The sequence below is a fragment of the Gambusia affinis genome, linkage group LG02, assembly GCF_019740435.1.
Source record: "Gambusia affinis linkage group LG02, SWU_Gaff_1.0, whole genome shotgun sequence".
Taxonomy (NCBI): Eukaryota; Metazoa; Chordata; class Actinopteri; order Cyprinodontiformes; family Poeciliidae; genus Gambusia; species Gambusia affinis.
Genome location: NC_057869.1, coordinates 11,398,100 through 11,686,457, shown reverse-complemented (window position 1 = coordinate 11,686,457; position 288,358 = coordinate 11,398,100). Strand labels below are relative to the sequence as shown.

General features: G+C 37.6%; 7 protein-coding genes and 3 long non-coding RNA genes across 25 annotated transcripts in view; 8 read left to right on the top strand and 2 right to left on the bottom strand.

The window, feature by feature from the left end:
- Positions 1-30,987, top strand: part of cnsta (consortin, connexin sorting protein a) — a 32,848-nt gene extending 1,861 nt beyond the window's left edge. Inside the window, exons 2-13 of one of the 2 annotated variants that reach the window (XM_044096144.1) lie at positions 2,504-2,566; positions 2,865-3,245; positions 6,037-6,650; positions 8,715-8,745; positions 10,706-10,792; positions 10,944-11,025; positions 23,571-23,592; positions 23,789-23,855; positions 24,457-25,007; positions 25,908-26,051; positions 27,276-27,429; positions 28,348-30,987. In XM_044096144.1, the coding sequence (XP_043952079.1) occupies positions 2,557-2,566; positions 2,865-3,245; positions 6,037-6,650; positions 8,715-8,745; positions 10,706-10,792; positions 10,944-11,025; positions 23,571-23,592; positions 23,789-23,855; positions 24,457-25,007; positions 25,908-26,051; positions 27,276-27,429; positions 28,348-28,556 (2,352 nt within the window). In that variant the 5' untranslated portion in view covers positions 2,504-2,556 and the 3' untranslated portion in view covers positions 28,557-30,987. The remainder of the gene's footprint in view (positions 1-2,503; positions 2,567-2,864; positions 3,246-6,036; positions 6,651-8,714; positions 8,746-10,705; positions 10,793-10,943; positions 11,026-23,570; positions 23,593-23,788; positions 23,856-24,456; positions 25,008-25,907; positions 26,052-27,275; positions 27,430-28,347) is intronic. The other variant, XM_044096153.1, reaches the window with a different exon arrangement.
- A 1,002-nt stretch (positions 30,988-31,989) lies between these two features.
- On the top strand, positions 31,990-106,534 carry smyd3 (SET and MYND domain containing 3). 5 transcript variants are annotated; one of them, XM_044096106.1, is made up of 14 exons: positions 46,168-46,306; positions 46,558-46,658; positions 47,724-47,924; positions 49,808-49,871; positions 51,268-51,375; positions 51,613-51,670; positions 52,560-52,717; positions 86,840-86,907; positions 94,535-94,637; positions 95,165-95,275; positions 98,244-98,331; positions 98,757-98,931; positions 105,458-105,566; positions 105,999-106,534. In XM_044096106.1, the coding sequence occupies exons 4-14, from the start codon at positions 49,842-49,844 to the stop codon at positions 106,113-106,115; spliced, it is 1,125 nt and encodes a 374-aa protein (XP_043952041.1). In that variant the 5' UTR covers positions 46,168-46,306; positions 46,558-46,658; positions 47,724-47,924; positions 49,808-49,841; the 3' UTR covers positions 106,116-106,534. The 5 variants fall into 5 exon arrangements, with proteins under 5 accessions (XP_043952030.1, XP_043952041.1, XP_043952050.1 ...); XM_044096115.1 differs by lacking the exon at positions 47,724-47,924; XM_044096095.1 differs by lacking the exons at positions 46,168-46,306; positions 46,558-46,658; positions 47,724-47,924 and adding an exon at positions 31,990-32,201.
- Positions 106,535-113,017: 6,483 nt separating this feature from the next.
- kif26ba (kinesin family member 26Ba) lies at positions 113,018-211,991 on the bottom strand. 4 transcript variants are annotated; one of them, XM_044096057.1, is made up of 28 exons: positions 211,142-211,991; positions 207,503-207,895; positions 181,652-182,335; positions 171,410-171,591; positions 166,221-166,431; positions 151,635-151,850; positions 150,772-150,865; positions 145,398-145,543; positions 144,010-144,126; positions 142,474-142,660; positions 137,975-138,161; positions 132,513-132,684; positions 131,136-131,474; positions 129,667-129,831; positions 129,317-129,434; positions 128,044-128,236; positions 127,843-127,944; positions 127,600-127,727; positions 126,095-126,274; positions 125,868-126,004; positions 124,274-124,934; positions 123,265-124,181; positions 122,385-122,617; positions 122,112-122,246; positions 121,817-122,031; positions 118,597-118,862; positions 117,210-117,360; positions 113,018-115,760 (listed from the first exon to the last, which is right to left on the bottom strand). In XM_044096057.1, the coding sequence occupies exons 1-28, from the start codon at positions 211,193-211,195 to the stop codon at positions 115,612-115,614; spliced, it is 6,732 nt and encodes a 2,243-aa protein (XP_043951992.1). In that variant the 5' UTR covers positions 211,196-211,991; the 3' UTR covers positions 113,018-115,611. The 4 variants fall into 4 exon arrangements, with proteins under 4 accessions (XP_043951992.1, XP_043951983.1, XP_043951964.1 ...); XM_044096048.1 differs by having other exon boundaries at positions 125,703-126,004; positions 131,136-131,471; XM_044096029.1 differs by having other exon boundaries at positions 125,703-126,004; positions 211,142-211,990.
- Positions 131,296-138,032, top strand: LOC122819375. 2 transcript variants are annotated; one of them, XR_006368595.1, is made up of 3 exons: positions 131,296-131,405; positions 132,549-132,724; positions 137,903-138,032. It is a non-coding gene; the product is annotated as an uncharacterized LOC122819375 (long non-coding RNA). The 2 variants fall into 2 exon arrangements; XR_006368593.1 differs by lacking the exon at positions 137,903-138,032 and having other exon boundaries at positions 132,549-134,100.
- LOC122819392 lies at positions 142,597-150,773 on the top strand. Its single transcript, XR_006368606.1, has 3 exons — positions 142,597-142,723; positions 146,608-146,682; positions 150,647-150,773. It is a non-coding gene; the product is annotated as an uncharacterized LOC122819392 (long non-coding RNA).
- LOC122819384 lies at positions 152,236-208,825 on the top strand. Of its 2 annotated transcripts, none has more exons than XR_006368603.1 (4): positions 152,236-152,928; positions 153,363-153,446; positions 157,784-157,819; positions 207,607-208,825. It is a non-coding gene; the product is annotated as an uncharacterized LOC122819384 (long non-coding RNA). The 2 variants fall into 2 exon arrangements; XR_006368605.1 differs by lacking the exon at positions 153,363-153,446 and adding an exon at positions 187,583-187,720 and having other exon boundaries at positions 207,607-207,737.
- Positions 211,992-213,937: 1,946 nt separating the features above from the next.
- si:dkey-127k13.1 (PWWP domain-containing DNA repair factor 3A) lies at positions 213,938-223,238 on the top strand. Of its 2 annotated transcripts, none has more exons than XM_044096018.1 (14): positions 213,938-214,144; positions 214,606-214,740; positions 214,851-215,149; positions 216,069-216,315; positions 216,558-216,677; positions 216,774-216,844; positions 218,576-218,658; positions 218,800-218,860; positions 218,931-219,006; positions 219,415-219,465; positions 219,540-219,781; positions 221,742-221,963; positions 222,043-222,131; positions 222,239-223,238. In XM_044096018.1, exons 2-14 carry the CDS (start codon positions 214,734-214,736, stop codon positions 222,336-222,338), a joined length of 1,668 nt encoding a protein of 555 aa, XP_043951953.1. In that variant the 5' UTR covers positions 213,938-214,144; positions 214,606-214,733; the 3' UTR covers positions 222,339-223,238. The 2 variants fall into 2 exon arrangements, with proteins under 2 accessions (XP_043951953.1, XP_043951947.1); XM_044096012.1 differs by having other exon boundaries at positions 216,537-216,677.
- A 530-nt stretch (positions 223,239-223,768) lies between these two features.
- Positions 223,769-249,627, top strand: ahctf1 (AT hook containing transcription factor 1). 3 transcript variants are annotated; one of them, XM_044095992.1, is made up of 40 exons: positions 223,769-224,057; positions 226,561-226,687; positions 227,605-227,758; positions 228,026-228,128; positions 228,344-228,524; positions 228,878-229,085; positions 229,928-230,044; positions 230,175-230,259; positions 230,343-230,493; positions 230,658-230,790; positions 231,365-231,546; positions 231,716-231,777; positions 231,895-232,023; positions 233,081-233,171; positions 233,379-233,468; positions 233,791-233,931; positions 234,301-234,405; positions 234,620-234,716; positions 234,848-234,971; positions 235,074-235,130; positions 235,270-235,416; positions 236,363-236,553; positions 236,628-236,772; positions 237,442-237,573; positions 237,696-237,843; positions 238,486-238,636; positions 238,717-238,824; positions 241,150-241,294; positions 242,070-242,282; positions 242,366-243,020; positions 243,282-243,440; positions 243,517-243,622; positions 244,318-244,442; positions 244,523-244,797; positions 244,897-246,552; positions 246,635-246,908; positions 247,878-248,045; positions 248,124-248,212; positions 249,130-249,209; positions 249,325-249,627. In XM_044095992.1, exons 2-40 carry the CDS (start codon positions 226,567-226,569, stop codon positions 249,521-249,523), a joined length of 7,497 nt encoding a protein of 2,498 aa, XP_043951927.1. In that variant the 5' UTR covers positions 223,769-224,057; positions 226,561-226,566; the 3' UTR covers positions 249,524-249,627. The 3 variants fall into 3 exon arrangements, with proteins under 3 accessions (XP_043951927.1, XP_043951936.1, XP_043951920.1); XM_044096001.1 differs by having other exon boundaries at positions 244,517-244,797; positions 246,665-246,908; XM_044095985.1 differs by having other exon boundaries at positions 244,517-244,797.
- A 1,205-nt stretch (positions 249,628-250,832) lies between these two features.
- Positions 250,833-267,739, top strand: kif28 (kinesin family member 28). 2 transcript variants are annotated; one of them, XM_044095949.1, is made up of 28 exons: positions 250,833-251,278; positions 252,853-253,044; positions 253,136-253,186; positions 253,262-253,414; positions 253,571-253,606; positions 253,704-253,823; positions 254,766-254,873; positions 255,111-255,265; positions 256,113-256,224; positions 257,263-257,330; positions 257,415-257,557; positions 257,636-257,757; positions 258,002-258,092; positions 258,463-258,523; positions 258,678-258,801; positions 258,891-259,026; positions 259,106-259,224; positions 259,351-259,458; positions 259,545-259,637; positions 260,474-260,614; positions 260,678-260,748; positions 260,822-260,956; positions 261,075-261,241; positions 261,956-262,050; positions 262,946-263,078; positions 263,164-263,297; positions 263,385-263,569; positions 267,652-267,739. In XM_044095949.1, exons 1-27 carry the CDS (start codon positions 251,204-251,206, stop codon positions 263,541-263,543), a joined length of 3,102 nt encoding a protein of 1,033 aa, XP_043951884.1. In that variant the 5' UTR covers positions 250,833-251,203; the 3' UTR covers positions 263,544-263,569; positions 267,652-267,739. The 2 variants fall into 2 exon arrangements, with proteins under 2 accessions (XP_043951884.1, XP_043951875.1); XM_044095940.1 differs by lacking the exon at positions 267,652-267,739 and having other exon boundaries at positions 250,834-251,278; positions 263,385-263,717.
- On the bottom strand, positions 263,633-287,346 carry LOC122819318 (frizzled-3-like). 2 transcript variants are annotated; one of them, XM_044095972.1, is made up of 10 exons: positions 287,327-287,346; positions 273,863-274,059; positions 272,385-272,687; positions 271,720-271,882; positions 271,293-271,592; positions 270,856-271,107; positions 267,629-267,777; positions 266,410-266,521; positions 265,847-266,010; positions 263,633-265,767 (listed from the first exon to the last, which is right to left on the bottom strand). In XM_044095972.1, exons 2-10 carry the CDS (start codon positions 274,045-274,047, stop codon positions 265,548-265,550), a joined length of 1,848 nt encoding a protein of 615 aa, XP_043951907.1. In that variant the 5' UTR covers positions 274,048-274,059; positions 287,327-287,346; the 3' UTR covers positions 263,633-265,547. The 2 variants fall into 2 exon arrangements, with proteins under 2 accessions (XP_043951907.1, XP_043951898.1); XM_044095963.1 differs by lacking the exon at positions 287,327-287,346 and having other exon boundaries at positions 266,410-266,524.
- Positions 287,347-288,358: the final 1,012 nt, after the last annotated feature.

Sequence of the window (288,358 nt, the reverse complement as noted above, 5' to 3'; positions counted from 1 at the left end):
CTAAATTGATATTTCAGCATATTCTCTTTTTTTAGCTACTGCTAATGTATCCATAGTTTAAAAAAACTCTCCTCCTCTTAGTCTTTAACTTATGAGCACTGTATCATTTTAAAATGTGAGTTAAGCTCTTGCAAATGACAAAACTTTTGACATGAATATATTTTGAAAGTTTAGCTAACTTACCTAATTTTAAGAATATTTAAATGTAATTCATCAGACTTTTTTTTTGCTTTCCTAAATTCATGTTTTTCTGTTTCTCCTGGTGGTACACCCTCTCCACCAAGTTAATGTTACATGTTAATTTAGTTTTTATTAGGTTAGGTTTAGCATCAGATTGGGATATTTATCCTCTTTTACCTCCGTGTTTGTCCATTTGGCTGAAAGCCACTGTCTGCTTGTGTCCTCTTGTGTCGTGTATTATTCATGGCCCCCTGTTGGGTGAGGACACTGATTATAAAGAAGAGCGGATGGATGTTTGGAGACAGATGTCTCTGTGGGAGAGGATCGTTTGACGATCAGATCCTGCGTAACAGAGAAACTCCTAAAATGGGTCAGAATAGCCTCTGTGATTGTGATCTTGAGGTTGCTGGAGGGTAAGACTTAAATGTCAGAGTTGTTTGTCTCGGTATGTTTGTTGGATCATTCACAGACTGGAGCCATGTTAAGTTTGTCCGTTTCTTTTAAAAGGTGAGGAAAAGCAAACAGTCGTTTCATTCCTAGGGTGTTGTCTCTTGTTAAAATATAATCTGCTTATGAAACATAGGTGGTCACAGCGCGCGTTATGTGCGCTCAGCTCCCTGTAGATGGAATAAGCTGCAGAAAACTGGGCCAGCTCTGTTCCTCTGAGATCGGCTGTAATTAACCTGGATCTGTGTGTTGGGTGAGATTGTGGATTGTTTTCATGTTGAGCCTCCTCCTAAACGTGATTTTAATTTATGTCTTTATCTAAAAGTTGATTTTTAAGAGATGGCCTCAGCAGTACCAGTCTGCAGTCTGGGTTTGGACCAGTTGCTGAAAGGCAGCTCTAGGGGTTGGTGAAAGCTTAAAGTGGTTAATCTGGTTGTGCCAGTCTCGACTGTTGCTGAGTCAACTGTAAACAGAAGCAAGGCAGTAAAAGTGATGAAAAAAACTGTGCTATTGCATAATACTGATTTACCTGTTCGCTAACTTGTATTCAATTCAAAATACTTTTATTGATCACAAAGGGAAATTAAATGTTGTCAAATTCTTCATTTATTGTGGTTGATGATAGATGCAGCACAGATCTCCTGTAGCAGTCTATGTTACAGTGAATTTGAAGAAGCCTCTGACTGAACACAGTGATTTTCTAAGACGGTCTCCTGAAGTAGATGTTCAGAATTTTCTTGATTTTGTGTAATCCAGGTTTATTTATTTATTTATTCCAGATTTTCAACTAAGGAACATTTCCCCATAGAGTTTCCAGGATTGTGGTGTAGTCCAGAAAATATAATAAATCATTTTCTATTTCTGGATGAATGAGAAGATGAAAAACATTTTTAATGAAAATATGGTTGAGTCCGATTCCTTTTTCCATTAGATTTAATTATTTTAAAATCATGTTCTTTATTGGTATTTAACCAGTCAAATCTTTGTTTTTAAAATTTTTAATCATAATTAACAGTCATAATCCATTTTGGGTTATTAAGTTTTATTAATTTATATATTTTAAACTGAATTGGTTAAAGTTAAGCATAATGTTCCCTAAAATGTGAATTTTTTCCACACTGCTGAATTGAATTGAATTAAACTTGAGAAAAATGTTTCATAATTTAATGTCCAGTAAATGTAAAAACTGACAGAACAAAAAAGCTAAAATTTTTATTTCCCTTGTCTTAAAAACAAAAGTTGCTTACAGTACAAAAAAGAAAATAATGATAATTTACCACACATGAAATAAGACAAAACTAACTTGCAAGTTGTCAGCAAGAAATATGAGTTTGTTTTAAGTAAATAATTCCTTAATATTGATGAAAAAGTACTAGTTTCGCTGCCAGGTTATTTCACTTACAGCTACCACTTTTTCATACATATTAGGAAATTATTTACTTAACATAAGCTCTTAGAAATTGGTGAAGAATTACTTGTAAGTTAGTTTTGTCTTATTTAAAATGTACTAAGATATTTGCATTTGAAATTAGACTAAAATACTTGGTAAGATTTAGTGTTTTGCAGTGTGTGATTCATCTGAGCGTAATTGTTTTTCTTGTGCTGCAGAGTGTATGTTTGACAGTAAAAACTGATCTTCACCAGTTGAAAGTTATAATCAGCTGGAAGAAAGCTGCAGTCATGCAGGTTTAAGACAAAAGAAAAGAGTTGGACTGTAACTTCATGTTGATAATCTCTTCTGGCTCTAAGGACAGCGTGGGAATGATGCAATACTTGTTCCACATGCTGTTTTCCCTCTTTTCCGTCTAAATCGACTCAAACCCTGTCGGCCATGTTGAAGTCGGGTTGTTTAGTCTTGTTTTTGTCGTCTCTGCAGGCCTGAAGAGAGGCTTCCCTGACTGCGGTCATTGGTCCTCACTGCAGAAGCCAATGGATCATGGTGGTTACTTTTTACTTCTCCTTACAAGATATATGGTTGAATAAAAGCTCAGAACCATTGTAGAGTAGTAATTATATGTGATCTAGAGAGAAAATAGCAGCTGAGAACAGGGGAGGTTGTTTTGGCACCATTTTAGCGATGCTGTGGTTGCTGTTGTCTCAAGTTGCAACAGACGGTCTTTAAATAATGTATAAAGAAAAATGAGTCCCTTTCTTTCTGTCAAATCAGACTTCTTTCTTCTTTAAATGTATTTCTATTCTTTCCTGTAACCCAGCTGATTCAATCTTTTTCTCCTCAGGTCTGTTTGAGATGGAGGGCAACGCGATGTCACAAGTTCACGTTGACGGCTTTGATCTCTGTGACAACTTGTCAAACTCGGAGGCCCTCACCGCCCAAACGCAAAACCTCAATGAGACGCTGGCACAAACGCTCCCTCTTCCCCAAATCGATGAAGGAGGAACATGCAGCCTCGTCCAGAAACACTCTCTGGACAACAATGAGAAGGCGGAGGAAACGGGGGTAGGGGGATACTCACTAGGAAGCAGAGACGTGGACGAGGAGGAAGATGTGGATGAAGTGATGAAGGAAGAAGAGGAGGAGGAATCTGAGGCGTCAAGTTCTTTGATATGCTGCCAATCTCCAGACAATTTGATGACTGATTCCTCTTATTCGGAGACAGGTACTGCGCAAACATTCATGCTGATCGTTGTTTTGAATCTATCTGCGTCTTTTTAAGTTTTTTAAATAACAATGGTCAACAGCCAAAAAATTGTCTGGGGGTTTTCAATTTACATTAATCCAAGTTTGTAACATTTAATTAATACACTCCAGGGTTTGCCACAGTGTATTATAAGCCTGGCGGGTCACCAGACTTTACTTGTGTCCCCAACCTCTCTTAGCATTGTTTATTTATTTATTTATTACCTTTTTTATAGTTGGTGTTTAGGTATTAATTTACCAATAGCACACAACTATCAAGTGATAATATCAAAGTTCCTGCTAATTTTAAGCACTTTTAAACTCAAATACATGGCGTCCGGCTGGCTGACCACCCTAACGCCCTCAGCATCGGACGTAGAAGGTTTTCTGGAGGAAACCCTGCACTCTGTTAGAAAACAAATTTTGTCCTCTAAAACTGAAAAAAATGAACTGATGTCACAAAAATGTAATCGATTTAGTCAAAATATCTGATTTCTATAAATCAAATTAGAAGAAAACCTGACCAGAATGAGAAAATATGTTATTTTTGGATTCAGCAGTGCACAATTGTCCTAATTCAGTTGAAAAAAAAACCCCAGACAACTTCCAAAAAATATTTTTTGTAACCCAGTGTAATCGTTACAGACAAGCAATTATTGATACAAGTAGAAAACACAAACCAGCAGATGGTTAATAAATCATAAAATGGGAAGCAGCAGGTTGAAAGTGTAAGAAAAAGGTTTTGCAGAAATAGCTTTGAAATCATGTAAAGAAAAATAAAACCTGAAACATTACTTCAGCTTTGAACATGCAGGATTCCTTCTGCATTCCCTCATGCTATCTGACACTCCCACATATCTGCTGCTGTGGGGAGCTCTGCACATTTACACATTCTGAGACGCAGTGGCAATCACTCACCAGAGCAAAGCCGTCATAACCCAGTGAGTTTTTGTGTTTTTACATTAAAGAACTGCAGGAGGAGTTATGTTTAACCTTAAAACCTGACACTAAGTGGCTCACCAGTATTAGCTTCACCAGGGTGTCAGTCACATCTGGATAAAACTGGTTTAGGAGTAAATTAGGGTGAGCTTCATTAACCTTTGACAAAATATCTTAATATTAATATTTTTCATTATTATATTGAATAATTCATTAAATATATTCAACTACTGAAATAATTCACACCTAAATTACACTGAATGCATTGCAGCTTTTATTTTGGTATTTAAAGTACATTAAATCAGGAAATCTTTAGAAAAAGCAACTGACAAAATGTGCTTGTACACCTACAACTTCAACATTTATTAACAAAAACTGAGCAGTTTTTCTATAATACTATTTTAAAATATCTGTCACCATTCAGTACTTCATAAAATGTGCTTTTTTGAAAGTGCAACTTGGACACTGCTTTCTTGCAGCAAGCAGGTTCAGGGTTCAAATCTCAACCTATATTCTTTCTGCATGTTATGTGGCGCGATTAATAATCTATAATACATACAACACAGAGAAACCAAACGAGAATGCACGATATAAAACTGTTAATCTACTTATTATTATCTAAACAGTAGATTTGGCAGCTTATTCTGTTGAGGAAAGAAAGTAAGGTGCAGAAGTTCATTGGACTCTATTACATGTGGTGCAGTGCACTATATGTACAATATGCTCCTATCAACCACACATCCCCGATGATCTGCACTTGACTCTGTCAACAAGCAATAAATTAGAGGCGGAATATGTTAAACAAAAACTAAAAGCAGGAGACGTTGTATGGTCTAAAAACAAAAGCAGTAAAATTTTGTTTTAAATAATATGTCGGGTATACTTCTGGCTCAGTGCTATAATTAAAGTTAATTAGTTGGGTCTAAACTCCAAAAATAGTACCAAAATGTATGAAACCTGTAGTACTGACATCCTCCAGCAGAGGGCAGAAAACAAGAATAGGAATCAACACGGCAAGTTTTTAAAGATAGTACCCATTTACTGAAGACAATAAGGAAACCTTGGCTTTTCAGGAGTTAATTTTTGCATTGGGTATGTGAAGTTAGAGGAAATGTACGTCTTCTGACTGTAACGGAAACACAATAAGGCCTATAACACATTTTGCTGGATGATAAGTTGACCCAGAAGTTTTTTGATCAATGAAAATATTGTTGTTTTGAGAACGTTTTCAAGTGACGTAATAAAATGCATCAGTTTAATAATGCAAGCACACCCTGTCAAAGATCAATAAACTTTAATTTCTAACAAACGTTTAATTCTGGAAAATAAATAAATAAAACGCCTGAAAAAATAAAATGGATCCATTGACACAAAGCACCAGATTGAAGACTTTTGTCATCCAGTCTTTGGAGAAAGCAAGAGAGAGACGAGAAAATTTAATTTATCAACCTTATTTTGATTCATGCAATTAATTAAAACAAAAGTGCCTGTCTCTTAAAATTAATCTTTCTTTGCTAACACTCTTAAGCACATATGTAGGTAAATCAGCACTGATCTCATTATAATCATAACATTGAACCTTGACAACACCTTTACTGTGGTGCTGGGCTCTACACAAATGTTAATTTTTTATTCCTTCTATCTAAAGTACAATAACTAACAACATTTTTGTTAACCATTCCACTTTAAAGGTTCAATATTGGTTGCCTTTGTAATGTTTTTGTTGCGTTTAGTTGTTGTATTCTCTCTGCTTCCTGCTTTGACCGTGTTAAGCTCTAGTTTCTTGTATCTGTGTCTTCTGTGGTGACGTCTACCTGTGTTTTCCTCTGCAGGCAGTCTGTTGGAAACCCCATTTCCCTTCAGTCCCGGGACTAGTCCAGAACCTGCATCCCCTGTCATCCCAGTCATCAGTCCAGAAACTTTACATCCCATTAATTCACTGGAACTGAGTCAAAGTGGAGAGGAAGTCGTTTCCTGTTCCACCAGCTCTGGGTTGGACTCAGCCGTAGGAGAGTCGGCCATCTGCAGTCAAGCGGCTACATTTTCCACAGAGTCGGTGGGTTTAACCTCAGACACTCAGCTTGACGGCTCTTCTGGGACCAGATGCAACACAGTCGCCTTTGATGCAACATTAAAAGACTCCTGTCCAGAACAGCTTACCTCTTCCAAGGATCCCGTCTCCAACTGTGGGCCTGCTTTGACTGGAGTGACCAGCAGCTCAAGTACTGGACCGGTCACCAACAGAGAGCCCTATGCCTTCACCACAGGGAGTCATACCACAGCCATGTCCTCAAATCAGGAACAGTTTACCTCCAGTCCACTCGCTGATTATTCTTCAGTCTCGACCTCGTCAACAGGGTCTGCTTTAAGCCCAACTCTCCTGGCGTCTCTGGAACAGATGGCAGAAAGAGATGATGATGCCCACCTTCCTCAGTACCTTCACCAGGTAATCTTTTGTCTTTCATCTGCTCTATGTTAATTGTGACCTATTTTGCAAAATTCATATGTAGCACGTTTTTTATGCCTCCATTTGCGCCTCAGCTGCATCTGAGAAACGACCCAAACTCTTAAAAAACACCCAGACATTTTTATGGCAATATGTTGATGTTTTTTGGTGACTGGAAGATGAGACGTTTTAAAAACCTCCAGATTGGTAAGTTACTTTCGATGGGCATTGCGCCATTACCTAGCCCAGCCCCGTTGCTTAGCAACACAAGCTGAGCTCCAGCATGTTTGGTCAGCTGGTTTTACCGCTGCATGCCCTGTACAATGGCTCCTGGAAAAGACAAATGTTTTGTTGTGAACTTCTCATCCAGAAACTACTTGCTGCATTCTTTTTGGTTGAGCAGGAGGCTTCACTTCTGCTTTTCAAAGATGTACGGTTGTATAAATACGCATCTGTTTGCAGCTATTTTTTTGAATTTGGGGCATGGCCAGCAGCTGCTTCTTTGGATTTAAAGTGACAGAGGCCCTAAAATGAGCTCCTTCTGAAAGGATCTCAGAATAGGCAGTACTGAGCAGACTGAAATCTCATTATCCAAGAATGATTTTGTGTGAAAAAGGTAATGAGCATGTTTTGCAAAGCCCGTGGATCTCTAGTAACTTATTGAAGGAAGCGTATTAGGTGGCCTTTAGACACTTTGAACTGGGCATTCCCATCACGCCTGGCGGGCATTTCCCATTTAAAGGCGTCTTTCCAGGGTGTTATGCTGGCTTTCTGCCAGCCTCATCTATTCAAACCGATGCTTTCACACGAGCATTTAAAGGTGAAAGCATCCAGTCGACCTCAGGGCGGCACTTTGCACCCTGAGGCCAGGGTGTTTCTGCTGGCATGTTCAGGAGCCAGATGCACACTTCATTAAAACTCAGACTTGGTGCTCACCCTCAGGTTCTCTGTGTTAGTTTCACTGTCGCTCGCGGAGCTGCGTGAATGAACTCGTATGTTCTGAGGCAGGTTAATGTTTGTCAGTTTGACAGCGAACACCTGACCTGCACTGGCTTTCAGATTAAATAAGAGCCTCGGCGCAATGGAGGAAGACACCTGACAAGAAGGCAGCACAACGTTTGAGTTGAGCTTGTTGTCACATCCTGGCTGCGACGTCATTTGGTCACTGAGAATTAAAAAAATAAGTTTAATTAATGCTTTTTGTTCCTGAAGAATGTAAAATTCTACTCTAATTGATATTCTTATTATTTGTGCATGCTGTTATTTTAGTTTAGTTGTGCAACTAATCAGTTGACACACATTTTTGGATTATTCTTAACCAACTTAAACAGTTATCATTCAGTCAGGTTTTAGATCTGCATCATGATATAACTACAAACACACAATAAGTTGGCTGTAAACTTTCTCCCTTTTAGCTGGAATTGTACGTATGCATCATCCCATATACTAAAAAAGTTTTCATTTTACCGCTGTCAAAAAACTCAAACTGTGGGATTTAGATGCAGCAGTTTATTAATGTGGTATGAACTGAATTTAAATGCTTTAAAAAAACTAACCAGGCAGAACAGAAAGCAGCCTGAAGCAGTTTCTGGTCCTAGTAGGCTACCTAAAAAGCCAAGCAGTTGTCACCGCCCTCACTTCATTTGACATGCGATAGCCGTATGCTTCCTCCTCCTCCTCTTCCTCGCTCTTCGCTCTCACACACGCTGCTCTTGTTCTGAGATCAGCTGGGCGACATGAACGCCCTGCTCGCTGAAAAGAGGTACAGAGTATTACACGGTCTCTCGTTTTTCTCTGTAATTATTCATCCGTCTTATTTACAATTCATTCTCTGGAAAACAAAATAACGCTGTTCCTGCTACATCGTGATTTTTATTTCTTAGATAGTAGTTAGCTCAGTTTTCTGTAGTGCTCTTATCTTGTATCTCACTGCCTTTCTTTGTCTCTGTTTTTACCTCTTGACGTTTTTCCACGTCGGTGGTCTTTTGTGAAAATGTGTTCTGGTCTCTGTGACGGCTGATCAGATAAAAACATTTTTAAACTTTGACCTCTCTTTCCCTTCAGATCGCTGAGGCCTTCGTCCTTCAGAAAGACTGTATCCTTGTAATGTGTACATGCTTTTGTTTTACTGTATTCATTTAAGTATTTCAGTATTACTATACCAGATAAAAAATGAGCAGAATAATAATTTTGTTGCTATTTATTTAAGTTATGGGTAAACCTGTCACAATAAGCAATAAATCAATTAATCACATGATAAATTGGACAACAATCTTTAAAGAGATGCTTCATTTTAATATTGCTGAATAGCTGCCATTTTTGAAAAATACTGCACACATTTTAACACCCTGTATGCAGCCAGTTTCCACTATCTGCCACTTTTACCTGTTTTACCTGTTTTCCCTGTCTAAGCTCAAAGACTGCTGTTTCTAAGACGCAGTTTTGGTTACTGTGACTTTATGATCAGTTTTAATTATTTTTGATTTGGTTTCTGTTTATTTATTTTGGATATGGAAATGTTTTCTAGTTCTAGTGTTAAATATTCTTTAAAATATATATATTTTTTCTTTGACTGGTCATATTTGCATTAATAAGCCATTAATTATTATTATTATTATTATTATTATTATTATTATTATTATTATTATTATTATTATTATTATTATTATTATTATATTAGTTGAAAATGACAATATTATCACTTATCTCAATAATTTCTGGGACAATTTATTGTTCGGCTCTATAAAGCCTAATTCTACAATATACATGATGCTCGAAGGCTAAGAAAGAATAACATTTAATGACAGGAAAGAATGATGGAAGAAGTGTATTCACAGCGTTTACCGTAATCAGAGGGAAAGCCAGTGGGTGTGAACACATGAATGCATGAGAGAAAAGCTTATCCAAGCTTAGCTGCAATAGTCAGAGCGTAAGTTAGTGAGAGAAAGCATTGAGCTGTGTCAAAGAAGGCTTGTGCTTTGGCTGCTCATATCCATAAACATGAGACTTCAGGCCCCGTCATCTGTTCTCCTGCCTTTGTGTTTCTTCTTCCTCACACCCGGTCACCCCGCTGTACGACTTAAAACTACTCTGCAGCCTCTCACACGCTGCAGAGGTTTTCGTTATGTGTTGACGACAGTATTTGCAAAAGTTGGAAACAGCTAGCTTAGAAACCGACCCATGCGTCCTCCCTGCTGATGTGTTGATCAAATTACCGACTTTAACCGATTTCACACGAGTCATAAACGGTGTTTCCCTTTACACAGAAGAACTCTTAAAAACGTACAAAAGACGAGATGCTAACCAGTTTTCTCCACATATGCTAGGCTACATAACGGTGGGGCGTTGTTTCCATAGTTACCAATGTTTAGACACGTACCTTTTCCATAATGCGATATCTTTCTAATCATACTTACTTATAAGGTTTATGAACATTATTGTTTTTGCCTTATAAAAAGTGTTCGCTGGAAATCCGCGATTGTTAAACCGAGGGCTGGCTCTCAGGATTGACAGCTGCTATCCGTCGCCGCCATATTTCCTCATTGCAATAAAATGACAAGTTTGATTTCTATCCTTGTCTGTTTGTGCAGCCGACCTCGCAGCATCCCTGTGATCATTTTTAAAGTGAAATCAACTAAATCAAAGCAATATTATGCCAGGCTTTACAGGAGTGCATAAGTTGTTTTGACGTCCGTCATGGCGGAGCGGGCGGTGTCCTGGAGAGCGTGATGTCACGTGCTAAAGGTCAATCTTCCATAATCGCGCCACTGTTATGTGATTTCTTAACATCGTGCAGCTCTAGTTTCTCCTGAATTCTCTTTAGGTTATCTTGTTTGTGTTGTTGGTATTCCTCTACAGGCAGCAGGGTACCAGCTACATGGAAAAAAGGAAGCAATTGAAAACAATAAGCACAATAAAGTCTGGATTATTACAACCAAAATACAAAGAATTAATGTTAATTCAAGCTTTATGTCAGATTTTTTATCATGGAAGGATGTAGCAGGTCATTCTGTTTTTGGTTCATGTGTGTTTAATTCTTGACTTTAGCTTCTCAGACCAGCGAGGGTTGTTGTTTATCCAACTAGAGCAACTTTACCACCAGAGAGTGTTGGAAAACCTCAATGCACTTCAACAGCAGTGGGGTAACGCACAGCACACTTCTCTCATATATATATAAACCAGCATCATTTTCAAAGTAACATGTTCAGTGTTGATTTAGTGCAAATCACTTACCATGTGCTCAAATGTTAAATCTAGAATGTCAGACTTTCATTTGAACACTTTCCATTGCAGGGAGTCACTGTGGAGAAGCGTCCCCTGAGCTGGCAGCCACACACCTGGACTCTCTGAAACACATCTGCCAGACACACTGCAGGTAAGCCTGCATGTTAATATGGATTCATTACATGAAATGTTGAGTCAAGCTCTCCAAAGTGCAAGAAATTTGCCCTGCCAGCAAAAGCAGTTGATACATATTGATTTTTTTATGATTCACATAAATAAATAAATGTTCTTTAAATAAAAACGTTTGGATAAACATAAAGTTTTTCTCTTTTTTTTTTATTAGACATACTTTTTTCTTTAATCTTATTTGTTTATAGAGTACAATAATAAACAAAAATAGCTTTACTTTAACCTAACTGGGTTAAGTATGAATTTTTAGGAAAATATTGACCTTATTCTGATCTTTTAATAAAAATACAAAATACTTTTTGTTTTCTAAGATTTTTACTGCAAACACATTCAGTTTTATAATTTTGGTAAAAAGTCTGGACACCACAGATTAATATATTCTCTATTAACACTGTAAAGTTTGCAGAATGAGCAGAAGATGTATTGAAGAGTTTTGTGAAAAGGGAAATCATTTCAAGACACCATTTGAAATTAATGACATTTTCTTTTCCCTGATTTTATTATTTTTGTCCTTTTTAAAATACCAAAATTTCCATTTGACTTCATATTTTGGTCTGTCTGATGATGTAATGTTTAAATATTAAATGATTGATACTTTCATCAGTTATTCATTACTTTTTACCAAATACTTTTTTACTCTTACTTGAGTAATTTCATGGATGGCTACTTTTTACTTTTACTTGAGTAAAAATATGTCAAAGTAGTTGTAGTCTTACCTAAGTAAATTTTTTGGGTCCTCTGCGTATCACAGTTGTGTAAAATCTGTGATGTGATGTGAGTCTATTTGAGTGACAAATACAAAAATGTGATGAGTAATGAAGTGATGGGTAAACCATATGTCCCTTGGTCTGTGCTGCTGCTGCACTTTCAGACATTTGAGCCACTGCACTGCTAAGGTTTCACACACACACACACACACACACACACATACGGGTTTTGGTGGTTTAGAGGGACAATTTTTTCAAACCAGTTTTTTGCAACACTAAACAGTCACCCCTTTCCACTTGTGCTAGAAAGACGTAGTAAGTTGTCAAAAATCTTGTTTGAGCTACACAACATAGATCTCACTTGAAAACTTCAATACACACATCAGAACTCAAAATACAAGAACCTGATGCAATGCTGTATTAGAAGGACAGACGATAATGAGGTGCTTGGCTCCGCCCATGATACCAACAGTAATTGTCAGGGCCAATTTTATTTATCAGGACCACAGCATACACAAACATGAAATATATATGTATTAAGTCCAAACATGGAAATATGGAATATGGCTACACAGAAAGTGGACTTTATTTACAGCACCTTCACTAAGAACTAGAGCAACAATTCTGTTTATGAACATAAAGGAAAATCTGTGAATGGCAAAGTTAAATGAATTACGGGTCTATTGTTAAATCAAAAAGATAATGCTGGCATTCTATTATAGTGGCCAGTTGTCCTTTCTTGATGTGTTCGCCAAAGTGCCTCATGACCGCAGCAATCTCCAGGGAGATCATGGATGCTTTTTTGCTCTCCTAGCACTTTGCATAGATGCTAGAAAAAAGAAATAATTCATTAGTGAAAACCAACTCCAATTGTTAATTTTTCTTGGTTATAAATTATGTAATGCCTGTTTTCAAATAAGCATTCATAAAGAACATACATTAGTGGGAGAAGCTACAGAAATGAGCATGTAGGTTGCATCGATGAAAATTAATTTCTGCAAATGCCAAACAGGTTAACACTTGGTATGGTTGCTTGGTATGTATGATTAATTATTTGAGGGAATTCTAGAATTTTTTTTTTTTTTTCATAATTTAAAATTGCATTTGTTTGACAAACAGGCCTCAGCAGCTGGTGAAGAACCATCCAAAGCCAAAAGACTTGTTCCTCCTTCTAATCCTGGTGCCTAGTCTTCTTTCCAGTGAAGGAGATCCCACTCTGAACCATCTCACTGGCTCCACCAAAATACAGGTTCTGTACAGGTGCAGCATCAGCAAAGGGCCGTTTATTGAGATCTCTGGTTTCCTAAAACCAGAGATTAATCAAATTTAAGATGTTAAATTTGGTTAATATCTTAAAATTAACCAAATTTAAAGATATACTCTGATTACTTTGCTTATTAGTTTTGTGGTGCTTTGATATTTTGAAAAAAATATAAATATGTGAATGTATTTCAGATTAAGATTGGGATAGAGAAAGTAGTATAAACAGTCCCATTACTGATCACCAAATTAGATTTTCTAGCATCTGAACATTGGCTGTGTGAAAGTTTATCATTTTAATACAAGGCACAGTTAAATGGTATGTGTGTGGTAATTTAAGCCAGATGACATATTGGATAATGTCTGCTCAAAATATCATGCATAAAGAAGAACATGGTCACCCTATTGCCTTTCAGTGGTGTAGATCATTACTTTTGACCATGCTTCAGTTGTGCTTTTGAGCTTAACTAGCTTGGTGTTTCAAGACTTGTGTAGGTGTGGTGATTTACCAGAATTTTTATTTGTGTTCCTTTTCTCGGGGCTCTATGTCCTTCTGTTTTAGTTTTCTGTTGAGCTCTTTCCCCTTACCATCTGTGTTTACTTTGTGCTGAAAAGAACATATAAAAAATATGGGGTTAATCAACTGAAAAGTAAAGAACACTTGCTTAAGGTGAGTCTCTTCCCAATGTAGAAAACAGTTCTCCATATTCCTGCACATTACATGTTGAATATTACACAAGACCTGTGTGTCTGTGCACTTCTACATGTAACTTTAAATTTTTTGTAACTTCAAAACTCAGTCCTCTATATACCTGCATCTTACATGATGAATATTACACAAGACCTGTTTGTTTGAACAGTAGTTAATACCATTTTAATGACTTTATTTAGAAAATAAGTTGGTCTTTGGAGACCAATAGTACCTCAGGAGGGTTGGTTGAACAGGATCCGCATGTTTCCACATCACCAGCCTGACACAATTCATCTTTGGAAATCTGAAATGTAAAGAACACTCATTGAATCCAAGTTTGTTCCCAATGTAGAAAACAGTCCTCCTTATTCAGGGACCTTACATTTTGAGTATTACACAGGACCTCGTGTATTGGCGATTCTACATGTCACTTTCATTCTTTCAAAACTATGTCCTCCTTATTCTGGCACCTTACATGATGAGTATTACACAGGACCTTTGTGTATGGGCGATTTTACATGTAACTTTCATTCTTTTGTACTTGTAATTTCAAACCTCTGTCCTCCCTTTTAATGCAGCTTTACATATCAAGTTCTAGACAATACCTGTGTGTTTGAACAGTACTTAATAACATTTCAATGACTTAGTTTTAGAAAATATGTTGGTTGTTGGACACCAAAATTACCTCTGGAGGGTTGGTTGAACAGGATCCGCATGTTTCCACATCACCAGCCTGACACAATTCATCTTTGGAAATCTGAAATGTAAAGAACACTCATTGAATGTGAGTTTGTTCCCAATGTAGAAAACAGTCCTCCTTATTCAGGGACCTTACATTTTAGTATTACACAGGACCTGTGTGTATAGGCGTTTCTACATGTCACTTTCATTCGTCTGTATTTGTAATTTTAAAGCTATGTCCTCCTTATTCTGGCACCTTACATGATGAGTATTACACAGGACCTTTGTGTATGGCGTTTTTACATGTAACTTTCATTCTTTTGTACTTGTAATTTCAAACCTCTGTCCTCCCTTTTAATGCAGCTTTACATATCAAGTTCTAGACAATACCTGTGTGTTTGAACAGTACTTAATAACATTTCAATGACTTAGTTTTAGAAAATATGTTGGTTGTTGGACACCAAAATTACCTCTGGAGGGTTGGTTGAACAGGATCCGCATGTTTCCACATCACCAGCCTGACACAATTCATCTTTGGAAATCTGAAATGTAAAGAACACTCATTGAATGTGAGTTTGTTCCCAATGTAGAAAACAGTCCTCCTTATTCAGGGACCTTACATTTTTAGTACTACACAGGACCTGTGTGTATAGGCGTTTCTACATGTCACTTTCATTCGTCTGTATTTGTAATTTTAAAGCTATGTCCTCCTTATTCTGGCACCTTACATGATGAGTATTACACAGGACCTTTGTGTATGGGCGTTTTTACATGTAACTTTCATTCTTTTGTACTTGTAATTTCAAACCTCTGTCCTCCCTTTTAATGCAGCTTTACATATCAAGTTCTAGACAATACCTGTGTGTTTGAACAGTACTTAATAACATTTCAATGACTTAGTTTTAGAAAATATGTTGGTCGTTGGACACCAAAATTACCTCTGGAGGGTTGGTTGAACAGGATCTGCATGTTTCCACATCACCAGCCTGACACAATTCATCTTTGGAAATCTGAAATGTAAAGAACACTCATTGAATCCAAGTTTGTTCCCAATGTAGAAAACAGTCCTCCTTATTCAGGGACCTTACATTTTGAGTATTACACAGGACCTGTGTATATAGGCGTTTCTACATGTCACTTTCATTCTTGTAAAACTATGTCCTCCTTATTCTGGCACCTTACATGATGAGTATTACACAGGACCTCTTGTGTATGGGCGTTTGCTTACATGTAACTTTCATTCTTTTGTACTTGTAATTTCAAACCTCTGTCCTCCCTTTTAATGCAGCTTTACATATCAAGTACTAGACAATACCTGTGTGTTTGAACAGTACTTAATATCATTTCAATGACTTAGTTTTAGATAATATGTTGGTCGTTGGACACCAAAATTACCTCTGGAGGGTTGGTTGAACAGGATCCGCATGTTTCCACATCACCAGCCTGACACAATTCATCTTTGGAAATCTGAAATGAAGAGATGTGTACTGAATGAGTTCATAGAAAAATAAAATCCACCTATTTAATGAACCTGTCCAGCTGATTGTTAAACAGACATTTTATGTATTGACACTGCAAAATATGTCTCCTGCTATAAAATGTTCATTAATATAAGGTCAAAATATATTAATTTACATATGACAGTTTCTAGCATTTTGGATAGCGCTGAACAAGTTGAAATAGTGGTCTGGTTAAGTCTTTCTCCAAAATCTGGTTTTTAGGCACTCTGCTAATCACTTCTTGTTTTCAACTATAATGAAACTCTGTACTACAACTTGACATTTCCTTCAAAAATATTTTCAATGCTAGTAGAATGACTTGTGATAGTATTTTCACGCTTACTAGTACCCTTCTTCTCCATAGCCAGTCAGAATCAACAATTATAAGTCATTTCTTCCCTGGACCAATATCTTTGAGTGCAAACAAACAGAGATGACGTCTTCCATCCACCCTTGTAACTTTCATTTTGTTGTTTGTGTTCATCTCTTCATCATTTACCAGCCTCCCCAATGATCCATGTTCTCTGGCAGCATCAACACTAAAATATTAAGTATGCTATAAGAATAATTATACCATGCAACGGAAATGATTTTGCATATTTGATGTTTGCATGTCAGAAGAATATTCCTCCTCCAACTAAAACTACTTTTACTGATGAAGCTGAAAATGTTTACATCACTTTGATTAAATATAAAATAAAAACAACATTAAAACAGTCACATACCAAAGCTGTTGTCCATTGAACTTGAAATCAAACATAAAAGCCTGGAGTGCATCATGGTAAATTTTCAATCGGTTTTCTTGTTCCTTCCTACTTATGACTTCCCTCTGCACTCAATAAGGAAATCTCCTTTTGAAAGCACTGGCAGCTGAACACACCCGACCTGCAGGTAAACATAATGAGTAAGGTTGAATAAACTTTAAACAATGCATATCTTTCAAATAGTAGCAAATGAGATTATTAAAATTTTTCAAAATCAGTTAATTGATCTAATTTGAGGTCTTTCTGTGTTACTTGAACATTTGTTTGTCAGCTGAGTGGTGCTTCTAAATGTCACTCATTCTTTTATACTTGGAATTTCAAAACACAGTCCTCCTTTATACATATATATATATATATATATGTATATATATATATATATATATATATATATATATATATATATATATATATATATATATATATATATATATGATCTATGCTAATGTGCAGTATAAAAATAGTTTAAAAGTCAAAAGCAAGACAAAAGTAAACAAAAACAATCCTTTAATAAACTCTGGAATCCTGTACGAAAAAAGTCACAACTCACCTTTTAAATGAATTGATGTATTTTACATCAAATCCTCTTTATCTTCACCCAAGGAGAATAATAGCTGGCATCATGTTTGGGATTTCTTTTTGCTCTCTGAGACCTTGTTGCTGACATCTCCTGCAAAGATCAGAGTAATTTGTTGTTGAGTAACAACATGATGCTGTACATCAGGAGTGTCAAACTCCAGGCATCGAGGGCAGTGTACTGCAACTTTTAGATGTTCCTCTGGTCCAAAACACCTGAATTATATGACTGAATTAGCTTCTAAGGGCAGTCAAGTTGATGACCTGCTGATGACCACCTCATTTGATCCAGCCATGTGGCATCACAGACACATCTAAAAGTTATTGTATACAAGCCCTCAAGACCTTGAGTTTGACACCTCTGCTGTACACAATATGATTTGATTTTATTGTATGAAAAACCTGTACTGAAGTACACAGTATTACATAATTGACTTTCTATTGACAGGTTCTCAAAACCTTCAAATATTAAAACATTATCTTAATAGTAATGATTATTACAAAGGATAATTTGTGCCTGTGAAAGAATATCACTCACTGATGCACAGAAAATGTCCAAATACAGTTTTGTCTAATTCTGGAGTGAGCCACCTTCCCTTTAAACTCTGGTACACTGACTAAGATGGTTGGTGATAACTAGCTAAACTGAAGCAAATCAGATGCTTTGGTGCATCCAAACATCAAGTAACCTACAACATTCTTCAGAATTACAAATCAATATGTACTTAAATGTCTTAAGAGATTCTGTATGAGTCTTACCTCTTCTTCCACGCAAAAGAAGTTCAATTAATACTAATGGCTTGCACCTGGCCTTGATGGACTGTACCATGTTGATAGAGTAGGAGGGTACAACAAAAGGAGAAATCCATTTTGTTTCTGAAGCACACAAGGTCAGATTTTTTTTCAGAAACAAGAAAACAAATTTATTTGAGTTATATTTTGTAACTTTCATTCAATATTTCAAAGTTAAATAGTTTATCATACATCTTTCTTTAATTAGGAAACAACAGTAAGATGGTATCTCTCACCAGCAATGTTTAATCTTTTATCAGGAAGGTCACTTCTTTTAATCATTTCTGTTCAATCAATTATTTAAGTTTACTTCTATAGCACATTTCAACACATATATATATATATATATATATATATATATATATATACACTAGATCACTTTATGATATAAAGTGTTAAAAACACTTTAAATCATAAAAACAAAACTGTTGTCTAATGGCAGACAACACCAGCAGAAAAAGGTTGTCTTATGTACCTGCCTACAGACAAATTAGACTACCTAGACAATCTGCATGTATGCAGAGTAGTGACATTGAGATAATGACAAAATATCAATCTAAAGTTTTGTGCTAACAGTAACATAAGTAATCATAATATTTTTGGCACTTTAAATATTTTTAAATAAATGCTTTTTATATTTATATTTGTAATTCTGTATTACTCCATGAGTGGTTATCCCTTCTTTCAAATTCAAAAATACTTTATTGATCCTAAAAAGGAAATTAAATTTTAAAAAAGCTTGGGTCCTCTACCACAGGCCTTGGAGTGTGAGTGGTCTTCACAGTATATTAACAGTTCCCAAAGGTGTGCTTCTCTGTATCAAGAGGTCTGATGATGTATTGTTTGAGCCACTCTTCCAGTTTAGGGTCATTACCCCAAGGGTTTCAGTGACCACAGGCACCATTGTTGCCCACACCTCCACACTCTTTTAACCTTTTGTATGGCATGCATTATTAATTCATCTTTAATATTGGGGCTGATTGGGCCCTAATGATTCCAAAACAAAGAGTTATCTTTTTACATGATATGTGGACATAATTCTTCTCAGAAAAATATTTATTCCTTTTAAATCACCATGTTTAGCACCATGGTAAATCTCTACAGTTGCCAACTTTTGTAAACTTACACCACAACAATAAACACTGAACATCTTGGGTCTAGCCTGTAATATGTCATAATCTTCCACTACCACTAAGTCATAAAATAATGACCTAACATATGGACACCCAATCCCATGTAGAGCTAAATTTATTATTGTGGGCTAGACAGCCCAAAATAAGTCATCCACTTATGTGGATTGGCCTCTATTGCTACGGTACTAGGCACCTGCTTGTGTGCCACCATAAATACCACCTCTGTGCTGTGTTTCAGTCTAAGCCTTTTTGTCCATTGGTAGTATTGTTTGCTCGCTATTGTAAAACACCCTGTTGTTATGATTATGCATCATAACAAAATAGCAAAGTATAAAAAATATTTACAAAAATCAGTCCAAATACACAGTATCAAAACAAGAAGGAACTTTTGTCCAAACAAAAGCTATATTTCCCCCAGAAAGGCAGGAATGAAAGTTTAAAAAGTTAAATTCTCAATGAAAGAACAGGGCTACTCCAATGTGCTACAACCTTGAGAGGCACAATTTTCCATTCATCATCAGTAGCATTTGAATTCTTATATCAGTGGACTGAGTTTCCTCCCTTTTCCATCTTATCATTCCAGCATGGTATTTGATAACTGTCAATGCATAGCTGTTGATTGCTGGACCTTGTTTCTCTCATTGGACTTGCCTTACTTATTGTAGGTACAGTAGTTTGCAAAAGTATCCATAGCCCTTGAACTTTTCCATATTTTCTGACATTACAACCGCAAACATATTTTTACAGAATTTTATGGGAAAGACAAACACAAAGTGGCATATAGTTGTGGAGTAGAAACAAAACTATACATGATTCAAAACATTTTCTGCAAATAAAGGCTGAAAAATGCAGTGTACAAAATCTTCAGCCCCCTTTCCCTAAGTGCGACTAATTGCCTTCAGAAGTTGCCTGATGACTGCTAATGACTAAATAGTCCACCTGTGTGTAATCTAATCTCAGTATAAGTTCAACTCCTCTAAGACTGCCTCAAAGGTTAGTTAAGAGAATATTGGGAAGCAAACAGCATCACAAAGTCCAAGGGACACACCAGACAACTCAGGGACAAAGTTGTGGAGAAGCTTAAAGCAGGCTTAGGTTATAAACAGGTTCCACGAATCATCTGGAAATGGAAAGAGAATGGCACAGCTGTGAACCTACCAAGACAAGGCCATCCACCTAAACATAAAAAAGTCCCATTTGCAATTTGCCAGAAGCCATGGTGGGATACAGCAAAAACAATAAGACGAGACCAAAATTGAACTTTTGGCAAAATGCAAAGCATTACTTGTGGTGGAGAATGGACACTGCACATCACTCTGAACACACCTTCCCCACTGACAAACATTTCTTTTCTTCATTCTTGATTGTAAGATGGATTGAGCCAAATACAGGTCAATCTTGGAAGAAAACCTGCCGGAGTCTGCAAACGACTTGAGGCTGGTGCGGAGGTTCATTTTCCAGCAAGACAATGACCCTAAACATTAAGCCAGATCTACAATGGAATGGTTTAAAAAACATTCATGTTAGAGTGGCAAGGTCAAAGTCTAGACATAAATTCAACAGAGAATCTTTGGCAAGATCTGAAAACTGCTGTCAAGTCAAGTTTATTTGTATAGCACATTTCAGCTGGAAGGCAGTTGAAAGTGCTTTACATCAAAGAAACACAGAACTAAGAAGTCATACAAGTAACATACACTGTGTTCCAAATTATTATGTAATTGATATCTTCTCAGATTTTATTAAATGGTCAATGGAAATGATGGTCAGTATGATTGTCAAGTCAAGAACTACTACAGTATAAATAAAATTTTACTGAACAAAGCTCCCAAGGAGAACAGTATTTTTTCAAAAAGAAACTCAAAATGCACTGTTCCAAATTAATATGCACAGCAGATTTTCTAAACATTTTATGGATTATAAAGAACTGCAAACAGTTCTCTGAACTAATCAATATTTGAATGTGCAGCATCACAAGTACTAAAATCAAAACCTAATTCAATCAAAAACCTCTTAATAGACTGAGTTACGTGTTCACATAGGACCCCTTCTTTGATATCACCATCACAATTCTTGCATTCATTGAACTTGTGAGCTTGTGGATAGTTTCTGCTTGAATTTCATTGCAGGATGTCAGAATACCTTCCCAGAGTTGCTGTTTTGATATCAACTGCATCCCACCCTTAGATCTTCTGTTTGAGGAAACTCCAAAGGTTCTCAGTAGGGTTGAGGTCAGAGATCAGAGGAGGATGGTGACCTCACCATGAGTTTTTCCCCTTTCATGCCTATACACAGTGGCCTTGCAGCATAAGATGATGCATTGTCATGCATGGAGATGATTTTGGTATGGAAGGTATGGCTCTTCTTTCTGAACCATGAAAGAAAGTGATCAGTCAGAAAGTCCATATACTTTGCTGAGGTCATTTTCAAGCCTTCAGGGACTCTGAAGGGGCTGACCAGCTCTCTCCACATGATTTCAGCCTCCACTACCTCCTTGTTGATGTCACAGCTGTTTTGGAATTTGGTGGCCATCCATCATCAATCCACTACTGCGAACATCTGGACTATCCAGGGTTGCACATCAGTCATCAGTGAACTAATCTGTTTGAAAATCAATCTTCATGTACAGTTGGGCCCACTGCCACGGTTCTGCTTGTGAGCTCTGGTTAGGAGCTGCCAAATAGTAGGTTCATGCACTGCAAGCCTCTGGAGGACCCTTCACCTTGTGGTTCCAGCTTCAAGTAACTGCTTGCTGCTATGTAAGGGCATTTTAACAGCTGCTCTCTTAATTTGATGAATTTGTCTAATAGAAACCTTCCTCATTCTGCCTTTATCTATACAAACCCATCTTTGTTCTAAATCAGCCACAAATCTCTTCACAGTACAATAATGCTTCAGTTTCAGTTAAAATATTTGATGTTTTCATATCTTGTCATATAGCACTACACTATCTGATGATTTTGGTCAGCAAAGAGATCCTTTCTCTTTCCCATATTGCTTGAAAGCTGTGGCCTGCTTAATAATGTGGAACATCCTTCTTAAGTAGATTTCCTTTAATTAAGCTCACCAGACAAACTAATCCGAAATTAATTATAGTGATTAAAAGAGCCCTGACACACAATACCATCTATAAATTTAATAGCACAACAAAAATGTAATCTTTATAACAGTTAAATCCAATTTGCATAATAATTTAGAACATGGTGTGCATTCACCTTAAGAAAGAAAAACAAAGAAATTAAATTCAAAGTAAAATCAAAATTAAAATCATATACATCAAATATAATGATACATGTACCTTTGATTAAGATTCAGAAACAATTGTAAATAGTTGTGTTTTTGCCTTGATTTAAAGGAATTCATTGTTTCAGCTGTTTTCAAGCTTTATTCAAGATTTGTGGTGCATTGAAGCTAAATTCTGCTTCAAAATGCTTGGTTCTGGTTCTATGGATGCAGAGCAAGCCAGAATCAACAAAATGTTAGCAGTGGAGTGTATAAATAGTTTGGTGAAAAAATGGCTCTCTTATGGTTTATATTTCTTTTAATCCATGCACTTATGTCACACATTTATTAGTCATAATATTTTAAATAAACAATATTTGACCAAAATATATATTCATTTCTGTATCTTATAGCACAGAATAATCATATTGCCAACTCATCCCCAGTGTAAATTGCAAGACGTGAATTAGAAGGACACTGTAATAATTAGCAGGACCTTCCGGTAAACAACCAATCAGATTAAGACCTTGTGTGAATATTCATGAGGTCCTGCTATTACACAAACCTGCCATAGGGGGCACTGTGGTGATACACAGATTATACACAAAATCAGGTTTATGTGTATTAAGCGGACATCTCGTTTTTTTTGCATTTTTGGGGTTAATAGACCAATAGAAACCTTTCTACGTTTTTAGATTTTTCTCTGTTTTAGCAGGACACCGCTCCTGTCCTGCTAATTCAAAATGTCCTTCTAGTGTGGTGTGTATTCTGACGAAATGTCCTGCTAAATCACATATACCAACGCACACACACACACACACAAACCGAGTCGTGTCTCCTTACCTTCGGAGGACATTTCCTTAATTTCCACTCTTTTTCTGGACACTGTGATCCAAATTCTCCCTCCAGTTTATGCCTCTATATAGTTACATGTAGTTTAAACTGTTTTCAGTGGTTTAAATGAACTTTTTTTACTCCATGATGTTACTGTGAGCCCCCAGACCTCCCATCACATTTTAGAAACACACACACACTGCCAGCACACACACAGGTTTTATTAGCCAGGGAAATGTGTTCAGGCTAATATTAGATTGGGAGAACAGAGACGGGTCACACATCTTCTTTCACTAAAACCAAGACGGACCTTCTGTCCGCTCAGCCCTCTGATTCTCTCTCTCCTGTTTACAGACCGAGGACACGAGATGCTGAGGTAAGACATTTTCAGTTTGCTTTGTTTCTGTCTCTCTACGTGTTTCACAAAGTTACACGTCTCTGTTGACCACCTCACAAGTTACTAATAGTTATTCATTTTTGTGTCTACCTTTCTTTGTTTTGTCAGAGACTCTAAATTTAAATGTATGTAGATGCTTTAATATAACTTAACAAATATGTGAATATATGTTCAGGTTGCTCTTTTGGACAATTTGAGCCTTCAGTTTGGCAGAGGGGTTTCCCGCCCTTCATGTATCTCCAGTAAGTGCTTACATTTTAAGAATTGTCTCATTTGTATACTTACTTATTTGTAGTTTTTTTTAAAATTATTATTATGAGATGCTCATACTGATTGGAGTTTGTCACATTTTGTGAGAAGTGGAAACTATAAATGTACTTTATATGAAACACAAAGCAGCGCATCATTGTGAAAAATAAAATAAATCACATTCAGTGTCACCCATTTGTGCATAGAATAAATCACTTTTCATACCATAGGTAAGTGTAGATATTTAGTTTGGTGAATAATAGTTACTGCATTGGTAATAAATAACTTCTTATAGATTTTCTTAGCTGGCAGAGTGAAGCTTTAACGGCTTCCTGAGGTCAGAGGTTCAAACTGATGGAAAAGAGGACGGAGGGTATTTGTTAAAATATTCTTTTATGTATGTGCATAATTTACCTCTGTTTCACAGTTTAACAGTGTACAGACATTAAATATAAATAAATAAACTTTAGAGGACACTATGTTTACAAATATTTACACACAGCATTGTTTTGTTGAAATATGAACATGTGCTTTTAAATGATCTTAAGTACAGTATTATTTGTAGATGGATAACTTTCCTGTTTTTTCCTGCAGCCCATCAGGTTAAAGGAGGGATGGAGCAGAGAGACGAGGATTCGTCCTGTCCTCCTGCGCTTTCCGACAATTTGATTAAAAGGCTCAGTTCACCTGAAACGGACCGGAAATCCCCGAATGGAAACTCACAGAGGACGTCTTATGGTTCCGATCAGATTCGAAGGCAAGCTGACTGCAGAGAGGCGGAGGGAGGGGGAGAGCGCGCCGCTTCGGCTCGGGGAAACGGGCTGCACCCCTCCACAGCTGAAGGAATGGATCGCTCCAGCCCCGCAGAGCAGCTGGAGGAAGATTTAGGTCCGGCTCGGGAAGCAGAGGCGAAGGAGGAGGAAGAGGAGGAGGAGGAGGACGGGAGTGTGGTGGAGGAGGCAGCAGAGGCTCTGGAGATGGAAGACGAGGGGATGGAAGACGAGGGGACGGAGGACGACGGCGAGGAGAAGCAGAGCGAGCCGGACGCTCGTTTGAGTCAGGAAGCTCCCACAGTGGAGACTCTGGTCAGTGGGGCAGATCTGCAGCTGCACAGCGAGAAGCTACACCTTTACCAGGACACTCAGGTACATCATTTATTCTTCCATATATGGTCATGAAACAAACTAAAGTTAATGCACTTTTCAGTTTAGTATGTGGTTAGGGTGTGGATCCCTGCTGTGTTGGTAGTGTGTGTATTTTATGCACACCCTAAATGTTTTGTGCTGCTGCTAGCAACCATTTCTCCTGAAACAAGAGATGAATCTCTGAGGTGTTTTATTGACGTTGTTACAACTAATTGCTGTTTTAGAAACCTTTTAGTAAAACACTGTAATACTGTCAATAATAATATATTTTCACTGTTAAAACAACTCAGTTAAAGTAAGCAATAGGCCTCAGTCTTTTTTTATTTTAATTTTTTTATTTTATTTATTTAGACAGATTTCCATCACATTCATTAATCACAGTAGGGCTGTTGTAAACAATTATTTTAGTACTCGAATATTCTATAAATTTTTCTTACAGTTAATTGAGTAATCAAATAAAAAATGTATCAAATAAAATCCATTTATTCTACCATAACTAGTATTACTATCGGATATCAACATTTTCCTCAGTTTTTTACATTTGAACATCCCTAACAATTTCTTTTCTGTAGTTTAGAAAACTAACCAGTACCAATAACAGCTCACTTTTTAAGTTAACCTGGACAAAAATGATTCAAAAAGTAGAAATTATATTAAATTTATGGTGTGGCTTAATTATTACTGCTCTTACTATGTTGCTCATTTAACAAATTAACTTTTTTGAGTCTGAATACTCTAGTTAGTGGTTAATCAAGTGCTAGTTGACGATAATTTAAATAAGCAATTCATCAGGATTAATTTGATTCATTGTTTCAGCCCTAATAAGCAGGTAGAGTTAAAAAAATATCTGAATAAAATGGTGCAAAATAGAAAATCTATAAGTTACCATGATGAATGCAGGAGGACTCTGAGGCGCTCCTTTCCCAGGAGGCCAATCTGGAGCAGCAAGAACAATATCCAGAGGAGAGGGAGGAAGAGGAAGACTACGACTTCATCAGGAGGGCTCCTTCCCTGGACGAAATGGCGAAGCTCATCACGGTGGAGGTGGTGACTGTTTTTCTGTCATTTTAAAAAAATTATTTTTTTTGGTATGATTCTCTCAAAACATAGCAGAAGATTGAGGTGAAAATTATGTTAGTATGTTTTAAAGGTTCTTCCTGGATCTGTTCCTCCTCCATTAGATGGGACCTGTCATACAAAATTCACATTTTGCACGTTTTTGTCATTCCATTTGGACCTCAAGTGCTGCTGAAAACAGCACAAGTTGAAGAAAAAACTCACCCAGCTGGTTTTGGCAACAAGTTCATGTTTTGTTGGTGTCTGGAAAATTAGATGTTTCAAAAACCTTCTGAATGTAACATCATAAATCAGCAGGCACTAGCGAAGTCCAGCCTGTTACCTAGCAACCCCAGCAAAGTTCTGCCCATCACCCAGCAACCCAAGCAGCACTCCATCCTGTTTGGTCAGCTGGTTTTACTGCTGCTTGCGCTGTGCAATGACCGCTAGAAAAAACTTGTTTTGTGGTTGACTTACCATTCAGAAAGCAGAGCGAGCCGAATACTTGTTGGTTGTGCAGACGGCTCCACTTCTGCTTTTCAAAGATGTTTGGTTGTAGAGACCAGTATCTCATTACTCAACAATTTTTTTGCGCACAAAAAAATGTAATAAACATGTTTTTCATTGCCCGTAGACCTAAACTAACCTTTTCAAGGAAGCATAATGAATCACGTTTAAATTATTCCAGATTTTCTAACTCTAATCTAGCATGTGTTTTAGATATAAAGCAGTTAGATTAACGTTTTCAGGCAGTTGCTTTATTTAAAGAGACCATTCTTAAAGTGCAGGACTAAAATGTGTCTTTTTAAACAATTTTATTTGATCTTTTTTTCCTGTTTTAGTTTTAGGTTTGATATCTCAGGTTCTCACTGCTCTCTAAATGGGTTGAAAATGGTTTTAAATTGCTGACTGGTGTCATTATTACATAATGTGAGCCACAGTTGGACTGACTGAGATGCTCTGGTGTGATCAGGTCAAAGCTCACCTGTCATCAAAGTCCTCTTACTTGTAAGCCATAACTGGTTTCACAGGAAAGTTGATCCGGTTCATCAAGAGGTCCATATTCCAGAACCGGGCCGTGGGCTGTGTGATGCAGAGTCATTTAATTATCAAGTTTTAAGGAGTTGGAATCCTTTCTGTTCTTTTGTTTATGCCTGTTAGCGTCTCCTCTGTAAAATGTCTCATCTTTTTGTCTGTTGCGATGCGTCTCAGATGTCCCCCGCCGCTGGACTTGTCTCCATCTTGAAGAAGCAAAGTGTGTATGTGGACAGCCTGACTACGTCTGCTGACCCAGAACCCACACCGGAGAAACCCACCGCCAAGCGACGCGTCCGCTTCAAAGTTCCCGATGATACCTATGACCATGGTACGTTACTCGATTTATTTCCTTAAAATCACTAATAAAGGAAAACGACATTGTGAATTATCATTAAGTGGAAGCAGATGTTACTTTGGTATTCAGCAAAATCAACAAATGGCCGACTTTCTTGTGCTAACATTTTTGTTTTTACAAATGTTGGGTTTAAGTGACTAACTCCCACCTGCAGGTGGCAGTATGTCTTCCTTTTGCTCCACTGCTGCCTCTGCCTCACTTGAGGTCAAGTTAAAGTCCGTGATCGATGTGGAGAGTAAGAAAAAGTCACTTTTAACATCGTACATAAGTGCAGATATTGAAGATATTTCTAAATTAGCACAACAAAACCTGCAATTTTTCATTGTCAAAAAATCACAAAAGCAATTCTGTGGGAACTGATCAATGTGAAAAGATGTTTCATGTTATTTAATTTGACAAATAACTTGTTGAATTCAGAGACAACTATTTATCAATATTTCAACAGTTAAACAGGTTTTATTAGATGATAAATTGTCCCAGAAGTTATTGCGGTAAACAATAATATTGTTTTGAGACCATTTTCAGGTAATACGTTCTGAAAGATCAATAAATTTTAGATTCTCATTTTAAATATCCAAAATAAAGAAACTAAACAAACAACAAATGAAATGAATTATGAAGTTTCTGTTAATAAAATTTTAAAAATGGGTCTATTTGAGACCAAAACACCAGACTGAAGAGTTTTAACATCGGCTTTTGGTAGAAAGAAAAAAAAAACAAAAGAAATTATGAATTTGTTTTAATTTACCATGCAATTAATTGATTTATTGCTTAAGTTTTATCAATTATTTCTGACATATGATAGTTTGACCCCCCCAGCTGCAGAGTGATGGTCAACAACTGGCCTCTATCTGCATGTGATTTGATTTCATTGTTTGTTTTTCTGTGTAGAAGTTGGCGGCGGAGACTCCTGTCTGCTGCTCTTCCTCCTCTGTCTGGTTACCGTCGTCATCAGTGTCGGCGGCACCGCCCTCTACTGCGCTCTGGGGGACGCCCAGTCCTCCGTCTGCCAGGACTTCTCCAGAAACGCAGACTTTTACTTCGGCCAGATCCGTCGGGGGATAACCCGGCTGCAGCACTGGTATTCCTCCGGGTTGTAGCAGAAATCCTCTGACGGGTGTTGAGGTAACGTTCCTCGTGAAGAGCTTACTGCCATTTATTGAGTCGTCTCCTTCGGATGCATTTGGTGTTTTCAAACGCCCAATGTCGACGCTCTGCGAACTCAATTCCAGTGCACTTTTTAAAACCATGTTTCAGATGCCCGGTCACGGAGAAATCTGAAGAAAAACTAAAATACTTAACTTGTGACGTCTTAATTTTTGTAAGACAGAAAATCTGTCAGCTTTCTTACTTTTGTCCGTCAAAATTAAACAAAGTCTTATGTGCACAAATGTTGCTGAGAGAAGTTTAATACCTCAGCTTCAAACGAATTTACTAACGGATGCGTAAAACAATGTCTGACTTAATCTCATTAAGTGTTTTGTAATTGGTGCAACAAAAGGTGTTGCTTTTACTGTAGATTTTTTTTAAAAAGACAGAAAATGTAACTTGAGAGATAAAACTTTGCATCTGTCTGCTACTTTGAATGAAATCACTTTGTCCTAAGTGTATCTTAAAAATACAAAGGAATGTTTGGAGCTTAATTATGAACTTTGCTTTGAGACATCTTTAAAAATCATTGCGAAATGTTATTATTTACCATCCGTGAATTGCTAATGGCGTACAATCATGTTATGTTTGTTCCACGTTGGTGAAACGAAAAACAAAAAATGGTGTGAAATAACTTATTTTAACTTTTTCGTTGCGTTTGCAATGAGCAGCTCCCTGTTGTTTTAACTCTCTGTGAGTTTCACTGAGCAGGATCTGGTTTCGTGTAGCATATTTAAAACGTAGAGAAAACGGTGCACATCTATCAAATGATTGTTTATCATGTTGCACATGAGAACGGTACTTTTTAAGAAAAATATTTTTGAAGATTTTGCAATATTTCTACAGGCATTTCTTCCTGTTAGGAGTTGACATCGTCAGACAGCCGTTTGTTTGCACAGACCACTTCAACAGAAAACTCATGAACTACTTAAGTGTTTGTGTCAAAATATGAAATGTTTTATCGATGAGAAACAAACAAAAAATATTGTTAATGTTATTTACTTGGTGTAAATAATCAATGCAGGACCACATGAAGCTCTATCTGCCTGTGTGTTTGTTCTTTCAGGGAATTCTGGGAATTAATCTGCTAAAACATCCGGTTTGTTCTGGTAGATTTTCCCAAAAATAATTTTAGGAAATCAGAATGACTTTCCACCACTTGGTCTTCCATATATAACACAGATTTTGTTCTTTATTTATTGTCTTTGTAAACCTTGGTTTTGTCTCATTGAGGTGATTACGTAGTCTAAAAACCTCTTTCGATTCGATTCTAAGGCGTAAATTCGTTTTTGCAATGAATTGCATTTCTTTCTTTGGTTTAGTGGAGGATAAATTAATAAAAAAATACCCGTGGAAATCCTCAAATATCAGACGTGTGGACAAACAACTGTAAAAGAAGGAATATAAATATTTCTCTAATCTTTACTTAAAGGGCTCATATCGTCTATTACTTAACTTTTGTTTTCAGGGTCATTTCCAAGTTTAAAACAAATTCAGTGAAGTTTATTCAAAAATTTTACTCAAGTAGAGATACTTCATTCTGAAATTACTCAAGTAAAAGTAAAGAGTACAGCAGAGTAAAAATACTCTTTAACATACTTTTTTCCTAAAAAAAGTTACTTATGTAAATGTAAGTAGTTTCTACCAACGTTAGTGACTTTACATCATCATCCATATTTGGTGACGCCTTCCTGTTTTAGGCTCTTGTTGTTTTAAATTTATTTGCCCGCTTTGAAAAGCCACGGAAAGGCCAAATTGAATTTATATTCTTTAAATCTATTTTCAGTCTCTAAACTATGATGACATTTTCCCTTTAAGAACAAAACAGTGTTATGTTTGTCTCCGTAAAGCCTGATCATTTGTTTAACGAGGATTTCACGAGTTGTTGATGCATTGATGTTTTCATTTGCACATGTCAGCTGCTGGTTCAGATGACAATCACAAAAACACGACTTTTATTTAACCTTTCAGATGATTTGTAATTATTTATGATACAAGGGAAATAGTTTTAAATGGTTTTAAAAAGGCAGACCCATCCTGTGGTTAGGGTTTGAGCTGGCCTAGTTTGTTTTATATTTTTGTGTTTTTGGCTGATTTGTTTCTTCTGTCCTATTTTTCCTTACATATGTTTGATTTAAACCCTGTGAGTTTCTACCAATGCTGTCTTTATCATCTGCATGGAAATTGTTAAATTATTCAAGTGTTTTTGCTTCATCTAAAAGTATTGTACCTGTTTTTATTTCTTTTTTTAAGTGCATCACCGCTCTGACGAACAATTTTCATGCATCATTTTATAAACTGACTTTTGTCCTGAGTTGTAAATTTGGTTTTATAAAACAAGTTTTCTTTATCATGTCTCATTAAAATCTGTTTTCTTTGGGAGCCTGTGTTGCATTTTTTCTAAAAAAGTTTATTGTGCAGCAAAGAAGAGTTTTTAGCAACTTAGATCCCGTCTAGAAATAATAATATGCTGTTCACAAAACATAACAGGATCTCATTGCAGTGATCTCAGACACAATGAATGAATTAATATTTATCAAATTACTCAAAGGAATTTAAGTTGTATTCTTCATTGATGTGCTTCCTGATTCTTCCTTCAATGCGTTTCATGGCATTATGTGAAAAAAATATTTAAATAAGAGTGAAAATAGGTGTAAAAACATTGCTAAGTCATAATCAGGAGAAACGTTTATTTCTTTCATCGGAGTGGCAGAAATGGGCTTTCCTATTAAAGCAATAGTGATCAAAATTAACAAAAATATGCACCTACATGTACCATTTTGTGTTTAATAAATAGAAAATACAACTACAAATACAAATAAGTTATTAAAATAACTTATTTTAAGTTATTAAAATAAAATCTGTATGAATATTTTTATTTTCAATGTATTTTTTTATGTTATTGAACAAAAAATTAAAATAAATATGCATTTATATTTATAAAATTAAATAAAAGTTCTATCTATTTAAATTATATTCATATAAATGTGTTATATTTTTAGTATAATTTATATATTACAAACATGAATTATATTTATGTAATTATAAATATGTAAATATACATATATATTTATAAATATATTTAAAAATTGTATGTAACTTATTACATATAAGTTATATAAATAATTTATATGTATAATTTGTATATAAATTATGTACAAAGAGCAACACATCAAATGTAATGACAATATAAAAGAATCAGTAGCGAGACAATCAAGATAAGTTTAAGCAATTAAAGATACATATTGTAAATAAACGAGACATTAGTATAAAATAAATTTCAGCAAAAAATAAGAAAAAAAACACTAAACTAAACACTAAATAAATGACGTTTTTTTTTTACGTATAGTTTATGTGTACGCACACGTGACGTAATGACGTCGCTCTCATCACGGATGTAAACAGAGCTCGTCGCACATGGAGCAAAAAGCGGAGATGCTGCCGATTGTGGAGCGGTTTGTCTGTCCGGGAAAGGGGAACGGTCTCCGGGCCACAGCCAGGATCAGCCGGGGTCAGCTGGTGACCTCCGCCGAGCCGCTGGCGTCCTGTGTGTCCGGCAAACGGGCCAGAGAGGTCTGCCACCACTGCTTCACCCGGTAAGACCGGTTCGAGTCCAAACTGGGAGGGTCAGTCTCACAATGCGAGTTACTCTGTTCGGTATTTTACCTAACAGAAGCTGTAAACACAATCAGATTTTTGTGTTTTTCAAAGTGTATTTTTGTTTATTTTGTTGTAAACTGGATCTTAGGTGTGTGTGTGTGTGTGTGTGTGTGTGTGTGTGTGTGTGTGTGTGTGTGTGTGTGTGTGTGTGTGTGTGTGTACTCCAACAAACCTGCTTTTTAAAAAGTTGCTTTGCGTCCTCTGCACAATTAATGTTTTCATTTAAATCAGGTGTTGAATTATTTTACCCGGATTAAAACCTAAAGTGCTTTCTCAGTGGGTCACCAGGTGGCGCTCTTGCTCTTTGCTGAAATGTAACATTGTCGACTCGTTTGTTGTAAAGCAGCGAGTCTCTAATGAAGGATTTTTGCAAAGCTGGTATTACTTAAGTCTCCGTGTTTCCGTGTTTCATGAATGATTAATGCTCTCAAAAATGTTATTAAATAAACAACCAGGGTATTCTGTTATCTGCGATAGATTAGTAATTACTACCGAGCTAGATGATGTTGAGCGCAATGTGGAAATTCTGGAACTTTCTTGTTTTATCTTGAAATTTTCAGAGATAGATCTAAATAATTTCAGAGTTTTTTGGTGGAAAGTCTCTCTTTTTCTATTTACAATGGACCTAGTACGCCTGAACACAATAACAGAAGAGAAAATTGAGTTACTAAAGGAGTTTGAAAAGTTGAAAATCTGCTACAAAAAAAAGAAAATTTGAGATTAATTTCAGAAATGTTCTAGAAGAAACAAGAACATTTCTGAGTTGGAACAGTTGAAAATTTTCTTAAAAAACAACAACCTCAGTTTAATATCAGAAAACTTCTAGAAAAAACATGGAGTTTAAAAAGCCGAAAATTGTATTTTGTAATTTTTATTTTTATTTTCTAGCTGTTCCTTGTTTTATTTTTTGAAAATGTGAGTTTTTGGTGGAAAATCTTTATCTACAGTATATGCTGTCATAGTTCAGTCCTGTCAGCCTTTAACTTTAAAACCTTTAAAGGCTTTCATTATTAATTTTATTCATATTCTGGTATTTTCACATTTTTAGAGTAAATTGCATAACAGGAAATGAGAGGTGATTAAACTCCATGAGAAATGTACCAAGGATGCTTCATCTGCCTCCTTTGTATTTTTTTTCTTCTGCTTTGTCTCACTTTTCTCAGTATTGAAATTTGTCCATCTGGATTCTTAATTGCTTCTTTTCAACCCCTTCAAACCCACTTCATCTCTGAGGTAAAGTTATTTATCCAGGACAGAGAAGACTGTTCTGATTTCTCCCTTGGAGCGTCACATGAAGAAGTGGCTAAATTACTGAGGCTTTAGTACTGCACATGTAATATAGTCACAGAAGGAATCAAAAGGTAATTATCATGCCTATTTTAAGCTCCTTTCAGAATGAGATGTTTTAGGGCGTCTTGTCACTTTAAATCCGAGTAAGCTGCTGCTGGCCACGCCCCCCCAACTCAATGTTTACGTTCGCACATAAAAAGCTCTGCAAAGACCTGGACGATTATACAACTGTACATCTTTGAAAAGCAGAAGTAGGGCCTTCTGCACAACCAACCAGGATGCAGCGCATACAGTGGCAAAACCAGCTGACCAAACATGCTGGTGCTCAGCTTGTTTTGCTAGGTGATGGGTGGAAGTCTGCTTTGGTTGCTAGGTAACAGGCCTGGGGTTGCTAGGTGAGAGGCAGTGCCTGCTGATTTGTGACGTTACATTCAGAAGGTTTTCGAAACGGCTTGTTTTCCAGACACCAAAAAAATTGTTTTTAAGAGTTGGGTTGTTTTTAGAAATAGTAGGGACCCAAATGGAAACATGATAATGTTCAAAATATGAATATTACATAATAGTTCCCCTCTAAGGTCATGAAGTGATTCTTTAAATTCTTCATTTGGATTTTTTTGGTGGAGAGCATAATTTAGGGTTTCACAAGTTATCGCTAGATGTTATTTTTTTAAATACTATGTTAACTTTCAGCAGGTGATATGCCATGTAGACCTTTGAAAAAGCCACACTTATGCATACTTATGCAGAGTGACAATGTAGCTTTTATTAATCCTGCAGTGCTTATGAAAAACAAGGAAGAGAATCTGCTAATGGAGACGAGTCGGCCAGTCGGCTGACTGGGGCAGAACCAGTTACAGCCAGAAGCCTCCACCGTAACCTGACATGTAGTCAATATCTAAAAAATATGCAGCTTATAAGATGGAATTACAACAAAAGGAATCAATAAAAGAAAAAATTACACAACTTATAGTTTCCACGCTTTAGGCAATCAGCAGTTTATGTGTGTGTTGTGGTGTGGGGTTTGGTGAGGGTCAAAGGTCAAAGCTATAATGGTATTTGTGAGGTATTGAATAAATGTTATGGCTACATTTTGCTGCAGCAGACACTCATCACAGCCGAGGTTCCGATAGCTTTATTGATTTATTTTCTGAAGACCTTCAAGTTGTCTTGATGTCCCACAAGCTGCTGGACGGCGCGAGGCGGCGTGCGCATGAACGCAGCGTGTGGTCTCACACGTGTGGCGCGCATTTTTCCAGTTTTACTAAAACACAATTAGCTTCACAGCAAGACAGAGTGTTAAAAAAACGCATCTCTGAGCGTGTGATTGTTTGTTTGGCCATATCACTGGGAGAACAGAGTCTGTTTCTGTGTTTGTTTGTCCAGGAAATGAGCATCAAAGCTGGAGTTAATTACAGGCCTTGAAGGCTGCAGGTCCGTAATGAGTGATAAAAGCCGAGGGAATAAACTCAGACGCACAAAACTTAACAGAATCAACAACAAAACAAACTGCTTTGATGTTCTCACACTCGCAGCAAAGGTCGTGTAGGTCAGGAGAAAAATGCTAACAACATGAAGAAGTCAGGATTTTTATTCTTCGCTGGTAAAAATGGAAACATGTTCAAAGTGAAGCGTTATTCTGGATATTTTATTAATATTTAAACATCTATGTAGCAAAGTCTAAAAAACTCATCCAAGATACACCTCGGCCTGTCGCAATAAAAAATTTTGCTGGCAAATGACGATGCTGCAATAAATTATAATAAATTCTAATATTGTTGTTGTCAGATCATTTTGAAGTAATATATTGATGATGAAATAATAACGCCTTTAAACTTTAATTTCATAAAAAACTCAACATTGGAAGATATTTAAAAATCCAAACTAAAAGATGAGAAACAAAACAATAAATAAAACAGAAATAAAACCCAAGAGGAACCATAAATAAAATAAGTCACAAAATTATACTTAAAAATATATTATCAGGCTCGTTTTACTAAATGATTAATTGCTTATTGTGACAGGGTTAGCTAAAGCAAATTTTTTTGTTCAAGATCTTTGTTCAAGAGAATAAAATCATGACAGAAAAAAAAGCAAAACGGAGAATATCTAAAATTTCAAAAGGCAAACGAAGCTTACAGCTCAGATTTGAGTTAAAAAGTGAAAAAACATTTTAAGGTATTTTATCTATTAAAAAATATGCCATAAATGGTCACGTGAAGAAGTCTGAAGAAACGAGCTGTAGCTTGCACACGTAACAAACCAGCACTCACACAGGGGATTTAAAAGCACAGCCTGCTTTTAAACATCCACAGTCGTGAATTCCAGTTTCTGACAAAAATTTTAATTTGAAGCCCAAAAATTGTTACAGCATTACTAGTTCACACAATAGTTCATTTTTAAGACTGTCTTCAAAGTCGCAAGACTCTGAAGGCACATTAGTTTTTTAAGCATATGTATATATGGCTGAATATAAACGTACAGGGAATATATATATATACATATATATATAACTGCTCCTTAAACAAAGCTAGCAAAGCCAAAGGGACGTTCATCTCGGCTGAATTCCTTAAAGACAGATGCTGAGCGGCGGTACAACCGCAGTTTGACAGTTTTTGTTTTGCCTGCCTTGAAACTGATGAAAGAAGTTTTAGAAATGGATGAAAGTAGTGGAGGAGCCACTGTTGGAGAGATAACAGAGAAAACAGACAGATTATAGCCCAGATATTTAATGCTTTTCAGCCTGTGTGTGTTGGGGTGTGCATGCATGGGGTAGGGGCCACACGTCTTCCATCAAGTCTTTAAATTTGACACCAATCTCTCACTCAGCGTCTCTTTGGACCCTGTGCAAACACACACCGCAGATAAAAACAAACATCTAAAAGCTCTTGTCTTATTTATAGAGCAAAGCATTTGATTGAAAGCTAGATGACACCAGTTTCCTTGGGTCTTTGTTATTTTTAAAGAACACAGACAGACATATTGACAGGCAGTCTAACTTGAGATGCTTGTTCTAATTTCAGCCGTGTGCTGATGCCTTTTAGCTGGAGGCTGAAGAACAAAGAAGAGAAACATTCACAGTAGGCGAGTGTTATCAGCAAACTATGACAGCGCCAATCATAGATGTAAAATGTTAAAACATGGGAGTTCTCTTTAGGTTCTTAAACTGTTGGGGAAAATGATTGTGTAACACAACCCAAAGCCCAGATCATAACACCGCCTCCAATTTGTGAACAGAAGCTGGAAGGTATTCTAGCATTCCTCTGTTGCCTTTGATAAAAGACAACAAGCCATTTCTCCAGCTAGCGCTAGACTTGGAGGTTTGTTTTGATTGTTTTTACCCAGAATGCCCTTCGTTATAGTTTGCTTCCTTCTTTTGGAGCGGTTTCCAGTCTGCTTACATTGACATATGCGTTTGAACCACACTAGAGTTCACTTCCACCAAATCAAGACCTGGTTTTTAGACGGAACAGAGGTCGCTTTTCTGATTGGCATTGGAGTTCAGTTGTGCATTCACACCTTTCCAAACGAACTGGACTAAACAAGGAAGTGGACTAAACAAGGCTGGTGTGAATTCACCCAAACTTTCCCTTTCTTAAAATTTAACATGGGCTCTTCAAGCGGCTGTTCCTCGGCTCTGCCTCATTTCCACTGAGCGTTACGCTATTTCTTAGTCTGGTGTATTCAGAGTGTTTTCACTCCCAGTTGGACTCTTACTGGGCCGGCGGGGTTAAACCAAAATGCCTAAAATGGTGTCATACTATTGCTACGACAGACTGGACGCTCTATTCTGATGCTTGTTGCAAGCAGTGATGTTTTTCTGCCATTGTGTGTAGGCCTGTTACGATAACACATTTTGCTGGACGATAAATTGTCCCAGACGTTTTTGTAAGAAATGATAATAATGTCGTTTTGAGACCATTTTCAAGTAAATGTATGGTAATGGTTGTGTGGCCAATTATGTTGAATTTTTGTAAATTGTAAGTTCTGTCATTTTAATTTTTGTTGGGCAGTTAGATTATACCTAAGTTAGTTTAGAAACAAAATCTGTAATTCTATATTTGGAATTGTTTATATTACTTATGTAACTTTTAAACCCTCCTTTAATTAATTTAAGTGATTAGAAACACACTGGGTGTTTGGTGGAGACTCTTCTGTTCGGTAAATTTGGTAAAAGGCCGCGACAAATGGTGTAATAATGCAAGTTCACATTCTCAAAGATCATTAAACTTTAACAAACATTTAAGACTGGAACTGGAAAACTTTTTAAATATCCAAAATAAATTAACAAAATAACAGAAACAACAAAGTAAGTGAAGTATGAAATGTCTGTAAGCAAAATTGACCTTAAAGAAGGGACTAGTTGAGACCAATTCAACACACTGAATACTTTTGACATTCAGTTTTTGGTAGAAAAACAGAAAAGAGAAAATTATGCAAATGGAAATTATTGAGCTTTTCAATTGATGATTTGATTAATTGATTTATAGCCAGTGACGCCAGTCGCTCTGCCCTAATCGTACCAGGTGTATGAGCCGCTTTCACAATGAAAACAGACAAAATGGCGTCCCGACTCTTGCCATGCCTCTCAGTGGAAACAAGACATTAGGTCCAGTTTAAGATGATTGTTGACAGGTAAAGGTAAGCAGGGGAGAAAACTGCATGAAAAAGGTTCACATGTGGTGAAGATCACCTTCTCTGCTTCACATGGGCTCAGGGTGACAATTTTCTCACTTTGCTCTCCTGAGCTGGCAGGATGGAAACCTTCTCGGTTTCAAATTTGACTAACACACACACAGATACTCATCCACATGCACACACACACACACACACACACACACACACACACACACACACACACACACACACACACACACACGCACGCCCACGCCCACACACACACGGATACTCATCCACATGCACACACACACACGCACACAGACCCACACACACACACACACACACGCAGTCTTACATGCAGCTTTTCTGCATAATGTGTAAAAGCAACGCCCTGAATCCGACTCGTTTCCAAACATCCGGTGTGTTTTTTCCCAAAGCCGTCCCAGCAGACAGACTGATAAGAAAGTGTGTGAATCCGGTTATATGGGCAGCATACAGATGACTGCTTTACATGACAACCCAAGAGGAGTGGATGAGAGCAGGCGTCCTCCTTTCACCTCTACTCAATTTATTTCCCCATCTGCTTCTTCCAACATCTGTCTTTCTACCTTCCATCTAACTCCTTTCACTTTCTCTTCCAGCGTCTTGTTTCTCATTGTTCAAATGTGTTTCTGTCTCTCCTTCCTCTTGCTTTCTTCCTCCTCACACAGATTGTTTTTCTGTATCCTACCAACATCTATCCCGCTCCTCCCAAACTGCGTTGTTTTCTTTATCTCCTGCTGCTTCACACCCAGGTGCCTGGAAAAAAATTGCAGACAGCTGTATCGTTTGTAAACCGAGTTATCTGCTGCACGCAGGGAATCCACCTCCACATGTGTGTGTTAGTAATCATCTAAAACGCACATCTGTTGGCAGAAATTAAATCTTGGTCCTCAGGAGGGTGAACATAAAAGTTGCCTGCCAAGCTTCGGCCTCGTGTGGCACAGTTAATAAAAATCTGTTTTTTTTCCCCCCTATTAGAGGAGTGGAGTCAAGAAAAAGAAAAGAGTTCAGTGAGGATTTATTATTGGTGTTGTACATTTAGAACATTTGTTATTGGTTAGAATCATGCACAGTGGCCAAAATTCAACACCAATGAGGATTTGACTGTGTCTAATCCGCATGTGTCAAACTCGAGGCCCGTGGGCCAAATCTGGCCCACCACAGCTTGTTATGTGGCCCTCTAGATTCTAGTCTAAACAGTAAATGTGCTTAAATATTATGTTTTCACTCAAATCGCTGCAGTTTTTATCAGTCAGTCCCTCCAGTTTCTTGAGAATTATTGTGGAAATTCACTCAAAATTAACAAATCTCCGCACTTTTTTTCACTTGTGCATAATTTGGAGTTTATTGCAAATTTTTACTCTAAAATTGTCAAAAACATTCTTACTTGTCCTAAACAGCTGCCTCAACCTTAATTGATATCAGATTAAAGTCCATGATCTATACAGCGAGTAATAAAAAGTCACATTTACCGTCATTAAGAAGCGCTAATATTTCCAGATTAGGAGCACAAAAACTTTGATTTTTATTGCAAAATATCACAAAACCGTGGAGAGACTGAAAAGATGTCCAATATTATTATTTAACTTTAAGAATTAATTGATATTTTAACAGTTTGTGAACAGCTTTTATCAATACATTCTGGTACAACCGACCCGTTAATCCAGATCATAATCAAATCATGATCTGGATTTGGCCCAAAATGAGTTTGACCGCCTGCTCTAATCGTTGTCATATGAATTTATTCTCTAAAAGGTTTCAGTTCTTGTCTTGTTGACCAGTCTGGGTTCATCCTGCAGCCACATACTGATGGTTACTGACTGTGTGTGTGTCTTGATGTTCATTGGCTCCTTCGGCAGCCCTCCTGTGCCTTTGCTTCAGAGCTCAGGATCTTTTATGACTTCTTGTTTGCATTTCAGTGAGAATATCACACAGCCATGCTTCTTTCATTAGGCTTCATTCTGGTCGTTGGAAATTCAGCTGCCAGGTATTTCACTGAGATCAAACCACATCTTCTCCTGGTTATTCCCTTTATCCTGGCTCTTCTCATGCTTCACAGTAGCTTTAAAATGCCTTGTGATGACCTTCAATAAACAGCAGTATAGAGTTGTACAACTCATCTGCCTGGAATATTTAAATTATGCATAGTAAGAATGTGAGATATGAAATTCATATCCCGATATCTAGTGTGATGCGTTATACAACTCTAGAAGAACATTAAGAAACCACTTAAAATGACTAGTTTCTCTGTTTTAAATGAACATTGTTCTATTATTATATGAAGTACTGACAACATGTCTCTGAAATGCCAAGCAAAAATTTAAAATGAGAAATGGTCAAAATCTGCAAATCAGACCTCAAATAGTGCAAAGAAAACAAGTTAATGTTGAGAAAGAACAACAGTAATGTTTTAACCAGGGAAGAGTTCAGAAATCAATATTTGGTGGAATAAAAATGAGGTTCAGTGCAGAGCTTTGCATCACGATATGCTGATGATATGCAGGAATGTTTTAAAGACATTTCTATTTTTAAAACTTAAAAGCAGAAATGTAAAAATACTAATTGAATGGCTTACAAATTGTTTTGCTAACAGCGACCTTAGTATCCATTTTATTTGTTGTTTTGGATATTTAAGATGTCTTCCAGTTCCAGCATTAAATGTTTGCTAGAAATGAAAGATTGTTGATCTTTGAGAGGGTATGCTTGAATTATTAAACCATTTATTGCAATTTACCAGTTATAATAAACAGTATTTGTTATTGCAACAGACCTAGCTCCAGCTTATTCCTTCAGACCCCATGCTGTGTGTATCATTTCATAATGAAACCATGAGGAGACTCGTTCCATATGATTCCCCTCAGGTTGAAGATGACTCAAGATGCAGCTGGTTTCTTTCTGGCCGTCTGTCTGTCACACACAGTTTGCATATCCTATGCAAACTGAGGACTTTGTATTGATTTCTATTCATTTTAGGAAATGCATGTATCAACAATAACCATTACTGGTCTATTTCTAACCTTAACCAAAACGTAATTCACACCATACCTCTAAATCTAACTAGTAGAGCACAGTAGCAAATCAAAGAAGTGAAGTTTGCTGATAAATACTCTGAAACTGGCCATCCAGTTACAGTATATAGAAGTATCCTCGAACTTAGTATCTCTTTCTGTCTTCACAAGGATTTTTCATTGACCTCCTTTCATTTCTCATTAATGTCTACAGCCTTATCCCAAACCCTTATCCTAAGTCAATGTTTCTCAAACTTACCCCATTTAACAAACTGATAACCTAACTTGAAATTTCCTCTGTAATAATAATATTTTAACATATACAACCTGTAATAAAAATACTGTTCTCTGAACTCATATCTTTGTTCCTAGGATGTTAAGGGTGGCGCTGTTTGTGACTGGCCACATAGAAACCATGAACACGTCAACTAGGGACGTTTTGAGTTATTTATAGATTCTGAAAGTATGTATTAGAAAAGACAAATAGATTGAGCGACGTTGGCAGAAACAAACATTTTCTTTCAGCCGGTAGATAGCCAAGATAAATTATTTTATTTTAGGTGTTAAGATGCAGATAGTCAGCGTGGGGCGCAGCGCTGCTCACCGCCTCGTCACCATCTTTTGTTCTGCAACTCACCCTGAGAAACTTTTCTCTAGTATTTTCAGGCGTTCTTTTTAGTGAACTGGTTTTAAGCCATTTACCCATTATTATTTTTAAATGCAATCCTTTGGTAAGCTAACTGTAGCGATAGACTTTTAGTTAATGTCAAAGCAAATTAGTGGATGTCTACATGCAATATCACATGGACCACTGGGGGGCGCCTGCAGACCATCTATTCCTGACCTTAACCAAAACTTAATCCACACCATACCTCTAAGTCAGTGGTGTCCAAAGTCGGTCCTGAAACATGCAGGATTCTGGCCCTTCAGAACCGACTTTGGACACCACTGCTCTAAGACTAACTAGCAGAGCACAGTAATACTCACAGCAAATGTTTGAAGACTGGGAAAAGGTCCTGACTTTCCACAAATAGCCTCTTTTTGTTGGTAATTATTGTGAAAGTGGTCCTCTACAGTTCAATTTCCAGTTTACGATTAATCCACATCTTGATTTGTCTCCGTAAGCCATGGTCTGTGGTGTCATACCCACGACCAACAGTAGGTGGCAGTGGGGACTCTTTTGGAATGATTACTCTCACTTATGATTTCTTACACTCTTTTACTTTATACATCCCAACAGTTGTGACGATCCCAAAGAAGCTCTTTATCTTGTAAACTGAATATTACTTGGACTTGCTTCCTCTGGTTTGAATATTTCCTGCTGCAGGAAACTGAAGAGTTGAGCCAAGCAGCCCAGCAACAACCAAATATGTGGTCAAAAACAATCAAGAAAGAAAATGTATCTCATTTATGCACCGTTTTAGAGTGAAATGTTCTGTGCTGTAGTGGGAAGAGTTCACTCTGTGACTGTTGAGATGCATGAAGTTGTAGCTGGAACAGAATCTCCTGCAGCTTTTACTCATGGGGAATCAATTACCATGCTGCACACACCAACAGGGATCTGCTGAGGTAGGCCTAATTAGATGTCTCACAGCAAAGACTTAACAAAACTGACCACACACACACACACACACACACACACACACACACACACACACACACACACACGTAAGAACACATATCTGTTAACTTGCATATTAATGGAGCAACCAGCATCTTCTGCCAGTTCCTCCAGTTCTGATGAGGGACAGCTTCTATTTATATTGATCCTGTTCTTCTAGTTCTTCTGTTTCTATCTTTATGTATTTTTTCTGGACCTTCCATACAAATTAACTTCTGCTTTAGGCTTTGATCGTAAAATAAAAATATCTGTTTATTTAATTTTCTTTGCAAAAGGAGGGATAACAAAGGAGTTTTATCTTCTCAATAGCTGTAAGTAGAACTGCACGATTTTAGGAAAACATACAGAAAACGTATCGCTGATATTGCAACAGCATAAGGTTTGTGCTAAATAAACTATTAAAAATGGTTGATGTCTTTATGGCAAACATTATACTTTCTTTTAATGAGCAGTCCATTGTATTAATGGGGAAAAACTCCCAAAACATCTATTTATACCTTCATTTGGCCAGAATTTAAAACTTTGTAGTTGTGCAATAGTTCAGTCTTCAATGTTTTTGGATTTTTCTGTCAAATGTGACTCCAAATTATTTGCAGAAAAAAATGCAAAATGTTTTATTATACTCAAAAGAAAATGCTTCCTGTATTTCAAATGGACTTACAGACTCAAGTTCAATCAACATCTACAAATCTGACCAATTTCTCAAAAAGTCAACACTATTTTACTGCTAATTTTACTTTCTAAAACTCCTCATGTAGAGTTCAAAATATAAAACTTGTCAGAGCTCTTTGTGTTAAAGGAATGAGGTAGGTGGATTTAAATAAATGACGCTGCTGATAATAAACTTTTATTATCAGGAAGACAAAAAATCATTATCATTTAAATTTGTCATAAGGTTAAACTTTAAATAATGGCGTTTGTAAATGCAAAAAATCTACTTTTAGGCTCAGATTATCCCATGTTCTGGTTTTAAATAATATTTTCTATGAAAGGCGTCAATAAATGTAAAATGTTTTTTAATTTTTGTCTGGTTAATGAGTCGCCACGTCTAGTTTATCAGCTACCAAAGATTAGGGTTTTTGTTGTTTACTTGTTGATGGGAGGAAATAAACCAAGTCAAAGCAAGAGAGAATATTTTTCATGCTTAACACAAAATGGAAAAAAAAAATCCACATAATGTAAATCAGTTTTATTTCAACTAAATAAATACTTTAAATTTACAAAACTGTGGATTTCAACTATTTCCAAACAGGCCTTTTTAAGTCTACTTTCTTCCTTACAATTAGACAATAGTGGAGTTTCTCCCACATTTTCATAGAGTACTGATGAATATGTATAATCCAACCAACAGATACAAAAACAAGGAAATTTATTTAAATTTATGCTAACCAGAACAACAAAACGTTGCTCTTGAGATGCCTTTGAGATGACAAATGCCTCTGCTTAACCAACAGATTATACAGATGTTGGCTGTCGGGGATCTGATCACTGATTTAAAATAGACAAATAAAAGCTGTGAAATATCAGGAAATGAGCAACCTAATGAGTACACAGGGAAAGCAGCAAAAGAGGAAAACAGCTCGACATTGAGAGGAAGAGAAGGAAGGCATTAATTCAGTGTTCTGTATGCTACTAATGAAACCTTTCTAATGTTATTCATGGGATTTCCTGCTGTGCCTACAATCCAAGCATGGACCTGCCATCCCTTCACACAACATCTGACTGAGAAGAAATGATGAAGAAGGAAGAGGAGTTCACTCAAAATACCTGGCTGAAGACCAGGCAGGGGTAGAATTGACAGCTCAGCGTGAAAATAATCAATTTTTTAAGAAACAAATAGAGTTGTGTTGCAGAATACCAACAAATTGAGGCTTGGGAAGTCCGTTTCTCATATCTTGAATATTGCTTTTTCTGCTTGTTTTGTTGGATTTGTCCCTCTTGTTATTGCGGACGTCTATATTTGGATGGTTAAATCAGTGTTCATAAACATGGCGTACTGCATAAAGCTGCACACGCTGCTGGACTCTAGTTGTGTGCTGCCCGCAAGACAAAGACGGGCCATCGCTGTGTGTTTGACTCATGAAATAGAAAGTCCAGAACGTGTGTGATTCTTCCTGAACCAGATTTGTATTAAACATTCAAGCGAAAGACTCTTGGCTGGACTGCTGAGCCAGAGGATAAAAACAAGGTTTTTATTATTGGGGTTGTGACAGTAAAATATTTCAGATGGTATTGAAATCAGATTCAGAATATATTTTCCTGCTGTTTCATTCTCACGTGGGGTATGGAGAGCCAAATGTGTTTTAGTGCCATGAATTTCTTCAAGAAGAGGAATTGTAAAATTCTGTATATTCAAGATACAATCCTTTAGGCCTGCTGGAAAACAGAGATTTTGGGATCATGATAATTTATCTGTATCTGGTAACCATATGTTGGCATTTTGTCTCCTTCTGCTTCCATTTTGTATCCATGTACTTTAAGCTGGTCAGGTTAATTATCTTTTATTATGGAATTGGATTAAAATATAAAATTGTTCAATTGTTGTTTATTACTTTTTAGAAATTGTGGAGTACTCAGTACCTTCGATCAACATTTAGCTACTTTTAAAAACTGACGTACTTATTACTTTAGATCAACATTTAGCTTTATACTTTTAATATCTGAGCAAGACCCTGAGGAACTCCTGCTAGTTTAGAAATTTAGAACAAATTTAGAAAGTAGCAACTACTTAACAACCCAGAACAAAAACCAAACATGGGGAACCAGCATCTAGTTTTATACCTATTAATAGAAACAAACATGGAGAACCAACATTTAGTTTTATATTTTACAAATCTAGAACTCAACCTAGTAAAACAGGAACCAACATGTAGTTTTATACATATTCTAATAGAGCCAAACATGGAGAATGAACATCTAGTTTTATCATAATAAGAATCCAGAGAAACCCATAATTCATAAATTATGGACTACTTCTTCTTAGTAGCCCATGTCCAACCAACATGTAGTTTTATACTTTTTATCTTTTTGTCTTTCTTTTGGTTTTGTTGTTTTGTTTGTATATCCTTCTAATTCATGTAAAGCACTTTGAACTGCCTTCTTGTGAAGATGTGCTATATAAATAAAATCACCTTATCATTTAATTTATTTTTGCACTACTTTTCTGAAAGATCTCATTTTGCTGACAGAACAAGCTGTGCTCAGGTTGCCAGGTAACGGGGCTGGGCCTTCCTGTGGTTGCTAGGTAACGGGGGAGTGCCAGTTGAGTGTGACTTAGCATTTAGAAGGTTTTAAAGTTGTTTTAAAAACATTAACTTATTGCCAAAAAATTACTGGGTGTATTTTTTTTTTTGAGTTCTTGGGCTAGAACAAGCAGTAGCAACCTGAATGGAAACATAAAAACATGCAAAGTATGAGTTTTTTATAACGTAAAGGAACAACATCCAGAGGAACAACATTACTGGTAATGTTTAGTCTCAGAAATATCTGTGGAGCTGAAAATGGATCTCTTGTTTGTTGTGTGTGGTTCTTGTGGGTTACCGCTTCGGGTTTATGAGATGCATGAGATTGATCTATCCGTGTTTGGGTCTGACTTTCTGTGATCTGTTGTTATGGCTCCGCATCAAACTACAGGCATGTGTTTCTTAAACTGTGGGTGGCTTCCCTGTTTCTGTTCAATCTCAATGTGCCATGAATAGCTCTGTTTTCATGAAGGGTGACACAAATTTGCCAGGATCAGGATCCAAGCTGGACAAGGTTGCTGCAAATCAGGCCCAGCGGCAACAATGGAGTGGAGGAAAACTAGGAGACAGATGGTGAGGAAATGGGTTAAATGCAGAACAGTAAAAGGAGAGAAGAGTGTTTTGGAAACTTGCGCACGGCGGCTGCCACCTCCGGCCAAACACAACAGTCCAGTCTGGTCCCACACTGATAGAGACACACTTAACTCCTGTTGGAGGCAACAGCCTTCGGTTACAGCTGAACCGTGTGTGTGCACACACTCGTATTAAATCCCTTCATTTTGCTTCAAGGATCTAATAATGTCCTCTGCAGCATTTACAGCGGCGCCCACTCTAATAAAAAGTGCCATACTTTGTCCGATAAGCCGCGGGCTAATGTATTAACATCCATCACAACATGTTCTCCATTACTCCGTTTTGTGTGTGCATGCTCATATTAACATCCATTGTCCGATCTAATTACTGGTATTCCATAATTTTCTTCCATTTTACCCAGATGTAATAAACCATAACGACGTGGGGCTTTTTTTTTTTTTTTTTTTCGCACTGCATGCACAAATCTAATAAAAGTGAGGTTTTCAGCAAACCTGAAAGCTCACTGGACTTTTCAGGTGCTTAAAATTTTAATTTTAATCAACCAAATGGGATATTTATCAACAGAAGTACCTTTAAAGTGTGGATATCTTTTTTTATTTATCTTTTAAATTTTTTTTAAAGTGATATCTTGCATTGATATATGAAATTTGGGATCTTTTGTTGTGATAAAGCAGCTTGTGGTGGAAGGTTTGGAGTAGTTGAACTCTTTAAAACGACAGAAACCATCTGTAGAATTAAATCGTATTAAAAAGAAAACATCATAATGTGATCTACTGGAAATATTTTGTGTGCGTCCCGTTACATCTGGTGTTAAAATAGCATTTCAGACAAAAACATCATATTGTCTGTTATCAGATAAACACACTTTGCGGCTTCAGATCCTGATATTGCCTAGTCAAAGCCTGGACTTCTTTGAGATGCTGTGGGATGACATCTAGAGGGGCAGTATTCTGTAAAATTAACTTTTTTGTGCTTTCTATCATGTTATACTGTTATTACGTAGTTAAAACCATGCCTGAATGTTGCTTTGATTCCTTCATGCAGGTTTTCTTCCATGAGGAATCGTTGAATCTCCCGTTGAAACCATTAGGGTTCCTAAACGAAGTCTGCTGAGCTCATCATACAAACAACTTCTCAGTCCAATGCACCTGAGAACGATCATAAGCTGCCGTGATGAAGTGTGTTGGAAAGAGTAGGAGCTCCTTAACGAGACACAGACCCAATTTCAAGGCATTCATTAACAAAGTAATTTTTTAAAAGTTATGTTTAATATATGCAGCATTTTGGACTTAACGTAGTTACTCGATTGTGCTGTAAAATGGCACTTTATTCCTGGACAAATTATTCCTCCTCTTTAAAAAGGCTGTTCAGCTCAAAAAGCCTCTAATGTAGCTGAATTAAAACACTTGTGCAAAGAACAGCTGGTCAAACTCTCCTCCACTGCCATGTAAGAGCCTCATCACCAGTTACTACAAAACACTTGATGGTTGCTGCTGCTGCCAAGTGTGGCACAACCAGTTAGCATTAGGGAGTGATTCATTTTTCATAAAGGCTTATGGTTTACAAAGCTTTCCTCCCTTAATGAAACACATCTTCATTTGGCTTTTTGTATTTAACTATTGTGTTGTTTTCTGATCTAAAAACGTGTAAAATTAACCTTTTTGTTTTGATTATTGTAGTTGTAAATAAATCTTACTGTTAAATTTTGCCTACATTCATACATACATATGCTGGTGTGATTTCTTTTTGAATCCATTAGTTTGTGTTTTTCTTCCGTAGAGAAAAGTTAATGTCTCTTTGTTTGGTCATCTTGCTTATCCCAGATGTTTGTTTGCATTTTGTTGCCTCTGTGCACAAATATTTTTATGATTATTTAAACGGATTTCCTTATTAGTAAAAATGTTTCTTTATCTACAATTCTGTATTTTAAAAAATAAAATGGGAGTGGATAGTCAGTGTTTTGAGGAAATTGTCGATTTCACTACAGATTCAACTCTTTTGAACGACAAACTCAACTTCTGATGATCTGAGCGATGCTGCTGTTTTACAAGTTCATATGATGTGAGAAAAGTGTTTCCATTGCAGTTTTGTGAAATACTCAAATGTTGATATGGCTGGAAGAAAACCACGTTAGCACAAAAACTTTTTTTTAATTTTTATTTATTTTTTCTTAAAATTGCTCTCAATTTTAAGGTAATTGAAAAGGCAGCTACTGTGTTGGTAACTCAATTGTTGGCATACTCTTGTGTTTAAAAGCAACACTATGAGCAGGGAAACTGGACTGGAACAGTAATTTTATGGATCTGAAACTCAATCAGTCATTCTGTAAAATTAGATACTGCAGCCTCTCTAACTGTGTCGATTATTTTCTGGGCTCATATTAACCTATGCACAGACACAATGATACACGCTGAAAGGGGTTCCTGTGATTCATATCTGTGTGTGTGTGTGTGTGTGTGTGTGTGTGTGTGCGTGTGTGTGTGTGTGTGTGTGTGTTTAAGCAATGGACTCCACTGTCTGTAATTGGCTGCAGGGAGCGACGGATTCGGCTCCTGCTTGTTATCAGACTGAAGCCAAACTGTCTCACCCAGACAGAAGCAGCAGACGTTACATTTGCACATAAACACCACCAGTGGAGGCGCAGCTGTCACACATCATCACTGTGTGAGATGTTCAGACATTAACCATGGGCAGAGGGCACCTGAATGCATCATCGTAGAGATTTTCATAGTAATAGATAGAGAGATCTGATAGTTACAGATTAGTCAAATTAGTGGAACAAATGTAAAAGATTTGCATGTTACTTGAAAAACGTCAAGACGGTGATTGAACTTTACTTGGGAGATATTAGTGCATAGATAGCAAGTTACCATTGCACATTTAACACTAAATGTAATAAAAACCTGGCAGGAATAATCTAATAATCCAGTTCCACTGCAGGTCAGTTGAGTCATTAACTCTGAAAAAATATTCTTAAAATTATTCTTGCCCTGGCCTACACAATTCTGGTTGCAAATAAATTGACTTTTTGTAAATTTATCTCATTCATAAAAGCGTACGTGAAGAGTTTTTTTTTCCTGAAAGTGTCTGTGAGCCAATAAATTATTATTTTTTTCTCTCCTGTCTAGACAAGAGACCTTGTTGAGATGTTCTCAGTGCAAGATGGCTCGCTACTGCAATACAGCTTGCCAGGTAGGAGAGTCTTTGTGTTTGTTCACTTGCATTATTCCTGATGTTAGGAACACAGTTAGGTTCAAAAATTAAAATATACGTCCAAATGAAGCTTGTTTGCCCGATTAGAAGTGCCTCGTATCCATATTTCTTTATTAAAATGTTTTATTTGTCGGATGTAATCGCTAATCCTGAATCAATCTTGTTCATTTCCCATTCAATGATCTTTGCCACACATAAAAGAATGAAGAAAATAAGGATTAAGATTTATTTTTAATTATGCAAACTTTTACTGATGAACCAAAGATTTGTGTTAATCCTCACAAAACATGGTGAGGCTTAACTAATGAGTATTTAAGAGGAAAAAACACATAGAACAACCAAAGATGGACAGAACTAATTCATCTACAAATTATTTATCAAAGGATGGAGAATTTATTATGAAAGTATTAATTTTAAAACCTGAAATGACTGATTAAAATCTAAGGTTAATAAAAATTTACATCTGTAGAATCAGGATTTCTTAGAGGGATTATCAGTCCAAGTCAGTTTGGTAGAATAATTTATTTTCTCACGCTGTGATAAACAGTTGTAGCACGTTGACAACACGCTGGCTAATGTTAAAACTGCAAAATAAATGTGGGTAACCATGGCAACAAGTGAGCCTTTAAAGACCGCCCAGCTCTTTCTGCAGTCGAGTCCCGCGTGGATCAGCTGTGTTTACAAACAAATAATTCCTCTATAGTTTTGAGTTGTTATACCTACTTTGACTCAAAGGGAGAAATGAAAAAGCAGGATGAATTTGAAGCCTGAGGAACGATTTAAAGTGTCAGCTTTCCACACCAGAACCAAATGAATGCCTAACTTTGGTCCAAAATGGCTGCTCTGCCGCTTCCCTCCCAGGTCCTGCTGGGATCCTTAGATTTACGTTCACACACCGTGTTTTGCCTTAAAGGATGAACAAGATTACAAAGCAAACGATCAGTTTCGTTACGATTGATTTCGAAGTTAGAGCTGTCTTGTCATACAGCCACAGACAAAAATAAAATGTTCTTTTTTTTTTTTTCCAGCACTACTTTTAAATTGAGATTAAAAAATGATCTACATGTTCTCAACCTGTAATCAAAGACTGCACTAATTCATTCATGAACGATCGACATGTTTCTGTCAACTATGGATTATTTCAAAGCTTTTTGAATTTCTCTGCCAAATTTGCGAACACAGGCTGTCAGACAAAACTTCAATGTAAATAAGAGGTTGTTCTAACTAAATCTAAAGTCCTGAAAATACATTTTGCATGGCATTGAGAAAAGCCCTTTTTGTGGGTGAAAGGTTAAAACTGAACTGTGTAAAGTAATAGAAAGATGCCTTTGTGTGCATTTTATCCAGCAGTGTATTAAATGACCCTGTTCTGCAGAAACAAGCGTGGTCTGGCCATAAGAGAGAGTGTCGGTGTCTTCGCCGTCTCCTGCCCAGACTCCCTACTGACTCAGTCCGTCTGGCTGCCAGACTCATGTTTGCTCTGGTAAGTTTCTAGAAATTATCCTTGTTATTCTCACTCAGAAAACATGTGGAAACAAGATTCTATCTTTATTTATTTTAAGCATGTAGCGTTCTGAAGTTTCAGTTTTTGAAATCCATTTGTTCCTAGAAATAAATTAAAACTGCAATCTAGCTACACTGGAAAGTGGTGTTACACTAGAAGTATACAAATACGTGTAAAACAAAAATGACATTAACTATACTCTCCTTTGCTATTCAGTTGAATACTCCTAAGACTGTCGGTACTGAGCTCTACACTTTAGAAGAACATGAATCACGTAAGTATCTAATGCAAAACTTTGTTTTTATAGTTTATTTGCTACTGTTGTGACAGTTTGTTGGGTTCTGGTCATTTCGCCATTTGCCATTTCTTGTATTTCTTTTTGCATTTCAACTTTTTCAGCTACAAAATGGAGCCGACTTTAACTGGACGTTTTGTACCAATGATGCATGAGTTCATATCATTCAGGGAAATGCTTTATGACCTCTTTGACAACAAATGAATTAATTAAAGAAATCTTTTTTTTAACCTAAAAATAGCTTACACTAAGGAAATGATCTGTCAGCCAAAATGTGGTCATAGTTATTATTTGAGAGATTTTGATTGAGCTTCTAATTGTATGTAGTTAATTTTAGTGAGATTAAAAATTGGTTGTAATAGACAGAGATAATATAAACTTATAAATGTTTAAATAAAAGTTGGGGCTGGACGATATGAGTTTTTCATATCAGTCGAGATTAATAATTACTGATTAGTTTTTTATTTTAAATATTTGAATTACTGTCAATCTGGTGACAAGAGGTTTCTATTTTGTCCACAGTTTTCACTCCAAGTCGTTGTTTTTTTATATTTACAAAAAAACACAAATGTCACAGTGGTCAGACATTAAACTGCTCCTGCGGCAGTTACTTTGCAGGTTGTTGCTAGGTAACCAAAGAACGAGTGAGCTAGTTGTTGCTAGGTAACCAAAGAGAGAGTGAGTTGATTCCACGACTTCTGTGGCCATGAAAACTAAAATCTTTCCTCTGCCTACATCCCCCAGAATGCTTCAATAAAATTATTGAATATTTTATCACACCTATTATCGGTGTTGATCGATATTGATCACGATACTCGTTGTTACTGATTTATTGTCCTGCCCTAATAAAAGTTTTACATTCTTGCAGACTTGAATTCGATGTCTGAGCAGAAGAAGCAAGGGCTTTCTCAGCTGGCGTCCATGTTGGAACTGTATGTACAGCAGGAAGAAGATTCTGACCTGACACAGGAAGTGACATCAGCACTGCCCCCTTCCTGCAGGGATCCACTTAGCCTCATTGCAAAGGTTGGTGAAGTGAATATAAAACCTATTCTGCTTTCTGTAGCACATGATAAATACACATAGAAGTGTGTGTTTCATCCCACAATTGGAGAAATGCACAACCTGCCTTCATTAGTTTGAGCCTCCACTCCTCAGTTATCTGTTCCACGCTCTGCTTCTGTAGTCGTATTGTTCTGTTTGTGTATTCCCACAACAGATCGGGTCTTGTTCAGTCAAAACACAAACCACCTTCACGAGGTTCTAAACTGCAGCGTGAAAGGATGCTTGTCTGCAATTTGTTCCCTCTGTATTACCTGTGGGCCTTTGCTTTTTGTCATTCTAATAAGTGTGGCTGTATTTTGTCTGTCTGTTTGCTGCTAGTGCACAAAAATTGGAAATTGGGGTTTTGAGAGTAAAAATACCCTGCAGAATTACTTTCTCTTAAGTATCTCAGCATTTTTTTCTTGTTTATTCTGGAGATAAAATTGTAAATTTAGCATAAGCCCCCAGACATAAGTTTATTTAATTAAAGCTGTTCTCTGAGTTATTAAATTTATAAATCTCTCATTATTGATTTTAGTAGTAAATGCAAAGATAATGGGCACCTTTGAGCAACAGGTGCTCTACAAGTACATATAAGTAGTTGTCTAAGAAATGACCCAACTAAATTACATGAGTAAAAACGTATTTGGTGAAAAGGCTACTAAATTACTGAGTAAATTACCAAAATGTTAATCATTTAATATTTTAAAATTACAGACGGACCAAAATATAAACTTTTGGTCCTACTTATATTCTTTTACAAAAGAATATAAATTTTTGTCTGGAACAGAAATTTTAATTTTGGTCTATTAAAGGTCAAGATGAAAATTATCCATGTAAATAACGTAATTACAAAATAACAAAATTAGGCAAAGGAGCAATTTTCCAAATCAATTTATTTCAGTATATGAAACTTTGAAAATCTGGTGATTTTTATTGTTTAAACAAGCTTGTTCTTTATTAATGAAGAACTCACAGTGGTTAAACATCCAGAAGTTTAGAGTGATACTTCATTGTGCGATTACTCAAGTAAAAGTGGAAACTACAGTGTAGTGAAAAGTATTTTTTTAATTACTAAAGTGTAACTGAGTAAATGTAACTGGCTAAGTTTAATGTAGATTGTTGACATAGAAATTCTTACACAGTTGCATAAAGATGCTTCTGTTTCTGAGATTGGCTTCATGTAAATATGTTGGCATTTAATTCCGATAGATTTTGATTTTTACACATAAAGTATTTGTGCTTTTATCAAAGTTGCATCTTGATATGTGACACAGAAAGGCTTTGCTTTGATTATATTTCTGTTTGACTTCTTAAGTGAAAAGTGTCTCTACTGCTGCAGAAATTTGACTGACAAAACTTTTACAAAATTTTTCTGTATTTTTGTTTGCATTTGGAAAGACTAATTCAAATTGTGTAATTCATAGATTGCCAACAGGGGGCACTGTTACAGCACGGACATGTGCTTTGAAAAGAAGTCGTTAAATTTATTCCCTGATATTTCATTTAAGCATGTCTCTGTCTGTGGACTACTTTCTGGCTTTTTTCATGCATCTTTTTTTATTATTTTTTCCTCTCCACACTCTGGCCTGTTTGTTTGGCTGCCTCCTTTCCTCTTCTCATGTTTTCTCTCTTTACATTACAAATGAGGACTTTAGTATTATCTACTTGGAGTCCTCAGGAAGCTTAACAAAATAGGCCATTACTGTATGATGCTCATGTTTGTGACTGTGTGTGTGTTGGAGGCTGCTCCTGTTTTTTGGAAAGAAAAACCATTCTTTGTACCATGACCTCCTCTCTAGTCCAAATAGTCTTACATAAACAAATAAAATGTATGGATTCACCCTAACTTACAAAATAAAGCTACACCATTACTGTTTTGAATGCATCCAAAGGGAATACACATTTAGATAGCTGGTTTATGTAAAATGAACAGAAAAATAATAATTCTCACGTTCTTTAGGGAATAGTTTGTTCATTCAGCGCTGATTGTGCAGCATTTCAGTCTCTGACCACCGTCTGTAAAAATCTGCCTGTGTTTAGCTTTGTCATTGGAGTTGATGTGCATCTATAAGTCATGCAGACAGATTGCTGCGGCATGCATTTGTGCTCATTCACACTGCTATGTGGTAATATACTGTGACAGATGAGATCTGTCCTACGCACATGGTAATGCTTCCCCCAGGCAGCCCCCGTCTCCCAGGAGTGAACACATGTGCTGTGGATCGGATTTTAACGTCCGACCGCAAACGGTTCTGTGTTCATGCCTGCATGCAAGCCTTCAGGCATCAGAGTAGCATCCCTGAGTTTACATGGACTTTCCTTTGCTGCACAAATTTCTTATTAAAGGGACGGTGTTATGTAAGATGGGCTGTCTTGAGCTTGAGGTCATGGTATAATGTTATTACAGCATCAAATACATGCCTGGAGTTTTGCCTTGATTCTTTCATGCATGATTGGGAAATACTTGAATCTCCATGGCAACCGTTGGAGCTCTGCAAAATGCCTGTGTGGACCTAGCCCCGCCTTCGAGACACAGCTCCTCCTCAGAGCTGCAGTTCCCTCTCCCCCACTCAGCTCCTACAGACTAGCCAGCAGCAATTAGGAAACACCTGATAGAGCTGCACATCTGCTCAGCTCGTTATGTTTATAAACTTTACCTCTTATGGTTATGTTTGTATTAATAATATTTAACACCTTAGATGGAGTGGCATACATTTACATTTAAATCTCCATATACGTACATTTATGAATAAAATGCATTGTCGTCTTTTCTCTTGCGTTTGCAACTCTGCATTTTTGAATGGCGAGCTTTGAACTGGCTAACCCTCTGCAGGAGAAAGGCTATCAGGTCAAAAATACAGGTAATGCGATTAATCTGCATTATGTAATTTTAACGTGTTTAACATTTTAGATTAACTACATGCTGCAACGCGTTAATGTTGGCAGTCCTGATATAAATACACAACTACACCAGTTCTCACCAGCGGCCCAGGACTGAATAAATTTGGTTTTATTTAGACTCACATGTCCTGGTTGTAATAATTTTCTCTCTTTTTGTTTTGGTTGGTTGTAATAAAGTTTGTGCATGTCTGTAGTAGTAAGTTGTGTTTGCTTGTAGGAGGTTCTGTGAGTAATTTATTGTCACGCCTTTCTTTTATTTTTCTCTGCGGTTAGTTGAGAAACTAAACGGAAAGAAGACTCCTTCAAATGCGTTTATATCAAACGGAGAAGTTGGTGATCTTCCAGTTTTTCATGGCTGAAAGTAAATATTGTTCTTTAAAATTGATGTGCAAAAAGTGTAATTTAAAAAAAGGTTTGAAACTAAAGTTTTTTTTAGCAAAGGGATTTAAAAGTAAAAAAATTACATGTTAATTTTGCTAAATAATGTAAAAAAAATAAAAAGAGTGTAGACATCGTTCTTTCCACCCACACCACCTTGATTATGTTTGTTTGTTAGTTTGGACTCATTAACATAATCCATGTGTGAATGTGTCGGTATGTTAAGCCTTATCTATGCTGCATTTTCTGTATCTGTGAGCCTGGCTGGCAGATTCATGGGCACAGCCTAATTAGCTTAGGCTCTGCAGAATCATGCACACAGCAGAGCGGCTCGGCTTACTGTAATGACTTTGACTTCATCATGAATGCAGACACAGAAAGTGTAATGTGAGGGGAAAATAAAAACCATTTGCTTAATTGACAAAGATTGGCTGTGTGTGGGTGGGTGTGGTGGGAGAGGTGTTCTGGGAGAAGTGGGGAAAAAAAAGAAACTGAGTGGGTAGGAAAAATGAGTGACATGAGGGAAAGGGAAGGAGAAGAGCAGATGGAGGAAAAAGGAGATGAAAATTAAGAAATTGGTAGAGATGGAAGCAGTTGAGGGCAAATTAATAGGATTGACACACTGGTGTGTTAAAGGGCATTTATCATTTTTATAGCTTTTCTTTTTCAATTGTGTTGATGCCCGTGGCTTAAGTTATTCATGTTGATTTCCACAAATCAAATCAAATTTGAAAAAGTGCAAATAGAAGCTGAAATTGGCTGACAACTCAATCGAAAGTTGTTAGAAAGTGAAATTTTGCCTTTGTAATGCCTAAGTTGCATTTGTGCATTTTTCTGTATTATTTTCACCCATAAATAAAGTCTCCAGTTTGTTTTTTGTTCATGAAATGATGATTTATATGGTGATTTTACCCCCCCCCCCAGTGAGGTAGAGGAAATCGGAGCCATTTAAGAGCAGTGGTTTGGAATCCTTGTAAACCGGCACCCTACCCATGAATATAAAAGCGTTATGTGGCATGGCTGCTTCGCCTATAATTTACCACAGTGGCAAATGGCTTATGACGAAAACTAAAATCTTATTCAGCTTAATGTTGTCATCTCTGTTGTGGTTCGTCCTCCGTCTCAGGCACAGAGATGAAGCATCATGCTAAACATGCAGCAGGATTCTAAGCGAAGAGCCGTTATTGGTTTAATATTATCTGTGGGCATCAGCGGAAATTGTCTGAGGCTGTTTTCATACCTTGTAGTCCGGTAGATTTGGTGCAATATGGGAGAAAAGTTCCGACATTTATTACATTTTTAGTTGGTGCAGTTTGCTTTCACACTGCTGCGAGTCAAACGATACAAACCCTTTGAAAAACCTGTACCTCTCCTCACCTGTGGTGGCGCTGCACTAACAACCACTGAAGGAAATTACACAAAAATCTCAGAAGAAGAAGAAGAGTGCAGCTTCCTTCTTTAAGAAATATAGACAAAAATGGAGTAGCGTCAGATTTTAGCAGTTGTAGGATTTCTCTTTTGTTGTTGGTAAAAGACCACGAGCCATTTCCTCCGCTAGTTTTGGACTCACGCAGTTGTTTTGGCTGTATTTACCCAGAATTCCCTGTACTGTAGTCCACTTCCTCTTATTGCAGAGGTATCCAGTCCACTTGGTGTTCACATTTAGATGAACTAGAGTTCACTGTTTTGGCAAACAAACTGGAGTTGATTAAAACAAACTAAAAAGAGCTGGTGTGAATGCAGCCTAATGGTCATAGTAAAAGAAGAAGCATTGTCGAACCAGAAACTTTATGCTCACAAACACCTACGATACTCACCTCAGTGGTCTGTTTCCTCTTATTTGGGTTGATTTATCTCCCTAAAACAAAGGTCCTAATTTTTAAAAATATATAATCTTGGAGCAAAGAGTACTCCCAACATAGAGACCGTTGTTGATTGGTGTGGCCCAGTGCCTACTCTTCATTTCCCATCTCATCCATGGAAATCCTCCACATTTTGCACAAAGGGAAAATGCAAAGCTGAATAAATTTTGATGTTTTGTATTATTCAGAGGTGATTTTTGAAGCAGATATAAAAATGTAAGTGTTCTGTGGATGTGAACTGAACAGCTCTTAGTTCCAGATGAAGCTGCCACCGTCTGTTGACTCATCCTGTGCTCTCTTAAGCTTCACTGTCTTCATTCTTCTTTAGTGACTTTGATGGATTTGCTACTTTGAAGAAGGGTGATGGATTACTAAAAAGTTGCTGTTTGTTTATTTTACCCAGTGCCCCATTGTGCTCCTAAAGGAAACTCACAAATTAACCTGTCACATTGAGAAGATGACCTGTTAAAAGACCTGTTTGCTGCTGGGCTGAGACCCTTTAAACATAATAAAACAGTGGATTATTGACCCCCTCCTGGCCTCATGCCTGACATTTGACGCCTCTGTGATGAAATATATTTTTAGTACAACACTGGACAAGACTCACTGGTTTTATTTCTTGTATCTGGTTCTGTATTCAAGTCAAAACTGGAGCCCACACTCAATGCAGAGTACTTTAATTTGGTATCTAGACATGATCATGTTTTGCCTTATTAACCTAAATGATGTCTGCATGTAAACAGCCGAGAGGCTCGTCTCGGAGTCATAGTTCAAGCATTGAGTCACTGCAAACAAAGCAGCTATGATCAGAATAATTTTGACAGTTTGTCAGAAAATGTCTAAATATATCTTCTTCTGTAAAGTAATCATTTTTATGATTCAAGTGGGTTACAACAGTCTTTAGTTTAGCACTTCACAGCACATTAAGTGACATTTGGAGAAGTTGTATGAAATCTGTTCTTATCTGGACAGAAATATAAATATTATTAGAAACGTTAAGTGAAAATAATATTTGCAATCAATGGAAAAATCAATATCAACATATCAGACAGGAGTCAGTATTTGAAGGTTACATAACAGTAGAACATAAAAGAAATTCAAAAATATGTTAAATTTACTACTGTCATATTTCAATAGATGCAACCATCTCTGATCGCTGCTGTAGCGTCTCAATCCAAAAGAAATTCAATAAAATAAAACACAAAATAGACTTAAATACCTCAGAAATCGGCACATGAAGACATTCAGGATTGTAGTGAAACACATCCAGATGAATTATCCACAAACGAACAAAACCTGCTTAAAAAGAACTGCAAGTGTCCAATTTGGCTGAACTAAATCAATTTTGCCAGCATGAGATATCCACTCATTGCAAATGCTTGAGGTCAGTTTTCACCAAGCGAAAATTGTTTTAGGATCTAAAAAAAAATTCAAATGTCGACCAAAGTTGCAGCATTTGTTGCATTTTCAGTTTGTGCAGTTCACTTTCTCTCTGCACCGTCAAACATTTGAAAAACCTGTTCTCCTTCCTTGCCTGTGGTGGCGCTACACCAAGAACCACTGAAGGAAATGACACAAAAACCTCAGGAGAAGTAGTCCTTCTTCACAAAATGTAAACGGAAAAGGAGTGGGGTTTCAGCAATTATAGGATTTCTCTTTTGTCTTTGGTAAAAAAAAAAAACAGGATATATTTCTCCTGCTAGCATTTGTCTCGTATGTTTGTTTTGGTTGTATTTACCCAGAATGCCCTGCACTGTAGTTCACTTCCTGCTTTTGGAGCGGTCTCCGGTCCGCTTGGTGTTGATATATGAATTTGAACTGCGTCAGAGTTTACTTCAGCCGACCACAGTTTGCTTTATATGTGCTGTGCTTTCATGTTGCTTGATAAAATTGTCCTACTTTACTCATGTTGACTGAAGTTGGTCAGTGTGAGGAAGAGAGGCACAGTGATGAAATGTAATGAAGTTATATCCCAGCTGTACACATCTAGCCGCGGCCCCACATATATGATACCAAAAACCCAGGGACATTATTTAATCTTTTCATAACAGTTCCCCGGCCATTTGGGAAACGGACTCAACATGCTTCAGTTGGCAGGTTTAAGACTCACATATGAACCATTTCTTTGATTTTACAGCTAATGTGTTGATGTTTTCCCCAGATAAGAAATCTTGAGAAAATGTCCGCCTCCTCTCAGCATCATGTCAGGAGGAATCATCTAAAGCACTGATGCAGGTTCAGACCTTCAGGGTCTTATTTTGAGTTAGTTTAATACAAGTTTCAGATCAATATCCTTATTTCCAGTCTCAAAACTATTATTTTTGAATTAGTTTAGAGATGTGATCTGATTTTATGTGATATTGCTATGAGAATATTTACTAAATTATGAGACACATGAACCTTATGATTAGTAGTTCACTGAAACACCAATTAGTCAATGTATTACTTATTCATATTTTTATTATGCAGTTAATTAGTGAATTAGTCTGGTAGCAAGTAGGGTTGTAGTGATACAATAATCTTACAATGCGATATGATATACGATATTCTGAGCACGATACGATATGTATCACGATATTTGACAAACGATACGATTCAGTGCACTTTTACAATTTTCTGAAAGATTTTAGAAGGACAGAGTTACTTTTGTGACATTTTGTGTTCCATAAACTTGGATTTAATTAACTGAACACTGATTAAAAGCACCAACTACACAATACCTGACTCTGATTGGACAGAGTCTAGCAGTCTACAGCTGGACAAAAGGAATCAAAGATGCAGTGAGAAAATTAGTTTCTGTCATTTAATTCATGTGGATTTGAGATAAAACTCAAAGTTTCAGCAGTGATCCAGGAGGCTGATAATCTCTCAATATTTTGGACATACTGTGGTTGCATTTTTTGCCATTTTTTATCATAAAACTAATCAATATAAATTAGTTGGATGTGGACATAGATGTAGATAATGAACTAAAGATGATGATGAAATAGAGTGCAGCCGATTACGTCCTTTGACATGATTTTTTTATTGTTTTTCTCTTGAACTTAAGACAAATTTAAGACTACTTTCTTAGATTTTACTGCTGAAGAAACCCATGACAATGCTTGTTTAAAATTTACCACAGAACATTTGAAGAAACCTTTCATTCAATTCAAAATTCAAATTCAAAAATACGTTATTAGTTCCAATGGAAAATTAAGTTTCATGACACTGGAGCAATATACTTTGGTCAGATGAGATTAAAATATAACTCTTCAGATCATATTTCTCTCATCATGGTTTGAGTATTAACATATTGAAGGAAAAAGTAGTGGAGGACTTTTCTAGATATATTTCAGAAAGAACGAAAATAAAGCTGAAAGTATGGTCCAGTTATTCACCAACTTAACTGGTTGAAAATCAACCAGACATTAAAGTAAAATACAAAATCTTTGAGATTTCATGACAGTTTGCGTGTCAGAAAAGGTCAGAATGACACCTGATTAACACAGGTGACTCATTTCAAAACGAACAAAAAAAAAAGCTGTTATTGGAAAAATGTCACTAATTATTCTTTGTGTCATCCACTTGATTACACACAATTGAAGTCAAGGAGAGGGTTGACTTAGTTTTTATTGGTGCAAATTTCATTTTAGTACAGCTGTGATTACTCAGCTGGTTTAGATGTTAAATAATGGTTTTCCCCATCCTAGAAATTTAGGATACAGAGCTCAGAGAGTTGCAATAAAATCTTTGAAAAAGTTTAAATTAACTATAAACTCTAACAGACTTTATCAGACTAGATGGTTTTAAATTAATAAATGTTAAGAGTTTGGTTCGCCACAGTCAGAGTTCGGTTCGCCACCGTCAGAGTTCGGTTCGCCGCCGTCAGTGTTCGGTTCGCCGCCGTCAGAGTTCGGTTCGCCACCGTCAGAGTTCGGTTCGCCACCGTCAGAGTTCGGTTCGCCACCGTCAGAGTTCGGTTCGCCACCGTCAGAGTTCGGTTCGCCACCGTCAGAGTTCGGTTCGCCACCGTCAGAGTTCGGTTCGCCGCCGTCAGAGTTCGGTTCGCCACCGTCAGAGTTTGGTTCGCCAGTCAGTGGTCGCCTCAGAAATGCTAAACAGATCCTGCGACAGCCAGTGTTTGGTTCATTAAGTTTGTTGAAAATGTATTTTTTTCCGATGTGTACATGGCCCAGGTGCTGTGTTACTGCAGCATGTAAAGCTTCAAAGAAAAAATGCTTCATCAGTCCTGTTATTTTCATCCTGAATATAAATGAGGTTCCTCAGGGTTCTTTCTCTCATCTGTTTCTCATCTCTGTTTTACTGAAAACCAAGCCAGGCACAACACCCTCAGCTCTTGTTTCAGGGACAGAGAGAAACACCCTTTGCGACTTTCAATCTCTTTTGTGAAATTTGAGCTCTTTCCACCTTCTAATGTGCTAATGTGCTCCAAAAACTTTGAAATCCCAAAGCCTATTTCCTGCACCTCATTAAGAAGGGAATTATTTTGGGAGTTAGCGCCCAGCAAATAATCAATGCATATTTCATTTGTGTGGCTGCCTTACTGCACCTGACTGGAAAAGGAAGAACTGGTTTTGTAATAAAATTTGGGGGATTAACGCCGTGTTTACCATTACATCAGAAAGGTATCTAATGGATGGCACACACATTAGCATGACTCTGTTTAAAAGAAACATCACAGTAACAATTTACAGAGTATTATTATTATTATTATTATTATTATTATTATTATTATTATTATTATTATTATTATTATTATTATTATTTCATGATTATTGTTTTAGAGTTAATCTATCATTTTTTGAGCGATATGACTGAAAAGCATATCACGATTTAAGGGTTTCATATCCGTCGGTATTGATAATTATGTTCAACTGATAATTATGTTCAGCTGCACCCACAACAGGGTTGAGTTTTCACTGTACATACTAATGCATGTACAGTGTTTTACCTATTAAAATAGGTGAAACACTGGGTCCCTTTAAAAAAAAAAACCCCAAAGAAAAACAATATATTATAGTAATTTTCTGCATGTTGGATACAGTCCAACATACAGACATAATGTCCTGATAATGGCTTCAGGACATTATCCCAGTTGAATGATGTCTGTTTTTGCCTCTTCAAGAGACTAAAGGGGAATTTTGGATATAATGAGCCCCTCCCTGGAAACACCCCCAGGAGGAGATGAAGAGACCGTGAAGCAGTGGGAGGAGTAAATGACAGGGAGAGGAAGGACAAACACAGCACCACTGCAGTCCCATTGGGCCAGTGTATCTAAAACTATGTAATTACAATCAGGCGCTCCTTTAATTGACTCCATTTGGAAAACCCCTGAGCATAAAATGTGTGTTAAAGGAAGAAAAACCCCCCTTATTAATTGCTGCAATGAAAAATTATTTAGCAATCGTGTTTTTAGGTCTGTTTTGAGATGTGCTGCTGCTGCAACGTTCACCTCATTTTTAGTCGCTGTCCTGCTGTTACTGTGATATTTAGTTCAACCTGACTATGCATATCTCCCCTTTTCTAAAGGTCACTTGTGGCATTTTAATGGCTGATGAAATCACATGAAATTTTCCTCTCGTTGCGCCGGGTGGCTCCTTACTTCAGAACCTGTTGTGGATTTCATCCGTGCCTAAACGCTGCCATGCTGTCTCTGCTCTCATCAAAGGTAACACATTTGTTGCCAGTTTTAGCTAGAAAGAAAGAGGCCTTCGGGAGGAAACTTGTAATAACTGAGCGATGGTTCAAATGGCTTCAGATGAGAGAGAAGTAGCTTCGTGGGACTCATTGTTCTGTTACGACAGCAGATTAGTGATTTAGTGATTAAAGAAGGCAATAGGTGATGGTTGATGAATGGTCAGCTCTGCAGGCAAAGTGTTTGGCTGTGCATCAGCTCCATAGACCTGCTTGTTACGTCGAGTTCAGACTCACTCTGGTCTTATGAATGTCATTTAGCTGAAGGCTGTATGTAATCCAATTTTAACACGTGGCAATGATGTCTCATAATGACGGTCAGGCTGATATTGACCGACCTTATAGAGTGTAAGGGGCTTGACGGATGGGGGAAAGGTGTTGTGTTCGCTGTTTTAATACTGGATGGCTCCTTCAGCCACCTTCATTCTCTCTCTCTTTCTTTTTTTCTCTTTTTCTGAGAGAGTACGGCTATCCCTGCAAGTCAAGGACATCTCCCATTTTCACAGGTGAAGGAGCACAGACTGCACTATCCATGAGGAAAACAGGACTGAGGATCAAGTGTGGCTGGGGTTTGGCCTGTCACGATAACAGGTTCCGCTGGATGATAAATTGTCCCAGACGTTATTGCAGTAAATGGTGATATTGTTGTTTTGAGACCATTTTTAGGTTATAGAATGATTATGCAAGGACCCATTTTCAAAGGTCAATAAACGTTAGATTCTAATGAACATGTAACACTGGAACTGGAAGACATTTTTAATATCAAAATAAATAAAACCACAAATAAAATGAATACTGAAGTCTTTGTAAACAAAATTGTCATTCATAAAAAGGTGCTAGATGAGACCAAAGCACCAGATTGGAGATAAAAGTGGAAATTATTGAGCTTGTTTTAATTTATCATGATATTGATAATGAGTTCTTGCTTATTGGGGTTAGTAACTTCCATAAAAACATGTTTCTTACATATTTGTTAAACTGTCACCATGTCGTAACAGTTTGGTATGAATCTGACAACCTGCTGAAAAATCAAGCTCCTTCTCCCAATGCTACTACAGCCATCTGAAGAAATGCACCACTCTGTCAGAAACAACCAATCAGAGACAGGAAGAAGGACAAAACGCTGTTGATCATGCTTGTGTAGGTGCTGCTAAATATGCTAATTTATTACAATTTATTGGCCGTCAATGGTGGCCATGTTAACTAGCTTTAGCCTTCATGCGACACTTTGTTGAGGTGAACTGGCTGTAGCTAGCAGAGAACAAGGGGGAGAGTGTGAGCAGCGTGTACATTAAGGTGATTGACAGCACAAAGATCCTCTTCTCAGATTATTTTTTATAGCATATTTAAAATATTAAGGGAGAAAAAATGCAGTTTGGGATGCTGAAACACTTTACAAATGAGGAACTGTGTCTTTATATTAATGTATAAAGTTTGGATTAAAGCCTGACACCAAAATTAGGAAGGATAAAATAGTCAAGTTGACTATAACAGCCCTCTTGCCCATATCTTGAGGTGTGTGATTTAATTTTTTAAATCACAAAGCATCCAATCCAGGAGCGCCGTTTATTTTCCTTTCCACTGATTGGCTGCACCCACAACAGGGTTGAGTTTCCACTGTACATACTAATGCATGTACAAAATATACCAAAATAAGGTATATTTTATGTTTCACCTATTAAAATAGGCACTTGTAAGCATTTTTTGACATTTTTTTTTTGACATTTGTGGGTTTTAGTTAATGGAGAGAGATTATTAAAGATGCTGAATAACTGAGATAATGAGGATATTCCAGCTGCCTGAATTAAAAGTATCAAAGAATGTTAAATATCGCATACTGGAAAGAGAAAAAAAACGCTTAAAAGTGCATGACTTACAAAAATGTGACGCTTTAATTAACCGGTGACAAGACTCAATGCAGTTGAAAAGGAAATAGTGTTAAAAACATTACAAACCCTGTAATTTATGCAAAACTCTTAAAATGTCTAAACATTTCTCTTGCTCTTTCTGTCTGCTGGTGGGTACGACTCCCCAGTTAGCTGACATTTGAGCGCTTCAAGGTCTTTTGATCTTTGATTTCACATCACAATCTCTCCTCATCATGCCCTCCACCCCCCATTTTCCTTTTACTCCCTCATCCTTTCATCATCCCGTGGCTGTACCACTGAATTGGCCGATAACTCAGAAGAGATGGGCGATGAACTGAGACAGCGCAGAGGACCGGGAGATAGAGGGGGAGGAGGAACCAGAAAGAGGAAAAGAGGATTAGGAAACCCTTTGCAAACCACAGATGATTTGTTTAAGAAATCAGAAGTGATGTAAGACGGAGAAAACGGTTAACAGCAGCAGAATAGAGTAAGAATGAACTCAAATTTATTTATTAAGGAACTTATCAAGCAGGTTGCGTTGTTCTTTCATTTAGTTTGTTTCGGCTTGTTCAGATACTTAACAGGCGGGAAGCAGCATTAAAATCATGTCTGCAGTTCCACTTTAGATATCAAAACTGGTTTGTATTTCCACAGTGATGTTAATGAATGAAAAGATTCTAATTCATAAGGTTAGCATGTTTGTTTACATTGGACTCATTTTGCATTTGATGCTTTGACTGGTTATCATTGCCACATTTTTTAGGGTTTTCTGTTGATATTCTGAAAATCATAAAAAATCTATTGGGGATGCAGCGATACAAAAATTCTGGCCGATATCGATATACAATATTAATGTTGCTGCTATGGCTGATAACCGATATTTACAAATATTTCAGTATCATTTCAACATGAAAACAAATAAATCTCTGTTGTTCATATTGACCCAGTTTTGATTATTGGATCGGTACTAATATGTAAAAAGATTAAGATTGGCCGATACCGATGTTGGTGCCGATATATCCTTCTTCCCTAAAAACTACGTTTTCCAAATGTAAAATTGGAAGCAGTGTAAAATATTAATAAAATGTTTTGTTTTTTGAGTTGATAGAAATTAATGTGGAATTAGTTTTACTTTGCTAAGCTTTTATTTTTGTTTCTCTGTTATATCCTGTTCCCAACATACTGTCTGTTCATGTCAACTCCACAAATTCACAGTGTTACTAGATGATCTTTTCTTCTTTTTAAACCAGTATTTGTCAATCTAACTCACTGTTTCGTCTAGTAAACTGAAATTTGCTGAACTTTGATGGATAAAACGATGTCATGTTGACTGTAATACAACTCAGATTAATTTTACTTAAACTCAATCTTGCAAAACATCTGGTGATAAATGACAGTAAACGCAGTGTTACTGGTGTTATATTTGTCATATATTAGTCATTTAAATGTGATTCTTAACCTGTCATCTTGTTGAATCACTTCGCTCTCCAAATGTAGCCCTCACCCTTTCTGGACTTATCTCCTCCTTCGTTTTGGCTCTTTTCCTCCATTTTCCTCTCACTGGAGGTCACCAGTAACAGGAAATCTATAAATCAATATCACAGAAATATGCAGAGTAAATTGCATCGACATCCAGGGGAAAAAACATGGAGTATAAGTAATCTACCTCCTGATCTTGTACAGGTGGTATTTGTCTTCCAACACATTACAGGATCAGGAGTTTTTCTGAACTGTGATACAACATGAGAAGTAGTAATTTACCTGCCTGTTTATTATAGTTTAAAGTGAAATAACACCAGCAGGGCTGCTGTGGTGATGGATTTGTGTTGCATGCAGGCTGTCAGAGAGTTTGATGGCGACATTAGGTAGAAAGAAGCAGAAAACGGAGACAGTCGTCTGCAAAGCTTTGTTTTCCACAGCTGCGTCTGAAGGGTTATTTGTCAGGCCGCTGTGAGCTGGAGGTATTGACCAACCCGCCCTGCAGGATGGACCCAGTCATATTTCCATCATGTTGTAGGGAGCTACTGGTGGAAACTGCCCCCCAGTCAGCCACCTGCTGGGGTTCTGCCCTCAGACTTGTTTGTTTTTGTTCATTATTTATTAGTTTTTTTCTTTCTTTCTCTTTCCACTTTCATTTTTCTGACTTTTTTTGTCCTCCCTCATCTCTCACTCTAATGATGCTCTCTGCAGCTGCCTCAGGTGACCTATAGAGTCAGAAAATAATAAAGAAAACAGCTTTCCTGAAAGCACTCCTTTGGTTTGTAGAAGCACGGCAGCATACGTAGTAAAACACGGTCTGAAAAGGCTAGTTGTTGGTCATACATGCATAAAATAAAATAAAAATAAAAATATTTTGTACTTGTCTAATGACTGAAACATTTAATACTATCATACTGCTGAACTAGTGTGGCACATAAATGTCATCAGGTTTATTTTTCAGCTCAGTGCAGCTGAAAACGCATCTTAAATCACCAAATGCAAACCAAGGCAGTTCAAATTTTACATGATAAAAACAGTCACCAATTATGAAAGAAGTAATTTTACATTTTGTAAAATGCCATCATCATGAATCGTCTTTAAACATACTAGTTGTTATCAATCAAAGGCAACTCTAAGGAGGTGGGTTTTTATCCCTGATTTAAGGAAACTGTGTTTCGTTTTGCAGTTTTCTTGGAGTTTATTAATCAAAGTGGTGTGCAAACAAAATGCAGCGTCTGTGTTTAGCATCAAAACAAGATAACAGTGTGATGGGATCTTTCCTGAAGTGGAAAGCGAGCAACAATGTAATGTTTTATTTCCCCAGTTATTATCTCACATTTTCTGCTAGTTTTTAGAAAGTTAGAGATGCTGAAATTTTGTGTCGTGTCGAACTTTGCACAATCTTCTTTGAGTTATGATGGGAGCAGTTTGATCTTTGAAATATAAACAAATAAATTAATTCAAGAAACTTGTTACTCATCTCTGTCATATTAGTTCTCCAAAAGAAACATTGTCCTAGTTTATATTTTTATATTTTACCATTCAATTCATCTAGCAGTCTTATAATAAGGCATTAATTACAAGGGGTGAACCGATTTCTTTTTCCTTTTTTTTTTTGGTGCCAAGTTTCTTAATTTTGGGAGATTGATGATTAGCTGATTTTTACACAAGGATTTGATCTTATCTACCTTGGCAAAGGTCTAGAAATCAGTCACTGTCCTCTGATTTTCTGTGACAAAGGTTTGACTGACAGACCTCCCCACTAGAACAAGTCTACACATTTACAGTTAACAATAGTTACCCCCCCCCCTGTTGCCAATTCAGCAACTTTCTTGCTGCATCGAGCAACTTTTCAGACAAAAAAGTGGTATCAGCCAAAATCGGAATTAGCAGGTTAGGCTTTTTGAAAGACCGGTAATCGGCGATCTGTCAGAAAACTGCAATTGGTGCAACCCTATTAATTATGCTAATACATTGAAAGCTTAGCTTAGCATAGCATGGATGTTTTCTTCCTCTGCTTGTTCTCTGTTTTTATCAGTTCCTCTCCTTCCTTTCCTGTTCTCATCTTTTTGGTTGTTTTCTCTCTTCTCTGCCTCTGGGTCTCTTGGTTTGTTCCTGAGACAAAAATATCAACCAAGGAGTTTCACTAATTAACCATCTCTAGTGTGTGTGTTTTGAGCTGACACGATTCTCTATTTTTTCCCAGGGTGACAATCAGAAAGAGTTTAGATTTCTTTTTTTTCTTTTTTTTTGTTGCGTGTGTTCTATGCTGATTAATAAATAAGCTACGATAAATAAGAGAATATTTGAATATATGCATAATAAGAGAGAGAACACACATAGTGAATGAGTAATGAACCGCTATTTAGGCATTTATTTATGAGCCACATTCTTGTATGATTTAGTTGACAACGTTTAGCTGTCAGTTTTCAACCTTCTCTCGTTTAATTGTGAAAAAGTCGGCCAGGATTTCGGCATAAAACGACAATTAGAAATGTGCAGGTGGAAACAATTACAGCATTATTTGTCTCATGTGGAGAGAGATGTGCATCAGTTCTACAGTAGTTTGTAATTTCAATTATTATTCTAAATGATGCAAAACTTAAACTTGTTTTCTTCACTTGTGGTATCTTGGACTTGATGCAAATCTCATTGGTTTTATTCACCCATTAATGGGCATCAATACTGGGCACATTATCTGCACACAGCAAGCAGCTATTTGCTGTGTGCAGATATATTGATGTTCTTATCGGAGTGCACAGCCTCTCTGCCTCCTGTGCTTTTGTTGTGCAGCTCTGCATACACCAGCATGCAGCAGGATGTCTCTATCAGAGCTTTACTCCACTGGGAAAAAAGCAGAACTTCACAAATTCATTCTGAGTCCAGTTTGTCTTGTTTTATCGGAGATAGCTGGCGTTAGAAGTTATTTTTATCTTGGGTGTTGCTTTCAGTGTTCACTGTTTATTTTCTAGTTGGCTGCTTTCCTCAGATCATTTTTACTCTGTTAAGTCTTTAATCACACTCATTTGGTTATTAAATAAAACTGAGAACACTGCAGCAGATTTTGACCCTAAAATTGTGAAGTAAGGCGAGTCGCTTCAAGTATGATGCGAAACATTTTGCCATAGCCAAACTGTTGTAGCAAGATATAGTTAAGTCTCTCTGAAGATTTAATTATAAATAGCGCAGGATAATCTGTTATTTTTATTTTTCAAACTGCAAACAGACTTAGATTCACATGTCTCAACATGTGAAAGTATGTTTTTTTAAAGTAATGTTTCCATTTGTTATGAGCTTACTGAAAAAAGATGTAAAACTGGATCTGTCTTAATGCCTGACAGTCATTAACTGTGTTGGATACTTTGATTTTATACAGCTGAACATTTTGTAGGAGAAAATGGACAAAACTGGGAAAATATAAAAATGCTGGCTCTAAAGTTGCAAATTATTTTGATAATTAACAAATATCTACTTTACAATTAGAAAGAATGAGAGCATTTGTAATATTTTTCATTGCCACATTTAAAGTTTTTATAATATATACCACCCAAAGTTATTAGTGAGTTTGTGATTGAGAAGTAATTTTTAATTTTTATTTTTTAGTTTTCCCGTATTTTTGTTTAAACTTGAGTAGTTTTCTTGTGAAGGATTTGGGCTGCAGACATTTGTTGTCGAGTTACTTTAAATTTGTGTATCTGCAGAATACAAATATACAGTAAGTTAAAAAAAAGGATCTTAACTGTGTTTTTTGTCATGAATTACCTCGTTAAGTTATCATTAAGAAATTTATTGTTTTTTGCTGCTATCTTTATTTTATGAAGGCTTTTAACAACAACATGCATCCCTGACTTTCATCATAATAGCTTTTCCTCCCGCTGCTGTTCACATGCTGTGCACATGCAACATGTTTGTTGCATGTGCACAATTCTGTGCACTGAGTAGATGAATGAGTATAATTTCCATTCATTCTGCTACCACTTTATCACCGCAGTTTGCACACACACATATTGTTTATACATTCACAGATAGCCTCAGGGCTCCTCTTCATCACTAAAAGGAACAAACAGGGTTTTAAATCAGAGGTGAGATTACCTTACATCTCTCTACATGTTGCTAAATCCACATGGGCAGCTACTGGTTTATATTTATACATATGTAACCCTTCTGTTCGTCTCAGGTCCAATAGGTTGACTTCATGACAGACACACTCAGATTCACTGTATTTATTCTAACAAAAGAGAAAATCAAGTTGGTGGTTAACATCAGTCCATCAGCTTTTGTCCCTATACATTAAATAAAACAAAATAAATAACCCTAAAACTACAAAGCAATAGCTCCCAATGAGCAGTTAGCAGCAGTCAACAGTTATAAAATTAAACGTGACTAAAATGGGCAACATTAATTATAGTAATAATAATGGTTAAAAAGATATATAAAACATAGCAAGCTTACTCATGAAACACTGTATCTTATTAAATTGGTATAAAATGTATGTTAAAATATAGTATTTGTGAAGAAAACAGAGCTGATCCTAAGTTACAAACAGCAACAGAAAAAACGGGGGGAGGAGCTGTCAGTTACTGGTTGCTATGGTAACCACCAACTGCCAAAGGCAGCATAACAGAATTTAAAACACCAATAAATGTCTACAAAAAACAACTTGTTGACTAAATAAAATACATTCAAAGAATAAATAAACAAATTTTGACAAATTTCACATTGATTAATATTGTTAAAATAAAACCCTGTTACACATACATGTATATTTATTGATAGATAGATAGATCTATCTTTATTGTCATTGTCACAAGAATAACGAAAATAAAAACTGTCTCACAATTTACACACAATGTAAGAAATAAATAGCAAATAATACATATATATATATATATATATATATATATATATATATATATATATATATATATATATATATATATATATATATATATGACATGTATGGTTAGCACCCACAAACATATGCCGAGTTATTCTGAAATCACAGTGAATGAAAAAATTCTGTGTTCAAATACCTTCTAGGATTTGTTCAATTATTGAAAGAAATATCTCACTTAAACCAGCGAGTTAAACCAGACCTAGAAAGTGTTGAAGTGGTTTTCAGCATTTACCAGTATTTTTAAATAAATATAAACAAAGGAAAATGAGAATGTGGAAGAGTATTTCATATTTCCAGATTTTATGCCTTATCTCAGCAATTAGCCTGCCCATCAATATAATATCTGACATGGATTCACTGTGAATATAAGCATTTTAAATCTTAAAACTAACATTCACATAGTTTTATGATTGCTACCATTTTATTCACAAAATTAATGTTTTATTTACTCCTAAGGAGAATTTAGAGACCAATTAACAAACAGTTATGATTTTAGACTGTGGCATGAAGCCGGAGCGCCCAGAGAGAAACCTGCAAACAGGAAACTTGTCAAATCTTTTTACCCTTTCAACCCATAAATTTTTGTGTCTCTGGTCGTGAATGTTTAAGTAACTGAACATGTTCTTTCTCAGTCACTTAAACTTCTCCAGCCTCAAAATGCTTGCTAGTTTTATCATCTTGGATATTTTCTTCAACCAAATTAGACATTTCTAGCTCCTCTCCGAAAGCGCCTTTATCGTCTTGGGGAGGAGGGGCTGAAGAAACTGTCACACTATGTGGTTTCCTGGAGTTACTCTTAATTTGTTCGCTTTTGGCAGACATACATGAAGCCCCTTCTGTACATGTCTTCCCTGCAGCGGCTGTCTGCAGTGAAGACATGTTCATCAACAGCCTTCAGTGTCTGCTCTCCATGCCTTAAGTAGGTGTAAAACTGGCCTGGGTCGGAACCACAGCAGATGACGGAGGACAGGTGGTACTTCTCTGTTCCACATTCTCCAGGTACATCGATGCTTGGCTTGGGAATGACTTTGTGTTTCTTGATACACCTGGCCAACTGTGGCAGAAAAAAGACCAGGATATTGTTGTCGGTGAGGCAGTGTTTGTGATTTAGCTTTGATCCGCAGCCTGAACAAATAGGTTTGACTTCCAAATCCACCCAACAGATAAAAAGAGATCTAGCGATGTGGACAATGGGAGTACAACGAGGGGGCCGTTACTCAAAAGCTCTAAGGAGTCCATTTCACATGTCGTACAACTGCCTGCACTGTACAACTCCCTATCCGTACTGCCACCAAAAGAGTCGAGCCAGACCAGCACAGATTCCAACAAACACAAAATCTCAAAGTCTCTTCCCATGCCCAGTTTTCTCTCCCTCAGCTCCATCAGGCCTGGGGACCTCTCTTCAGGAGAAATGTGTTTTCCTGGATGGTGGACGGGTGAGTGGAGAAGACCCGCACAGCATGGGATGAATGACGCCTCTATAAACACCTTGTCCGGAGCGAGACACCTCCTGGTCACGCTCAGGTTCAGGACGGATTGAAAAGTGGCATTCACCCAACTGTTTTGGAAAACGTTGGAGAACTTAAAGTAGTTCTCCTCGGTGTCTTCCATGACAGTTTGTCCCTGCTGTGCGGCCTCTGTCCTCACCACATCCAGGATGTCTGGACCAGCTTGCTGCTCCAAAAGGTTAACGTTCCTGTTCGGGTCGGTTATCCCTTTCGGAACAGTGGAAAAACTGTCCCCAATTCTCAGAGAGAGCTACCCAGCCGGGGTAGTCTCGTCTATGGGAACAGTCATAAACATGCCACTGGTCGGGGTTTCAGAGATGTTTAATTGAGCTTCCCCATTCGGGGAACCACAGACATCCGTCGGTCATTTGAAGCAAACCTCCTCAGCCTGGGCAGAAATATACACTGGGGGAACCCTGCAGTGGTATCTCCTGTTTAACTAACAATCATTATTATGCCAAGTTCTCATCTATCTATCTATCTATCTAACCATCTAGCCATCTATTTATCTGTTTATTTATTTATTTTAGGCAGATCAGAGTTTGATTTTATTGGTCAACATCAGAGTCTGATTGCACAATCAAAACGAACCAAACTGTCTAGGCAAGTGAACTCTAGAGTTCGGTCAAAACAATTCAGCCTAAGACACAAATCAGGTTGATACTGTAAAGACTTTAGAGTAAAGAACCTTTAGACACAACTGTAATGGTTATGAAGTCATCATATTATGATCATTATTGATTAAACATTATCTGTGCCATTAGAATGCCATTAAATGCCTCTGAAGACACAGGCTGTTGTTGGTAGAAATATAACTTGTAAGCATTTTTCCTGTTAGAGAACATTAACACAAGAACAGACAGAGATCATTTAATGAAGAATTTCCTCTGTAACCTGATGGGTACTCTGGAGTGGAGGGTAATTGAACTTTTACAACCTCAGAGATTGTGTGTGGGTGAGAGAGACTGAGAAGGTTTACATTAGCATGCCAAAATTTCAGGCTTGGTGCCTCTAATTTGCCTTGAATAAATATATACAGTAACTATAAAATATTATTTGATTTAGGTTCCTTTATATGTTTTTGTTGTGTATGATAAATTTGCACAAGGATCAGAGGTACTAAAAGTTGCTGATTTTAATTAATTCATACTTTTTTCTGTAGAGTTGTAGAGTGCAGTGGTCCTGATGATATTCCAAAAGCTAAAGATACCCTGAGGTTAAGTATTAATTGGCAAAAGATGACAGGACTGCAGCGCTGAATGGGAGTAGCTGTACTGAAAACGGATGAGAGCAGAATTTTAAGTTCGAAACTAACATCTAGCAAATGATATTTAAGTGTTGAAGGTTCTGAGGGCCCTCCTATAAACTCTGAACTTCACTTTTTTCCATAGTTTTATAGGAGTTGGGTCAAGTTGGCCATTCTAACAAGTTTTTTTCATTTCTCTTTAACCAGTTGAGAGTTCCCTTGGCTTTGTGTTCCTGAAACATCCTCCTTTATTTGCTCTTCATCATCCTAGTAGATGGAACCTTTATTATAGGTGATGCTTCCTTGAACTGGTTAGGATAGGTCTGTAGGCTGTACAAAGCATATTCAGTAAATTGTTTAAACAAAATCACTCTTATATAATGTGATTTTATTCTTCTTAGTTCTGCCAAGTTTGAACTCCTTTCAGAATGAGCTGTTTTAGGTCGTCTTGTCACTTTAAATCCAGCAGGTGTGGGTGGTCACACCCACCAATCAATGTTTACACTCACACATGAAAATGGCCGCAAACAAATTATACAAACGTACATCTTTGAAAAGTAGAAGTGGAGCCTCCTGCACAACCAACTAGAATGCTGCAGCTGGTTTCTGAATGGTAAGACGACTGAATGGTCTTTTCCAGCAGCCATTGTTCAGCCCAAACTCATTCCTAGTGCAATTTGATGCCACTTTTTTAAACTGACAGGGTTTAGTAGGACCCACAGATCTTCAATACAGTGTAAGTCAGTGAGAGGGCAAAGCCATTATCCAGTCACCCTTGACGTTTTTGCTCACACCTATTAAGTGAATTGATGTGAGTCATTCCTGTTGAATGCCTTGGATCTATGGATGTGCTTGATGAATGTGGAAGTTGTTTTTAGTGCTTCTGTATGAGGTGCATCTGGTTTATAGTCAGCTGTTTATTCTGGTGTTTTAACACATAAATAGTTTTTAACTAGATTTTAATGTTATTTAAATTTAAGTTGAAGAAACTTAAATTTAAGAATTGGATTTAGGTTTTTGAATCTAGGTTTTAAATTTAAAAACTGAATTTTAACTGGAGTTTAGGATTTTAAGTCTTAACTTTAAATTTAAAAAACTAAGCTATATATATATGTGTGTGTGTGTGTGTGTGTGTGTATAAATCTATACATATATATGTCTATATATACAGCAAATAAAAGCCCCTAGTTAACAGTGCAATGTGCAGAAATCTAAGCTATATTTCTAGACATATATATATATCTATAGATATATATGTCTAGAAATATAGCTTAGATTTTAAATATAAGATACATTTAATATATAAAATTGTCATTTCTATATATTAAATAATATATAGAATATATTAAAATAATATATTTTACTTATGTACAAGTAAAAATATAAGTAAATATACTGTAAAATATAAGTTTAAAGGATTTGCTAAAAACAAATAAATAAATGCACTTCTAAACCCTATATGTAAAGAATGCACAATTGATTGTGTGCATACTTTCTTCACTATTGAGGAAATTTCAGATCAAGCCACAAATTTTATGGGTGCATGAAACCTTTAAAAAAAAAACATTTTAAGTGAATATTTGTGTCTTATGTAGCCAAAGTGAAGTTATAGCATCAATGAATGTTGGGACTAAACTACTCTGCTTGGCAAGGACATACCTAAAATAGGACGGTGGCCCATGAGGACCATACATCAGGCTTTGTGTTTTCAGAATAAAAGATCTCAGACAGCTTTGTCTAAACAGGTCGCAGCAGAAAAAAAGAAAGAACAAACATTAAATAAGATAAAGAAAAGAAAAATCAAACAATAAAAGAAAAAAAATGCAATTTGGTCAATAATTTCAATTTTCGGTGTCCTTGGACGATCGCCTCCCTTTATTGCATAATGTTTTATGGATTATTAGAATACCTCAGGCAGTATCTTTTAATTTCTACAGCAGGGAAAATTGAAAGAAACGTTTTATGCATTTATTAAACAGAAGTAGTGACTCATTACAGATATTCACCAGAATTGATTATGACTGCTGCTGTTTTCATCCATTGTTAAATAAGGGAGCTCTAGGCAAAACTGATGGATGCAGTAAATATACGGAGGAAGAGACTTTAAGATGCGCTGGCTTTCTCACTCAGAGGGGAAAGAGGAATCACTATTCTGCTGTGAAACACACTTTGATTCAGGCTACGGTAGAGCAGCCAAGCAGTGAAAAACAATTTCCTTCAAAGAGTGCCTTAGTGAAAACAGTGATACACTCATTTTGTCATTATTAACCAAGTTCTTCTGTGACTCTGCAAGGCTGAGCATTTCTGCCGGCCATGTGTCATCAAGGTGGACGTTTTGTTTGATTGCACTGGAAAAAAGATTCACCCTTCCAGTTTGGTTTCTACTTCTCGTCTGGTTTATCAAACATTCTCACCCGTCATGTTAACGGTTTTACATTTGCATGTCAGATAAACTCTAGATTGACATTCTGCAATCCTTTGCTGTTTCTGTATGAGGCCATTTGCCCTTATTTTCTCTAGTTTTCTGCTCTCTTCTTGTTTCTTTCTCTGTTGTTTTGTTGTTTCGTTGGATAAAAGGAGTGGGACGAGACGCGGCGTGGAAACAAACAGAAACCAGACTGAACTCTGAGGTCATGTCTGTATGAGGGCAGCAGGGACAGTGGATGTGCCGCCGCTGTGGGCTACGTTCAGCTTAGATTTGCATAAGGACACAACTGGGTTTTCAGTTGGTCTGTTTATAACAAACAATAGAGTTCGGCATTTGTGCTCAAACATTTTTTCTAAAGTGTTATGTGTTTGTATCGATCCATCACGAAAATGCTAAATATTTTCTTGTTGTTTAAGGTGCATGAAGACTTTTACACGACTGCTGTTAGTGTGAGTCCCCAGAATGCAGGACACTTTTAATCTTTATAATGAGATGCTAAATTTAACATTTGCTAGACTCGACAGCTCAGTTGGGAATGTATTATTTCACTAAATATGCCCTGATGGGCAATGAGGAACAAATGGCCAGCGGCTTAAACATGGACAGAGAAGATTTTACTGTTCAGAAAACTGGACAGGGTTTTACAACACATGCACAACAGTCCTTATTAAGTCGTTGCACTGAAGAAACCTAAAATCTATTCAGAAGGGGGAGGTTTAACTCCTCAAAATGAGTGTTTGCATTACAAAGCTCACCACTTTTCTATTATTCATAATATATTTTGCAGTAATGTACAGCGTATCACAGCCAGCAGGTGAAAGCCATATACGGCACATTTCCTCCATCTGTCTGCGCGTTTGTGTTTGTGTGCTTGAATCGGTCGAGTAGCTTTGTAGCCGATCAGCTAAAAATGTGCTGAGTTGACTCAAACACACATTTCTTTTCTTATTTTTCTAGGGTATGATGTGGAATCAGAATTGAAATAAGGGTATAGGAAGCGAGGTCTTTCTCAAGTGTCATTACAAATAGCCTGGAGGTATGTGTATCAGAGAAACTCCATACAGCAAATAAAAGCCTCTAGTTATGAGTGCAATGTGCATACACCTGTTCTACACAAAAAAACACATTATTGCTCTTTTATACATATTTCAAAGCTGCTGCTGCCAGCAACATTTTTAGTGCTTTGTGCTCACTACGCTTATGAGGCTCACAGGGCAAAAATGGCCGGAAAAGTACTAATAACTTTCAGTTTTATTGCTGGTTGCTGGGAGACAGAAGTCTATTATTACTATTATGGGGTTTTTTGGGGGTTTTTTTTTCAAGCTGCAACTTGTGTGTAACAAATATGTCTGATGTTAACATTACTGAGGAGGATGACCACCAGCTTCCAAAAACAAAATCTTACCAAGTATTTTTGGTGTTGTTTCTAGAGCAAGTGTTTTAGTCCACTAGAAACAGGACAAAACTAACTTACAAGTAGCTTTTCTCATATAGGTGCTTGTTGTAAGTAAATAATTCCTTATTATTGATTTAAAAAATAAGTACTAGTCCCACTGACAGATTATTTCAGTAGAAAGAACATTTTTCCAATGCTACAATAATAATAATTCCTTTTTAAGGAATTATTGACTAAAACAAGTTTGTAGTTGTTTTAGTCACTTGAGGCAGTAACTAAGAAGTTACTTGTAAGCTAGTTTTGTTTTATTTAAAATATATGAAAAAGTCTTTCCTCTGCCTACATTCCCCAGAATACTGTGTGGCTCTGGATCAGAGTTCAGTGCAATTATCAACATTTTATCAGATGTGTTGTCTTTAGCTGTTGATCATACATCCATTGAGATATCTATTATTGATTTATTTCCCAGCCCTAATTCAACAACAAAAAGAAAGTCATCCAGAATGGCATTTATGAGGTAGCTGAGGAGAAAGGACACAAAGGTCCATCTTACATTTACCAAAAGACGTTTTTATGATGCCTCAAACATTTAGAGACCCAGCAGATGGTCAGATTTTGTCTCCAAGGAGAGATTTCACATTTCTTTACTCCATGATGTTCCCAATGTTTCCTTAAATCTGTCAGCAGTCATTACTTAAAGCCTTTTCATTGCTTTTAGATTGAGTTATCTCTATTAAGTTTTTCTTATTGTCTTAAAACAGTCTCATTAAGCTCAAATGAGAGTTAATATTAACAACTAAATATCCATAACGTGCATAAAGGTGTGTTTATATCCCCTTCTGCTGTTTAAAGACATGCATGTAAGTTTAATTTGCATTGTTAGGTTGTTTTTATAAGTGTATGTTTTATCTCTGTTGACTGATAGTCTGAAAACTGTTCAGGATGCACGTCTCCTCTGACTCTTTGACTGCAGGAATGGTCTGTAGCCTCCTAACAGGATTAAGTGGAAACAGAAAATGGATGGACTTAATCGGTTTTAAAGGTTTAGAGCTTCAGAGAAACAATTCATGCATGCGTAAACATGTGCTTATGAAAGCTTAAAACCATACTGTGGCTAAATTTAAACACAAAGGTAAAGGGTGTTTGTGAGATGCATTTGGCCTTCTTAGACTCGAACAGAAAGAGTAGATAGTGGTTACACAGAGCAACATACTGAAATTTAAAGTGTTTTTCCTTCTGATTGGACACACCAAGGTGCTGTAACAGAACACTGAGCGTTCTGTACGTTTAAACTTCATAAAATTGAAATTATTTTAGAGCCCTGATGGTTTGCTATTCAGCTGAATCCAACAACTTTAGAGCACTGATTTAGTGCTGTGATGAAGGATTAATTTTTTTTTTCTAATTCCCCAGAGTTAGATACATTTTTCAAATCACTAATCAGTGCCTAATAATAATAATAAAAAAAATCAAGAACTGCTCTTAATCATAGCAGTTTCTACGTTTTAAACAGAGGAAAATTGAGTTTTTGTTAAAATTGAGACAAGAATTCAGATATTTTGTTTTATATTTGACATGATGTTTTCTAAAAAGAACAATTGAGATTTGTTTATGTATTCTTTAAGCACCAAAACTGAGTTATTTTCTCCTGACTTTTATCGCTACATAAGTCGTTGGCGGTTGGTAGTTACCGCAGCAACCAGTGACAGTCAGCTCCTCCCCTTTTTCTGTTGCTGCTGGACGAATGCCAGCGACCAACTTCATTTTCTGTCTGGTTAGAATAAATACAGTGGACTTGTTGTGAAGTCAACCTACTGGACCTGAGACGAACAGGTCCAGGAACTTAAAAAAAACCCTCAAAGTTCACTTGAGGCAGAAATCAAAGTGATTAAAGTTACCGCTCTGCATAATTAAGAAGGATTGATCAGTATCTTTGAGAATATACTATTTGACTATTTGATATAATACATATGTTCATTTTTGTTAGGTCGTGAATGTCTTCAGTTAGCGTATAAATAAAAAAACAAACAAACCACCTCCTTAAAGTTGATCCTCTCTTTAACGGGTGGCATCCATGCAGGCGAATTCAGTGAGAATATGATGTTTAGCCTTGTGTGTTTTATGTTTTTCTGCCTGTCTATGGAGAGATGAAAGTACTGTGATTAGGTCATGAATACTTTATCAAAGAACACACACACGCTCAGACACGCTGCCTTTGATTTGGTCTGATGGTCTTTGTAGTTTTTCCAGAGTGACAGTAATTGAACCAATTCCAGCTACCTTAAAGTTAAACCTTCCAGTCACAAGTTTTATTTATTTTTTTAACTGGGTAGACAGGACAAAGCAAACCGATCCAACACATCATCAATATTGGATGACAAACGCTACTTTGGTTGTCGCTGTCCTCGAATCCCATCCACTGCTATAGGCAATTTGTCTGAGTAAAAATGTTTTCAAATTGTCTTCTAGGCATTTTTTACACCCTGCACTGAAATCCTGAATCTGATTGGATTATAATATAAGGTTTTTGTGAAGCCATTTTAGTTTCTTTATTACTATCAAGGAAGAAGTTAAGCATGTAATTAGGATTCTAGCTTTTAATGTTTCATAAAAGGTGTGACTGTTTTGCCAAAAATGTAATTAAAAGACATTTCTTCGAAAGTAGATTCATGCATTTATTTAAGCTACATGGCAGAAATTTTGAAAGGATTTTTTATATTTTAACAGTGATGTGTAAACTTTAGAGAGCTGCTGTATAGTGTGAGACATTCTGTGGAGTCTATAAATGACATTTTTAGTTTGTTTTTTCCCTTTCTGCCTTCACGGGATTTGACGTGTTTGATCTGATTCTCCACATCACTCGCCTGCTCTCCACACTCCACTCCGGCTCGCCTGCCTTTGTTCCTTTCGCTCACGTTTTTAATGTCTCCAACTTTCATCCACAGCTAATCACCATGAATATTGTTTATGACAGGCTGAGAGATAACTAAGCGAACAAATGAATGGGGTGCTGAGACTGACGCTGTCGAGAGCATTTTTGAAGAAAACCATTAATGTGGTGAGAGGATTGCATTGGCGTCTTTTATTCAGATGCAGTAATGGAAAATTCTCCTCTGTAACTTTGTTATTGTCGGGTTGTCATCCTCGCTAAGGATCCATTTTTACCTTCTGCAGAGGTTTTCTTATTTAATTTGTAGAGTTTAATTCAGTTGAGACGGATAGACTTCAGAGTCTTTCCTCTTTGCTCTCACCAACTCTGCACCAGATTCACCTCATGTGAACTCCTTCACATCTGCACAAGTCTCTCATTATTAACAGGCAGGTTATAAATAAACAGGTAAACTGTTAGTGGCTGTTAGTGCTTGAAGGAAATGGCCGTCACCATGGTTACTGATGGGCGATATGTTCGGCCATCTGTTCTGCGACATTAAGTATTGTTTGACCGCTCCAACACAGAGGATATTTTGATGAATGTGCAATGTGGCATGGCATGATTTCACTAAAGCAAACCAGGTTCAGCTGTTCTGTGTAAAGGAAAAGAAATTCAGCAAAAATGATTTTCTTTATGTAGCTTTTTACTGCTGTGGCTTGATCATAGCTGTTGTTATAAATGGACAGTTTTCTGTTGTCCTTTAAGCATCTATAGAGAAATGTGAAATTTAAAGCAATGTTCACAAAACAGAAAAAGGTTCAGTGAGTTTTTTTGGCTTGATTTTCAGTCAGGTGCACAATAGAGTTATTATAGGTAGAAGGACCCATTAATTCATCACTGAAGTGATGAACTCCAGTCAAAAATGTGTGGAACATGTTCAGGGTGATCTTGAACACACCTCAGCATTTGTTCAGGATGGTCTTGAACACACCTCAGCATTTGTTCAGGATGGTCTTGAACACACCTCAGCATTTGTTCAGGATGGTCTTGAACACACCTCAGCATTTGTTCAGGATGGTCTTGAACACACCTCAGCATTTGTTCAGGGTGATCTTGAACACACCTCAGCATTTGTTCAGGGTGATCTTGAACACACCTCAGCATTTGTTCAGGATGGTCTTAAACACACCTCAGCATTTGTTCAGGGTGATCTTGAACACACCTCAGCATTTGTTCAGGGTGATCTTGAACACACCTCAGCATTTGTTCAGGGTGATCTTGAACACACCTCAGCATTTGTTCAGGGTGATCTTGAACACACCTCAGCATTTGTTCAGGATGGTATTGAACACACCTCAGCATTTGTTCAGGGTGATCTTGAACACACCTTAGCATTTGTTCAGGATGGTATTGAACACACCTCAGCATTTGTTCAGGATGGTATTGAACACGCCTCAGCATTTTCTATGGACACAATGTGGAGAATTTTAAAGTTTTCACAGGAAACAAAACGGTAAAAATTTAAATAAAAAAAATAAAAATCAACTTGGTTTAAAATCTCAAAAGCTTTATAATTTTTAAGTGTAACTATATAATTTAAATATTGCTGTCTGTGCAGCAATCAGCACAAGACACAGTTTCACTGTGGAGAGATTTGCTGCTTAGGTCCAGTTAATGTTCGACCTTCTTTGAATGCAGACAAGACTAAAGAGAGATATTTAAGGTAACTTCCTTGTAAGAAATAGACATGATGTGATGGAGAAAATTTGGGGGAGCTCATATTAAGTCAGTCATTTTTTAAGACTGTTGTATGCTGAGCAAATGTCACAGAATAACAGAAATTATCTGTAAAGGTCCAATAGCAGCTCCAGTGTAAATAACTATTAGTACTGCAACTAATGATTATTTTAGTAATGTAGTCATTCTATTGATTATTCTGACAAGTAATTGATTATTTGAATAATAAATTGCCACATTCTACAGATTTAGAAATACATAAAAAGAAGAACAGCTCAATTCTTGTTTAATCAGGAAAAATAAACATTTTAATTAATAATATATAATTAATTTGAACTGGGTGAAGCTAAAACTATGCTACTTGAGGACTTTTATGTACAGACAAAAGTGTTTTAGCTTAAATGTATGTTGTACAATTTTGGTTTAAATACTGCCCCAAATATGTCACAAAATGGCATTTTTTTGACTTTGTGTACTCCAGGTAACAATTAGTTAGTAACTAAATTAGTTGATAATTATTTCAATAATTTATTCATCCCAGGTAATCTGATTAATTGTTTCAGACCTAATAAACTTTTGTGTAGATAACCGTCTAAATTAAAACTAACAGAAAAATAACTCTATTATTACATTACATAAAGTTGTGTTTCATAGACTTTCACTTCTACAAAACAAAACTAGCTCTTTTCAATGCGACCGCTCAGCCTGTTTAATTCTTTAGTTCCTTTGTTAAAGTGTGGAAACACTTCTAGTTCTTCTATTGATTTTATTTCCAGCTTAGATTTCGCCATGTAGGACTTTTTTCCAGCTGTATTTCTACTGTTTGTTTTTATGCTATTAATCCCAGCAGTCTTAAATTATTTTGTTTACTCCATGCAGACTGATAATTTGATTCTTCTAAAAGAGAGCTGCATGTTTTCCATCACCCGAGGATGTGTTTTTTAACGTTGTTGTTTAAGGAGGAAGTAGCTCCTCATTAGTCCAGTTTGAGTTGGGTAAGTTTAATTTGTTGCAGTACTTTTCCAGTTGGAGCCTCTTTGGTTTTTTTCTTGCCAGTAAATGTAAATGATGTTTTGAGCTTCAGCAGATCAAAACATTAAATAAAACTTTTTTTTTGGTTAATCCTGATTGCTGTACTGTAACACTTTATTTGATCTATCTATCTCCTTGCATTGTCTTCCCTTCTTTTCTTGACACAAATGATAAATACCTGAATGAAAACTGCATAACAGTGAAGTATGTGTGGAAAGTGAAGGTTTCAGTCAAACTTTGAATAAGTTGAGGGAAACCTCTTGGTTCCCCTGGGGTTTGAGCAAACTTATGTTTGCTACAGCTGCAGATTTACATCAACTCATCGGATGACTTTTGGTTGTGATGTGAAAAAACTATATAGGCTCCATTCTGTCAAAATTTAATCGGGGGATGATTGATGAGTGATTAATGACCCTAATTAATTGCTTTTAATTTCCGGTCACATGAATCCCCCCTCCCCCAATCCGGTCACCTGATGCCCTCCCCCCCCAGGATGTCTCATGACCTCAGCATGTTTACATGGATTTAAGAAAACTTATATGATCTTACCACAAAGAAGATTTGAGTAAAGAGCTCATATTCTATTGTTTTTCAAAATCAATGTGCATAATGGTTAAATGCACAACCTTCTGCTATTTTGAAGAGTTGATTTTATTAAGACTTTATGTTTCTGTTGGCCAGTGGGGAATTGAACCCATGACCTTGGCTTTATGCGTACCACGCTCCGACCAACTGAGCTAACCAGCCACACACATAATCTTGTGTCTTCGTCAACATACAAGAAAAACATACATGATCTTACTACAATGAAGATTTGAAGAAATGCTGTTATGTTTTTCAAAATCAACATGTTTAAAGGTGTATTTTGCAGCAATATTTTATCTTGAAGTGTTGATTTTATTTTCCAACCATTTATATTTTTAAGTATTGGTCATGTGACCGGAAATTAAAAGCAATTAATTAGGGTCATTAATCACTCATCAATCATCCCCCGATTAAATTTTGTCAGATGGGTGCCTATATAGTTTTTTGACGAGAAAATGAGCCAGAGTGGAAAACATTTGTCGGTAGCTCACTGTAAAATCTAATCCTCCCACTGAATGTCTGCATTTTTCTCCTCATCTGTCAGCCTGAATGTGGAGTGAATACTAATGCAGCCAAAGTTTCAATGTTAAACCTGCTGAAAGACAGAAAACATGAAAATAAATGATAGTGGGTTTATTTTTCCACTTATTTATTTTAAACGTTTAATGTTTTAGACGTTTAATGTTATTTAAGGCTTGAGATCATACAGCCCATATAAACAAAAGGGTTAAAATGGTGCAGTATATTTGATCTGCATAGAAACAGACCAGGTTTATAATACTTTTGGGTTTTTCATTATAGTTTAGTTTTATATTGTTGTGCTTTTTTGTCTAATTCACTTTCAATAAATTTTTAGAGTCTGTTTGCTAGTTTTTATTAATTAAATCTTGTTTAGCTGTTGCTCAGTTTTTACCAATTATAGGAGTAGTTTTATTTTTTTTATACTTTGTATCACTTTTATGTGCAGAATTAAAAAAGGTCAAAGTATTGTGATTATGTATACATAGATTGAGAATGACGTAGCAGAAGAAGCCATTTTCAAAAAATGTATTCAATAATTGTTGGACAACCAGCTGACTCTGGCGTTTTATCCCAACTTTTTCCGTCGCCATTTTGTGGACCAGTGTAAACGTCACCAGGAGAAATATGGAGTGCCGTAAATGCCGCCGATCCAATCTGACGTAGCTTGAGCTGCTTTCCAAAGAATAAGTAAAAATGTCAGTTTGTGCTCATGGCTGTAATAACATTTAAATGTGTTTCTACAAAGACGTACTCAGGTAACCTGAATTGTGTGTGTGTTCAGAAATATATTTATGTAAAACCAACAAAATGTTTCCACAGGAATCAAATTTCCAGGCAGAGCAGGCTCTGTTTTCCCCCAGATAATAAGAATCATCTTGAATTAGACAAGCTTAACCAGATGAAGCTAATGTAGTTTATTAGACTTTAATTAGATTTTCTAGCTGGAGTTGTCCTCGAATAATCTGCCATTCCTATAAAATGTTGCACACCCTTACGTAAGATTTTTTTTTCTGTTTTTATTTTTGTAATGCCCTGGGTGAATAAGTTTAATTTTTTTTTACCTCAAAGGTGTTTTTATAGTTTTTATTATTTATTCTAATTTCTGGACTGTTACCCCCTTTTACATGCATAGTTGTCCAATTACTAAAATACCTTTGATTAGCATAGCTGATGAAAAATGTTGCTCTTATTCTTTGTTTTGCTTCTAAACACTGCACTCGTTTCTATTAATTAATAGTGCAAATATCTAAGTATGTTTGAAATAAGACCAAACTAACTTACGAGTAACTTTTCATTAAGAAATTAGAACTTGTTTTTAGTCAATAATTCCTTTTTTTTTTTTACAAAAAAGATTATTTCACTTATAACCAGACATTTTCCCCGTTTCACAAGTGAAATAATCTGCCATTGGAACTAGTACTTTTTAATCAATATTAGGAATTATTGACCTGTATCTGGCTGTAAAGTTACAGTCAAAGTGTGAGATATTTTCACTTGAAACCAGAACAAAAATAGTTTGTAAGATTCTGCGTTTTGGGGAGAAAAGGTTTTCTTCTGCTACTCAGAAATAACCTGAACACCTGCATCTATGTGAGAATAACAAATGATTAAAGTTATTTTGATCCCCTGAAGTAGCTGATGATCACTTTCTCTCATTTGTTTCATCCTGTTTATCTCTTGATTTCTTCTTAAGGTGACCTGTAATTGTTTCACCATCAGTGACGGGGAGCTGCAGGAGGTCGGAGTGGGGCTTTATCCAAGGTAACACATTTTTTTTTTTTTTACTCTTGTAAATGCAATAACATCTGGGTTTGAAACTCACGGAACTGAAAAAATATTGAATTAATTGTAGTACAGCTCGCCTCGCCCAGTCTTGTAACTTTGACTAGATGAAAATGCAGCTTGGAGATGCAGTTTTTGCCCCATCAGTCCTTCACCGCGGCGCACGTTCAAAGCCCTCGCAGCGCTTCCCGCTCTGTCCTGACACTTCTTTGAAGTCAGAAGCAAAGGGAGGGAAAAGAAGACGTGACTTTTTTTCACTTTTTTTTTACCCCTTGTTAGGTGAAAACCTGGAGGAATATCATCACACAGTTTGGGCGACAGAAGCCGGCGTCTTTTGAGGGAAAATGAGATTTGACTGGAAGTGTTGTGTGAATGATGAAACGGTTGTTGTCTGGACTGTGAAAGTGAAAGATCTGTGCACAAACACACACAGCAAGCCGATATGCTCGGTAATCCCTTCTATTGCTTCCTGGGTGAACGGGGTGGGATTTGGCCTGTTGTTGTACATGCTGTTAGTGCTGCAACACACACACACACACACACACACGCATGCCAGTGCGGTCACTGACGCCGCAGGTATCCCAGCCAGTTTATCTGGCCAGCGTTGAGATGTCAGATGGTCGCAGTGGCATCAGTGAAGCTCAGCCAAGCCGCGTGTCTGGGTGTGATTTGTGCTTCTACTCATCCATAAATGATGGACTCGTTTGCAGGATGCTCCCCTGTCTATTCGTATTTTAGGTTGCCTAGCAACCGTGGGTTTGCTAAAGAAAGTCGGGGGATTATTCTTCCACGGCTGCACCTCAGTTCAGCTCGTGTCTTTATTTCTGTATTCTGGCTATGTTGTACTTCAAAAAGTACTTTTTCGCCTTTGGTTTACTTCTGGAAAATTTTGCTGCCAGTATTGCTTCAGGGCCAGTTATCGCACTGAACATAGGATCTAAAAACTCTTGAGTTTTTATCGGGTCTAAAGGTGTGTTTCCACTGCAGGATGTTAAACATTTACAAAACTTTTTAATATTAACAGCATTTAGTTTCAATAATTTCCCACTTTATGCTCCTTGGCAGTTCATATTTCCTGCTAACTTGAAATTTCATAACATGAGTTCTGCATTTTCTTTCTTGCAAATTTGTTTAGTCCCAGATACCATTGTTAATTTTGACAAAGTATCCATTAAATCAGTAAAATTCAACAACTTTAGTTGAAATTGAAGAAATTTCTCCTTTTCAGTGGAGATAAAGTAGAGCTCTGTGTTAAAATGACTATACATACATTTTGTCAATAGATATAATCAGTGCCAACAGTCATTACAACACAATTACTATAAAAAGTTTAAGAAACCATTAAATTAGCTAAGAACAAAGTGAAAAAAACAGAAATTGTGCAGTTTTAATATTTGGGTGTAAAAAGGTAATTGAAGAGTATAAATAGGAAGTAGGAAGAGATTAAATGGGAAACAGGACAAATTGGCTTGGAGTCAATTAGCATTTTGAATCATGATTCTCAAAAATAAATAAATAAAATTAATTACAATTAATTTAATTAAAAGTAATTAAAGATAAATCTGGAACATAGCACTTTACAACAAAAGTTTTTATAAATTCTGATTTTCTAGAACTTTTGAGGTTTTAACATATTTAAAATAGACGTGGGCTATCTTGGTCCTGCAAGTTTTGCATGTGTCTTAACTCTGTTTAAATTTGAGTAAACTTAAAATAAATGAAGTTAAAGTGAGTCTGCTTGAACTTGTGAACTCGCAAGGGAAACCCTGTGAATCCACTCTGCAGAAACCTGCTAATGATGCAGCCTTTAAGTCTTGAGCGTCAGAACATGGGAACATCTGAAACCTTCAGGACAGTCTGACCTCTAGGGCTGGCGGTCTCCACTCCTGATAAAAGGCTTGTGTTTTAAATAACGTTTTCCTGGCAAGTATCAGATGGATGGATCATATTTTCACTCTCCATCACTCTACACAGCAACACTTACTTTCACAGATACTGTTTATGTGAGTCGTTAGTCAATTAGTCTAATTAGCATGCTAATGAGCTGCTCCCCTTCAAGATAAAAGCATCTTTCAGAGGGCTTGATGTCTGGTTGATATTCAACCTGCAACTTCTCCACTGTAGAGTAAAGCCAGGGGCGTTATTGATGGTTTTGCAAAGGCTGAACACGCATTCTTAATCTCATGCACCCATTGTTTCACTGAACATGATAAACGATAGCTGCAGTGACGGAGGGGGCTGTAAAAGCACACAGACCCCTTCAGTGTTTTTTCCCAGCCTTGTCTGCAGCGATATTAAACGTCTTTTTTTGCGTTGTGCTGGGGGCTTCTTAATAAGAGTTAAATTCTCATCCTGCTGCAGGAAATATGCTCATCAGGTACAGATGTAAAGCTGAGTAAATACCAATTTCCAGACCTTTATTTGGGGTTTATTTTTAGGATTGTTGACGCTTTCTGTTGATTGAGGTGCTACATAACGCTACCATTATATACTGTGTTGTTTTATTTGAATAAATTCAGGTAAAACTTATGCTTGATTCAAGCCTTTTTGTGCAGCAACTTTAGGAAATATTCTGCTCCAACATGCCAGAATCAAAAGGTTGAATATCCTCTTCTACAAATAATTCATGTGTGCTGAAACATTGATAAATCTAAAAGTTGCAGCAGAGTTTCTGTTCGTGGCTGGATTGGAGACACTACTGTACTTTGTGATAATATAAAATCAAAAATGTTTTCATGTATGTGTTTGAATGAGATCAAAAAACTCCCTCTTAGTACTTTATAGTTAAGGAACTATAAATATATAGATATTTGTTCTACCTAGAACTTTTATGTGTCTATTGTGGCAATAAATAGGCTTTATAAGGTTAAGGTTTTCTTTTTATATTTTGTTCTACCAGTGTAAATAGGAAAATCAAGTCAAGTAAAATTTCTTTTGTATTTTAGCAACAAGGCAGTTCAAAGTGCTTCAAACCAGGGGCGATTCTAGGATCTGACCTTTAGGGGGGCTTAGCCCCCAGCAGGTCTAAGACCCGTGAGAAGATATTCGTTGTTGCTGTTTTCTAAATCTAACTGCTTATTTACATACATTCACAAACAAAATTAAGTCATGTTGTCAGTAATTCATAGAATAAAAGAACAATGTTCATTTTAATCAAAAATATACTTATAAAGAGTAAAATCACAGAAACGTAAAATTTTTTTCCAGAGGTTTATAAACTCAGTTTGAAACAGAATCTCAAGACCACATCATACCTGCCAACATCTGCTGCAACAAGCAGCTGTGGAGTGACACAGTCCTAGCGTGGTCTGCTCCCCCAGAAATTAAAATTAAATCTTCTCAAAACTATGCATTTCCTGTCGTTTGAAGAACATTTTACTAAAACCAGTTTATCAAGGTAGAAGTTCAGGTTAATACCTAGAGAAACTAGTCATTAACCTGAACTTTATTTGAAAAGCATACTTAGAAATTGCATTACCCTTATTTTTATCTTAACTTTATGTGGCTGTTGGCCTTTCTCTTTAAATAAGAATGTTGGAAAAGTAGAAATTATGAGTCTGGTTTTACTATTTCAGTTCACAGTTCATGAAGTGGGCCTGTCATAGTTTCAGGACAAAACACCTTTCTGTTCACACAGAAACAGCCTAACATTCTGCACTGTTCTTTAGTTTGACCTTATTTACGTGACTCTAGAGAGGTTTGGGTAATGAACTACAAAATAGCACAACAGTCACTAATCAAACTTCACAAAAGAGCAATAAGAGTAATTAACAAGGCTAAGAACTGCATTGCCACTTAAAATTGCCTATTGCAAAAAAATTGCTAAGCATAATATTTTGCATTGCAAATTGCCATCTGAATTAAGGTGCTGATGATAGAAGTCTGGTTCTAGACCAAATTTACCTGACAGGGGTCCATGTAGTTTGTTTATGGAGAAAGCAAAGAATTAAATTCAAACAGAGCAATATTTCATCATATAATATTGTGAACCAAAGAGCCACTTGTGTCACCAGAGATTCAGGTTGCAGATCTCTGATTTAGTAGATGGAAAGTGTGATCCTACCTCAATACAGCAGCTAAAAGTGCAGCACTATAATTTTTCATTCATTGTTAAAATAAAATTGTGAAGGTTTTTTTAAAAAAATATCTACCACTGAATATTTTAAAAATACATTTATTTGCTTTAATTTCTTTAAAACCTCTCGTGGCCCCCTCTAGAACATTTTTTTTGTCTTTCGATGTACACAGTATCCATCCTCTCTGAAATTGTTCAGCTGTAATGCGAGGCTTTTCACTCACGTCTGTATTTTTGAAAGCGTTTTTGCTTCTAAGGACATAGAATTGGTTAGAGGACGTTTTAAAAAGACGCGGGTTGATGGCAGCTCACCGCGGCTGCGTAGTCTCTATATATTGCGTCTCTAGGCAACCGTGACGTTCAGCGTCGGTCCGTAGCGTTCAGGGGGTCCTTTAGCTCCTGCCACGGCAATGTAGCTGACCTTAATATTTCCTGTGTTTTATTTTGGTCATTATTGTTAAACTTAGTGTTGATGTGTGTATTATTGGCGTGTCTATCGGACAGTTATGTATCGGTTCAATACAGGTTGCCACTCATTTACGGGATGAGTGGCAACCTGATTCAGGGGTGCTGAGATACAGTTTTAAAACAGTGCTAGAATCGCCACTGCTACAAACCATAAAACATAGCACATTAGCCAATAATGAAACGAGCAATAAATAAACATTTTTTTATTTTTTTTTAAGTGTGATAATCTATCGATCCTGTGACGTAATTCTCTTCTAAATTCCGCCGGCTCCGCCATGATGGACGTCAAAACAATCAATGCGCTCCTGTAAACCCTGTCAAAAAACGTACCTCTGATAGCCAATATCGCTTTTATTTAGTTGATTTCGCAGTAAAAAAAATAATCATAGGGTGCTGCGGGGTCGGCTGCACAAACAGACAAGGATAGAAAAGAAACTTGTCATTTTATTGCGTAACTTTTAACGAGGAAAGGTATGGAGGTGACGAATAAGCAGCCGTTGACTGTCAGCCCTCGGTCTAACCGCGGATTTGCAGCGAACATTTTTTACAGGGTAAGAAGATTAACGTTCGTATGTAATTGTAATTAGAAAGATATCAAATATGTCATTATGGAGAAGGTACGCGTCTAACCGTTGGTAACCATGGAAACAGTGCCCCAACGTCAGGTAGCCTAACATGTATGGAAAAAACTGGTTAGCATCTCCTCTTCTGTACGTTTTTAAGGCTTATTCGGTGTAAACGGAAACGCTGTTTATGACTTATGATATAAATCATATGGTGTGAAATAGGGCAAAGTCGGTAATTTTGATCAACAAATTATGGTATGGGTCGGGTTCTAAGCTAGCTGTTTTGAAATACCGCCCAGGTGTGTTACGCTCACAGACAAATTATTTCGACTCGAACAAGTAGAAACCATGAATAAACTGACAAAAACATTTCAGTCGCTCAGGTCAATACTCCCGATCTTTTCCGACGATGGCGCCTCGAATGAAAGAGTCAATAGATGAGCAACAAAAACAAAACAAATGTCACCTCTGAGAAGTTAATTTTTAAAATGTTTTAACTTTTTTTATTTATTTATTGAATCAACTAGAAAATGTAAAAATAAAAAATGGGCAAACCAGTTTAAGGAGATTAAAATAAACCACATTTTATTAAATGAATTTTTGACAACTGTCAGCCTTATTATATGCATCATAAATGGTGATGGAAATCCCGTAATTGCTGTCAAAGGAAGAAAGATATCACTAGAATATAGGTCTGGGAAATGAAATAAACTTGTTTTGACACAGGCTGAGAATCTATTGTTGTTTTTGTTTGTGAGATGCAGGAAATCTGACAGGAAGAAATAGACTGGGATTTTTGTGACAGTAGCAGATGGCTTAATTTATCACTCTGTGCTTCTGTTTGATTTATGAGTCACTTTTTTAAAGGATTTTTATAAATCCAGTGTCAAACTTCTTTCAATTAAGAAAATATTAAACCTCTCCTCTGACACATTAAATTATCTATTAGTTAAAACATTTAATGGTTAATCAGAGCAGACAGACTTTAGCTGTTTCAAGCAGTGAAACATCTTTTTAAGATATTCTGTTCATGGGAATTTTGATTACAAGTTAAAGTTTTAAAGGAATCTATTTAAAAATGCTCAGATTAAAATATGTATTTAATCAAATAAATGCTGAAATACATTCCCTTTTTCATCCAAAAGGGAAACTTTTAAGACACCTGTAGGTATAAATAATGACTCATAGACACGTTTAAATGAGGTATCCTTGATGCAGTAAAATTAGTTTATTTTTAATTTTACAGTCACTTAAATATTCTCTAAGTTGCTTTCTCTGTAAGTTTCAACTATTCTATTTTTAATTTATTAGTTTATTAAGTTTCAATATGCTTTTAGTGAAATTTCTGTATTTTAACTTACTTTATTTTTTCAAAAGTTACTCCTTGTATTCTCCCTATAGTTGCTATGATATACTTTTTAAGTATAATTTTTTAATCTCATGCATTGTACAGTTTGTATGCACTTATCATAATAATTGTGGTCTTTTTGATAATTTATTTAAACCATTTTACTTTAGAGGTAAAATGAAAGTACATTATGCAACTCTAATGATTTTAAAAACAAATAATTGGATTCAGAAGTTCAAATTATTATAATTTTCTTAGATTTTTTTTCTTTGTCTCTTCTCACCATAAACATTTCTTCAGAAGGCATTTGGCTGATCAATTAGAGTTGCTTTCTGTTAGTTTGAAGGTGCCTATAAAGCTTATTGGTTTATCCCTTGAACTCATTTTAATTCATTCAGTGATAGTGATGTTCCAGCATCTTTTACTTCATATGTTTACTAAAAGCCTATGGTTTCTCAGCAACGTCCAAAGGGACATTTAATCAAATGTTAGTTGAGGTTTATGTATTTATTTCTTCATACTATTTCAAAGAAATTTGATAATAACTTTAGATTTCAGCCTCCAGTTTTGGATTCAGAAGTGTATTGCAGTTGCATGTTGTGTAATAACGAAGAGAACGATTTAAGTGATCGCTACAAATCCAAAATTGCTTAAAAAAATTATAAATGTTTTACAAACAAGTGTATGTAAACATCTGACCAGAACTGTGTCCCTTTTAAGTTAACATGTATAAATAAATTATATTTTTTCTCTGTAGTATATGTGTGTTTGAAAAAAAAAATCTCTTGATTTTAGTCACCAATCAACTGAGTCTATGTAAAATTGGTGCTTTAGTTTTTGTATTTTTAGACTGAAGTCTGTCAGTTAAATGGTTTAAAATCTTATGGCAAGACATTATGAACTGCAGTTGTGAATGATTTAATTTTGTAAGAATGTAGATTGACAAAAAATGTAAAATTTCAAAGTTAAGCACAAATTATTTATTTTTTCTGACCCGTCTTTCTGCTCCTCTTTCCCCCTGATTTTCTCCTCTTTTTCTCTACTCCTTTTTGCTCTTTTGTGATCTTCTTCCTGTTGTACATGCTCCTCTTGCTCTGCTGTCCTCTCTTCTTCTTCTACTTCTACTTCTTTTTTTCTCGTCTGTCTCAGTTTATCCCTGTTGAATCATGACTGTCGGCCAAACTGTGTGATGGTGTTTGAGGGTGAGCGGCTGCAGCTCCGAGCCGTCCAGGATATTCGCCCTAAAGACGAGGTCAGACAAAGAAAATTCACCCTCTATTTTTACACCATTAACATCGTGGAACATGATTCTTCTTTTATGTTTTCTCACTATAGCAAGATTTATTAGACTATATTACTATTATGCTAAAAAGTGTCAGTAGAAGGACAATAAACTTTGTTATTAATCTTAGTGAAACATCTCGGTAGCACAAGCAGGATGACAGCTTCTAACACGACTGTGTTTCTTCATTTTTTTTTCCCATCATCCCTTGTGACTGTGTAATGAGATGCATTGTGACTAAATATAATGAGATTCATCCCTGCCATCTGGACTAAGACTCTCACACATCCACACACAAAGTGCCACAGCAAAAATTTCACCCATGCACAGTTTCACTCAAATTCATCTGTTTTTTTTTTTAAATCCGTCTTCACAAAATCACACTTAATTTTGCTCTGCATTATCACAAAATGTTCGAAAGCGCCACGAAAGCAGACACTTTGGCTTTCACATTCAAAAAGTGTGACTTTGAGTGTCATGTTCTCTCCTGTGTCTAGTTAACGATAAGTTATATTGAGACTTTGTCCCTGACTGAAGAGCGGCAGAAGCAGCTGCAGGAGCAGTACCACTTCGTCTGCCACTGCCAGAGATGCAGCTCAACAGAAGAGGTGAGGACGAACAGAAACCTTTAAAACTACTGTAAACTTTTTACTATTTTCATCCTCAGTCAAAATCAATTTTATGTTATTGCATCAAAACAAACTGACAAAACATAAAAACAAAAAATGCTCTATTATTAAAATAAAATCAGAGAAAGCAGTGATTTGTTTGTGTGGCTGAATCAATATAGAAATGTTTTGTGGGGATTTTTTTGCCTCTTTTTTATTCTATAGTTATTCTGCATAAATTCTGTAAAAAATCAAGGCTAAAACCTTGTTTATTAGAACTGCCTTTTATTCAAATTATTGATGTTCTAGTTATTATATAGTCTCTATTATTTTCTTTGTTGCTTATGTTGTCATTGTGCCTTTGAATTTCCTTGTTGCTAAAATATGCTATAAAAATAAACTTGGTTTGATTCGAGACCTGCTAAAAGCAGGATCCACTGCAGATTGTTTGATATTGTTTTGTATGGCAAATGTATTTTAGATTTAAAACCCATAAATATTGCATTACAAAACATAAATAAATGATAACTGACCTTCCTATTGTTTTGTTTAGCTGAAAAGTAACAACCGTTGTAGTCAAAACAGGAAGTTAGTTCCATATATGGATTTTCAGTGTCTACTGCACATTTGTCGCAAATAGGACATTGTCTGTTTTAAAAAAACCTTTTTAATGGGAATGTCAGACATATGCGCAGCTTTTAACTGGCAACAGAGGAAAAGGATGCTGCAAAAATCAACAATGTGAAAGAAAACAAGATCTTTTGTCCTCTTAATGTAGTTTTGTGTCAACGTGCCTCATGGGTCCTTCCCACCTAATGGAGGAAAACATGGAGAAATGGCTGCAATGCTTTTGTCAGCATAGCGTGGATTTATGACGCATCTCGAGCCTAAAACTGGAATCTACAGTGGAATCAGCAGGGGGCGCTGTGTCGGTCAGGAGACAGGATAGATGCTGATTGGTTCGTGTAGATTCACAACATTTTTTAATGCTCCCACAAAACTCAGCAGCACAACATTTTGGCATTTTTCTAGCAAAGTAAACAAGATATGAAACATAAAAATATGTTTTTCCAAATGCCAATGAAAACAATCGTAATGCCTTCACTTGTCATGCTGTGCAGACAAAGTAGGTTTTGTCTGCCCACAAGGTCATTCTTTAAATATTAGAAGATTCAAAATGCATTTATTTAAGTTTCCCTTTTGAATTACCACAAATGATAATGATGTTGTTGTGGACAATAAATTGGTAACAATTTATAGACATGTGGTCAATATGAATGGATATTGCGTCTGAAATAATTTTAGCTGCTCAACCTCTCCCAGCTTAAACAAGGAGGAATCAACTAACTCACTCATTCTATGGTTACCTAGCAACAACATGTTGAGTAACTGGCAAAGCAGCAGTTTAAGGTTTTGCCACCGTGCCTCATAACTGCTTAAAAACAAAACAAAGGAGTGGAGTTAAAACTGTGGATAAAATAGGAAGGGTAAGTTTGGCAGGATTTTAGATATTTAAAATAAAATAAAAAATTAATAATTATCAATATCGACCGACATGAAACACTTATATCATGATAGGTTTTTCAGCCACATCGTCCGGTCCTGATTGTCTTGATGATATATTGATCAAATGGAAATGTTTTCAGAAGTTAAAACACACCCCTGTGTGTTCCTCCACCCTCTTTCTCCTGTCTTCACACACATTTACTCTGCTGCTCAGACAGCGTATCGGTGCACAACGTGTCTCGGTGTACCCTCTCCTGTCCTCTTCTCCTCTTCCCTCCTTCACTCTGACATGCTTTCTTATCTCCTGCTGTCCTCCTCTTCTTCTCTGTCACTCTGTCACGCTCCACCTCTCTATGCCCTCCCTCTGTCTGCCTGGCCACCTACTGAAAAATGAGAAAATTATCTTGTCTTTCAGCTGCACTTTTCTTTTCCATCCATCTATGCCCGTTCCGTCTTCCTGCCCTGATTTCGCAGCGTTTCCGTCCAACTCTGTCTGTTTACTTTCTCCCACTCTCTTTGTCTTTTTGTTTCTGCCTTCACTTTTGTCTTTGATGTCTCCATTGTAGGATTTAAATGACATTTCCTCTACACACAGAAGTGCTGTGCCTCTTTATTGTTGTGTGTGTGAGTCGGTTGGGTTTTGCCACAATGGCTTTATTTTATTCAACTAACCCTTTGTTGTAGTGCAACACAGACGCTGTGTTATTTCAGTTGCTTTGATCTGACAACCGGCTGCACAGTTGTGACCTGAAGTTATCATGGCAACATAGTCAACATGAAGGCAGAGGAGTGCTTTTGTAAGAACTTATTACAATAAAAATTACATTGTTTTGAAATGATTTAACTGATATGACAGCAGAATTTAGTAAAATATTTGGCATGAAGTTAAGTTTTGAGTTTATTTACAGAGCTTTGAATACATCTTGAACTTTGCCGTAATTTGTTTATTGCAACCACAAAATTTGATGTACATTTTTATTTATTCTTCTTTAACCAGAGGATTTGGATAATTAATGTTCGCAGCTATCAGCTTGGAAGAAATTTAGATTTTTTGTTTTGCAAAGTTGATGGAAACTTTCCAGAAAAGACCTCAAAATATGGTTAAGCAAAGTATTGACAATGGGACCAAAAACAAATGATTGTAATGTAAATCTAAAAAATAATGTCTCTTTTCTTTCCACTTTACAACAAAAATCCCAATAAAATCAACAATGTGATTTTATTGTATGTGAAGTTACAACAATGTGAAGTTAGTGTAACGTGGGAAAATGGGAAAAAGTTAAAGTTAAATATTTTTCCTAAGTCGTCTATGATTATTAGCCACAGAAATATACAAGTTAAACTGATCCAACTTTTTTATACTTTTTTCTTTCTGTGGTGGTTAGTGAGTTTGCAGCGACCTATAAGATCCTTCCAGAGCAAGATCTGTGGTTAGTTTTTACATGGTTTTCCTTTGATTCAGGAGGAATTCATGCTGTCAGGGGAAGAAGAAAAGTGGCAGCAGCTGAAGGCGGCGCTACCGAGCCTGGAAGGACTGAAGACCGAGTCCAGTATCCTTTCCCTCCATTTTCCAGCACAGAACCGTCGGATTCCCAGGAAATCGAGACTTGATGATTAATCTTTGTAGACATCTGCTGACTTTACAATAACTGCAATGTTTTGACATGTTAGCATTTTATATCCTGGTTTCCTGGAAACGTTTTGTAATTACTATGAAAGCTTAACATGACTAACTCGTCACAATCATAAATCATTCAAATGTTTGTTGGGGTGTAAATATTTATATATCTTAACATTTTTTAAATAATTGCCAATCAAATGTGCGACTTTTCTTTTGTATCCGAAAATCAACACATAAGGCATGCAGACATATTTTCATAAAACGACATCTGTACATTTATGTGGCCATTTTCAGAAATACTTTAGACTTTCTTGAAGGATTGTTGTTCCTTTTCCTTAACTCTTGCCCCTGCAGATTGGCCGTCGTTGTTGGAGAGCTGCAGTAATCTCCTGTCAGCTGCTGGAGCTGAACTTCCTGATGAAAATCTGTACAAGCTGAGGGTCACAGACATGGCTTTAGATGCTGCTGTGCAGCTGGGGCAGTGGGAGGAGGCTCTGAGATACGCCATGAAGACACTTCCAGCTTACAGGTGAGTTTTAATTCTTTAGAAAATCTCTGTTACATAAAGCATGCTTTAATCCAATTATCACATGTTAAGGTTTTAAGAGAGAAAATCATGTTTGACCTCGTAATCTATGTACTATAACCTCAGAGTTTAAATAAAAATCTTACAGCTTTCTGACGATTTTGTTTATTGGGTTTAATCTTATAATATGCTGACTGTGACTCTTACAGTGATTTATGATGATAATTTAGGGCTGGTGTTGGAGGCATTAAATATAAAACAGTTCGCATTGTGCCATGAATGCAAATCATTAGAGTTCACGGTAATGAAGGTCTGGCATGCTAATGAACATTTTTATTTAATAAACTACTCAGGAAATACAGTATATTCTATGCACAGCAGCAGTCAAATAGCTGAATTAGGCCATAAATAACTTCAGTTCTACAAATTAGTCTTCTAGCTTTTAAGTATTTTGTGTAATATTTCTAAAATGTCTGGCATTTGGCTTTCATTTTTATCCTGGCGGTAGGAAAAAAAAGCAATAATAGGAAAAGCTGCCAGGGTCTCCATCCAACATCTGTAACACCTCACATGGGTTTATACGCTAAATTGAACCAGAAGTAATTCTATATGTTTTCACACTGCTCTGCTCAGAGACAGAGATCATAAAGTACAGTAACAATACAACGGAGAGATGATGATGGAGCGGTGTCACGCCTCATATGTAATAAACGTCAGCTCCAAATGATGGCTGCAAAGAAGTTATGTCTCGATTTGTTCAGTGCCCTTAACCTGATTTGTTCACCTTCTTCCATGGATCATTGGATTCTGTCACAGGTGGGAAATATAAAAAGGTAGGAGCGGCTGTAGAAACTGAGAAATGAGATGAGGGATATGTATTTCTAAACGTAAAACTGTCAATATCACAGAAAATGTTTCATTGAATTAACTTCTTTTTTGATGAAGGTCTTTTTACTGGAAGTTAAAAAGCATGTAGGTATTTAAATATAGGAACATCCTAGAAGCACCTGAGGTGAATTATTGTCTGATTTGATATGTACAACCCTCACACGCCTCTGCATCCTTGTTTCTGCAGTGCGGTATGCTCTCTCCCAGCCTTCCACCTCTTATGCACTTTCCTTTGTGTGTGTGTGAGACTAATTGATCTTGTGTGAAGGGCAGAGCTCCAGTGGCACAGCCGTGCTCTCGCTCACACCAGCGCCAACGAACCACAGGAGAGAAACCACAACACAGCTTATAAATAAATAAGCAGACTCTGAGCTGCAGAAGGAAAGAGTGGCGGTGGTGAGCAGAAAGGGGATCTGGGTAATTTAAAAAACCTGGCTTTCTTCTTGCTGCTCCTCCCTAAAGGCCAGGTTTGTGGAGTCCATGACTAACAGCTGCCCTGTTATCAGATTTAACCACCTGAGCTGGAGATGTCTGCAGCTCCTCCAGAGTTGATGTGGGCATAATGAGATGAGGGAGTGAACAGAGCTTTTATTTTGTAACCTAACTCTTCTTCAAAGGGGACCTATTATACAAAATTAATAATTTGCACTTTTTTTTTGTACTTCCATTTGGTTCTTAGCTGCTTCTAAAAACAGTCACAGCGCTTTAAGAAACCCACCCAGCTGTTTTTTTAGTAATAAGTTCCTGTTTTTTTGGTGTCTGGAAATTGAGCCACTTCAAAAACCTCCAGTATGTAAAGTCACAAATCAGCAGGCAGTGACCCTCACCTAGCAACCTCAGCAAAGCCCAGCTCGTTACCTAGCAACGCCAGCAAAGCTGGCCAGCAACCCAGTTGGAAGCTCCAGCACGTTTGGTCAGCTGGTTTTACCGCTGTATGCACTGTACAATGGCTGCTGGAAAAGACAAGTGATTTGTCAATGACTTCCAGGGTTTTTTAGCACCTAAATATGCTGAAGCAAGTTTTTGCATATTAATGAAAGGTTATTTTGGATATATTTTCTTGTGTGTAACTGTGTATGACAACATGGCAAAAACACAAAATCTTACCAAGCATTTTTTTGGTCCAGTTTCTAGTGGAAATATCTTAGTCAACTTGAAATATGACAAAAATTGCAAGTAATTGTCTAGCATGGTATAAGCTTGTCTTTTGTCAGTGATTCCTTAATATTGATGAAAACATTCTAGTTCTAAGTGAAAAACGTTGCCAGTGAAACAAAACATTTTTTCCCCATTTTATAAGTGAAATAATCCGACAATGTAACTGGTACTTTTTCATCAACATTAAGTAATTATTGACTTAAAACAAGCTCCCATTTATTGCTGAAAAGTTACCTGGAGGCTCGTTTTGTCTCATTTCAAATGTACTAAGACATTAACACTAGAAACTTTAATTATCAAAAATAGTAAGATTTTCTTGAATTGTGTAATCTTAGACTTCAAAGATGATTATTTCTTCAACAATTAACTATTTTCATTACATGAAAATAATACAAATCCAGATGAGTTTAATTTAAAATGTGATATGTGTGACACATCAATAACTGCTGCAGTTTGTTGCAAAAACCTGTTTCTTTTTTCTATTAAGAGATCTGCGATATTCAAATGCACAGCCTGAATTTGTTCTTCAGAGCAAAATAACTTTGATATTAAAGATCTGAACCGATTCCTAAGAGAAGATGTTACCTGAAAGAGTTGCTGTACAAATTACAAACCAATCCACTGAGCAGTGAGGGCTGTTTAAAGCTTAAGGGAAATGTCACAAAATGATGTTTTTTTCTTCAAATGTTAAAGGTTCAGAACTAAAGAGGTATGTGGAGGAAGATTTAGGATTTTTCAAGCCCTTTTGAGTTTAATTAAAAAAAAAAAGAGTTTGAACTTCCTTAATAAAATCTCTGCCATGAACCTGTGGAGGTTTAGGGCAGCTTTAGTGGAAGACTGAAAACTCACCTGGGTTAACAGAGCGGAGAGAAACTGATTGCATGCGTAAATAAGCAGCAAAACACTGAAAATATTGTTTGCAAGGAAGGGAGACCACAATGAATGTAAAATAATGAAAAACAGGTTTCTGGAGAATGAGTGGGAGGAGGAAACTCTGTGTTCATCTCATCTCTTCCTCTGGGCTGAAAGTAGCTGCAGGAGTTCTCTACATCTCTCTTTTTCCTCTCTTTCCTCTCACTCTGCATTCCTTTCTTCTCTCACTCTCACGGCAAGTCCTTTCCCAATTTTTATTTCTCTGCCTGTGATGTATAGAGAGGTTATTCCCTGCGAATAATGCACACCTGCTGCAGGCTGTGCAAGCCAGGCTCATCGAACGTCTCTATTCTTCCCATATTTTACTGCCATAGATACGCTCATACACGCTTTCATGAATCATGAATATGTAATGCAAAAACCTGTATTTGTAAGAAAAATTTATGTATAAAAGTATAGCTTTCATATAGAGCTAAGGCAATATACTGTGGTAGGATCTGGTGCCTTAATACTTTTTACATTTTTGGCTTCCACCTCTGTGTAAACATGAATTGTTGCATCCAGCTGCAGTTGTTTCAGGGCAAGAATGTGTAACTCAACTCTTCATTAACATTCAGCTGGATTAATATAAATGTTAGCCTAGCATTCACAAAAGCCTCAGTAGAATTTCAGTCTTTGCAATCCTGCCTGTGAAATTATGTAAAATATAAGCTCTCATTTCTCCTCCATTCTCTGGTGGAAACAATCATGTTTCATGCAAACTGAGGTATAATTCTCGCTTGCAAAGTTAAGAACAAATGGGACTATGATAAATGAGATTTTCTGACATGTTTGTTTCTTGCAATGCTCTGTGAATCAGTCCAGTAGTTTTCTATCAAGGTAAGCCTACAAACCTAAGTGTGTTTTATGTGGATCCTGGGTTGCAGACCAACACAAAGCAGAGCAGATTGTTAAAAAAGGAAAAAAGCAACCCTTTTTCTGCTAAAACTCCAAACTTTGTAGAACCACATATTGCTGCGGTTAAAGACATTCTTTTTGGGTTATGTTTGCCCATTCATCTTTGCTAAATAGCTGAAGGGTTTGTCAGATTGTTCTCAGATTGGTAGTGATTGTTTATGTACTAGCCCTTCTAGGGAAAAGCATTGCAAATTAGTCATGTATATAAGTGCTACAGTATATATTGTCCCTGACAAGCAAAAAAATAGAAAGATGGGATGGAGCGAATTGTTGGCATGAAATCTTATGTCTGAGAAAGAGACCTTCTTTTCCTCTCTGTTTTGACTTCTTATATCCAAGTTAAAAATGTAATTCACTGACTCTAGTGAAATGTATTACTGTTTTATGTTGGGGTTCATTGTATCTCATGGGACTTTCCCTAATTTTAACATTAATTCGTCTGTGGAAAAACAAGGACTAAACGTCAGATGTGATTTAAAGCTTATGGAAGTCATCTTTTATTATACTAATAAACACAGGGTTGTTCCAAGTTTGCTCATTTGTGGAAGAAAGTAGAAGTGAAGTGATGTAACGCTGAAAAAAAAAATGCATCTATGTAGAATGCTGTGGTTTTCCTCTCCTTCGTTATTCTCCTCAATGAGACGATTTGTGTTTCGCTCTCCTATAAAACAGCAGGGTGTGAATCTAAACAAGCGCCTAATTAGTTCCACTGCATTCGCCTTAAATTGCTACACTCTCCACAACTATTCATTTCTATTCCTCTCTCTCTCTCTTATCGCTGAAAGCTATGATTTTCTAACCAGCTTTCCATATATCTCTTCAGTTTATTCTCACTGGAAAAGAAAAAGAAAATTAGGTGAAAAGTCAGGAGACGGCAAGTTAATGAAATTATTCTAATTGCCTTTTGGTTGCATATGCAAAAAGGAAATCTAATTGGAATGCAGACCTTGTGTGCGTGTTTGCGCTAGCCAGAATCAACGGATTGATAATTAAATCAATATTGCAACTTGTTATTATTCATGGAGGACTAATGCTGTTGGTTTTGAAACTGAATTCTCTGCTTAACTAATCGCTTTTAACCACAGGACTGGGGTCCACCTCTGTAATTGTGCAGCATGTCGGCTGGTTGTTTAGTTGAGCTTGACGGTGTGAACAAATGGGCAATTAGCACCGAGAGGGAAAAACAAAAACTAGCTTTGAAAATAATCAGAGAAGCCACAGAGTGACAGATTATTCAGGCTGTGGCCTTCTCATTTTAATCAACTTAGATTTTACTTGATATTAATTGCTTTTTTTTTTTTTTCTAAAATTTAATGCGACTGAGAGCATATAGAAACAATTAATTTGGGTGAAGTGGACTCGTATTGACCTCATGCGTGCATCCTCCTATAATAATGATGCTGGCTGTTGACTGAAAGACGGATAAGCTGCGCCTGAAATTCTAATTTGAGAGTATAAATGAAGAAGGATTTACACTTTGCTGCTGAACATTTTAATACCATCATACGGGTTAGTCTTAAACGATTTTTTACAGACATTTAAGGTTGGAAGATGGAGTTTAAAAACTAGTTTGGTATAGGAAAGTTTTTAAAAACCATCATTGAAATAGTTCCTTGTGTTTGTTCATGTTGCAGCACAAACATGATGTTCCTCTGACTGGTACTTGAAGGCTGGCTCTCTTCCTCACTGTCTTCCTCACTGATGCAGCTGCTGTGGTTTTTAAGCTGCTTTTTCAATTTTCCCCTTTGGGTAAATTGGCCTTTTTAATCTGGCTGAACTGGGAGAACTGGAGAGCGATGCTTCAGGTCTGATTGGATGAAGATACTTGTCTTGTCGGAATAATATCTATCATTTATTGAAGTGTTTTCTAAAGACCACAGTTTAGAGGGAGAAAATTAAATTTATGAAGCCATAATAATGTGGGGAAAATTTTACGACAAGAAAAACTGGAAGAGGAGTTCTGGCTTTAAGATATAATATTTTAGAGGCACGTTGCCCACATGAATAGAAATAATAATAAAACATATGAATATACAGTTCAAACCTGAGGTTAACATCTATCAATATTAATTCTATCAATATTGGAATCACACAGAATTACTTGGATGCAAAATGTTGCTTCACAATATACTTCAAGTGTCGAGCCTTTCTGTTGTCTGCAAAGAAACAAAGAAAAATCTCTGAAAAAGTGTGTTAATTATAATTGATGATGTCATTGTTATGTTTGGAAGTAGCTTTGTAATTAAATATATTTCTGATATCATGCAGCCCTGCAGAAAATTTGTCATGTTACACTTATAACAAAAACTGAACATGGGACAAATTGAAAAACTAGATAATGCTTATTCAGAAGGTTGTAAAAGTTTAAAAGTGTAACTTTACTGCACATAATGTATTATTTTAATTCTGCTTAAATACAACACACATTTATTTGCACACAACACATTTCAGATCTCTGCTGCGTTTGGAAACCTTTTGCCAGAAACAATTTCTGCCCATCCTGAGTCTGCAGACTCTGAGGAGAGATTTCTGTCGCTTTGAGCCAGCCAGACTTAGAATGTCCTCTAATCCTCAGAGAAGAATAACAAAAACTACATAAATACAGAGATAATTGAGCTGAAGGTAATTTGTCTTCTGTCTGTTGTTTCTGTAGGTTGTTCTACCCTGATCCTCATCCAGTTCATGGAGTTCAGCTGATGAGAGTGGGGAAGCTGCAGCATCACTTGGAGCACCTGGAGGACGCTTTGGACACTTTCAAAGAGGTTTTTAGATTCTGCTTTGTGTTTCTACACTGTTTGTTGTTGTTGTGTCATTTATTACACATATCTAAAGTTTTTATCTCATAATTTAATTGTTAAATTGTGGTGTTTTTGTACCATTGCATTTCCTCAATACAAAGATCATAACTCCTAACAAAAAAATTGTATATTTGAAGTTCATTTCATAGCAAGTATATTTTGCACCATGTACTTGTAGTGTACTAGAAAGTACACTAATTTAATACTTCTTTGAACTAAACTGGGTCAGATTATTTTACCCTTAGCAAGATGTTTTTTCCATGTTATAAGTGAAAACATCCGCATGTAAAAATTAATCTTCCATTACCTAGTTTAATTTTTACTATAACTTAAGTATGGTACACTTGAATAAACTACTTTTTGCTAATGTTCTTTGCATGTTTCCTCTTCTGTCAGGCTTTTATAATCATGAGGATGACTCATGGTGATGGTCACCCACTGACCTCTGACCTGAGGATGAAGATGGAGGAATGTCGTCTGGAGATGGATACACAGCAGTCTGGCAGACATTAAGACAGACTATGGACTGATATGAACATTAAACGTACCTTAAAAGTTTATATTTCTGGAGATTTTCCATTTTTATAATATTTTTTATAGGTGCATGCTTGAGTGACAGATTAGGATGCTTCACATTACATTATACTGTTGTTTAATTGTTGTTTTATTGGTCGATTTGAGGTCTTTTCTATCTCTTTATTAAATACCGACTGGTATTGATAGCTGCTGAATTTAACCTACACTATGTGGTCAGCAAAGCTCTTCTTGTAGTTTATCGTAATAAAATAAAAGAGGAGTCCATGAAAAGTGTTCTAAAAGTCGTAAACACTTTGGATTCTTGGCAAACACAAGAAGATCTGGATGTTCTTTCAAAAGGTAATGTAAAAACCACAAAATAAAATCTAACTAATAAAGCAAATTCTGAAAGAGCAGACGGATATCTGGGCCAAATGTTTCTGTCAAAGCAAAAATGCAAACTCTGCTTCCCAAGAAGCTGTTTTACGCCTTCCGGTGGCTAAGAAATGTCTCACTGACTGAGGTCGGCCTGTGGAAGTGCAGCCATCTGTCTCTGTTTTACAGTCCCTCTTTAGCCAGATGACTTCAGCGATGAACTTGTTTGGGTGACAGAGTGGTCAGACCAGGTTAACCCACAGGTTGACCCTCAGAGGACGACAAGCAGCCAGATTTCTTCATTAAGGACGACCATCTGTGGAAAGCAACCAGACAGAAAAACCTGCCAGCTCTTGAAACAACAGAGAAATGCTTCCTCCAGATTCTGGTAACCAATAAGCTAAATGGACATAGTATAAACATGAATGGACATACCTGTCAAGGCTCCCATTTTTCCAGGAAACTATTGGCACATATTTTAATATAGTAATTTTAAAAATCATTTCTGTGCCTCTTGAAGCTGAATTCTGTCACATGAGAACTGCCACTGCATGTGCCAACACCTGTGCCAAGCCGCAGGTGTTGTGCCAAAACGTGATCGGGTGAGATCACCTCCGCGAACAGAGGCGACCCGATCTCTTGTACCACATTCTGTCCAGTAGAGCTTCAATCAAACATCGAATACATAAGAAATTGGACTACTATACTGACATAGTGTAAAGCACAGTAGACTCAGACTTTACTCAATATTAACAATTTACTAAATTGTTATGTTTTAGGACTTCAGCACTTAAGTCTTGGTTTTACTTTCACTCGGCATGAACAAAGTAATCTGCAAACCTTAACTTGAATAATTAGCCTTAGACAAGTAAATATGCTTTGCAAAATACTTTTCCATAAAACTTATTTATTTGCAATTAGTTATTGCACTGAATAAAACACATAGCGTAACTTCACAAACTTCTGCAAGTGTGGGGGAAACCAATTTGTTCCACAGCTTTACCTTTGCGCTATGCCTTCAAGACGATGCATAGGGCAAACCTGCCGGCCTGTCAAACACTGAGAAGGGAAAATTAATCCATGAACATGCACTACCCAGAGCTGAGGAGTGAAACAGTCTCTTTTTAACTTAAAAAACTGTTTATAAATCACATTATGACTCTGTCCGCGGAGTTTAGCTACATTTTGAGGGAACATTTTAGTTGACCTCTAACCTGATTTGACAACAGAGAAAGCCCTGGGCGGTTGCCCATGTTGCCCATATCAGAAACCGCCACTGCCCACACAATTATGTAGAAGTCTAGTTGAAACACAACTGTGTTTCCTTATTGATTTGATTTGATTGTACTTTTGTTTCTTTTCTTTTTTCAGCTTCACTTATTAAAAGAAAGTCTCTACACTGATGACATTATAAGGTTGTAATTTCCAAGTCTTGCCCTGAGAAATTAATTGTGTTGATAATTATCTTCAAACACTTAATATTTGCTAAACGGTAGAAAACCTCCTACTGTCTACAGCAACACAAAGCTTGTGAAGGATGCTTTAGTGTTTATAATGAAAATGTCAAGAAAAAGTGGTATAATTACACTAGAATGGTGGCGTAAAGATAATTAGTCATTCATTATTGTAAAATATGCATATTAAAAAAGCTAAAATGAGCTCAGAGACAACAGAAGAAGTGAGGATTGGTAACAACAGACAACCAGGTTTACAAAAACAACAACTTGAACCTCCATCCATTGGGTCACGTCAACATCGCTTCCCCAAGAGACTTAAACCCCAATTTGAGAGCGTCACACAGACGGAGAGAAAATATTTGAATTCCTGCGTTTGACTGAATCTAAAACTAAACCACACAGCGTCTGAAGTGCAAAGCAACTGCTGTTGACAGCTTGTTTTGACACATTGACCTGCTGGCTGCGATCTCTCAGTGGTTTGAGTTTTATCTGTAGCCTGTTATTTTATCCCCTGGCAGTGAGAGAGAAACCCAGAGGTTGGAGGCCCCTGGAGGCCCAGCCTGCTGCGTAATCTGCAGATTCCATCTTGATGAGTGGCCCTGTGTGTGTGTGTGTGTGTAAGCGTGGGTGTGCGTGGGTGTGTGTGTGTGTGTGAACCTGGTTTTACATCCTCGTGGGGACCTACTCGTCTACAATGTGGGGTTGTGGGGACCACTGTTCCCTGTGAGGACATTTTCTTTGTACCCATGAAGGGAAATGCTGTCTTTGGGTTAGGGGCTAGCTATGTGATAGCTATGTTTACGGTTAGGGCTAGGGTTAAGGGTTGGGCTAGGATAAGAGTTAGGCTGTAAAAAATGAATAGAAGTCAATGAAAAATCCCCACAAGTTATGAAAACGTGATTCTGTGTGTGTGTGTTTAGCAAAGCCAGAATTTCAAAACATCCTTCCTTCTCTGTGCTTATCCATTACACACACACTCTTGGCTGGTTAATCCCTGTTTTTGTGTGTTTCCTCTGTCGGTGTGTGAGGTCACATAGAAATGCTTCCAAAGATAATCCCAAAATTCGGGCATATTCAAACTAATGACTGCACTTCCTCTATGTCTGTGTGGGTGAGTGTGTGTGTTAGTCAGAGGGTAGGTCGGGACAGTCAAGTGTCTTATATGTGTCATGTTGCTGTTTTTTTTTCCTCTCACATTTGTTAGGGTCTCATTTCACACCTTTAATATTGAATTTTTTAGAGTAGTGAACTAATAAATTGCTTCTTCTTCTGACTTTTATTTTGCCGAGTGGCTCTGTTTGTTTTTTTCTGTTCTTCTTCTTCTTCTTCTTCTTCCATTTTCCTTTCTTTCTGCATAATGTCCATTGAATTAGATTTACCACTGCTTAATCTGAACCTGTTGTCACCAACTCTCATCTCTATCCAGAAGGCTTTTAAATTTATCCTGCATTAGTTGATGTTTCATCTGCGCTTTACTGCCTCAGTGTATTCAACCTGAGCTCAGTGGTGCTAATGTTCACCCTTCATTCTACCACAGTTTTAATTTTCACTTTTCCTCCTGCTGCACTCCATCATTTTTACACACTTTTTATATTATCAACCTGCCATCATATCTCACTACCCTTGCTGTCAGCTTCACAGCTCTATTTTTTACATCTCCCTCATCTTTAGCTGTAACATCTTTAATGTAGCAACTAACTAAATATTTATCTAGTGATTTGAATTTTAAATGTAAGTACAAGTTTGCTACCAAGAACTCAATCTCAATCTTTTTCTCCTACCTTGAGCTTCAGAATCCATCCATCCATCCATCCATCCATCCATCCATCCATCCATCCATCCATCCATCCATCCATCCATCCATCCATCCATCCATCCATCCATCCATCCATCCATCCATCCATCCATCCATTTTATAACACCCTTGTCCCTAGTGGGATGGGGAGGGGTGCTGGTGCCTATCTCCAGCTAACAGAATGTATCTACATTTGTCCAGTTACTGCCATGACAAGTGGTTTTGAAATCTACTTTTTTCCCCTGTAATCTTGTTTTTCTGCATTTCTGTTTCTTGACTGGCAGATTTTATGCCAGGTATAATTTTTATACACTTGTGTTTATGATTTTAGTTAGTTTTATTACTTGTTGTAAAATAATATCTGATGCTTCCACATCAGATTCATAAACGGGTTTGGAAAAGCTGAAAAAGGATTGACTTTGACTGTCCATCCATTTATGGATCTGTCACGATTGTCGTGAAAACATTTCATATTTAATCAAGATTTAATAAACAGCATAATGCATCTTTTTTCTTTGTGCAAAATCAACACAGTCAGATGTGAAACTCTTTCCATACATTCCTTTATTTACATCCCTCTATCTTATTTTCCATCAAAATTTCACTGAAGCAGGAAGTCTACAGTGGGCCATACAATGTTGAATTATGGAGACAGCATAGATACAACCAGAGTATTTTCACGGCATTTTTTTCTTATTTGCCCCTACGTTGGTGTTTAGTTAGACATTTATTGACGTTATTAAGAATATTTTGGTACAGAAATTTTCAAACACTTATTTAAAAAGAAATTCTTACATCTTCATAAGTGTGTTTTTGCTTTTCTCTGCACATCACATTTCTTTGTAACAATTTAAAGATGCTATGTGTCAGATTTTCTGATAAGACATTATAATTTGCAAAGGCTTCAGATAAACAGGTAATAATTTGGTTTAATCACGCCACATATTTCACATAACTCACGTTAGCTTTAAATATCACCAAACTGCTGATTTTAAGTTATTGCTTGAATTATAAAGCACTATCAAAGGAGATAGATTTGCCAGCGACTCAGAGGGGAAACCTTAACATAGTATTAAGATGCTATGTGAAACATGTAAAGGATTGTAGTTATTATCTTCTGCTAATTACACCAAGCTATTGATCCAAATTTGGGTATTGCTGTTTACACGAATTGTCATTTGAAAAATTCTGATCCTTGCTTTAGTTACCTGATATTCTTGTTCTTTCTGTGCTCATTTGCAGTCAGCTTCTCCTGTATTTATGTTATTAACATTGGATCTGAGATCAAGTATTTAAGACTGAATAAAAGTTTAGACTTCCAGCTTTCATTCAAGAGATTTAACAAAAATGTGTTCAGTTTTCTAAGCATAAGCCAATGTAGCCTACAGAAAAAGACAAAAAGATGACTGCAACTTCAAAAAGAATGAAGAGCTTAGGATTTATGGGTTCAAAAGATTTTAACACAACTTACTGTAAGTACAAAAATAAAAGAAGACAAAAAAATCATTGATCTCATGTAATACAGTTGATCAAGCCAGGAGAGCCAATTGCTTTGTGGAAAGCTAAACCCAATGCAAAAATACTCAAATTATCAGATAATTACTGTAAAAATAAAGGGACTTTTAGGCAATAATCATATCTCTTTTGTTGCAAAGCCTCACTTTAAAACTTTATCTTTTTCCAAACTTTTGGTAACTTATGTGTTTGTAAGCTTGATTTACAATTAAAATTGATTTTAAAAAGTTACCTACTGTTAGCTTTTTGTAAGCATTGCTAACACTGTTAGCGCATCATAGCTTTCTACTGCTACAATAAAGAAACAGAAGTTTAAATCTAGTTTAGCTTTAAAAGTTGTGATCATTTGTGATCTTTTTAGTGATTTTACTGGAAGCATAAGTTTGATCTCAAAAACACTGAGTTTCTTAATTTTCGATTTTTTTGTTGCATATTTAATAAACTTTACCAATAACTCTGCCATTAACGACATTAGTTATGGAAAACAGTTTATCTTTAAAATATTTACATATATGCGAAGGCAGAACAACAAACTGCGGCATTTTTAAACAGTAGAAGAAATGTATTAAAACTCTGGAAAGAAAGCTGGAAATAGTTTATACCTCTATTATCTTTATGTTGCTTTAATTTTTGATTTGATTTTAGTCACAGATGGATAATAATCTATCTGATAATCAGAGGATTGGTTCTTTAATAAAAACAGAAACTCATTAAAATTCCCCAAAAAGAAACAAATGTAGAAAACTAAACCAGGAGCAACAAAAGATGTAAAATAAAAGATGACTGCATATATGACGTGTACACAGCATATATATTTATATGTGGCATGGACAGAACAAAGTATGTACAGATATTTTTGTTAAATGCATAGAAACTCCAAGATCAGAGGGTGTAAATAAATAAGAAGCTTAATTAGGGTGTTTTCACTTTGAGTTTAAAATAAATAAACTTTCATTCATGACAGGTGGACTGGACTACTTTGAAAAAAATAAAACAGAATAAATGGCATCATATTAAATCCCCCAAACAATTGACACAACAGAGTCATTGAAATCTTCTTGTTGCCTAAGTTATATCAAATCATGGCTTTTTATCACAGGTCTGTTCCATATAAACATCAATGGCTCTATTTCATTTAAACAGCCATACAGACCAAAATTACAGACTCGACAGAAAATACAGCTAAAACTACATAAATACATACAATGTATAAAAGACATCCATATTTTTCCTCAGTGACATTACCGCAGACTAAATCCCTTCCTGTTGAAGTATTTTTATGTGGTAAATGCCAGAAATAGTTTTTTTTAATTACTTCAGAGTCAGAAGTTGACATGAATCCCACTTCGAAAAACACAAGTTTTGTTGTTCTTAAGGCACTTTGTAACTAATTTGTTTATATATCTGGGGTTAATGTTCATTTGTAAGACCATTTTTATCCAATCTCCAATTCCCAAACAGATGTGTTGAGATATTTCTTCAATATTTTCTTCTCATGTTATTTCCTCATGATGCCATCTATTTTTTCTATTTTATCATCCCTGTTGTAGGCTTGTTGCACGTACAACTCTGGAAAAACTTAGGAGTCCACTGCAGTGAGCCTCGTTGAAAACCTCCTGGTTTTTCCACTAAATATTGATTTCTGAACTCTTCCTAAGTTAAACATCAGTGTTGTTGTTTCTAAATTAATATAAACTTGTTTTCTTTGCATTATTGGAGGTCTGAAAGCTCTGCATCTTTTTAGTTATTTTCACCATTTCTCATTTTTTGCAAATACATTTTTTGTTTGGAATTTCATAGACATGTCAGTATAGAATAAAAGAACAATGTTCATTTTACTCAAACATATACAAACTAAAAGCAGAGAAACTGGTCATTTTAAGTGGTCTATTAATTTTTTCCAGAGCTGTATATTTCATAATATATCATGACCTTCTCTGGGTCACAAACCCTCCAACAGTAAGATTCTTACAGTGTTAATACTTCCAATTAAAAATGGTATCAAAGGATAAACCAGATGACTTGTGGAGCATTATAATTCTGTTCTTGAGTGTTTTGACCAATTTCTTTTGAATTCCCCCCACAATCTTACATAATGAAGTAGTATGTTTGAGGTGCTGCATTAATGCATCAACGGGCTAGTTTGTAATTAACGGAAATGAATCAGAAACTTCCTGAACTGTTTAAAGGCATAGTATAGTGTATGTAAACTTCTGACTTTAGCGAAAGTAGTAAAGGTTCTCTAAGCTATTCTCTCTCCCATTATTCTGGCATTTTGTAATAGAAATTATTTTTGATAACCCTAACTGGTTATCAATAAGGAAAGTTTGGTTTAATTTAGGAAAAAGGTTGCCTTTTTACACAGTGTATGTAAAAATCAGATTTCAACTGCATTTCTTTTGGTAAATTTTATAAAAACAGATAAATTAAGCAACGTTTTCAAAGAATGAGACCCATAATGTGACGTTTTTGTGAAAACATGATGTGTAGCAAAGGTAAACTGTGGAGTTATTGGATAACAGCGGTGATTCCTGTGATGGAGAAGAGATACATAAAGACGACATTTCTGCAGGGGGAAACAGGCCTTTTCATCTATTTATATTTTTACAAACATTTAGATCATAAACATCTCAAGCACCATAGATAATAATATTAACAAATCTTTAGCGTTTCTATCCATTCAATGTAAATGGAACCAGGCAGAGAGCTATGACTTTTAAGAAGTTTTCATCATAAGTGTAGTTTATTCTTATTTATTTTAGTGTTTCAACACAATGTAATCTTACTTTAATTAATTGCTTTACTGAAAAATTTATAATTCAGTTTCAATACCATACTCTATAGTTTTATATCTTTTTCCTCGTCGCGGTTCCTTTTAAATATTTCTTTGTCGTCACACATAGCTTCTACATGGTCCCATTGTTCCCAAATAAAAAAAGAAACCTTATTAGAAAACACACACATTTACAAATCATTCAGTTTCTTTTAGACTAGAGGAGAGCAACACGGATACAAATAACGGCCAGTCAGTCAGCAGCCAGCCAGTCAATGGATGCACTTAAAAGTGGATCAGAGATGGATCTTTCCACCTCCGCTCCAGTGTGACTCTGACACTTCTTTCTTTTGTGAACATGAAAAAGCATCACATCTGTACCAGGGGACCGGAGCCGCAGGAGTCCTCCTGAGTCCTGCTGGTCGAAAGCCAGACGTGCATCGCTTGAGAGAGAAGTCCCGGCAGAGACTGCTCCATAAATTAGACTTTTTTTCCTCTGCGCTCTTACACACTGAATCTGAATTTCCCACGTCTCATATCAGATTTTGCTGTACATGAGTACAGCGCTGGAAAATTTTTTACTGAACCCCACTGAAAACCTCCTGGTTTTTCCACCAAACGTTGATTTCTGAATTCTTCCTGAGTTAAAACATTAGTATTGTTGTTTCTAAATGAATATGAACTTGTTTTCTTTGCATTATTTGAGGTCTGAAAGCTCTCTGTCTTTTTTCTTATTTTCACCATTTCTCATTTTACTCAAACATATGCCTATAAAAAGCAAAATTGTAGAAACTGATGATTTGAAGTGGACTCTTAATTTTTTTTCCAGAGCTGTAGGTTCTCTCACTAACTAACCAATGGTAATACACAAACATTTTTTTTTTAAATCGAACTGGGAAACACCGACCCACAGAAAAACATCACACTGGGAAATTGCAAAAGGAAAATTTCCGAGGACATAATTTTTTTTTTCTACACTAGCACCATACCAACGGCATGTACACAAAAAAATCAGAAAGAATTGGTCTTGGTGGTGTTAGAAATGTTCTCAAGGCACTTATCTTAATCATTTCCTCTTGTCTTTCTCTCAGTGATACAATTCAGCATCTTTCTGTCATTAAGCCTCATTTACAGGTTCAGTAATGTACCTGTAAATTACATTCATCATAAGTGTAGTTTATTTTTATTTATAAAAAATGAAAATAAACTACAGGTCTGATTTCTTTTCTTCCACCATTTCTTTGTTGTTTTTTTTTAAAAGTGGCATCTTTGTTGTCCGGTTTTCTTTTTCTCAGTACATTCTTAACTCAGTGTGTGTGGTGTTAGATATTTCGTTCAGTAATTTGCCGTTCTACAATCTCGTTCTGAGTATTTCACTCAAACACCAAAAGCTTGACGTTTGCTAGTTTTCACTGTAGATCTTTCCATTCGTTGATCTGATCTGTCCTTCTGTCCATCCAGGGGAGATGCAGGAATGACGGGTCGCTCCGTCCTTATGCTCCTCATTCCAAGTTTCCTATTGTCCACTGTTAGAAGAATGTTTTGTCGTTGTGGTCTCTCTGGCTGCCTCTCATCCGTCTACCGGTGTCTTGAGGACACATCAAAGCAGGTAATCATCATGAGATGGGCTTTGCAGAAGTTAACTCTGGTTTCCAGTTTGTCGGTCACCGTTTCCAGTGCCTCCAAATACTCCACTGAGTCGACGTCGTAGGGCTGCTGCAGTTCGACTGGAAGGAGAAGGAAGGAAAAAATGTTCTTTATGTTTGCAGATTTAGTTGTTTATTTGAATCCCCAGTAGCTATTTATGTAACGAAGGCTACTCTTCATGTCAAATAATATTTATTACATTCATTGAAACATTAGTGATGATTCATAAAGGTACAATTATAATCATTTACATAATACAATAAATCAACAGGGAGCTTTTAATAACCATTTGTTACATTTAAAACGGATGAAGAAAGTGAGTTCTGGTTCTTTTTATTGCATGGTGGAAGAGGAAAGCTACATTTTAAAGCATGTCTTGTATTGCGCGATTGTGTTTTGCTAACTAAAAGTTGGTTATTCAAAGCATTAGATATTATAATCATTCTAAAAAATAGCATAAAAGTGGAATTTCAACAGTATTTCTTAACCAAAAGCCAGCCTAATGCTTTGTGCATACTAAAGATATTTGTATATATAGAAGAATTCATAAGACAAGCTACAGTATCTTGGACTGTTTGTAGTTTAGTTAGATATTTAGAATGTAAACATCTTATTGTAACAACATTTTCTCATTTTTCTGTCCATCATCTGAAAATGCAAAAGTATGACTTAACAAATCCAAAATACTAATATTGTCCTCCATCTAAGGCAGGAGAGTCGAACTAATTTTGATGTCAGACCACATCAAGATCACAAATATAAAGAACGAGTTGTGGCAAGATGGATCGATAAACTACCCATTAAAGTGTTAAAATATAAATAAATATGTATTTCTGCATTTGATTAGCACTTCTTAAAGTTAAACATCTTTTCACATTTATGTAATTTGACAGCATTCAGATAAAAACCGCTTTGATTTGATTGGTAAAATAACATTTAAGCACACAACGGTTTTCTTGAAGGCTCTAAATAAGTGTTTTTCTAGAGACTAAAGGGCCACATAAAAAGCTATGGCGGGCCAGATTTGGCTCCCAGGCCTTCAGTTTGACACATGTGACCTGAGTTAACAGCTTTTTATGTGACTGAAACCTTTATTAAATGTATTATTCCAACATAAAGTAGGAAACCTGAGCCTAAACCAGGAAATCCCAACATAAAACTGTTGTTTTCTATAGTAAACAGAAAATATTAACAGACGTTATGTTGATAGAAAATTACTAATGAAGGTTCAGTAACAAAAGCTACCAGAGCTGCTTCTCTTTATCCAGAAATATTCTCTATCTCTAAAGTGTTGTTTTGTTGTTGTTTTTTTGCAGAGGGTGTGTAGAGAAAATGAAGGAAGCAGTCTAGACTAAAATATGGTTAAACTATAAAGTTGAATACTAAATGAGGCTAATAAATGTGCATCATAAATGATTGGATTAATACATTCATTGCTGACAAATGAGCTCTTAAAAGCGTCCTCTAACCAGCTGCCGACGTCTTATCTCCTCTCACACACATCATGTTCCCTGATGTGCTACACTTACACTCAGCTGTCCATTTGTGTGGCTCCAGCATCAAGTGCTGTTTGGTTTGCTCCAGTTCTTTCTTCAGACACTGGTACTTGGCTTTGACTTCACTGATTCGCTGCTGGCGGTGCTCCAACACACGCAGCCTGGCGCTGACACACACACCCTCCTGACACACAAAAACAGAGAAAGTGCCAGCAGAGTGAAAGGGTTTTATTTACCTTTACATTTCCAGAGGAGCAACTTGCAAAGCACTTTCAGCAGAACCGTGTTCAATATTCACACGGCTGCACACATTCACCCCTCATCGATTCCCAGTTGGACCACAGTTGGGTATGTGGGATACAGAGCCGCTTCACTGGACCAGTTGGGGGCTAAGTGGCTTTCTTAAGGCCGCTGCAGGGAAAATCTATCTTTCATGCTATTTTCTTCCTCCTTCTTTTCCAAAGCTCACAACTCTTTCCCCCTTGAATACACAGAGACTTAACAATGGAAACCCAAAAACCTGCACTGTGCATACTTTTGCAATAATTTCTCAAGTTGCAGTCTATTCCGCAAATCCCTCTTACATCAGAAAGACTCCACATTGCTTATGGTGTGTTGTGAATACTTTATATTGTAAAAAATAATTTCTTCTTTATATCTCAGTGGTTTTTCCTCTCTTCCAATTCTCCTTTCACTACAAAAACACAAAATATGACCAAGTGTTTTAGGCTTATTTTTAAGAGCAAATGTTTTTCTACACTTGAAATAACCATTTTACCTGATATAGGAGCTTGTTTTAAGTCAACAGTTTCTCAATATTGATTAAAAATATTAAGGAGTACATTTTATATAAATATTTCACTTATAGCAAGATGAAATAATCTGTCAGTAGAACCAGAACTGCTTCTAAAAAGAGCACAAGAGTCTAAAAAAAACAAACACCCAACTGTTTTTTGGGCATTAAGTTCATATTTTTTGGTGTCCTCCTGATTATTAACTCACTTTGCCGTTACCTAGCAACCTTAGTCAGGCTCAACCACCTAGCAACCCAAAAGGAGCTCTGGCATGTTTGGCCAGCTGGTTTCAGTGCTGTATGCTCTGTAAAATGAAATTCTTGTTGGTTGTGCAGGGGGCTCCACTTTTGCTTTTCAAAGGGTTTAACCATTTAACCATTTTCACATGGAAGTGTAAACATTGAAAGGGCAGCAACAGCTGTTTTGGATTTAAAATTGAGCTGTTATACCCCAAAACAGCTCAAAATATGCAAAACTGAGCAGAATGAAGTCTCATTATCTCAGAATAATTTTGTGTGGAAATCTTTAATAAACATGTTTCGTATGGTTCATATCTTAACCTGTTTACATGATATGTCACCTTTAAGCTGTCTGTACCATCTTCTCAAATCTACAGCGAACCCTACCTTGCTCCCTCCTTTGTCCCTTCTCTTCTGCAGTCGCTCCACATCGTCGATCTCATACACTTTGATCTCAATGGTTTCTGTGGATGCAGCTACAACGCGGTGGTTTGAGGACCCAGGGGGCCCCAGTGGGCCGTCCACCCAGCATGCTCCTGGGCTGGAGGAGGACGATGAGGAGGAGGTGATGGCTTGTTTGGAGGAGCGCTGAGAAGGTGACGAAGACGAGGAGTCCAAGGTCAGAGCTGGGATCAGACGTCGCCGCTGGAGGCCTGAAAGAAGAGAAAGGAGTGAGTATTTACAGGTGTAGAAAAACAATTTGATCCAACAAATATTTGTTTATTATACATTTACAAAGAGTCAAAAACTTAAATACGTAACGGTAACACTTTATTTGACGGGTTGTGAAATAAACCTGTCAATTTCACAATTGTGAAATTTTGGGTTGTAAGTCATGTAAGTCTTCATGAATATTTATGACTGTTGTCATAAAGTGTCATTCTGTAAATCATGACACTTTTAATACAAAGTTGACATTATTCAAAATGTCTTCGTCATGACAACTTGACATTAACCAAGAAATCATGATCTGACATAAATTTGTTATAAAAGTATTACTGATTAACTTTAAAAATTATGTAACTTTATGTTATTAAAGCTAAAGTTTAATTCTATTCGTTTCCCTAATGCAATGTGTTTGTTTTGTAACTTTGAATAATTCAAGCGGAGAGATTGTAACAGGGTATTATTTTAACAATATTTTAAAATGTGAAGTTGGTCAAAATTTGTTTATTTATTATTTTAATTTATTTTGTTTAGTCATCAAGTTGTTTCTTCGGACATTTATTGGTGCTTTGAGTTCTGTTATGGCAGTTGGTGGTTACCATAGCAACCAGTAACTGACAGCTCCTCCCCCTTTTTTTCTGTTGCTGTTGTAACTGAGATATGTATCAGGGTCTACTCTGTGTTTTCTTTATAAATATTATATTGTAACATATATTTTAGACAAATTTAATAATGTACAGTGTTTCAAGAGTACCGGTAATTGTTCTATGTTTTCTAAATATTTTAAACTGTTATTATTAATGTTGCCCATTTTAGCTATGTTTAACTTTACAAATACTAACTGCTCATTGGGAGCTCTGTAGTTTTGGGTTATTTATTAGAATTTATTTAATGTATAGGGCAGTGGTTCCCAAAGTGTGGGGCGCGCTCCCTAGGGGGTCGTAGTGCCATTGATGGCGGTAGGGATGAATGAAAAAACAAACAGTTACACAAAAGTATTTCACTGTAAAGATGGTTTGAAATGTGTTTTGTTGCAACCTGAAGTGTGAAATTGGTATAGGGACAGAAGCTGCTGGACTGATTTTAACCACCAACTTGATTTCCTCTTCTCTTAGAATAAACAGAGTGAATCTGAGTGTGTCTGTCCTGAAGACGACCTACTGGATCTGAGGCGAACATAGAAGGCTTTCTCTGATAGGCAGAGAAATTGAGGAGTGAAGGTGTCAGTCAAATATGGAGCAATAATTAGTCTGTATTTTGAGCTGTAGTCAAAATACTATAATCACAGACTTTCCACAGAAAGCCTAAGAAAAGAAAGGAGAGATAAAATGTTGAGAAAGAGAAAAGCAGTGATTTTAATATGATTTTCAGCTGGCTTTGGTCTCAGTTCAGCCCAAAGGTCAAGCAAAGACATTTGTATTTCATTAGGACGCTTTACGGAGGGTCAAGAAAATTGATTAAAAAAAGAAATCCAATCAAATGGCAATCAGGAACTAAGAGAGATTGAGCTGGCAGTGGAATGAAAATGTCTTTTTTATCATTTTACACAAAATTCACTTTTCCTCCATCAAGGCAGTCCTTTGTGTGACACCCTGAAAGCACATTGGCTCTTTGTGCAACAGAATCTGTCAGGGTTAAAGCAAAATAAATCCAGATTTTATGCTGAATATTCGGAAGGTGAGATCGTTCACAATGGGAATGAAAGGCTAATTCCAGTTTAAATCAATAATCAGTCTTGCAGCAGACAAGGCTGCCTCTTTCCAATCTGATTTCATGCACACAGCAACCCTAATGCTAAAGCAGAAGAGAGTCATTTGGCAGGTACATTAGCAAGCTCTTTGTGTTAGATTCTGGTGAATATATATTCATTACTACACCGCCATGTTCCCTTTTACCATTTCACAGATGGCTGGTCAGGGTCACCTTTCCTACCTGGCTCCTCCTTCAGACACAGCTTTCTGCTCTTTTTGCTTATCTATTCACTTTTTCTCGCCAGTTTTTTTTTTGTTTTGTTTTGTTTGTTTTTTTTTTTTGCAATGGATTTCTGTCATTATTATTAGTTTTTCTCGTCTTCTTTGACATCCTTTGACTTTTTAGTGTGATTTGCAAGCTGAGACTGGCTGTAAAAAATATTTTTTTCAGCTTATCTCCATTCTGATTTCATTTGGCAGTGAGTGTGTGGTAATTTCTTGTCTTCTATTCAGTTTCTAATTATATCTTAATGGAAATTACCCATACAGGCAGCTCCCTTAATACCATAGGGTGGATGAAGGGTCACGAGATACTGATGAAACAAAGCTTCTCTGAATTCATTATTAACCAAAGTAATCTGACTACATTCAGAGTTTTTTGTGATGGTTGTGTATTAGAGGTGACCTTGAACAGGTTAGGATAAGTCTATTGTCTATACAAAACATGTTTATTATATTTATTTACACAAAATCATTCTTGGATGATAAGATTTTCATCTGGTCAGCTCAGAATGAGCTGTTTTAGGGCATCTTGTCATTTTAAATCCAAATAAGCTGCTGCTGGCCATGACCCCCAACTCAACATTTACACTCACACATGAAAATGGCTGCAAATAGATGTGTACTTATACAACCATACATCTTTGAAAAACAAAAGTAAAGCCTTCTGCATAATTAACAAAAATGCAGCAACCGGTTTCTGGATGGTAAGTCAACAACAAAACTCTTCTCTTTTCCAGCAGTCATTGTACAGCGCATACTATACTAAACCCAGCTGACCAAATGTGCTGGAAATGGCTTATTTTATAAACATCCAAAAACAGTAACTTATTACCCTAAAACAGCTGGACGGTTCTCTTTAAGCATGTGAGCTGTTTTTAGAAGCAGATCAGGCCAAAATAGAATTATAAAATGTACAAAATGTAAATTTTGGATAAAGAACCCTTTTAATAAATATGTGAAACTGTAACCTGAGTTGCTCCTGCTCTTCTTGCTGCTCTTGGAGCTCCGTCGGGAGGAGGTGGTGGCTGAGCTGTGCTCACTGAGTGAGTCTGGGGCCGAGGAAGTGCTTCCTGTGTTCTCACTACTGTCTCTTAGCATGCTCTCATAGCCACTGCTGCCTCCGCTGTGGTAAAACAGGGCAGTTTTCCCCATTGCTGGGGGCAGCTCTCCACTCAGTACACTGCTGTTGGAGTCAAAGAAACAATCCGGTTACAATAAAAAAAAATATTTTTTTTTAAATCAAGCCTTGACTTGTCACTTTACCTGTTGTCACTTGCATGGCCGCTGCTGCAGCGGTGTGGCTTCCTCGGGGCTGTGATCTTGCTGTAAGGAGAGGGGAGTGTTTGCACCACGGCTGCCCTCTCCTCTCCCAGGTTATCGCCACATGCTCCACCTCCACTGAGAAAAACAAGTCAAGAAGCAAGATACAAAATAAAACATGAATAGATTAGTAATTGAAATATTTGTTTTGTTTATAGCACTGATGGAAAAGAGTGTGACAGCAGCTTCAACAAAATAAAATAAAAACCAATTCACCTCGCTGCTGCTGCAGGTCCTTTTTCCTCGGTTCGATCTGTGCTTCCTCCCTGGACGTGGCCCCTGGAGCGGGATCCTGCACTTCCCTGGAGGAGCTCCGAGATTCTACTATTGACCGCCCGCAGAGGCAATTTGGCTGTTAGACTTCCCCCTCGACTGCGGCTCAGGGACTGGGTCGACCACGATCCAGTGGCAGATCCTTGCTGCTGCTGAACTGGGGCCTGGACTGAATTCTAGGGTTTATTTGTTAAAGCAAAGCAACATCACATCATCAGCTCAATGGTTCACATGTGAGGTGGTAGAGATGTTGTGTTCCTTTCAATCTTAGGGTGCATTCACACCAGCCCTGTTTAATCCACTTTGTGTTTTTAGTTCTGGTTTGTTATCCCAGAAACACATTTTGGAGGTTTACATGCACAATTGGACTAACTCTAATCCAAATAGAAACCTCAGTCTCGGTTCGGTCGAAGTGAAATCTGGCACAGTATAAATTCATATGTGAACTCCAAACAAACCGGAAGCCACTCCAAAAGTAGAAAGTAAACTATAGTGTAGTGCATTCTGGGTAAATATGACCAAAACAAACCTGTAAGTCTAGCTAGATTAATGCCTTGTGGTTTTTTTGATACCAAAAACAACAGAGAAATCCTACAACTGCTAAACAACTACTGTTGTTTCCTTCAGTAGTTCTTGGTGTAGCACCCCCACAGGCAAGGAGGGAAACAAGCTTCTCCAAAGACTTTGGTTTGTTTGACACAGTGAAGCATGAAAGAAAACTACACCAGCAGAAAATTTTACAAATGTTGCAATTTTGGTCCCCAAACGAGCCGAGCCAACTGGACTATCAGGTGTGAAAACACCTTTAGAGGCAGTTCCTTACCTTTCCGTTCGGGGGGAGGCTGGAGCTGCGGCTGCTAGTCTGGGTTAATGACTTGGTGGAGAAACTCAGAGTCTTGGTGCTAGATGCAGAGAGACTCCTAGATTTAGGACCGCTGGTCATAAGCAATTTACTGACTGCTGAAATTTTTGACTGGCCACTGCCCTTGGCTGGTGACTGTGGAGCACTGCTTGGACTACTGCTTCCACTGAAACTGGAACTGCTGGGGTTCCCCGTGGGAGATGATACTGAGCCAGTCCGGGTGATGCTGCGACCAGTGCGAGGCATGGTGGAGTCCCCTCTGACTCCTCCTGCTCCCCTAAGGCTCTCGCCTCTCTCCAGGGAAAAGCAGTCATAGTGGTGGGAGCCACTGTGCGAACCATGGACTCTGCCAAGGGAGTTTGTTCGGTTGGCCAGTTGTTCTAACTTGGCACTGAAGAGTCTGCTACTGTCGATGCTGGAACCACGCTGTCTGGTGATCCCTGAATTGTCTGTAGAGCTGCTTAGTGATGACACTCCATGAGTGGATTGGGGTAGAGGACTTGCTGCCCTGTTTCTCTGGTCAAGGCTGGACTTTCGTACTGGTGGAAGAGGTGGAATTCCTCCCTTCTTGTGGGAGAACAATCCCTGTTTTCCTCTGGATCCTAAGCGTTCAAGTGTGGCGCGGGGACTGCAAGGTGTTGAATTGGTTACTCCAAGGTTGTGGTACTCTGTTCCACTTTCTAAGCCATCGTGGTGGTTGAGTCGGTGCCAGCCGCGGGGAAGACTTGCTGTGCGGTGGATATTTGGGCTGCAGATACCAGTCAAACATTCACCTTGGACAGCAACACTGATCATCTCGCAACCATCCACAACTCTCTTGAAAGAGTCTGGAGAGAAAACCACTTCACCGCCTGATCCAGCGCTACTGTGATCCCCACCTAAGGAGAGAGTCCACATGCAAATAAATAGATAAAGAAAAAATACAAGCTAAATATATTTTGCTTGTGGACAATATCTGCTTGTTTCTTACCGTCCTTGCAAAAGTTCCTTCCATGGCTCTTTAAAGGCTCTACTTCCCTTTTTTCTGGCTTAACTTCACAGATAAGTTCTCTAGGCCTTCCTTCCTCCATTCCACGTTTCAACCAAGGGTCTTCAAAGTTTATTTCACTGGAGATGGAGGCTAAAAATTCAGCTTTAGCTTTCCCTGTGTCTTTCATTAAGGCCGTCTTTATTGGGGAAGACAGGATTGTGGGCTCATGTATAATCATGGGTTTGACAACCATGCAAGGGTGAACACTTATTGTAGTCTTGAAAGGGGAAACATTTCCAAGCCCAGGCAGAATCTGAATGTTTGTTTTCGCCATAGATGGTGGCAGTTTTCTCTGCCTGTCTCTGTTTGGAGTCCCTTTATCCGACCCCTTCTCTGATAGAACTAGCTCTCCTTCCAGACTGCCTCTTCTTGAGCTTCCCCCATTCCCAGATCCGTCCAAAACCTCAACTTCAAAGCTTTGACTGGCTTCAGAGTCAGCCAGTGCCTCCCCTTGCTGTCTGTGAGACTGGCTGAAGCTGTGCAGAGACTGATCTGCTTCGCTGCACATGCTGAGATCGCTCGTCCAAGAAGACATGGGTGATCCGGAGTTTGACATTCCTGTGGCTAAAGTTTCACCAGTCCGCAACTTTGCCATCGCCACCTGCAACAGTGAGCAGCACAGTCAGGGAACCAGAAATCTATGCTTTAGTTTAATACGGTGTCTTTCAATAGTATTCACATCTTTTAGGCTAATGTTACATAGCAACTACAAACAACTTCTTTGTATTTTATTGGGATTTTATCACTCTGACAAAGGGATTTTGAAATGGAAGGAAATGTAAGTTTTACACAACTAGACTGGACTTGTTGCTCATTCTTCTTTCCAAGGTAAGTCTGGTACATGACTTTTAGATTAAGTTTTATTTCAACAATTGCTTTCTTCTTGCCACTGCTCTCTAAAACACTCTGAGTTGCGAAGTAAACAGTAAACATTTGAGCTTTGCAGCCCCTCCAGAGTTACTATGGATCTCTTGGCTGCTTTTCTGATTAAAGTTATCTTTGCCCTGTGTCAATTTTGGTAGCTTTGCAGTTTTGCCACATTGTTTCCATGTTCAAATGATGGATTGAATCACTCTCTATAAGATGTTGAAATTATTGTTTTAGAAGATGGTTCACTTCTCCTCAGATAATGTCTGGAACCAATTGGCTAAAGTCATCGGTAAAAAATTAGAATACCATATATCTATTGCCTTTAACTTCAACATTATACACTACCTTGTGTTGGTCTATCCTAAAAAATGCTAATGATATACGCTTTAGTTTGTTGTTTGTAATGTGACCAGTTGCTTTAAAAGTTTAATGATTTTGCAAAGCATTGCAAGTCTGCTTCAGCACTCGCCAAAATAGAAAGCCAAACAGTCCCACCAACCTCTGCCATTGCCACCACATCCTTAATGTCTGTGTTTGCTGCAATTCCTGAATTCAGGTGGTAACTTCCATCTAAAGCAGCATCACTGCTAATGCTGATGGGTTGAGGTTTTAAAGCGAGGGCAGCTTCAGAGCCACAGTCGCTGTTAAAGCTGATGATGCTCACTGGACGACAGACCAAGCTCTGGTCTTCCACAAGAACTGAAGAAACAATGTCCTCTTCATCTCTGCAGGCCATGGTGTAAACTACATCATCCTCCCCAGGGAGAAGAGTCCCAATTCCTCCTATAGGTGCTGCTGCAGCTAAGGTTTTGGAAGGAAGAGAAAAACTTATTGTTTCAAGCTCATTCATCAGTCACTTGTGTCTAATGTTCATGAGGTATATATCATTACTGTCTTTGTGTGTGTCCAAAGGTATCGGTGGGACGTCGTCATCGCAGAGTGTCTCAGCTGAGCCCAGGCTGGCAGAGAGGGATGCTGTTGGCTCTCGGACTTGTGGGCTCATCCCTGCAGGAGAAGTCCTGGACAGCAGCGACTCTGTGGAGGAGCGGCCACTGTCTGCAGCCAAACTGTCTGCAGAGTCACAGGAGCACAGTTAATATTGAAATTAAATATGTTTTCCAAGTTCTGAAAGCATGCATCAACGTATTTGGGAAATTCGTTGCATGGTGGTCTGTTATAAGCTACTATTCAGAGATGGGTAGAGTACCCAAAAATTGCGCTCAAGTAGGAGTAGCACTACTTAAACATATTTTTATTTAAGCAAAAGTAAAAGTAGCTGTCTAAGAAATTACTAAAGAGTACAAAATATCTGTGCCTCTACTAGATTCTGCATAGCCATGTTAAAAAATTGCTACGTCTCAGTCTAAACACCATTACATTGCTTTGCTCTTCTGTATTTTTTTCTTCTACTTTAAAGTGGGTCAGGAAGAGATATTGATATGTTGCTTTTGCTTATTTTTATGTTTTGTTCTGTAAAGTTATCCTTAAAATAATGTACTGCAAAAAGAGGAAGAAATTATTTGGTAAAAAGTCTACTCAAATACTGAAAAACTGGTCAAAATATAAATTATTGAATATTTTAAAATTCCATCATCAGACGGTCCAAAATCTAAAGTTATGTGAAAATGTTGGTATTTTAAGGCCCAAAGTGAAAATTATTAATGTAAATAACATAATTACAAAATAATGTCAGTCAAATTACTTTTTTCTTAATCAATTTATTTCATTCTAAAACTTTAACAGAAACTGCGGGTGTGTGTTAAAACAAGTTTTAACCAAAAAACAGTACCTGTAATATATATTTTGTAAACCTCGTTTTGCTTTTATTTCACCTTCTGGTTGTAATACTTATTTTTGTCACCAGGTGGTGCTGCTATTACAGACAGGTCTAAAACTACCGGAAGTTGAAAAAATCTCTCGTTAACGTCCTCTCGCATTCTAACGGGTAAAACGGAGGAGAAAGACATTTGAGACCTGTCGGAAAGGACGACTTTATGGCCACATGAATGAAGAATTCAGATTTTAGGTAATTAATGTCTGAATTGACGTCATGTTTGTCTGTTTGTCCTCTTTTAGAGGTCGCGTTGCCGTTTATTGTACTGCTGTATTTAAATTTTCTGTGAAGCCGCGTTCCTACATCTCGAGTGCTAATAGTGCTGTTACTGCGCCATTTTGTTGAAACCGTTCCTAGTTAGGAGCTTTATGCTAGTATTTTACGGACCATTCACGTAACAAAACACTGTCTTCGCTCCATATCTTGAACTTTTATTTTTGCAACTCAGAGAACATTTTTTTTGAGAATAAAGAACCCCTTTTATTTGAAGTTCTGTAAGCTCTATTAATCCCGGCTTCTTATGTAAAATAATAATAATAATAATAATAATAATAATAATTACTGTCAGACGTTAAAGCCTCAGTGGCCTGGCCGTCCTGAGCCAGGCTGTGTGAGGACGGTGGGGGTGTTGATGGCATTACACCCTTCTGAGTGTACACCTTACATCGCTGTGATGGGGAAGATGGAGGCCTGGGATTGGAAACAACAATCAAAAACAAATTTTCTATATTATAAGCTGTTATTAAATCACAGGAATTAATATGAAGATATTCAAATTATTGTTCCAGTGTAATTCATGCCTCACCTGTAGTCTGAGGTTTTTGTCAGGCTTGCGATGCCCAAGCGCGGCGACCCAAGAGGACGAGCCTTCCCTTCAATATTTCCGACCGCATTCAGATTCTCACGGCTTCAAAAGGAGACAGCTGACGTCAAATATTCCCCCAAGAACAGCAGAAACATCTAAATGTCAAAGTTGAGACAGCATACAGATGCCAGCGGTCCTCACCTGTCATTTAACTGAGAGTTCTTGGCTTTGTGAAAGGGATTGGAGGTGATGCTGCTGCTCCTGGAACTGGTAACCAGGGGGCATTCAGTGGCCTGAGCTAAACTGTGGATCATTGTTTGGGCGAGCTCTGCCTCCTCCACCACCTCCTTGATCTCTTGAAGCTGCTGGTCATTGGTTCTCCTCCTAGAGGCTGCTGGTAGTGGAGCAGGTAAATTAATATTTGAGTAAAATCTTTCATATGCAGACTCAAGAACCTAAGTTGGTAGTATGTTCCCAGGGGCCTCACTTTCTGATAAAAACAAAACGTTACTGCAAAATTTAAATCAGGTGCCAAGATCCTCTAAGAAAATTTATTTTGGCACTAAATTTGTCTATATTAATCCCAGATGAATATGTTTGCCAAATCATACATAACTGGACAGGGAAATCATATTTACCGATAATTTTATATGATTTTTCAAGATGGTTGTAATGGAGAATACATGTTTGTACTAAAATTGTCAGTAGTCTTAGCCAGTGGTGGACATGGCTAACCAACCACTAACTACTAATGTACAAAAGAAGAATTTGAAGTCCACTAACGCTAAACACATAAAAAATTAGCAGAAGCCAATGCTAAGTGGCTAAATAAGCCGACAGTAATGCTAAATTGCTAACCACTAAAAAGTAGTGGAAGCTAACACAGAACTGCTTGGTACATAAAAATTAGCAGATCAAGCTAGCACTAAACTGTCAAACACAAAAAATTAGCATCACTAATACTAATTAGTATCTTTTGCTAATTAGACCACATTAGTATTTAAAAAATTAGCGGATGCTAATGTTAATCATTAAGATCTCTGTCTCTGTCACACATCTTCATCTCCTAGTTGACAACTGGTGCGAGACTCACAAACAGCAAGTTTCTGACTTTTCAACATATTAGTATTTAAAGTTGTATCAATATGATTTTAAAGTACAAAACATATGATGTAACACAAAGTTAATACAACACATAAAAATTGGTAACATTTTATTTCAGTAATTGGTTTAGAAGGCTCAAAAATGGCAGCCATCCTGGAAATCATGGGGCTACATATGAACAACAGCCTGAGGGGTGAGCGTGCTAATTTTTATGCTTGTATCCACAATTGAAAGATTTTTACAGTAGCAAGCTGCACAATAAGGACAAAGAGAACTGTTGTTTTGTTTTTTTATCTTTACATGTTGCTTATTGTAATAAGATGGGAAGAGATATTAACTTAAATCTCAGGCAGTACATTGGTTAAATTACCTATTTTGGCCTCGGCATCCAGCCCATCTGCAGAGCCTGGAGCAGACGAGGAAGGACACGACTCCTGCTTGGCACTTGTATTGCTTGTGGGAATTTCTTCAAAGGGAAATTTTGCCACCTGGAGAAATGAAAAGAATAACTGCTTTAATATCAACCTGATTTTTTTTCTACGATTTAGCTTTCAATTTAAAAACAGTAGAACTGAAGCTTATATTGAAAAAAAATGGACACACAGCACAGAACAATTTAAATCAAATATCTTGGTTGGAATGATTTATAGTTTAAGATAATCTTCAGGATCTTTTCCAGTGTGCTTTTTTGGATTTTTTATGACTGGAGGCATCGGTCACCTCCTCACTGCCGTCAATGCAGTCCAGTCTCTCCTGCAGCTCAGCGAAGGTGTTGCATTTGAGACATTCAGCTCCTTCCTCTGGAACTGGAGCCAATGGTTGACCAACCAGTGACTGGGAGGGCTGCGGCGCCACTGGGCCACTGGTCTGCTCGTCTGCCTGAGCCTGAAAGTAGGAAAGGAAACCATTAAGTTATAAATAATCTAATTCTTCTTTGAATTGTTTTTTAATGGTTTCAGATAATTAATACACTGTAACTCTGTTCATACAGCTGAAATGAGATATTTTTCTGTAAATGGCACAAACAACAAATCACGTTTTAGATCACTTAGGATTACCATGATTATTTCTTTTTTAGGTGAAATGCCAAAACAGTGAAAAGGTTTGTAAAATTTCTTCAAATGAGGTTACTGATGTCAGGCCAACTCCAAAGCTAATTAAGCCACTTTGTAACTAATTTGGTGGCTTTATCTGGAACTTTCAGTATGTTAAAAGAAACAACAAAAACAAACCAACCTCTGGATGATACGTAATGTTTTTATTGTCATGTGTTCATATTTTATTGCTTTATATGTATTATGTATTTGTATATGAAGTAAAACATTATGTTGTATTATTTTAAATCACTACTATCATTTCACTTTTTATTAGCTTTTAGATGTAAAAGCGCTGTTTAAAAGTGCTGCAAATTTGCACTAATCTATAAGGTGCTGCTGTTTTATTCAGTTTGTCTATGTTAATGTGTGTCTGTCCCTATAAAGAAAACCCAATAAAATAAAAATTAGTAATTTAATTTTTGTGCCTAAGCTTTAATTTACATGCAAATTTATTGAAAATGTTGCTTTGATGATCTTTCGTCATAATATAATCTTTTTTTTTGTGAAGTGTGAAGGCCTTCCTATTGTTTAAATTTTAAGTATACACTACTTTGGTGCTTTGCAAACTGGAATCTGAAGTTTTTTTTGGAGTGATGGATTCTTGCTAGCTGATTGTTGGTGCATAATTCTTACCAGCTTCAGCTGGCCTCTACACAATACTTTTTGCTTTTATTTGCACATCTTGCATCAGAATGCATTAATTTCTGGGACACAATCCGTCAACTTGTATCTAAGGAGCAATAAGACGTGGAAGTCTAATAGCTTCCCGTTTCATTTTCTCCTGCATGTCTCTTAAGGAGGAAGTAATTTTGAGGTGTTTCCTCCATTTTACACGTATATTGTGAATAAAGCAGTCAAAAGCTTACATCATCAATCATAGTGTATGTAAACTTAAAACTTTTGAGTTACATTGAATCACAGTGTAATACTTTTTCCATAAAAATCTTTTTCATTCTGACATTTAGCAACTATAAAGAAGTTTGCTAATCCTGACTGAACTACAGCAGGAAGATTTTCATCTAATGTGAATTATGTTTTTACCTTACGTATGGTTACATTTGGTTTCAGGTGTATTCACCCTTGACCCCTGACCTTGTTCTGGACTCCAGCTGGTGGACCTTGCCCCTGTATTTGATGCTGCTCAGGTGTTTTTCCTCGGAGCAAAGCTGGGACAATCGGGACGAACTCCGGCGGCCCCTCGTTGTCCGTCAGCTCTCTGTCCGACACCGCCGCTCCGTTTGGGCCCACGTAGATCACAGTGTCGCAGGACTGCTCGCTGCTGGAGTACTCGTCCGGGTCGCTGGATAGCCTCAGCAATGGCAGTTCGGACTCGGCGTCGCCGCGGTGATGGAAAGATCGTAGGTGGGTTGGACGGCGCATACGACCCTCCTCACAGGAGCTTTCTCCTCCAGAGGAACTAGACGTATACTGCTGCAAAAAGACAATTTAAATGTTTTACTTTATTTTCCTCTTTTAATTAATAGCTGACATACAGTTTCTTGTTTCAAAGTAATTTTTAAAAGTAATAACTTCAAAATTCAAAACTACAACAGGTTTGTGTAAAAGTAGTCTCATCTTTTAAATTGTTGCTTGACTTTCTTACAGGGAAACTCACCCATTGTAGTCAAAGTTGCCATTTAGAGTAATTTTAATTAATTTTAACAAAGTTGGGACATTTTTTATGTTTATTGGCTCAATAATTAACCAAGCATGAAAGAATGTATTGAAGTAAGCCAAATATTCAGATTTTTATAGAAAAGGGGTTTGTAGATCATCGTAGATCCAAAACATAAGAAGGGTCAGACGTACAGTTCCCAAATTATCTGGTTGTTTTCTTAGAACAAGACGTTTCTGAGTAAAAGTGATACTATTTACTGTGAATAAGAAATAATAAGTGTTGTACCTAACATTTGTTTTTGTTTTAATTAGGGTTTTATTTCCATGAAAATTGCACCTTTAAAGAGACATTATGACAATCCTGCATATATCAAGAACAATTTAAAAATAAATTTGACTTCACAACAAACTTCAACATCTTGAAATTAGCTATAAAAATAACGTTTGCACCAGGCAACAGTTAACACGCCTGTCAGTACAATAAAGAGCAGACAACCTGTCAAGCTAAACAGCTAATATTATAATAATAATTTTATGCTTTTTAATGCTATTCTTTTAATCTTTCCTACCTTTTTAGCATTTCTGAAAAAATATGATCATAAAAGAGAAGCAATGTAATAAACCACATCTGTTTTAACTCTGAATACACTTTATGTTTCTTAAATAACTATTTTAGCCGCCCTGCAGGGATTTCTAAGAATAAAACATGCAGCCAGTATTACAATAACAGTTCAGGAGAGTGCGCCGTTAGTTACAAGTACTTTATTTTCCTGGTTGTGTCGTAGCCAGATATTAACACACAGTGTTGAATTTGCGGTTTAATTTTAGTCAGAAGAAAAACATCAAACTCACCACAGTTACTTTAGTTTTCTTCTTTTTCATGCGGAGGACGCGCGAAGCAATCTGGATGGTGGAGAGGGTTTCGGAGAAATCTCTCGGCGAGGCGGAGATGTGAGCAATCATGGTGGTCCTGCAGTTCATGTTGCCTAGCGACTCCCTTAGCAACATGGTCAGCTTGCTGTCCCTGGTTACACGTATAGATGAGACGTGAGCAGTGAAGACAGGTTTGAAATGCATACATGTGTACGACGCGACTGAGTGAGTTTTCAAACAGAAATCCTTGTTTATCTGACAGATTGAAGTAATTACACCTCCTTGAAAAAGTATTCACTCCTCTTGTGTGTCAGTGTGTAAAGGGTGTAGTGCAGTTTGATCTGTTTGACTAGGAAAGAGGCATTTATGCACCAAACAATCGTCAAGCAAAATAAATTTAGACTTTCCAGGAAATTTTTTTTTTTACAACTAAAGACCTGAAAAGTGTACAAGGTGCACTCCTGATTCAATATTTTGTAAAACCACCTTAACACACAGTTACAGCTTCAGTTACACTTACAGCTCTGAATAATGAACCTGCTATTACAATATTGGGTTTTTGGTCGTTATCCGATATGCCGATATACTAAAACTCATTTGGCCAATAACTGATACCAATAACAATATTTTTTTTCCTATACCTACTTATTAAAACTATATGTCTTTCTCTACTGTGGAATTAAAATACTGCATTATCTTTGTCAATTTAACCTGCTAGCAAATGCTAAAAAGGAGGCTGAAGACGATGCAACACTTTCAATTTGCATTGTTTAATGTCAAATTTATTCATGACATCTGTTCTCTCTAAGACAAAGACACTCAAACAGTGCAGATCTGACGTTGTGCTGCGTTGTCACTGGTTTGTCATGTAAGAACAACGCCTTTTATGAGTTATTTTGACGGAATGACTGATGTCCGATATTAATGGTCGATACCGATATCATGCTGATAATTGTGCATCCCAATAATAACAATAATTATTATTGTAGCTGTGATTATGTTTTGGGCAATTTCTGTTGCTGAAAGGTGAATCTGCACCGTAGTGTCAAGTCATCTGCAGGTTTTCCCATCTATTTCCTGCTCCTGCTTAAGAAAAGCATCCCACAGCATGATGCTGCCATAATGTACAGTGTTAATTTTCTTCCATACTATTAACTATACATATTGACTTACATTGGTACTGTCTTCACATTCAGCAATTTGAGTTTGTGACAAAAGGAATGTAAACATTTCAAGGGGTGTGAATACTTTTACGAGACACTGTGCTTTTCACAAATTTAAATATTTGTTGAAAATATATGTTAAAAAACAGCTAATTTGTTGGAAAAATGAAAGACAGGCTGTCAGAAAACTCTCTTTTGATATTACACAGTCTAATATTAGAGTCTTCTGAGAGGTTTCCATTAACAGATGGTGGGAAGTAAAACTAGGCTGTGTGTTTAAGAGAAGACTTTCTCCTGGGTGGGCCGCTGTAATCATTTATATCTCAGATTCGTGTGTGCAGCAGCAGGTTGACAGAGAACAGCTCCTCTGTGTCCCGTTAACTCATGCTGTTGTCCTTTTTTTTTTTTTTTATAAAAAACACAGCCTGCAGTCATGTGTAAACCCACTCACACACACGCACACACACACAAATTATGCACACACTTCTACCCTGACCTCTTCTTTTTCATCACTGCTCTCTTCCTCTCCTCTTCTGCCTTGGGCTTCAACAAACTCTCCTCTCTCTCCTTAAATCTCCCTCTATCTCTGCGTCGCTTCCTGAGATTAATGTAGGTAAACTCATGACTCATGAAGTATTCATTTGGATATTAATTCAAGTGGTGAATTAGTTGGATGAGATCGCAGCGCTCAGTTTCTGCTAAATCTATATCTAGATCTTCTCTAGGAAAGAAAATTATGATCTTTGTGGGTGAACTATCAACAATCAATCTAGCATTTTAAATCCCAGAGCATCACGTTTTGCATAAGGTTAAAATCAAGTTCAATCCATCTATTGTCTGTATGCTTATCCATGCGGGGTCACAGGAAGGTTGCATCTCTCTAAATTGCCCTTAACACTGAGGGCAATTAACCTAAGAAGCGTGTTTTTGGGCAGTAAGAAGATGCCAAAGTATGAGGAAAGAACCCACGCATGGCGCTCAGCGAGAACAGGCAGATGCATCTCCGCATGGGATCCACACTGTAAAACATTTCAGTTAGTTGTGTCTACTGTCTTCTGCTCTTTAAGTCAAATAAATTTAACGAGTTTCACATGTTGAACCTAAATGTGAGTTTGTGAAAGATAAACTTACAGTAGGTTGTGTTAAGTTTTATATTAAGAGTCAATAAACTAGAGTTTTTAGGTTAGCACTTAAAAAACTGAAAGAAGAAAAAGACAGGAGTGGGAACTATTTCCCAGAATGCTTAGCGGCTTGTTTTGTATCAAGAGATGGAAGTGCGTTACGTTGATCTGACTCTTGTTTTACTAAGGTAAATGTTTATTTAAATGCTTGAGGGTAATGTCCTGTTCATACTACAGGTTTCTGAAAAAGATGCAGAGCTTTCAGACCTCAAATAAAGCAAAGAAAACAAGTACATGTTCATTTAGAAACAACAATACTAATGTTTTAACTCAGGAAGAGATCAAGATTCAGAGATCAATATTTGGTGGAATAACCAGGAGGTTTTCAATGCAGTACAATGCAGTGGGCTCTTAAGTTTTCTCAGAGTTTTATTTAGACATTTTTCCCATGTTATAAGTCTAAAAATGTATTAGTGGAGTAAGTGTTTTTTTTTTTTAAATCAGTATTTATGAATTATTGACTTCAAACAACCACTTATATCTTACTGAAAAGTCCATTTTTACGTTAAAACACTCGAAATGAGACAAAACGAAAATATTTGCACTAGAAACTTGACAAGAAAAATACTTACAATATTAACAATATTAAAATACAGTACATTTCTATTTTTCATGCTTATAATTCATATATACAGTCTGTGATTACTTCTAAAATGTGATGTATAATTTTTGATTTCTTGTAGCCAGCTCTGCCATCAGCAGGTTATTTTCAGCCAGAAAACCGTTACTCTGTGCCTGTGTTATTCTTTTTCGGCCTCTCCATGAAAACCCTTAGAGAGAGCAGAGTGTGAAAATCAATACTCTGAGCAGCTGGTCTGGAACCTATGGCTTTGCCAAAAAAATATCTGAAATCATGTTTTTTGCCACTATGATGCTGGTTTTGAACTTCTGTAAATCCCCTCGGCCATTTCTTCATGCCCAAGCGCCTCGAGTTTCTGCCATGTGCTTGCATGATCGCACAAAGCTACGAGCAGCAATGAGCAGCCATGCAAATCGCAACAAATACATGAGCATGTTGAGATGGAGTGCCTGATCATACACTGTAAAACATTTGAGTGGCTGAAGCGGTCACTGATGGTTGTTAATGTAGGATTTTTTAAGCTTTTACTTGCTCTTAAGTTTTTTTTATAAAAGAAAGAAAATAAAAATCTTTTTAGCCTGTCGTTGAATGACTTATTCTGTGACATTTCTTGTCTTTTGAGTAAAGATGTTATAAGCCAGTAAAGCAACTGCACTGTAAAACTGCCCTCACCTGGTTAAAGAGCCACATTTCTCTATTATTTTACCCACAATATAAAGTTAAAATAACTTATTTGACTTTACAATAATTTAAATTCTTGTTTCAAACTGCATGAACAAAATTTCTGATCTGATAATTCATTTTATTAAACGTCACAATGAATTCAGCTCAGAAATATTTAGTATGATCAGGACTTTATCCTCAAGCTTTAAAATAAACATTTGTCTCAATAAAACACCAGAGTCAGATCAACGTAACGCACTTCCATCTCAGGAAACAGAAACAAGCCGCTAAGCATTCTGGGAAATAGTTCCCACTCCTGTCTTTTTCTTCTTTCAGTTTTTAAAGTGCTAACCTAAAAACTCTAGTTTATTCAACTTTTGGAGGTTTGACAAAATTAATAAAAAGTTAACACAAATTACTACTATAAGTTTATTTTTCACAAACTCACACAGTTAGGTTCAAAATCTAAAATAAATAAATTTATTTGACTTAAAGAGCAGAAGATGGGAAAAGCTGCTCAAATGTTTTACACTGTCAAACTGTCGTGTATCGATTATTGGAATATACTTTTGATTAATAACACAAATAATCTACTGATCAGTGGAGGCAAAGATCAACCATCAGTTCACCAAAGACATCCAAATAAATATCAACAAAGATTGTTGACACTTTATATAACTTAAAAATTCATAACTTCTGTAATTGCATATAAATTTTGATAGATTTTTTTACATGATTAAACTGTCACGTTTATGTTTATGAACATGAAGGAGTCTTCATGAATGTTTATGATTGTTGTCATTAAGTGTCATTCTGTAAATAATGACACTTTTAATACTAATTTGCATTAAAAGTTGCATTAAATCTCCATTAAATGTGTAATTATTTACCGAATGACACTTCATGACAACAGTGTCTCGATTTAAAGAAAATAATGTAACTATGAAGAGCTACATGAGTGAACAACCTTTTGAAAAGATGTACAAATGAAGATGCATGCCCTTTAAAATAATCCGTTTCCGACTTCAGCAGAAGTCTGAGTCACCAGGCGAAGCTCTGTGTTCATCTTCAGCGCTTATATAAGCATTAGGTTGTTTTGCAATGTAAATTCAAAAGACAGAGATTAAATTAACTCCGCAAAAAACACAGAGATACAAAACTATAGAAGATAAAAGAAATGAGAGAAGTAAAAAGTTCACCTGAATATTTATGGCTTCACAATCAGCTGCTTCAGTCAATTAAAATCAATACATACATTTTTTTCAGCTATTTTTCTACATTTATTACCAAATATTTCTGATTTAACTGTTTATCCTTTCTATTCATATTTATTTTTCAGTAATGTTTCTTTCATTACTTTTCAAATGTATTTGCAGTACAACATTTATTTATTTTTGTTTGTTTTCTTTTCATTATTCCTTCTTTCTGGATACTAGGAGGGAAGTTTCACCAATCTCATATTCAAGTTAATTCTGTTTTAACATGCTTTTAAAATTTTTTTAAATGATTTTCCTTATTCTTTTTCTCTCTCTTTACAACTTCTTAGCTTAGGTTACAATTTATTATCTCTCCTTTCTCGTCTTTGCCAGTCTGCAAACCAGAATATTAATTAATACAGCATCAGTTGTTTAAAATGTTAAGTTTCGATAAAACCTGAAGCATCTATAGAAACATGTTCTCTGCTCTCCTCTCTTCCCGTCCTCCTACTCAGTCTTTGCCTCGCTCCTCACCACATTTATCTCACACATTTGGTAATTTGGCCTCTTCTTCTCTCCTCTTCAGGATCCAATCAGTTCATTTTTACACACTTCCTCTCTGCATTCCCCGCCCGCACACCCACACACACCAACCTACTTGTAGGGAATGTGTTTGCTGCCGTTGACCAGGGCCAGAATCACGTTCCCAAGGGCGGACAGAGAAAGGCACAGAGGAGCTGAGCTTGTTGAAGAGTTTTCTCTGCTTTTACCGCCGCCTCCTCCCAGGGCTTTAGCATCACAGCTCCCCAGGTCCAGCAGGTGGAGGCGACTACGACCTCCTGACACTGAAATGTGTGAAAAACAGGTCAGTTAAAGTAGAGGAAGAAACAAATGGGAAATAAACTGAATCCAAGGTTTCTGTAGGTTTCAGCAAGTAAAATTTAAGACTTTTTTAAACCTTTTATTGCCACCTTGGATGAAATTTAAGACTGAAAAACCTATAAACATAGAGGATGGTTGGAGGTACTTAAAGCATTACGATCAAGAAGAGAATTGTGACACTGGATTTTTTTCCCCCTAGCTACGTTAAAAAGCTAGCTAGCTAACATTAGCAGCTTGTTGCCTCAACCGTCTCAAACCTTTGCCCGACAGAAAAGTTCTGCAAGAAAAAAAATCTACGATGATAACTAGGATCAATTCTGATAATTACAACAAATTGGAATGCATGTGTGATAAAATTTTTTTGTAAGATGTGTTGAGAAGACATTTTTTGTGAAGTAATGCTATGTTAATAAACTGAATTGAATTAACTGAATTAAATAGTCCTGTCACTATAAAATGTAAGAATTGTAATTAAAATATTTAAAGCCAACTTGCATTTCCTTAATGAATTTAAGACATCCAAGGCCTTAATTTTAGACAAACAAATTTAAGACTTTTTAAGGATGGGTGGACATCCTGGAATTTTAATGTTTTTATTCTAATAAGATAGTAACTATACAAATAAATAATAGACATATTAGGTGAACAGTATTTTGATATCCCTACAGCTGCAGCTCTTACTGAGATTGTAAGGGTGAATGTTCACTGTTAGCACAGGAGTGGCTCAGGGCTGTGTGCTCAGCCCACACACTTTTCAACTGTTTTTTAAAACTTGTCCGTACATGAATCAAACATGAAAAAAATGCGTAAAAAAAGAAGATTCTACACCAGGCATAGTGACAAAAAAACTTGTCTTTGAAAACCAGGAAGTTTAAGGCAAAACTACTGTGGATTATAACACCAAAAATTAGAAAAAATCACAGCTAATAACCATCAACAAAGACACAAAGCCTCTCAGTCCCTTCACTGTTTAAGAAAGTTAAGGAGAGCTAAACTCTCTCAGAACTGCTGGTCAGTTTCTCAAAATGCACAATAGAAAACATCCAGACAAACTGCTTGATGGTTTACTACTCCAGCTGCATCCAAGACCCTGAAAAAGCTCTTTCTGTAAAAGCAGCACAGAACATTGCCTTGTTTTTAGTTGCCACAACTCAAACAGCTGTATAGGAGTTTCTGTTAGAAAAAGGGCAAAAAGCATTTTCAAAGACATTTCTCACTGAGGACGTAACCTTTTCCTCCTCTAAGCAAGATGTTACAGATCAACGGCGGTACATAAAAATAGACTAAAACACTTTTTATTCAGCTGCAGCTTTGTCTGTTTCAACTTTATTAGCCCATTAGTACTAAATTACAATTTTAAGTCTAGCTTCTAATTTTTAATCAAACAAATTTAAATAAATGGTGTAATGAAGTAGCTAAGGTTCAAATTTAAAACTGGTACCAATTTGTACATTACCAGAATACATTTCATTTCTTTAGTTTAGGGGCCTCTTTGATAACTGACTCGTTCAAAGGTCAGAGTTATATGCCTTACCAACCACTCAAAAATAAATGAAAAAGTAATAATTATGGCATTGGACCCTTTCATTTGTCTCTTAATGTGTCTGAATTAAAAATAGAACCTTAAATGTGTTTTATATGTTGATCATTTACAGGGTTATTTGTAATTTAGAAGCATAATAAAAGAAAAATAGACTAGTGTTGGCAAAAACAAACATTTTATTTCAGCCTGTAGATAGCACAACATAGATAATTTTTTTAGATGTTAAGATGCAGTTAGTCAGTGTGGGATGCAGCGCTGTTCACCGTCTCGTCATCATCACGTCACACTCACCACAGCGGTAAACTGAGGTCTACATCCTGCAGCACGCTATATCTTAATAGCATTCAAAAAACAAAAGTTCTGCAACTCACCCTGAAAACCTTTCCATTGGTATCTTAAGTGTTTCTTTTTAGTGACATAATCTTAAGCCATTTATTTATTATCTATTATTATTTTTAAACACAATCCTTTCGTAAACTAACTGCAGCGTTGGACTTTTAGCTAACGTCACGGCACATTACATGCAGTACCTCGCGGATCACTAGGGGGCGCATGCGGACCACAGTTTGTGAAAGACTGCTTTAAATGGATTCTAATCTAAATTAGAGGGCCAGTAAAGTAAACCTACAACAGATGTAGTATGTAAAATTAGCTTGACATTTAAATTGGTGAGGGCAAATATCACAATGCAGATTGTACCCTCGCCTTGTGTAGATTAGATGAAATTGTAAATCACCTTTTTAAAGTGCAGAAATAAGAGTAAAGGCTTGACTTTGTCAAGGACTCTCAGTTGACAAAAATAAAAGCTTCTGACAACTGTTTTTCTTGCAAACGAGAAAGAATGTCACGTCAAAAATTACACCATGTTTATGTTGAAAAACCTTTGGAGTAGGGGAGGGTATGTACTCCCTAAAGTCTTGCATCTGTTTTACATTTCATCCATTATTTAAAGCCGTCCAGACAGTCCAGCAAAACATTCAGTGGGGCTTTATCTTTCCTGCTTACAATCAAGTAGACTTAAGATTAGTGGAATGATATCTGATTTTTGTTTAGGATGAAACTGAAGTGGAGCTTTTAAAAAGAGAACAAAGAATGGATCCCTGCTCAATCCAACTGGACAATTTAGTGAGTTTGACGGTGAAGCTGCAGCTCTTAAGGTAAGATTCAAATAACTAACAAACTTTTTATTGAAGCACAATGATAAATGGATGAAGATTAAACCAAAAGGAATGTTTTCTTCAATGTGCTTTGCTTCCAAGTTTCAAAATAGGGAACACTGGATAAATGTCAAAATGTGTTTAAAATAAAAAACATTTTAGCAAATAAAGTCCAGGGTCAGCTAAAAGCAAAATGAGAACAATGCATGTTGTCGCATTACAGTTATTTATCTCTTATCTCTGTTTCTTCTTATCATGCATGTTGACAATTATGCTAACACACACACACGCACGCACACACACACACGTGTTTGTTTTTTACCACAATTGGGAGTTTTAATTGATTTCCTTAAGTTTATTTACTAATTTCTAAAATAAATTTTAAAGGAGCCTGTCAAAGTGTCCAAATCAGACCTGAATCAGAGTCTGATTTCCACTGAATCAGTGGAACGGATTTGAGTGTCAAAGCATAAACAGGTTAAGACAACAGATAGTTTGTGCCTGTGTTTGTTGTATGTGATGAAAATATTCAGGATTATCTAAAATGCTGTCAGTAGCAAGTTGACTATCATTGACTTACTCCATTTTGTATTTCTACAACTAAAATGCTAAGGTTAGCCAAAATGATGTCAACAGCATGTAGGTTATCAGTAGCAAGTAGACTAACCCTGACTTACTCCCTTCAGGATGAAAACGTTATTGCAGAAACTAAAGTTAGCAACAATACTAAAAGAACAATAATAAGGTTAGCTAAGATGTAATCAATAATTTTTGGGGGATTAATAGCATGTTGACTAGTTTTTGATTTACTCCCTTTAGTATGCTAACATTGTAGAAGCTAATATTAGCAACAATTATAAGATTACCTAAAATGTAATCAACAGTATGTGGGGTATTACTAGCATGTTCTCTAATATGGACTTACGCTATTCAGCAAACAATCCTGTATATGCTAAAAATTAGCAACAATGCTATGATTTGATAAAATGTAGTCAGTAGCATGTGGGGTGTTACTAGTATGTTAAGTATATTACTGGAGCTCAACATGCTTGTCCCCACATGCTACTAACAGCATTCAATATATCTTTTCTTAATGCTAACACTGTGCTAACTGTAACCATTACCACTACATTCCTAGTCCTTTCCTTTAACTAGAAGTAATTTTCTGCAAACTCGAATAATTTAAAAAATCTGTATTATGCTGCATTATGGCTGATCTTTGGTCCCCACACGGCAGCATCCGGATCTTAGAAGAGTTATTATACTTGGAAATAGCTCCGAATAGGAAACACTGACAAGTACATTAATGCGCACACATTTTGTGCATGAGAAGTGTCAGACTCTCTCAGTCACATGCAATGACTCAGTGTGATTGTGTTATCAGACTGTTATTCTCTAAGCACTGAATAATTATTAATAGATCACACAGTGACAGATTTGCATTTATTGCACACACAGATCTGAATATCATATTTCAGACAAACTTTTTTTTTTCTCAATAAAATGAAAAATTAAATCTGCAGCAGGAAAACACATCTCAGTGGTAATAATGTCTTTCCAGCATAGAGTACTCACTCCCTCCTTTGCCTGTCTTTTCCATGCGGTACTGGTAGATATGCAACGTGAAGAGCATGTGGGAGTTCCTGTGTTCTTCCTCTGTGGTGTTGGGCCGCTGGCTGCTGTGGCGAGCTGCGATGGCCGCATCCAGGAACCAGGCCGCCTTCTCTGGGGTGGGAGCACGGAGCTCCGACTGGTTTTGGAGCTGGAAAACATCCAGATTTGAAAAATAAAGCATCAATGTTGCAGACATGACATGATGGGGGAGGTAAGAGGAAACCAAATTAAGCCAGAGGGGTTTGAGTCTCCAGCCAAAAAGTATTTATACGATGATTATGTTTACAATGAGGATTTGGCATGCAGGGCTCTGCTAGTAATGGTTCACCTGCAGGTATATGGCATTCAAAGAAGCTGCAAGGAGAGGAAAAAGTGTGTGTGCTGCAGGATGTAATTACTGATGAGATTATGCCAGATTAGTTAGGGATTATACAGATGTGTTTGCACCAGACCCTCTAATCCTATAAACATGCAGACATTCTGCTGTTCACTTGTTGTCGTCACTTTGTCAATTTCTGACTACTGCTGCGTGGTTTTCATGAAAAAAGCAAAAAAACAAACTATAATACTGTTTGGTGAAAGGTGTCCTTTGTGGTCAGAATCAGTTGTTTAACATTTTTATATATATGCATTGCTTTATATGACAACTATCAGACTACATTTGTCTAATCAAAACATTTTGTATTGACTTTATTGCTCGGCATTTCCATCTACAATTTTACAAAAATACTGAATTGCAGTGAAGCAAAACTGATAACTTGACAAATTTGGCTCAGATTTGGACACCAGTCTGAGATTACATATTCATGGACAAACAGCAAAAGTAATGCTGCTGCTATTCTCTAATTTGTTGGTCTATTTAGTAATTAATTAAGCAGTTGTTTGAGTGTTTTGAAGCATGTTAAAAAATCATAATCTGGTAAGGCAGATTGTGTTGCTTTATTATTATACTATTTTATTTGTGCTTTTTCGCTCTTTGAAAAGGTGTAATATCTTTCAGTTAAGGTAAAACAGTAAAATAATATTTACTTTTCCCCCAGACAACTTGATAAGCTCGGTGGTTGAGGTGCTCAGCGGTCATTCATCGTCGTGTTTTTGAGTTCAAAAATGTGCCAGGAAATTTGAAAATATCACTTGATAATTATGTGTTATTGAAAGATTGGAAGATTAAGACCTGAACACTAACTATAAAGTCTTAAAAAGTGCAATCATGAAAAAAAAAAACTTAAATAAGTAAGCAATACTTAGTCTGGTGGGGGCACAAGTAAAGCCTGGTGGCCCGCCAGGCTTGTAATACCCTGAGGGAAACCCTGCATTTGATTAAAGTTTTACATCAAGTGCTTTTTCCTTCTGTACTTTTGATTCTCATTATTTTCAAATGTCACAAAGGTGTGTTTCTGTCCCAACTCCCAAAGACAAAATCGACTTTTAAAAGTTAAAAATAAATTCTGAAGCAAATTGAAAACATTAACATAATCTAGCGGCTGTCAGATGTACCTGCATGCCACAGATTGGATCCTCACAGAGATAAACTCCAGGCGACTGGCCGTCCTGCAGACTTCCTGTTGCCACTTCAGACAGCAAATCCTTCAGGTTTTCCTCCTTTCCCCAAACCTGAACACAAATCAATCAGCTGATGTGAGCTGATAACATTTTATTTTATCTCAAAGCAAATCCATCTCATCAAAACATTATAAAACAGAAAGTAACTTTGTCGACCAAATAAAATTGGCAAAATTTTAATATAAGCAGAATTTATAATGAAACTCGGTTAACATGAAATTATAAGAATAATGAATATATAAGATTAAGAGCATTCTGGTCCATTTCCAGTTAAATGAAAAGATTTCATTCACCAACTTACCAAGCACACACTGTAAAACATTTGAGCCACATTTAGTTGTGTCTACTATGTTCTGCTCTTTAAGTCAAATAAAGTTAGCAAGTTTTACATTTTGAACCCAAGTGTTTGAGTTTGTGAAAGAAAAACTTACAGCAGTAAGTTAAGAGTTGAATAAACTAGAGTTTCTAGATTAGCACTTAAAACAACTGAAAGAAGAAAAAGACAGGAGTGGGAACTATTTCCCAGAATGCTTAGCAGCATGTTTTTGTATCTTGAGATGGAAGTGCGTTACGTTGATCTGACTCTTGTGTTTTATTAAGGCAAATGTTTATTTTAGGTTTGCAAAGCTTGAGGATAAAGTCCTGTTCACACTAAATGTTTCTGAGCCGAATTAATTGTGATGTTTAATAAAATTTTGATCGTGCAATTTCGAATACAAATTTTAATTATTTTCAAGTAAAACAAGTTATTTTAACTTGATATTATGAGTGAAAATGGCTGAGAAATGTGGCTCTTTAACCAGGTGAGGACAGTTTTTATTTACATATTGTGAAATAATTATTTGGTTTAAATTGCAGCTTTAACTTAAAACTCACAATTCAAGATTAATGAACTTAATAAACATTTTTAAACAACTTATCTCTTGTTGTTAAATCTACTTAATTAACTTTAATTTCTGAGTTAAGACCAAAACAATTTTCTTGTTGACTTAAGTTACATTTTCAAGGCAGCAGGTGAACTTTCAGTTTCAAGTTAAACCACCTTCAAATGTTTTACAGTGCAGTTGCTTTACTGACTTGTAATATCTCTACTATAAAGACAAGAAATGTCACAGAATAAGTCATTCAACGACACAAGCTAAAAAAAAAAATTCTTTCTTTTTTTTTAAAACAAAAAACTTAGGAGCATTTCTTAAGTAAAAGCTTAAAAAATGCTAATTTAATAAACGTCAGTGACTGCTACAGTCACTTCCTTTTCCATTTGATAGAAACATTATTGATGCTTTGCTCTTAATAACAACTGAGGTGTTTTTCTCAGTCACCTCCACAGCAGAGACTCGAACAGAGAAGCGCGCTCCTGTTTTCTCCTTCCTCTCATTGATGAGTTTAAACAGCCAGGAGATGGCACAGGGGATTATTCCCAGGGTCTGAAGAGAGTCATCACGACCAATCATTGTGTACGATTTTCCTGGATGACACACAGAAAGACAAAAAACAGAGAAAGGGGTGAGAAGAAAAGGATCATAAAACCTCTATGCTCTGGAGGAAGATGAGTAAGAAAAAGGTGTGAGAGTGAAATGATCGTCTGTGAGTGGATCTGTGTCTCCTCCAGTCACAGGACGATGATTATCCTCCTCCTACACCTGCTGCGGCTGTCAGAATCAGGAGATCAAACACCCCCCTAAACAAAGCCATATGTCACAGCTAACGTGGAAAACAGAGGACATGAAAGCCTGACTCCTGTGATGCAGCGTAGAGAAATGTTTCCCATTTGTTCTGAATGAGGATGGAGGGGAGGCTGTCAGCTACGTTGTGATTTTACATTGTTCTCCCTCAGCGTTTCCTCAAGCATCTGCTCCAAAAACACTGAGCTGCTTCATGAAACTGTGCAAACGCCTTGTAAAAGAGACACGTTATAAGCATTTATTTGGAGGAGAAATTATTTATTTTAAGCTACACATTGTGACAGTTTGTGTTAATAAAACCAAAAAGCTGCTCCATGAGTGTAAAATTCGACCTATTAGGTTTCCTTGAATGGTTTAGGACAGATAGATCTATGGCATGTGTCAAACTCGAGGCCTTGTCATTTCCAGCATCCATTGTACAGAGCATCCAGCTGACCAAACATGCTGGAGTTCAAATTGAGTTGCTAGGCAACTCCAGACTCAGGATTTTGAAATGTCTTGTTTTCCAGACACTAAAAAGCATTAACTTATTGCCAGAAACAGCCAAGTGTTTATGCTTGTAAAAATGGTGCTTGCTGTATTTAGAAGCTGAAAGGATGTACAAAAAAATATGCAAAAGTGAATTTTGTATAATGGGTCCTCTTTAAAGTTCAACAACTTCAATACCAGACCATTAACTTTGACTAATCTGATTTTTCCAGTTGATTCGATGGATTTCCTTCATCACAGTTTGTCTATTTAACAGCCGTTACCTCTCTGTGCGTCTCGCTTCCTTTCAGGCCTGATTTTATGCGACAATATGAGTGTCGGTATATCACAGCCATTTCCTTTGTTCTCGCTGCTGCAGGCTGTCAAGTCCTGGTTCTGTGGCTGACTGCTACAGCCAGTTGCACAGGGACGTTGCGCTGCAGGCTATAAAACAGTGAGTGAACTGAGTTTATTTTTTTATAGTGATGCGGAGGCCTCATAATTGGTCACATCGAACCAAAATACAGATGCTGTCACTGTCTGAACAAGGTTGAAGTAAACAAGAAGTGAGTGTCAAGGCATGGAGTATTCAGTACAATAATCCAAAACCTTCAACCAGCGACGGCAAAATAGTTTAAATCAAAGCCTATTCATCAGCTAGAATGTTCTAGTTATAGCTCAGGTCTTAAAAGTTTCCATTCAACCTGACTGTGCCAGTAGAAAATGGAAGAGTTGTGATTTTCAAGATGAACAAAGCTGGAAGAGACCAAACGTGGTGGAGTAGCTGCTTTCTACACTTTAGCTTTATACGTTACAAATTTAGAACAAACAAAGCGTTCATACTGCAGCCTGAAGTGATCCAATTCAGATTTTTGGTCAAATCTGACTTTTTTTTTTTTGCCATTCACACTTCTAAATGAATGCACACGACGAGTGAGCAGTTCACACCGGTCGTTTCCAGTGTGAACTGCAAATGACCTGAAAGTGTCCCGTATGCGCAGTAGAGGACGCAATAACGTCACACATAGAGAGCGTGTTCAGTGTTTTGCCAACCGCCATAAAGAAGTAGTAGTTCTCTGTTTGCAGAGGTAAACATGGATGCTAACGGTGGAGTGTAGCTTACAATTTTGAAGTTGTTGTCCAACTTGAGAAGCATATTAACAACTTAATCCTCATTATTGTCCATCATGGTTGTTGTTTTTCTTCCTATTTGCGAGTATCAGGATGCAGAATAGTGACGTTTGTCGAGTATCCGTGACGTTCAGGTCGGATGAATGCGAACTGGACGTTAGGTTGCATTTGAATCGGATACGTATCGGATATCCAAGTGGCCTGGGTCGCATTCGAAAAGAATCCGACCTCTGTTGTTCAGACTATCTTGAAAAGATCAGATACAGGTCGCATTATGGCAAACAAAGTCAGAACTGGGTCACTTCGGGCTGCAGTGTGAACACAGCTTTAAACTGTATCACCTACTTAGCAACCCAGAACAACTGGAACCAACATTTAGTTTTATAATCAAACATGGAGAACCAACCAAACATTTTGCTTTACACAAATCTTGAACTCAAACTTTATATCACTCTAACCTTTTGTCTTTCTTCTGATTTTGTTGTTTGTTTTCCTTCTAATTCATGTAAAGCACTTTGAACTGCCTTGTTGCTGAAAATGTGCTACGTAAATAAAATTACTTTACCTACCTTTTCAGGTAAATATATTCTTAAGCGTTTTGTACGATGTCTATTACATAAAATCCCAATAAAATAAATCTTACATTTGTGACAAAGTGTGGAAAAGCTTAATCACTCTTAGGCTTTTTGGTAACAATGCTGACAAAATCTGTGATATTTGGCTAATATCAAAATTATGTAAATGTAGTAGTTTTTCATATTTGGCTTTTTTCAATGCAAACCTGCTTGTTGTGCTGAGTGTCTTGAGTCGGACCCCTCATAAATCCACAGCCCAGGGCTTCCAGGCTGAAGATAAACACTCTTTGTGCTACTTTCCCCGTTTTAATTAGCAAAAAGGTAATGTCATTATAACGCGGCGGCTCCATTAAGATTCATGGCCTGGGGTGAGCTGCTGCAGCAGCGGCTTTTTAAGCTGAAACCATTCCTGGTCACGGCAGCAATGGAACGCAGAAATTCATTCAGAAATCCATCAACAAAAGTTTGTTTCTCCGAACTTAGAAAAGCGCCTGCAGTCTCATTTACACGGCCATGCTCAAGCAATTAGAGGGAACATTAGTTCCAGATGTGGCCGTTCATTACAGAGAGAGTCGGTTTTACCATTAATTCTGTCTTTATTTTTCTGTTTCGAAGTTTGATGTAAGTTGTGCTGTCTAGACGAGCGCTGTGGTGACTTACTTTGTTTGAGGAGGCTCTTATTATTGTCTGCACATCTGTCTCACCCACTCATTCATTTTATATGCTCACCCACATTTAGCTTAAGATTGTTTGAGCTCATCTCAGCATGTGTGCGTGCAGCTAAGCGCGGATAAATACACTCCCAAAGAGAGTTTTGAGTCACCAGTTCACCCAACCTGCATGTCTGTGGACAAAGAACTCCACAAAGAAAGATTTTAATTTTATTTATAAATGTTACTTTAATTCAAAGACTTGTCTTTGAGGTGCTAATTAGCACTAACAACATAAAGTGAAACATTAAGGTAAAGCTATTTTTTCCAATTAATGTTGGAATATTGATAAAGTAGTAAAACAGTTTGTATATATTTAATTTATGATGAGAAATTCTGTTTAATCACCAAAATAGATATTTAAAATCAGTTTACTCAACCAAGTTAGTTTGTTTGTAAATGTTCTGTTTAATATCGACTTAAATCCCACTGCATGTTTGATTGTTGGTGTAGGTTGTTAACGATGCACATTCTCCAAAAAATCTACATTTATCTAATCAGTTTACAGAATATCTCCACAAATCTCTTGGGGATTATAAACAAGGCAAATATTAGACAATAAATTGTGTTGGTTTTTGTTTTTTTTGGGTCAGCAGTAACTTTTTCTTTGCCCAGTTTCTTCTTCATTTTTGATTGAATCATGAACTACATAGCTCCATTTTTATTGCAAATGTACAAAACACTTTATCGATATTCCAGTAATGTTGAAAAAAACACAATTTCACAATCGCCGTGTTTCCATTAAATAAGAAACTTGGTTAAAATCACATATGAATAAGTTTCTTCATGCGATACGTCATTAAAAATAAAAAAAAAAAACAAAAAAAACATGCCGCGTCATCATCCTCTCAGCACTTCTTGTTTGTTTTTTTAACTAAGAGGTTATAAAATGGTAAACATTGTGTTTGAATTCAGCTTGTTTACAGAGTAAATCTATAAACAAGTTTCAGGGAATGTGGGGGAAAACTCAAAGCTGATTAACATCCAATAAAGCCCATTCAGTACCGGGCTTTATTGGATGTTCAGACATTTTTGTTTTGGTTTTGTCCATTAAGTTACAGGTCAGAAGTAAACGCACGGCTCAGCCAATAAGAAATTTATGTGTCTGTGGAGAATCACTTTGGGTTCAAAAAACTTCAGGTGGATCTTTGAAATAGAGCTCTGAAAAAAATTAAGAAACCCTTTAAAATGATCAGTGGCTCTGGTTTTACTCTTCATATTTATATGTTTCAGTAAAATGAACATTGTTCTTTAATTCTATGAACTACTGATAACATGTCTCTGAACTTCCAAGCAAAACTTTAGTATTTATTTACAGAAAATGAGAAATGGTGAAAAGAAAACAGATGCCGTGCTTTTAGACCTCAGATAATGCAAAGAAAACAAGTTCATATTCATTTAGAAACAACAATACTAATGTTTTAACTCAGGAAGAGTTCAGACATTAATATTTGGTGGAATAACCAGGAGGGCTTCAATGGGGTTCAGCGCAGTGAACTCTTAAGTTTCCCCAGAGCTGTACGCATCAAACAAAGAAATAAAAATGATCTAGTAAATTTAATCCAAATTGTAATTTTGAGTACGAGTTGGGAGTCTTCCTCAGGGCCTCGGCTACATGTTGCTCGCTGAGCCGACACATTTTAATTCTCAGCCATCATCTTCTGCTCCATATTTTAAAGAGACTTAGTGGAAACTCCAGCTGGACGTATTTAGATCACAGAACAAGACCAATAATGCAGCTCGGGGATAAACACAACTGGGGCTGACCCGAAGTTAAATAACATGTGTCTGTGCTGCCTGGCCTTTGTTAACGCTGCACATGTTTGGGTTCAGATTGCGTTGCAGTGTGCAGTGAAGGGTCCTGACCCTTTCTAAGACAGCTTCTCTAAAAAATCAGCTTCAGGAGGATTAGGAATCAAAAGAGGAAGACAGAAAAACAGCCTGAGCAGACTGAGGAAGCTTTCAGCCAGAGCAGACACTAATCCTCTTCTGTCTCTGATAGACGAGGGCGAGTCGCCAAGTGAAGGACTGACACACTGACAGTCAGGCACACATACGAGGGATGGCTCATAAACCACATATGCTCTGTGTGTGTAGCCGGGGAAGTTGTGTTCAAGAGGCTGTTACCCAGTTTGGAGTGTCCGAAGCAGAAGATGCAGCCGTCCGCTCCGTTCACCACTGACTGGATGACCTCAGCCACCGTTCCTGCACACACCTCCGCCTGGCAACAGGCGACCGGAGAAAGACGACGAGGAAAAACACAAAGCAAAGATTATATACTGAGATGGTCACATTCAAATTATGAGTCTGTTCACTCATTTTGTGATCAAAGTACTCGCTTTTGCATTTTTTTTAGCAACTTGGGAAGCCATATTTGTTTTTGTGGAAAATATTCACTACTTGAAAATTTTCATGTTTTCATCTTTGAGGTGAAAAGAGAAGGATGCAAGGTTTTCAGTTTTGTTTTTTTAATTACAAATACACATTTGTAAATATGTAATGGTCAACACTGTTGAAGCTTCTATGATTCACAAATCTGGAACAGAAAGCCGAAACACGGAGTTCCTGTAAATCTAAACTAAAACTATAATGTTTTATAACTAAAAACATTATAAATAAAAAAAAACAAACATAAAACAAATATGTAATAATAGCATTTGATAATTGTTGACTGTGTTCGACAACTTTGTACTTTTGTGTTTTTATGATATAAAACTCTTTGAACTGCCTTGTTGCTGAAATGTGCTTTGCAAATAAACTTGATTTATTGACTGATTTGTTGTGCGCTGTAATCCAAAGATTGTAGTTTAACTCATAACTAAGAAGAGCCAAAAGAGTGGAAGTGTAAGGAGAAAGTTTATGTAAATTGAATGTTGTATTCCAAATAAGGACACAAGTTTGGCTTCCAGTGGTGATGTAAAGAATAATCACATTCCAAACAATTTTTAGGAAGAAAACTTACATTTAGATTTTCACACCAATATTCTCACCTGTGATGCATCAGGAGGAAATGCAGCATCGAAGGTGAACATCTTTGGTGGAGTGTGATTGGCTCCTGCTCTTTTCTGGGAGGCAGCATTCGGTGTCTGGTTGGCAGACGGGTCCATGATGGTGATCTGTTTCTTTCTGGGATCCACTTTCAAGAAAGAACTGGACTCTGCAGCATCAGACTGAGACGTTGGGCAAACTCTGACCATCACCTTCACCTGAGAACAAAAAGATCAGAGATATTAACAGAGGTTGGCTAAAGGTAAATTCAAGAGCATTACCATAACATAAAATCATATTTTCTTTCTTTTTTTTTATTGGTGCCTAATGGTTAAAAAAAATCACTAAACAAAAAGAAAAATATTGTGTACATTTATTAGTATGTATCAGAGCTTAATAATTTTGTATGGCGTTCTATGAACTTTTTATTTTTCTTTATTATTAACATTTAGAAATATTGCTTAAGCTCCAACTTCTTTTAAAAAGCCTTATGCTACAAATGGTTTTAAAAATGATTACAGAAATTACAGATGGTGAAATTTGTGAAATCGTTAACTAAGAAGTTACTTTTACACTAAGGTAGTGGTTTGTGGCAATTGATGTAGTGTAACCAATCCGAATTATGACTTCCTACATGGGATACTTTTTATTTGTTTTACCTCTTAAGCATATGTTCTGTCACTACACGATTCAATAACTACTTTATACTGAAAGCTGAAGCTGTCTTCAAATAATCCACGGAGAACTCATTGTACGTGTTTTTTTTTTATATTTGTAAAGCCATGAAATCTAAATTTTGATCTAGTGCTTTGTTTTATTTTAGGATTTATCAGTCTTTTCATATTCAGTCAGGTTCAAGAACTCCAATGTTGTGTATTATTTATAATTGCCTGTATATCTTTTATTTTGGAAAGCTGTCTTTTTTTATTCCCTGTTGCTTCAGTGTTGTCTTGTCATCATTTTGTTTTGAATCTTGATCTGTTTTTTCCTGCTGGGTTGAATCTGGTTCGTTTTCCTTTCTTTTTCTTGTTTCCCTCGTTAATTTCTGTTGCCTTTCCTCTCACCTGCATCTTGTTTCTAATCAACAACCAGCTCCTTATTTTTCAGTAAACTCTTCTTAAATTCCCCAGTCAGTCAGATCCTATTTTATGGTTTTTCCTGTACTGTATTATTTTGGATTTACCCCTGGACTTCAGTTTTTGGACGTTTTTTTTGTGTGTTTATTTTTACCTGTCTCCTTCACCGTTTGTGACAAAATGAATAGAAAGAAATTGTTCAACGAGCCCTTTATCCACGGTAAGTCTGGTTTTAAGAGTACTAACTTTCTTTGTGGGTGTAAATCTGATCAGTCTGTAAAAATGACCCACTGCGGTGTCGGATGAAACGATGTGCGGCTACAAAACCGGATTAGCAAGAAAGCTAATCTAGAAGGAAAGCTAATATCAAGAAAATATGAAGTTTTTTTTGCCAATTATAGGTGGTAATATCAACGTGCTGCTCATTTAAAACCCTGTTCATGACGAGCTGTCAGCCAAACTGGGTGTTTCTGGGGTTTATAAGCAAGTCATTTCTCCAGTTTGTTAACTTAAACGTTACAGTGACGCCTAAAGCTAATGTTAAATAGCTAAACTGTGAATAATTGGCCGTTTTAGTAAATCTGTATTTTGGATGTGATATCCATCACTGTTTTTGTCCTAGTCTTTAAGTTAATGACACATTTCTCACGTTAGGTTCTTCTGATTTCTTTTTACTTTAATTAATCAATGCTCAACCGAATCCCGATGGGAAAAAAAGCACCTGGCCGCCAGCTTAAGGTGAGTTTCTACCCCATCTACCTCAGAAATAATATTCACAACCCTTTCTTTTAGTCCTTTACTCCCAGTTTATGTTCCTCTGCAGTTTATATTTTCTGTTTACTTAAATTAAACAGGAGTTTGGCATTTTACTGAACTCCTGTTACTTTAACTATTAACAGTAAACTACTTCGGTTTTCTGGATGTTTTTAAAATTTCAAACAGTGTTTTAAAAACAAGAAAAACAAGCAATCAGTAGGACAGAACGACATGTGCATACATAACCAAGAACAAAATAATGAATTTCCCACTACTTTTCTGTCTGAAAAGGAGTAGGAAGAAGTGAACGCTTCTTTAATCCTTGCTTATTGCTTACTGACTAAATAATAATCACTAATTTGTAATTAAAACCACGTTGTAATAGCCATGTGCCTGTTCAATATACTGTGCTAAAGAGCCAACAAATAAATTATATTACATAGACAAAATGGTCACAAACAAACTCATAACAGGAAAATCTATGGATAATAATAATCTGTTATTTTAAATTACAGCTGGACATACAGTATCAGAATAATTACAATCTCCTTGCCAATGTCCACCTTTAAAGTCTTCTTAATCTGTGTTTTACAACAATAAATAAAATGTTAAAAAACTTGATGGTAAGCTAATAATAAGCTGCCAAAAGTCTGAAATTGAAGAAATTCTGGCATATTACATAAAAATAAACACCCAACAGTAAATTAAGAAAAAGTTTGTATTGGTTTTAAAGATGCCTTTTAAAGCAACTTTGTATTTTCAGTTTATAAGAGATTCTTTTTCATATTTAAGCACTGAAATGTTATTCTTATCATTTCTGTGAAGGTTTTTTGTTTGGGGGGAAAAAATGTTTTCTCACCTTGGCTTTGAGAAAAGACTCGCAAAGAAACACAAAATTCAGCTTTTAGTGCTACATGAGTATCGACACGCTTGTGTTCCTGCTTTCATCCCCTTATTCACCCTGAGCGCCTCCACTTCCCTGCTCCCTTCTCCTCCTCTACCTGTCACTCTCTAGTTATCTCTTCCTCTCCTTCGCTCCTTAATCCCTTCCTATTTTTTTCTATTAATCTCTGTTCACTTCCGCACATCAAAAGGCCTGATTTAAAGGAATTCAGTTTTAGCTTCCTGTCATCCTCTTTCTCTCCTCCTTTCCTTCATCTTCATCTTCAGTCTCAAACTGTTAGCAGTCACATTTAAGCCGGGCGGTTGTTTTTCTGTGAAATCAGCAGGAGCAAAATGCTGCATCAGCTAAACGGAGGGAGTTGCGAAACATCCCAAGATGTAAACAAAGTTTTCATCTTGGTTCACAATGGCGTAAAGTTTGAAAAGTGTCCGAGTTCAACCTTGATAGTTTCCTTCACCTCTATTTTTTAATTCAAGTTTAATCCTTGTTTTTTCTGCTTCTTTTATTTTGGCAGTATTATAATCTGCTAGTACGACTGAGATTAGTTCATCTGAAGAGTAAAGGCATATAAAACCAGCAGCACAACTAAACTCTACAATCTGTATTTGGGAGCATGTTCCTTTACGGTTTGAATATAATCTGTTGTTGTTGTCTTGTAATTAAATATCTTTGTCTTTTAGCACAAAGTTTATCAAATCAAACTGATTTTCTGACTTTTAGTAACCATGTGCTCAACTCTGTTGTGATTTGCTTTTGCGACAAATTGACAGCAGCAAAAAATAGACGAATATTACACAAGCCTATTTTAATTCACATCTGCACGTTGTTGCTTGGTTAAATGTGAATGCATAGATTGAGATTTTTATGAACTGTACAATATTTTCTTAAATTATACATAAAGAAATTATGAAATTACTTATCCCCTAAGGGGAGATGGAGGATTTTTTTTTCTTTTGCGTTCCCTCTCAAAACATTTGTGTCCCCTTTCAATAAACAAATACACCCTGGGCTATTACAAAATTTCACCTTGAAATTTTAAATTCAACTTGAATTTAAAAATTATTTCTTTTGGCAACAATCTCAATCCAGATATATTGTTCTAGTCTTTTCTGTTACGATAATATTGTTGTTTCAAGGCCGTAGTATAATGAAAATAATGGCATAATAATGCAAGAGCACATTGTCAAAAATTAATAGACTTGAATTTCTAATGAACATTTGAACTGGAACTGTAAGACATTTTAAATATATAATAAAAACAGAAATAACATAAAATGAATAATAAAGTCTCTATAAACACAATTGACTGTCAAAAACAGGCCTAGTTGAGACCAAAGCACCAGTTTTATCATCCAGTTTTTGGTGGAAGGAGAAACAATAAATCATGCAAATGGAAATTTAATTGATTTATTGCGTCAGATACCAACAGAGTATCTAAGAAGGACAAAGGTAGTTAAACATGAAGCACTTTCTTGCTCTCTTCCGTTTGTACAATGCATTTTTGGTTAAGACAGTTCATGTTTTTATGTTCTAAGATAACCTTTGAACCCTTTTCAAAAGTGAGTGTATTTAAAGCGAAACGTAATCTGGGTTGCTTTCTGAACAAAGGTTAAGTTTTGTGACATCAAAAACCCAACAGCGTGCTGCTAGATCACGAATTAAAAAAGGAATACCTCCAAACTTCCCCCTCTCCACTGCAAGGAAACACACACACTTCCACACACACATGGAAGCACAGCGAGGCCATCTGCTGACCCCAGTAAAGGAGCCCATCGGCCTGAGGGGAAGATTTTACCACCGCACACCAAATAAGGTGTAACCCATGAGGCGCTCCGCATCGGAAACCCATTTGGTCTTTATGTTTGAGAAGGTGAAAGGCTGGAGAGTGAAGCAGAAATGAGGCCATAATGACTTTCAAAGTCAATTTTTCCAAAATTAGTGTTTTTGTTTGTTTTGTTTTGGTTTTCTTTGCTCCGTAATCTGGAACCAGAAAAAACTACCTCCTTCTTTTGGAAGACATTAAACCTCTGGAAGTCTGGTGGATTTTACACAACACTGCTTTGTAAATGATCATATAATGTTACGTTGACAATAAAAAAAAAATTTATCAGATTCCACAGGAAACTATTTTAGGTCTCCTTTCTTTCAGTTTACACTATAAATTGGTGCACCAATACATACAGAGTATTGGTGCACCAATTTACAGATTTCCATAACTCTTTCATGCATAGCGGTGACTGCTATCTAAAAACCACTTTCTAGTGTTTCTTGTGGGTTTTTATGTTAGTGGTCACCAGCGCATCTTACAATACACTGCCAACTACTAGCCATCCAATGCAAGTGGAAGACATTTTTTGTTAAAGCCAGATGAAAAAGCAACTCAGGAATATCCGGTCCCTCCTTCTACTCTTGCAAGTAAAAAAAAATATTGACAACTGATCACCTACAAAAAAATCCTAGAAATTGTTTTAACAATTTTTCTTCCCCCCACCAGTTTTATATGCCTTAAGAAAATGGAAACGTTTGGAAAAAAATCCTGACATAAAGGATCATAATTTATGCATGGAAGGATTAATTTTGGGAGATCGGCCAATACTTGCATATAAAACTGACTTTATCCACCAATTTTATTTACCTCAGCAAAGGTCTAAAAATCAACCACTCTCCTTTTCTGCTCTGCTGTGAGAGGTTTGACTGATGGACCGACCCACCAGCTCATGTCTGAACGTTAACAATAGTCACCCCACTGTTACCAACTCAGTGACTTTCTTGCTGTACTTAGTGACATTTCAGACAAAAAAAAAATGGTATTGGCCAAAATCAGAATTGGTAGGTCAGGCTTTTTAAAGATTGGCCAGAAAACTGCAATCTGGGTGCCTCTTATTCAGAGGGTTAAAAAATAACTCATTTAATTTTGCTCAAATATGAAGGAAATGAAGGAAAAGCAACTTTAAAACTTGTTTTCTTTTTACTGCAGGACAGTAAAATACCAGCACAATGAATACTGCATGGCCAAAAAGACAAAACGTTGTGACCTGAATTTGCCTGAGCAAATGAGTTCTATTGAATACACTGCAAAACACAAAACCTTACTAAGTATTTTAGTCTACTTTTTAGTGCAAATATCTTAGTTTAGTCTTATTTCACGTTCACTAACTTATAAGTTTGTTTTAAATCAACAATTCCTTAATATTGATGATGAATTATTAGTTATAAATGAACATTTTTCCCATGTTATAAGTTGAAATGTTTTGTCCACTGGCAGATTTGGGAGTTGGTTACACTTTGATTATGTTTTCACATTTATATGACCAAATGATTACACATTATAAATTCTTGATTAAAAAACAAATACTGTGTAATTATTTAAATCAAATATAGTTTAAATGATCTTGGATCTTTATCTCTTTGTTAGGAAACTACAGCAGATCTACCAGAGCTTCTCTAGAAGGTAATGCCCAAATCTTATTATGTTTCACATTATTTGTGATATAACCTGTAAATCTGAATTGTTTTTACAAAAATCTGTTAAAATCAGCTTTAATGTCTATTTTAAGTCCTTCTTCTCTGTTGTTTTTATTGTGTGCTTGATCCAGTTGGTTTTCTTTAATCTTTCATTCCTAGAGTTTTGTTTCTCATTTACTTTTTTAATCTGTTTCTAATGCAAAAACCTTTGTATTGATATTTTAGAGGTGAAGTTTATTGTTTGAGACTGAGTGAATTAGCCTGACAGGTGGCCTGAGTGTGAGCTACACCTGAATAAATAATTTAAATATTTGTAGAATTAGCTACATGTGCTCCACTATAGACTTTTAAAGGGAGATGTTTATGTATGCTGACTGACTTTATCAAAATAACCGTATTTATAAATATTTTGTGCAACATATGGATGAACACTAATTTGAGCAGCCTTTTTTTGAACCTAAGGCTTCATCTAACATCAGAAATGTTTGTCGTTTGATCAACTCACACCCATAATCTCCTCTGATCATTGGGATTTTTCCAATCAATACATCTGGCAGAGGGTAAAAGCCAACATAGACACGAAGCTAATGGAGTCTTTTTCCTGTTTGATGTAAAAGATGGAAGAGGGAAAAGATGTGAGGTTTATTTCAGAGCAGAAGGATGAAGAAGAGAAAGCAGGTGACCAGTAGCTCTCGTGTTTCTCGCTCTCCAGCTTTTCCAAACCTTTGCTTTCATTACATATATTTAAACAAACCTCTTTCTCTGTTTACATTCTTCATTTGGTGCCGGCCTTTTTCATTCCCTTCCTTCTCTGAGGTTCATTTCCTTTCTATCCTCTGAACAAATAAGACGATTTTCCGGCTTTTGCTTTTATTCCTTTTTATCTTCTCCATCTTCTCCTCACACGTTGTGCTGCGATGAATACAGCTGTTCAGGGAAAGGGGCTTTCTTATACAAAGGAAAGCCTATTCCTTGCACTTAAAAAAACATTTTTAGTTTCTTTAAACATCACAATGAACTGTGCAGAGCTTTGCATGTTGCAGCTTCGATTTAGGAGTTATGTCTTCTTTAAAAATACTTTCATCACCTCCTTGAGGTTCTGAGCTAAAGGGCAAAGACACCTTTCTGACGATTCCTCCTGAGAAACCGATCTCGCCACAATTAGGCACCTTTCGATATAGATCCTGCTGTTCTTTCACTTCAGATACCACACTCAGCCAATTTAAAGAAAGGATCTCTGCTAAATGGCAACAGCTCGCCCTGAGCAGGGGAGGTGGGTTCAATAGTCCACCACCACAGCGCCTCATTGCTATTGGCTGGAAAATCAATAGGGGGCTGAAATCGAGCTCTAATTGGTTCCCAAAGACTGCAGAAGCCCAGACACATTTGTGCAAACATGTGCATTAAGATGGATGCAAACACCACAAGGGAGGAAAAAAGTTCCTGATTGAGATCAATGCTAATTTTAGCTGGAGTATTTATTCCAGATTAGCTCACTGTACCATAGGATTTATGCTGGAAGCCCTCAGATGAATTAGAAAAAACAAACAATTTAAGGTTTGTGTTTAATTAGACAATAAGAAAATAAGACAAGAACAATGTGTGTGATTTTTAAAACATGAATGCAGTCTAAAATTATTTAAGATTTTTAAAAAGTGTTTAAAAGAATAAATAATTTGATTATTGGGGCAGAATTTCACTCTGGGTATATAAATGGAGCTGTGGGAGAAATCTTCTAATAAAAAATAAATAAATCCTATTTCCATCATTGCCTCTAAACTTATCGCCATCTCCACTAAATCCTTTTAAATAACTATATTAGTTTTTCAATGTGTGTTACAATTGCAGTTGAATATAAACAACTAAAAAGATGCAGAACTTTCAGACCCCAAATAAAACGAATTCATATTCATTTAGAAACAACAATGCTAATGTCTTAACTGAGGAAGAGTTTAGAAAACAATATTTGGAAGTTTTCAATACGGTTCAGTGCAGTTGACTCTTGATATTTTCCAGAGTTGTATATTTTTATAAAAGCTGCATACTGCAACTTTAACAGGCATCTCCAGCACTTGGTGGTTTGCAGAAGCTAATGCTGGCAATTTATTCAGGTGTGCTGGAGCAGAGATGCACCTGAAATATGCAGGGCAGTGAAACCTGAGGACCAGGATTGAGAAACACTGATTTAGGATGATCAGATTATCTGAATATAAACACATGTATAACAGAATAACTGTAGGTCATTAATATTTTAATATAAAGCATTTTCTCCAGAATGCAAATCGGATCGGTTAAAGGTAAAGTGATACTGCTGAATGAGGAAATCACATGCTCCTCTCACTCTAGTCTATTTTCAAATTCAAGCCTCATCTATTTGATTTATAGAGCCCCAAAGAGCCATAAAATACAAGATAAAACCTATAAAAGATGGTGTGTGTGCGTGTGTGTGTGTGTGTGTGTGTATGTGTGTTGGTTACGTCCTCCAGGACTGCCAGCACTGAAAGCATTAATATTTTAGTGATGAGGTGGAACAAAGTGGCTGCTGGACTGGACTGTCATAACAGACTCGCTCAATCATTTAGATACAAGGCACACAGATGCTCGGTAACATGCATGCCTGTGCTAAATGCGCTTACACATGCTCAGTTGTGACACAGACACACAGCTTGTGACTTGAGAGGAATCGTAGCTGCTATTAAAAATTGATTATCTGTCATAGTATCACTTTCCCCCAAGGTCAAGTCGCAATCTGTGAGTGTGCATGTGTGCAAAACGCAGGCTGGTGAGATTGAACAAGGGATAAAGCTCCCGGATAAAGAGTAGAGAAGAAGGAGGGAGAGATGAGATTTATGCTACGTTTAGATTTAGGAGATGAGGAGCAGATCGGTTTAGAGGAGAACAAAAGACAAAAGGAAGCTGTTCCTCTTGGGCATCAAGGCGTCTCCTAGCGTGTTGCTCGTCCTCCTGCAGGTGAGCTGAACAGTGTGATCATCAGGTGTGACTGAGACCTGCAAATGAAGTGACAGCTTAGAGGAGGAGATGTGAACCCTGCAGCCAAACTCTGACGTGCTCTTATGTTTCACACCCAGGAGACGGGGCTGCAAGGTTTAATGACAGTAGTGACGTTTCATGTAGAAAAAATATGATTAAGGCATTATTTTAAGAAATTATCATTTCCTAAACCTGCCTGTTACTGACGGCTTACAAATAGGTAATAACGATGTTTAGGTCCAGATTGATTTAGGTTAAAATTATTTTAAATAATCTTATCTTTCTTACAAACCTTGCAAATTAATTTCTTTACTTGAGTAATGTACACAAACATGACATTTGACATTTACTTACTGACTTCCTTACATTTAAGGTATCCTTGATGGAGAACAACCTATTTACACTGATTTTCTTCATAGATTATGAATTATAAATGGAGGTAAATGTTTTCTATAAGTGTTGCATTTGACTTCTAATCTCTGCTGTACAAAAACTGCTCGCTTCACAATCTGCTCTCAAAACTGTAATGTCGAATTTACTTCCCTGACTTGTTTTGCAGACAATGCATGGCTTTTCTAATCGACAATAAGTTAAAAATAAATAAAAATCTCTGCTGTAAATGTATGTAAATTAGAGATGGCTTCCAGAGGAGTAATCCATACACAGCTTAATTTTCTCAGCTCTCCTCCTGCAGTCAGTGGTTTAAATGAAAGACTCCCAACTGGCTAATTGGATTAAATTAAGGTGGAGCTTACAGCAATATGCCAAGGCATTGTCGAATTACAAGAGGTGTCTTTTAGATACAAAACTCTCATAGATTCAGAGGGATTCAGGGTTCAGACCTGTGCAGGCTGGTTTCCCCCGGCTTCATGCGAAACGTCTCAATCTGTTTTCTGCAGTATTTCCATCAGGGACAACACTAACCCGCCATTATAGCCTCAGACAAGTCTCATGTATTCTGTCGGATGTATCGCTCACACGTCCAGCGGGAGCTTTGCCGCTTCCTTGACACTTCTCTATGTTCGCTGTAATCCTATGAATTTGTGAGCATGCAGGCCAGAGTGGGAGTGTGCATGTGTGGAAATAGTATTTCAGCAGGGAGCAGACCCCCTCTGCAGATGACATTTTTACTGGAGAAATGTCACTACAGCTGTTTTCTCCCCATATGTCTGCATGAGTGTGTGTGCCACTATGACTGTGCGCTGAATAACTTTAACAATGGACGACATCTTCGGTCTAAATCATAAAATGCTGCCCTGTCTTTATATACAATGGCTGAATTTTTGGATCATAGTTCACCAATGGGTTCATTTTAAGAAATAAAAAAATCTTCAAATGCGCTGATAGTGTAAGAGGTTGTTTAAGACAAATCTAAAAAAAAAGAAGTGTCTTACACCTGTTTTTAAGTTGTTTTGGTTTCTCTAAAAAAAAAAATTAATAAAAACAAATTTTACTGACATTTTTCATTTATCTTGAGAAACAAACATTTTATTATAAATGAGCTCGCCATACAGTTAGCCATTTCTCTTGACCCTTTGCACGTAAAGCCTGTCATAATATCCCTTTTATGTAGTTGATTTCGCAGTTTAAATGGTCATAGGATGCTGCGAGGTCGGCTGCACAGACAAGGGTGAAAACCAAACTTGTCATTGTATGGCATAACTTAACGAGGAAAGCTGCAGCGGTGATGGACAGCAGCCATCAATCATAGTGACTGTCAGCCCTCAGTCTAACTGCGGATTCGCAGCAAACACGTTTTACAAGGTAAGAAAATTAACGTTCATATACTTTATATGTAAGTATAATTAGAAAGATGTCAAATATCGCATTATGGCGAAGGTACGTGTCCACTGGTAACCATGGAGACAATACCCCACCGCCATGTAGCCTAGCTGGTTAGCGTCTCGTCTTCCGTTCGTTTTTAATGCTGCTCCGGTGTAAAGGGAAACTCCATTTATGACATAGTGACAAAAATCACGTGGTGTGAATTCAGGCAAAATCGGTAATTTGATCAACACATCTGGAGGGAAGTGTGGATCAGTTTGTAAGCTAGTCATTTGTAGCTTCTGTAAATACCGCCGTCCATTGACATTCAAAGGTATGTTACGCTCAAAGACAAATTAGCTCGACTCAACAAGTAGAAGCGATGAGTAAACGGACAAAAACAACTTGGGGAAAACCACTTCAGTCGATCAGTTCAATACTCCTGTCCCTCACTTCCGACGTCCATCATGGCACCGCCAATGATTAAAAGATGTAGTTGCAAAGAGTCGGTAACAGGTATTAGTTTCTCTTTTTTAATCAAATTAGTGAAATAAATTATTTTAATTAACTGAGATGTAGTTGTAATGAGAAAAGTAAAAGCCAGGTATGATGTGAGAAGAGGTTTTTTTTTTCTCTTTATCATGTTTCTTCCAGCTGTATTATACAGTATGTGATGTGTTATGGGTTGATGGCAGAATCATTTGTTATGTGCGTGAATATGCAATCTAGAAATGGTTTCCTTGACAACTGAGAGGACATCTGTCATCTCCATATGGAGAGACAGACACAGAAACTCTGATAGGCAAAATGAAAGCTTTCTGTTGCAAAGACTTAAACGAAGCATTCAACACATTGAACTGTAGTGATTTCAAAAGCAAATACGTGGAAGATAAATAGATCCTCTTACTCAGTGAGTGTAATTTAATCAAAAATAGCAACCGTATTTCTGTGCACTGTATTTTTTTTTTATTCCAGTAGTAGTTCCAATTACTTCAGTGGCAAATAATGTTGCTTGATCACTGATGAGATGGAAGTGAAATGATCCCGAATCTTTTCTAAATATCGTCAGGTTTTTCAGACTACACAGTTGTAACATTTTACTGCGACTCATTACAAATGTAATTGAACAGAGAGATGGCTTTCGGTCTCATCTGGTAGTTAATATGAACGGCACGCACATATTTCCACTCGTACTTGACAAATTCCCTCAGAGCCAAATGGTTCCAACACATGGAGCGCAAACAACAGATGACACACACACACACACATACAAAAACTGGATGCTTTTATTTATTTTTTTAAATTCCTCTCTTGCGTTTTGATACGGAAACTTTCGCAAGAAGTTTGATTCTTTTGTCCGACAGAGGGTTTGTTTTTTTTTTTACAGCTGTTAGGGGCACAAAGTCAGGGAGCCTCAAACTGTAGATAGGGGGCGGCACTAAAAACTCATTACATGGACGATCAATACTGCACACACTTGAGAGCCGAGTGTGTGCCTGGTCCCCCAGCACACACACACACACACACCCACCCACTCTCTCTTTCTTGTGTGTTTCATCACCCAGTGGCGATGGTGACAGATGACTTTTGTCAGCCTGAAATGTGTTACCATGGTAACCATTAGGTTATATTTTGGTATCCTACAACAGGGGAGCCCAGCTGACACTCACACACACACGCCCATCCACGTAAGCGAACACACTTAAACTGGTGAAGGTCAGAATAAAATGCTACAGCTCAGTATTTCAGCAAATTACAGCACTATTTGGGCTTAAATAGCTCTAAGAAAAGGATAAAAAAAAAAGCAACAACTTCCGCCAAACTGATTCACTTTGAGTTTTGGAGTAGCTGATTCCTCAATGTTGCTAGGCTAATTGTATTTGGCAGTAATGTCTAAATTCACATTTCTGTTTATTCTATTTTCTGTTATGAATGATCATTCAAGAATTTATTCATACACCACAATTTAGAATAATCTTTACACAGTTGTTCAAACTTTCACTGCAATTTTTAATAATTTTTTTTTACTGACTTAAGACAAAAGCTTTTAATCCAGACTCATAGTTCCCGGTCGTAGATCTAGAATTTGCTGTAACATTTTAAAATAGTCTTGATTAAAGCTGCTGCAGGCTTTTCGGAAATTATATACATTTTTAAAGTTTTTATTTGGATTGCTTTTCACAAATTTTCTGCTTTAATTTGTCTAAAAAAGAGCAATTTCTTTTCCGTTCATAAAAGTATGACTAATTCACAAAAACTTCAGGATTAAAGAGGTTTATGTGGGAATGAACCAGTATTTTTCTATTTTTAAGACAGCTTTGGGAGCAAGAAGTTTTTATCTGTACTTGTACCCCAATAAAAAAAACCCGCAATCAATTTTACCTAACTTAATTAAATCTATTTTTAAAATATCACACATTTATATAGACGCAGAATAGTATTTTTAATACTAATGAGGTGACTCCAGAAGAGCTAATTGCTAATAATGTGTCATGAATTAATCAAATCATAATTTGAAAATCAACATCTACATCAGGATTTTTCTTATTTTAAGTTTAAAATTTTTAACCTCCATTTCCGGTTCTGATCTGACATCCAGTGTGGTCATCCACTTCAAGAGTCAACATATTTTACAATCAGATGATATTCTTGATTGTAACAATTGATTATTTGAGATACCATTGCCTTCCTCTTCTCAAACATTGTATTTTTGTCTCTGAAATACTCAGACCAGTGTATCCGGCACCGACAATCATAAATAAATCATGAGTAAACTAAGAATTAATACAGTAATACCTCCAAACCTGTCCTCATGACACATGTATGTACAAGTTTAGCAACACTCACTAAGCTAACATAAAGAGGTTGCATTTCCATAACTTATTCATAATTTATTCCTAAGCTATTGACTCATTCCTGTACCATCAATAGAAGAGTAATAGATGGTTTAACATGTCAACACTGGACAAAAAGCAGCAGCTTTTTGCTTTACATGTACTTTACATCATAATTCAATTTCATGGTGACGTTTCCTACAGGCAAGATGAGTTTTATAATATTTTAAAAAATTGCAAGAACAGAAATCCTGAGTTGCAGGAGGGTTTTCTAACGTAATTACTAAAACTACCACTTGTTTTAAGTGTTATAAGAGTTCATATCTACAGCTCTGGAAAAAATTAGAGCCCACTCTACCCCATGGAAAACCTCGTGGTTATTATTCCACCTAATATTGTTTTTTTTTGTTTTTTACTCTTCCTGGGTTGAAGCATTATTATTGTTGTTTCTAAAAGAATAGGAACTTGTTTTCTTTATTATTATTTGAGGTCTAGGAGCACTGCATTTTGACCATTTCTCAGTTTCTACAAATAAATACAAAACTTTTGCTTAGAATTTCAGAGACATGTTGTCAGTAGTTCTTAGAATAAAATTTTTTATTTTACTCAAACATATAGATATAAAAAGTAAAATCAGAGAATATGATGACTTTAAGAGGTATCTTAATTTTTCCCAGAGCTGTATTTTTAATGTTTTATCTCTATTTAATGACTGGTAATGTTTTATGTGTTGGATTCAACCTTTTCTGAGTTTTAAGGGAAAATAACATGGCAGAGAAAGAGAAGCCATCTCCATACCTTTCCAAGGCCGGGTGTATCTTTGATCTTGTTTGCTGCTCGAAGAAGACAAGGTGGAGCAGGTGGAGGCATCGTCACCAAAGCAGAGCTGAAGTTAGTCGGGAATAGATGAGGGTCGCAGGACGAGGACGGAGATGATGTCAGAGGAGCTGCAACCGTGGTGGTCTTCTGCTTCTTCTTCTTCGACGTCAAGTTCAACTTTTGAGCAGCTCTGAGGGGGAGAAGCAGTAACCTCCATTAAATAATCAGAATACTAGGTTAAAATCAGACGTAAGACCTCACTGAATTTTATCTAAAAAACCTACATTTCAACATAGGACAACATAGATTTAGTAATGGCATAAAGGTAATATTCATTTATGTACATGTTAGATTATTATTGTGTAGTTTCTCTAATTGGCTGCAGAATTATGCACATAAGCTTAAACCTGTGAATGATAATAAATCAGAAGTGTTAACTCTGCAGTGGTTTTTGGGCATTGAATGTTTAATGCACACTACAGAGAACACAGACAGAAAGATGTTATTTTATTCCTTGCACCAACTGTAACTACTTCCACATCCAGCTGCTCCATCACCAATTGAACACAATGAAAGTCCAATAAAACAGCTGGAGCAGGGCTTCCTGCACGGCTCTGCTTTAACCCACATATTCAATTTAAAAACATGTAAGGAGGGGAAGAAAGAGTGAGAGACCTTCTGCCCTGATGCACTCTCTGTCAAGAAGCTGTATTCTCACACCATTGGCTTTCAATTAACTGCAGCAAGTTTCAGAAATGAGAGTGAGGGAGAGAGTCGGCAAAAGGAGAGTGGGAAAGCAGGGGAGAGGAAGGGAGATGTGAATCAAGTGACCCGTGTTACGATGAAGCACTTCACCATTTGACTGGCTCTCTCTGGAGATTTGTGTGTGAATCCCTGTGTGTGTGTGTGTGTGTGTGTGTGTGTGCGTGTGTCTGACTGCACACAGCGTGAAACAAACCTCCATGAGAAGACCACTAATTGTTTTTTTTTTGAGGGTGCAGGGTAAGCTTACGCGCTTGAAATGCGATCAAAGGCAATTACAGGTTTGTATTATGTTGGTGTAATGTTCAAAGCCTCCCCATGCATCATGTGAAGAAATTTATTGAAATCTTTTTGTCTGCTGCAGGATTGTATTGAAATCAGTTTACATGCTCCGTCTAATCACGGGAGTTTTTAAAGCATTAGTGAATTTATTTTCTCTGTTCTGTGTTTCATTAATATTGTATGTGATTTCTGTGCTATCAATGAAATAAGGGGCTGCTGCAGTGCTGCTGATGGTTGCAGTAAGTGGCGTGACAATGATGGATTTGTTCACTCTGCTGCAGGGGATTCCTGCTTGTAACCTGCATGCATTTTCGTTTTTCCCTTTCACTTCAATAATGCTTAGCTGGGACTCTTCACAGCTAAGTAAAACAATTCATATCTTATTCTTCTTACAGTTTTCTTCTGGTGGGGAAACACTTGGGTTTCAGTTTCTGAAATGTTTTCCCTTCCTCAGTGATTCAATCTTTGGATAAATTTAAGCAACAAACACTCAAACAATAGCTGGGATTTGGTTGAGCAGGTCTATTTCAAACTAACCGTAAAGTGAACTGTAGTTGTTTTTTTTAATTAATCAGTTCATCAGATCATCAGCTCTTCTCTGTTACTCCCTTTTCTGTCCTCCGTTCCTTTTTGATCTCCACCATCCTGAAACCCTTGGTTTCATTCTCTCGCTCATTATTTTTCCTCTCCATCCTCTCCACTTCTTTGCTGCCCTCCATATATCCACTCATCCTTTTTGAAGAGCATCGATTCCTTCAGCACCGACTGCCTCTTCTTCTCCCCTCTTAGACTTCACGTATCTGACTCTTGCTGGAAAGCATCAGAGGTCAGCTGGTAACAAGATGCTGCTTTGTTTTCTTCCTCCTCTCCGGCAAACACAAACAGCTCTGCTGATTGATGCCTGGTGTCTCCTGGCTGTGTTGTTGGTTCAGTGGTTAATTACTTTCTGTTTAGCAGGCCATCAATGGAAGAAGATGTGAGGGGAGACAGAGAGTGATGGTGGACATGAGGAAGCGAGCTTTTGTGTGTCGTATTAGGTCAGAATGGCTGTTCAGCATGGACAGAAGACTGGCTTTACTGATATTATCTACTGACATGGACAAGTGGCTAAAGAAATGACCACGTTTTGTTGGAAATGACAGGGACTACTGTTGTAGCTATTCTGTAAATTACAGGTTAATTCGAAGGTGTGAGAAAATTCTGGATATTTGTTAAACAGAATTGCATTTGCAAGACTTTGTAAGGATAAGAATATTTAGCTAATGGATGGATTGCAAGGTCAGTGATTACATTGACAATCCCACTGATCCAAATGAGTTTTGAGTAAAATAAATTCCCAATAGTCAAACTCGGCTACAACAGCAGGTTCTGTCTGCTTGAAAGACTCGTAATTTCTGATTCAGGTATTTTGTGGGCGTTTCCTCACTGGATAGAAGTAAAACAGGATAGAAGTAAAAACTTCACCAAGTGAAGTCGGTTACTTTGGAGGTAAAGGGGGAAAGTGAAACAACACAAGGCACAGTGATTGAGGCTAAATTAAGCACAAGGTGCAACATTTATTTGCATGCCTTGTGGCAGTAAAATTATTTTTCTTGGTTGTGTGAGCAAAAATCAAAGCAAATGTGTATTTGATCTGATCAAATGACTTCTTTTTTTTTTTTTTGTCCCATCTGGCTGGATTATCAATCCACCAATTTGGTGGGTGGCTAATTTGTTATCATCTATCACTGGAGGAAACCGTTTTCCTTAAATAACACAAAAAATGTCGGCAAGAAATGTAAAGAGTCAGAAAAAGGGACAGCAGCCTACATATCTCTGCCATGCTCCATCTAAAATAACGCCTTCCCAATTCACCGACTCACTTGGGGCCAATTCATTTACTCAGCTGCCTCATGCAGCACACATACAGCCAGCCAAATCCCCGTAGATCCGATCCTCGGAGCATGCAGTTAAAAAAAATTCCTGCACTGATAGAAACTCCCTCCCCCTTGTGAGTAAGAGCATGCAGACACCACAGCAAGTCTCTATCCCAGTGTCCCCAGAGGGCCGCTGCGGCTCGGCGAAGATGTAGAGCTGCTGTGCAAGTGTGACATATTCCACTGACAGATCGCCACTAATGAAAGATATTACTCAGATATGCATTAGTGTGGAGGTAAAGGAAAGGTCAGTGTGGGAACAGAGAAGGTGTGGGTGAAAGAGAGGAGAGGACAATGGGAAAGGAGGAGAGCAATTAAATGAAAACAGGAGAGCTGCATGAAACAAGAAATGGAGATAGACGGGGGAGGCAGAGGAGAAATAAAGAAAGACAGGGGATCAGGTGAGAGGACATGGAGTGGACACGGGGATTTGGCAGTGTGCAGACAGCGAGCTCAATGAAGATTGTGTTTGTGTCTGGATGCAGCCCACGTCTAAGAGTAAAGACCGAGACCTGCATGGGGATTCACCAGCCCTGCAAGGCTGATTTTACTGACTGTAAACACAGGCTAATAGATAAATGCACAAACATTCCCGCATCACACCAACCAAAAATAAAAATACAACCAAGAGCATGTTTACCCGACTAAAACATAAAATCTTACATTGACACAAGGGAGAAAAAACAAGCATAACAGATACACTTGAGTAGATCTGAACTGGTTTAAGATTTTATTTTGCGGTTATAGGAATTAAATCCATAACATTTTTCTATACAGTTTGTAGTGTGTACATCCGTTTTCTCTGGTTGCTTAGAGAGTTAAGTAGCTCTGTAGCATTTTGAAAGCTGTCTGTCATCTGTGCTTAATCATCAAATTAGGGGATTTCTATCTCAATCTAGGCCTGGACATAAATCAATAACAATATATATCAATATATGTAGACCAATATCAATAAAAACTATATCTGATAGAATTTTCAATAATTTTACTGAATCCAGAACCGCACAGCATTCTGGGGGATGTAGGCAGAGGAAAAACTTCAGCCGCTGAACCTCTCAAAGCAGCTAAGCAAGGTTGGTGAAATCAAACAACTTTCTTGCTCTTTGGTTACCTAGCAACAACTTGTGGAGTAACTGGCGCAGCACCTGTGCTTCGTAACTGCTTAAAAATAAAAAGATGAAATTGTGGATGAAATGGGAAAGGTTATGTCACTACTTTAGCTGTATTTTAGATGTTTAAAACAAACAAAAAAAACCCACTCAATAATTATCAACTGAAATGAAACCCTTATATTGTGTCACGTTTTCCAGCCATACCATCCAGCCCTACCTCCACCTTACTCTTTTTATAAAAAGACAAAATGGAGTGTTTGGAAATTTCTGCTGTTCATAATCACTTCTGTATCAATACATTTTAACAGCAGTAGTTGCATTCCTGTACTTTTAAGCGAAAGCTTAAAAGTACAGATTGCTTTATGCACTTTTTAATTTTTGTTTTAATTCATTCAGCTGTGCTGTCTGTGACCACACAGTCAGACTCTTATACCACTCCATGTCCGTAAAACTCTGGACACTGTAATGGGAGTCTAAGCAATCAGAGGTTTTTTTAAGCTCTTACAGCTGGATGTTTTTTAATAACGTAAACCAGATGTGTGTGTGTTTGTGTAAAACAGCCTTTGATATTGGACAGCTCAGTGGACTGTAGAGGGGAAAGATCAAGACAGTGTGTGTGTTTAAGAGTCCTTGAGTACTTTGGGGTCTGACAGACAACACTATGTCTGGTACACTGAAGCGCAGCAGATGAATATACTACACAAACGCATCTAATTATGTGAGGATGAACAGCAGAGAAGAGGTGTGAAGGCAACAAAGGGAAACCATCAGTATCATTTAAAATGTGATTTGAAGCAGTTCATTAGTTATAATGGACCAGCGATCCTTCAGATACAGTGAATGAATAATTCACTTGTTCATTTTGAGTGTACCGTGTTTTTCATCGACGTTGTATCCATGTTACGGATATCTTCATGTTATCTCGCTAAGCATTTTTCTGGACTTGATTATGTAGACGAATAATGACTTATACCAAGAAATCGTTGTCTAATTTGGTTTTTTGTCGTTTTAATTAAACGTTTGTTTTTCCAGAGTGACATATGATCCTCTGGTGGATTCAGTCTGATAGATTTAGGTCTGAAATGTCTTACTGTACCTTGCGAAGAAGGAGGCAGCTGCAGAAGTGGCAGTCGGTGCTGAGGTGGTTGCAGCCGGCGTGTTGGAGGGAGAGTTTGTGTGTGATGGAGAGTTTGCACGTGCAGGGGAGTGAGAGTTGTAGCGGTTCAGGGCCGCTTCAGTCACTCCTTCTCTTGAAGCCTCAGAGATCATCTGGGAAATCTGAAACAAAGAAAAGGAGATTCTTAATGCTTCACAAAAACGAGAGCCGTTTGCAGAAAAAACAACAATTTTAAAGGTAAATCACCAATAATATGCCCAAGTTGATACATGCGCACTATGGACAAGTTGTAGGTGATACATTAGCATTGCGGCTGGTTTTACTTATTTATCAAGTCTAGTTTGAACATTTAGTCACCACATTCACAAAGAAGAGATCAAAACAGAGAAGATAAATTGAAAAGAGCTATTCTCCTGAATTGTCTCTTTCAAGCTGACATATACATTAGTGTTTATCATGTTAAACATTTTTACACACACTAGCTAAACTTTGGTTTAATTCTTACTGGATAAAGACGTAAGTAAACTCATACAGTTTTCTGCTGTGACCCTTTTTGAGGGAGATTAATTCAATCTACATTGACATATCCTCCTGTTTTTTTTATCTTTGTTTCTAGGAAAGAAGTTAATCCTTTTGCGAACATTTGAACACCACAGCAAAAACTTCTCCATTTAATACAGTATTAATAGTTGACTGACAGTTTATAACCTCTGTATTGATTAGCAGCTGGTTGTTTCCAGATATAGAGAAACAATTAAAAAATTTTTAAAAAAATCACAACAACCTCCTGGTTCGTCTCTCATAACCCTTTTAGTTTGCAACAGGTTTTAAAACGCACAGAAAGTTGTATTAAAACATATGCAATGCAATAATCAGGTACACATAAAACTGTATCATCAACATATGTCTGAAAATTTAAGAAGAATGAAATACTGCAGTGATCCACAACTCAAATCCCCAGGAATCATCCTGCATGTTTAAATGCATTCCACGCCCATCACACCTGAGTTAAATGATGCATTCAAGTGTCTGCAGAAAAGCCTGTTCATGACCCATTCATTTAAATCTGATGTATGCCAACGGACAATTATCTGAAACATACAGAATATTGGTCACCTTGGACCGGCGTTATGAACCTCTGTAGTAGTACACTTTTGCACTGACAATTAAACAGCAAATTACTTCTGCTAATGATGAATTGCTTGTAAAAGTTTTGCCAAATTAAAGTATATTTTTACTAAGAAACATAAATCCAGGTTCCCTTTATTGACTCCCTTCCAAAACCATTTGAAAGTAAGAAACATAAGCCTTTCTGCAGGACGTGTTTTTTAATGTAGCTGTGTAGGATTAATATAAAATACTGCCAAAGGATCTTCAGACTGAAGTCATAAATGTCTCCTTCTCTTCCAACCACATGGCCACACACACACACACACACACACACACGCACACGCACACACACACAGAGAGACACTGAATAACATGTGCTGCTTCTCTCATGTGTTCAGGTGAATCATTTATGTCACAGGTATGGATTATTGATTACTACTCTTTATGGTCTGTCTAATACCAGACAGCAGAGCACCTGAATTATACCCAAATACTTCAGTGGAGGAACTCCGTGGAGCGGGTTGTGTGTCCTTGTGTGGCTCAGTGTCTGCTCTTCTCTACATCGGTGCGTAAATCAGCTCAGCTTGACGTGTATTTACTGCCGAGGCTCCTGGGGTCGACGCAGGCTGCCCACTGCTTGATAGATGGCTTGTTGTAAATAAAATCCCTGTGCAGTTTGTATACAAATAGAGCACTTCTTTGTGCTTTTACTATATTCAAATGCTCACAGTACACTGTAAAAACATTTAGTTGTCTACTATCTTCTGCTCCTTAAGTAAAATAAATGTAGCAGGTTTTAGGTTTTGAACCTAAATGTTTGAGTTTGTGAAAGATAAACTTACAGCAGTAAAGTATGTTAACTTTTATATTAAGAGTTGAATAAACTGGAGTTTTTAGGTTAGCACTTAAAAAACTGATAGAAGAAAAAGACAGGAGTGGGAACTATTTCCCAGAATGCTTAGCAGCATGTTTTGTATCCTGAAATGGAAGTGGCATTATGTTGATCTGACGCCGGTGTTCAGTTTGCAACGCTTGAGGATAATATCCCTTTCACACTAAATGTTTTTAGCAGAATTCATTGTGATGTTTAACAAAAATTTATTGTCAGATATGAAATTTTGTTCATGTAATTTGAAGCAATAATTTAAATTGTTGTAAAGTGAATTAAGTAGTCATTTTAATTTGATATTGTGGGTGAAAGTAATAGAGAAATTTGGCTCTTTAACTAGGTAAGAACTGTTTTTATTTGTATGTTGTGAAATAATTATTTGGTTTAAATTGAAGCATTAAGTTAAAACTCACAATTCAAGATTAATGAATTTAAAAAACATTTTTTAGACAACTTGTCTCTTGTTGTTAAATCAGCTTAATAAACTTTAATTTCTGAGTTAAAACCAAAACAATTTTCTTGTTGACTTAAGTTACATTTTTAGCATTTTACTTTCATTTTAAAGTTAAGCTACTTTCAAATGTTTTACAGTGCAGATATGAAGTGTGGGTATTAGAATTGCTGTTAAGCAAATTTTGCTTGAACGGCGAGAAGAAGCCGTGAAATCTAAAATAATTGATTGGTTCTGTACAAAAAACAAGCAAACTGTTTAAACTACATGCAGGTTTCTGCCTGAGAAGCCATGGTAATAATTTAGATGGATCTGTCTGGCTTTTCATGCCCAAAGTTATTCATAAACCTTCCAGATTTAGAATTAATATTATTTTCATTCGGCAAAGACGTTTGTTTGTGATTGAAATGAGAACAGAATATTTCCAAACAGATTATAAAATACTGTAAAAACTACTTTCAGTTTGTTTTTTTTTGTTTTTTTTTTGTTTTTTGTTTTAAAAAAAAAAGCATTTTTATAAAAATTAGCATGCAAAAAATGATCTAGAACCTTCCCAATTACCAGTGGAAAGATTTTTAAGGGTCAAAGCAATAAAACCCTTCTAACCCGTTAAAGGTTAAACCAGAAAAAATTACTAAATAAATCAGTCTCCACTCAGAAATCCAAGTTTAAACGTAGAGCATTCTTAATATGACACAAGCCGATGTTACAATGTTTATCCTGCGTTTCCCCCTGGACTAATCTGGATGCAGTGTGGCTCCGCAGAAATACAGATTATATGGGTTTTTCTGGTTGCAATCTGAAGAAGACATTATAACCACACCGGGAGCTTAGAGAGAGAGAGAGGAATTAAACACAGTGATGCTTTAAGCTAAATGTAAATTCATGCACAGTTCTCTCTGCAGCAACTGCAGTCATCGAGCAAGTTCTGCATTAACCAGTCATTTGATTCAGGCGTTTTGAAGGATATGAAGAGTATCAGACCACTTTACTAAAGAATGACAACTAATTTTACAAGGTTTCTAAATATTAAACAATAACATTTTACCTTGTAATTAAGTATATTAGGTTGTAAATGAACTGCTTATTTTTCATGAGATGTAAAAATCTGTTTTATTTTGGTAATACATTTTTAATAAATTCTGTTCTCTCATTCATCGTGTCCAGGACTGACAGCAGTAAGATTTTTAGGTTTACATAGGTTCAGTTATGAATAATTATATAAAATAGGAATACGTTAACACTGAGCCTATCACTTGTAATGACTGATGTGTTTTATATTATCTCCTTTTTAAGAGTACATTTAAAACATTTGAGTCCAACTTAAGGCCTTAATCAAGTCGTTCTCATGACGGAAAAAGCTTCCAGATATTTATTTAATTAAACTTTTCTTTGCAAGTGGAACAATTTCCTAGTATTCCTGCAACCCAGATTTGTTTCCAGGCTACACATGTAACAAATCAAAGTTTCCATGGTTACAATTTTAGTATTTTAGAGGTTTTTCAGCTTTTCTTAATTTTTTACAGGTTTAACCTTAAGTCTTATTTTCCAGACAGACCTATTGAAACAATTAGAAAGTGATATAAAGGAATACAAAAGGAAGGTCTTCTGTGGGTGTTAGTGAAATATAATGAATAAAGTAAATAAAAATTAATTGCTTCAATATGTTATTATTAATATTGATACCAATTAATACATAAGTTTGAGTCAGAACAATTAATCCAAACCAAATTTAGCAAAAATCAACTTTATTGATGTTAAACAATTAGATATTTAGATTTGATTACATTTTAGTAAAGCCGATGGCGCGGTTTATTTTTTGTTTTATAAAGTGCAATTCCTGTTTTATTGCTGTTTTCATTTGGAAGAGACACAATGAGGACAAAATGATAAAGCACGTCTTGTTATCCAGTCAACAAAATACCAAATTACAGAAAAAAAATCCAAATCAATAGATATTACAATAATACTTGATCCATTTTTTTTCTCATCTAAGCAAAAAATCTGAGAGCCATGACTTTAAATATTCATTTTTTGTTCCCTTTTATGAAACCAGATGAGCAAACAGATTAATTAGTTTAATCTTAATAGTTTTTATTGTCAGGGTAATATGTTGACATTAGAAATGTAATCAACAGAATGCAAACCATTAAATATTGTCTTATTAAAGCTGTACATCATTTATGTCCAGTGCAAATTGTATTAAGATTTACCTAGAATACTACAAGAAACTTTGAATTCAGACTAGAAGACACTTATTGCTGCTTCACATCTCTCTGCTTCAGCCTGGAAGCTTGTAGAAACTCTAATCTGTGATTTTCTGTCGTCTAATTTAATTTCTTTAACACAGAAACTGGTTGAATAAATTGTTTAAGTTTGTCTTCTAATGTACAGCTGGTTTCACACCCAAACCATTCTTGCTATCAGTTGTCTGTTTTATTGATGTGTGAACTTGTAGTTGCTAAGGGAAAAAATGACTGCTGCCATCACTTACTGACTGATAGTCAGTAAGTGTAGAAAAGAGCGAGTCCATTCACCACACATCTGTCCTTGGTCTGCCTTTTTTTGTGCCAGAAGAAATACAGTAAATCTTTCAAAACATATTAGAGGTTATTATCTGTTCTCTCAGGACCGATTTCTCTGGTTACAAGAGCTTGTAGTGAACAGCAGAAAAGCTTTTGTATTGATTTATAAATAAATGGTCGGTAGGTATAAAAGTGCAAAATCGCTAAGCCTTTTTTGTGTGCAAAAAAAAGCAGTAATATACCCAGATGCATCTTGAAATCTTACAACAGATTCATTACATATATTTTATGTGTTTATCTTAATATTGATGATCATGAAAAGCAAACATTCAGATACTAAGACAATTTGAATTTTACCTAAAAATGATTTCTAACACCAAAATATGCTACCCACAACTTTGCTTATTTACTTTAGGGAATATTCGCCCAGAACTTGCTCAGGGCTCCTTTTGCTTCAATGCAGAAATTATTTATTTACATCGTGGAAGTAATCAGCCTGTGAGTTTGCTGAAGGGCTCAGATTGCTTTCATGATGGCTGCTGGCTTGTTGAAATGGTTCAGTCTGGTATTAGAACGCCACATTGGTTACTGGTGTTACTGGCGAGTTACACCAGTAACGAATGTAACCAGTAACATCCCATACTTTACAGCTCTGGAGTGGGTTTAAAACAGCTCAATGTTATTACATTTAAGTCAATTTTTTTTAATACTTTTGTAACAGACTGATTACTAAAACCAGATTTTAGTGGAATGCTCACTTTTATAGCCTGACTTTTCACAAAGAAAAGAAGCTATGTAACCTGGTCGGAGAAATTACACAAACAGAGAATGTAAAATTATTTACTCATTAAAGTAATTGTTCCTGTGTTTGTCTTCATGAGGTCATTAAGGTTGTTCCTTTCAGATTTACCCACAGGAAAGGCTGAGCTGCTGTCTATATCTTCCGGTAAATTGGGTTATACACTGGATGAAACTTTAATGATTCACATGAGGAAATGTAGCTGCAGCAGCATCAGAGAAGCACCAGAAACAATAGAGACGTGAGGAAACACAGGGCCAAACGTAGTGAAAATAATGAGCTCCAAAACAAAGCAGATGAGGACATTTTCACTGGTCCGCTGGTCCAGAGATTAGCTGGGATTTGATTAAATTCATAAAGGATTTCTAGAGGAAGTAAAGCTGGTTTAAAAAACCCAAAAACATAGATCCTGACAGTCTTCCTTTTACAGGACATCGTTCATCCACACTGGTGGTAAAAATGCCCTCATTTATCTTCATAACACCATGGCCGCCATTTTCTACAGCATTTGCTCTCTTCACCCGTCTCCGGTGTAGTTTGTGCTTCAAGGGTGACAATAAAACATTTCTGTTTGTGTGTCTTCAGGTGTGTGTGCTCCTGTTTGCTAAATGCAGGAAGAGAAGAGTTTGTGAAGGTGGGAGCAAATAAAAAACAGATAAATGAAAAATTACAAGCAGCTCGTCCTAATAGATTGTTTTGAATATGCTCATGATTTAAATGTTAAAATAAAATCCAGACTGCACTGTATGGAGGCTAATTCTCTCTATATTATTGAGGCAAAGGGCTTTCTCTCTTCTCAGTCCAAAATGAATCCTAACATGACCTCATCTCAAAGTTTCTCCCAGACAAATCAAATCAGTGATATTTAGCATATGATTATGTGCATTTTTCTCTTAACATGAAGCATAACATATAAATATGCTTATCTAACAGAACCACAGCAAGCCGGGGGTTTCCAGCCGTATATCAGCTAACTTCCTGTTTCTGTCACTCAAAATAGTGACAGACGCTGTTACAGAAGAAACGTCAGAAATGGGGGTTTTTAAAATTACATTTCTGAGTTGCACAGATTTCCTGAGGTTGTTTATGTTTTTATTGCCAGGCTGCTGCTGGGACTAGATCTTGGTCTTAGCCTACTAATGCATCACAAACATGAAGTGGAAGTCTATGTTTGAACCACAAACTTAAGGCTTCAACTTAGAAAATGTCTTACAACATGCATACAGATTTTTAAAGTAATCTAGACACAGTCAGTCATTTTACTGTGTCAGCCAGGCTAGATTCATATTGCAGGCTGACTGCAGGTCTTCAGATTTAAACTAGTGGCTGGTAGCACTTGCCTAAAAAGGTTAAATTCTCTCTCCTGATATACTGACACATTTCTTACCTAATTAGATCCCAACTGGCTATGAGCTTCACTGTCAGCAGTGAGTAGTTCTCCGAATCGGTGTATGAAATGTTTGGCAGCTTTAACTAAACTTTAGCTATTTAAAATGGCATCTTGTTTCAGTTTCACATTTTACTTGAAAACTACCTTCACCTCCCTTTGCACTGTTTTGATCCATGTTTTCTTTCCCAATACACCTGCATGTGTCGCCATGGATACGCTTGTTGTTTGTCATCCAAAATAACCAGTGGATACTTTTTGTGTCATTGCAAACAAGCTTTAAAGCCAGTTAATCTAACGATTGATAAAATCCCACAAGAACACATTCAGGGACATGAATCCGTTTTCATAGAGACGGTGAGGACCAGAAGGTTTTGTCACATTATTGGCACCACTGGTGAAGTAAACAAATCTTTTCTTGCTCATTTTGAACTAACCAGGCAGTGAACTATTTGGTTTTGTACGATCTGTTGCTAGTCTAGAGTCCTGGTTCCTTTAATTTATGGTTAACAATAATTATCAAACATGTAGCATACTGCATGTATTATTGTATTAACTTTTCATATAGTAAAATAAATGTTACCTGCATATTTATATATGGCTCCACTTATTCAAGGTAATACAAACCAGATATCTAACAAAGGCAGGATGCACCTTGCATTGCTCTTATTAACAATATTTGACAGGTTCTACTTATAAATCATCCCTGAATTGTATGGGCAACCTTTTCCCCCTTGTGTGATCATAAAACGTCTAATAAACACAAAATATGTTGGTTGCTGCCTCTTACACTGCTGACACAGCAAGATTTTATTATGTTTTGAGTTATGACTGCAAACAGCAGGGATCCTTGAGTAGATTAGAAAAACACATCTTCTGAATGTCACTACTTTATATCTATCAATCCCACAATTTGGGTTTATTTTTCCTGTTTTGCTACAGAGTTGGAAAATTTTCAAGGGGTTTTTGTTTGGCTTATTTATTTATTTTATCTGCAGTTATAAAATTACCTGAAACAGTGCTGGAACATTATGCTCATATAGTATTTTTGCACTTCCAAATGTCGAATACATAATGGAGGAGCCAAGACATATAAGTTGCAAAACTAGGGTTGGCAAATTTAAATTGCATTAAATTCCTCAGAAGCAGCTCTTTACTGTCTCTCCTCTTTCAAGCCTCCTCTTCATCCTCTTTTTCTACACCGCAAATCTTTCATATCCTCGTCTTTCCTCAGGATTCCCATCTTTTGATCACCTCTCAACTCATCGCCTCCCCCTCCTAGAGCAGAGTGATTTATTATCATGTTCCTTTTTTCCTGCTGAAACACCATTACTGTCAAAGTCACAATGGAGACACACGAGCGCCCTTCAACATTCACTGGGGTGCTTTTTAATGGACGCCAAATACATAAACACGCAACACATTGAGAAAAATCAGAGTAAAGAATTAAACAAAAAAAATACAAATTTAATAATAAAAATGCTAAAAGTGTCTCAGATAGAGTCCTTTAGGACCAGTGGGATAAGAATTGGCTTTTTTCAGTGACCATCCAAAGTAATTGCCATCTAAAACTCTAAACTATCTGTCCACATAAGAAAGAGGAAATATTAAAGCAGAGGGAGAAAAAGAGACATGAATAAGTATAGAGGGAACGTAAAAGAGAGTGAAAGAGTGAAAGGGTACTGAGGCTGTGTGTCATAGAGTCCCCAGAGTTCTAATTATCACTGTATGAATTATTACATCTGTAACTTTTGGATCTCCCCTGGAGTCTCAGCTGCTGCCTCCACCCATAAACACCTCTAGACCACCCTTCACTTCAGGCTATTTCTCCCTTCTACCTCCCTCTCCTTTATTCCCGCTCCCTCTCTTCCTGTCTCATCCAAAAACATCTACATGCTCCACTAGTCATTTTGAGTCTTTCAAGTCACTTGAAAGCTTTAATCTAAATGGAGAGGCCTCTCATTCCTGTTTAAATGTGATTATAAAATCTGAAAGCTTGAAGTTTTTATACACTTTTTTTATATTTTTTTTTACCAGCTGAATTTGTACAAATGTTTTTAAGTTGTATATGTGTAGCGAGGTTTTATTTAAACAATATTACAGATGTGATTTTATTTAGTCAAGTTGTTTAGACATCTATTGATGCTTTAAGTTCTGTTACGCTGCTCTTGGCAGTTGGTGGTTACCGTAGCAACCGGTAACCGATGGCTCCTCCCCCTTTTTTCTGTTGCTGTTTGCAGCTTAGGATCAGATCTGTGTTTTCTTTACAAGTATTATATTTTAACATACATTTTAGACAAATGTAATTATATTATTATTATAATAATATTATATTATATTTCATGAGTTTCATGAGTAACTTTGCTATTTTGTATATGTTTTTAACAGTTTTTATTATTAATATTGCCCATTTTATCCATCCATCCATTTTCTAACACCCTTATCCCTAGTGGGGGTCGGGAGGTGCTGATCTCTAGCTACAGCTCACGTTCCGGGCGAGAGGCGGGGTCACCCTGAACAGGTCGCCAGTCTGTCTAGGTTGCCCACTTTAGCTACGTTTAATTTAACAAATACTAACTGCTGCTAACTGCTCATTGGGAGCTATTGCTTTGTAGTTTCACGGTTCTATATTGTATTTTATTTAATGTATAGGAACAGAATGTGCTGGACTGATGTTAACCACCAACTTGATTTCCTCTCTTTTGTTAGAATAAATACAGTGAACCTGAGTGTGTCTGTCCTGAAGTCAACCTACTGGACCTGAGATGAACAGAAGGGTTACACTATGTCATTATCAATATATTAATTGAAAATAGCTTCAAAACAACAATTTTATCACTTGTCACCATAATTTCTGGGACCATTTGTCATCCAGCAAAATTTGTTATCATGACAGGCTTGCGTTGTAGGTTTCCCTGTTTATGCTGCTCACATCAATCATTTGGCCACATTAACGTATGTTTCCATAGTAACAATGTTAATGGGTTCATTAGAAAGGGTTTTTGTGTGAAGGAGAAGCGAATGCCTCCAAACACAAACCTACATGTGTGAGCGCCTTACCTGGTATGGATACAGAGTGACTCCTCCATTAGTCCGGTTCTGGTGCTGATGGGCCTGCAGAGCTGCTGCACTCAGAACCGCTCCCCCACCGTTATTGCTGGGACTGCTTACGCCGCTCACTGGTTGCTGCTGGGCACTGGCTTTCCCTGAGCTGGGGGAGCCATTCCTTCGGTCCACTCCCGCTCCCAGACCCAAGGAGCTGGGTTTGGATCCCAGTCTGTGTCCTGATTCTTGGAGCTGTTGAGTTGTGGGACCACAGCTGGACGTTTGCGTGCCTGAGGGACTCCCTTGACTGGGGGTGGACTGTCCATGGATCGGGCTTGGTGTCGGGGTCTGACTGGGACTCGGAGAAGGAGACTGCGAAGATGAGTGAGGAGTGTATGGAGCAGTCACAGAAGAGGACGGGAGAACCGAAGGAGCCCATTCACGTGAAACTGGAACTCCTGGTGGTCCCGAGGTGCCTGCTGGTCCTGAAGGTCCATGAGATCCGTACCGAGCTGGAGGCGAAGAAGTGGGAGACAGATCCCACTGATCCAGGGTGAGGACCATGCGCACAGCTTCCTGTTTGAGCTGAGTGAGGTGAGTGGCGCAGACATCGCAGCGACTGTCGCGCTCGTTCCACGCACGCCGAGAACTGTTGGGCACCTGAAGCTTGTCATGGAGGAGAAGTGAGAAGGACGGATCCTGGAGGAGAGATGAAGACCGACGGGTTAGATTAAAGGTGACCTGTATTTGAATACAGGTCTATTCAAAACATGGACAATGAGAATTTAGTCAGATCAGTTCTGCCTATTGTTGATTGCTTCAGAATGAGCTGTTTTAGGGTCAGATATGCTGCTTCTGGCCATGGCCCCCCAAACTCAACTTTTACATTCACACTCAAAATGGCTGCAAACAGATGCACAATTATACATATTTGAAAAGCATTAGTAGAGCCTCCTCTACTGCAATTTGCAGCAAGAATGCAGCAAATTGCTTCTGAATAGTTAGTCAACAACAAAACACTTGTCTTTTCCAGCAGCCATTGTACAGCACATACAATGGTAAAACCAACTGACAAAACATACTGGAGCTCCAACTGGGTTGCTCGGTGACGACCTGGGCTTGACTGGGGTTGCTAAGTAACAGCACAGTGCCAGTTGAATGTCACTTAACAACTGAGAAATTTATGAAATGACTCATTTTCGAGACACCAAAAAACATTAACTTAGTGCCAAAAACAACTGGGTGTTTTTAAAGTGCTAAGACTGTATTTAGAATAAGTTGAGACCCAAATGAAAATGAATGGTGTAATAATGGAACGTTTAATTATATAGAACCAACTATGATGGTAATTACAAAAACAAAAGTTAAAATGTTCTGTCAACATGATAAAAGTAATAAAAACTCTTGAAAGATTAATGTTAGGGGAAGAGAAATGCATATTTTACATATATGCTTCTAAATGTGAAAAACTTTCACACTTAGGCATTTTCTGCTTATTACCTTCATATAGTTAATATGAACTAAAATATAAAAGACAAAGCAACCACTCATATTTAGAAAATACATAAGAATACATGCTTAACTGTTGTTGTGACAGATACTTTCATATTAAATAAACTCAAAAATGCATACCGAACATTTCTGAATTAAACATTTTTTTTATGGCTGTGATGTGATATTTTAAATGTTGTATTCATTGACTGTAAGTGGAAAATCATTGTAATTAACAGCAATGAAGGCTTAAAAACATCAGTCTGTGCTTAATTAATTAATCCACCTACATAATGTATTACACGCAAAGAACTGTGTTAATGAAATAAATTAAAATTTCTATTATATTCTAATTTAGTGACTAGATGTGTAACCTGAAGACATAAAAGCAACATTCAGACTCTGTGAAAACACACATTTTCTTCCATTAAGAGCCGTGTGACACAGAGGAAGTTCCCTAATAAAGGTGACATTTCTTCTTCTGGCGTCCTCAAGCATGTTTAACCTTTTCAAAAACAGAGCAGATTAAACAACGCTCGTTTTATAATCGTCGGGTACAACAGTTAGGTCAGTGGAACATGAAAAATAATTCTTAAGCATTTTAGGATTTATTTTTTCATCCAAATCTAATGTACCTGCTTCTTCTGGTTCTGGTTCTGCTCTGCTCTGCGTCCCCAGAACCAAACATGGAGAAGCAGCATTCAGCTTCTATGCACCACAAATCTGGAACAAACTTCCAGAAATATGCAAAAATACCGAGTTCCTTTAAATGAAGGATAAAAAACCCGTCTGAGCTGCCTTCGATTAATAACTGAAACATTGAATATTTCTTGATGGTAACTTTTATTATCGTATAAAGCACGTTGAATTGCCTTGCTGGTCAAATGTGTCATCAAAATACACTGTACTTGACATATGAGGCAATATAAGAAACGATATGATGGCAGCTTAAAGAGCTCTGGAAAAGCCAGTTGGATTTATTTACCTTTGATGTTACCTTGCTATGGATTATAACGCCGCTATCCTCTTTTAAAGAAATATGAGAGCACTGTATGGCTTTTAGTTCATGTTTATGGATTTAAAATGAGGAGAAGGGATTCAGTGTTGCTGCAGAGATGTTTGTTTGGTCCACTGGTGAGGATTTCCACTAACTAATGAAAGTTTGTTTACCTGTGCATAACAAGCTACAGAAGTCAAGTTTGTCATTTTGCAGAATTAATCTTAAAGCAAACGAGAGTCAGAAGCTGCACATATTTATTAACCCTTGCAGAGAAAACTCTGATTGTTTGGTGCAAAATAATTATCCACAGTAAGTCTGAAAGTATGCATGTTGCATTCAAACACTGTTTAGAAAGTCATAGTGTGCAAGTAAAAATAATGTCAAAAATACAACCTTTGTAGAAATATTATAAGATATAATATCCAGCTAAACATTACACTCCAGCTTGACTTGCAGTTTTTTGGAGGGGCTTTGTTGGTGGTAATTCTGTCTTGTAGCACCTCATTTATGTAAATAAATGTAATGCACCTTTAGTGAGCTCATGGATTTGCACTAAAGGAAGCAGTCGATAGTGGTAGTAAAGTGTGGGCTGAGCGTGCAGAATCTGTGTTTCCAGACTAATTGGAACCACTTGTTCAGAACAAAGCTGCTCTAAATCTCCTGCCGTCCCTTTTTGGGCTAAATCTCCAAGTTAACAAGCAAAAGCACAAACACAGATAAGAATCTGAACCTTTCTGATCTCAGTGAAAAAATATTTTTGTTGCAATTTCCACAAAGCATTAAAAGCTTATCTGATAAAACTCACTGAGTAGAAACGTGTTTTTTATTTAAAGATAGGAATGCTGACTGTAAAGTATTATACAGCTGGAGATGGGTTCCTAAATCATAAAACTGTTTCTTGCAAAAGTATTCAAAGGTTTTCACACCTTCTATGCTACAACTTCAAACAAAAGCATTTTTTTTTCCATTTTTCTCCTCTAAACTTCATTTTATTGAAGAAGCAAATTCCCCAAACCTTGAATTTATTTCCATTCTTTATCATGTTCACATTAAAACCTTTTCAAAGTGCCTGAATGAGCTGAGATCTCTGTGGTTCAGTCCAGGCGCGCAGGAAAGAATCTGCAGAGTGAGATGTTAATCAAAGTGATGTGTTGGCTCTGTCTGTATATTGACTTTTAATCAATATATGATTTATGACCACACTGAGCTCACGTGTGTATATGTGCCGCCAATTATTACCGTAAGCCTGTGATAGACGTTTCCCAGCAGGACAAAACAGGCAGATATGAAGACACAAAGACAAATGATTGACAGAAAAAACACAGCAAAACCTGTAGAGAATTAGATGTGATTTATTAAGCCTCCGCTCGTCGGGAGAGACATTTCTCTGTTAGTTTGCTCCATTATTTGTTTATTTTCTACATCATCCAATTGGCTGAAGGAACAGCTTATAGTCTCTGAATGAATGAGTCTCTCTCACTAAAAAAAATCTGCTACTTTTTCTCCATCAATGTACCCAGTTGTCCATGTATGAGTGCTTATGTAGATACAAAGCAACACTTCATCTAATCGTAAAATACCCCTTCTTAATGTGAGAGCCGCCTCCTCGGCTACATAAACAAACCACACAACCACAAGATGCACACACACACACAGCAGGACCCTCAGTGTGTGTGTGGGCGGGTGGTGTTTAGAGATAAAGAGTACCTTGTAATATGTGCAAACCAGTCAAAACAGTAGTCTGGTATGAGGAAGACTGAGGTTAAACCTGGTGTTAGATGTACAAGATATCTTGATTTTTCTCTGGAAAAGTTCTCATTCAAGCATCTAAATATATTCCCATTAAACTAAGAGTAGTGGCATGTCACAGAGTTTCTATTTCCACATGATGGTTTGGACAGATTGTAGTTAAATTAATTGTGCAGCTCAATGTAATGGACTGGATTTTATGCACAGGTATCAGAATATAGATGTGGCATTTTCTAAGTTTTTATTTGTAAAAAAAAAAAAAAAAAAAAAAAAGTGACAAGGGGTTTGAAGGTGTGTGAATATTTATGCAAATGACTGTAAGAGAAAATAGAGCTGAAGCAGAGCTGGTTGCTGAACATTTAATCTCATTGGGGTCTTTCTGACCTCTCTGTGACCCTGAAGCATAGTCCATTAAACACATAATGGATTAAAGCCAATGAAGCTAAAACTGAGTGGAAATCCTGTTTTTAGATGCAATCAAGCAGTTTAAATAAAGAAAAAATACTATGAATATTAGAGGAAAGGTTTATTTAAACAGTTATTTTTAATGAATATGAAGAAAAAATACATTCAGTATGAAGTATAATGTCAAAGGAGTGGAAGTATGAAGCTATCAATATTCCCACTCCTCTTCCACCTACATAATCTTACAGTTAGTACATGTATAATCCCTACATATAACAACTAAACCAACACATTCTGTCTTTTGATTCAGTTTCTAATTATTTCTTCAGAGTGATACCTCTTTATTTTATTATAACCTCATGTTTCTGTGGATTAAAGTTTCCAAACATTTCCCTTATCCACACACATCTTTACTGCCAGAGGAGATCAGTCCAAGCGCTCAGAAAACAATTGTACAATAGCAGATGGAGAAAGTATTTTTTTTTTTTTTTTTTTTGGTTTTGTCATCTTTTAATGAGCTTATGGTTACATAACGATGTCTGGATGTTGCCGTCATAGTCTCTGCAGTCACATCTATCCATCTCTTCAAGCTTCGCCAACGAGTTTATCAGTTTTCTGTGAGTGACTCAATGAGACGTAGCAGCGCTGCAGACTGGCAGTGTGTGTGTGGGGGCCATGGGCGCGTGTGCGTGGGTGTGTGTGTGTGATTCATTTCCTCCTGCAAGGGTAAACACAGCCTGAACAGCAAAGATGGAGTGACAAAAAAAGAGAAAGCAGCTTCCAAGCTGACTGAACAGTGACCTAACTGACTCTTTGTGTGTGTGCGTGTGTGTGTGGGTGTGGGTGTGTGTGTGTGTGTGCGTGGGCATGTGTGTGTGTGTGTGTGTGTGTGGCGGCTGGAGAAGGACACAGACAGATGCTATTACTGAGATCTGATGGGAAAAGACAACTTGGTGCTATTTGCTCTCTCTTTTCTTTATGTGTGCATAGAAAGGACTGAAAAGTGTGTAAATACACACCCACAGCCACATACCAAATAGAAAAGCTGCTTCTGGTAATACACTCGTTTGTGTTTTTTAACCTTTGGCTTCCACAGGATTTACCTCTGATAAATTCGACTGTAGTTTAAGGCGTCGCATTTGAAACTGAAGAGGATAAGGCTGAACTGACAGCAGTTTGGAAATCAGAAGCTATACATTTGTGCATAATTTTAGCGTTCATCTTTCGTCGCTTCATACTGATTACCTGCCTCTTATATTTCTGATTATTCATTTCTCCTCTCTCTCTCTTTCGTTCTGCAGCTACACCTTGACACAGACTTGCAGAGGCATTTCCCAGCAGGTCTGGGATCAGGGAGATCATGCAGAAGAGATGCAGATGGTCTCCTGCACCTTCTCTGACCACATAATGGAAAACATACAAACACGCCACCTGGACAGGTGATCTACCATCACACACACTGGCCTCATGATAAGGACTGACATGTTCTTCTGTGATGGAGGCTGGTGTCTGTGCAAGAAGAGCAAGGTCAAAAACAAAATGGCATCTCAGATCAATCACATGGATGGGCGAGGCACATGTATGAGGATTCACACAAACCTAACTCCACTCCCACAGAAAACACACAAAATACAGTATAAAATTATTTAATAAATAAAATAAATTAAATTAGAAATGACAGGATATTTCTTTGACTCATAAAGACACAAATAACTTTCCAATACAACATTCCAAACAATGAACACGGTTCAGGGGTGTCCAAAGTGTGGCCCTTGGATTGACTTTGTGTGGCCCTCAGGTCCAATTCAAAAATGATACAAATTTGACCCGTTATTGCCAATATAATTTTCTTACACGGGAAAATGTGCAGTACAACACAAAATATTTGCCTTTTTATAACCACTTTTTAACAAAAAAGGTAAAACCTAATTTATCCAGAGACTTTCACTGAAAAGCCAACTTCGTTGCAGCCAAATCAGCTTTTATTCTTTCTTAACGTGGTTAAATATAGCAGGAGTTTTAAAACAAAGTGAATGAAATCCTGATCTGATTACTGAAAATAGATTTATTCAATTGAGAGCCAAAGAAACTGATAATAAGATGTGCTCCTAATACAGCAAACATGCAAATTGAAGTTGTAATACGTTTCTGCCAAAATATTTTGAGTAATCTCAAATTTTCTAGAGAAAACAATGAAATTTGATAGGAAAAAAAATAAAATTTTTAGATTAATATCAGGAATTTTCTACAAAAAAAACTTGGAAATTTCCAATTTCTAGAAAATTTGAAAAGAAATCACAAAATTAGAGGTTTTGCCAGAAATTTGGTCTTTTTTTTCTATCTACTATGGACCTAATACAGCGTCGTAAAACTATACAATAAATATCCAGCTACTTTATGTGCTTAGTTGGGTTTGTTTTTTTTGTTTTTTTTGGCCCTCAGCTATTTTTGGTTCTACAAATTTGGACACTCCTGGTTAATATTAAACATTTTAATTCACATTAAATGATTCAGTGTGTATTCAGGATGGTAATATTCTAGAAATATACATTTTAGTCACAAAAAGAAGAGAAAATAACCATCCAAGGTAATGAAAATGAAATGCTCAGCCTTAAGTTTTCCTTCACAGCATGCAAAGTTTGATAAGTTAAACTAAATGATTCAGATGATCAAAAACATGAAAATTTCACTGAGTCCTTAAAAACTGATAAAATATGAGCAAAAGTAAAATTCAGTTACCTGAACATGGTGAGTTTGACTGAATCATAAATAAAGCGACTAAAAGCCAAAGCTTCACCCATTTCTCTGCTTATGACAAAACGACTAGCTGTGTTTAAAATGCAGCTGAGGGAAAAAGGTTTGCATTTTTGCAGAAGCAACAAAGTGTTTTAGTTTTCTTCTCCGTTTCCCTCTGTGATAAATAACTTTAGGGCCTTGCAGACTTCCCCTCTCTGAGCCTCATTTATTACCTGCAGCCTCTCCTGCTCTACGCCTCGTTTAATCAGTTTTAATTGGTCTCTCTCTCTCACATGATCCAACAGTGGATTCAAAAAGGTCTGGATGTAAGTGTAACCTATTATTTATAAGTACTCACATTTACGCAGGGACACACAGGGACATTAATAACAGAAAATTAATTACACTGTTCATGTTGTGTTGTTGCAGCTGATATAGAAAAAGCATTAGATTGTAAAAATTACATGAATTGATCTTTTTATTCCAGGCGTTGGGTGCAGACCTCTGTATGTTGACACAACCCTGCAGCTCCACAGCCGTCTCGCTCTTTTACTGAAATCAATTTTTATCTTCAGTCAAGTGGGTTCAGCATTTATTTCTACACTGAGTTACAATGAAGTGCCTTTCATAAAACGTAGACAAACAGGCTGAAATTCAATTACATAAGCAAATAAATCCTGAAAATGTTCCATCTTACTATGGAATTACATGACTGAGTGTGAAGATGAATAAAAACCATTTAGATCTAATTCAGCACTTTTATTCATTATTGGGTTATGAGGAATAAATAATTAACTAGTTCACACCATGGGGTACAGTAAGTCAGCAGAGAGACTCAAAGTAAACAGAGGTTTTACTTTTACCACATTCCTACAGAAACTAAATAAACACAAAAATACTTTCTTCTAAAGGGAAAAAGCTTTTTAAACCAAACTACCATCAACAGTATCCAATGATTGTCATGGGATATTTTCAAGCTTGTTTCAGGTCTTGCCACAAGATCTCAGTTATAATTTTCCAGACTTTGACTAGGCCACTCTAAAACCTTTTTTTTCCCTAACCATTCATTAGTGGACTCACTGAAGTTTGATGGGTTTTCTGACAGTGTGTGTCCAGAAGCAGCATCAAGTTGCAGGATGCTGGTTCTGTCTATCCATAAAATATTTTCCCTGAACTCTCACAGTTCATAATAAAAGTTTTTTTTTTTTTGTTTTTTGTTTTTTGGTAAATGTGAGATGTGCCTTTTTGTTGATTTTGCTCAGCAGTGGTTTTGCCGTGATACTCTGAGAGATTCATTTGTCTCTTTCCTGCTGTTAAATCATAGGTGCTGGCCACAAATTGAGCAAAATGAGGTGTGCATTGTTTTTCATTTTATTTATGTAAAGAGAAGATGCACATTAATTAACACCAGAAACTCACCATGTAACTTCAGGCAGACCTCCTGGTTTAGTCGTCAGACTGCCCTTGAATTTGGTTGGAAAGGTTCACCGCTGCTCATGTTTTCTCTATTTGTGGAGAATATCTCTTACTGTGGTTCACTGGAGGCCCATAAAAACTAAGAAAGGGCTTTGGAAACATTTTAAGTCTGATAAATATTAATTACTTTCCCATTTGTTCTTAAATTTGTAAGATTAGTGGTGTAATGATATGCTCTTTTTTGAGAAGCTCCAGCCTACAGTCATATTCAGTTAATTAAACTATTCATCCCAATAAGTGATGTTGGTCAGATTAAACATTTAAAATACCAATCTTTAATAGAAATATTATATATCAAACATACTTTTTAATAAGACCACATTGCTGTTATTAATTTTTTTATTGGCCTGATGTCACTTTCAGAGACATGAAGTATTAAAACATTCATGCAAACATCCAGACATTTTCTGACCTCTGTATATTTGTGAAGTAGGTCATTAAACCCAGTCAAAGAGGGAACAAAACACCGTTTTGAATGTGTGAAGTTTGCCTGGTGCCGTATGAAAGTTTGACCATTTTTCAGCCGTGTGCGTTAAATGTCTCCTCCATGTTAGCAGCCCGAGTTACGAATCTTGTCCCAGCTTGTTTAACACTTTGCATATGAACCCCTGCTATAGTGTAAATGAGTCTGCTGGATGGTTCTTATTAGCCGCCTACATCAGCGCCCAGTGGTATAAATGAAATAGTTCTTTAAATTACTGCCCAGTTTTTCTATGTGAAAGCTACTTGCTAGTGCCTGTTTATAAATTAGCTGGCTGTTAATGGTGATGCCTGGTTGTAAAAAGAAATGCTTATAAACTCTTTCTGACTTAAAAAAATACCTGCAGGGTAAATTAGACATTAGATTAGCTAGGCAGAACGTGAAAGCGATCTGTTATCTAGCGGCCACTTAGCTTGACCTAATAATGATTCCACAGTCACTTTATATTGTTTGTTCTATTATTACTTTATGGATGGCATGAAGGTAAATACAGCCCATTGGTATCAAAGCCAGATTATTGGTGAAGTTTTATTGCCTCCTGTTGCAAATTAAACTAGAAAACATGTCGGTCTGCATCATAACAGAAAACGTTACAACCTTTGCCACATTTTGTAGAAAAGCATGCATAGTTCTACGTATATATTCCTGTTAAACAGACAGCAATTTAATCAGATCGTATTCTGAGTAGCAAGGAGTTCAATTAGGTTTAAATTATATTATTTTGCATAAAAATTGTCTAATAAAAACAAAACTACATCTGAAAATATGATTTTAAATGAGTCACTATAGGTTATTTTTATTTTTCAGTAAATAAACTAATTATGTATGCCCTAAACTTAACCGGTTTTAGCCTGAAAGAGTGAAATATAAAAAATAATTCTGGTTATATATTTTTTACTGCTGGTAATTTAGACATTCATTACTTGGCAGAAAACATTTTCTTAAAATGAGGGGTTGAAAAAAAATTTATCTAATTATGTATTTCCCAGGCACATAGAGGGCCATTTTATAAAACAATTAAGTAACTGTGTAACTAAAAATGCTGTATATCAAACATAAAACAAATTTGACTTTGCAATTTGAAATTACTCGCCGTCTCTTTAAGAAGCTCCTGCTCTTCTCCAACACATCACCTTAATGCTGCCAAAGGATTTAAACATGCAGGAAAGAATCAAAGCAACACTCCAGGTATGTTTTTAATGTTGGAATAACATTATGACATGATATAAATCTCAAAAAGTCAATTTTACTATAACATCCACCTTAAAGGAGGGTTGACAACCTTAAGATGAACTTCCACTGAAAGTACTGTTTTATGAACCTGGGTAGTTTGTTGGAATAGTTTACATTTCCTACATTTCCACTGCATGAAGCTCAATCAGGCATGAATCCTTCCTGAAATGCTCCAAGGAGAGGAAGAAAACCTCTTGGAGGGAGTTTTAATGAGGGAGGATGCTAAAGATTTCCAAACATTATCAATTAACTTTACATTGAATGAAAAAATGTAATATACGGTACACGTACTGCAATGCTCTGTGTTTTATAGAGTTGGCACTGAGTTACAGCAATAAAATCCTACAACCGCAGTGTAATTATTTAATTAAAAGAAGCACAAAGAGACTAAAACTGGTTGAGTTAAAACTGGTTTTAATAGTTCCAGCTGTAATTAAATTAGGATTTATTTTTCCTCGTAACTGGGAGTCAGGATTGGCGACACTAATTTAATATCCTTAATTTCCACACAGTCTCATACACTTTTGGGTGAAAGTCTGTGGCATTTCAACCATAACATCTGGAAAACAATCTCGTGTTGTCTGATTTCACTGTTTTTAATCCATTTCTGGACTCGGCTGTTGCAGTGAGCATAGATCAGTGTCCCATCAGCGCAGCAGCACAGGAACAGGACAAAGATTTAATTTACATAAACGGCTCTGCTTCCATCCTACACAATGAAAACAAACAAAAAAACAGCCTGGTAGAAAGTAGGAGTGAAGTTATGTGGGGGAAAATGTCCTCAAACAAGACTTTAGTGGCAATAATATGTGTCTCAGTTGAACCATGAGGAGTTATTTTAACTGTGACACACTTCTACATTAAATCCGGAAATATGTGTGTTATGTGAACACACTGACTGTTGAGTCCCTTTGCTCTGTCACTGTCTTGTCCTCTGATTTCCCAGGGATGGGGGAACTTCTCCTCATGACTTATTGCTGAATAATTCCAGTTTGATTTGCAACATAAAGTGATTCTGGCAAATGTTCAGCCGTCGTTTTATTATTATTATTTTTATCCTAACCTACATTTTATTCATCTTTACACCATCTCCCAAAGCTTTTGAGTCTCTCAGTTTCTTCTGTCCTCTCTCCAGTGACTCCATTCCTGTTTCTCTCTCTGACAGAGATAAATTGCCTCTTGGTGTGGGTAATCCATCTTCCTGCGTCCCACCCCTCCTGCACTCTCACTCCCATATTTTCTCCTCTTTTTCCTTCCATCTATTCCTCCTAGAAGTATCCTTCTATCCTAAAGTTAGTGAGACTCAGGGGAGGATGTGAAGGCCTGACACTTCACTGTTTAATACAAAACAGTAAAGAAATATTTTATTTATCATCTAGAGTGTGAAATCTTTTAATGTTCTTGATTTATTTTCTTAGGTTTTTTTCTCCAACTTTGTCTCGATTAAAAGAAACCAACAAGAAGAGAAAAAAAGACAGAGATAATGATTATAATCCAGCTGAATGATGATAATTTGCTACAAAAAAAGGACATTTACTGGCTTGCTTATCACAAATATCACAAAAACTATATTCAAACATATTAATGGAAAGTTGAGTGGAAAGAAAAAAGAGATAACAGCAGCCTTAAGATTGTGAAATGTAGCCTGTTCAAGATTTTGTGGCAGAGTCACCAGAAGCGCCTGGAGGCCTCCAGACCCACCGAACATCAATGTATCCACAACGTGAGATGTAACTGTCACATTACTTGTGTTAAGTTGCTCCTGAACCAGAAATGTTTCCAAAAACATTTTACATGGGGGAAAAAAGTATAAAGAATTATTGTAATGCTACATTGATAGTGTAATTCATACAAAAACAGCTGCGTGAGAATACTCTCAAGGCTGCAGTTAATCTGCTGGTTGTATACCTTCTGCAATTTTTCCTTCCTCTCAACTTTCCAGTAACATGCTTGAATACAGCTCTCTGTATAACCCTATTAAAAGCAAGACCATCAAGTAATCTGTCCCAGTTTGGCCCAGAATGAAAATGAGTTCATTTTCAACGCCCCTGGTGTGTGAGATGAGAATTACATGCTTCAAAGCGATTGGCATCCTCTTCATCAAAACAAGAAGTGAGGTCATATGAGGTCATATGTTTTGACAGGACAGCTTCCAACCTTCAGTGCCAATATGCTCTGAAGCTTCCCTGGTCTGCGTGTGGAAACCTGGCCTTTAGGTGCTCCTGTAATTTGTCGGAACGTTTTTCAGAAATTGTTAAGTGCTAGCAGAGTGTTGGCTTGTTGGCTCGGTGATGATGATGAGCATCATCCAGTTTCAGATGGAGAGGCCATTATGTCAGACACTTTGTGATTATCACCACTGAGACGTTTGCATTGACTTCATTGTGCTTAGCCACTTTTACAGTGATCAAAGTGAAAATGATCACCTATTTTATCAAAATACTGATTGAAATCTTTATTTTTCCTCTGGTGGCAGTTCGAATTAAGCAAAAATACTTCCGTATGATTTGAAGTTGTGGATTAGTTAATACTTCAGAAATGCTATTGCCAAATTTATGCCACCAGTAGGACTAATAATTTTTTTATTTGGTTTGTTTTCAGCTCAAAAATACATTCGTAAATGTATATTCATTGATTTATTTGTTTTGTTTATTTTCCATTCAAATTCTACCAATGTTCTGCCATGTTAGTCTCATGGTGGATATTAGCGACCATTTTGTTTGGTCCAGTTTTTGTAGTCTATTGGCGTTAACCCATACTTCTGTATTCATTAACCATGGAATTTAAATAAACCATTGTAGTTGCTTTAAAAACAAAAAACTGCAGAAAAACACCATAAAACAAAGGAAGAGGGTAAAAAAACACAACAGATGATAAACTAAAAAAAAACCCAGAATCAACAGAATATAAAAGCAGCAGAAGAAGAAAATGCAAAAACAGTAGAAAAATAATAAACATTAGAAAATGCTATGAAACACTGGAAAACAGTTAAAGAAAAAAAATAAAATAGGAAAGAAAATTTTTAAATATAGAATTATAAAAATGTTTGTTACCATTAAATTAAAAGTAAGTTAAAATTCAAACTTTTTTATGGTGTTTTTATGGTTTCAGCAGGGAAACTGAAAGTCAAAGTTTCCCTGCTGTTTCTTGGGTTTATCGTCACACAGTAGCTCTCATTCATAACTGGGAGCTCCATGAAAGAAAGCCCAGTGCTCCACTGGTGGCCAGTGCTGCTGAGGTTAAAGAGCGCAGTTATTACTGTAAGTTACTGTTTGATGTTTATGTTTCACATGAGCATCAAACCAGCATTCAATGTCAAAACCATCCAGGAAAAAGACTCCATTATCAGCCACTTGACTGCGAGTCCAAGATCATAACATGGGATATTATTACGTCTTTGGAGTAAGAAAGAGAGGAATTTGGGATGTGAGACAGATTTTAGAGTAAAAGCCCGACTCTCTAAGCACAGCCTGGTGTACAGCAGGAGATAAAAGTAAACAACAACAACAATTTTAAACTGTTTAAATTGGGCCCTTCAGGCTCCATTTGCTGAAAGTAATTGGAAAGTTTAATGGTTGGAGGCTATTCTCTGAGTCTGATTGAGGCACACGGTGGGAACAAACAGCCAATTGAACTCTGGGTCTGTGTCTCTCTCTCACACACACACACACACACACACACACACACACACACACACACACACACACACACAGGTTTGAGTGGCTATCTTTGTGGGGACTTTCCATTGACTTCCATTCATTTCTACAGCTGAAACCTTTCCCAACCCTAACTAAAACTCAATTCACACCTTAGTCCTAAATCTGACCTCTGACCCAAAAACAGCATTTCCCCTTGTGGGAACCAGGCTTTGGGCCCCACAAGGAGCAGTGGGTCCCCACAATGTAGTATATGTGTCAGGAAAATGGGCCCCACAAGGTATTAGAAACATACACACACACACACACACACACTTTTCGGTTTTTGAACAGCCTCTATGAATTATTACCTCTCTGTTTCTTTTAACCTCTATCTCAAGCAGATCTTTTCCCTCTTTTTTTTACTTTCAACTCCTAGTTTATTTCCACCCTCTCCTCTTTTATAGGCTGGATTGAAGAATGATATCAGAGTTAAGGGAACCCGGGTCCGCCAAGATGGATGATGAGTATTAGAATAAGTGGATGATGCTCATGTCTTCTCAGTATGTGGTTGGAGACTGAAAAATTGAATATTGTCTAGTGGCAGACAAATTGGTTACTTTAGATCTGTTTGAAGAACCAGCACAATCAGATAGGAGCTATTAAAAGTAAAAGAAAGTACCTGATACATAATTGGTGCAGTAAAATTTGCCCCAGCGTCAGGCTTGTAATGGCTGCCTAAATGTCATCGTTGTTCTAGTTTCACCTTCTACCCTTTACAATGCTCTGACACAATAGAGTCATAGTCCTCCTTAAAGTATACACACACACTTCTCTGTTTTCATCCTATATTTAGCATTAGACAGCTACCTATATAACTAGGCCTGGAATGTCCACACACACACACGCCCACACACACACACTAGCTCAGTGGAGCAGTCTGAGTCAGGAACATTATAACAGTACTTGTAAACAAAAGCACCACAGAAAAGGCAGAACCCGGCCTTTTTCCTAAAAGGACAATATTGGCATACTCTGACCCCTCAAACACACACACCTTGTGTTTGTTTTTGTTGCATAACCCTTTTCTACACGGTTTCCATTAATATCAACTTTAATATTTATCATTGGTGATAGGGTTGTCTTTAAATAGCATGAAGAAACAAGTGAATTCCTACGGGATTGTAGATCTTGTTCATACAAAAATACTACTAACCTTTTAAAATGTAAACATTCTAAACATGTTTTTGTTATATATAAATTATTTAAGCCTGAACCCCATTTAACTGCATTTGCTTCACATTCATCAGCCCCAGAAATGTCAGTGTGTCATCTCTAACACAGCCAGAGGCACAGTGGTGAGTTAGTGAGCTTATACGCCATAAATAAACTGGCTAGCCTTTCCAAACACTCCACTGCTGCACCAGAAACACACAAAGCTTTAGATCTCGTTCCTTTCTAATAAAACATCCCATCAGGACCGGCCCAAGTGTTTTTGGATTTCCATTTGGGCCAGCCACACCAACATGTCAACACCAGATGCTATACAATTCCTTACCTAATTAGAAACAATGCTAATAATAGTAGGTATTTTACACACCTAGAGTAGCTTACATCATACTAGAGTTGTTATGGTTACTAATTTTAACCTTACAGGAGTAGCAAACTAAAATAAGTATATTTTCAAATTCAGTGTTATTGATGTGTGCCATATTATTTCAACTATTTGGCATTAACATCCGCTGATAAACATTAAATTTATAGTAAACAAGTTATCAAGTTTGATATCTTAACAGCAGGAAGAAATTAACATATTATTTGTGTGACAACTATTAAGATAATATAGAAATATCTTTATTAACCATAACTTTAAATACTGATAAATTTTTTAAATGAAATGTAACTGATGGCTGTTATTTGATTGAATGATGGCATGTTTTTAACATGTCTGAAGTAATATCTTGCTGATTTTTTTTAAAACTTAGAGTAAAAAAACCTCTTACCTTGAGCTCTCACTCAAGTTAAAGAAGATATAATTAAAATAGTCCAACAACAAATTAAAAAGCCTAGCAAATTAAAGGTATTGTTTGTGCTTAAAAAGAAAGAAAATAACCATAACATACAAAATGTTCGTGTCCATTTTTCTTGTTTTCTCCTTTTTGTAGGTTTGGGAAAAAAAACATAGTAATTTTAAAACTGTTGGTTTATATTAAAGATTTTAGAAAAGGGTGAGTTTATCCCTTGATAGGAAACAAATTTAAAACGCAGACCTATCAGGAATACCATTATTTTTCCACAAAAAGTACCTGCAAATTTATACATGAAAAACACTTCTTCCTGTGGTGCATGTCTGTTTATTTCTGATTGGAAAAAGCAACTGATACTTCATTTTCATTTTACCCATTATCTAAAACACAGACTGAAGACAGGAAAAAACATTTTCACTCCATTTTTCATCATTGTATTGTCATCCAAAACGACAACAAAAAAAAATTGATTTTTACCTTGAAAGGTACATTGATAATTAAATATTATGATTTTAGTTTCCTCTTGCCACAATTTCTCAAAGAAACTGAAAGAAAGCAACCCTGAGAAAACCTAGAAACATAGAAGTTTATTGATATAAAGTTAACTCTCTCTATATATATATATATATATTCACACACACACACACACACACACACCGTGTTACCTGACACCTCAGCCTGTCATAAGATTTTCCCAGAGGGAGATGCTGAAGATAGATCTGCAATGTGTGATGATCCGATAGCTTGCGATGGTCTGTGTGTGTGTTTGTGCATAGGTGTGATGTGTTTGCATGAGTGAATGTTCATGCTTCTGTGTGATTTATCAGCTTCTGACAGGAGGCTGACTAATGTTAGAAGTGTTGTTAGCAGGTCTTCAAATGAACTGTTGAGCAAGCGAGACTTCACGGCCTCATGGAGGGCTGGATCTGTCACCTGCTGCTGTTGGTTTTAATCTCCACGTTTCTAAAAGTGTGGAGAAAAAATAGTGACTTAACCAGGCTGCTAATTATAATTATCAACACTTTCCATGAAGTGCATGAAGTTGTTTTGGGTGCTTAACTTTCTTATTCATAAGTATCACTTGACAGGTTAACAAATAGGCAAAAACGGTATCGCATATATATGTAATGATACATAAAGGTATTTACTCAGACTTTCCCAAATAAGTAATGGGCTTGTTATTAAATTCATGTAATCTCTACCAGTCAAATGTGAGATGCTGTGTACACCATAACTGATTAGTTTTAATAAAATATATGTTTAAGGCCCTTTTTACACTTTAATAATGACAGTAATGTAAAAATGAGACAGAGACATCACTACACTGCTGTCAGTATGACTATACAGATTTCCTAAGATATTTGCACAGAGAAAATTTTAATGGATTCATTCAACATCAAAATGATTACAGATTCAAAGAATAAGAAATTAAAATTTTGTTCTGGGAATGTATGAGAATCCTTCTGATTGAGCATACATTACTATTATAAATGATTTTACAGGTATAACATTTCAAATATTATTTCATTTACGCAGTAGTAGAGGAAATTTGCATCACTTCCATCCATTTTTATGTAAAGCGCTGGATTTTAATGCGTTAAACTGTCGTTTTTCTGCATATTATCCATCCTATACTTGTGCCTACTTCACTGCTTCTGAACAATGTTTTATACTTTTCTCAGTTGCGTGGGTAAAAGAGAGATAGTTGCCATGGCAGCCGTGGACATTGTGCAGCAGCTGCTGAGCATGTTTACCATAATCCAGTAATGTGCAAATGTTCTCTGTGATGCCATGTGCATGTGTCTTTGCACATTCGTTTGTGTGTTTTCAGACTATCCTCAGGATACCTCAGTCTGCATGTTGGTATCCGTTCAAGCTGTTGTGTGTCAGTGTGTCTGTTTGGGTATGAGCGCCCATGCATGTGATCTGCCCGTTGTGGCAATATGTTGCCAGTGTGTCACGGAGGAGAGTCTGCTTGCATTTTGTCTTGCAGCCTATGAATGTGTTGTGTTTTTTGTATATTTTATGTTTTTGGGATTTGATAAGTGAGATTTGTGCAGTTTATTAATGTTGGTGTCTGAAAACCTCAACATTTCCATAAGAGAGAGAAGAAATATGAAAGATCCAGGTGACAATCGGATCACCTTAGCAGATATTTAATCAAAAGTTTGAGTTAAACTTTAATTTTTACATTTTCATATTTTAAATATGACTGAGACATCACTACTTCATTTGTAGGAAAAAAGGTGTCTTAAAGTCTTAAAGATTTTTTTTTTGTCGACTGTATTTAAAATTAGCCTCTGACTGAGATGCAGATCTCCAAACGTTGGCGGCGTGTTTCTTTATTTACTTACTATTATAGTTCGAAAATGACTTTTTTAACCTGCAGTAATCTTGCTTTGCAGCTTTTCAGTCAGTCATAGAAAATTTTGCTGTTTATTACGAATATAAATTGTTCCAATTAATGTAATTGGCACCCTGAAGTAGATTATTCATTAATTTGTAGGTTATTCTTTTTTGATTACATCTTGCCATCGTTACACACCAAATGGTTGATCAATTGATTATGTGTCAGTAGCAACTCTAACCAGGTAGGTTTTAGTCTAGATTTAAAAGAAGTCAGTGTTTCGGCTGTTTTCCAGTTTTCAGGTAGTTTGTTCCAGATTTGTGGTACATAGAAGCTGATGCTGCTCCTCCATGTTTGGTTCTGGTTATGACGACGCAGAGCAGACCAGAACCAGAACCAAAACCAGAAGACCTGAGAGGTTCTGGAATGTTGCTATGACAACAGCAGATCTTCAGTGTATTGTGGTGCTAAGCCCTTCAGTGATTTATAAACTAACAACAGTATTTTAAAGTCTACTCTCTGAGCTACAGGGACCCAGTGGAGGGACTTTAGAACTGGGTTTATGTGCTCTATCTTACTGATTTTAGTCAGAACGCCAGCAGCAGCGTTTTGGATCAGCAGCAGCTGGAGGATTGACCTTTTAGGCAGACCTGTTGCAGTAATCGATGCGATTAAAGATAAACGCCTGGATGAGTTTCTCTAGATCTCACTGAGACGTTACTCCTCCATGTTGCCCATTTGTACTTCATAGGGACTATGACCATGTTCACAGTCATGGTAATTTTTCAGTTTGATAAATTTACATCACCAGATTCACACAAACCGTCAGGTTTTGCTTTTTCAATTGTTCACTGAAAATTGTTCAGCTTTTACAGCAGTAGCTGAATTAAGCTGCAGTTTGATAGAGATGGTGGCGAACAAGTCATAGTTAATGCCGAACTGGTGTGAACTGGTGTGAACTGGTGTATGCCCTTCTGTAGGTTGGCTGTAAATTGACATGAGGCCTGAGAGAAGCTCAAAAATTCAGCCTGCATCAGCATCTCCTCCTCCCTCCATCCATCCTCGCCGTCTTACTGTTATTGATGAGGCTACCTCTTTATATGGTAATGTCTTTCACACCTGAAAGGCACAAGGAGGCCATGATTGTTTTCTCTTTCTTACTCACACAGAGAGAGAGAGAGAGAGAAAGAGCTGCACAAACTCTACAACCCAGGAAACACAGTAAAATGGGCTATCATCTCCACGAATACCATACATTTTCACCTTCTTTCCCTTCTCACAGTCACACACACACTTACCACACACCCACAGATGGCTATGAGGAGCCCATTAACACTGACAGAGATATGTATGCAGCTCACATCTGTTACATGTCGCTGCAAAGGCAGCACCAGCTGCCGTGGTTACCAGAGACCTTAGTATTATGGGATTTGGTTATTACAGGACAGCCATCTACCCTTGTGCAGTTAAATATCCCTCTGAGTGGTGATATTTCAAGGCTTAATCTGACAAATACACAAATTATAGGCTAATTACTTGTAACATCTGACAATAATCCAGTGGCTGAGATTATCTTTACTGATTAGAGCGGGTGTAAAATCTTAATTTGTTGGCTGGAAAAGCTAAGAGAGTTTATGACATGCTTTTTGATTAATTATTGCAAATATTACAACATACACATTGCCTTATTTTTGCAATAGTTAGGATTTCATGTTGCTTTTTTTATTTAAGTAAATATTCTATACTTTTATTGAAATTGTTCCCTATATATATATCGTAATAGCCGTGGTATTTTTAGTCATTGTCATCATATTGTCACTGTTCCTGCCAACCACCCACACAACCTGGTGAATGGACTCACTGTCAGATTTAACTCAGTTTCTTTAATAATAAGCCTCCCCAGCACAAACATGAACACTGGTTTTACAACACTGCTGTAAAACGGTTTATAAAAGAACAAAATGTCATTGAGGATATCTGCATATTATGACCCACAGAGTCAAATCGTGTCTTCATGAACAGATTTAAAAGCTTCATTTGGTTTGAATCTTTTTTTTTTTTACTGTTTTTCTGAAAAAGAATAGTAGATTATGTTAAAAAAAAAAAACTTATCCGAGACAGAAACTGCTGACAAGTGTTTAATGTACCATCTAACGCAGGCAGACACATTAGTGGGTTTGCTAATATAAACATTTTAAGTGCCTGTGTAATATGTATATCCAGAGGAAACTCCCACAGCGAAGCCAGCGTTGTTCTTCAAATGACAAACTCAGACAGACAGAAAGAAACACGCAGATGAAAGCAATCTCACTAAATCAAGCTTCCTGGAGGAGGCCCTCCCAGGGGATTAAAGCTACAAACATGTCCTCCTTTGGCTTTATTTCCACGTCTGATCTACAGTTGTATATGTTTCACTTTCTAAACACGGATGGTTTTGACTTTCAGCTGATCAGAAACAGACTTTTAAAGCCGACAAATATCAAGTGACCCACTTTCCTGAAGTGACTTGGACCAACCAAAAACAGATCCTCTTCCATCCACTTATGATTTGGGTGTGGATTCGGCTGATAAATACACAGCTACACACACCAGAAGAGCAGGGACCAATGCCTCAAGTGAGTGCAGATGTTTTGCCACATGTGCTTTTGAGTCATTAGCTTTTCCCGTGTCTAAACCTGAAACACATTCTGCTGGTTCTGAGCCTGCATGCCACCATTTTGCTTTGCATTAATACAACCTGCCTCCAGATAAATTACCTGCATGCAGCACACACTCCTTTATCCAGCTGCCTGTAAAACAGCACTAGTTAAATGGGCAAACCAACCTCAGAGGAGTCTGACTTTAATTTAAGGCAAGTAATTAAGTCACACTAAAAGGAAAAACACAGAGTGGCTCTTTCATGTCTGCTGTCAATACTCCTTTTGTCAATTGTCTGTGGTTTAATCTGGAAACGGTCACGTCTATTTTAAACCACAAGCCATTATGCGTCTCTGCAATAACTAAATGCAATAATGAGGTGCAACCTATTAAATTCACAAATAAATTAATCACCTTGATTGGAATAACTACTATTCACTGGTTGGCCAGATTATTAAGTACACCTTACTACTACAGGGATGGATCCATATTCACAACAGCCCAGTTTTCATGGCACAGATTCTATAAGCTGTTGGGAACATTAATCAGAGAGTTGTTGTTTTTAAGCAATGCTCAGTTGTTACAAAAGACTCAAAGTATGCCAAGTAAATATGTCCCACATCATTAGGGCACCAACACGAGCCTGGACTGTTGACACCAGGCAGGATGGAGCAAGTTAGAGGCTGACATCTACATTGAGGCTCAACCCTTTGTCAAATTTGATCTGTCAGGTATGAGTTGTATGGGTTAGCAATGGCACTTGGTGTGCTCTTCTTCTCTTCTTCTCCTTCATCTGCTTCAGGGTTCAACGTGCTGCATGTTCAGGAATGGTATTCTCTGGTTGTAATGGGTTGTTATTGGATCTCCTGTCACCTCTCTATCACCTTTACCAGGTTACCCATTCACCTTTGACATCAACGAAGCATTCTTGTTCAAACTTTTCCTTTTTTGGAGTCATTCTTCACTATACTTAGAAATGTCCCAAGAAACAACTTAGCTGACCAGTTTCTGAAAAACTCATGAACTCAGGGTGTTTTCACGCCAGATAGTCGGTAGACTCATTTTGTTTGGGAACCAAAATTTAAACATTTGTTACATTTTCAGCTGTTAACTTTCTCGCTGCACTGTGTCAAACAGTACAAACCTTTTGAAAACCTGTTCCTCCATCGTAACATGTGGTGGCGCTGCACAAAGAACTACTGCAGAAAGAAACACAAAAACCTCAGAAGAAGACTTGAGCGCAACTTCTTTCTTTGCAAAATGTAAGTGTAGCAGCGTCAGACCATGAGCCATTTCTCCTGCAGCCTTAGACTCTTGTTTGCTTTGGTTGTATTTCACCCATAATGCTCTACACTATAGTTAGCTTTCTGCTTTAGGATTGGTCTCCAAACCAAGACCCAGGATTTTAAGCGAACCACAGTTCACGGTTTTGACCCTCATCAGAATTTGATTGTACATTCACACTGTCTCAAACAAACCAAACTTTCTAGACAAAAGAACTAGTTTGATTAGAGCAGACTAAACGGGTCTGGTGTGAATGCTCACTAAAATCCTCTAGCTTGGTTACTCTCAGATTGAATTTAACATGTCATTGTTATTACGACTAACAGTGTTGCGTCAGGTTTCTGGCATGTGATTGGCTGAATCACAGTTGATCTTAACAAGCAACTAAACAGATGTACCTGTGAAAGAAGCCTGGTGAGTTTATATTCACACATTCTGCCAGTGAATTATCTGTACTGGCATAATTGGGCAAAAGGCTAATTCTGTCTTGGGCTCTTCCCTTTTCTTGTACGCAAACTGACACAGGCTTACTAAACTGCAGGCATGCAAGCAGTGCAATATTCAAAAAGGTATGAACTGTGAAGGTCATCATTAACATAATGTGTGTGTGTGTGGAGATGTTTCCTTCATGTGGTGAGGACTAATGCGTTTACACAGCCACTCTGTGGGAAGTTTGTGTGTTTTCTGGAGGGACCAAAAGCAGGTCACAGCTGCATAAATTGTTCAATTTAAAGGTATAGACTTGGTTTAAGATCAGGGTTAGACAGTGTGTGAATGTGTGTGTGTGTTTGTGTGACCTGTCATATATTCATATTCATGAGACAAACCGAGGTTTGTGTGGTTTGTAAAAGTTGATGAATGTGTGTTAGTATTCCTGTTATGTGTGTGTATGATGGGGGTCGCACACACTCCTCTGTCCCATAGGAATATCACCAGGTCTCATTCTGACAGTGCACCACTGCAGGAAACACACACACACACACACACACACACGCACACGCACACACAGAAAACTGCTTTTCCAGCACATTTGCTGAAGGTGAAGGATTATTGGGTCACATTGCTTCATCAAGGACATGAGTTCAGTTTTTCTTTGACACAGAACACCTGCACAGGTCAGTTTACTCACGTCTGGGCTAAACAAAAGAAAGGCCAGCCGGGAAACTTTACCTGGCTAAAATAACTGAACTGTTAAGGTATTCAGTAATGACCCACAGGAATTTGAAAGCAAGCAGAACAACTCCTGCTTCTGCATTGAAGCTCTGCAGAAAGGAGAAGGGCAACGTGTAGAAGTTAAGAGAATCACTAGAATCAGAAAACGTTAACTGCTTCATGTGTTGCTTTGATGAGGAAAGTTAGCATGTCAGGCAAGAGAAAACATGTAAATGAAGTCTGGGAGTGAACTCTGCCTTTCTGTGTAAAACCAGTTCTGCTAAACCATAAAAGATCTAGTTGACAGTGGTGCTGAAGGATTTTACTGATGCTTGTTCATGCCAAAACAAATAAAACTAAAAAGGATTCTGTTTGCGCATCAAAGCTTCCCAAATAGTCGTCAGGTGTGTTTATGCATGGTTAAAAAAAAAAACCACATCACAGGAGGAAATCAAAAAGCACCAGCAGGAGGTTTATTAGAGCTTGAATGACAGGTACATGGGCTGAGTCATCAAAAAGCATACTGCATAAAATTAGAATTTACACCCCTTTTTACATCCCATATTTTCATATTTTGTGGTGCCAGATGTATTTTATTGGAATTTTATGTAATGGAGAACTGCAAAGTAGTGCAATTTGTGACCATTTAATTGTTAAAAAAAATATTACTAACATTGTGTATTATTTTTCTCCCACTCCCACAATTATTCAGTACGTTGTTTAAAATATTGCAGTGTTTATAATGTGACTAAATGAAAACAATTCTTTAAAAGTTTCTCAAAAGCAGTACCTACAGCAGCTATGATGCATCATTTTGACTTTGTGTTCTTCCTCCACTGCAATAAATTTAACCACAAAGAAGGCTGTAATCAGTAAGACCTGAACCCAAATTCCCAAATTGCTCTTAATTAATAGCCTTCTAACCATCAGCAAACCTCAACGCTTTGAAAAAATGTCAAACAGTTAAACCCTTGAATTAAAAGAACCTGAAACTCCAGCACAAACATATAGGCTGAACAATAACTCTAGCAGTCCAAATGTAGTGCTCACTTTGTGCTCTTTATTAACGCAGTTCTGCATATCGGTGTTTGTTTACCAATTAACCCAAGGCCAATGTGTGGGCTTAAAGTTATTCAGCTACAACAGAGGAAAATAAAATTCATGGCAAATAGTCGGAAAAAATTGGACATTTAAACGCTCTCCTCAGAGGAGGTAATTTGTGTTTTTTGTAGCTCAAGTATAAAATCTCTGCATGAACAATTGTTTGCTTTTTTTCATTCTTTTTTTTTTCCATTTATGTTTTATCTATTTGCCTCAATTGAACCCAAACATCAAAATAATCACAAAAGCTCTGTTTCAGAGCATGGTCTAAAAGAAATACATACACTTATTATATACAAATGGACTTTTATGGCTGTTTTAAGAAGCAACACTGGGAAAGAAATAATACCTGTTGGTCTATTTCAATCATCTCTATTTCTTTTTCAACCGTATAACTGTGTACAACTCCATTAAACATATGTATCCCATTACAGATTTCTCTTTAATCTGATTTAAATATTTTAGATAATCAAACTAAGACAATCTCTGTAAATACAAATGCAGTTTTAAAATGATGATGTTTGTTAAACCGATAGTTACTTGGACAAAAGCAAGAATAAACAGACTCGACCGTATTATAATACCTTGGAGTTGGACTCAGTTTCTGAGTCTGCATGATTTGATTGGAAAGAATCTGATTGATTTCATTTCTTATTTCTATATGACTTGGAGCAGTTTGTCTTGTAAAGTGCATTATGTTGACAGCTGTGAAACGCCACAATGTAAATAAACTGATTTGAAAGTAATTGAAATAAAAGCTCAACCAGAGCTTCTTGTTTGTGGTCACCATTTTGTTTTGTCACTCTGTCTGAACCTGATTAGCAGCTTCAGATATAAATTTTCCAGATCCCAGAGGCTGTTTTGCTTCTGTTCAGCTCAGGGGTGGATCTCATGGGATAAAAGCATCCCTTTGATTTATTGCAACAATAACTCTGATGACACAGCACCACTGTAAACAAGCGAATGATTTGAACCCCAGTCCTTGGTGAACTGCCAAGTTAATGACAGCCTCTGTCTGAGTGTCACAGTTAATCATGGAATAATATTTTAAACTTTATGCTACTGCCTATGAGCCAGATTTAAACGTTTTCCGGGAAGCAAACGGTTTTTACCTTGCTGGAATACGGGCCTGGGATGAGCAGTTTCAGTGCTTGACGCTTCAGCTCTGTGAGACGCGTGTTGCAGTTCTCACACCATATCACCCTTTCACTTCCAGGCGAACTTCCACTCCCTGAGGCCGGCGATCCTGTCCCAAAACCCGGAGAGCCACCGAGAGAACCCGGTGATCCAGTGCCAATCCCAGGGGAAATGGTTCCTGGAGATCCAGAGAAGGAACCTGGCGATGAGATCCCCGAGCCTGGGGAAGGGGTACCAGTGGAGCTGGGCATGGACCCGGCTCCCTCTGGCGCTGGACGAGTGCCGGAGCGGCTGGTTTCCTCGTAGGCCTTCCGGCACCATGTGTCCGGGAAAATGGAGGCCGATTTTGTTGGGGAGGAGTCAGGCATCTGTGAGAATGTATAGATAGTTTCACTGTTAGGAAAGACATGCTATATCTTAAAGGCGACCCATTATGGTTCCTTAAACAGGTTAGGAAAAGTCTGTGGGCTGAACGAAACATGTTCATTACATTTTTTATACAAAATCATTCTTGGACAATGAGGTTTTAATGTGTTCAGTCCTGAATATTTTGAACTCCTTTCAGTTTGAGCTGTTTTAGGGCCTCTTGTCACTTTAAATCCAAATAAGCTGCTGCTGGCCACGACCCCCCCTCAACATTGACACTCAAACAGATGTGCAACTATACAACCGTAGATCTTTGAAAAGCAGAAGTGGAGTCTCATGCACAAGCACCAAGAATGCAGCAAGTGGTTTCTGGATGGTAAAGCAACAACAAAACATTTGTCTTTTCCAGCAGCCATTGTACAGCACAGTGGTAAAACCAGCTGACCAAACATGCTGGAGCTCAGCTTGGGTTCCCAGGTAATGGGGCTGGGCTCGGCTGGGGTTGCTAGGTAACGGCACAGTGCCCGTTGATTGTTTGGGACTCATTTTCTAAACACCAAAAAACATCAACTTATTGCCAGAAAATGAGTGAGCAGGTATTTTTTTTCTTAGTGATTAGACTGTTTCTAGAAGCAGCTGAGACCCAAATGGAAGTACAAAAATTTGTGAAAAGTGAATTTTGCATAATAGATCCTGCTTTAAAACACTGTGTGAACATAAATATAAGAGGTTGCTAAGGGACAGGAAAGTAATGTTAAGGTCGACATAAAGGTGAGAGCATATGACCTGTTTTAAGCTGTTGCCCTTTTGCTAGCAAGGCAAAACAATGAGGCTCTTCCTTTTCTTGAACAAGCAGAGCAGCGTTACTAACATTTCTGAGTGCACAGTATGACTCTGAATACGTTATAAATTGAATAAAAGCTCTTATCTCCTGCATGTTTTACACATTTTGCTGGCGAATGCAGATGATAATTAGCTCTTTCTTTAGAGCAACAAGATTTCCCTGGTCTGAATCTTCACTAACTTGAATTCTCCCAGGGAACGGCTGAATTTTCTCTAGGGACTCCAGCTTCCTCCCACACGCCACAAAACATGTATGTTCAGTTAATTGGCTGTTCTAAATTGAGCTGAGCAGTGTGTGTGGATTTCTTTGTCGGGTAAGAGGCCTGGACATGTTGCAAGTATATTAGAGGACCATAAACTGCATGAATAATATGACCTCTCCGTGCCTCTACATGAGAAAAAGCGGGCCAAGTAAATGAATCAGTGTGTGAACATAAATAAATGAGTACTAACAGCTTAAGACAGCAACACTGACTAAAAGCAATCAGCTGTCCTATTATCTGTTGACCAACTCTGATCAGGAATTGGCAGATCCAACTCAAAGAAATCTGATTTACTAAATGCATCAAAACTAAGAATTCCCGCAATCTTTGGCACATATGTGCACCAAACAGCAGCTTCTACGTAGATGTTTGGGCCACATGGTTGGATGCATAAATAGAAATAAAAACCAGAAAAAAATGAAATTTGAATGAACATCTCATGATCGAGGCAGCTAAAATTTAGGACATATCATAAGAGATATTAATCTCCACTTATCAAAGATCAGGTTGCAGGGTTTGCACACCCCAGATATTGTTTTCCCTCTATCATTCCTGGAGAGCCCTAGGTGTTTCAGACCAGAAGAGACATAAAGTCTCTTCGTCATGTTTTGGGTCTGCGCTGAAGTCTTCTACTCCCAATGGGAAAAGCCTGGTTAACCTCCATATGGAGACACTCAGGAGACATCCTAAACAGATGCCTGAACTGTCTCACTGGATCCATTCTGTCTCAGGTGGCAAAGTCTGATGGTTCAGGGAAAACTGAGACAATTATTGTGGCAAACATTGCTAAGGTAATGAAACAACTTCCCTGTGTTAGGATGCCAGAAATGAAAAATATTTAACCGAAGGTACTGCCAGCTATGGACATTCAGGGGATTTTGTTGTTGACGTATTTCTTTATGATCAGTTGGAAAAGTAGACCCAGATTGTGGTCCTAATTTTTAGAAAAAGAGAGAGTCCTCCACTTATCTTTCTACCTCAACAAATTCCCGTCTAAGATGTTAGAAATGTTGACCCTTGGTTCAAGGAGGAATGGGGTTTCTTATGTGGACTAGATCTTTACCTTTGCAGGATTTCTGAGGGGTCTGTCTTTTTGGTTCTATAGGGTTTGGTCCACTGAAGCTTTTTTGTTGGTGTTGCTGCAGTTACATGGAGAACAGGGATGATTGTAAAGTCTTGGTTGTATGACTGAAGCAAGAACTGTTTGCTTACTCTCAGCAAAAAGCTGAGATTTTTCCCAGAGAATGTTGGGGGATCAACCAGGGCTGCCACTTGTCTCCAGTCCTATTTGTTGTATTTATGAGCATGATTCCAAGGCTTAGTAGTGGAGGGAAGAATGTCTGGTTGTGAGATCTTTGAGTTTTGTTTTTCTGTTGCAGATGATGTGGTTCTATCGGCATCTTTTGACTTAGTTCTGACTATCCTCATCTTTTCCAGTTCTGAACCAGAAAAAGGTGGACCGCTCCCTCCAGGTTTTGGTCAAGTCCCCGACTCTAGAGGAGGAGTTAATGTATCTTGGAGTCTCGTTCATGATGAATGGTAGAGTGAAGAGGGAGGTAAATGGGACCTTTGGGTATTGAGTCGCAGCTCCTCACTAAAAAAATAGCAGTACATTACAAAAAATTCAAGTTATTGCAAACTGACTTCGTAATGTGAACAACTGAGTCTCATGAGCTGAGAAGTGGATCTTTTGAGGTTGCATTAGACATTCTGGTATAGTGGCTGCAGGCCCACTAATTCTAGGGCCATAAAAAAGCAGCTATGTATAAAAATGATGGGCGGGGAAGTGGCGAGGCGGCTGTATTATGACCAAACCCTGTGCAATAAATTGAAGCTAATTGCAGATGAGTCAGAGACACGGGTGTGAGAGTGAGAATAACACCTGACTTGGCAGTGATGATTAAAGAGATGCAGCTAAACCCACTGATGTGACACTATGAGCAGTGATGTGTGAGCTACGCATGGACACAAACCTAATGAGAGCTGTCATCAGGTTGTATATTTATGACCAGCTACAGATGGACGAAAGCTGCACTTCAATGTAGTGGGTGGTGCCTTGAATGGATGATAAGTTTTTAGATTTTCCAGGTTTACACACAGAGAAGGAGCAACTCATCTGGAATTTAAAAATAAAATACCTACCCCATGTTTTCTGCTCCGGCTGCTCCTCTCCCTAGTCCCCGACAGTGAAGTCATGTTGTAGGTAAGAGGAGGGGGAGAAGGAGGAGGAGAGGAGAAATAACCTCTTCTGCCGCTTCACATTCAAAAAACAAACCGCTGGATCGATTTCAATTAACTGCGCGCCCCTGCAGGTCGCTCGTCTCGGTCTTGAGGTTCACCTCACGCCGTACTCAGACGCATGTGGTGAGAGGTGTGATCCCCATCAAGCTGCAAGGAAAACAAACCGGGCTCCTTTGGTGAAAATTGAGCCAGAAATAGTTGCAGCGCAGAGAAAAGATGCACAAGTCATGCGGCAGATTGCGCTCCGCACTGAATGAGGCTCTGTGGCTCTCTGCTCAGCGCGCTGGAGTGGCACCGCGCTTAGCCCTGCCTGTCTCCATTAGCGGTGCATCTCAACCCGCTCAGGTAGATCTAACTCCTCCAGGGTGAAGTCCACCGTGAAGATCACAAAACATGATCAACACATGTTAGAATGGGTAGCATCCGACTGAAAAAACACATCAGGGACGAGAGTCTGCGTGCGCCTTGCTTTTGGGACTTTAAATGGACCCATGCGCTCCCTCCTGTTGACTTCACGACGCTCCGCACTCTGCTGCAGACAGCAGTGGACTAAGGACGCTGGAGCGAGACGCACATCTGGATGAGGGCGGGGCCAACCTGCCCCTCATCGACCTTAGGCCAATCACACGTCCAGAGGTTCCAGCTGAGTGGCAGCTGGACTGCATGCGTCAGAGAGAGAGAAAAAACCCCCAACTATATATAAATATATTCATGTCCTGTGTCTACTGTCTAGACACCTTAAAAATATGGGAAACCTTTGTATTTGGAGGACTTTAATTTATCTCAGAATATGTCAGTTTTAGATCACTAGTAATCATTGTGTGTAATAATATAATAAAAATAATAATGATTATATGTATGCAGTATTGAGTGGAAGTGTCTAAGAGTGTGGACTGGTCCGTCACAACTCTGCTGCTGCTGCTGCTGCTATGCTAGGAGCTTCAGACTTCATGCCAAAACTTCTGTTTAATTATCCTGATTCCACCTTATGAAAATCAAGAGATCTCTGCTGGAGGAAAAATCTTAATTGATTTGCATTGCAGAGAAGACCCCTGTGTTCAACTACTCACAATAAACCAACGTGATCAGTAGATGAGCAGGTACACAGTACCCTCTGCAGGCAATGTGGGGTTATTACGGGTAAAAACATCCGGTGGGGAAAAGGACTGTACTGTTGGACTAATTATAAGTTAAAAGGGTAAAGCGAAATATTTCAGCCACAAAGAGAAAAATGTACTTGTATAGGATTCTTCTCTTAAAATAAAATATAAATCATTTAAAAAATCACAGTTATTCCAAATATTTTGCTGATGCTCCTCTTAATTCAGTCCTTAAAAAAACAAAAGGGAATGTGGAAGCTGTTCGCATGTTTTATCATTTTCAAAATTAAACACTAACTTAACTTAATTGGGAATGGAAAGAGTCAATTCCCAATGCCTGATCAGGTCTTTTTTTGTCTTTATTACTGCATCAGCGCAGTTTGTCATGGAGGAGATCCCCCTGTAGTACCAGTACCAGGTCCGGTGTCTCCTACTTTCATGTTGACTGTACTTCTTTTCTATGGAGTTTAGGTCAGACATGTTTGCTGGCCAATGAAGTTCAGTGATATCATGGTCACTAAGGAGGATATTTGTACTTTTGGCAGATTGTGCCGGTGCCCAGTTCTGCTGGAAAATTAATGATCTTCATAAACTTTGCCAGCAAAGAGAAGTATTTAGTGCTCTTCCTATGGGACTTTATGTATTTCCAAATGAAATACAAAATGCACTTTCATGTGAAAAGAGGACTTTGGACAACAAGCAACAGCCAAGTTCATTTACTCATAGCCCAGGTGAGTAAATGACTTAACAGTAAGTGACTGTTAACTCCTGAACCAGGTGCATCTGGTTCAGGAGTAACTTAACGGAGGAAATGCAGCCGTTGTTGCCAAATCCTGATATGTTAAAGCGTGAGGACTTTTGAAGCATTGACTCCAGCTGCAATTATTACCTTGTGTATATTTTCTGAACTTGTACATAGCTGCAGTTGTCCAGGCTGTTTATGCATGGTTCTTCCACTCAACTTGCCATTAATACACTTGGATGCAGCATTTTCTTTAGCAATGATTTTTTTGTTACAAAATAAGTTATGTCTTAATAATATTTATTTATTAAACGTTTATGTGAAAATTAGTTTTAGATTTCAGTCAGCTGAACCATAATACTGTATATAAAAACATCACTCTGAATATCAGAGCTTCTCTTATTGGATTTATATACTGACCTTTTGATATTATCCATTTTACTTAGACATATTTGCATTGTCTCTGTCTATATGCAGCATAATTATGTGCTGCAATGAGGCTTGTTTGTTATATTAAAAGTACCTTTAAAAAGTCCTTTAAGCAGGAATTTTAACATGGAGACCCAGAGGCCTGATTTTGTTTTATTCAAATCTTAAATGGTGGGTTTTCAATATCTGTAAGCAGAAAATTACCATGATCAACAAAAATAAAGGCTTAAAACATCAATTTCAGTATAATTAATCTATATTGTGTGTTTTACTTTGTGAGTTGAGTTTCTGCTATAAATAAGTTTTTGTAATTTACATAATATGAGGGTAATTTTAAAGAAAAATTTCTACAACACATTTCATACCAGCTGTCATCTGCCCTCCGGAGCACTAGGGGGCGTTGGGTTAATTCTTTAAGAGCGCTTCACAGCCCGCGAATGGAAGCAAGAGTCATGTCTTGTTCCAAACAGGAATTTGTGTTGATATCGCGTTGCTTTCGGTTTTCCGTGTAGTATTTAGCTAGTTTTCAGCACTTTGTTTTTCTACCTATTGCAACCTGCAACCAGCAGTAAATATGAGCAGGCACTGGGACGCATGATGGCTTTCGGTTTCTGAACAATCACAGCCTTTACGGTGAGTTTCAATCTGTAGCTATTTTTGTCAGTGTTGGAAGTTGGCTTCTTATGTTTTGATATCCCACCTCTTGCTTTGCGCGAGTTATTTGTACGTTATTATCTCCCGTTTTGGCTTTTAAGCTTTAAATGATAATGCTATACGTTGAATCCTTGTGTAATAAAAATACCAGCAGACGTTTTTGGGTTGTTCGGCGCATTTTCAAAAAATAACTAGCTTGTTTTGCATGTTGTTTGTATGCATTTTTAATCTGAATATGATCTTAATGCTTGCTTATTATTCAACTGCCGATCTTGCTTGTTTTGACACATGGTAGTAAACAAAGCTGCGTTTGTAAAATACCCGTCATTTTGCAGAGAGTTGGACAACATATTTAACATGAATTCACCAGTGTACAATTTTTTGCTTAATAATTTCTCTATTAATTTCTTAATCTGTCTGTCATCTTTATTGTTACAAAGGAAATTCATGTTGCCCGGGTGAATGACATTTCCCCTGGTAATGTCGCTTCTGTACTCATGTTCATCTGTCTGCCAACAAACTCAAAGCATATCATTCCAATGAGAGGAGCACACTGAACCACACAACAATGAGAGGTACAGCATTTAATCTTCTGCATTGTCCATGTTGTCCTATTTCAAAGCTGTTTTGACTCAGCTGTTTATTGGTTGTTCTGATTTGAGGCTATTTTTGTATTATCTTCCAGGGAGACCTCGTAAAATAAGGAAAAGCGACTCCAAAGAGTCACCCGTCATTAATAAGATCCTGTCTCCTCCAGCTGCGGAAGTGTCCATTTTTGATAATCTCGCCAATCTCAGCTCGCCTGCTTTGGAATCTGAACCGATTACACCCAACAGACGCAGGGGACGAAGGAGACGGACACAAGAAGCCATCAGTGTGACTTCAACGCCTGTCCACTGCTCCTCCACATCCAACATTTCACTCTCCTCTCCAAGAACTGATGAAGAGCCACTGGAGTATGCAGAATTTACCACTCAAGCAAAGGTGAGGTGTGAAGTAAATTTTTACTGAGAGATGCTTTCTAATTTGTTCAGTTTGGCAATTTTTATAGCTTTAGAGATGCACTGTCCATCTTTTGATTTGGAAAATCAAAATAATTGGTTTCCTTAATCTTTTATGGCATTATATTTATACAAAGGGATGGATAATATGGCCCTGACATTTTAGAGCAGTGTTGATTACAGTAACCAGAAAAGTGAAGATAAAAAGTAATTTTTAAAAACCCTTCTTATGTTGTCTTTCTCAAGAAGAAATCAGAAAACGTGGTAAAAAGCGGTATTGGCAAATCAACACTTTATAATAACCAGAAAGTTATTATAACAGCTAATAACCACTTGGTTGTGTATTATCTACTTTACCATGGGAAAGGATAGCTATTGATCTGACAGGGTTTACTAATTCTTCTTAAATCCATCCAGCTCAGTTTTCTTTCTCTCTTTTCAAAATATGTGGACGACCTAGACATTTCAAATGCAAGATTACATAGCCTTACATTAGGGAGGGCCATGACCGCTACGTCCCTTGCACACCACATTTTCTTAATCCTAATTCTGGGTTTCTTCTTGTCCCAAAGAAAGTCCTTAACATAAGTCTCATGCTGTTTGTAAACCTGGGGCGGGATGTCAACAGGCACCATGATGGACACATAATTGAATAATGGGGCTATCACCATTTTTATTACATTCACCTTTCCCCATAAAGAGTTTCAATTTTGCCCATTTAGCAAGATTAGTTTTTTATCTTGCTGAAAAAGCAGTTCCATACTCAGTAGCATTATTTCCTCTACATCTGAGTGAAGTCGTATACCCAGATATTTCATACCCGATGGAACTGACTTAAAGTTAAATGGTTTAATATCGTTTGAGTGACATGTTTAATATAACATCTTTTTATGTTGCTGCAGACTACAGAGGATGATCCACCACTCCACAAATCGAAACCTCAAAAAAGGAAGTCTCGAACTTCCCAGCCAAAGCAACTGAGACAAAGCAGAGCCGTGGAGCAAACCCAGAAAAATGGGACTCCAACGAAGCGTCGGCGTGGCAGGACGCGGAAGAACGTGACTGGAGATGCAAAGGGAAACGGCACTCAGCCATCCAAACCCTTCAGGCCGAGGTTTGAGCTGCAGAAGCCTGATGTAGCTGAACAAGGTACCGTCTGATGTTTGTCTCAATATACCTAAAATAAACGTCTTAAAGAACCACTGGCACAGCTAATTGCGTATAGCACCTTTTGCTTGTTTCAGATTAAGTTTTAATGGTTCTATATTTAAAAAATAATTATTTGTCACTGTGCAATTTGACATAATTTTGCTGAATACAGGAATCACCTCTGACTCCCTTGTCTTGTCTGCTCTCTAATCCCCAAAAAGATGACTCTTTGCTGTCTTCAGATCTTTCAATCGAACTGAACCATGAAGAGGAACAGCTGCCCTCTCTGCCCTTACAAGAAAATGAGAGTGAAGATGAGGAGGAGGACGATCTGCCAAGTTTCCTGATGCAGAAAAACAATAGTAAGGAGAAAACCGCAGTGGCTGAATGCAAACGATCTCCACAAGAACCAGTCCTAGTGGATTTCTTTTTTTATTGATCACTGTTTTGTCTTACAGAACCTCCATCGATCACAGAAGGAGCGTTTGTGTGGGGCAGATGTAGAAATTATCCATACTGGCCTGCATTGGTAAGGAGGAAAACATTAGGAGATACTAACTAAAATATCTCTCACAATGAACATTTCTTATTCTAAGCTCAGTTAGTATTAGCAAAGTTGTTTCTATTAATATGTTCCTCAAAATAGTTTGCTGGGATTTTGGGCCGTTCCTCCAGACAGAACCGGGAGAACAGAGTTTTTGCTCCCACACATCTTAACAGGTCTGCTTAGAAATTTTCCAAGGCCACTACAAACATTAACATTATTGTCCTTAAGCCACTTTGTAGCTGCCTTGGTTGTGTGTTTATTGTCTTTGGCTCATTTGTAGCTAGACTTTGACTTCCTGGTTTATTGAGATGTTGTCTCAGTATTTCCACATATGGTCATTTCCTCATGCGATATCTATTTTCTATTTTTGGAGTGGCACCTGACCCTCCTGCAGCTGAACACCCCCAACAGATGATACTGCTTCCTCGAGCTGTGGTAAAAGGTTATTTTAGTAACTGAGCGTTCTATCGATTATTCGTACAATTAATCGAGTTGTCAAAAAAAATTTGATGAAGTAAAATATCGGTAAATTCTACCATGGCCGCAGTGTTACTATTGGATATCAACATTGAACCAATTTTTTATATTCATGCATCCTGAACAATAACATCCCTGTAGTTTAGAAAATTAACCTGCATCCATAATAGTTGTAAATTTACCAGTTAATCTGGACAAAATTTAACAAAAATATGAAATTATATTAAATTGAATAATAAAGCAGCAGACACTTATAAAAAATGTCTATCGGCCATCTTGAGTCAGTTTAATAGATGAACTCCCACTTTTCACAACCATTTATAGCTTTATGTTCATGTTGGTGACTGAATTTCCATCATCGTACATAAAAACTCATCTACCAGCTATGCAACGCCATGATGCGCTCCGCCATCCATTTGTTGCGACTGGGATGATATGAAATTTATTTTCCGGTTCGTTCATAAAGCTACACTTACACTGAAACCATCAACTGCTCAGCCGCCCGCCGTATTCAGTCTATCCGCTCACCTGTATAAATGCTCCTGCAGCGCTTTTCACCACCACAAGGCAGCAGCTCTGGGAGGAGAAAAGCTGCCGTACTCCAGGTGTCGTGCCAGTCACTTTAAGGATGCCTATTGGTCCCCCCACAAAACAATAAAAATCCAGACATTGTCACCAATCATTACAATCCCAACCCTGAAAGAATTTAAAAATTTGACGTTATGCTGCCAACACTTAGCAACAACTCAGAGGCAGAAGTGAGAGCGTTGCGCAACATAAATAATCACCCAGCTGGAACACGGTGCGCTAAACAATAAAACATAATTTAACAAAGCTTTGGGTCACATAATTTGCCTCGAGGAATTTTAATAATCGACGAACTCAAATTATTCGAGGAATCGTTGCAGCTCTACTGCTACTTCTGTTCTTCACAGATCAGATGACGTTTTCAGGTTTGCAACCTTTTTGTTCCAAATGTGGCTACGGTATTAGCCATAGCGCTTTGATTTTCAGTGTAATAAGACCGCAGGTCATGTCTTAACAATTAGGGTGTGGAGCAATGTCTTCTGCCTCTCTGAGTGGCCTTTCAGCCCATGTGTTGTTATAATTGCTTGAATAAATGAACAGGACAACTTTTGATAACTTTTGTGTACCCTAATTAAGACCAGAAAAACACACCTCTAACTACTTAACATTTCTGATGTTTTTGGATCTGTTCTGTTTTGTTTTCTGCAGGTAAAAAATGTGAACCGACGACAGAAGAAAGCAAGTGTCATGTTTGTTGACCAGGCGTTCACAGGGATTCAGAAACAAAAGGGGTAGGAACAAAAATCTGCTTTTCTTTTCATTGCCATTTGCTCTTTACTCATTTCCCCCTGTAAATGCATCTTTTCTGAAGTGTTATTGAGCGTAACATTAATGATTTTTCTGAATTTTTCTTTCAAATGTTGTTCTTGAAGGTTTACATTGCCTCTGAGAACCTTGAAACCCTTTGACTGTGAAGAAGCAGATGAGCTGATGGTAAGCTCTGTTCAAACACCACTGACTGATTTGTGAAGATTGTTTTCCTGACACTTTGTTTCTTCTCTAGCAAAAAGCCAAAGAGTCATATGAGGCTGCTATTACATGGTCCTTGGAGTTTATCGAAGACTACAGGATGCGTATTGGTCAGTAGGAATTACAGTAATTACTATAGTCTGCTTTGTTAATCTGCAAATGCTTTAGATTAAAAACAAAAACAGGAAGTATAAGAATAGAAGCATCAGAAAAAAAGAATGAAGTGAATTTCATAGGTGAGAAACCAAAGTGCATTTCTGCGACCTGTAGAGTTGCAGAGCAGATAAATCAGCAGAAATCAGACTGGAGTTTAACAAAACGGTTTTTGTTTGAGGTGATGTTGGAAGTCCTTTGTTTTCTACTTTCTCCAGTCCTTTGGAAATGGATGTAGACTGTCTACATTTACACTGTACACAGACCAGATATGATAAAGTCCTCTGACTTTCACATTTTATGTAAACATTGTTTTTCTTTGTGAATTATTGCTTACCATGTGTCGTTCTCTGTTTTGCTTCCAGCATGCGGCTCATTTTCAGGCTCCTTCATTGAGTATTGTAATCATGACATGAGTAAGTTTCTTCAGCGACGCCTTCGCAGTCACCTGACGCTGTAATGCTAATCACTGTTGCTGTTTTTCCAACAGGTTATCCGGTGAGGAGGAAGTATCCTCAGGCTGCCTCAGACAGACTAACAATCACCAGTGACGTCATAACGGAGGAACCGTGTGAACATCACCAGGAGGACAGTGTTGGTGAGAAGTACAAAGACGTTTCCACGTGCTCCAAGAGGCTGCTGCCCGACCGAACTCATGCTGCTCATAACCGAGCCAATGAGAAGCTGGTTCATTTCATTGTCAAGCAGCGGATGGTGGAGAAACATCTCCTGGTAGGATTCTTTATTTCTTTCTTTCTGCTGCTGCTACAGACGGTCTTCCTTCACATTTCACATCCTTTTATATCTAATGAGGTGGATGGAAGTGGTTCGACCAGTTTGCTGAACTGCAGTGCCTTTAAACGTTTGGGTAATTTGGGTTAGCATGAAGCATTATTTCTTTACTGACTTGCATCTGAGGAGCACCCTGAACTGAACAAGTAGTTTAACTTAATTTTTGCTGAAACTATACTACAAGTATCTACTCTGATCTCTGAAAGATGCATAATAAATCTTAATATTTGAGTATTTTCTTATGGTTCTCTAGCAGTTGTGATACCTGCACACCTTTTGGCTGGTAGTAGTCGTCCTCCCAGTAAACATATCATTCATGTGTTTGAGAGGTTTATGAGGTCAGCTTCATATTAACAGCATGCAGTCTTTGTTATGGGGGAAATGATCTACCTTTAATCTACACTTTCAGTCTGTTTTTTTATGTGTGAGATATGCATTAGGGAAGTTGGTCATGGTACACAGTATAATCATCTATTTTAAACTGACCAATAATAATAGTGATGCATGTTTCACAATAGTGATCATTGTTTTGTCTTTGTTTTTTATGAACAGCATGAGACTGTTCCTCAGCTACCGCAGCTTGAACTTTTACGTTACTTCCAACATGAAAGCTCTGCATGTCTCTGGGCTTTGGAAAACATATTGTTCTGCTGAAAACTTGTTTAGACAATAACAGTCGAGCACCTGACACGAGTATTCACTCGGTTAAAGAGTCACAGTGACTGTTTGTGTTTTTACATGGAGTAACACTAAAGCTAAGTGCATATTAATGCAGTGGGACTCTGATTATTTCTATAGCCGCTTAAAGTTAGTTTAAAAAATATGTTTTTTACATATTTGTGACGATATAGTGTGAGACAGATAATCTGTGAAAAATTGAGCTCCTCTGCATTCTTCTTGCTCTCCTACAGCCATCTGCAGAAATGCACTGAAGCAACCAATCAGAGCCCGGAGGAGGATCTTAGCGCTGTCACTCATGCTTGTGTATAGCTAGTTCCACATGAGGAAGCCTGCCATGAAAGCTCAGGCTAGTTAGCATGACCACCAATGTCGGTGGTCAATAATGATGGCTGAAACTAACAACCATTTCAGTAATTAATTATTCTGATGATTAATCAATTAATTTGATAAACAACTGGCACGTTCTGCAGATTTTTTTTTAGTTCTCTGAATAAGCTTATTTTGTACAATATTAGAAGTAGATAAAATATAAATAATTTATGTACCTTTTGTGTTTTTTCAAAAAGAAACTAAACATTATTCAGTTATATTGGATTAACTGAATAATTAGATAGCAAGAGGTGCTTAATAGTATTCTTTTTATTATTATTATTATTATTATTTATTTTTTCACTAAATTTGAACCAGGTGAAGCTAAAACAATGCCATCTGAGTTTATTTTCTTTTTTAAATGGAAAATGTACGTTGATCCATTTTTGTAGTTTTGGCTTAATTACTGTGTTGTTCTTTCACCAAATGGCCTTTTTTTGACTCTCCGGTTAACGATTAATCTATTACCATATTGACCATTATTATACAAGTCATTTAATCGTTTCAGCCTATCGTATTCAGTCGGTTAACGTTGTCAGGTTATATCCAAGTTTTGCGGAACATTTTGAAGATTTCATAATATTATTGTCAATGTAATTTAATGTTGTTTAATTGTCTAAAGGCATTTTGAATGTAACTGGATCTGGATGCCATCAAACCATCCTATTCTGATTTAGGTCAAAGCACAAGAATCTCACTCCAACATCCACCTGGTCAAAACCCTTGAAGTTCTTGATGATTTGATCATTTCTACTGATGTATTTCCAATTAAACTTATTAACTGATATTAATGCATTCCAGCAGAACCTTCACCGTTTGTCTTAATTTCTCGATATTAATCTGCTTGCAGGCCGTGATCCGAGGCCAGCAGGAGTCCAGATGGCTTCGCTCTTTTCTAAGTGCCAAAAGAAGGAGAGTGGTGAACATTTACCTGGAAGATGACCAGCAGCTGGATCGGGTCTACTGGTACCTGAATGAGCTCTACGCTAAAGCCGTGCCCAAATCCCCTCGCCTTGCCGACGTGAAGTCAATGGAGCACGTCCCTTTTGTCCTAGATGTGCTTCTACCAGAGGTAAGGGAAGACTCACATTATCGATTACATTTTTGCACACGTCTCTCTTTTTATTTTTTAACTTGTAATTTTCTTGCAGGCTATCATATATGCCATTGCTGGGGTGGACAACGTTTCGGTCAAAAAGGCAGAAGAGAAGTACCTGAAAGGGCGATGCATTAGTAACAGGTAGGATTTGAGTGTTTTCAAATGTTAAAAGTTTAAAATACAAATAATATCTTGGCCCATATTTGAAACTTATGAATGTTCTTTTCTTCTTTTTTATCTTTTTCTAGAGAAAGGCAAGAGTTTGACCTGATGATTGAACGGCAGATGTGGAGGAAGTCACAGCTTCAGAATACGGGACTTGAATTATTTTCTGACTCTATCAGTTAAAACTGCGGAACAAATTCATTTTTTTATGTTTTTTTATTTTTATTTTCATTACTATCCGAAATATAAAAAAAAAACTTGCCTCGCAAAACAATGCAATATTACAACTTCTTTAATGTTCATTATCATTTTAAGCAAATAAGTCTTATTTTATTTTTTTACACTTTTAATTTAGAAAAAGGGGACATCTATTAAATAATATCATCAAAAATTTCAAAACATTTAAAGAAGCACTTTTTTGCTTTTTTTTCTACATTTGCTTGTGCAAAAATACATATTGAATGAATGCTCGCTGTGTACAAATAAAGCTTTAGCTTCCTCTTTCTGGAAATTCATCTCTGCAGTCATTTAGCTTAGGAAATCCTATAAATCAGTTGTGCTTTTTCAATTTCCTTTCTAATAATCTCTTTGAATATCTGTTCTTAATTGATATAGAGGAACATGTGGTATACGATGTCAAATAATTCTCAAAAGTTCTCGTCACACCCTAAAGCTTTATCCTGTTAAACTTACTACTATTTGTGGAAACAATGGAAACCTCTGGTTGAGTGAAGGTGGAAAATGTTTTGTTTTTCATTGTAGAAAACTGTTTTTGTGATATGGCTGTTTGGTTTGAACTGAAGTATTCGCCCTCCTATCATGTGAAACTAATCATAAGACAGACTCAAACTTCCACATGAATAAATCAGACTTGGCCTACAGGGTATTTATCAACAGGAAATGCCTATGATTTTCTGCTACATATGATGTTTCTTGTTGTTTTTGCTCTCTTTTAAGTGACCTTGAGTGTTATGAAAGGAGCTTTGAAATAAAATGTATTGTTACGAAGTACATGGGTTATGAACACAACTCATCTTGGTATAACAACTTTGATAGTCAGAAATTGTTTTGCATTTGCTTTTATGTTTGTGGCCAATATGTTTTTAGAGCAGATAATTATTACCTAAGAGCAGCTTTCTCCCAAGGGATATTGGGAAGAAGTGAGGCATTTGCATCACATTCAAAATAGAGTGAAAGCGTTAGAATGCAGGGAGGGTATAGGAGAGAAAAACCTGTCAGAACAAGAATCAGGAATTAGGACACTACATACAATAGCACACTATATTTGATAAGGAAGTATGAGACAGGGATGTGTGAAAGTTGTCAGGAAGAGGAAATAGTTGAACATGTGGTTTTCAGATCTACAGTGCGCATGGGGAGAATTTGAGGGTGAGGTTCAAGAAACTAAGGTTGCACAGCTAAGGTATAAATGTATTTTTAAAGGAAAACGGGGTTCTATTGTAGGTTACAGCTAATATTATGGGCGTTTTTTTAATGTACACAGTTTTAGAGATAAAGTTCACAGTCTGAGCCATGCTTCGGACCGTTAGGTGGCGGTAATGCTACTTTAAGTTGGTTGGCAACCGCCGTAAAACCTGACGAAGAAGAGAATCTTCCGCCCAAACAGAAGGGGGCGAACTTCTGCTTTTGCCGCGCCTCGTCTCCCAGAAACGAGGACGACAAACAAGAGCTGCACGGCGTACTTTCCGACTGGAAATGGCGCTTCGTGTTGTGAAAGCCTGAAGTCCACAGAGCCTTTTCGTTCCTGTAATTTTTTAAACGCATTTAGGGCTCTTGGAATTGGCGAATTTCGAGAACAAACGGATTATGACAGAGGAAGGAGAGATTCTTGAGGGAAAACAAAGCAATAGTGGCTCCGAAGCCTTCATCATCATTGGACAGGTAGTGTAACGATGATAGCAGTGCATCACGTTTTCTAGCTTAGCTAGTTCAGACGAAACACAACCATACACCTACCTTATGCTGGCTAAACCCAAGGAAACGAATTGCATCGAGAGCTTTTTGCGCCTTACTGAGACTTAGTTGTCGCTCACGGTGTTGCCAGGAGCTACAAGCTATCGGTGCTTAGCCTGACGTTACATTTGAACTGTCTTGGCATGAGCACCAGAGCAAATGGATTTAGCTTAAGGTGTTGAGTTGCTGCTAATGGCAAGGAATCCACAGTCAGACGTTACCTCTCCTCAGATATTCCTGGCTAAACTACAAACCCCGCAGTAATAATTAGGTGTACTTTCGGCTTCCAATATAGCAGCGTTAGCAAAAGTAGCAACGTAGCCCAAGCTAGTATTTTCAACTATCCAGACTTTCTTTTGAGGAGGCAATCACTACACCTTGTCAGTGGTGGTGTTCGATTTTTGTAGCATCAATATTATTGGTTATCACAAAACAATAGGACTACCAAACTCCCACATACTGTTAGACAGCGTTGAGTTATGTCGGTGAAGCTAAATGAACTAATCTAGTGTGACCTTGCATGCTAACGGCTTGCTAATGCAACTGAAGGAAAACCGACAAACACTCTTCAATCCCTATATAGTTCTACAAAATATTGACTTATCTTACACCTTATAGTAGCTTAAGTTTAAGAGAATAATGCAGATTTATGTTTACTTGTCTAAAAGGGTCACTTGCTAGTTTAGCTGCTGTTGGTGAAGTTAGCCCAACGTCGGTAAGTCTAGTCTGTGAGGCTAATCGTTGCTTTGGTGATAACATTTTACTACTGTCTTGTTATTTACCGCTTAAATATTGGTTCATATATCTGACTAAGAGTGTGTATTTTAATATTAAATGCGATAAAAAATACGCCACACCAACATCCCAAATTATAACGGGTGTAGTTGCACTTTCTGTGCCAATCTATTCCTGCCTTTTTTAAAACGCTTTGTTTGTGGTCCATTTGTAATGTGTGTTCCCCATTCAAATTTAAACATTGTTGTTGGTTGTTCTAGTTGTTTGTCCACATGTGCCGTCTCGCGTGTCTTCTCGGTGCCAGCTGGATGGTTGCGCGGGAGTTCACTTGATTCGGCCGTGTTGTGTTTTTCCCAGCGGTCACAGAGGGCAGTGTTGCGTCTAATGCAACACAAGCAGTTCGGGTGTCAGCGCCGCTTTGTACGCCTCACTTAGGCTGGTGCATCGGTTCAGTGCGACTGTAAAAAAAAATCTGCAAACCTGGCATTAAAATTCTATTAACTTAAGAAAATGGAAGTAAGCCAACAAGGGGAAGAACAACCTAAAAGCAAAGATACATGAGTCTTTGTTGTTCAGGGCTGCTCCATTAGAGGACTAAAAGTCAGAATCAGATATTCTTCCCTCTGATCTGTAATTGGCAGACTACATATGGATCCCCCCCCAGTTAATATATAATCCATTACAAGCTAACAACCAACAGGATGCACTTTATGCATTTCTATTTTCTGTTGAATTCAAACTACTATTATCAAAGAAGCTGCGGCACATTTTGTGTTTCAGCCTCTCGAAGAAAAAATTTAATCTGTCAGAATTGGAATAAGCAGGTTAAACTGCAAAGAGAACCAGAAATGTTTATCTGTTCTCAAATAATGATTCTTCACTCTTTCTGGACGTCTGTTAATTTATTTTCTTTAAAAATCTGTATTTGTATGATTTTATTCTCATTTGTTGAATTTTTTTGTTTTAAGCTACATGCACTGATATTTTTAAAGCATTATTACAAAGGGATAGGTTTGATCTGTGCACATAACAGACTGGTTTCAAAGAGTTTATCTGCTTCTTCCAGACGTTGTGTCCCTAGCAGCCTGTCACACAAACGCATAACTCATTTGTTTCTTTTGAGGGTTTTTGAAAACACTTCAACAGACCTAAAAAAAACAAAAACTTTACTATATTTTAGCAAAAATGTTGCCATTCCACAGCTGGACCATCCTTGAAAGGCCAGATCTCAAGTGTTACATTTTTGTTTGCCAGCAGTGAGGAAACCTTTAAGAAAAAGCTGTGGTTTCTTCTTTTAAAATTGGAATTACAGAAATGCCAAATACTTCAGAGTATTACTGTAAGGAGTTTACCTAAAAGCGTTAATAGGACAGGAGCCTGATCCTGCAATTGCCTCATTATATTACAGCTGTTCTTTCCTCTCGCAGCTTACTGGAGCTAGCTGTCAGGTTGTACATGAGCTAACAGATGTGCAGCAGTGTTGCTGGTTTGGACCCAAGCTCAGTTTCAGGCCCAGTTGTCAGCAGCTGTGCTTTGAAACAAAGCTCTCATTTGAGCTAAAAACCTGCCAAGTTGACATTCAAGTCCACTTGGTTTATAGAATGATTTCTAAATGTGTGTCTGGGTTGTGTGTTGAGGCAATTTATGTTAAATATGCCAGAGTTACGATGGGTTTCCTCCGTTTTTGTTGACACAGTGAACGATGCATGACCTGACTGCCCAAGTCACCAGCAGCCTGCTGCCCTTCTCTGGAGTGACTGTAGACGCTTTGGGTGAGGATGAGATCAGCCTGGACTGTGTGCTTCATGGCAGGTTCACTGTCGGTAAGCATTTATTTATTACTAGTAATTTATAATATTCGTTTCTCTGCCGATGAGTGTTGTTAAAAAGTAGAACATTTTGTAAACCTTTTTATGTGAAATTAAGCTAGTGATATAATATTTCATAGGGTTTCCCAGAGAAAACTTGCGAAACCTGGTGCTCAGGTTGACAGGAAATTTTAAAATATCATTTGATAGTTAATCATTTTTGGAAGACTGGAAGATTAATACCTGAACACCAACTATAAAGTCTTAAAAAAGGCAATCATAAAAAAAAAAACAACAACTAATAAATCAACAATGCTTAGCCTATTGGGGCACAAGTAAATTATAATACACTGAGGGGAACCCTGATTCAGAACCATATTGAGAAAATGTATCAAGTCCAAATGCTTGATTTAGTTACTATTAAAAATGAGAACAAACTTAGAATCCAGAAAAACTACCTTAGCAAATATGTTTTAGACTCCTATTCCTCAATTTAGAAAAGGAATTAGATACATAGTTACATGGATACATAATTATACTTGTGTACCAACCCTGAGCAGCAGCACCCAGTTTACATACTTTAGAGCGACATTAGATTATTTTTCTTCTTTTGCTCTTTCCTTTGGTTTGTTATTTTGTTTGTATTTCCTTTTACTTCCTGTAAAGCACGTTGTATTTCCTTGTTGCTGAAAATGTGCTATATAAATAAGATTACATTACCTTATAGGACTCTTAACCAAAAATTCAGCACCTTAGAGAAATCTGGTCTCAATTCATATCAATCTGGGATTCTGAAGTTACATTCATGGAACACGTTGATAAATCCTCTTATTTTTCACATTAATGTAGAATTCCTAGATTACATTGGCTTTAATATTGATTTGCTGCAGTTACTTTTGTCTTTTATTATAACCGAGGCTTTATTTCTTTAGGCCGCAGCGGGTTGGCCTGGCTGGCCAGTGGATCCAACCTGGAGGTCGTCCACGCCGTGACAGGCGAGCGGCTGTCTGCGTACTGCTTCAGCGGCGGTGGAGGAGAACACCCACCCATTGTTCTGGCTGCCAGGGATTTCAGCTGGCTCAAAAGGTCAGGACTCGGGTTCAGCCACTCTGGTTTTTATGTCTGTGATTGGGGATCAATAGTCTGGTATCAGTTGTTGTTGTTCAGCAGCCATGTATGGAAGACGTCAATGTGGATCCATTTTGAAGATTGATTATCAGCGATTGGCCAGAAAACTGCACCCTAATGCTTAATTTTTAATTTTATTTTAATTGTGTGCAGCTTTATAGCATGACTGTCTACACATTTTTATGTGCAGATAATAACAAAACGCTTTTCTCGTTATGTTTCCAGGTCTGGACTGCTGGTTGGGTTGGAGGAAACCGAAGGCAGCGTTCTGTGTCTGTATGACTTGGGTCTGTCCAGGGTGGTGAAAGCTGTGGTTATACCAGGCAGGGTGAGTTTGCTGCTGACTCTTTTAAATCTGACATAAAAAGCTGCAAAGGCCTTTAGCAGACAACTTGGGGTAAACAGTGAAAACTGTGGAGTTCTGGTTCTTAGAAGTTAGTCGTAGCATTGTTTTTATCTTTATAAAAAACTTGATTTACAAAATGAATCATTCAGCATACAGTATCTAACTGTGATGTGTTTTTTTCCCCCCCTTCTATCCAGATTACAGCTATTGAACCTCTAGTGAGTTATGGTGGAGCCAGCACTTCCACGCAGCAACTCCACCAGAGTTTACGCTGGTTCTTTGGCATTGCTGCCGTGGTAACGGATCTGGGTCATGTTCTGCTTGTGGACCTCTGTCTTGATGATCTGTCCTGCAGTCAGAGTGAACTGGAGGCATCAGGTTAGAAGAGACCGTGACACAATGTGTTAGTTGTTTCTTCTTGGTTTTGCTTTTAGTGGAGTTGGTAAATAATTTGAATTTCTGATCAGCTGGGTTCCTAAAATATCTTCAGTTTTAGCTCCAGAACACAGACAACATAAACAAATTGGTTAAATCAAGATTTTGATCTTATAAAGAAGCTTGTTCAATACTTTAGGCCTGCAGAAAATAAATTAATCAAATCTCTGGAGATGATTAAAGCTGAAGCTAAGTTTAGTTATTTATTCCTCTACAGAGGAAAATACAGTGGATGCAAAAACATTCTGGATGTTTTACTATTTTCTTTCTGTGTGAATGTATTTGTCTGTTTGCAGACCTGCAGGTGGTGACCAAATCTCCTGCAGACATCCCGCGGCTCAGAGAGGTCAGCTCCCGCCAGGGCAGACATCTCTGCCTGCAGCTGAACCCGCCCATTGGCGTTGGCGTCACGGCCTTGCAGTACGTCTCCAGAACCAACCAGCTGGCGGTGGGATTTTCTGATGGACTCCTGCAGCTGTGGAACATGAAGACGTTGAAGAAGGAGTGAGTGTTTATGCTTTTGTTGATAAATTTTCAGGAAAAGCCGTTCCTTCCCCCCAAAAATTATGTTGCTTTTTAAAAGGATGTTCCCCAAAAATGTTTTATCCCACACGTTGTTACATTTCAGCTTCCTAGTGACGATTATAAAGTATGTGGGGACAGAAAATGAAATTTCCTGCTTTGAAACAAACAAAATAACTCAGTATTAATCCACATATGCCTTTAAAAAGAGGGTGTGTGATATTGTAGTCTTTGGATTATGTTGCATAACTTTGCTGCTTTAGTGAGTAACTCTCACTAAAGCAGCTCCACCCTCTGTTTATGTGTCAGGAAGTGAATCAGGAGAGCAGCTAAACCCACTCATCAAGTCTCGTCTCTTTTTTCCCCACAGTTAGCTGCCATGTTCCCAGCTTGATTAAACTCACTCAATCTAGCATCCATTTTAATCATCTTCAATGATCAACTAGAATATTTTATAATGGATTGAATTCATTTTTCTAGGCTTCATGCAAATTATTTTATTTCTTCTTTCAAAAATCTGCAGACTCGTGTGCACCAGGTTTATCAACCCATTTACCTCCATCTAGTTTGGATCTTTTTTTTCTAGCAGGACCTCCTTAAGAAAGCTTCATTCACTCGTTCACTGTACATTTACACATTACATGATGTTAGAAAATTTATTTTCTGTGCAGTGTAACAAGAAGATCCTAAAACCTATAATGTATCTGCAGCAAATGAATCAGAATATAAAAGATTTGTGTAAAATATTGTGATGATTTGCTTGTTTTTCATGTGCTGTCCAGCGCCTACTTGTAAAAAAACGCTGTAATAATGTATTATTTTAGGTACCACTCACAGCTGGAGGGGGGCAGAGTGCCTGTTCATGCCTTCACCTTCCAGGAGCCGGAGAACGACCCCAGGAACTGCTGCTACCTCTGGGCTGTCCAGTCTTCTCAGGATCTGTAAGGATCGCATTCAATCCGGATTCTGTGCTGTTAACATTTCTAGTTTCAGACGAAGAGAGCATGACTACTCCCCACTCAGTCCCACCGCGGTTCTCTTTTCCACTGTTTTTCTTTTCCTCCCACACAGCGAGGGAGATCTGGTCAGCCTCCACCTGCTCCAGCTGGCCTTCAGCGAAAGAAAATGTCTGGCTTCTGGGAAGATCCTCTATGAGGTTTGGCGTTTATTCCCTCAGTATTTACTAATAAAAAGTAGACATTTCAGTGCTGAGAAACGCGGCATGTTTTTCTCTCACAGGGTCTGGAATATTGCGAGGAGCGATACAGTCAGGATTTAAGCGGCACGTCGTTTCCTCTCAGGGCTCAGGCCACAAGCACACGACTGCTGAGCTGCCAGACCATCGAGAAGTTCAGAGCCCATCCTGACAGGGACGACAGTATGAATGAAGGTTAGCAGTCCTCCTCGTTTCCTGACTTTTTTATTGTTTTGGTGTATTTATCTGGGAACAAGTTGTGCAGTTTGGATTACAGCCCTTGGTTTTGTGTCTGTGTGACACGTTTAATTCATCACCTCCTTTATCACTCACAGTTTTTCCGTTCTTGTTTTTTCCAGTTGCATCCCCCGACACCAGTTTGTCCATCTTCTGCTGGCAAGTCAAGGCTTATGGTCAGGGAAGTCCCTCTGTGTATATAGGGGTCTTTGACATCAATCGCTGGTACCATGCGCAGATGCCTGACTCTCTGAGGTACAGTGGAGACTTCCCATCATTCAATTCAAATTAGTAATTTAAATGAACTTCATGTTTATCCAGGTCACTTTGCTTTTTAAGGTCCAAAAGAAACCCGATTTTTCAGGCAGGGTATTTCTCATATTTCTCATTTATTGTGATAAATTTCTTATGAGGATTTTGATTTATTATTACGAAATGTAAATCCACCATGTCGGGATTTAGTTGTACTATATTTAATTTTTCAACAGTTTGTTCACTAAAAGCGTCAATAAATTTGACAATATAATTAAATGCAGTTATGATTTTCAGTTTAATGATATAAATCACACTTGTTTATGTGACCGGTGTTCTTCTGTAAATAGAAATGTTTTTCTAGAGCGGTATTTGTGTTTGTGAGGCTGTTATTGCTGTGGCAGTCATACAGTTACCTAAAAGAAGTAATAATTACTTCTTGTTGTCACTTTTATTATTAGCTTCTTCACCAAACATCGTTATTAAAAATAAGTTGATATCATCCACCCCTGCTAATGTTCACGATTTAAGACTTTAGACGAGTTTTGATCCGACAGCTGATTGGTCCCTTTGACAGAACCGGGGAGTCTCTCCAGAATTGCCCCTACTTGGCCGTTTGGTCCCTGGACTCTGTGGTGCAGATGGTGTCGACCCAAACCTTGCTGGATGTGGTTGTACACGAGCGCAGCCTGAGCCGGGGCCTGCCCTTCACCTGCCCCCCTCCAGAGCAGTACTTCAGCCCAACCACATACAACTTCGGTAGGTTGAGATTTACTACACATTTAAAATTAACCTTTATATTCATTTTTAAATCTGTAAGAAGCTACTTTTACTGCATCTCTACAAACTATTTTTATTGTATAATTATCTTCTAATATTATTAGATTTTAAAAAGACTTTTTTTTTTTGTTGTTGTTTTCTGTTCCAGATGCTACATGCTTACTTAACTCTGGAATTGTGCATTTAACCTGCTCTGGGCATCAAAAAGAGGCAAGTTTGTGGTGAATAACCTTCGAGTTCAGCATTGGTAGACTTTTTCCATTTATATAGATTATTTAAATTTGGAGTTAAACTTACAAGAACTTTTCTGTTTGTCATTAAATCCAGACTTTAAGTTTTTTGAAGAAAGCTGCACCTTGTTCCAGTGACATCATCTCCATCAGCTACTCCCACTGCCTCATGTCCGGCCTCCTCTCGTCTCGCGCGGCAGACGCTCCGGCAACCAGCCTCTCTCAGGTACCTTGTATGATAGTAAACTGCTTTGTTAAACACTTTATGCTCAAACTTTACTTTCTTGGAACTTTCTATGCTGATATATCAACATGTTTTAAAAATTTATAAAGTTTTCTAATTAAAAATGGGAAATAGTTTTCTGTTGTAGATCATGGTGATGTATTTAAATGAAACCCAGTATTTTGGTCAGTCGACTGTGTTTTACTTACTTCTAGTATTGATTGTGGTCTCAACAGAACAAACTAGAAACATTGCATTGTAAGAGCCAACATCATTTAGGTCAGAGGTGCCAAACTCATTTATCAAAAAATGTTATATTCTTAAAGCGCTGGTTGTGCCAGGATGGAATGTATTGATTAAAAACCAATTAAATTGTTAAAATAGCAATAAATAGCAGTTTTGACATTCATTAATATAAGATAATATTGAACGCCTTTTCACACTGATCAGCCCATCCAGGATTTTGCGATTGTTTTTGTGGTTTCTGCAGTCAAAGTGACAAATTATTTGGCGCTAATTTAGAAATGTTTATAAGGAATTTTTATAATATTTGTGCTGATATATGATGTTAAATGTGACTTTTTTTATTAAAGTTATTAAAGTATAAGCATAAATAAAGTTTATTTATGTCTGTCACGGACTATAACTTGACAGCAAGTGAGGCTGAGGCAGCAGTCACTGAAACTCGATGTTTTTGGCCAATTTTGAGAAAAAATTGTTGGTAAAATCAGAAAAAATGTGAGGGTCTGTTGATTTTGTGTGAATTTTGTAGATTTGTGAAAAAAACTGTAAGGACTTATTGATGTAATTTGGAGTCTGTAGGGCCACATAGAAAGCTACAGTGGGCCAGATTTGGCCCCCGGGCCTCGAGTTTGACACATGTGATTTAGATGCTTAAAAACAAAAAAGTGAAGTTGAGACATTTTTAAACTGCTTCAATTTGCAGTTTTAGTGCCAGAATACTCAGCATCAGTCGTAAGAAAAATAACAGAGAAAACAAAATATAATTTCTGCCGAGAACATTGGTGACGTCTCCTCCAAACTTCCTGTTGGTTCGCAGGAGGAGCAGCTTGACGCCATCTTGTCAACTGCAGTTGAAACCAGCTCCTTGGGGTTAATTACTGGCTGTATTAAGCAGTGGACTGCTGAAGGTAAGGAGCAGCATGGCAACCTGCTTGTTCGCCTTTCTAGATTTCCTTGATACATGTTTTCTTAAAGTTACCAGGTGAAGATGGCTATCCTAGTTTTAAACTTGTAATCAAAGATTGATGATAAATGATTCATTCTTACTGCTGTGTGTTTCTTCTGACATGATGTGGTCAATCTGGTGTGAACGTCTGATTTCTCCTCCTGACCAGAACAACCAGGATCCGCCCTGAACCTGCGCTACATCCTGGACTGGGCTTGGAACAAAGTAGTCCAGACCAAAGAGGAGCTGGACGGCATCTGTATGTTTTTATACAGAGAAATCTTTAGCTCAAGCAAAACTTTTAATTGTTGACTCAAAGTTCAACCAAACATCTAGAAACATCTTCCTTCTGTTCTGCACTTTGTTTTATTTCAAAAGACTGGGTCAGGAATATTTACATAGCCTGTTATTGGAAGGTTGCAGGCCAGTAACTCAGACTTCTGCAGTACCATGTAACAATAAAAACCTCACAAACTGCACTTTTCATTGTCATACAAAAAAGGAACAACCTAACTGATATCATAACATGACAACATAAAATCCAACTTTCCCGTTCATCCATATTTCTGTTTGGTCTCCAGGCGCTCCGTTGTTCGACAGCTCGTCTAACTTCACCGACCCGCAGACGCTGCAGCTGCTGCAGCAAACCCAGAGGCTGCTCAGAAACCTCAGCGCCATCTTCCACTGCCTGCTCAGCGAAGCTCAGGAACTCACACAACAAGGTGCTTCACACACTCAGAGACCGGTCTGAAAGGTTTCCATTTGATGTCAGTAAAAATGTCACTGAGGCCTTTTTTTTTTTTAATCCTCTGAGACTTTAGTAAGGTTGTGAGTAATCTGTTTATTACAGCTGCTTGTAATTCACTGTGTAACAATTGAAAAAACCATTTATTCCTGGTGTTCTGGACTTATCAGTGTGTTCTGGGAGTATATTAATGACATTATGGTACCAAAAAATAAAGTCATGAGGAAGAATCAGGTTAATCATAACTGATCTTTCCATCATATTATTTTAGCATAATATTTAACAACATAATGTTTCCTTAATACTTTAAGCACTAATTTATCAGCTTTGGATGTCTTGTTTTCAGGTTTGGCAGGTCTGATGAACAAGAACATGGTGTCCAGTTTAATATCCAAATACGCTCAAGTGGTACTCTGGTTCTGCCGCACCGGCTTACTCCCCGAGGGATCAGGTAACCGGATGCTTGTCTTTTAGAAAACCTACTAAAAAGAAATCATATCATGTTTAAATTAGTGAACAAATTGGTTATTTCAAAGGAAATGAACTGTATTAGAAAACTGGAAAACACTAGTTGTTATGTTAAGAGAACTTCTTAAACAGACCCAAATAAATAGTTGTTTTTGCCCTGAATTCACTCATATTTGCCCCTGCTGATCTGCCACCAGATGAAGATGCTCTGCAGATTCCCAGGCCTTTCTTTACTCACTCAGTCATCAGTAACTATTACACCATTCGCAGGGAGGAGTTGACCAGGTTGGCCAAGTGAGTGCTCAACTCCATCACACACTAAACTAATCTGACAAATAATATCTATATACTAATCAGAATCTTTCCTATTAAAATATGTTGCTGTAAATGTTCTTGAGGAAGTAACCAGGCGGCGTCTCTTCCAGGAGTAAATGGTGTGCTGATTGCCTTATGATCGATGGTTTGGTTGGACAGTGTGGTGAACGTCTGACCAGTCTGTGGCGGAGGGACGAGGGTGGGACAGGACAGTACCCCCCACCTACTTTGCATGTAAGAGATTTGGCTGATTTCTGTTTCTGATGCATTTCATCTCATGTGTTGATGCAGAAACGTCTTCTGTAAAGAAATGTAATTTTTGTTTATGATCCACAGGCCTTGCTTGACATCTACCTTCTGGACAACATCGAAGAAGCTACCAAGCACGCCATTGTATCCTCAGTCTAATGGCAGCTAGCTGCAGCGTCATGCCGCCTCAGCAGTTCGTTAGCATGAGTTTGCGTTTTTCTAAAACCCCTTAATGTTGTTTAAGAACCGATTAGCTCGATTGCGTCCTTAACCTGTGCTTCAGGTGATTTACCTGTTGTTGGATGTCATGTACTCTTTCCCCAATAAGGATGGAACATCAGTGGAATCTTTTCCCACAGCTTTTTCCATCCCCATCGGACTGGTTAAACTGGTACAAGGACTCTGGCTGCTGGATCATAATGACCATCAGGTAAAATGTGATAAAACATCTGAGGTTCATCATTTAGCTGCAGATGGACTTCCTTTATTTATTTTTTCCCCAAATATTTTTATTAGAATTTTCTGCTGTTCAGACATACAACAAAAAAACATGAGAAATAAAACAAAATAGATAAAAATTAACATACAGTGCAATCCCTCTCCCCAGAAAACACACAACCCCAGGGTCTGCACAAAAAGAAAAGAAAAATTTACTTTACATGTGACGGTGTTTGACAAGATGTAGGAAGGGAAACCAAATATCGTTAAAGTCTTCAAGGTTTAGATGGACTTCCTTTATGAGAAACAGTATGAAGTGACAGGTGCAGCTTTTTATTAATCTGATTTATTCTAACGTCATCCTCAATGAGGCACAAAGATGCATCTTAATAAATAAGAACCTTATTGAACATTCATTTGTTTTTGGAGTTTAATAGAAAAAGTGAAACTTTACATACAGCACTGGAAAAAATTAAGAGACTCCTGCACAATTATCAGTTTCTCTGATTTTACTTTTTATGTGTTTATCTTTGAGTAAAATGAACTTTGTTCTTTTATTCCATGAACTACTGACAACATGTCTCTGAAATTCCAAGCAAAAATTTTTAATATTTACTTGCAGAAAAAATAACATAAAAGATGCTGTGACCTCATATAATACAAAGAATATGAGGTCACAGCATTAGAATACTAATGTTTCAACTCGGGAAGAGTTCAGAAATCAAGAGAAACCAGGAGGTTTTCAGAGCAGTGGGTTCTTCATTTTTCTCCAGAGTTGTCTGTCTTAACATCTGTTTATGCTAAACTTTATGTTTCTGATTGATCAAAGTGTGGAAATCCCACTTTGCTTCAACCTCTCTCATCTTCCTCTGATGATGGCTTGTAGATCCTCTTGTGTTTGTATTTTTAGTGTTTATAATTTTCTCTTTTGTCCTCAGAGCTCCTTTGATCTTCTTCTACACCCAGCTGCTTCTCATTTTCATTTCGAGTGGCAGCATGAGCGGGTTCTGCAGGCGCTGATGTGTCAGGGCCAGCAGTCTGTGGCGCTGCGCTACTTCCATGTTACAAAGCCTCCGATTACCTCCACCGCTCAGGCCAAACTTTCTCTCTCCGTGCTGCTACACAACAGGTCCGTTACGTTTCTGTTCGACCGGCGTTGTTTCATTTTACCGGCGTCAACAAGCCAGTGTCCTCTGGTTCCAGGTGTCTCATCGAGGCGTGGTGTTTACTTCGGCAACACTCGAACCGCTTGAACATTGCTGAGCTGCTGGGCTTCCTGTACGAGAGCTGCCAGGAGCTGGGCCTCATGAAGGAGCTGCTCAAGCTGCCTCTGGGCGTCAGTGAACAGGTAAACGGAGAGTTGGGCCTGTCGTGACAACACGTTTTGCTGGAAGATTAATTGTCCCAGTAATTATTCAGATAAACGTCAATATAGTTGTTTTGAGAACATTTTCAAGGAGTATTTTGATAATGGGATAGTCAAAAACAACTTTATTTTTCCAGTTCCAGTCCCTTCACACTGGAACTGGAAGAGATTTTAATAATACAACCAAAAACAATGAATAAAACGGCAGAAGGGCAGAGAAACACAACAGAAACCATAAAAACTAGATAATGCAGTCCCTGTAAACAAAATTGCCCTTCAAAAATATTAATCGTCAGAATAAAAATGCTCATTATACTGTATGATGAAATTAATGATTTATTGCATCAGGTGTAAGGACAGTTGATGCATAATTAGTCTGAAACTGGAGATTTTTGTGACACTGAGTTCCTTTAAATCTAGACTAAAAACTCAGCTGCTTTTGAAACATAATCAATGGAACATTAATCAATAATCTGACAGCAAAATGTAACGTTGTTGACTGTTTGTTCTATGACTTTGTATTTTTGTGTTTTTATGATGTAAAGCACTTTGAAGTGCCTTGTTACTGGAATGTGTTATACAAATATGATTTGACTGAACGTTTTACATTTTATATTCAGTTTTAATCTCTGACCTTCTCTGTTGGTTCAGGACTGTTTGGAAAAGTTTCTTCAAGGCACAGGCGGCCTTCAAAACCGAGAGCTGCTGATGGTTCACTACCTGCAGCAGGCCAACTACATTCCTGCTCTGCAGCTCAACCAAACCCTCAAAATGAACTTGGTGGTATGTGCAGAAGAACGGATCCTCACGATTAACATTATATTAATGTTGTTATGAGCAATAACGTGTATAATCAGATCAAATAAAACCTTTACATTGACGCATAGCTTTCACTTTCTTTGCAGAATGAGCGAGACCCAAAGGTCAGAGAGCGATCCAACACCAGGAACTCTATACTGGACCAGTATGGCAAAGTTCTGCCCAGAGTGCAGAGGAAACTGGCGATGGAGCGATCCAGACCTTATCAACATCCATCCACCGTTCACAAAGAAGGTAGCGCTCCCCTTTGTGGAAACAGAGTTTTGAAACCTTGTAGATCTACTGCGGACATTCGTATGTTTTTTTGTTTTTTTTTGTTGTTTATTTGGATTAAGTATAAGTTGTGTATATTTTTCATAGAAATAAGCAACATATTTTTCATATTTTAAGTCAGAAATGCATTTAAGAAACAAATCACCTCCTGCCACCTATGGTCTTTTCTTGGAATAGTTTTGGAGCTCAGAAGAATGTGACAGTATGTAATCTCGCGTAAATAGTTTTACTTAACCCTTTGAGACCTAAATTTAAAATCCCTACCTGGATACGTTTGCTTATTTTAATTCTACAAAATTCTTTAGTAAATATATATTAATCATTTATCCATAACAACTGGAACTTTCAATATCTAGTAAGTTATTTTTGCAATTTACAGCACCCCTCAGATTAGTTTTACTCCCTGCAAACCGGCGTAAAATTACCGTAATAACCTGATATTTGCTGGAAAGCGCAACGTCTCCCCTTTCAGAAACTGTGGGAATTTTTCAGACAGCGCAAAGTTTGGCAGAATTACTGCAAATTTGGCTGCGTCATTGCCGACACGTTCGGCCTCAGAGGGTTAAAATCCTATTTTAATTTTATGTTTTTGCTCCACTGTAGTCTCTCTGCCCCAGCCGCTGTCCACCATCACCAAGCGCTCTGCCAACGAGAAGGTGATGTCCAGAGCTGGATTCATCAGCAGCGTCCTCACCAAGATTGAGGAGGTTTGGCTCGGAAAAGAAGCGACTCCCCAGTCCTCACCAGCCAAGACGTGAGTTTATTGCTTCAATTGTTTTCTGTGGTATTTAAATATGTTTAATAGTAATGTGACGCATTCGTCGTTGTCACCAGACCAAAAGCAGCGGATGCTCGGAGCTTCAGTCCGAGGTCATCATCGCTCGGTTTTACTGACCCCTTCCTAGGAACGCCCATCACCATGACATCCAAACGAAAGTCAAGGTACTCTCAGGAGAAGAAGGAGCTGGCCCTTTAAGGATTATTTTTCTTTCTTTTTTTTAAATCACTGTCTTTTTATTGTGTTTTTATTCCTTTAATACATACAGTTTGTGAATACGAAGAAGTGCATCTAGTTTAAGTGTATCTAACACATACATAAAATAATACACACAGAGAAAATAATCCCTCCAAAACAATCCCATTTAGCCCACCAAGGTCACTGCCCAGTAGGTCCACCCACTACATTCCTATCCCTGACAGAAATGGAACACATTTTAATAAAATTAATTAACTAACTTAATTAATCTGGAGCATTATTGTATGTTTTGAAATGAGTCAAGAAAGGGTCCCCATGTTTTTTCAAATTTACCAGTTGCGTGTTGAAGAGAGCATCTAATTCTTTCCGGTTTCAAACACGACATGAGGTCACATAGCCACAGCTTGTGAGTTGGAGGAGCAGCAGCTTCCACCTGATCAGAACCGTGCGCCTCGCTATCAGTGAGCAAAATGCCAGGGCCTGTCGTGTAGAGGCTGGTAAAGGCAACCCCCCACCACTGAACCCAAAGAGAGCCAAGAGAGGACCAGGTGTTACCGCCAACCTGGACATCGTACAAAAAACATCTGTCCAGAACTGACCAAGAGCGGGCAGGACCAGTACATATGAACTAGTGTGGCTGCGGCAGTTTTGCATTTGTCGCAGTGTGGGGTGACTTCTGGATAGAAACGAGACAGTTTGCTTTTGGAGAGCTGGGCTCAATGTACTATTTTGAACTGAATGAGACAGTGGCGCGCACACAGACACGTTGTATTCACCAGTTTAAGTATAGAGTCTCATCCAGTATAGTCATATTCAAATCTTCTTCCCATGAAGTTTTAAGTTCAGGTGAGGAGGTCTCTTTCATACTCAACATTTTATTATAAAGCCACGAAACCAGCCCTTTACGAGTCGGGTTCAATAAGAGGATGTTTTCTACAGTGTATGCGAAGAAACTGAGCCTGATAAGTGAGACTGAATAAAGTTTCTGGTTTGCAAATATCTAAAAAAAATGGGATTTAGGTAACCCATATTTATTGCTGAGTTCCTCAAAGGATGCCAAATTCTTCTCTATGAAAAGGTCCTTAAAATATTAAAATAAGTAAGCCCCCTCCGGTGCCACTCTAGGAACACCCCATCCTGAACAGATGGTTTGAAAAGATGGTTAAGGATGTAAGAGGGAAAAGTTGTGAAGTTTAAAGTATTTCCTAAACTGGCCCCATATTTTCAGCGAGTGTTTCACTACAGGGTTTGAAATAGCGTTGAATCAAGAGAGTGAAAGTGGGGAACAGAGCAAAGCCAGAATGGATATATTGTTTCCACTGCGTAGCTCCATAGCCTCCCAGTCAGGACCGTCACACAGGTTGTAGTAGAAATACCAAAACACTGAGCATCTAAGGTTGGCGGCCCAATAATAAAACCGGAAATTGGGGGAGGCAAACCCCCCCCTGCTGTTCAGGTTTTTGGAGTTGTAATTTATTAAGCCTTGGGCGTTTACCCTGCCAAATAAAAGACGAGAGAGTCGAGTCTAGCTCGTTAAAAATAGTATTAGGAATAAAAATAGGTAATGCTTGAAAGAGGTATAAAAATTTGGGTAGTATATTCATTTTAATTGAGTTGATTCGTCCCACAAGGGACATGGAAAAGGGCGTCCATTTTGTTAGGGATCCCTTCACTTGGTTCAACAGTTAAATCAGATTCTCTTTGAACAAGTTTTTATGTTTTTTTTGTCACTGATACCAAGGTATGTGAATTTTTGTCTTTCAATTCTGATCGGCAGATTGGCTAAATATTGGCTTTATTGGGAGAAGCTCACTTTTGGTGAGGTTCAGCTTATACCCAGAAATCTGAACAAATTGGCTAAATATATCGAGAGCAAAAGGCAATGAGGTTGATGGTTTGGAAACAAAAAGTAAAAGCTCATCTGCATAAAGCAACGCTTTATGTTCCATATTATTCCTCCAAATGTCAGAAATATCTTTACTGGTTTTAAGTGCAAAGGGAGGCTCTATGGCCAGATCAAAAAGCAGCGGACTAAGAGGACAGCCCTGACGGGGGCCTCTTTGTAATTTAAAAGGTTTTGAGGTCTGAAAATTGGTACGAACCGTGGCAGACGGTTATTATTTTTCTTTTTAAACTGCTTCTAAAATGCATAAAATACGCCACCATTAAAAGTGACAAGATATTAGTCCTGTTTGCTTTTAACCAGGTTCATTACTAAAGACACAAACATGCACAGAAACACATCTTAATTAAAGTAGATTTTGTTTTTAATCTTCTTTAATGTGTCTCAGGCTGATGGATCTGGTGGTCCACCCGTCCAGTCAGACTCCTCAGCCTCTCCTCAGTCCCCCCGGACCTCCAACCTCCTGGGTTTCTCCAAAGAGCTTCAGAAAAGCGCCTGAGTTCAGTCTGCTGCAGACGCCGCAGGTCGTCAAGGTGAGTCCATCACTTTGGACGACACTTTCCGGTTTTTTTACGTCTAAAAAAAAAAAACGGCTGAGTGATGATGAGTTTTAGACGATGGGAGTTTTTATTTTTGGAATTGTTCCTTTTTAAAACGTCTCAAATATCTCAACAAAAAAAATAATTTTTTTATACTGTTGTGTGAAACATGGCTAGGCGTTAAGGCAGCAGCTGGTGATTGAGTTATTGATTATTCTGACAATTAATCGGATTTAAGAAACTTGTATGTAAAAACATACAAAAAATAATAGGAATAATTAAAAGAAGCAAGTAAACAAATAATTTGTTTATATTTTTAAATAAGAAAATAAATGATTAATTATGATTAGGAGGATGATTAATCGTTTCAGCCCCACTAGGCACAGATAAATGAGTTTGGATGCCCGCTAAGGTTTGGTTTTGAAAAACTGCTCTCCTTTTATCATATGTTTTTTTAAGCCACTGAATCCGGTAGTTAGAGGAATTGTCTGTTAAATTTTGGAAGTGAAAAAACACTTCATTATACGTGTGACGTGTCGAGAAACATTTGTCGTTAACTTCATAGATTTCACAAACCAATCAGCTGATAGATGGCAAAATCAGCACTTGACAAAATGTTAAAGCTTCATTGCTAATTGTGTCTCCTATGACTTTGTATTTTTGTGTTTTTTATGACATGGAGCACTTTGAACTCCCTTGTTGCTGAAAGCTGCTATGCAGACAAACTTGGCTGGTGAATGTTTCAACCTTTTGCTCTCCTCTCTGCCAGCGAGCTCGGGCTCTGGCTGCTTCTGGCCCGGTCTTTTCAGCGTTCACACCGCAGTCCATCCTGCGTAGCAACCTGAGACCTACGCCTGTTGCTACTCCGTCTGCCTCTCCAGGCCGCTCCATCACCCCCCCGCTACGCGCCAAAGAGAGCCGCATCACCTTCATAGAAGGAGAGACCCCTGAAACGGAGAAGGGGATCCGGTGGACTAACGGGGTAAAAACACGATGATATTGTGGTTCGGCGTCTCTTGTTTAGTTTGTATATTTTCTGCAAGTTGTGTTTGTGTTTCCCTGTAGATGGCAGCAGACAGTGAGATCAACCAGCTAAGCAGAGGCTCCAAAGCGACACGCAAGACCTGGTCTTTGCACCGTCCTGAGGAGGAGGAAGAGGAAGGACAACATCCTCGTGTAAAGTTTCGTCCTCCAGAAGGCGACGTTCCCTCTCTGCAGCTTAGGCGCTCTGAGAGCGAGCAATCTTCCACCCAGGAAGAAGGAAATCCATCAGCTGCAAGTCAGATAAATATCAGTGTGAACTTTGACACCAGCCTGATATCTGTCCAGTCAACAGACACAACTCTGGAGTATTACGATGCTCCGCTCTCAGAAGACCCACAGAGAGCCCAGGGACACATACCTGGAGAGGAAGAGGAGGAGGATGATGATGTGGTGACTCTGAACATCAGATCTGTGAGTGACAAAGAACCAGAGCAAACACCTGATCTGACCACCGAGGAAAACCTTAACCTCCCCTCAAAAGTTGAAGTGACAGCAGAGGAGTCTCTGAGGGAAGGAGGCCTCTGTGAGGAGGTCGTTGGGAGGGGTCAAGCTCTGAGGGAGCATGAGGAGCAAGGAGCTGAATCTAAAGGAGAAGATGATCTGAATACTGCCTCAACGAGCAAAGACGAAGATGTTGCAAGTCCTGATGCAGAGGAGCCATCTTTTCACCATGAAGGTAAGTCGTTGCTTTTTTTTTTTTTTTATTAGAGCAGTTTTATTTATTTACTCCAAAAACAAATGAAATTGCAGCTTTTCAATTAATTGTTAGTCAAATAAGATAAATCAACCTTAGATGAACTCATTAATCAATAACTTGCATCCCTAGCCTGAACCAAATCCATTTGATTAAGTTGATCTTATTTGTGAAAAATAAAAATAACTTAAAGCTTTGCTGCTCTTCTTCATCAAGTTCTCTGGTCCTTTTTTCGTGCTGCAGTCGGTAACCAGGTGAGCGAGAGCTCAGACTCTGAGGTCAGAACTGAGGTGAAAGGTGAAGAACTAAATGTTCAGTGGGAGGCAGCCGAGTCGAACACAGAGCAACCCGAAGATGGTAACGCCACAACCGAAGCAGCACTAGACCTGGAGCAGAGCACTGGTGAGCACGTTTACATGGAAACACTTAGGGCAGGTGGGTCATGACCTGGAATGAACTGATCGTTGCTTCCCTTCAGATCTGACAGAGTTTGTACAGAAGCACCTGTTTGGTGATGACCTGTCTTCTCCGCTCAGCCGCTCAGCGATACACAACGCATCACTGAGCCAGACTAGCCTCAACAGGTGTGTTCTTCTCTTAAAACAACTCCGGTTACTGTTCGAAAAGAGAGGAATCTCAAAAATTCTCACTTTAATCTGAAACAAAACCAGATGAGATGCTTCTTTTCCCGTCTGTGTGTGGAGACACTTCAAACTCTGACATAAATGAATGAACTCTTCTTAAGTTACGTTAATGCATGTGAACGTCCAGCTTGAAGCTCATCCTCCTGCTGGACAACCATCCAGTCCAGCACCTATAAAAATCTCTTTTAAATTCTGTATCTTTTGCAGAATATTCTAATTTTCCGGTAAAAAAACAAACAGAATACCTGCTTTTCAACAGCTGCAAGCCACAGACTTATAAATTAGAGAAACTTTGTAATGACTATAAAGGTTGTATCTGTAGATTTATTTAACAAGGAGAAAATGTCTCGTAATAAGTGAAATGATGTCAGGGGAACTAGTATTTTGTCATCAATATGAAGGACTTAAATTTTGCTGAAAAGTTACTTGTAAGTTAGTTTTCTTATTTCAAGATATTTGCACTGAAAGTAGACCAAAAATAATTTAAAATTTGTGTTTTTGCAATGTGCTTTTGATTTGCATGAAAAAATCTTTATAATTTAGAAATGTTTCCCAAACACTGCAAAGTTTGATATTTAAAGACGCCTCTTTAAATATCAAACCTGTTTTAAAATGGCTGCCGTCCTCCCATGCAGCGAGTTGTTGGGGGCTGAGGAAGAAGAGGAGGAGAATCCAGCAGCTGTAGACCCGTCGGTGTTCACGCCACAGAAATCCACGGCTTCTGCCACTTCCTCAGAGCCAACAGGCACCGACTCCCACTGTGAGGAAGATCACATTCACTCTCACGTTTACAGTTGTTCTGGTGATCGCTTTACTCATGTGTTGCTCTCCTAGCTGTAGTGAGCTTGAATGACAGCGAAGAACTGTCCAGTCCTGCATCTGAGGATGAAGGTGAAGAGGAGTCATCTAATCAAGCTGAAGAGGAGGAGGAAGACGAAGTGGAAGACTCTGGTAGTGAGGTGGAGATCATTGATGAGGTCCAGGGTAACGGGAGGCTGCCGCTGCTTCAGCCCGACTCGGTCCTCATGCAGCAGGAACACGGCCACTTCCTGCAGGATCTGTCAGAGCAGCGAGCCGCTGAGTTCTCTCTGATCGCACCTGGTGCAGAGATGAAGGTAACGACTTCCAGATCATGTTAAAGTCAAATTCAACCGTACATTTAGATTATTTTACGTAATCTGAATTGATAGGCTTTATCCTGAATGTGTTTTCAGATCGTAGAGGACGACATCGAAGGCGAGGTTGTGATGGTGAGACTCGGCGGAGACGATGGAGGGATGGAGCTGGACGCCAACACAGAGCCAGCAGCATCATCATCGTCGTCATACGTGGAGCTCAAACCTTCCACCACTCTGCTGGTTCCCTTCGAGTTCATGGAGGAACAGCAGGGCCTGGTGGACGGGTCCGACCTCGCTCTCCCTGGGCTGCAGCCGGGCGTCGCAGCCGAAGAGCAGCAGCCGGAGATTCACACTGGCTTCACACTGATGCTGGACACGGAAGAGGACGGAGTCAAGGAGGCGGAGGCGGCTGTGGAGAATGATCTGCACCCGTTGGAGCTCCCTGAGCCGCTGCAGATGGAGAGGGAAGATCTGTCTGACAAACCTGCCGTCATTCCTTTGGACATGGATAACAGGGAAGAAGCTTCACCAGAAGGAGAGAACACGCCGACGGAAAACCTGGATCAAAATGATGATCGTGGACTTGAGGAAGAAGAGCTTGGAGTTACCCAAATTGATCTGCAGACTGAATCTACTGCAGAAAAATCGGAGACAGAAGACTCTGCAGAGATAAAAGTGGCAAAGATAGAAGAAATTACATCATCTGAAGATCAGGAAGCTCCTTCTGTATCGGTTCCAGAAGAACCTCCAGCTGCTGTGAACGATGCCGACTTGGCTGATAGAACAGAAGCTGTTGAGGGAAACCCAATCCCTACTGTGGAGCTGCAGCTGCCTGAGGGGAACGGGTCTCTTCCTACAGAGATGGAAAAAACCGAGTCTGCTGTTGAAGACAAGAAGCTTGAGTGCACAACATCATCAGACACCGAAGTTGGACATGAGGAGGAAACGGAGGAAAAACCCAGGAGACAACTGAGGCATAAAAATGTTGCTGAAGAACCTTTGGAGAACATTGTAGACTCAGAAAGTCAAAATGAGAAACAAACGGCAGCCTATCAGGGGAAGAAAGCGCCTTCCACTCCATCCTGGAGGATGACAAGAGGAAGAAACGTGACTTTAGTGAGCGAGCAAGAGCACGATGGAAACGCAGACTTGACGACAACTAGCAACGACGTTCCTGCCTCGGCAACTCGTACTCCGAGGAGAGGCAAGCCGCTCCAAATCGTCACACCTCGTAGAAGTACTCGCAAAAGTCAGCCAGTAATTTCTAAAGAGGAGCCTGAAAACATGGATTATGAGATTTCCATGGCTTCAAACTCCAAGAGGGCTTTGCCAGGCAGACGATCGCAGAGAGCTGCTGCAACAAGAACCAGCAGCGAGGAAGAATCTGCGGCCGCAGACGTAGAAATCAAAGAGGACAGCCAAGAGGATGAGGCGGAGGAAACGATAAGAAATCTCAGAAACAGCAACAAGACTCCAACTCCTTCTAAACGCAGGATGGCTCAGGCCAGCACCCCCAGGAGGTCCAGCAGAAAGACCAGTAATACCATCGAGGAAGAGCTGACCCCTGTGACGGTCAAAGAGGAGCCCGTCTCTCTAAAATGCAGCGACAAAAAAATTAGACCACAGATGCTGCCAATCGTGTTTGAAGAAGACGAAGGAGAACAGAAAGAGGAAGAGAAAAAGCAGCAACTTTCCCATCCGGGGAGGACAACTCGACAGTCCAGCCGGATCACTATATCTGTGTATCCTCAAGTAAGGGTTCAACCATCATCCACTCCTCCTGTGTTTCCATTTTCATTTATCTCACACTTCATCTCACATTTAAACTCCATAGGTAAAACTGGTTCCTGTGTCCCTTCCTCAGAGCAACAGGAGGAGGAGAGAAGAAAGTGGTTCAGAAAAAGTGAGAGAAATCAAAGATCCCCTGGAGTCTGGTCCAAACAAAAACTCTGATCACACCAACAATCGTCGCCCAACGAGAAGCCGACTCTGGGACCATCCTGAGGAGGATCTGCCTCTACTGGACTCTCCGTTAGAGGTGGACTCTGAAACTCCTGTTGCAGACGCTCTCATCAAGAGACTCAAGGATGAAGAGGAGAAACGGGAAGGTACGAACCAGGCAGTTTTTAACCCCAGAACAGGGGGTGTCAAACTCCAGTCCTCCAGTCGCTGTCCTGCAGTTTTTAGATGTGCCACAGGTACAAAACACTGGAATCAAATGGCTTAACTACCTCTTCCTTGTGTAGATCAGTTCTCCAGAGCCTTAATGACCCAATTATTCTGTTCAAGTGTGGTACAGCAGAGGCACATCTAAAGGTTGCAGGACAGGAGGCCCTCCAGGACTGGAGTTTGACACCTGTGATCTAGAAACTCTTTAAAAGCTTGGGTTTATAAATAGTTTTTGGTGTAAGACACGCCAGGATGTCCAGGCATGCTTAAGAAGTCTTAAAATAAATTGGCCTTAAATTTAACTTAATCTCATATATTTTATGTAGCTTCTTTTTTTTTTTTTTTTTACCCCTCATGAGACTTTTCCGTTTGAGCCGCACAGAAGCATCTTCATTATGTAAAAAAAAATCTAATAACTAAAAAAAGGACATTTTCATGATGTTCTGTTCAGGCTGTCGCCAACTAGCTACTAACATTCTCCTGCTAGCTAAATAGCTAGCTACCTTTTTTCCATCTGTCATGGATAAGTGTAAATATTCATCACTGTTTGACTTTTTCTCACTTCTGTTGTCAACCAGTTTGATTTCGTGTTAAAATGCCTGGTTTGGTGCAGAAAGCAGTCATCACTGCTGCAACTCGCACCGACGTAAGAGCAGAATTTGGTCTCACGTCTTTTTTTATTGGACTTTAAACGTGGTGCTTCAGCAGCAGTATTGACTTACAAAGTGGAAGAAAAATGATATGTGGTTTCTACTTATTTATTTTGCTACTAAAAACCAAAATATGTTTCAATAAAATTCAACTTTGTCAGATTTTATTACAAGGTTGTTACTGTGGAGATTAAGGGAAAGGTTGAGCATTTAATGCAACATATAATCACATTCAAATGTGTTAACTTGTGAAATCAGGTGTAAAGTCTGAGAGAACCAGGAGGAGAAATACCAAATCATCAGTGGATCAGGTTTCATCTCCTCCTCCTGTACCAGACGGCCCGGCACCTGAACCTGCAGCAGGTCAGTCCAGTCCCGGAGAAAACTCCTTCATCTACTCTCCCTCCCGACGGCGACAAACAAGAGGTGAGCCAAATCCCAGCCGGTTTATGTTCCTCCGCCCATCCAGGAAGGTTTTAACCTTGCACCGTTTCTGTGTTTCAGCTCTTCAAGCAGAGTCTTCTTCGCCGAGCGAGGAGTCTGAGGCACCGGTCACCCGCAGCAGGAGTAGAGTCAAAGATGCTTCTGTTCAGGTAGAAGATTCAGTCTAACAGCTGAGCATATTTAGGATTCTGGACATATTTTTTTCCTTTATATCTCAGATTAACGTAGTCATTTTCCATAATGACAAAATGGGAAAAATGATACATGGTTTTCAATTCATAAAACAAATTTTTTGCCACTAAAAACCAAAATATGTGCTCTTTGGATGCATAAACACCAATCCTGTTTGATCCCCTTAATTGACTCTAGTTTTGTCTAGGAAGTTTGGTTCCTTTGAAGAGGCGTGAGTCGAACTCTGATGCGGCCCAAAAAACTAAACTCTTGTCCAGCTACAAACCTAAGTCCAATTGAAATGAACTCTACTGCTGTTCAAATATATATGTCAATGTCAAGCTCCAAAAGCATTCTGGGTAAATGCAACCAAAACAAACATGTGAGTCTAGCGCTAACGGAAGAAATGCCTCCAAGTCTTTGGCCAAATACAAACGAGACATTCTGCAGCTGCTAACATTTGACGCCACTCTTTTTTTATTTTTTACATTTTGTGAAGAACAAAGTCACTTCTTCTTCAGAAGCTTTTGTTAGTTTTTGGGTGCAGTGCCACCACAGGTGAGGGGGGGAACAGGTTTTTCCAAAGAGTTTGGTTTATGAATCTTCCCTAACGAAACTCAGAGGGGATTCTCAGAACAGCTGCTTTTAATGTAAGATACAATTTAAATCAGATGAGATTAGATTTTATTTAGGGGTTTTGGAGAAAAGGGAACTAAACACCAGCAAAACGTGCAACATTTTCCTTCAACCTCACACTGAAGTGCTCCTTTGTTTTGGTCTGTCATAAAATATCTTAAAGTTTATGAAGACAGGTCAAAGTGGTCTAAATACTTTAAAAAAAATTTTTAACCTTGATGGATAAAGAGTCAGCTGCTGTTTTCCTTTTACCTTTTAGGATAAAGCTTCCTCAGAAGATGGTCGCTCTGAAGTGGAGAAAACATCAAAAACCAGAAAAACAAGCAGGAAAACAGCAAAGTAAGACTTTCTCTTAAAACCAAATTTTCAGTAGATGTAAACGTTTGACTGCTCTTCTTTTTAAGAGCTGAAGCTGATAAAAATATCCTCTCTGTTTGTGTCTCTTCACCCTCAGATCCGGAGCTGTTTCGGAGTCTGTTCCCATCGCCGAGGTGGATCTGATCTCCCCTCTGCCCAGCCCGGCTGAGCTGCTGCCGCGAGCGCTGAGGAGGATCACAGACGAAGCGCCGGTTCCGACCACCAGGAACCTTCGGCGCAAACGTGTCATAGACATCGTTTTCTCAAAGCCCGTCACCAGGAGGAGGAAACTTTGAGGAGGCTGGAGGTGGTGATAGCCAGTGAACCTCAGGCGGCTGCATGAAGATTTGAACCAAATCAAGTCGAGAGCTGTCAAATAAAAAGGAACGGCCTGAACTTATGATGGTTCTGCTTCTTGAAATGCCTCACAGTGCTGCAGTTTTTCTGAAAAACTTTCTCTACAAAGAGGAAAATGGAAACGGTGGACGTGGGGAGATTTATCTTTGGGACAAAAACGGTAAATTCAGTGTGAAGGAGGATTTTATTTTTGGAGTTTACATTTCCTTCTCATGCTAACTTGATTTCACTTGATAAGTGACCATTTTATGATCTAACGCTTGAGCTCTGGACACTGAAAGGCACAAAGAAAAGCAATCAATGTGGATTTTTAGAGGTTCCTAATGATGAACAGAACAGATCTCATGAAGAGGTTTTATTCCCATTCTATTATTTTAAGGCTTTCTTTTCTTGTTGCCGTTTTAAAAGTTCAAGACCTGCTGTTTTTCTATTCAAGAGGAAAAAGGCAGCCGGCTAGCAGGGATCTATTGCTACTGCTAGAATGTATATAGTCATTTGTTATGTTCCAAATAAAGTTAATAATTAAATCCTAAGGAATTAAGTTTATTTTGAATTTGAAGTGTCTTGAATGCATTTGATGATCATATCAGATTGCCTTTGCCAAAGTCTTAAAATCTAAGAGGATTTGTGTGTAAAGCTGCTGCTGTCGGCAGATGTGGGAGAGATGTAAAGGAGAAATGCACAACAATTTGCAGATGTAAAAGTAGCTGGGGAGATATTAATAGGTTTGTTAAATGCAATTTATGGCAACAAGCATCTGATTCAGACTATTTTCTGACTGAATGTATGTAGAATGTCTTATTTTTGTTGACTGCTATTTGATAAATATGGTTAAACTTAAAAACCTCTGTTCTGCTGGTGTCTCTCATTTTCTCCTTACTATTTTGAATGAATGTTTAATTATATCCAACGGATCCAGTGCATGGGTGGAGGAAAAAAACTAAACATGATTAGCTGAACACAAGGTCACATTTTTGGACGGAGAAATGTTTTATTTTTATCTTGTTTTCCCAAAATTAAACTAATGTAAGAAAATAAATATTGATAATGTTATTTACACATGCACAAATACAGAAAATGCTAAGAAATAAATCAACATTTGGCGCCCTTTTAGTGCAGCGCCCCTATGGTAGCGTATACCCACTTTTTGCGCCACTGACGTCATAGCTGATAGTTTTGTTTGTAAAAGAAAGTCGTCTTTATGTTAACTATTCATTTAGGAACGCAGTAAAGCTAAAGTAATCGTCTCCCTCGGTCTCAGTTCTGTGGTTTCAGAGGTCTGAAATAGAGAAAAGCATTTAGTGTAAATGCCAGCCCTCTGTGCCTCGTTTATAATTTATGGAGATAGATGAGGTGAAAGTGAAAGCAGAGCCAGCATCACAAAGAAGAAGCGACAATAATATCAGTAAAATATAAAAAATATAGCAGCTTCCTTTCTTTAAACATCCAGTATTCATGTTTCAGCTTAAAGCACCTCGGCTCCACATGGACTCCAGTATCTCTCCTGGTTTCCATCATGATCCAGCCCTGAGTGTTTCTGTGTAACTCGACACATCTGTGTGTCCGCCTGTCGCAGGGAGCTGAACTGTGCCCAGTGTGTCTCCGGTTCCAGCTGCACCATGAGGGCCAAAGCCTCGGACATGCACAGCAAGGATTGTGTCAAAGTGGCTGTCAGAGTGCGGCCGTTCAACAAGGTCAGTTTCTGCTTGTTTTTATAGTCAATACGGGTTTCTTAAGTACAACGGGAACTCGTTGCCAATCAATGGCGCCTATGTGAAGGTATTTATTTTAACTAAACAAAGCAAATTAGCTGGAAGTAGGGGAGGATGTAATTACATAACGAGGACAGGTGTGTAAATTGGACCAATATGCAACTTTAAATGCGAGAAATGACCCAAGCAGAAAGTAAGCTCAGAAAAATGCAGGAATAATTTTTAAATTTAAATGTCTTATTCTTTGTTCTACTCAGCTTTTTGAAAAGAAGAAAAAAGCAGAGCAGGGCCTCGTTTCCCGCGTTGTTCTTTAAAGACTGTCGAGATAGTTGCTGTCGTTTAATTTAATTTATTGTTTTTCTGACTTTAATGTTCTTTTTTATGCATACAACTTTTTTTTCGCATTTTAAACATGGTTATGGCCAATTCTGGACACACATTCATATTTCTTGTCAGTCATTGAGGCCATTAGTGCGTCACATATCAAACTGCCCAATATGCTCGACCAAGAAAAGAAGAGTTGTTAGGCTAATAAGCTAAGTGTTGAATAAAACCTGTGAATCCGCATAGTATTTTAAATTACTAGCTGTACCATTTCGGGAACTAATTTATATTCTAGTGTGATGTTCTTTTTACAGTTAACTCATCTGTTGTTTTGTGCTTAAACACAGCTTAATGTCATGTTTGGAACTAACTGGATCATGACGACTTTCTCTTCACTAAGGTTGTTAATCCTCATCTTCTGCTTCACTTCTCAGTTTCGGGGTTCCACAGGGATCCATATCGGTTACCCTGTTTATCTCATATGTTGCCAGTTACGTGTTGTGGAGGCCCAGAGTTCCTTGTCATTGTTTTATCAGGGATATTCAGGTCTTAACTTTTGGATAAGATGGAAATCAGTTATCTACTTATTTACTTATTTATCTGAACCATAAACTTTTATGATACCAGTTTGGAAAAAATGTCATTGATGTTTTTGTTTTCTTCTTCAAATGTTTAAATGAAAAATTATGTTATTGTTTTTTTTTTAAGGGTTAGCTACCTTTTGGCTGCATTGTCATGAAGGGACATAAGTGCATAACTTTTATGTGAACAATTTAAAACATTTCATAAAGTTTCAACAAGTTATTATAATTTAAATGCAACATGAACTCTTTAAAAGTGTTCAAAAATATTTTACATGTTGCCCAAAACATTCAGCGTTGGTCTCATCTGACCAGAGCACCTTACTCAACATGGTTGCTGTTTTTCTTTTTAAATGTCTTGTAGAAAACTGCAGACAAGACTTTCTTTCTCCGGTGGCTTTCTTCTGCAGCACTATACTGGTTGAGTGCCTGGCTGGAGTTGTTCAGAGAACTGGTTCCTCTACATGAGCTGTGGATCTCTGCAGCTCATCCAGGGTTACCATGGGTCTCTGGGTCGCTGCTCTGATCAGTGACTAACCTCTGAGGCTTCCGCAAAATAGCTGGATTAAATTAAACTCAGATTTACTTTATCTACTACAATATAAATGCAATCATCCTCCCACTGTCTCGTTTTCTCTTTCCTCCAAACAGAGAGAGAGGGATGCAGGTAGTCGTTGTATCATCTCTCTGGTGTCGACCTCCATTAGTATCCAGGATCCACGCGACTGCCACAACCGGCGGTCCTTCTGCTTCGATTATGCGTACTGGTCCCACAGCGGCTTCACGAGAGACCAGACTGGTCTGTTTGTTCCTGAAGAGCTGGGGGGCCGATATGCTGACCAGGTGAGCGCGAAGGAGACAGAGAACATTTACCAGACAGAGTGAAAAGATTCAATTGTACTGCTTGGTAAAAAGCTGCTTTTTCAATCCCCAGCACAGCGTGTTCCAGGACCTCGGAGTGGGAATACTGGAGAACGCTCTTCAGGCAGGAACCACTCCATCTTTCCGTTAGTTGTTTACTAAGTGACTTCTTGATAAACCCGTGAAATCACCTGTGCAGGGTTACAACGCCACGCTGCTAGCATACGGACAGACCGGATCAGGGAAGAGTTACTCGATGGTGGGCTACGGGCCCAATAAAGGCCTGGTTCCTAAACTGTGTGACCGGCTGTTTGAGGCGATCAGAGAACACCAAGAAAACAGACAATGTCAGGTAATAATTTAACAAGATAGCTTGTTAAATTAACCTCCTCTTCATGGAGGTTAGTTTACTTTCACTTCTTTGTCTTTATCTTAATTAAATGAGTTAAACAAACTGTGCTGACAGAGAGCAGGCTTTGGTTCTGAATGCCTGTTGATGTGTCCTCAGGTCTTTTTCAGTATGTTGGAAATTTATAATGAGCAGGTAAATTTGAGCCTTTTTTAACAGAAATTACAGTTTTTTGTTTTGCTGTCACTTTAGCCTTTCTTGTTATGTTTCTCATGATCTTTTTTATTTCCAGGTGGTCGACCTTTTGTCTCGGGGGTCTCGGTCTGCAGCTGGACTTAGAGTGAGAGAGGAGCTGCAAAGAGGCTTTTATGTTGAGGGTCTCCGTAAAATCCCCTGTGAGAATGCTCTGCAGGTAAAAAAAATAAAATAAAATGTTTAGTTGTTTGCCAAAGTGTTACTAGGTTTGTTTCTTCACACATGTAACAACAATGAAAACTGTGGAATCAAATTTCCACCACTCTGTTAAAAACTATTATCTCATTATAATGAGAAAGTATCTCGAAGTAATGAGATAATTTATTTAATTTTATTTTTTTACCACTGTTTTCTATGGGCTTCCATAGAAAACAGTGAAATTCTGAGAGGTTTCTTAGTTTCCAGAAAACAGTTTCTGTTTCCAGAAACTGCCAATAAAGACAAAAATCCAGTAGACTGGGATTTAACCGTGAATTATAAAAAACTAGAAGTTTATCAGTAAACAGGATAAAATCTTAAGACAGAAAACCATTCGAAGATCAAATGGAATTATATTGGAATAAAATAAAATAAAGTGCTCTAGAGGATTGGAATGTTGATAATTGTTCAATATTTTGATTAGGACTGGTGAATAAAAGACTAAAACCAAAACAACAACAAATATTAATATGTGTTATTTTTATAGCAACTTTAAATTGGTTTTACCCTTATTAATTTGAGAGTAGTACATTTTAAATTGGCTGTGATACAAAAATGATCTGTACATCAAAAACATCCCTCAGCCAATCAGCATTTATTATATAGAAAATAACAAAAACACATTTTCAACCATGACATTGAATAATCAAACAGACTTAAAAATATTTGATTCTCCTGGATTATGTAATTACAATTTTAAACTGAAACAGTTTTCTGAAGTTTCCATCTCTGTTCTAATCAATATTTCTGGTTAAAAATAAAACTGACACCTGAAAGTTGGTTTTAGCTGTAAAGATAATTATTTTAAGTTGTTTTGTCACCAAAATATGCAAGCAGAGCGTTAAAGGAGTGGATGTTAATGAGCTTTGGTTCGTTTTAATTGGATCTGATTTGACTGCAGGTGGAGCAGCTGATGGAGCAGGGAACCAGGACTCGAACCACCGCTGCCACTCAAATGAACGCCAACAGCAGCCGCTCACACATGCTCATTATCCTGCAGCTCAAACAGGTAAAGACTGTTACTCTCAAAGTGCTTAACTAATCAGTCAGCAGCCAATCAAAAGGCACCATGTAATAAGCTTAAACAAGATAAAATTACAGATCTTTACCCTTTCAAATAGCAATGCAACAAATGAAACTCACATTAACAAAAATGACATTTTATATTAAGTTTCTACTATCTATAAATGGCTCCTATATATTTATTTCTGTGAAACATGAATGAACAATGAAACATCTTGACCAGATCTTCTCTAAAGAGAGCATCACGAAGCAGTCCAACATCAACCTGGTGGATCTGGCTGGCAGTGAGCGCCAGAGGTCTTCAGGTTCTGAAGCTGACAGACTCAAAGAGGGAACAGCCATAAACCTGAGCCTCACCACGCTGGGCAACGTCATCAGGTTTGCTCTGTTTTGTTTGGTTCGCCTTGTTCTTGCATGTTGCTGGATCCATCAGTTTTCTCCATATTCGTTCTTGCCTGCCCTGCTCGCTCTGTTTGTGTCCTGTCTTTTTCTATATTCTTGGAGCCTTTCTTTGCACATTCTCCAACTCTACAAATTATGGATCTGGTCAGCCGATCTCTCAATCCAATTGATCAAATTTTCTCCACAAGAAGACTGGGCACAGGAGAGCCCTCTTGTCCTGCAGGGACACACCCAGTGGGATTCACCCTGGATTTATTCATGATAACAGGGTTTCTGCTGTTTGGAGCTTGCGTTGCGGATACCTGGCTTATCTACAAATTTGTGACGGACTTGATAAAACTAGTGAATACTCAGACTGTTGGTGTGGACAGAGACGCAAGCTGGATGTGAGTCTTGACCAAAACAATTTGGATAATTGGGAACTGAGATGTATCCAAGAGAATAAGGGAAGATATAAATTTATAATCTACCCGACCTAAGACATGTAAACATAACACTCCTTCCCACCTCAGCTCCTCCTGTTATCCATGCAGCTGTGGAGCTGAATGCTCCCAAGGACATCATGCCTTGATAACAACATCTTTATCAGACTTCGGTCAGGAGGCTCAGCAAAGTGGTTTCATGGCCCTGTGATGTCACTGCTTTCACTCATGTCTTTGTTTTGTCTGTTTTATCTAGTTTATTTACTTTGGATCAACATTTTTAGCTTTTTGTTCTTTGGTTTGTTATTTTGTTTATATTTCCTTTTACATCCTGTCAAGCACTTTGTAATGCCTTGTTGCTGAAAATGTGCTATAAAAGAAAACCACCTTTCTCCCTCCAGCGCCCTGGCAGATGTTGCAGTGGGGAAGAAGGTGGTTCATATTCCCTACAGAGACTCGGTTCTCACCAAGCTGCTGCAGTCTGCGCTGGGAGGAAACAGTCGCACCGTCATGGTAAACACACAGAAGAGTTGGCAGATGATTTTAAAAAATATGCAATATTTTTTTCATTGATTGTTTTACAAATTCTAACTTGCTTGTGATGGACCAACATAAAGTAGCGGACCGTAGAAGTACAAAAATATGAAAAATAGTCAGATTTTTATGAATTCTGTTCTGTGCAGATCTGTGAGGTTCTTTAGAGAATATTAGTTGACAAACGGGATTATGACGACCAACAGACACAGCAGACAGGTCATATGTTACAAAGGAGTTTAAATAAGGGTTTGATTATAAAACAATGTCCAGTTCTGTGAATACAGTAGGAGCTACATACAAGGCATTTCTCAAAGACAAACATGTTGGAGGTTGTGAAACACTTGCGACGGCTCAAAAGTTGACTTTCCAGCAAAACAACGTTCCTAAACACACAGCCACAGCAAGTTTATGTGTTACAACAAGCCAAGTCCACACGGCCAAAACGCCAAATCTCACCAAGTATTTCTAGTGGAGACATCTTGAATTAAAACCAAACTAACTCACTAGCAACTTTTCAGCAACATATAGGAGCTTGTTTTAAGTAAATTATTGACTTAAAAAAAAAGCTCCTATATCTTGCCTAAAAGTTGCTTCTGATTTAACTTTGTCTTATTTCAAGTGCACTAAGATATTGTCACTAAAACTAGATCAAAAATACCTGGTGAGATTGAGTGTTTTTGCAGCTGTTAAGAATCTGTGGCAGGACTTTTCAGATTGACTTCCAGATGCTCTCCATCCAGTCTGACAGCTCTTCAGCTTTATTTGTGAAGAAGAATGAGGAGAAAATTCTGTATCTGATTGTGCAAAGCCTGAGTTAGACTATTTTTGTGAAAAATGTAGAAAACCAGGTTTTATTTTCTTGTCTGCCTTGTGTTGGTCAATCACAGAAATAAAATGCATTGAAATGTGTGGAAAAAATACAAGTAACAAGTAAATACAAGTAACAAAACGGGGGGAAAATGCAGTGGTATGCAAAACATTGTGGTGTACTGATTTGTCATATTTATTGTTAAGATTGCCACTCTGAGTCCAGCAGATATCTGCTATGAGGAGTCTCTCTCAACCCTGCGCTACGCTGAAAGGTATATTAATCATTTACGCTCTGGAAACCAAGGTGAATATTACTGGTTTCTGTCATACTAACACATTTTATATTTGCAATTCAGGGCAAAACGAATCCAAAACAGGGCAGTGGTGAATGAGAGCCCCACTGAACGCCTTGTTAAAGAGTTAAAGGCTGAAAATGCCCGACTGCTGCAGAAACTGAGCCGGATGGACCAGGAGGGGCGCAGAGCCACGGATGAGTCCAGTAAGAATCGATGTTTGGACAAACCAGACGACCGTTCAGCTGGCAGAGATCAGAGAGGGTAATCTGATCTGTTTCCAGAGGAACTTCGTCAGCTGTTGACCCAGAATGAGCTCCAGATCAGAGCCATTCAGACTCTGTGGGAGCAACACCTGCAGGAGGCGCTCAAAGACTGGGAGCAGCAGTATGCCAACATCACACAGGTATAGGCACGAACACACACACACGAATACGCCCACACACACACACACGCACGAACACATATGCACACACACACAAGCTGGGATTTTTTTTTCTGCTGCCAAGGAGTTTAAAAATAAATGCATACAGAGAATGTGAATTAAAGTGGGTTAAGAAGTGGAAACTATATTTCAGGTAAAATATTTTCAGTGTTAAATCATCCTTTTTCTGGTTGTTAATGTTCATATTTCTTTAATTTATTGTCAGGAGAGGAGGATGATGCAGATGTATCCTTACATCCTGAACGTCAACGAGGATGCTCAGCTGTCAGGGGTGGTGAAGCTTTTCATCCAGGAGGGTTGGTCTCTCTCTAAAATATAATCTGTTCTAAACCTGACACGCAGCTCTGACATTTTATTTAGCTACAAAACCACACAATTCCTTATAGGCCAGTTACAAGAAAATATACTTTGTTTCCTTTACAGAGCAGTTTAATGTGGGTTTTCTCAAGTAAACAGAGTCAGTCATGACACTTATTTATTTTTATGAAAGTATCAGGTAAATTTCTTCACTATGGACTTTAATGGGACTTTTATGACAATCAGATGGTGAATCTTATGAGCATTTAAATTAGTTAATGCCACTTTGTTAATACCATGTTGGTACAAGGTTGTCTGAGGCGTCAAGAAACCTGCAAAATCAGAGAACAAAATGTTTTGTTGTTCCAGGTGAGTGGGGCATCGGACTCTGTGACTCTGCCCCTAGATCCATTTCTATCAAGGGCTTAGGGTGAGTTTTCCTTTCCTTTTCAACATCCAGAAAGTACAAAAAACCAGAGAAACCCACCAACTCAACCAGAGATTGATAAAATATGTTTAAAAATGCATCAGAACATATTTGTTTGTCATTGTGCACACATAGTAATCTTCTGCTTGTGAACTAGGATCCAGGATCATCATGCGGTGTTCAGGAATGAACAGCGGCGGGTAACACTGACTCCACTGACGGGGTCAAAGGTTATTGTTAATGGGAACGCAGTGTACGAGACAGCAGAGCTGCAACACCTGGTGGGTTTTTGCATTGCACCAACTATATTAATTAACTGTTAGATGAAACTAAAGCACTCAAAGCCAACTTTATTCTAAATATTTGTCAGGATCGTCTCATTCTGGGCTCGAATTGTACCTACCTGTTCATTGGTTATCCATCAGAGAGGGGCGGGGAAGACTGGAGTCGCTACGACTACGATTACTTCCAGTCAGAGCTGGCTGCTGCTGAGGGCATCCACCTGAGTGGGTGAAACCATCACTCTCTGGAGCTAAATTTGTTTGATTTACATGGGAAAAAGAAGTCATTTTTATTTATGTATAGGTGAGTCCAGCAATGGCTGTAGCCAGACAGATCCCAGTCTGTTAGCGGTCTTCTACGACTACATTCAGCTGATGCCCATGGTGGCCGAGGCCAACCAGATGAGTCAGGAACTGAGCAAGGTAACTCACAGTGTCCTGCTGTAACTGCTCACATTAACCTCGGGTGAGGCCTGGACAGATGTATGTAACATTTAAGGGCATGCAGGAGTGACTTGATAAATTTGCATGTAATTTCTTAATCTTCAGGGAGTTGAGTTTAAGTTGGAAATCAAAAATCTGGCCCTGTCGGATTCTCGAGGTCACGATCTGCAGAAAGATATTGTTGTCAGAGTGACCGATGCAGGAAGCAAACAGGCTAGTGTTGCTCAAGTTGTCTCTCTCTGTTTTTTGTACCAAAAAGATGTTTCTGAATGATTTCAATTGTGATACGTGTTTTGCAGGTCTGGATGTGGTCCAAAGCCAAGTTTGTCAACCGCAAGTTTTTGATGGAGGAGGTCTACCAGCAGTTCAAGGCTGCACAACACGAAGACAATGTGTGTTGTGGAAAAACTGGTGTTTTTCAGGATGCCCAAATATTTCTTGAGGCAACTGAGCATAGACAAAAATATGTTGTCCAACATGAGAAATGAGGGGAAAATCTTTGTAGATATCTTTCATTTCTAATAAGTGCATAAAGGTGACCTATTATGTTTTCTTGAACAGGTTAGGATAAAAATGTTAATTACATTTTTGCACGAAATCAATGTTAGATAATGAGATGTTAGTCTGCTCTGTTCTGTATGTTTTGAGCTCTTCCGATTGATTAGTTTTAGAGCCTCTTGTCACTTTAAATCCAAATAAGTTGCTTTTGGCCACGCCCTCACCTCAACGTTTACTCTCGCACGTGAAAATGGCGGCAAATAGATTCACAAAAATGTAACTGTACATCTTTCAAAAGCAACTAGAGCCACCTGAACAACCAACAAGAATGTATGAAATGGTTTCTGTATGGTAAGTCAACAACAAAACACAGCCATTATAGAGAGCATACCAAAACTAATTGACCAAACACTGGAGCTCCGCTTAGCTTGCTAGGTGACGTGCTCGGCTTGTGTTGCTAGGTGACGGGCTGCCTGGGACGGTTAGGTAACGGCGATGTTCCACTTGACTAACGGCTCATTTTCCGGACGCTGAAAAACATTAACTTGCTGCCGGAAAACGGCTGGATGTTTTATTCTAAGCGTTTGCACTGTTCTTACAGACTCAAACGGTTGTCTCGGAAATTTTTGAATTTCGCATAATAGGTCCCCTTTGAATTAAAGTTTACTTTAAATTTTAGAGCTATAACTCAACTTTTGCTATTGGTTCTTTTTATATGTGCTGCTGTCAGAGAGTGGAGAGCCTCCCAGCTGTAGTGTTACCGAGAGATAAAGACCCGTTCTGGGATCCAGTTGAGCCTCTGCTCCTGGGAACTGCTCACCTCTGGCTGCAGTCTTTGGCCTTCCGCATCCCTCTGGAGGAGCAGCTGGAGGTACTCCATATGCTTCATACATCAGTGTTGTCAGATGCCAGATCAATCTGTCTCTGTTTGCAGATGTTGGGCTCAGAGGGGACAGAGGAGGCCATCCTACAAGCTCAGCTTGTCCCCTGCACTTCCACTGGACTGTATGACACAGGCACACATTTTTTAGTTGTAAGGGCACAGAAAGGTGTGTTTTTAAGAAATGTAACTTTCCAGTCCACTGGGGGAAGACGACATCCTGATTGACCCGTCTGAAGTACTGGGTCGACGATTGGACTTCCAGCTGGTCCTGGATCAGTGCTGTGGAGTTCGTTGGATTAGGGAAGCCCGCAATCGAGGGATACAAATCGGGTGAGGCCTAGACAGATGTATTCAACAGTTAAGGGCAGTTTGATGACAGAATGAAGAATAACTTTAAAATGGGACGTTGAGACTCGCTCACATAACTTTATTTTCTCTGCTGTGTTAGATTCAGGGTATTTGATTGCAGCGAGCTGTTATACACTCCAGCTGTGTGGCACAACATCAATCCTCTGTTGGATCACCGGGTCCAGTTCACCTCCCTCCAAACATCCCAACGGCTGCTGGACTACCTGCAAAGCAGTGCTGTGGTGTTGGAGCTCTGGGGTCTTCAGGGTGAGGAAGGAAATGGAAATGACCACCACAGCACAATTTCAGCATGAAATTATCTTCACCAGGACATACAGTACATTAGCAGAACATGCAGGCAGGTGTTGTCAGAGTTATGAACAGCTTAGCCTTCAAAAAAGAAAAGACTGTTTGGTAAATCATAACTTCCTACAACATTTTGAAGGTATTCTGATGAGACTTCCTGTAGCTTCTCCCGCTGGATTGATTGACTGGATGGAATTTTCTATTATGCTGCATAGTCAGGATTTTACCACCAACGTTCAGATCTAGAAACTGACTTGGTCACTCCATTAAATACTGGCAAAAAAAAAAATACTGTCATAGGATGAAGTTGTCCCCAAATCAAGTCCTGTCCATCTATGTTATCATTTCAAAAGTCCACTGCTAGCTGAAAACCTGTAAGGCATCTTATTATATTTATATTCTTGCACGGCTCTGAATTTAATCCCGCATTCCTTTTCTGTTCTTGTTGGATCCACTTTGTGCTGCTCTCTCCTGAACATTTCCGAACTCGTTTAGTATTTCTGAGACACTAAGCTGACTTAAAGAATCCCATTCTGCACTTTTGCTCCCTCGTTATAAGCAGTTTTAGCTCTAGAACACAATTCCTAATTGATGTTTAAAATAAGTTTTCTAAAGTAAATTAGGTTATCAGCTATACTAAGAGATAACTACTACTGTGTGTCTTTCCGGTCTAAGAGGGTTGCAGTGTTTTGAGTTCATCTCTTGGAGCTGTGAGAATGACTGCAGAGGGTGTCTTTATCATTGACTTGCTGGATCCATCACAAGCTGCAGTAAGTTGAATATAAATGTTTTCTACTGGCAACTGCAAAATCAGATCAAAGTCCAGACATTTTATGGACTTACTGATTTGTTCATGTGTGTTTAAGATTACAAACTGACAGTGACATTCTCCTTTTGGGTTTTGTAATGGAGATCAGAGTTTATGGTTCCATCGATTAAAACAAACAGTCCATGTTTGACTGTCAGCAGGATGATCATTTTTATTTTACAGCAAATGTAACATGACTCACATCTTCCAAAAAGTACATTGAATGTTTTCCCACAAAACACTGGGAATATAAGATGTAACTCTGTGGTTTGATTTCCAGTTTATTCCCCATTCAGTCATGAACATCGTGACCTTAACTGAGGAAAGTGACGCCTGTAGTGCTTTAGGTGTCGTTTTGGGTTCTTGATTACGTCAGCCACTCCCTAGGCTGTTCACCATTGTGCCATATTTTTTTCCATTTATGGATAATAAACATAAATCTGAAGGCTTTGACTTCAGATAACCACTGTGGTTATCTGAAGTCAAAAATGGTTTGATAAACTTCTCCAGACTGATATCAATGACTTTCCTGATTTGTTCTTGAATTTCTTTAGATCAGAGCATGATGAGTTACTTTTAAGATCATTTAGCCTATTTCCTGTCGACCTACGGGGTTATTAAGGTTCGGTAATAAGTCAGACTTGGTGGAGATACCAGCGGCTTATAGCCCGGTGCGGCTTATCTGTTTTTTCTTTCTTTCAAAAAATTTGTAGGCGCAGCTTAGTAGGGTGCGCTCCATAGACTGGAAATACGGTAATTCAAAATTTACGGGGGATAGTTACATGTTCACAAAGAGCTAATTTGTTGTTCTTTATTTCAAAGTTTAGCTAATCTCATTTGTGTTTCATTGGCTGCAGCTATCAGACTCTGCTGAGCTCAGCTGTTCAGTCAGAGCTCTTCAAGAGGACTTGGAGAAACTGAAGCGTCTCAACGAATCATTAAGGAAAGAAAATCACAGTCTGACAGAACAGCTCAACACAGTCAAGAATGGTAACTCAGACATCCACAATTATCCCACTTTGTTGTTTCAAACCTGCATTGCTACTCAGTCCATGTTTCCCTCCTCTGGTTTTAGGCGGAGACGGCGCTCGTGGTCGGTCGCTACGTCCCAGCTGTGACGCAGAGTTCGCACGCGCCCTGAAAGTTTTCTACCACAGCATGACCTCTGTTAGGGGTCAGCTGCAGCGCTTGCGCAGACACAGACCCAGTGCAAGTATCTTTGCTTCTATGCAACCTCAGAAGAAGTGAGCCACGATGGTTTTCTAACACTAAATTGTTGTTGCATTTATTCTCTAGGAGGAGTCGGACCTGCTGGGACTCAGACTGTTTGTGGACGAGCAGAGTCGTCTGCTGAGGGACTTCTCTGAGCAGCTGGAGGTCAGCGTCTCCACACTCAAACAAGACGTAGCGGCCATTGTACGCCGCAAAAGAGAACGCTCGGGCATCTGGTCTTAACTCGGTGTTTGTTGATTTAAGAAACTGTAAGTACCTCCAGTTCTTCTTTGCATCCTGACACAACAGAAATGGAAATCACAGAGAAAAACTCAAGTCTTAAAAAAGTTTATTAGACTGCATGTAAAATAAGCTTTTACATTACAACTGCAAATAAATTAAGTTTTAAAAATCCTAGTTGGAGCTACTTGAACTCTTTCACCCCCACGCTTTACTGTTAAAGGTTTATGAAGACAGACTTGTGTGAACATGAATGTTTAAAAGCCAAGAGCTTGTTTTACTTTTTTTCTCCAACCATTTTGAGAGAAAAGCCCTGTGGTTAATGCATGTAAGCAGCCATGGTAAAGTACAGACAATTGCTGTAGGTCCAAAAATGGGATATAGGATGAAAACAAAGGCAGATCAGTCATCATACAGAAAATCTATATACAAGGTAATGAAGGCATAGAAGCAGACTGGGCCTGATGTGATTATTGCATAACTGCAAGGTCAGAATTTGCACAATTTTGATGAAAACTGTGTTTTCCTGTTTGAAAGGCTAGAATGTTTGTAATTTGCAAGGAATTGAGTACACAAAGCCGGTCAGATGTATGTTGGGGTTCGAACTCAAGAGGTAGACTTAAAAACCACAAAGCGAGCTGGGACCACCATTTTTACTGATGTATGCTGAGCACTTCTTTACTTCGGAGAAAGCACCCAGTGTTGTTAATGCAGAACAAGAAAAGGCTGAGGGTAAAGGTGAGGTAGGTTAGTTCAATGACAAAGGATTAGGACTCAAACTGCAAGAAAACAATATTTACAGGTTGTGACATTTACAGGCAGACAATAAAAGTTGGCGCCAATAAAGTGTAATGAATGTTATTCTGCTTGTTAGTTGCACCTGTCAAGGCAGGTCTGAAGACAAACACATGAATAGGGGTAGATATTACAACACTTGTAAAAAAAAAAAATCTGTCAAGCTTTAGAGAAACACAAGTTTAAGTTTTAAATGATACTGGAATACTTTAAATTACAGATATGCTTATACAGTTAAAATTCTCCATTGGGCTTGATGACCGATTCCCCTTAAACTGTTAATCAACTTACCAGGATCTTCAACATCCAATAAAATACAGAGGTTTTCTGAATTTATGGCAGATATTTCTAGTGGTTTATTTTTTAGGTTTTCTTCATCTGGCAGTGCATTATTAGTTTAAGGATACTGTTTAAGCCTTCCATTTCTACTCAAGTAAAATTTATGAGCTCCCCGTTAGAAGATTCTTACCTCATGCAAGGCACCATCAAAATTCAAGATGGTGCCTTGCATAAACAAATCCCTCTGGGTTTTAAACGTAGATCTACAGCCCTATTAATGGAATGAACTCTAAGTTAAAGGTTAACATGCTTCCCAAGTGCAGTCCTTGATGCATCCCTGCTCCACCTCAACATTCAGTCATTTTGTTCAGGTGTGTTTGACAAGGGCTGGACTTCAGCATCCCAGGTTTAGAAAGATTTCATTACTTCCACGTTGCACTGCACAGACTAAGCATTAGTTTAATTTTCCTGACGTCAAAAAGTTTTAAACTTAATCACCCCTGATATGTGTTTCTTTCTACACACGCAGTAGACAGTTTTTCACAGTATAAAAATATTTACTAAACAATTAAAAGGTCCATGTTTTTATGTTAGGCCCATATTTGTCTAAGACTCCACACACAGATGAGCATCAACAGCTGCAGGTCAAAATAAACAAGTCACTTTTGTGACAGATGAAGTGTTTGCTATAAAAACAAAACTCTGCAGTCATTTTTACAAGTTTCATAATATTTGTGAAGGTCCTATGGAATTAGGTTTTGACCGTGTAATAAGTGCAACAACCTTTTTTAGCCACTTCCTGGTCTGTCCAGTGCAAGTTGCAGCTCCCCACAGTTTTCCCTGAATAAATCCTGAATCTGTAACTCAAAGGACCAAACTAGATCACAAACCACCACAACGTTCTGCTTTTTGCTGCAGAAAGTGATGAACTCCTCAGGCACTGGTGCCGTCCTCAGCAGGTTGGCCGTCACTCCCTGTGGTTCCGTGGGTAATGAGGGTAGGCGAAACCTCCGATGTGTCCCGCTGGCTGCTGTGCCTTGAGTGGCTGTCTATCTTATGCAGGCTGCTGTGGGTGGAGAGTGGGTGGTTGAGCCGGGGCATGCTACCATGGAGATTGCGGTCCGGTGTGCCCCGGTAAGCTAGAGAATCGCTCCTGAGAGAGGCGGAGACGTAAAGGGGTGAGGACAAAACGGATGGAGGAGTGATGCAACAGCGAGGTCTTTCTGAGCTACCTGTCGTCCCGATTGCGGCGCAGGCTGCCATGGTAACTGGTCTTGCTATGGACACTGCTGGGCTTACTTCTGGTCGATGGAGGGTGTCCGTGATGAGTCCTGATTGGTTCGTCCAGATCTTCTAGAGCTGCCAAATGAGTGGAGGAGGCGTGGGTGGAGGTGCCCTGCAAGGAAATACACAAACTTACATTTTATATACGCTTTACTTTTGAACTCTTCTGATTTTAATCAACAAATTTTACCATTCAGTGTTTTTATTTCACCATACTCAAAAAAATCTTTGGTCTTTTGCCTAAACTTGAAGTAAAAATGTATTTGCAGAAGAGCTTTTTTTAAATGACACAGTTATCAGCATCGTCTTCGAGTTGTGATGAGCCTAGCTCTCCAAAAAGGACATTTCTGACTCCAACTCCTGTTATTTATACCAATTCTTAAACCATTCAGTGTCATGTTTCATTTCATTTTACAACAGCCACCAGAGGTTTGTTACTGTATGCCCTGAAGCTTCTGCTACACACTGTATATCTTTTTTGGCTGAAAGTGGTTGCAGCCTGCAGTCCTACCTGTGTAGACGTCCCTCTTGACTTCCTGATAATCGGGGTGTTGGGTTCACGCAGCAGAGACTGAGCAAAGTCTGGCTGCTCCTGTAGAACCTGTCGGGACTCATTCACCCCACTGCTGTAGAGAAACCAAACATGGAGGCATTTATTTCTATGGAGTTCTAGAGTTATGGGCCAAACATCAAAACTGGTTGCAGTTAACATGCAACCAGTTTTGCATGAATCAATGAGTTGTGACATGGAAGAGCTCAGCCTGTGGCAATGCTGAAGTTGTTGGCCAATGGAGCTCAGTGATACCAGGTCAATAAACCAGGTTTAGTATTTGTGGTACTATGGTCAGCAGAGGGCAGCATGAAATGCTCTAAAGCTTCCTGGTAGATGTGCTGACTTTAAACATGATAAACACAGTGAGCCAACATCAGCAAGTAACCTGAGTCAAACATCAATAACTGGAAAACTTCATAATGGACCTGAAGTGAGTCTGGGAAAGAGTGGAGAGACACAGAATCAGATGAAATGCAAAAATGTTATTTAATCTACAGAGTGAAGAGAACTGTCCCCTAGCAGTATAAGCCATATCATAACTTTTCAGTATTAAGAATCTTTATTATGCCATACTCTTAATTTTCAATTAATGAAAAATGTTGGGTTAGCTTCCAGCCATAAATACCTAAATAATCAAATTTTTGAAGTATAATGATTGTATTTGAATCTATTCACTAAACAAATTTCATTTTCTGATCACTAATGAATTCATATTCTATGATGGTTTAATTACAGAGGCATTTAACAGGGAAAGGCTCCTTTTTTACTGTGCATGGAGAAAATTGAATGTTGATAGAAATATTCTATCATAGTAAAGTAAGTTTGATTACCTAGAATGTTTTACTTGATGTTAAAACAGTGTAAAATAGATTGCTTCATGTAAAAATCTAATTTCTTTATCAGTTTTTCTACAGGGGACTAAAAAAAACCCAGAATCACAACTAATTGATTACAGTTAAAACCTAAAGACATAAAGCATGTGATAAGACACTTCTGTAGAAATTTCAACATTTAAACAAAAGACAATCACATTTCTAATTTTCTAAAATATTTAGCTGCAAGCAATTCATTCTTTACTAAACATTTGAACCTATTTGCAGTACATTCCTCCAAAAGTTAATCCCTTTGGTGATCATCATCATGTGGCTTTACAAATATGAACCTGAAGGCGACTTACTCTTTGCGTCTGCGTCCGTGCAGGAAACTGGCCCATTCAAAGCACGTCTTCTTGCTGCCCACCCAGAACACAGAGGGAATCCCTATCACCAACATCATCAGGTATTTAATCAGGAACAGAACCATGGCCGGCTTGCTGGTCTGCTCAACCTAACAGGAACAGAAACATGTTCAACTCCAGCAGCAGCCAGTCAGCTTTAAAATAACCACTACTGTGAGGAACAAGAAGAAAGCAGTCATAATAAAAGCTTTTGCCTAGTAGATTATTTTCTCAACAATAAAGACATAGAAGCTCTGAATGCCACTGAAACAATTTAGAGATTAAGGGTCTAAAAGTATTCGGGCCTGACATATGTTTTTATCCTAGCCAGTCATTCAGGATGATTGAAGATCCAAGTTTAAATCCAAGTAAAACCCGCCTGCTTTAACAGCTGAACTTCAAACTGGGTTCAACTGCAGTGTCTCTGCCTTCAGCTGAATGTTAATTCTGCTGCATCTCCCAGTAGAGGGTGGGAGTTTATTATAGCTGCTGATCTGCTTTATAGATGCATGTATCAAACATAAACACCAGAGTATTTTTAGATCTACTGTACTGAAACAGAACGCTGGCTTAGGGAGCGATCTATATTCCAACAGGTTTATTTCTATTTAACTGTTAGGAACCCAAAAAACAGAACACAAACTAAATAAATGCCATTTGCAGACTACCTTTTTTAAATGGTGAGCTGTTGTGGTCTTTAATATTTTATGACAGTAAAAGCTTATTTTCCCCTCATGATATGCATAATAAATTCCAAGGAGAGGAAGTCTTTAAGCAGTATCAGATGTTTCCTGCTCATCAGTGCAAGAAATAAATGTATAAATTGGGAACTTATGTAATTAAGTATAACATTAATTACTCAAAAGTATGTATGTGTGAGCACAAAATGGATAAACATTGAAAATATAATACTGAGGCAGATTTCTGCTGGGAGCAAAAATTTATTTCTACTAAACTTCAGATCATTTCAGTATTATTAAAATGAGAAATGAAAACATTTTCCCTTATTCTAATACAAATAATCACAGGTTTTCAGCCAGAAGTCTTACTTTACCAAATTGAGTCAATAACTGGACTTTGCATTTGTTGCTTTTATCATAGATATATAAAAATGAACACTCAAACTAAGGTTAGTTCAGATTTTTCCCAGCTGATACAGATATTTGTTTTATACTGAACTCAAAACAAAGTGCAACAACACATGATTTTGGTTGATACATTTTTAGACTGGACATTGCGCAACTATTCAGTTTTCTTATATTTAATGAGTTGGGGAAAATAAACTCAGAGCTTTCAGCATTTGAACCGATCAAAGGAAACCGGCTGGTTCTGATCTCTGGTCGATTGATTATTCGATCCTTGATTCAAACAATGTTCTCATTTCTAGACTTTATAAACTCAACCAGGAATGGGACCTAAAGTAAATCCCATGCTTTAGAGCTGTTATGTAACAAGGAACCACGATCATAAGAGTGCAGCCGGTGCATTAAAGACCTTTGCTTTGGCCTCATTATTTCAGTAATCCATTCCATTTGTTGAAACAAAACTTAGCTGGAAAAAAAAAAGAGTCAAAGCTGAAATGCTCCACCTACGTTTACAGTGTTAGTGGTAAAACCATTATCTTCTAAACCCAGAAGAAAAGAAAAGGGAGCCATGGGACTTTAGGATATTATTATCTATAATCCAGAGACACAAGCTACTTGAACTACAATAATAAAAACAGAATATACAGTTTTTTGAAGGTATTAAACTCTTTTGTCCATCATTCAACTTTGACATATATGATCTGCCTAAGAGACAAGTCCAGTGAAACACACAGATTGAAACACCACAGCAACATGCAGCAGAAGTCTGTCACACACACACATGCACACTGACCAGTAACATAAGCATTTGCACCTGTCTCCAAACACTCGTATAGCCTGTCATATGGAGGCCAACACTTGTCTGGAAGTCTAATGCAATTTGAAAATGATGTGCCTGCTTTTCACAGGGAGTGGGGGGTCCATTTTTCTGGTTATTAATTTAGTAGCAGACTGTATAAAAACATTGCCCTCTTACTGCTCTTCATAAGCGCTACAAAGCCTTCATAGAGAACAGGCAGCAGAGCATGACTGAGAAAGTCTGGAAGAAAGAGACACCAGCTGAGAAAAGGGAGGAGAAGGCAAGAAGGGGGAGACCAAGAGATGGAAGTGTAGGAAAAATCAGCCGAAAGAGTGAAAGACAAGACGACAAAGAAGACAGAGGAAAACAAAGATTGTAGCTTTTTGGGGAGTTGGTCTGAAGAACTGCATTATGTGAGCTAATGATGCGTTCAGCACTCTGGTCTCCTCCTTCAACCACACACACGCCCACACACCAGGGTCTGGTAGTCACAGCAGCACACACACAGACCTTTTGCACCGAGTGATTAGCTCAGAATATTGCAATTTGCTTTTAAGTTTAAATTGGCAATAACAAAGCTAATGATTTGTGGGAAAAAAAGCAGGAAAAATGTTAAAAAATAAGTAATTTATTAAATGTAAGTCATTTATTGAATTTCTGAAATTTACCACAGTAAGGGATTTTACGAGATCTTCACTTGCAAGCATTTCAGACAAAAATGAAAAACAATAACAATGCAACCAAACTTTTATGGTTATTTTTGATTTATTGTATAGAACGTTATGATGGTTTGTGGCTGTTTTCTTCACTCGTGACCTGGATGATTGGCATTATGAATTTTGCTATTGTACGGCAAATACAGTGATAAAACCAACTGGCCAAATGTGCTGGAGCTCTGCTTGGGTTGCTAGGTAACAGGGATGGGCTTGGGAGAGGTTGCTAGGTAACGGCGCAGAGCCTGCTGTGACTTAGAATAGAATATACTTTATTGATCACCAAGGAGAAATTACTCACATAAGTGATATTAAGTAATGTAAATATAAATAAATTAATATAAATTGGGAGGTTTATTTGAAACAGCTAATTTTCCAGACACCAAAAATTCTTAACTTACTCTAGAAATTCTCGAATAAGTCAGAAATATAAGAAAAATGTCACAAATCTTAATGCATGTACCCCCTGAAATTAAGTGTAAAAAAGTAATATATAAAGACTTTTTTACATTCTTTTTCACAGAGGTTAAAACTGTGGAAAAGATGACAATTTCTTATGCTGTGTTGAGCAATCCCTTTGTTTTCCTTTACCTTATATGGGCAAGGGATGTGGTACTGCCGACAGTTCTCCTCCATCCACGTCGTTTCCCAGATACCCCGATAGGTGTGTTCATAAATGTAACAGCCAATCACTGTGAATAACGGAGCGAGGTAGAGCACCGAGAACACGCCCATTCGGATCATGAACTTGACAAGTTTGGCCTGGTTTTCTTTCTCCAGTGGAATCTCCATCCGGACCCGGTTCAGAGCGATAATTCCCACTAAAAGCAGCGAGATGCCAACCTGAGGGAATAATGAAGCAAATGAAGAGGGCACTCAGACAGATATGGCGCGATTATAATGAGTGATTAGTTCTTAAAGGGTACAGTGAGGCAGTCCACATTTCTAACATATCATTCGCTCCTTTATCTCTTCCACAATCTATCATTTATCCCTTCTTTCATCACTGCTCTTCTAACTGCACTCACCGCCACATTGAAGCAGAGCGGTGCCAGAACAAACCACCTCAGGGCATCGATGTCATACAGGCCTATGAAACACACTCCACTGATCCCATCTCCCTCAATCTTATTCAAGGCCAACAGGGAGACAGTGAGGGCCCCTGGGAGGCCCCAGGCCACAGCGTGGAAGAGGAGGGCTTTCTTCTCAATGGCCTCGCTGCCCCATTTAGGCACAGCGGCCAGGAACCAAGTGATTGTCAGTACGACCCACCACACGCTGCCGGCCATGGTAAAGAAATACAGGACCATGAAGAAGAGAGTGCATGCCTGAGAGAGAAACAACAAGAAGAACGAGTTCTGTTTATTCAACCATGTGGAAGGAATCCTTTGGGATCAGAAAAAAAACATTCCCATGACAGGATTTGTGATGTTAGGACACAGGTTAATCACTCGCCTTGTTGTGAGAGCCCTGTGTGATGGTTGAAGCTTTGAACTGGGCTGGGCTCATTGCATTGCATGCTACTCTGTCCTCCAGAAGGAAACCCAAGAAGAAGACCAGTGACACCATGACGTAGCACACAGCATAGAAGATGATTGGTCGCTCAGGGTATCGGAACCTATAGAGACACAGTTGATTAATTTCTCTGGTTCACTTTTAGTCCTAATTCATAATTTAAAGCCTTCCAGACCAAGCATATCGGCGATAACGCAGCCAAATGCAGTACCGTAATTCTGCCACGCCGTGCACTAACTGAAAAATTACAACAGTTTCTGAAAGGAGGAGACGTTGCGCTTTCTAGCCAATACCTGGTTATTACGGTAATTTCACTCCCACCTTAGCAGGGAATGACATTAATCTGTGCAGCACTCTTAATAGATTGTAAATTGTGAATAACTTGCTAGATATTGAAAGTTCCAGTTGTTATGAATAAAAGGGCAAATATATTTACTCACAGGACATTTGAAGAACTATGTACCATTAAAATAAGCAACAATATCCAGGGATTGAGGGATTTTAAACTTAGAGTTAAATATGCATACTTAAGATTTGTTTTGATTTCAGATTCAATTCACAGTGTTTTGTAAAAGAAATATTTGGTTAAAAACAACTACTCTGACCTTGTAACATCGATGAGAAACGTCAGGAATGTGAAGAGCGTTGCAGAGAGACAAACAATAGAGACGACTCCAATGAAGTATCTCATAAAGGTGAGCTCCTGCTGGCTGAAGAACATGGACGGGCAGGGAGCAGAACAGTCCTTCCTTCCCATGAAGGAGTAGCCCAGGTCTGGGTCAACCTTGAGCTCTCGGGGACACCAGAAGCCGTAATCTCTCTGGACCGTCATGGATGACTGGTCAGTGGGTTCTGGGCCGGTCAGCAGGTCCTCAGCGCGAGGGTAAGGCTCATCACAATCTGGAAACCTGGCAAACAAAACACTTTGTTGGAACATCAAGCTAAATCTGCTACAAGCTTTTCTGAGATTTCAGTTTATGTAATCACACATTAGCTGCAGAAACCTAAGCTAAGTTAGATTTAGGTTTAAACCCTATGAACATTTTATTCTGATTTTATTTTAAGGTTCTGTAGCTTAAACTTTTGTTTTCGAATTAAGATTTTTGTCACAAAGTGTCACATTTCTGTGATGAATTAAAGCTTAAAAATAATTTTCAGTTTGTAAAACTAATCTCATCCTATTTCTCCTCATTCACTCCTATTCACTGAATAAATCCCTACATAAATCTTCCCTTTATAAACTCAAAATCAACCCGTAAACTTTGCCCTCGTTGCTTTCGTTTTGGTTTGACGTTGTGTTGAAGAGACCTGTCCTCCCTTTACAGATTATTCCAGCTGTTTTTTTCTGTGATCCACCTGGGATCTTTGAATCAACACCTGGTGACAGATGGATTCAAAATACTTTTACAACAAACTATTCTCAAGAATGACTGACTCTTCCAGGTGGTCTAACTCAAACTATGAGCAGAATAAAGAAAATTTAAATCTAACAAAAAATTTGACTAAACAATTACCTTAAGAAATAAAAGTATCAAAGTGCAAAGAAGATGGAAATGCAGATTCTACACAGAAAAGTAAATAGGATTTTAAAAATATTTTTTGTTTGTTTTTCTTATTCAAGTCCTCAAGTTGTCTACTATTTTATTTTTGTGAAAGAAATGTTTGTTTTTAAAAAATATGAGCACAAGAAATAAAAAGAAAAATCATGTCTGACATGTTGATTTAGTTTGCTGTGTTCCTTGTTGTGCTACAATGAACAGCCGCCCTGTAATATCTCACACCCAGCACTAACTCAACATGATGAATCACATAAGGCACTAGAACAATAAAATAATGGGTTAAATGTTAATAAAATGTAGTTACAAACTGAAAAGGGGTGTGTGCAGTTTGATCCTGTATGCTTAGTTTATCTCTTGCTTATATCAGGAAACAACCAAGATTTATCTAAAGAAATCTGAAAGATCAATCTTTGATCAATTCGAACGTTCGGTTTGAATGTATTTATTTTCACGGCTGCAGTCTGACATGGCCATAGAAATCTGTTTACGCGGTTTAAATTTAGGCCTGGCTTTTTCATCCTTACCTGCTGCAATCCATGTCATCTGGCCAAGCTACTCCAAATATCTCCATGAGTTTGTGGCACTCGTCTTTGGCCCGCTGGCAGACGGATCGACACGGCATGGACATTCGGCCGTATTCTGTGCACACCGGCGCATACAGGGCACACAGAAACATCCTCAGGTCGGCACTGCATACCAAGTTCACCATTGGGTGAAAAGGCTTTGGAAATAAAACAAAAAAAAAAATTTGCTCTAAGTTGATAAAGCTCCAATGCACAAATTTATATTGAACTACAAAGTAAAATCTGTACACCTGGAAGAGGGGCATGACCTGCTGAAACTTACACCACCACAAGACATGACATGAACATTTAGAAGCTTCTGCAATATGAGTCACTGCAATCATTTTAAAAAACATTGCTTTAAGCAGAGTCCTCTGACGGCTGGCCATGAACTGAGCAAACAAGAAACAGGGATATTATTTACACCGATCATTTAGTCCAGTCATACTGGTGGCACGAAACATCACACAATCAGAATAATGATGTGTAATGTAGTTACCAAGTCCACTAAAATGTTGATTTATTGACTCAATTATTCTTCATTCATCCAAATTTATTACCGTTATATTTCATCTTGAGAAGCATGTGAGATACAATTATTTAATAAGTAGTATCATAAACTTACCAATAAATAGAAAAGTCAGAAGGCAAAGGTTATCCTTCAGATATATTTTAAGAAAGCAATTCTAACCTGGTTTATAATTCCAATTTAACAAAATTAAATCTCGAGATAAAGACTACTACGATTTCCTCTCTCAAAAAATAAAATCAAATGTTACTTCTGGTCATAAAAAACAAATTCACTTATGAAGGTTGTGTTAAACCTGTTACTCTACAAACAGTAGCTCATCAAAAATTACATGTCTTATAATAACCGTGGAAAAAATTATTTTCTATGACATGAAAATTAGTAGGGTTTTTTTAAAAAAAAACAACTTCTAATTAATTTAGGTTTTTATTCTACATTTTTGCCAAACTGTCTCAAAATATCCAGAAATGTAATGGAAACAAATATAGCATATGCTAATTGGTATTTTCATGTGCAGCAGAGGGAGAAGTTTTAATGTTTCAGGTCATGTTCTATATTTTGTTAATGCCATAAAACTGTTCCATATTCTGTGATAATCTCAGCCTTCGCCTGCTGCACACGTCACAAAGCAGTGCAGATGTGAGATGAACAAGCGACAAAGAGCTGCACTTAAACCAACTTCTTGTCACAATCAATCGAATGTGCTTACAAACAAACACTCATGCATCAGTAGGTTTATGTGCGTGCCAGAGTGAAGTGAGGGCTTGTATGGATATTTTGATCGTTCCTCAATTGGTGTGTTCTAGATCCACAGATGGGAGAGAAGCTCCACCAGTAAATGGATGCAGCGATGCATGAGTGGTGACATAGATTTCAGAACTGCATGGAAACCTGTGGTAATGTGCACAGAATCATCATCTTCACTCAATAATTCAAGAATTTTCCAAACATGTTCAACAACATTTGAGTATTTTAATTTAATTCTGCTTACATAGCACCAATTCACAGTAAATGCAGTTTCAAAGCAGAGGACATTTTAACAATATACTTAAACAATGGTCCAGGCACCAAATAAACTGTATTGTCAGCATATAAAGACCAGAAGTTCAGATTCACACCACTTGCTGTAGTTCTCCTCTTTAATAATTAATTGCACAGTAGAAATGACACTAGAAGTAGTAAAACTGAAATCCATTCTTCATAGAAAAAAAGCTGCACAATTTGACCTCAACTTTATTTTTTTAAAAATTTGAGACATTTGCATTAAGTACTTTTTTTGCTCTGTTCAGAAAACTAAAACTAGTGGTCTTATAGAAACTTTTTTGGATTTTACATCCATTGCTCACAAACATTTATTATAAATGGAGTTTTAAAGAGTTTCCCTTTTCCCCAGTTTTGAATCTCAAGAACAATCAAAGACAGTCTGTCCACCCGTCCAACCCAGTCTATATTTAAGCCTCAGGTCCTGTGTGAGTGGCAGCGTCTTTCTGAGTGTCTCTGTCTCGTTTTTTTTTTAATGCCACCTCAGTCAAACTCCACATCAAATCCACTTCATGTGTCCTCATTCTGCCCATGTCCTCTGTGCATTTTTCATGTATTTAGTGTGTGTCCCAGTTATTGTGTTTTCCTGTGTGTGGTGCATGAAGGTTTGTGTGTCTGTAAAAGAAATTGCATGTCTGCCGCTAGCTGTGTGCAATTATTCCGACATTCAGGGCAATTGCCCCCCATCTCTCACTACAAAGAGACTATTGATACAAAGTGGCCTTACTGTGCTAGGAGGGGACGGGGTTGCCAATCAGCGATACATGGAGAATAACCCCAGTAAATTGCCTGACATTATGTATGTCAGTTATGATGGACAAGTGCAGGAAAGGGAAGCAGGAAAACCCCCAAACCTGACCTGAGGGTGAAAGCAGGCTCCGACTTAAACACTAAAAAATATGGTAGAATCAGGTGGGGGTGGGGACAACAACATGTGATGCGCTAGAAGAGAAAAACGTGGTACAAAACCTTCCCTACATGGATCTCTCCATCTGCTGTTTTCTAACTCACGTTAGCATGTTTTACTTTCTTACATTTACCTCACTATTGCCCCCGTCTTAAATTTTTCTTCAGTTTTAAAACATTTTTAACAAACTGTCAGAGTTAGCACCGTACGTATTGCAAATGGAAGCAATTTGTACCACAACAGAGACAATAGGAGGTTGCACGCACAACTGTTTCATTAATGTTTGCTGTTGTTATGGCAACCAACAGGAACCTTGAACAATAAAACAGTTTTCATTTAATGAGAATAATTATTGCAATTGAATAAAAATCTAATTTGGATTTTAATTAATTGGCTGGATTGAATAGATTTCCATTATTAAAAATCAAACTCAGGGAAATACAGTGGGTGATATTAGAGAGAGATAGGATAAGATTGATTATTTAAGACTCTAAAAAGAACCCAATATAATTTTAGGCACTACCTCTGACTATTATTCACAGTGATTGAGGTCTGTGATCAATATAAGAATCAAATACCTGGATAATTTTTAAAATATGATTGATAAATCTACAAACAGGGTGAAAAACCCATGACTCTTCCAATGACTGTAAAATTTAATTTAAGAACTCTGCTGATAATTCAACCCTGAGCACAACCTCAGCCTTACACAAAACAGTCTCAAAATACGAAAAGCAAACAGAAGAGTAAGAAAATGGCAAATATAAAACGCAAAATGAGGCAAACAGGCAGCTGCATGTTGGACAGGAAATATACACTACTGGATGTTTCTGGATTTATGAAAATATCACTTAAATTGAATTATCTCCACAAGTCACAGCTCTGCAGTCGTGTCTGTTATTTTGTGTTGTTCTGTCTCAGATTAAAATCAACTAAACAATACAGAAATAACCAATTTCTGAGAAAGCTGTAAACTTTGTTTATGTTGATAAAATCTAAATCCTTAGCTTGGTTTTTAATTTCTGTACGGACGAGCTCTGAATCCACACAGATTTTAAAAAACAGAAGCAAAAGCAGTGAGTGCCTTCTTAAATGTCATGTTGGTTCTCATTAATGCACCTCAGACACGGAGTCAAAATGACTCCCGGTGGCGGTTCTGGAGGGATTGGAGACCTGGCAGCTCTAGTGTCAGCATGCAAAAAGCACATAAATGGAAAATGATGCATTTTCAGTCGGTGCTCAAGCTGATCTATGAGCTGCAGATAAAACAATGTACAGACAGTGTAGTTAGTTTGAAGACTGAGTGCATATTAGAAAAGTAAAATGCTGGATTCAATTGCACACTTGCTTAGATTTTTATTTGAATTTGTTCATGTTTGAAAACCTTTTTCTGCTTTAGAATTACACACTTCTTAAAATTCAAATAAAATACATTCAAAATTGAGGTTATAAGAGAAATGTGAAAAACTTAATTAACACTTTTCCATGTCATTGTCGGCAGATTCCTTCCTGAGAATTTATCATGATATTCGTTAGAGTAGACAAAGATGGTTTTCACTTTAATGACTTAGGAAAATATTAGTGAGAAACAAAGAATACAGTTTTAGATGTCATTTGTGCTCATTTCAGTGCAAGAAGAAGCACTTCCAGCTGCACTTAACAATCCAGAAACAAATCACAAACATCTTAAAATGATAATTATAAGGATGTTAAAGAAAAACAAGCTACATGTGATGGAAACTGAGCACTCACATAAGTCAAAAATAACTGGAAAACTTTTAGAGAAAATGCTGGAAAAAGAGAAACCGCTCGACGGGTTCACCGCTGCCTCAAAAGGAGGATTAAGTTTCTTTCTCTTTGCTCCTTCTCTCCACAGGGGAGGGAGAGCAAACCAAGGAGAAAAGCTCCAAGTAAAAAAATCAACAACAACAAGAAAAGGAAAGGAATGGGCCATGTGATTAACGACGGCACAATGTAAGCAGTTATACTTTAGAGAAACGATACCAGGTACAGCTGAAATGACTGGATATTTTTAACAGGAGCGTTTGAATAAGTTTAAGCACCAGACTGAGAATAAACATCTTGAGAATAAAGAAAATGTTTGTTTTTTCCCCCCAGAGAGGACTTTAATTATCTGGATCTGGTGATATTAAATCAAATGTAGCAAAATGTAAAAAGAGAAAACAACAATGCAGTTCTTATGCTCGGTTTCTGACCAGCTTGAATCTCTGAAAATGATACAGAACTGTGTTGAAAACTGTAATTCTGCATGTTTAGTTTAATTGTATTTAAAGCCTTTTTTGCTGTTAAGACTAGTTCACACAGATGTTGCCACTCAGATGTGATGCTGTAAATGTGCAGGATGCAGGCTTGGGTACACAAAGTCTATTTTTAATTACACTAGTTTAGTTTATGGAAGAGGTCAATGTTTGGTGATAACCAGGAATTTGGACACACTGAAAACTCCTGGTTTCTGCTGCAAACCACAGCAGCACAAACTCAGTGAACAATAAGGGTTTGTTTTTTTTAAACTGAAATGTTTCATGGAAATATTTAAATGCTTGTTAAATTTTTGTAATGAAAAATATATTGCTTAAATGAAATTATTTTAAACTAAAAATGACATTTATACAGTAAAATTATTGCATTTAAACCAGACTAACTAATAATTTCCAATATATTAAGACGCAACAGTCAATTGTAAAGTAGATGGAAATGTTACAGCCGCTATATTCACATTTTAAATACGGGAGAGAAACTGTTTACTTTTTTGTAGATGACAAAAGAGTCCTGTTTTTGTTTTCTTCTAGCTCATCATATTTCACTTTCTGAACATTTAGGGGTTTTTTTCACCAATAAATGAGTACAAGGACCTTTAAATGAAGACTTTATGCATACATTTGATGCTTTAAGGTGCAAATCTTTGTTTACATTTTATGTTGTGGTGTACTGTAAATAACTTTTACAGAGAAAAATGTGTTACTTACATCTAAAAAAGCAATTAGTGGCAGCCAAATTATATAATATCTAAGAGTTTTGCTTAGCCTGTGGCTGTATTTTTGTGTTGATTGGCGGGGGATGGGTTTCTGAAGGTGGGCTCATGTTTGGTAAATGCAGGAGGAGCAGAAGGAAAGTTGGAAAGTGGGGAGGAACTGGGGAAATAAAAGGAATGGCGTTTTCTCGCTGGATTAGAGAGTCAAATGGATTTGAAGGACTGCTTGGCGCGCGGGAGCCTCATGCTTCCTAGAACAGTGATGAGCTTTGTGCCGTGGTCACATCAAGGTGACGGGCTTTTGTGTTCCAGCTGGGAAAGACGCAGGTCTTGAACTGGCACCAATCCACCCATTTTAAAGTTGTCCCACTCAGAGCTCTGGAGCCTGGCTGTCAAGCTGTTGCTGGATTTCCTCAAGTAGTGATACTGAAACTGAATGATTCATTTCTTGAGATAAGAATGAAGTTCTCAAACTTGGCATACAATGATTACCAAAACCTGAAATTATAAAGGATGAAGATACAGAATGTGGCCTGGATTACAGGGTTTCCCCCCAGTGTATGATAAGCCTGGCGGGCCACCAGGCTTTACTTGTACTAGGCTTAGCGTTGTTTGTTTATTTAAGATTCTTGAAATGTTTGCATCTTTTAAGATTTTATAATCGGTGATCAAATATTCATCTTCCAATAACACATAATTATCAAGTGATATTTTAAATTTTTCTCTCAACTTTAGACATTTTTTTTTATCTCAAAACCCAGCAGGCTGACTGCCGAGCGCCCCAACCACTGGGCTTAGCAAGTTTTCTGAGGGAAACCTTGTATTATATCACCTATTCCTAATTTTAGAGAAGATAAATGTGGTATTTTCTTCATAAATCTTGCCCAAGTCCATCTGGAAACATAATTTTCATACACGTTTTCTTCTCGTGCCATCTCTGTCTCCCTCCCTCTCAAATCAGCGGTTCAGAGCCTGCAGTACAAATGCTGTCAAACCGTATCAGCTACTTCCATTTCATAGCTACTGCATAATATCCCAACAACATCCTGTCTCCACTGGCTATGAGGGCCAATCCCTTTACTCTCTCTCCTGCAGCAGAAGCAATAATACTTCTATTTGCTTCTCCGTCTCACTTCCCCACTCAAACTATTAACAGCATCCTGTTGCAATGCATTACAGCCGGCTCAGGTTCTCCTTCCCTCTCTGCAGTGCTAGTAAAGAGTATTGTTACAGCTCACAGTTATATAACAGACATATGATGACTTCATCCCTCGACTTGCACCACACACGTCCAATTTTGAATATATATGTTTTAGGGCCGTTGACATGAACACGTTAATGCATTTAATATAAGAAGTTTAACGCGTTAATATAACATTATGCAGATTAATTTTATTACCTATTTTGACATCAAAGCCTCTCCTGAAGAGAGTTACTTTGTTCAAGGCAGGGCGTTTACTGCGGTCAACAATGCAGCAAATGTAAGTGGAAAGATGAGCGAGGGAAATAAGACAAATTTTGCTTAAAAAAAAAACAGAGATGGATTTTGGATAAAAACCCAGGATTAAAGTACATATGTGAAAGGTGAATTATAGATAACATTTATAAATTAGCTTTGAAAAAAATTAATTACTTATTTGAAACCTTCCTGAATATGAAAACCTGGAAAACTGAGATGTTTGGTTTGAGATAATAAAACATTTTCCTAAACATTTTTTGTGAAAATGTGCATTTTTTTCATTTCAAGCTCACAAAGTTAAGCAAATCAATGAATTAATCTGGTTAAATGTTTTTAATCGATTGACAGCACTGATATTTGTATTACACACAGTTCTCTCCATTTTTAACTCCAGCAACATTTCCAGTTGCTCATTTCAAAATGCACACATGGCAAAATTTGCCCGAAGGGAAATTCAGCTCAGACAGACAGAAATGTTTGTGGTGAAATACACCAGTTCTGATGCTCTCTCAATAATCTCTGAGCGGACAGTTAAAAAAAGGAGCCAATCGTCACTCTCACCCCGTTACGAGCGTTTGTTTGTAAGAGGGTGAGAGTTTATCCATGTCTATCTAACGTTCAGTCGGGAGAACCGAACAAAGCCGCTAATGGCATTCCCCTTCACGCTCACTTCCCCTCCTCCTCTCCTCCCATCTTCTTTCTCCAGTATTCAGCTTTTTTTTTTTTTTTTACATTGCTTTCCATTTACTCCTCACAATCACACTGACAAGCATTTGTCCACCTTCACTGTTTCCTTTTTTCTCCTGCCAGCAACAGCATTCATCAACTCTCCTCACTTTGCTTATCTGTCATTTTATTTTGGCCAGAAACTATGGAGCCATCATAAAAACATTATCAGCGTTATTTAAAAGTCAAATTATTTTCAAGTCAAAGTGAAGACATTTCAGCTACGCTGAAAATAAATGCTAGTTATTTTAGGCCTGGTTACATCTGTAAATTATGATGCATATTTGAGATTCGTTCCAGGATTTTGAATCTTTCTCTCCAAGATTAGAGCAAAAACACATTAATTGTTGAAATAGTTTGTAGCAATGAGGTAAAACAATACATTTGTGCGCTTTCACCATTTCAGACTTTTGGTGAAAGTCTGAAATGTTGTTGATAAACATCTATAAAATTCCCTAAAACTACTCAAACATGAAACAAAAAAGATGAAATAAAAACTTTGTCCAGCAAATTACTATTTTTAATTAAATTCTAAAATAAAGAAATTAATCAAAGTAAATTAAATTAAAGAAAAACTACAAAAATATTTTGAATATCCATAAAAATTTTATCTGTTTGGTGGGCGGGACTAAATCTGCTCTAATATATTTATAAATAAATGTTGGGTCCATTTGAAGAGCAGGAACCATCGAATAAATATATACAGCTTGAATATTTAAGCAACATTAGTAATTTCACATCTAAAGTCATTCATTATTGGCACATTCAAATGAATATGAATGAATTAACAAATGCATTTAAATCTACTCCTAATAATATTTAATGTTATATTTGTAGAGAATCTGCCAAATGCAGAAACATTTTGGCTTATAAAGCAGCTTCAGTACATACTAATGTCTGATCTTGTATGCTGCTGACTTTTTAGGATAAAATAATGTAAAAAATCTAATAATACAAAAAAAAAAAAATCTTTCTTAGAACAAGGCCTCTGTTAGACAAAATGGCCGGCTGAGTGAATTATGGGAGGAAGATGTTAGAAGAGCATAACGCTAACCCAATCAGGTGTCGGATGTCTTGATGCTGTTATCCACTCTAAGAAGAGGCCAATCTGATAAACTGTGATGGAGCCTCAATTAAATTGGATCTTTGATCAGCTCCTTGCTCTGCCTTTCCGAGACAAGAACAGAGCAACATGTTCTGGAGTATTCATGCCTGATATCAACAGGCAAATTTAGCTTTAGCAGCTAAATAACTTGGCTTCCAGAAAACCCTCTTTCGCTTGTAAATGCAGCCCGTTCTCTGCGGGTTTATTCCAGAACATGCCACACATCATCCAATTTTCCTCTCCCACCCACCCCTGCCGGTCTCCCTCCCTTCCTCCATTCCTCTCCATCTTTCTCTGCCTATTTAACTGCCATGGCAACAGGTGATGTGAAGACTCGCTCATGGCCAAGCCTTATTCAGGATAACAGACAAACACATTCACTCACACGCATTGCAGCAGGGCTTCTTTAATGGGCGAATAATCTCAAGAAGTGCAGACAACGAGTTCGCACATGAGACGACACAAAAAGTGTGAAAGTGGGAAGAAAAGAATTGGATGAGCGTGGGACAGGAAGGTCAAACAGGAGAGATAAAGACTTAGAGCAGAGTGCACAACAACAGCCCCGAATCTGATCACCCACACACAACTTACACGACACAAGCATCCTGCTTTCCACCTTTGCAAATGTATTTAACAGATCCAACAATAGGACGATTTTCTTCTCAATTTTCAAGAAACAAATTTGCAAATTAAGGATCAAATAATTAAACGAGACAAGCATCAGTAGAGTGGGATAAATGCACAACCACAGCAGCTCATCCTAATGCTGGTCATCAGCTTGATCACACACTACAGTATAAATCAGAGAAACTACAGGAACGTTTAGTTTATAGTTCACTCAACCCAGAGCAGGAATTAGAACAAGCTTAGAATCCAGAGAAACTCATCCGGAGAAACTACTCATTTCCCATTTAGGACCACTGACTTTATAGAATCAAACATGGAGAACCAACATCTAGTTTCATTAGATCAAGAATCCAGAAACCCCCCACTAGTTAATAAAATCAGTCAGTGTGGTTATATCAATTACTCTGATATCAACAACAAACCCTACCTGATACCAGAAGTGTTCGATGACACACTTCAACTTTGGGAGTAATTCCTGATCAACTCCAGTCTGTGGGGTGAGTGTTCACATTTTGGAGGATAAAACTGAATCCCTGTGGAATCATCACTGGTAGCAGAATCTCATCTCAGTGGATTAATTACGTCTCTAGTGGATTTGGTAAGTTTTTCATAGGTGCAACCCACATCCTCAACTCTGCTGCTCAAAACTCAACTGCGTTGCATTAACCAATTTAGAACTACAGTTATTTAGTTATCTTGTACGTAATTTTTTTCCCTCTCTCTACAAACTAAAAACCCATTGGAATAATGTTCAGCTGCTCTCTGTTGGAGCTGATTTGATAACCTGTCTGCATTGGAAACGCTAAAAGCATTTTTGGGGAATTGAGTGCCATGTAGCTTGAGAAGTGCACAATTAGAGCTTTTAAAGCCCACGCTCTGCAGAATGCTGAAAATGTTAGAGCTACATTGTGTTGAGTGGCTTTGCGTGACAAGAGGATCAATGACCGTTGAGTGTGTGTACGTCTGTGTGTATATGTTAGTGCTAGTTGGGATTAGCACAAAGGTTTATACGTCTCTAACTGGCCATATTTATACACACGACTCATGGTCCAGGTCATGGGTTCAGATTAAGACCATAAGACATGAGTAACCTATATTTGTGGGTCATATCTCTGTTAAATATCAAAGGACAGTGCCTAAATTTAAAAACAAAAAGTGATGGTGAAAAGTTTATATATATATATATACTACTCACAGTGGGTATGAGATATGTTAGCATTTCAATGATACAATTGAAACTCATCCAACTCAATATGAGTGATGTAAGGATACATTTTAGCAAGACTGGAGAATAATTCAGTAGTATATATCGCGATCAAGACCTGATCAATATCAATAGATAATACGTCTGACGGAATATTCAATAATTAACAAGACACTGATGCCCTTTATCGAGTAGATGGAGCCTTTTCACAAACATATTTCTTTGAATGCTTGCGCATTACAAATACTTGGAAAAAAATGTTTTGAACAATCAAACTGTGTAAAACTTATGAAACGAAGCACCAGCTGTTTCTAAGGTTGGAGTTGTGAGTTCTTGCAGGAAGAACATTTACTGGATCGTTTTCCTTTGCTTCCCCTCATTTCCTACAGATTTTAATACTGGCTCTGAGCTCATCAGTTTAGCTGTTTCCTTCTCATATGTAGCCACTAAAAGGAGCTATTAACACTTTGCATTTTTTCTAAATACTCTTGGACCAGCAGTGATTTTGTGTTTTTTTTTTATGCTCCGTCTTGTCAAACCCACAGTTGGCAGCAGCAGATGGCTGCTCACTCTGAACCAGGTTCAGCTGGAGGGGATTTCTCGCCTCCACTGTCGCTACATGCACGCTCAGAACGAGTGACTGCTGCAAAGTTGTTAATACAACCGGATGTCCACTGACGCTCACAAACTGACATAATAGACTGAACTTAACGGCATAGTTTAATGATGATCGAAAAGGAATATTTGTAATTAACTGAAACTTTTCACAGGGTTGAATTGTCAATACCCTGCATATCAAGTGACTTGAGATGAGTGTTGTTATTAAACAGTGTTGTACACGTACATTGAAATGAACTGGTGTTAGCATTAAACATAAGAACACTGTTTAAGGTGAAAACTAACAAAACTAATAATTGACCTCAGGCTTTGCAGCAGCAGCTTTCTTCAGATCTCACTGAGGCATTGTGGGGTTGGATACGAGGCGGTGGCAGCTATGTGGATGGGAGCAGTCTGCCAAAAAGCAGCACCAGGCAGCGCCTTTGTTCTGTTCATAAATAAATGATTGCTTCATTTGGGCTGGCAGCTTCAATAGACTGTCAGAATAAGCAGGATAATCAAGAGTTCAGCTGAAATAAACAGGAACTTTTAAACTGAATGAGGATCTGTCTGTCTGCAGAGTGAATAGGGTAATGAGCCTCTTCAGATGCAAAAAAAAAAAAAAAAAAAAAGCAGCATTTCTCCGTGTGAGTGAAACACACACACACACACACACACACACGCACACACACAGAGAGAAAATGAACCGAACACAGGAATCCCCCCCACCCCACACACACACTTTGGTATTCACATACACACAAACAACAAAACAGTACAATTAAACACAACAAGCGGAAAACTCTCCAAGTTTGGCGCACACATACACACGTTTTGGTTTAAAGGATCTGCAAAGCCCAGGGCGGCCTTTCATGAACAAACCAGTCTTATTTTGAAAGACAGGACCCCATGATGAGAGAAACCCAAACAGCAAAGACAGTAGAGTCCACAGACTTTACCCAACCTGTCAGTCCGTCAGCATTTCCCTCCCTTTCTGAACCCCCCATCATTCTTTGCTTCCTTTTGTAACCAACAGATTATTATTCCTTCTGCCTCTGCAACTAATTAACAACTATTTGTTTTGTTTTTTAAAGTTTTGATGCTTTTCAATCTAGGAAAATTGTGTACTAAAGCTTTAACACAGCCAAGATCGCAAAACCTCCTAAAATGGCATGAGTCACACCGAGTTCATGTCAGAGGAGCCAAAACAAAGTTTCAGTGTCTGATACGAGAGCGTTAACACACAAAAATACAAACTCCTTATGATCCAGTGGGACCACAGGTAGTTTAAATAAGGGTATCCAGGTCGGGCCAGTAAAAGGTTGGTCTTTCATAGTGAAAAATGTTTAAAAGTTATATTTAACATTTATTTTGGATTTATTTATGCATAGTGTCTTATATTTAAGTCTTCATTGAAGACGGTGACTCTGTTTCCCTGTCTATGATGTCAATTTGATTCTTCGAGGCCGTCAGTCGTTTTCAAGAGGGGTTCATGGCCCCCTTGCGGCCCCTTTGAGAGCGGCACTGCTATGGTCCATTAATTACATTATTAAATAACTATGTTTGGTTTTTTTGAACCCAGTGTAATAAAAGAATAAACAATGTTTTTTTTACAACAAAGCAAACAAAAACAGTAGTGAAGTATATTTACATGTTCAAAGATGTGGGTAAGCAACAAATTCAGCATTTAGAATAAAGTTATATATAATTCTTAACTTCTATGTCAGAGTTGTGACTTTTAGAGATTTGGCAAGGTTGACAAAATGTTTTTTTGTTTTTTTTTATAGATGCTGAACAGCTTCCAAATGTTCAGAAACAGCAGAAGCTCAACAGCTTTTCCTGCGCTGCATTTGCCCTTTTATATTTCTTTTACTTGTCATTTTTCCTCACCGTCCCAACTCTTATTTGGCTGTTGGATTTTGGGACTGCTCGGTTTTGTGATGAGGGTGTGGTCAGAGTGTAATAATGTGCAGAGCTCAGAGAAACATGTCATAAAAAGACATGAAGTGGCAGCTGAGTTAGCTGGGGTAGCATCCAGAACTGACACCAGTTACCAAACCTTTTTATTTTATGTTTTTTTGCGTTAATCAAGGTCGCTGTCAGTTGCATTGTTGTTGGGTTTTACGGATCCTTGAGGGGTTTGCACTTCATTAAAAAGGTCTCCACAATTTGTTTCACCCAGAAACCTAATTTATTTGCTGGCCGCATAACGAGTGACAGGCTGATTATTTGCCTTACACATTAGGTGCCCATTGTGCTCTTAATGGTCGTCTAAGCTGTTTGTCGGTGGGCTTTGCATCGTCCTCCACCAGGTAGGACTCCAGACAGCTTGATGAGGTTTTATTGTCAGCATGGACCACCCTGCTGCAGCAGAGCTTCCTTCTCAAAAAACATACAAAATCTGTTTTAATTAGACTGACCAAAAGCTCCCTACATTATAAATGCCACACTAGAGAGCTCTTATACTTTATATTCACATTTTTCATTAAGACATAAAAATAATATGGATCCTACAAAAACAGCAGCAGAAACTTGTAGATTTTATTTGCTGAAAAAGATTTAAAATAATTTTGCCCAGAATAAATTTGATATTCATGACAAAGACTTCACTTAAACACAAAAATATAAATTGTGCTGGAAAAAAAACATTGAATAAGTGAAACTAATTGAAAGGAGGTGCTGGGACGTCTGTGTGTGTTCATACACACTCAACCAACCACATGTAAAAATACATGTTTAAGCCTGGGGTGTCCAAAGTATTACTGAAAATAAATGTATTCAATCGAGTCCAAAAGAAACTGAAAACTAGATGTCTTTTTAGTACACCCAACATGCAAATTAAAGTTGTAGTAAGTAGTAAATTTCTGCCAAAATGTTTTAAGAGTAATCTCTAAAATTTTCTAGGGAAAACTATAAAATTTGAGAGGGAAAAAAAAAATAAATAAAAAAATAAAAAAAAAAAATCACATTTTTAGATTAATATCAGAAATTTTCTACAAAAAACTTGAACATGTCTCAATTTCAAAATTTCTTTTGAAAATTTATCTAGAAAATTTCAAAATAAAATCACACAATGTGAGTTTTTGGCAGAAATTTAGTCCTTTTTTTCTATCTACAATGGACCTGATACATCGTTGTAAAAATCTACAATAAATATCCAGCTATTTTATTGGCTTGATTTTAGGTTAGTGTTTTTGGCCTGCGACTATTTTTGGTTCTAGAATTTTGGCCCACATGGCAAAATGTTTGGACACTCCAGGTTTGAGCCCC

Excerpts from the sequence above, each read along its gene's own strand:
- LOC122819318 (XM_044095963.1), bottom strand. The coding sequence starts at position 274,047 with ATGGTGAACTTGGTATGCAGTGCCGACCTGAGGATGTTTCTGTGTGCC. Across the intron at positions 266,011-266,409 it reads CAAGAGGGACGTCTACACAG|GGCACCTCCACCCACGCCTC; the intron begins GTAGGACTGCAG and ends ATTTCCTTGCAG. Across the intron at positions 265,768-265,846 it reads CGCCGCAATCGGGACGACAG|GAGCGATTCTCTAGCTTACC; the intron begins GTAGCTCAGAAA and ends CGCCTCTCTCAG.
- kif26ba (XM_044096029.1), bottom strand. The coding sequence starts at position 211,195 with ATGACTTCACTGTCGGGGACTAGGGAGAGGAGCAGCCGGAGCAGAAAA. Across the intron at positions 166,432-171,409 it reads GCTGCCTCCTTCTTCGCAAG|AGCTGCTCAAAAGTTGAACT; the intron begins GTACAGTAAGAC and ends TCTCCCCCTCAG. Across the intron at positions 128,237-129,316 it reads GGATGCCGAGGCCAAAATAG|CAGCCTCTAGGAGGAGAACC; the intron begins GTAATTTAACCA and ends CTCCACTACCAG.
- si:dkey-127k13.1 (XM_044096012.1), top strand. Across the intron at positions 216,845-218,575 it reads ATCCATACTGGCCTGCATTG|GTAAAAAATGTGAACCGACG; the intron begins GTAAGGAGGAAA and ends TGTTTTCTGCAG. Across the intron at positions 219,466-219,539 it reads GTATTGTAATCATGACATGA|GTTATCCGGTGAGGAGGAAG; the intron begins GTAAGTTTCTTC and ends TTTTTCCAACAG.
- ahctf1 (XM_044095985.1), top strand. The coding sequence starts at position 226,567 with ATGCATGACCTGACTGCCCAAGTCACCAGCAGCCTGCTGCCCTTCTCT. Across the intron at positions 228,129-228,343 it reads CTGTGGTTATACCAGGCAGG|ATTACAGCTATTGAACCTCT; the intron begins GTGAGTTTGCTG and ends CCTTCTATCCAG. Across the intron at positions 236,773-237,441 it reads CTCTGGGCGTCAGTGAACAG|GACTGTTTGGAAAAGTTTCT; the intron begins GTAAACGGAGAG and ends CTGTTGGTTCAG.
- smyd3 (XM_044096095.1), top strand. The coding sequence starts at position 32,023 with ATGGAGCAAAAAGCGGAGATGCTGCCGATTGTGGAGCGGTTTGTCTGT. Across the intron at positions 32,202-49,807 it reads TGCCACCACTGCTTCACCCG|ACAAGAGACCTTGTTGAGAT; the intron begins GTAAGACCGGTT and ends TCTCCTGTCTAG. Across the intron at positions 98,332-98,756 it reads AGGACTGAAGACCGAGTCCA|ATTGGCCGTCGTTGTTGGAG; the intron begins GTATCCTTTCCC and ends TTGCCCCTGCAG.
- kif28 (XM_044095949.1), top strand. The coding sequence starts at position 251,204 with ATGAGGGCCAAAGCCTCGGACATGCACAGCAAGGATTGTGTCAAAGTG. Across the intron at positions 255,266-256,112 it reads ACGCTGGGCAACGTCATCAG|CGCCCTGGCAGATGTTGCAG; the intron begins GTTTGCTCTGTT and ends TTCTCCCTCCAG. Across the intron at positions 260,749-260,821 it reads CCCTGCACTTCCACTGGACT|TCCACTGGGGGAAGACGACA; the intron begins GTATGACACAGG and ends GTAACTTTCCAG.